This window comes from Mesoplodon mirus (genome assembly GCF_964341445.2).
Source record: "Mesoplodon mirus genome assembly, chromosome: 9".
NCBI lineage: Eukaryota > Metazoa > Chordata > Mammalia > Artiodactyla > Ziphiidae > Mesoplodon > Mesoplodon mirus.
In genome coordinates, this window is record NC_138985.1 from 100,141,634 (window position 1) to 100,429,991 (window position 288,358).

The following is a 288,358-nucleotide window of genomic DNA, read 5'->3' on the forward strand; positions in this document are numbered from 1 at the left end:
ATCAATATTTTGAGAAAAACTTCCTAGGCAAATCTAACATATAGTCAGGTATGAGAACCATTGATCTGGAAGCTTGGTTTCTCCTGGGGACCACAATCTGGGCAGTTCCCATGAAGTGAATGTTGGTACCTGATAAAGTAACATAGTTCCCCAATGGTCTTGCAGCATAAACCAACGGTGTTACAGTAGTTTCCAGACGGGAGAGCTTGGGGGTGGGTAGGGTCATTAAGGAATGTTTTGTTGCAGCAGTGGCAATTCATAGAAAGTTTAAAATTACAGGTATAGTTCTACTCTGTGAGGAATCTCTGTCTAGAAACCTTGTATACACAATAATAATAATTATAACTAACTCTTATGTGGTGTATACTATGCGACAATTATTAACATATTACTTCTGTTAACTCACTCTATATTCACAATAACCTGTAAGGTAGGTAGTATTTTTATCCCCATTTTGCACATGAAGGAACTGAAGCAGAGAGGCTAAGAGACTTGCCTGAGACACTAAAGTAGTGCACTGTAGAGTCAGGATTTTGAACTCTGTCTGTCTCCAGGATCTCTGCCCTAAGTTGGCCAAAAAGTTCATTCGGGTTTTTCCGTCTTACAGAAAAGCCCGAATGAATTTTTTGGCCAACCCAATAACTCTAAGATAGGAGTATATCTCTGGGGCCAAATCCCATTATAAAACCACTGGATTCATCTGTGATTCCTTAAGCTGAGCTAAACATTTCCTGTTTTCCAACTCTATTTATAGGTTCTAATATTGCTATTTGAAGACAAATCTGTTTCACATACAGGCATACTTTATTTTATTGTGCTTCACAGATATGGCGTTTTTCACAAATTGAAGGCTTGTGGAGCCAGACTCTCAGTGCTATTTGTCCAATAGCATTTGCTCACTTGGTGTCTCTGTGTCACATTTTGGAAATTCTCATATTTCAAAGTTTTTCAGTATTATTATATTTGTTATGGTGATCTGTCATCAGTGATCTTTGAAGTTATATTACTACTATGACTCACCTAAGGCTCAGATGATGGTTAGCATTTTCTAGCAATAAAGTATTTTTTAATTAAGGCATGGACTTTCTTTTAGACATAATGCTATTACACTCTTAATAGTATAAGGAATAGTGTAAACATAACTTTCATATGCACTGGGAAACCAAAAAGTTTGTATTACTTGCTTTATCATAATATTCACTTTATTGCTATGGTCTGGAACTGAACCTACAATATCTCTGAGGTACGCCTGTAATAAAGGTCTTATATATATAGGATTACAGGATTATATATAATCTAGGATTAGGGCTGGAAAGGCCTTATAAATCAACACAATCAGTGTTGCCCCTGCATTTTATGGATGGCAAAACTGAGGGCTAGAATGTTTGAGATACTTCCAAGGCTACACAGCTCATCAACTTAACTCCTGGCAATGTGGTGGATTAGCTGTCCAAAGACATTTCCCTTGGTATAGACCACCTACAGTTCTGGATAAAAGATAAATATTTTTTTAATGAATGTCTGATTTATTCATTAAAATCGTTCATTAAGCTGATCCCTTGTTAACTAGAATGGATGTTTAATGAACTGTGGAGTTGGGGAACAGGAGACTAAATCTAAACAGGGTGATAAATTGGAATGAAGACCCACACACAGCCAAAATCCCTGAAACATTGCATCTACAGTGGGAGATCTAGAAAAAGCCCACACCACAGAGGAAGTTGATAGGGTTGACTGCAGTGTGGATGCTTGGTGAGCAGTTAAATACAATACAGAAAGGGGAGGAGGAGAGGCAGGAAGAGGAAGAGAAGGTGGTAGAGGAGGAAGATGAGGAAGAAGAAGAAGAAAATCTCCTCAGAAAATTTCTCATCACATTGGTGTAGCTTTGGGGTCAGAACTCATACTTATTAAATGAACACAGCTAATTATCTGAACACAAACTGGAGATTTAGTTTAAAGTAGTGCCAAGTAGGTAGAGTCTTGGTACCTTGGTACCTTGCTTTTATCTTGGTACCTGGTAAGATAAAAGCAGATTTTCTTTGGAGGAACACAGTTTAAATCTAGGTCTCACTGCATTTCCACAGAAGAAGTTTCAAAAAAGATGAATTCACAATCAAATTTCACAAAACCCATAAAAAGGCAAGGCACCATAAGCAAGAGTCCACAGAAAAACACACTGCAGAATCATCCTGCCAAAAATTCAGATCTGGGAACTATTAATACAGAATATAAAATAATTATGTTTAATATGTTTAAAAACAAAAGAAGATATTGAAAGTGTGATATAAGAACAAATGACAATCAAAACAACTAGGCATTTTCTAAAAAACCCAATAGAGTTTCAGGAAAAAAATAATTGAAATTAGAAATGTTGTAGACAGATTAAGCAACATGTGATAGACTCAAAGATGAGCCATCAAGGTTCCCCTTCAAGGAAGGACTTATTCAACTGCAAGGAGTACGGTCATCAGTCAGCCTCCAGCTGTCACCTCCTTCAGAGTTTGCCTCAGATGTGGAAAGCTGCCTTTGCCAAGGTCACTGGAGCAGGCTGTATCCAGTGACTAAGTGATGAAGGATACAAAGACCCTGTTGGTTCCATCCCAGTGCAGGACAGCTCTGACAGGAAATATTCACTTCTGAGCTCCCTGATGGATTAGCCAAGGATTTTTTTGGACTTCACTGCAGTTTGCTTTTTCCCTCCACCCAGTCCTTCTTCTTTCTCCTTCCTTTCACAGGTTTTGATCCCTAATAAACAGCTCATACCTCAAACTCAATTCTAGCATCTGCTTCCAGAAAACTCAACCTGTGGCACAGCAGATTAGACACAATTGTAAGGAGACTCATTAACTTGGAAAATAAATATGAAGTGATAGCCCACAGGAAGACAGATATGAGGGTTAAGATACTGCAGATAGAATACGGTCTGGAACAAGAGTAGTCAGAATTCCATAGGAGTTAACAGAGGGAAAAGGGAAGAGGCAATATTTGAGAAGACAATGGCAGAGAATTTCCAAAAATTGATGAAACATACCAGTCCTCAGATTAAGGAAATACAATGAATCTCAAGTAAAATCAATAAATAAAGCACTGAGTTTATTATTAGACAAAGAAAAGATCATAAAGCAGGCAGGAGAAAAGGCCAGATTACCTTCAGATAATCAAGAACTGATTTCTCAACAGCAAAGTAGGAACCCTAAAGACAGTGGAATCAAAATATTGAGAGAGAATAACTGTCAATCTAAAAGTGTCAAAGAGGGACTTCCCTGGTGGTCCAGTGGGTAGAACTCTGTGCTCCCAATGCAGGGAGCCCTGGTTCGATCCCTGATCGGGGGGCTAGATCCCACATACATGCCACAACTAAGAGTTCTCATGCCACAACTAAGAGTTTGCATTCTGCAACTAAGAAGTCCGCATGCCTCAACTAAAGATCCTGCATGCTGCAATGAAGATCCTGCGTGCTGCAACTAAGACCTGGCACAGCAAAAATAAATAAATAAATATTTTTAAAAATAATTAAAAAAAATAAAAGTGTCAAAGAAATGGTAATTATGTGACATGATATAGGTGTTAGCCAACATGGTAATCATATTGCAATATATAAATGTATCAAAACAATACATTGTACACCGTAATGTTTACGCAATGTTATGTGACAATTATACCTCATTTTAAATAAAATAAAATTGTATACCCAGCAAAACTCTCTTTTAAGATTTATGAAAAATTAAAGACAATTACAGACAAATTAAATCTTAGAACAAGACCCTCATCTAAACCTTTTCCTGTATAACCCTTAGCAGGTATTTTTTAAATTCTTTCATAGCTGCCTGATCTGCAGTACCTGCCTCTCCTGCAACTTAAAATTTTTTCCACATCTTATAGCTTTTTGAAATGTGTGAGCCAGCCTGCACTAGCTGAGAGGGGTTTAACATTATCCTAACCCTGAGTAATGCGACCATAAATTTCTTTGGCTTCCAGCTTCATAACAATGATGTCTACTGTGCTTTTTTTTTTATCAATCCTCATCTCATGAATCCAGAAACTTAGCTGCTCTTCCACCTTTTCCATAGCTTCATCACTCATAGATGTGACTTTAGCACTTTTCCGAGTAGACTCATGTCCAGGTCAGGATTTCCTCTTCCTTTTTCTGAATGTACTGCATTGTGGATTTATTAGCATTGACCTTATAGCCAACAACACTGTAACTCAAGACTGAATGAACCTTCTCTAACACATACTTTCTCCATAAGGCAAATCACAGCTTTTTTTGCACTTAGTAACACAGACAGAATTTCAGCACTATGCTTGGGGGCCATTTTAAACAGCAAAATCACTCCAGAAAGCACAAAAATGCAGAAGACATGACACTAAATAGATCACAAAAAGGACACTTGTATACTATATGAGTGCTGAAATAAGAAGGCAGAGTGTCACCTTGTTCAACCTTCACCGGGTTCACATGCATCAGGCAACTCACATTTTTCGCTGTCCTGCACAAGTTCATGAATTATCATGAAAGTGCTGTGAGGACTGATTTCGGGGATACAAGTAAATTTTAATGAGTAGACAAATTCACAGATAAGCTCTCTGTAAAACATGAGGACCAGCTGTACCACTAAAATATTGCACAAAAATTTCATGAAAATTGGAGAACTGCTCAGAATTAAGGAATGCTGAGGTTCTTAGGTTGCTCAGGAGGACAGTAAACATACTGATTAATTTTAAATGTTTAAGTTAAATGTTCATGAAAAGACTAAAAACATTATGTTTCAAAAGAATAAAAAGTGTGTTTTAGTTCAGTCATAACCACAAGACGTCATTTTATACCCATCAGAGTAGCAAAAATTAAAATCAGATCACATTAAGCGTTGGTGAGAGTATTGGCAAACAGGAACATATATGTTGCTGGTGGAAGTGTAAATTGATACAACCATTTTGATACAGTTTGTCAACACCTAAGAAGGCTTATGATACGTATTTTGAAATGCAGTACCCAGAACAGAATGGACTACCCCACACGCGAATCAATTAACTCAGGGCAGAGTGTACTCTTGCTTCCTGTGACTTGAGGCAGATTCTAACTTTGCACTCACTTCACAACAGACACATTCCAAAGTGTCAACAGAAACTTTTAGATATATTGCCAAGCCAGAGCTTCCTCAATCTATGATTGGAAAGGCAAGGTTTTAGACCTAAAAATAGGCATTCCATTACACCAAGTGGTCTGCCTCTATCTGCTACCACCTACTTCATCCTCTTAATTTTGCCTCCATGGCTTCTGTGATCAGGTATCCAGGAAAGGCAAAGGGAGCAAAACTTACGTGTGTGAAATGCCATGCGGTCCTGATGGGAGGTCTCCTCTTTGCCATATCATCCTCTCCCACTTTTCACCCAGGACATGAAAGTGGGACTTCTAATATATTTTTAATCCCAGATTAGAAATTGTTTCAAAATTTGGGTCCAAAGTTCTGGCTCTTGTTAACAACACCTACCCTTTCAGACATGCAGAGCTACATGACCTTGGTTCGTGCAGAAACTCAGGCACCTCTAGAGCAATGAAAACAGCATCAGAGACCACTGCAGGCTTGGCAATGTCAGAGGGGGATGGAGTTTGGGCAGAGAAGAGGAAAACTCACTCACGGCCAGTCCTTGGTGCCAGCCTTTACAACATCAGTTAGGCAATGGTGGGTGAGAGCAAGTGCTAAATCATCTAGAAGATTCTTGGAGGTTCTTTGATAGAGATAATCCAAATAGAACACAGCTTAAGCCACCAGAGACAGAATAAAACAGAGGGGAGGCATGGGACGAAAACAGGAGGATGAAGTAAACCAAGTACTGAACGATTAGACTCTCCCCGGTGCCGTTTCCCACCATGATCCCAGAATACCTGTACAGTCACATTCCCCTGTCAGGACATAGAAATATTTTCCTCTTAAGAAACTTCAGGGGCTTCCCTGGTGGTGCAGTGGTTGAGAGTCCGCCTGCCGATGCAAGGGACACGGGTTCGTGCCCCGGTCCGGGAAGACCCCACATGCCGCAGAGCGGCTAGGCCCGTGAGCCATGGCCGCTGAGCCTGCGCATCCGGAGCCTGTGCTCCGCAACGGGAGAGGCCACAACAGTGAGAGGCCGGCGTACCGCAAAAAAAAAAAGAAACTTGAATGGTCCCAGGTATTCAAATACTACCCTTTGGGAACCCTAACAAGAAAACACTAACTTATCATCCTATCTCCTTAAAGAGAGAGAACTCAGTCAGTTTTTTTAATTGAAGTACAGTTGACTTACAATAGTCAGGTGTTGTTCAGGTGCACAACATAGTGATTCAATATTTTTATAGATTATACTCCATATAAAGTTATTATAAAATATTTGTTATACTCTATGTGCTATACATGAATGCTCTTTTTTTGAGAATTTAAAACATTTTTATTGGGACCCTCAGAAACATATAACTTTTAAGTTGTGACCCAGAACAATGCTTACATACACACAAACAGAACTGAAATTAATGTTACATGGAACAGTGTTAATCTCTACTAAATGCATTCTGATATTTTCTATTTTATTCAGTGAAATTCCATTCTATCCCATTCGATCCCAACCTCATTCTACTCCATTCCATTGTTTCTCTTTTGTAAATTGTTGGTTAAAAATACATGAAATTGATTTCCCAGCCCTTTAGCCCTCAGTTTGAAGAACACTAGGTTAAACAAAAATGAACATTCACTTACCCTGACTCTCAAATTTATAACTAATCATTATACATCGTCAATGTTGTCTTATGCATGAGAATGGACAATAGCCATTCAGATCTTTGAGGAAGGCTGGTAATATGAAAGAGAGGCCAAATGGGGAAAGAAATGCGTGTGTGTGTGTGATGGTGGTAAAATTCTTATATACCATGAAAATAACTCACAGTAAGAGTCTAAAACTGATACATAAAACATTAGAACATAAACACATTATTTACAAATATAGAAATAAATGCAAGAAGAAATTTAATTTGGTTACTTCCAAGAAGTAGGACTGGTGGATGGAAAAGAGATAGAAAAATGGACTGCTATTTTTCAATAAAAGCTTTTTAGTACTCTAATTTTTTTAGCTATGGACAATATCACTGACAATATCATTTAATTCTGAATATTACATATTTCAAAATTTAGTTGTATTGCAGGAAAATTTTGTCATGGGTTTCAATAGCACTATTTCCACCTCTCTCTTTTCCCTGTTACACCATACATGCAGACCCTGACTCTCATTGACCTTTCCTAAAGCACCCCTCCTGGTTCAATCTATATCCCCTGTCAAGTACTGCCCCTGGGGTAGGATTGCATGGAATTATGTATGCAATATTGCACATACCATTTCAACTGTATTTTCTTTTCTGCATTCATTTACAATTTAAACTATCTCAAACCAGGATAAAAAGTTATATCATCCATTGAAAGCATTTAAATGATAATGAAGCCAAGAAAGAAAATACTGGGGGGATTAGAGGCACCTTTTCCATCCTGGTGGTCTCTAAATATGTAGGTGATTATAAATTTACATTTCTTCTTTGGGGGGAAGTTGTTTTCTTTGAACCAGCCCAAGCACATGGACTTCTCATGTACCCATCAGGAAATTCAACTTGCCATCTGTCTTGCAGTAATATTGGGGAGGACATTAGTTACGAACACGCTGGCAGCCCTGATTCCCAAATGCTTTTCACTTAAGAAACAATAAACATTTTGAAACAGACTTCTTGGAGAACAGCACAGCAGCCTCTCCAGCAGCTTTCATGGTACCCCTCAATGGTTATTTTTACTCCTCCATCGAAAAATAACAGCATAGAGGGAGGAGGGGGAACACATGGGCTCCTCCTGGGGTGAGAACTCTTCTTTAACATGGCCAGAAGATCTAGCAACAGCTGTGCCCATTGGAAGACAACATCAACTTGTGCGACCTGCCCAGGCTCATCAAATGATGAGGGGAGGCATCAAGTAAGCAGCCTCGCAAATGGTGGCTTGGATTATTTTGCAGGAAAGAACTGAAATGAGCCATCTGCCTTCTTTTCCCTTCCCTGTAGAGACAGGAGCCTTTGGGAATGTCCCAAATTCTGGGTTAAAAATCAATCCTGAGAATTCCACGCAAAAGAATATGGCAGTGCCACCTTGCCAAGTGATTCCATTAGAGAGGTAATGGATGATAGCTAGAGCCTCACCTGCCCCAGATCAGGCATGGTTAAAGGAACTAGTACTAGGCTGGAAATCAAGGCAGCTGGTTTGTGATTCTCCTCTGCACTCATTCACTGTGTAACCTAAAGTGGAGCCACTCGTGTCTCTAACAGCCTCCACTTCCTCAGCTGAGCGACAGGGACGCTAACAATTGCTCCACCTTCCTCGTGGACGATCAGCAAGTTACATTAGAAGGCATGAGGAAGCACTTCATGGAAAGCACAGGGTCTTAGGCAAGGGGGATCATTAAAAAGATTTTTAATATAAAATTTGAGATGAATGAAGATTTATCTCTGGGACTAAGGAGAACAGAGCCCAGATTGCAAATTGTTTTTTCCTGTAGTGCCTATGAAGGCAAGCACTGGGTAGACTCCTCCCCCACTGACAGCCCAACTGCCCCCTACTCAGGCCTGTCACGTCCTGTCCCTCAGGGTGAAAGTAACCACCTTCCTCACCTCCTAGTCCCACCACCAGTACAGTATCCTTTCCTTTATTCCCTCTGTCACGAATCCCAGAAAGTCAGTCACCATCTAGTCTAGTCTAGAGGCTGTCAATTCAGACGACGGAAGGACCAGGTAAGTGACATAAATGAGTGACCCAGCCTGGGCGTGGGAAATGTGGCCAGGCAGAGATGACCTACACCATCTAAGGGCCACCATTATTCAGCTCCTGAAATTGCCACGTCTTCAAGTCTTCCAAGAGAATATGGAAATCTGGAGTTGTGTGAGAAATCTTTGAAGGTTGAAAGTTAACCAGCAATATTTAAATGTTTGAATCATCATAGGGCCAAACCAGAAGCATTTGTGCATGAGCTGAAGGTTTGCAACCTTTGATCTAGGCTAACTCCTGTATTTTTACAAGTACAAATTCTCAAGCCCTAAAAAACAGCATAGTGTAGTTCAAAGACTATGTACTTGGAGTCAGCAAAGACCAGGGCTTAAATCTCTCATCAGCACCTAATTTGCCATATGGTAATTTGAGGAAGAGTTTTAATTTTTTGAACCCCAATTGCCTCAAGTGTGAAAGGGGATAATTATATGTCCTCCATAAATGTTCTAGAGGAAATGAACAAGATCACAGATAATACATGAAAATCACCTGGTACATAATAGGCACCCAGTAAGTGTCTCCTTTTCCCTCAAGGTCAACAAGTTAATGGTATTACAAGGCAAGAACCCGTAACTGTTATCTCCTGAATCCAACCTGCTTTCCCCCCCCCCACTGTATCCCATGGTTCCCTTGCCTGGAAAACTTTCCTTTTCAGAGACATGAGGTATGATTCACCCTGGAGACTGAGCACAGGATTAGCGCTCTAGATACCTGCGTTCTGATTTACTTCTTTTCCCATGAACAAGCCCCATCAACCTGTGTAGGTCTCATTTATTTTCTCTGAAACAAAAGTGACAGCCACTGTAAAATGAGATGATAAATCTGTGTTACATTGCTCTAAATAGTAGTAGGCCCATCCGTGAAACCCAAATGCCTGTGAGCCTGGGATCAGCCTCTGGTTTGACATTCTGATGCCCAAGGAATGTGTTTTAAAATGTAGGTTTTATTATTATTTAGATGTGGTGAGGCCAACAGATCAGGAGACAATTGCCATTGAAAAGACAGTTTGTTTGTAAAGAAATAAAATAAAAGCTTAAAAGATGTTCATCTTTATCCAAAAAGTGATCTATAAGAAGATTTAGACTGCATATTAATTAGCAGAGAGGTGAATCAAGTTGAAAGAATATGGAACATTATCAACATATTTACTAATAAACATTGAGTATTTTTTAAGTTAATTTTTTTAAGTTAATGTCTTATAATTTCCTAGATTCTCCAAAGTAGACAAGCTTTAAGATATTGTTGCAATTTGTCCTATATCAGTTAACAGATTTCAATACACAGTGGGTACTTACTAAATATGTGATAATGATTATTACTTTTAATTAAAGCTGTTGAATTTTTTTTTTTTTAAAGTAGATTGTTACTCACAGTCTCCAAGGTGAGGGAGCTTGCCACACCACGCAGGGCCACACAGGGAAGCACCAGGGTTGGTTGCGAGGCAGAGGGAGTGAGAAAAATTAGGCAAGAGGCTTTACTGTAGTTTCTGCGGAAAGGAACAAGCAAGGCAAGGAAAGTGGGTTTAAAGGTGGCTAGTGTGAAAAATTTCAGTGGGCTCTGAGGTATAGCAATTGTTTCTAGTTGTCTGGTACCTCGCCATGGTGATTAGGTGATTGGGGGGGGTGGGGTAGTGAGCTCCTGAGAGCCCATAAAGGAAGTGGTTGGGGAATGGGCTGTGGATTGGTTGGCTTGCATACGAAAGTTGTACTTATAGACAAGTCCTTTACTTTGTCTAGTGATTGGCTACCCTTGTGAGGAGCAGTCTCTCCCGGGTCAGCAAGGTCCCAGAGGTCAAAGCATTGGAAATACGGAAAATACTAAGGCACGATTAATACTGAGTATTTTCAAACCAGTGAGTATTTGCCCCCTCCACACACCCCTGGAAAGATATCAGAATGTCAAGGAGGAGGTTCCCATTATAGGCTCACAGAATAAGAAAGAGGGAGGGTGTATGACTAAAATCCTCCACTGGGAAAGGACACTTGCATAGGAACAGAAGAAGAGAAGGTCAAGGTGCTCAGAGAAGAAATGCAGCAGGAGATTAAAGCACCCATGAGCTCAAGGAAGGGTTCGGCATTCTGCTGAGATTAAAAAAAAAGTTGGCAAGGGGGGCGGAGGTCCAGGTAAACACAGTCCATGGCCTTAGTCTCTAACATCTTGGATACTCTTTCTAAGGCTAAATGAAGCCCCACTCTCTCTGAGTAGAGAAAATTAAATTTGAATACAGAGATTGAAATGGAATAAAGATGATTCTGCTTGAGTGCGTTGACCTTTATCAACCATTTCATCAGAATTTCTGGAGCATGAATATGTGTTAGGTGTCCTCTGCAACTGTTCACATGAGGAAGGATCCTTCTCTTCTGCATCAGGTCCAAGGCATCATCCTCAAGCATCCCGAGATGGGGAAAGCAAAATCAAATCCATGGAGTTCTGAAATCTAGTTAGAGAATAGTTGTAGGAGACAACGAAAATAGCAGTCAAGCAGCATAAATCTCCAGAGAATACTGTTTTTCTTCCTGTGACTGACTGAAAAAACAATTACATTTCTCAATATTCTTGCAGCTGAGACTTGGATTCAGTGCTAGATAACATAAATTGCTGGTTTGAGGCTCTTCTTTCAGTTGGACTAGATAATCAGGAAAGAATGGTTAGGCACACGTATGCAGATCCATGCTTATATGAAAAGCTTTTAAAAACAGAGTATCAGGATTTTCAACTTTCACTATTTAAGAAAAAATATTTTATTTGCAAGAAATAGAAATACAAAAGCATAACAATTTCAGTTCATTTTTTTCCAAACTAAATACAAGTATCCTACAAAGCATTTACTTTTTTTGGTATTTACTTAGCTATGATAAAGAATAAAAAGCCATAAAAAAACAGCATGATATGACAGATAATAGACTCACAATGTATTCAGACTTAAACACTGCTGGTCTGTATAACATGTTACCAAAGAGAGGAAAGCCCAGCCTGTCAGCAGAGACATTAAAGCTCATGGTTGCTTATAGTCCAGAGTCTGCTCAGCATTGTTTAAAAAGGGTCGCTCACAATTTGTCAAAGAGTGCTGGTGTTTTTCATAGACTCAGACAGTGTTTCATCTGAAAGGGAGATTTGCTGAACAGCATAGGCCATGGGTCCACGGTGCAAAAAGTTCATTGTTCTCAGCCAGCTAGTGAGTAAGGAAGAGGAACAGAGAAACAGCTAAAACCGCTGGTGGTGCTTTTCCAGGATGCAGAGGCTGCTAGCTGGAGCTCACAGACGATTGGATGAACCGGACAGGAGATGAACATCTCCAGCATGAGGCAAAAACCTGAACTTTGCACAGCAGGGCCAGCCTAGGGAGTAGGCACTGCATTCCCTGCCCAGAGGGCCTTAAAAGTTTACAGCGTGTTCACACAGAAAGAGATCTGCTCAACCTGATCCACAAATTGCTGCACTTTCCATATCACTTAGCTGTTTATCCATCTCACAGTAATTAGTTGCCCTTGTTTTCTCTTTCTATAAAATTAAGACTTATTTGGCACAGCACCCAGCATCTCGTAGGTGCTCAAGAATTATTTCCCTTCCTTCTAGAAACCAAGACCAAATAAAGCATTCCCAGATTTTATATTGCCCAAAAGGACAAAACGAAACAATACCTAGTTTTGTCCTGTGGTAGGTGCTGACCCTTTGTCCACGGAGACGTGGAGCCTTCATCCTCAAATGCATCAGGTTCCTCTGAGCTGAGAAAATGTTCTGCTCTGAGGATTTATAATCCCAGCTGGCCATTTTCTGATGTGATTGCACCTCTGCAAGATGGGATTTTCCTAATGGACATAACTCTGTTCCTTTTCTCCTGATGTGCAAATCTGATCATGGCTCACTTTTAGGAAACCATTTTTGAGCCTTTGGAAAAAGTTCCTTTTCCCATGTCCACCTCAGTCTAGTACCACAAAGCTGTATATAAAATCTCCCAGCCCCTAGGTAGTTCTCAGTCATCCTGGATTCAAATATAAGGCACATGTAAGACACAAACGAGTGTCCAAGATGAGGGAGGAACGTGTGTGCGAGTGTGCGAGTGTGCATGTGTGCGCGTGCCTGTGCAAAAGGAAGAGAGAGAGGGAGAGGGAGAGAGAGAAAAAGGAGAGAGAGAGAGAGAGAGAGAGCTGGCACATGGGTCTTTTGAAGAGCTACTGATTAATGAAGCTTCCTCAGCCCCCTTATTCCCCAATATTCACTAGGGCCTTCTGCAACACTCTTCCTTGGGAGTGAATGACTGACTCAGTGAATGAATGAATGAATGAAAAATCTGAACTCTGTCTCTGGCTGCTTCACAGCCCCCTACTCTCTCCGTAGCTTCCCTCCCAGAGGGGCTTATGCGATCACGTCTCCTAATTGTCTCAGCTGAAAAGCATTCAAAGAAAATGACTCTGACCAGGGCACTACCTGCTACTGGTCTGTCTCACAGGTCCTGCCTGCACTGCAAGCAGGAGAGCTGGTGTCTGTAATAAAGGTTCCTTGAAGACTGGATTCAACAGAACCGAATTAGTGACAAGAGCTCTTGGCAGAGAAGGTGGAGACTAATGCCTTCTCCTCCGTCTACCATCTCCCCACGTTAGCAAGGCCAGCACGGATGCTCCGTCTCCTCGACGGGGAGAGGGAGATCTCTGAGTGTGCAAAGTGCTCACGTGACACGTGTGTTCGGAGGAGCTGCCCCTGAAGGGCCTCTGATCCTTGTCTTTTGCTTGGTGTGAGGACATAGGAGGAAGGAGGCACAAAGTGCTAAAAAAATTTTAATAAAACACCTCTGTCAAAAATTCTGGACACTGACTCACTGCCAGAATAAAAGTGAAGCAATGCAAGACCCCTGCTTCAAGGGCACACGAGATTCACAGCCCTCTCTCGGCATTCAGGCTAAACCGAGAGATTTAGGAAGAAAAAAACACGGTACTTATAGTTGGTTTGTAAATAAGTTGAGCTAAAAGCTGCTTTCACAATCTACAAATTAGGTCTTTAAATCAAAATCATTTATATTCATAAAAAAGTTATCTAATTTTGCCTGTACTGGTGTCAAACCTCATCCCCACCTCCTGCCCAAAAGGAGCAACCTAGTTCAGCTGTAAGATTCTTATATAACACTACCTTTATGTGAGCTAGGCTCCAGAGTCCTAACACTTCACAGAAATTCTTTCTTAAACCTGGCACTGAGGCCTTTCATTTACAGGATGCATTTCTAAGTGCAAAGTCAAGAGCTGTGAATAGAACCTCACTGGGGGGTCTGGGTTACTCAGGTCTCATCCAGTAAAAAAGTACATGTTCTCTGAACTTTTGCAAGACATCTCCTCCACTAAGCTGATCAAAGAAAGGAAAGAGGAAAAGCTGTTGACATAATGAAAAATATATTAATATGTTTATCACTAACATTGATTCTTTATGATTGATGGTTGTGCTAACAGTCTCTTATTTTCCAAAACTGAGGTTTAGAAGCCAAAAGGCTGCCACTATTTGGCACCTTCAGGGCTAACCAGGTATTACTGACTCATCTATGGGATGGCTCTGGGGAGGAAAACAAATCCACTGACATTGTGGGCTTAACCCTGGAACAGAAAAGGTGCACATACCCATTAACTCTTTGGAACCCATCTGGTATTATCCAACTCTTCCGCATCCTCTTGACTCCATTACCTCCTCCTAAAGGGATAACTGTTTAGTTCCCCTTACTGGCCCACGCAAGGAGCAGAAGGCAGAGGTCTTTCTCATAATAGCAGCAATTGGCCCTTGGATCCCCTTACGATGGCCATGTGAGCTCTCAGGCTGATGTCCCTGGTCTCTAGACACAGATTCAGTTGTGGGAAGAACGGTTTCCCAGAGATCAAGCCCTGCTGTATGGAGGGCTGCAGACAGTGATGTCAAGCAAGCATAGGTCGGGGAGGAAATAAAATCCTCAAGGCACTAAAGACAGGCGCTCGGAGTTTGCTGCCCTTTTCCATCTCCCTCCTTATGCAGAAGAGCTGGTTTTCTACTCAGGCTAATCCAGGAGACTTAAAAACCCGATCTGGTTCCAGTGCGTCAGGTGGGTAAGCCGACCCATTCTCACTGACATACAAAAGCTTGCCTTTCTTATCGTCCAAATACTACTTGAGTTAATTCTATATTCTTACCTTCTTAGCCGCCCTCTCCCTCCCCACACACACAGGCTGCCTGTGTCTGATAATTACATGACATTTTAAAGAGAGGGATGGGTCAGTAGTGGCCCATGGTTAGCAGACACCAGCCAGGCCCAAGAGGGTCTAGAGCAGAAGAGAAGGAGAGGAGAAGGCAGAGAGAAGCAGAAGCGGGGCACATGCTAGCAACCTTCCTCCTGCACAGCCCCGCCGGTCTCAGCCCTCTCTGGCCAATGGAAGGGACAGTGAGAGGCGTGCAGAGGACCGAGAGGGCTGCCAGGACCACTGCAATCCTGATCCAGCTTTACATCAGTGCTAAGAAGATGAATTTGGCCGTCTCCCAGCCAGAACTCTCTCCATCACAGTAGGGAGAGAGGAATCACTGACGGTGAGCCCCGAAGGTACCAGATCTGCTTATGAGGTCTGACGGCAAATGCTAATGACACCAAATCCTGTGTCTGCTATGGAACAGAAGGCCCAGGTATAGCTTAATCTCTCCTAAGTACAGGTTCCAATGACAATGTAGATGAGAGACAGAAACGGAGACAGAGTGAGAGTTAAAGCTAAGGGTGCTCCAGCTACTACTAAAAACAAAATACAAAACGTGAGCAAATTTCTTACACGAAATCTTTTACAAGCTAGGGAAAAACATTTAAGGGGAGTCTTCTACATTATACAGTAAAAAGTCAATTTCCATTTCTTATTTGTATGAAAGAGGAAAGTTTTTTTAAAACTACAAAAGTTACTTTTAATCATTAAAAAAAATAAGAGTAGGTTGGGGGATTAGGTCGTGTCTCTTTGGGTGAGCTGCAAAGTAGCCAAACCTGACTATAAAAGGTAAGACTGTGGATATACAAATGTCACCTACTCTGACCCCAGGAACAGGCCTCAGGCTCACCTCCTGTGTTGAGGCAGAAGAGGAGGGGGAAAGCAGAAGTGTCAGGGGAGGTGGAGAAAGACAAGCTAGCAGGGTTGTCTGAAATGCCTGCTGTCAGGGACAGGGCTTCCCTTCCCTGTTATGGGTATGGGACAGAAAAAGCATCTATCCACAGAGCCCCAGACCTGAGCAAGGCGCTGCTCCATCTTTCCCTCTGAGTTCCTTCTACAGGAGGACACATGCTTAGGGAGATTTCCCAACTATAATTACAGGGCTCCAGTAAAAAAGAAGAAAAGAAAGCAAAACATGGCCTGGAAGGATTGGGGATCCCAGAGCCTAGGGTGCCCTCCTCGCTCCAAAGGCCAACAGAAGACTTTGCTAGCTTGGAGGAAGGCGTCCGGATGTCTTCAGTGTGGTTGCCCAGGGAAGCCTCAGCAAGCTAATAAATACTATTTACACATGGGGAGGAGAAGCCAAGGAGGCAGAACTAGAGGTGTGTGGGGACACAGATTGTGGAGAAATCCTACAAGCAACATGATGGGGCAGGTTTGCCTGGAGTAGAAAAGCCTGATTCCTTCAGGCATTGCACTTGCGGCCTGAGAGTATGAAGGGGACGCCTCGCTCCAGCTCCAGGGCCGGAGGACAAGTCAGTGGGGGCTCAGAGCAGAGCGGCAGGAGAGACCCAGGCTGAACAAGGCAGGACGTCAGTCGGTGCTTTGCCAGATTCCAACAGGCATCCTGGTATTTTTGTGGCTCGAGTTGGGGTCTCGGATGAACAAGCGTCAGCTCTTCTTCAAAGAGGCGGTCACACCCACCCCGGTGAGAAGCAGGCAGTATATTTTTGGCACTGTCGGTAGAAACAAGCCTGCTCGCCCCACCCCTGACCCTAAGATAATTTCCTATGGCAGTAAGCAACAGGGAGGGAGAGAAACGGGCTCCCTTCTGCAGGGAGGGACGTGGGACCAGGGGAGGCGCTCTCTCACCGTGGGTAGAAATCCCAGGCTGTCCTCATATCCAAAGCCATGACTGCACGTCCAGGTCTTCGGTCAAGATTGGGTGGCAAAAAGGAAAAGCTTATGACAAAGGTGGTTTGGAGACATAAAGGTAGAGTGAGGAGATAAAGGGAGGTGGCGACGGTCTCTTTAGAAGGTGGCGTTCACTCTCCTGTCGAGTTCTACAACTTTTAGTGTTTCATTCCCCTCCAGTTTGGTGCTGACCCTGTGAAGGCATCAGAAGGAAAAACAGGTCTTACTACCAATTGCCTCATGCTCGGTAGGATGACACAATCATTCCATGACTGCGACTCTGCAGGCTGGCCCAAGCATGCTTCTCGTCCTCTCCCCCGTTCCCGAAGTCTCCCGCTACCAGCCTATCCGTCATCCACATTCCTGCCTCTAGCCTCATGCCAAAGGAGACATTCCAGCCCAGAGGATAAACATGGCAGTTTGATACTGATTTGTTGTACATTGCTTTAAATGATTGTATTTCTTGAGGATGGTTAGTTACCCCTATGCTAAACTCTGGGAAGGAGAAAATAAAGGATAAAGACTGATCCTTGGTCTAGAATAAATATTTTTTAAAAAAAATCTAGATAAAGGGGCTTCCCTGGTGGCGCAGTGGTTGAGAGTCCACCTGCCAATGCAGGGCACATGGGTTCGTGCCCCAGTCCAGGAAGATCCCACATGCCACGGAGCGGCTAGGCCCGTGAGCCATGGCCGCTGAGCCTGCGTGTCCAGAGCCTGTGCTCCGCAATGGGAGAGGCCACAACGGTGAGAGGCCTGCGTACCACAAAAAAAAAAAAAAAAAAAAAAAAAAAAAAATCTAGATAAAGATGAAATCTTTATAAAGATTAAAAGATTCTAGATAAAGACTAAAAAAAAAAATCACCCAAACTAACTTGAAATAACAGTAAATATATAACAGAAAATAAATACATTATTAAGTTATGTAACAGCCTAGAAAGTCTCTAGGCATTCAGAGGAGGGCTATGAGGGCTCTAATATCAGGAAGACATCCCAGAACAAGAGGGATTTCAATGGGGCCTTGAATAGCTGAGACAAGAGAAGATTTGTGTCATGAGTCAAGTAGTCGAGCAGCTGAGTCTTCTCTACTCCTAGTGGCAGCTCTACAGTTTGCTAAAATAGGAATAATAATAATGTCTAACCTCTTCAAGTATTTCAAAGGATTTACTGTATATGTCATATTTACATAGTGCTTGAAATAATAAGCGCTATAAATAATAATAATAAATAATAAAGCACTACATGCATGTATAATATAATGTAAACATATAATAGTATATATAACTACAAACTTTCCCCTGCAACATTAGAGGTAGAAAACTGAAGAATTTGAAACAAACTCTTTCCCACTTGCATTGGAATAGCATAATTTCTGGGAGGCACAGAGCCAGAGTTCAGCTAGAGCACGAACCACACCATGTATAACCAGGATTGGATGCAGACGCTCCTTCCCGTGCCACTCAGTGTACCCAGGTACCTCCCCAGCATGACAACAAAGCCCAGCAGTTGTACAAGCCTTTGTGTTTACACAAGGACTGTTCCTCATAACTATCTAAAGGAAACGCCTCATGGAGAATTGGAGACAAATGTATGTTATATTCAGTTTGGAAACACATACATGCACAGTGCCTCTCGAAGTGTCCTTCAATATTAATATGTAACTATAACTATATAATTATAATTAATGCATGTTTATTTACATATAAATCCTAAAACTATATACTGACATATAGCATGACATATATGTATCTCTAGCTGGAAGGAAGCTGGGGAATGTCTTGAGGCTGCATTTGCATAGCAAGTACACTGCTGTTACTGGACTGTATGTTTGCTTGTGAGGCTTTGAGGGAGGAAGGGAGTCAAACCCTTTCCCCCGACGCTCGGAGCCACCACTGCCGGCTCCCCAGTGGCGCAGCAGCCACGGGGCCAGCTCACACCAGGTCTCTTCCCCAGTCTCTGCTCGGGGCAGCTGTTCACAAGCAAGAGACTCTCCAGAGTCCAGGTGCTGGAAATAGGCCTTGAAAAAGCCGAGGGTTGGACTAGGCCAGTGGGAGAGTCTACACCCCACACTGCACGTTGCTGACACGTAACCTGTCTTCGGTGCCTTAGAGGAGGTGGATCTGTATCTATTTGACTCACAAGCGCTGCTGCAGCTCCAACAGCACTGACTTCTCCAGGCTGGTCTCATCTGATATAATGAAATGGGGAAGATCCACGTCAGGCCTGGACTCCAGCCCTGATGCCCTGAGCAGGGAGGAGCCTCTGTCCCAGCGCCCAAGCTCCCCAGCCGAGGCCGAACTGGACGGCTCCTCCAGGGGAGAGTGTTCTTCATAGATCAGCAGGTTCCTGGATCTCACTGAGAACAAAGCAAAGTGACAGGTGTTACAAGAGACCACAAGGGTACATCACATCCCCTCACTCGATGCCCAGGGCTGGGAGCAGATGACAATTCATGGGTTCTTGTTGCCCAGGACAGAGGGTGCCAGCTGGAGTTGGCTTTCTATAAAGGCTTCAGGATTTCAGAGTTTTGTGCATTGGAAAATGATACCAATTATAAAAAGTCTGGAAGAGCAATAGAAAAGCAAATAAACAAGAAGCATACTGCCACCCCACTGCTTTGAAAATAAAACTCCCCTCCGTGCCCCGCCCCCAACCATCTGGGGGAAGCAATTCATGGAGAATAGGAGTCAAATACTTGGAGATGTCCAGACGCAGCTAAAATAAGCATTCCCAGTGAGTAGGTCTTGCACAGGGAGAAGGTAAAAGGGCAGAAAACTGTGTTTTCATTTAAAACTGGAGAGAAGACACACAGCCAAAGCCATAAGTCAAACAACGGAGACATGCTCTTTTGTTTTATAGGATAGTTGCATAGCTAGATGGCTCGTAGCAATTTTCTACAACAGAGAAACTATGCTCCCATTGGCTTCCAATTAAATTTAGACATACATTCTCTTAGGGAAAAAAGAATTCCCCGGGAGACCACTGAAATTATTTGGTTGAAATGCTAGCCTTTCTGTCATATACCTGGCAGGGATACACCTACCTTACAAAGACCACAGATCTTTCAGAACCACAAAATTATGCCTACCCCCCAAATCCAGTACCCCCTAATTCCACCCTTGTTCTTACTAGTGTATCTATTTTATGATCCCTATATATCACCTCTTTATTTCCTACATACTTGAAAGAGATCATTGATCTGGGTGAGACTATCACTTCTGACACCTGATTCTCCAAATTTTCTAAATCTTAGGCATAATATTTTGTAAGACAGGCTGATTCTTTAATTTCCTTTTACAGGTGCTTACTATGGTCGCATACAATTCCACTGAGTTGAATTCCTTGAAAATGTCATGGAAAACTTAATGTTCCCCCACTCCTTCCCCCCAAATGTGCACCCCTCCCCCTTATCAGAACTCAGAAAGAAGACATCAGAATTTGCCAGGGAACACAGTCTAGAGTAGTAGTTTGCAAACTGTGCTCTGCTGAGCTCTAGAGAATTCCGAGGGGTGTCTCAGCCCAGTGGGTGAGTGTCACAAGGGGAGACCCAGCAGCCTGGGCACCAGACACCCCCATGGCTCTCTTCCTCCCTTCAATGGAAAAGCTACACTTTTACCAGTTCTTAAAAATTAGACTTTCATAGGTAAACAGAAGCCAAGAACACTTCCTGCAATGTCTTGGCGGTCACAGCGATAACAGTTAACTGCAGAGTAACTAATTCAGGGGCAGATGCTTGTGTGGGTCTATTCAATGAATGTTTTTTATGGGGGAGAGGGAACAGTGATATTGAATTGCCTTCTCCCAAGGAATGGATATATATGCATTTTTATGGATAAATGATTTTGAGACCACTGCTCTGTACCCAGGGAGGTTTATCATATAGCTATTCTAAACCAAGTGGTTTAGTAAAGTCCTCCCATCTAAAAAAAAAGAAATCAGACTCTCAGATAAGATTTCTTTCAGAAAGTTAAGCTTTGAGAAATGAAAGAGAAAAGAAACAAGCCACCTTCCAAGTTGCTGAGTGCTGTCTTACCAATGGAGGCTGTGTAGGGCTCCGGCATGGAATGTTGGCTGGGCAGGGCCATCTTGGTGGCAGAAGGATAGGGCCCATAGCCCTGAAAGAAGGTGCCGAATGCAACGGCAAAGCATAACACAACAACCTGCAGGACGAGGAGAGAAAGTGGAGAGCCGTCAATTCCGAGATCCACGGAGCAAACCTTTACACCTGCAACACCTGGGAGGTCCCGAAAGACAACCCCCCTCCATCAGGCCAGCAGACCACACGCAGTCAATCACCATCACATCATAGCGGAGAAACAGCCTCGGAGTGAGCTGTGTGGTCCCTCGAACACCCCAGCACTTGGATGTGGCAAGCTGGGGAGAGACTGGAGATTAGGGAGTGGGCCGGGGCAGTGATGGTGCTGTGCCTTCAGGAAACTCACCATGAGGCAGGTGCCAGTCTGCGTGCCAGCCAGCTTGCAGGTGCGAGAAACCTTGCCCATCACCAAAGTCTGAAGCTTCTGCAGCTGCTGCAGGAGAGTTCTGCAAACACAACGAATCAAAGCCATGAAGGGCGTCTGAGAGACAAGAGAATGCCTGTGGGTGATCTCTGCCCCAGGCTCCAGGGAAGTGGCTGTGGCTTTGTGGCTGAATTTGAACACAGTACCAAGAAAAGGGTTCCTCTGGTGAAGACACATATGCCCCTGTCTTCCAGCACCAGAGTCGTAGAGCTTACGGGGCTCAGAATCCGCCCACGTGAGCAGCTTGTCCATTCTGTGCTGTTCTCAGTAACAGTCATCTCTATGCCCCAAATCACCCCTGATAATCCCGGGATTTGTCTGTCAGCCATTGAGAAAAAAAAATAAGCAAAACTTGGCTGGTGATGGTGAACCAAGGAGAATTCGTTCACCCAAGATGCAAGAAAGGAGAAAAGCATGAAGAAGAAGATGCCGGTGCTCAGATGGCAGATCTGAAGAGAGGGAGAGAGACGGAGAGGAAAACAAGAATGGCGGGGAGGCAAACAGCCATGAGCACCTCAAGCCTGTGGCACTTGAAGGCTCACAGCACCTCCACAGGCAGAAGTGAAGCCCAAATATGAATCGGGAGCAAAGAAGCCTGCTCAGCTGGACACACCTTCAGAGCCAGGATCTTGGAAGCCATCCTCTGATGCAGACTCTGATGTTTCTCCAGGAAAAAACAGAGTAGGAGCAAAAGAGAGTTGTTCTATCCCTAAAAGTGGACAGCTGTGCACACCCTTGCAAGGGAAGGGTTTGAGGATGAGAATAGTATGTTCTGCTCTGTGTGACATCAGGTCACAGGAGAAGCAGATGGTGAATTTCTTTGCAAATTCTGAACAGTGCAGCCACAGAAAAGGATCTCACAGCACACACTCCTGAATTAGAGCCTCGGGGATGAATTCTGCGTGAGCAGAAGCAGAGACTGCCCCTCGCCCCCATCCCTCTTCTCCAAGCCCAATGCACTCGACAAGGTGCAGAGGTTTTACAAGCAGATGCTTTTTTCTTGGGTCTCAAAGATTTTCAGAAAATTCATGCTGTGATGGAACACTAGAAAGCCAGACAAGTTTGCTGAAAAACACCGAAAAGCAAATCACTCATTTGCAGAAGAATTCTGGGCTTTGGCAGATAACTTGCCTCCACCATAGCCCATCTCCCGAACAGCTTCCAAGTGCTGGAAGGACATGCAGGTTTTCCCAAGTTTGCAGCTTCCCCTGTGACCAGTACCAGCGAAACAAGTTCTCTCAGGTTTAAGCCAACTAAGGACAGGTTGGCAGTAAGACTATTGCTTTTAGCAGTTCAATGGATAAGAGCAGAGGCAGAATTGGAGCCCACAGCACGTACAGCGAAGGCTTTCTGAACTCAGTGACCCCATGTGGTCCCATCTACACTGTATTTTTACCTTGTACAGTGGTTTTAATTTAAGCAAAACAAAACTATTCATCCCATTATTTCATATCGTTAAATTCTATTAATATGGAGGTCTTTTTAGTACTTAGTTGTATGTTTTCTTGCTTTATGGTTATCTAGAAGCATAATCATAAGTAGTATAGACTGGTTTATGTTTCTGTACATTCAAGCAACACGTTCTTTAAAAGAGTTTTGTGAGTTACTCAAGGCTGAGAAATACCAATAGCGTGATTACTGTAAATTCTACTTTAGGAAATTGTGTCGTTTGTGACAACATGGATCAACCTGGAGGGCATCATGCAAAGTGAAATAAGCCAGATAAAGAAAGATAAATACCACATGGTATCACTGACACATAGAATCTTTAAAAAAAAAAAAAAAAAAGTTGAACTCATAGAAATAGTAGACAAGCAGTTGCTAGGAGCTGGGGGTGGGGAAATAGGGAGAGGTTGGTAAAAGGGTGCAAATTTTCAGCTATAAGATGAATAAGGTCTGAGGATCTAGTGTAAAATATGGTGACTCTAGGTGATAAAACTGTACCATATAATTGAAATTTGCTAAGAGAGTAGAACTTAAATGTGTTTACCAAAAAATAAAAATAAGGTAAATAGGTCATTAACTTGATGTGAGGAATCCTTTCACAACATATACATGTATCAAATCATCACATTGCACACATTAAATATCTCACAATTTTGTCGATTACACCTCAGTAAAGATGGAAAAAAAATAGAAGTTTGCAGTTAAATGATCGTATGATGCAGCAAGTTTTTTTCCTCATCACACTTCCTTCTCCCAGGACCTCCCAAGAGCACCCCATTCTTACTGGCTTGCACGGCTGCCTTTTCAAAGCTAAGAGCTGAGTGACACACCCACTTCCTGGGTGAGCGTTCCTTCTGGCAGAGCTGAGATCTAGTGGGCAGTGGCACACATTTTATTGACAACATCCTGTAATGCCAGCCCCAAAGCCCTCTTTGGGTTCTCCCTGCTGTATTTCTGGAACACGTGGGGGAGATACACAGGTGAGCCATAGATAAGACCTATGCTTGACCACGTGGCACAGACCTTTTCTCTCATATTCTGGCCTCCTCCTGTGGTGCCAATCAACAGGGTCTTTGTTACCAGCTAAACTACAGAAAGGGGCCTCACTGTTTCCTTGGTGGCCTGCTGAAGAGCCACGTCTGTGGTGCTGGCTGCCACTTCTGATGGGCACCCCGACTCCCATGGGGCACCCTCCTGCCTGTGCTGGCAGCTTCAAGGTGCTGAAGCTCAGCTGTGCTCTGTGCCTGGAGGAATTGGTGGAGGACATTCCTCTATCCAGGCTTCCATTAGACAGCAGATTTCCAGATGTTACCACAGCCATTTACTTTTGCTCCAAATCCTTAAGGTGTTTTCAAAGCAAAATCGCCATTTCCATTTTTACCAACAGTCCCCATTTACCCACAACCTTCCTGCACCTCCTCCCTGCCCAATCCCTGCCCTTTGTCCAGTCTTCAGAGCATGAACCACTGAGGAAACCAATTCCACACAATACTCGGAATCACTCCTCCCTTCCAATTTCTGATTGTGATCGCGAGGCCTGGGACCCCTTCTCTAGGATGAACAGTCTCCCAGGAGGCTCCACAGCCTGTTCTGAAGACAGACCTCTGACAGGCCAGACACACCTAAACCCCAATGGTATAATGCCTTAGGCTCAAGTTGGGAACCCCAGCTATAGGTGTAAAGTGCTATCAGTTTGGAAGAAGGACCCTCTAAGTCTGGCTGGGCGAGCAGGAAGGGCTGTATCTTTACTAGTTGTGTGGTGCTTTACTTGGCATTCATCAGCACATCCTTTCCAAACTCAAAGACAATTATATTCTGAATCCACTGCAAATGCAAATGGTTGTTTAATGGCCCCTGATTTCTAACAGTTTATAATCCAGCTCTTTAAGATGAGCAAACATGTAGTTCAAAATAGATTTTTCAGTTTGAAATTTTGGTGGAAAGCGACAGTGAGTTATAATGCGCTGTTTGCTGCTGCTTCTCCTACTCGGATTAGCAAAGGTGAACTCGTGGGAATGATGACACTCTGAAGGCCCCATCCATCAGCAACAGAGGGATTTCACCCAAGGAAAGCAGGTTAGCTCATCCATTCCCCAATGTCTAAATAGATTTCCATGATGTGATAAAGTTTGGGAAATTCATAGACATTCATACAACAGAAACACTCATTTTTGTCATAAGGAAAGAAAATTATTAGTGATTGAGTGTCCACTGGCTGAGTTCTAGAACTTCATATACTGAGATACCATGTAAAGGTTTCAAAGACATGTAACCAGGAACTAGAAGACCTAGGATGTAAACCCAAACCTATCTGACTCCATAGCTCACGTGCTTTCCAATTCAGTACACCATGGTACCCAAACCTATAACCTAATAAAATTAATGATCAAAAGATTTCTTAGTTAAGTAGATTTTTCTTAAATCCAGTGATATTAACATCTTATTGAGGAAATTCCCTGGTGGTCCAGTGTTTAGGACTCGTTGCTTTCACTGCCGAGGCCCGGGTTTGATCCCTGGTCGGGGAACTAAGATCCTGCAAGCCGCGCAGCGCAGCCAAAAAAAAAAAAAAAAAAGCATCACATTGACAACAGCACAACCAAGAGATGTGTCCACCGTTAAATAAGAAAAGATTACAGTGACCAAACTGCAGACAGTGACCAAACTGCAGACAGAAGTGAATCTGATGGCAGTGAGATATATACTAACAAAGTTTCAGTGATCTGATACAAATAAAAGCAATAGGGTAAAATAAACATTTCCTGGCAGATCTCTGGATATACCAAAATAAAATGCAAATGATGGATAAAAGAATAATAGGTATTCCTTAGCCCACGTCAAGTGTCAGGAAGTCAAACCTGAGCTTTGTTTAGGAGAATGGAAGCTATAAGACCTGTCCCTCCACTGGACACCAACAGAGCTGATGAGATGGCTTTAGGATTACTAAATCAGTAATATTCGCCAGAACACGGCGATAAGCTCCCAGGAAGAGAAACCTGAATTTAGATCTCAGTACCATGGTTTTTAATCACATTCCTTAAGTCCTGAGTTCAGGCACTTAGTCAAAGTTAATTCTCTTGACCTCACCAGCTAACAGAATAATGAGAGAATCCCCTTCTGGAGTACTCTGGGTTTGCTGAAACAAATACACCTTTGCAGAGTGCTTGCTATTTCTTTCCACTGATGACAGATGAGTCTCTTTACAGGAAAGCCTGGAATCTCACAATTGATATGTTGGTCTGAGATGATGTGGTACTTTCCCTGATGCCATTGGGACAGATGCCATGGCCTGAAGCATTGGGAGCTTGGATGACAGCTGTTACTCTGCTTGCATAAAGGGCTGGCTGGAGAAAAGGCAGCCAACAGATGAAATGGAAGAATTATTTTAAAACTAAAGCTATAAAAAGTCAATCATAGGACAGACTCTCTTTCCAACAGTGCATTCAGAGCTCAGTTTAAACTTCTCCTTTATTACTGTATGTTAAATCATCAGTGATCATGGATAATTATGGCTTAATGAATTCTTGGGCTTCCGGGAGCAAGGTCTTAATTTAGAGAGATGTTTATCTGGGCCAAGACATTTTTCACAATTTGTTAAATTGGAGGGTCCAACACTTGATTGAAAATGTGGATTTTGTCCTGTGGTGAGATGTAAAAATAAACCTCATGGCTGTCCTCACACAGCTCCTAGTAAAAGAGCAGTTAAAGGCAGCTGCCAGCCTTGCCCAAAATAAAGCATCACCCTGTATCTTGGGAGGCATATCAAAGGAAATTGGGCAAAACATTCAAAAGTAGCCAAGAGTGTGAGACACAATCTTATAAAAGCTGGGAAATGCATCAACAGCCTCATGTGTTTTCTTGTATTTGGTTTAATTTTGTTTTCTTATGTTTCTGTTATTTAAGGGAAACAGCAGGGGTTGGTGTGGGGAGGGAGCGAGAGAGAATGAGCTAGTGATACAGTTACTGCATCTTATACTTTGAACATTCTAGTACCTAATTTCCCACTGGAGTCAGAAACTAGGACCCAGGAAAAATAATAAACTGGTGGTTCCCAATTACTTGCTGTGCCAGGAGCTTCAAATCAGGTCCTCTCTATAAACACAATTTCCATCAAATCCTGTAATACACCTTACTCAGAAATGGAACTAGCTGGGCTGTAATGCATGTATGCACATTTGTGTGTGTAAGTAAATCACCCTCTGGGTGAATCAGCCTCCCACAGGAATGAAGGGACTTTTTTTTACTTATGGAACTACTTAGAGCAGTAAGTTCTAAATTCCAAATCATGAACCATTGTCGTGGGTTGTGAAAACAGCTGGGGTGTGACTGGTGTATTTAATGAAACAGAATCAAATAGAACACACAATATCTGAGGGCATCACACAAAGTAAATAAGTATTCCTTTGTGAAACGTTCATATTAGTGATGAATGTGATGTATATGTATGTGTGGTGTGTCTGGGTCACTATACAACATGTAAAACAATATGATCAAAAAAGTCTAAGCTACTTATCTAGTGCACACATGCAAAAAAATTATATGAGTGAACATTAGGTGGCTTCATGATGGAAGAGGCAGGCATCCATGTCCTTTCGAAGCAAAACTCCACCTGAATCCCTCCCCACCCACCCCAGTCTTCTAGAATTAGTGTACAAGATCAGAGGGTTAGGAGAGAGGTGTCAAAAAGCAAAAACAGGGACTTCCCTGGTGGTGCAGTGGTTAAGAGTCCTGCCAATGCAGGGGACACGGGTTCGAGCCCTGGTCTGGGAAGGTCCCACATGCCACGGAGCAACTAAGCCCATGCGCCACAACTACTGAGCCTGCGCTCTAGAGCCCGTGAGCCACAACTACTGAAGCCCACGTGCCTAGAGCCCGTGCTCCGCAATAAGAGAAGCCACCGCAATGAGAAACCCGCGCACCACAACGAAGAGTAGCCCCGCTCACCACAACTAGAGAAAGGCCGCGCGCAGCAACAAAGACCCAATGCAGCCAAATAAACAAATAAATAAATAAAATTATTTAAAAAAAAAAAAAAAGCTAAAACACCTACCTCAAAATCCTCAGGCAGAGGGTGGGGAGGTGGTAGGATATAACGTTAATAACAATTCAAAACATTGCATAACAATATTTAAGGAGACTCTTGAACTACCTCAAAGACTTTTAAATACTAAAGTGCAAACTCTTATACAAAAGATAATCACATTCTGCTAAAATCCTAAACTTTGAATAAATACTCATTTATTTATGATCTTTCACTTAAGTTTTGAAAGTTGTTCGTGGGGCTCTGGCCTAAATTTTTTAAAATACAAATTATCTCCTTTCTCTTACTGTGTAATTGCCACATTATAAGGAGGTTTATTTTTCAGGGACCAGAGGGCACTTCTGAAATATTCTATCACCTACTCACCCAGGAACACAAGAAAGAGAGAGTTCTAGAATGTTTTCTGGGGCTGAGGAATGTCTAACTTTACCATGGAATCCTACTAAAATGCCTTTGTAAACTCTCTGGGAAACTTAGTCTAGTATCCAACAATCCTTTGAAGTTTGTAACATTTTCAACTGAAAAGAAAGCTTATACTCTTCACACAACCAGAAGTTAGAGATAATGGAGAAATGAAAAGTGATTTAAACCAAGATAAAGGTCTACAGAGGGTCACTCCTGGACGTAGGTCATTCCTGAGCACTCTAACGGCCTCTCTGTGCACAGCAGGAGAGAGGGACCAGCTGATTAGTCAGTCGAACAGAAGACTTCACATGTGGAAGACACAACAGTGAGGAGGAAGCCGACAGACAAAACTGGTGCAAATGGATGCAGCTGTGCGGCTACACAAACAAATGAGGACAGCACAGTCAGAGCCCAGTGGGCTTGGCTGGAAAGACTGCCATCAGGAATCACATGTAGATTTTAAAGAACAAGAAGAGTAGAGACAGAGAGGAGGACTATAGCTAAGAGGAAGGTCAAAGAGGAAAACTAATGAATTCTTGTTTCTGATAACAACACAGACAGGACAAGCACATCCCTCACCTTCTGTGAGGTTCGGAGAAAGAATACCAATGAGGCCCACATCCCATACATGTCATACATCCTAAGGTTTCTCCTCATCCTACCTACCCCAAGCCAGGCAAACACTGCCCATGGGTACCCCCGACACCTGCTTTGTCGAGCTTCCTCCAAGGCCAGGTTAGAGCCCCAGACAGATATATCGCCTTGTTCCTGCTGACTCCTCATCCCATGGGGAGGGGCGTGGCTAGGGGAAAGCCGGAGCAGGGCCCCCTAAAACACAGATCCCAAGCTGGGTCCTCTTGTTTGGAACTACGGTTGACCCCGTGCTGGGAAAGGCAGCGGTCCTTGGAGAGAGAGCACAACAGCGGCAAAAGAGACCGAGGTCAGGTCCAGTTGAGAAAGTAAGTGGCTGAGTTCTAGTCCCTGTCCCACCTCTAAATGGATGATCTTAACCTCATCAGCCCTCAGTTTCCGCTTCTGTAAAAGGAAGTGATTAACAGTTAAATGAGATGATATCTAAAGTACATTTCAAGTCTAAGCACCTATGAGTCTACAAATCAGGGCTGAGGAGAGGGATAGTGGCTCACAGCCCTATAGCCTACAGCACGAGGGCAAAATTTAAAACGAATGGAGCAAACTGGGCCACAAACACCTAAAATGGATGGGCTGGGCAGTAGATGTGCATCACTTGTGCAGAAGAAAAGGCTAGAAAGTGGGGGAAAGACAGGGTCTCTCAAGAATGAGACATGCAGCTCGGAGAGGCGAATGATAAGCAAGGAAGGCCAGGAAGACCCTCCGGCGCCAAACATGGCCTCACCTGGACTTTGCAAAGTGCAAATGTATATCCTGATTGAGCACAGGAAGAGGGCCCCCTGGGAGACCACTCACTCTCAGCTCACACATTTCCTGGTGGCGTGCGATTCGTGGATCGCCTTAGCAAAGAAGTGTGAAGGTGCCTTCCCACTGCTTCGGCTGCTCTTAGGCTCCTGGGGTAAGGCTGCAGAAGTCTCCTCTCCTGTCTCCATCCTCTTCCAGCTTCCTGAGCTCAGATAATAGGGGCTTTTTTGCCTAGAAGCCAAGAGCATGCTAAATGGTTGCTGCTGAGGAGAGTACTAACCGAAGAGTCGGGATTGATTTGGAATCTGAGGGCTCATTCTCATCTGGATAGATGGAAAGTCCCTCGTGGGGGGAGCAGAGAAGTGGTAAAATGTAAAGAGGTATAATTTGTCTTTATTTTGGTCCACGTACCCACTCGCCTTTCCTGCCACATCGTGCCAAATGAAACAACGGCACACGAGGTCTCCCACCCCACTTCTGGTGACCCAGGGTCCTGTCCACTTCTCACAGCCATTTCTACCTCTGCCCAGCTACCTCCAAAGGACGTTAATACAAGAAGCACGAATAGGACACAAACACAGGTGTGTGTTCACTGGGCCCTACCCTGTACTTAGTTCAAACACTGCGTCACTCACACGGTGTGACGAATAAAGGGTCCGAAAATCTCCCCTTACCACGGGCCCCAAACACCAACTCCTCCTGACTGGTTTAGGGCAGGAGATTGCCACGGTTCATGTTACAGTCACTCTGGCGACTGCAGTGTCCTCTGGCGAGGGGAGGCCCTTGGCAGGAACAGAAGAAGAATGGAGAAGAGGAAGTCGGGGGCAAGGAAGGCCCTTCCTTGTGTGAACAAGAGCGGCTCTGCTTTTATTCCCTGACTTCTCAAGCCAAGGCACATTAAAAGCTGCTGGACTGAGAGATGATGACTATAAGAACTCCCTCATCAGACTATCTGTGGGAAGATTGCCGGTTAATCAAGTAGCAGCCATTTCCATCATAAAAGGTTGTCTACCAGGAGACGTAAGTTTGGAAGAGGGAAGAGATGGCACTTGGGCCTCTGGGGGAACCACAGTGGAGGCTCCTACAGTCCAGGGACAAGGAGACCACCACTAGCATAAGATAGACGGTGTTCTCAGTCGAGGTTCCAGCAGGCTGAATGGCTGGGAAAAACTTCCACAGTCAGTGAAGAAAACAGAAGGAAAACCACCACTGGCTCTCAGGGAAGAACGCCAGATATGCTGACCCCAAGCTCAAATATGCATATGCTCCCGTAACTCATAACTCATACCAATATCATAATAAAAAGGCTGTGGCCATTATTGTAAAACATAAAAAACAATTGCAAAACACTGACTGCTGTTACATAGAATCAGATGTGGTTTATGTCAGTGCTCCTCAGATGACAGCTCTTTATCGAAATCTGAAAGAAATAGGATTCTGTAGAAATATATTGACTGATATGAAAATATATACCCAGTGCTTTTTGTTAAATGGAAAAGGCTCTTAACAGAGGAGGATGTACAATATAAATACATATATATATACAAAATATTCCAAAATGTAAACATCTCTCTAGGTGAAAAGATTGTCATTTTTTTCCCTTTTTAAACTGTATTTTCTAATTTTTTATACAATGGGCATATATTACATGTGTGGGTTTTTCTTTTTACGTTTAGAAAAATATGACAGAGCAGGGTCAGCCTGGAGAGGGGAGGAGAGACCCTTTTTCCCCCGGAAAGGTGGCAGCAACCCCGTCTCATCACAAGCACCCACTGCTCTTTGTGCCTCTGCTGCCCCCGTGTGGCTGTGGATAGACCTGACAGCCAGAACCCCTAGACTAGACCCAACCTGGACCAAACTCCACGGTTATCTTGGATGGATTCTTCTTCCCCTGTTCACCAATTCATGACCTGGATTTGTCCCATTCATGAACACAGGACTTCTGCAACAGCAAGTACTAGGACAGGGGGGTGGGAACACTATCAGCTCAGGATGCTAACAAGATGGATACAGACGCTGGTGGGGTTCAGGACCCTGAGAACCACTCTGGCAGGTGTAAAGGTGGACATAAGAAGAGAGGAAGCCTCAGGAGACTAATGGCCAAAGGCAACCATGAAACGGGAAACCTGAAGTCGTACTGGAAACCAGCTCCTTTGCCTCAGGGGATCAAGGTGATACCACATGGAGCTGGTGACATTTACTTACTTCTGTTGTTTGTCTACAGAGCACTAGAGGTGACTGCCCTTGACTTGCTATATGAGCACACATTCCCAGAAATGCAGAGGGAAACCCAGCGGGGTCACAATGTCCACTTTTCCTGCGGATGGTATTTTTACCTTATGACTAGATTAGCCTGCTGTTTGAGCAACGGACCATGAAGATTTAGAAAATGGGAGCCAAATTTCAAGTTATTATGAAATGACATGCAAATAGATTTACCCTGATCCCTTAACATTTGCAAAATTGTTACTAGGCATTAGTGCTAAGCCTTAAAATGATGAATTAAAATTTTGCTTACCTAAAAGTCAATTTTTCTCTGCTTGGATTGTCAGATCTATAACAACTAAGGGCAACAGGATCCCTTGACTAATGAACACTTTAATTTTCAAAGCATAGGCAGGCTCCATGAGCGCGCGCGCGCGCACACACACACACACACACACACACAAACACACACACGATGAAACTCCCCAACCGCCATTTCTCAGCCCTATACCTTAACCCCTTTCTCTTGCATATGACCCCGGGTAAACTCAGTATGCTTCTCCTACATCGAGGCTCCAGGACCAGATTGCCTGCCTTCAAATGCAGCCTTCTAGCATTTTACTGCATGACCTTGGGCAAATCACCTAACCTTTCTGAGTCTCAGGACCTCCTTTATATAATGGGGATAGTAATAGGACCAGCTCATAGAGCCATTAGAAGGTTAAATGAATTAATATCTATAAAATGCTGAAAACAGTACCTGGCACAAGAGGTGCTAGAGGAACAATCCTATATTTAGTTTTCAAAACGGGCTTAAAATGTAATTAATTAATTAACTTTTAAAAACAGTAATTAAAAAAACAAACTTGGTTTTCTCTCCTTTTTTTTACTAAAAAACACCATTTATTACTCAAATTGGGTGACAAAAAAGTGGTCTGGCCCTCTTTGTCCACCTCTAAAGTCTGATGTCATTTTCAGGAGAATCGGACTCATTGACCTTATTCTTTTCCAAGCCTCTTCCTTAACCCCCTCATCATAGCCCTTATCAGAATCAGCCTCTTCATCAATCCCACGTATTTTAGGAAAAGAAAAGGACATGCATGTGTGTGTGTGTGTGTGCGCACACGCACACACACGGGAGGAACAGGTGAGAGAAGTGCGACTGTCTTGAGCATCCTGACACAACTATCCTTTCAATGTCATCTCCTCCCCTTTCCTCCAAGCTCTGGCCCTGGATCTCCCCCTCTTTCCCCACCTTCCATCAGGCAGTTGTGTCGGTTCCTCACGCCAGGGACCCTCACCTGTTGGTGTTCTCCAGAACCTCCACCTTCTTCCGAAGCTCCGAGTTCTCCGTTGAACAAGACTCCACCCTACAGAGGAGAGGGAGAGAAAAAAAAAAAAACTTAGTTTTTTATCAGGGGAGCAAACACTAAGCCAGGAGCTAGGATGGAGGCAGGTGGGGTTCAGAGAAAAAAAATAGGGAAGCAGCTACTCTAGGGAGGTGAGGGAGAGAACCTGGCCAACCTGAGTTGGGGAAAAGAGTGAGAAGACAAAAGAAAAAAGAGAGAGAGAGAGATGGGTAACCAGTGCCTCAGTAATGGAAAATGAATAGGGACGGCACAAAACATAAACTTCTTTTAGGGTGTTCCAACCTTGATTTCTCTCGACTATTCCCTATGGCTCTCAATGTCCATCACAATTCTCCCTCTATGCTACAGGGTCTGGATGCTGCTGGCTGTACTCTTGACCTGAAGGACTGACAGGAAGCCAAGGGGCTTGGGGCAGGGAGAGAGTGAAGGACAAGAACCCGGGGCCTCAAGACAAGGAATCCAGGTGCCGGAGCAGGCATGCCCCAGAGAGGCAATAAAGAGATTTTCATCGAAACATCTTGACCCTGGATACCCACAGACAATAACAAACAGAATGGGACTGCTTAATGCTCTATTACCAACACCTAAATCAGGAGGAAGAAACACTGACTTTCAGTAGGAACTTAAGAACCAGCCAGGATCCACCAACTGCTCCTCTCACCAGACACACATATAGATTCATTTCTAGGTCCCGGGACTCATTCCCATCTTAAAATGGCATTAGTTTGCCAGATGGGAACTATTTTCTAGGGCTAATACAAAATTGTATTTAATTTACGTTTTTCTAACAGCCCTCCTGATATTCCAGGCTATTCAGAAGAGCAAAAGGTGCCGTCAAGTGTTTTTGTGAAAAGTCACTCCCCTATAACACAAATTATAGTGGACGGAAAAAAAAGAACGCCAACCTGCCTTACTTACTTCATCCCCTGTTGCTTTCTCTAGCGTGAGAGGGATGTGGCCAACAGGAATTGATTAATTAGCGCCTCTCCTCTGAGGAGTCCAGGAATATGCATGAATGTTAGCATTTGTACTTATTTGAAAGGAAGCCTTCAGGGACTTAAGGACCCTTGGTTGGAAACTGTGCGGTACAAATGCCTACTAAGACTGAATGTATTTTTTATCACCTGCCAGATCTATAAGATTTCCCCTCTAAAAACCACTAGGTGGCAGGCAAAACACAGCTGATAAACCAACGGCCTTTGCTGGGGTCCAGACGGAGAAATTGAATCCCCTTCTCATAGAAAGCAGAGCCCCCCCCGCCCCGCACTTACATTTCTCTACATGAATTGTTCAATACACACAACCACTTTGGCAGGAGGCTTACTTTTTCTCCAAACTGTCCATGTATTCCTTCTTCTTCCTCCTACTTTCCTGGGCAGAAATCTGCAATGGAAGGGGAGAAAAAAGGATTATGTTCCAGCTATCTCAGTAAACCAGTATGACAAGAGGCCATGAGGAAAGAAATCACAAAAGCCCTGCTCACTTTTGTGGCCACTTGCCATTTGTTTAACCTACTGGCTCATCTACTAATCACCTCTTCTGCCTTCCCTGGTTTCAACCAGCTGATATTCTCATCTACTTTCCAACACACTAGGCCCCCAGTGAGAAGGACAGTGGTCCAGGAGTTAGACTGGAACATGTGGGTCACGAACCATCTGTATGGTCTTAGATAAATGATCTCAATTCTGTGGACCTAGTTGGCTCAACTATAATACATAATATAAGCCAGTTGGGGTTAGTCGTATAAAAATTCCCTGGCGGTTCTGCACATGGACAAAGAATTTTAACTCTAAGCTCTTTCCTTCCTCTCTCTTTGTCCCCTCCCTCCTGCTCTGCCCACGCCCTAGCCATGCCCCAGGGCCTCTGCACCCCTGATCCCCACTGTAGGGGCCTAGGACTAGAAGACTGCTGGACCCAGGTATAGAACAGTGGTCTGCAGAATTTTTTATCAAAAACCTCTATCAAGAAAAAAACTTGGGCTTCCCTGGTGGCGCAGTGGTTGAGAGTCCGCCTGCCGATGCAGGGGACACGGGTTCGTGCCCCGGTCCGGGAAGATCCCACGTGCCGCGGAGCGGCTGGGCCCGTGAGCCATGGCCGCTGGGCCTGCGCGTCCGGAGCCTGTGCTCCGCAACGGGAGAGGCCACAGCAATGGGAGGCCCGCATACCGAAAAAAAAAAAAAAAAGAAAAAAAAAGAAAAAAACTTAAGCAAGCACCCATAATACATTTATATGCATTCATTTATAAATTATATACATGCCTACTAGAGGGAAATATTGTGTATCTAATAAAACAAATTTTAAAGGCTGAGATTTTTTTCAAAGTGTAAATGGGAGTTCTAATATTTTCTTCCCACCCCTGTATGGGTCATCTTAGGCACCACAGAGTGTGCACGCCCGACCTGGAGGTCCACTGACCAGAAGATGTATGGGGAGGTCTGGGGGAAGACAGGGGCAAGCCTTGGTCCCCACAATGGGGCGGGCCAGTGTTGGCCACCAGGAAGGGAGGGTGGGCATGCTGGCCGGGTTTGCTCACTGTCTCTGCTCACAGAAGTACCTGGATTTGAAGGGCTCACCTTATTCTTGATTTTCCTCCGGATTTTCTTCAGGGCCTTCTCCTCGGATTTTGTCAGGGGCAACTTGGTGGGGATGGGATAGCCCTCGGCGATCAGGGTCCTCTTCTCTTCCTCCGTCAGGACCAGGGGGCCTGATCCCTGCAGCTTCTGTGCAGACCAAGGAGCAGAAAAGGGTCAAAGAGGAAAAGCCGGGCGCACCGGAGAAACACCTCCTGAGGGGTGAGGAGGGTCTGTTATGATGTCTTGCCAATGGCTAATGGAAAAGGAGGCCCATCTCTTTTGGTGAGAAAGGGGCACTTTGAAGTGGAAACAAAAATGCAGAAGACACTCGTGTGAGTGTTACAACCCAAGGATTATAATATAAGGGAACGGGTAAAGAAACCTCCACCCATTATTTCCCAGAAAGTACGCTGCTGGCTAAAACATCAAAATTAAAGGATACAATTCATTTCCCACGTCCCTAGAGATTTCCTGTCCTCGGAGTGATGAAGGATTCACTTGGAACTCTGTTTGTGGAAAGTTTTGTTGTTCTCCTAAAGATGCCATTTTGCAAGATGCTCTCTATACACTAGGAGTTGCTTCTTGACCTCTGCTTCCAGCTAAGGGGCCAGGGCTCCTAGGGACACACCTGCAGGCATGTTCCATGGAAGTCACTGGTCAGCACAGTCCCAGACTGTCCATCATCAGTGGAGATGAGAACTGTAGCTCATCTCATTTCACCCATATTAGGACAATGTGTTTATAATTAGTCAAATAAATGGAGTACCTACTGCATATTAGCTCCACATTAGATGCACGGAAGAATCAAAATGAACTCCATCTCTTAAGTAGCTAATGATCGAGACCGAGACTGAATTGAAACACGTGAAAGAATGAGAGCAATTAAGTGCTAGACTGTAACATTCACTCAAGGTACATTAAAAATAGGAAGAAGGAGAACGCTTATGTGAGTCCGTGTGATAAGGGAAGGCTTAGGGTAGCAGACAAGGCTTGAATGGGGCGTCCTGAAAGAAAGGGAGTGATTTACACAGAGGAGAGCATTACAACAAAGGCAGTATTGTAAAAAGTAACTGAAGAAGCCACTCTGTGTAGGGGGGGTGAAGAGTTCTGGAAGCAGCGGCAGGCTGGGCACGGAGGAGGGTGTTCGTACCCAGCAGAGGTATGAGGGCTTGATGCCAACAGATAATAGGGAAATAACACAGATGCTGAGCCAGGGTATGATATGGGAAGGATTTCCTCCATGACCACGTGGAATGGATTAATTGTGGTAGGACCCACAAATCCATAGGATGGACACTATTTCAGTAATCAAAGGAGTGTAGGGTAAGAGGAGAGAAGGCAAAGGTGGAGTGGAAAGAGTTAATTCCCTGGCCCTCGGTAATAGAGATATATAAGAACGTGGCCACAGATCTAGAACTTTCTGAGTTTCTGACACAGACGGAACTCAAATTTTCAAAATTATGTTAATTAATACATGATTCTTCTAAGAATTTTTAAATAATTCATTTCATTCAAATTTGCTCTATGTGATATTATAAATTCAGTAAGGCTGACTAATTTTTAAATCCTCATAGAAATCAATCAACTATTCAGAACAATGAGAAGTTAATTATCTAACCCTAATTTTTTTTAATTTATTTATTTTATTTTACTTTTGGCTGTGTTGGGTCTTCTTTGCTGCACGCGGGCTTTCTCTAGTTGCAGTGAGCAGGGGCTACTCTTCACTGTGGTGTGCGGGCTTCTCATTGTGGTGGCTTCTCTTGTTGCAGAGCACAGGCTCTAGGCGTGTGGGCTTCAGTAGTTGTGGCACACAGGCTCAGTAGTTGTGGCTTGTGGGCTCTAGAGCGCAGGCTCAGTAGTTGTGGCGCATGGGCTTAGTTGCTCTGTGGCATGAGGGATCTTCCCGGACCAGGGCTCGAACCCGTGTCCCCTGCATTGGCAGGTGGATTCTTAACCACTGTGCCACAAAGGAAGCCCTACCCCTAATTTTTATTTGGAAAAATTATATATGTGAAGGATGAATGTTGACTCATGATTTCTATCCTGAGTCACTGGGTTAAGAGTTGCACCACAGACAAAAAAGGTTAAATTATATTTTTGAGCTTTAGACATCAACGCATTTACTCTCAGTTCACCAAAGATTGTTTATTTAAAAAATAAATTATTTCCTATCATAGGTCATAAAGACCGCCTAAACTGATGATAAATATTTGTGATACAATTTTGAGAAGAATAACAACACATTTTTATTCCTCATGTTTGTAGCTATAAAAAAGAAACGTGAATAAAACGTGAATAAAAACTGGAAGTGTGCAAAGGAAAGGAAGAGAACGTGTTAGCATGATGAGGTCACAGGCAGTTCTTAGAAAATGTTCTTTAAGACTGTCATCCCCCTGCTTCAGCAGTTACACCTAAAACTTCCTACAGGCTCCGAATGGTACCCACACTGGGTGAAGGTCCGAGTGACAGAATGGGGGATGGGGGTGCAGGGATGCAGGGGACACTCACGTGCGGTGCGGTGAGGAGTGGGGAGCTGGCAAGTGCCGAGGTGGCCCGCGCTGGGGCCCTGGCGGGGCTGTGGGTCTGCGGCAGGCCAAAGGGGTGCAGGCGCGGGCTGGGGCTCAGGCTGCCCTCTGAGTCGCTGCTGTGGCTGCTGGGAGGGGTGGGCGGTAAGTGTAGGTGGTCCACGGAGGCTGAGGGGAAAAGAACGGATTGCATCCATCAGGGAGCAACAGAGCAGGACTTGGGGCAGTTCAACATTCAACATCCCTACAGCAGAACTCAGGACAGCCGAACAAAAGAATGAGGAATCTCTGCGTGTGGATATGGAAAGGCCTCCAAGATGTATTACTATTAAGGTTAAATTTTAAGAGTGTTTCTTTCAAAAAATTTGAAAGGTTGAATTATTGGGTTCCAAGTCCTCAGTCCTTGATATGGCCTCATGGCAGGTGCTCTTGGCTTGATTTTCAGGCTTTATTTTGGATACATTTTTGGATTGGGTTTTTCAGTTTTACTTTGGTCAATGGGGGTTTCAGTAGATGTGACATTATTGTCTGCTGGTCTCAGCCTATAGAGGAGGGGAATAAATCAAGGTGCAAAACAGTGTATAAAGTAGCCCTCTTTTTGTATGAAAAAGGAGAGAAAGAGAATACAGACCCCCATTTGCTTGTATCTTCGTAAAGAAACTCTGGAAGGTATATAAGAAACTAATAAAATTATGATGTAAAGGGGGCAGGGGTAATTACAGTAAGTAGGGACGGTGCTGGCATAACGTTCCCTCTCTTCATTTCATATAGTTTCCATAGTTTGACTTGTAAACCATGTTAATGTATTAGGATCTTTTTTTTTTTTTTTTTTTTAATAGCAAAAGCAGGGAGCCCATGAGTGTTTGAGAAAAGCTCATTTGTTTCTGGAGGAATGTGCATGGTAGGGCCCATAGGCCAGATGCCAGGCATTCTTGATTCAGATAATACCCAATCCATCTGTGGATAGACAGGTAGGCATTGGAAGACAAATTGGGGGAGGGGTGTCTCCCACAAAGTCCTCCAGCATCTAAGCGCACCTCTCCTCAGGGAGATACCCACACACTCTGCCGGGGCCTTTGAGCCGTAGCCAGTGCCAATCTTGCATCTCCAGGGCAGGAGGGATGGGTTCCCGAGGGAGGAATCCACTCTGGAGTTCAACCTGACAAACGAGCTTTGGGGTCTCACACTTTTTCTGACCTGCAAATCTTCACGTTGTGCTGAAATACCTTGACAGCCAGCTGCTGTTACTGAGCCAAGGAACATGACCTTGGGTAAACCTTTCACTCCACACCCGCCCTGGAGCCCCCAGGACAACAGAGCCCTGAGTGCAGCGGCTCTGAACTGGGCAAGGAGCCTGGAGGCCTCATACACACCTGGCCTTCCTCGGCCAGAGAACAGCTCGGGGCCATGGAAAGGCCTCGGTCTCCTGCCTGATGTACTGTGAATGGGAAGAGACTTTCTGACACACAGCTACTCACCTAAGAGAAAGGATCCCCCCATAGCTGCCTTTGGAGGTGACAAGCTGCAACCAGACGGCTCTGTCACCCACTGAGACACTTGAATATCCTAGGTAACCACAGGTGATGTGTCTCTCTCTGCCACGCCCCGTGCCTACTCCCATTCACAGCACACTTTTGTTCTCTCTCTCTCTCTTTCTCTAACCTATCTCTTTTCTCTTTCTAACATACTGCTTTTCACTAGATGCTTCTCCGCCCAAGAGCTCCCTGGTTTTTTAGAGTCCATGGGCACTCTTAAAGCTAAAGAATATTCTAAAACAATCCTATGCATCTCCACTGCCAACTCTTCTGCCACCACTTCCAGGCAGCTAAGGAGGGTAGGTATGCGCCTTAAACTTATGTGCTCACCTAGGAAGCAGTCCCAAGCGTGTTAACCAAGTTTTTCCCAATGCCATGATGACCTATGGCACTCTGTGGTGTCAGAAGAATTAAGCAAGGAAGCCATCAGACTGGGGTGGCTCCAGTGCTCTGGTGGCCCTATGTAGGCAAACCAAGATCTAAGCCTCTAAATGCTTCAAGGTTACCAGACTGAAACCTAGGACAACCGGTCACAAACAGCCAACTTGGCTTTAAGTTATATCCAATCAATAATTTCCTTACTTTGGGCTTTCTTGGTGGTGCAGTAGTTAAGAATCCGCCTGCCAATGCAGGGGACACGGGTTCGAGCCCTGGTCCGGGAAGATCCCACATGCCGGGGAGCAACTAAGCCCATGCGCCACAACTACTGAGCCTGCGCTCTAGAGCCTGTGAGCCACAACTACTGAGCCTGCGTGCCACAACTACTGAAGCCTGTGCGCCTAGAACCCATGCTCCGCAACAAGAGAAGCCACCACAGAGAGAAGCCTGCGCAGCAACGAAGAGTAGCCCCCGCTCGCCGTAACTAGAGAAAAGCTTGCACGCAGCAACAAAGACCCAAGGCGGCCAAAAATAAAATAAAAAATTTAATTAAAAAAAAATAATAATTTCCTTACTTTGCTTCCACCTTTTCTTTATAAAAGTCTCCCCCCAGCTCCTGTCGGTGGAAACTTGTAACTGGTTTGGCGCTGCAGAATGTAATTAAGTTTTGCTCAAATAAGCTCTTAAAATTTTTAATTTTTTAGAGTTTATCTTTTAACAATGTTTATCTTTTAACCATGGTAAACAAACAAACAAGCAAACAAAAACAACACAAAACCCAGGAGCGGCCAAACCTAACAGGGGCTCCCGCTGTCTGCCGTGCTGAGCGGTTAGTCTGCAGAACTAACCAAGAATACCAGAGCTCACTTGTCCCTTTCACTAGGCACAGCCCTAATTATTCTAATACCTTTCTCCTTTCCCAGCAGAAGGTGCTCCACAAACAATGAAAATGGCATGGCAGGAAAAGTGAAGCAGACTCGAATCTCCTCTTACTTATTAAGAGCTACTGCCCTGGCCACAGGTGCCTCGGTATCAGATTTCTAAATATCACTTGAAACGTTGCTCTTGGATTACTTACTGACAGGGCTGGGGACAACCGGCTACTTTGCCTAGAAGCCCTGTTGCATTCAAGGATATTGAATTTCCTCCTCTCTGTATATCTAGGATAATGAGGAAGGACGGCCATTTACTTTACCCTTGAAACGTTTCTCCTCCAGTGATCCCAGATTCCGAAGCCACTAGGGGATTCACTGGTACAGTTGTGACATTTTCTGAAGCATATTGCAACATAGATTAAAAAAGCAAGATGTATGTGATAGTTGTAACCAGTGTCACAAAAATGAAAGGAATTACTTTGGAGCAGTATATAAAGCTGAAAGGCACTAAAACATATATCACTCAGTGAAAAGAAATACTGTCTCAATATGGATTTTAGTCAGTATTTCTAATTTTAAAAACAGAATCCTTTCTTTACTGATGATAAAGGGTAAATGCCAACCTTGATTAAGTTGTCATGGATCAAATCCTGAGTATGTTTCTGGTGGAATGAAGGTAGACTTTGTTTCCGTGAGCACTGCTACTATGTAACATCTGCACATTACATCTACACCGTAGCACGGATACCCTTCCCATGGTAGCACGGATACCCTTCCCATGACAAGTGCATATACTAATTTCCTATTTGTCGACCACACCAATGAGCTACCCTTCTACCTTTCTAACCTTGTGCCAAAAGAATAAATAAAAAGGGAGGGGATGGCTTGTCTGAAGGCACAGAATTAAGAGCAGGATCTGTGCAAAGTAACCCAATTAAAAAGGCTGAGAGGGACTTCCCTGGTGGCACAGTGGTTAAGAATCCACCTGCCAATGCAGGGGACACGGGTTCAAGCCCTGGTCCGGGAAGATCCCACATGCCACGGAGCAACTAAGCCTGTGCACCACAACTACTGAGCCCAAGTGCCACAATTACTGAAGCCCGCGTGCCTAGAGCCCGTGCTCCCCAGCAAGAGAAGCCACTGCAGTGAGAAGCCCACGCACTGCAACAAAGAGTAGTCCCCGCTCGCCGCAACTCCTGAAGCCTGCGTGCAGCAACGAAGACCCAACGCAGCCAAAAAAAAAAAGAAAGAAAGAAAGAAAGAAAAGAATTTAAAAAATGCCGAGAGAGCTTCCTAGGCTCCGTGAGACTTAGGGGTCTACGTTCAGGATTCCTGACTATGGACTTCATACGGGACAAGAAAAAGACTGACACAGAGAAAGAAGAAAGTGAAAGTGTGATAACCCCAAGTGTGACACTACTTAATTCTAAATGGATGGCAAGAAGCCCAATAGGATGCAGGAACAAAGGAGGCTCCTTGCAACAACTCTCATCTGAAATCAACATTTAAAAACATTGAATTGTTCAGACAGATAAACCATGAATTCACGTCACAAAGGGTTTAAACTAGAATCGTTGTAAGTAGGCCAGGTGCCTTTCTGGATATGTCCCTATTTGCCTCTGTGGATCATCACTCCAGGACAGGGAGCTGGGTTTTATCCACACGAGGGCTTGAGGGCAGCGGTTCCCTTGTCCCCTTGTCAGCACCCAAGTCACAGCAGTCTATGAACATGCTGAAAAGTCACCGTGCCTAGGGGTACAAGGTAATGATTTAGCTGGAAAAACTTAGCTTTCAAAGTTTGTATTTACAATCAAGAACAGAGCTATTTCATAAAGCAAGTTCTGCCTTTGGTACAGTCAAGCCCAGCACTGTCTCGCACATTCCCCATCTCTTTAGACGGTGCACCCACATCTGTTAACCCAAAGGAGAGAGTGGACAGACCTTCCTTAGGAGAGAAGTTTAGGAACTGATCCACTTCATGAGGCTCCAGCTTAATCTTAGGAATAACTGTCTGGCACGAGGAATCAACCTAAAGGAAGAATTTCAAACACAGTTTTTAAAAACCAATAACAAACCTGAAGAAACACCCCGGAGAGTTATTTGTCATCTGTGTCTTCCTCCCAGGGCAGCCCTGCTTCTCTGGGGCTGGCGAGGCCCGGCTGAGTGCAGGCTGCTTCTTGGACAGGGAGGTGTTTTAGTCCTTAACCTTTCCCTCATTGCCAAACCTGGCAGTACAGGTGACGGAGCCCTCAGAATTCTAAAATTAAGAACCCAGGGCTCGGGAGTTCCCTGGTGGTCCAGTGGTTAGGACTCAGCACTTTCACTGCTGTGGCCTGAGTTCAATCCCTGGTTGGGGAACTAAGATCCCACAAGCCTCATGGTGCAGCCAGAAAAAAAACAAAAACCAAAAAACTTCAGGGCTCACTTATCAGTGCTTTCTTTCTATTGTTTTTATGGACTATAAAGGCCTTTTATCACAAAATAGTCTGGTACATTTTTAAGGGTCATGGCCTCCAGCAGTGTGTCCTGCGGTAGGAACTGTGTGAACCCAGCTGCATCCATTCTCTCCGGGTTCCTGACAACTGACAGCAACTAACCATGAAACACTGAGTACAGGAAGGAGGAAAGGTATCTGGCCTGTGCATGGGGAGCAAGGCCATGACCCTGCCCTTTCTTAGTGACATGCTTGAAAACGAACTGAACTAAAATCTCATGGAGCAAGGAGACTAATACAGACTCCAGAAGCCTAGTCCGATTAACAGACTCAGGTAGCTATTGAGAAGGGAATTCTAGAGGGCAGTGCAGAAATGCTCTGTCCACAATCCCTCATCTTCCACACGCACGGAAGGCAAAGAGCACAGGAGTGAGTATGCAGCAAAGCCTCAGTGGCCCCACCACTGCTGTGTTACCTTTTCCTGAACAGGTGGACCACTATACCTAGCTCAGAGGAGATCTGACTTAGAGACCGTCAGTGGAGTCATTGTTTATAACCTGTGACTTTGAATTTAAGGAAAGTTAGGACTGGATTCCAATATCTGGAAGAAGATGTACAAGTATGACTCTGGTCCATCACCAGACACTGAAATACCCAAAGAGAAGGTGGAGTAAAACTAAATCTTACTTGCTGTAGGTGTGGAACTGAGCAAGGAAGAAATTCCAGATTTCTTATGTTTTCCACAGGGAATACATTAGGAATTGGTAGGTGGGAGATCCCTGAATTAAGCCAGGGCAACTGAGCACTACACTAGGAAAGTAAAGTATTACACAGGAACTAGCATTCCCTATTGCCACGGCACAGAAAGCCATGGATCGCATCATCATCATAACCACTCCCTTTCCACTGGCTTAAAAATCAGTCCCAGGGAGAATTTTTTTTCCCCGTGGATATCTATGTATTTTTTAAATTTTGTAATAGCAATCATAGAAAAAATGAAATGAGACTTGCTACCAATTTTTCTGGAAATGCCTTTAAAGGAAGTGATATAAGCAATGCTGACACCAAATCAACATATCCTAGATATATACATAAATACATTTTTACATACATACATACATATATAGTTATATATCTTTAAACATATACAACCACTAGCTCCAAAAAGATTAAATGCCTTATTGGAGAAAGAGGATCCGTATCTTTTGATCCAATCTGTTTATATGGAGGAAAAATGAGTATACCCCAGTGTTCATTTCCAGAGGGGGTTCCTCCTTTTCAAAAGGGGTAGAGATGGCAGTGATGGTCAGAGTGACAGATGGAACTAGTCCTGAGGGCGGCTCGTCCGTGATTGGCTCTGTCTTGATGGTTGTTGATGGAAAGTCTGTAGACAGGTACCATTTCTCACTCTCCACTTCATCTGTGGGAAAAAGATAAGCACACATGTGAATCTGTTCAGGGCATCAGGTATAAGTAAAACAAATGGCACTGACCTTTCTCCTCAAAAAAAAAAACTCCAACAAAGAATTATTGTGAGTAGAATAAAAGGAAATAAAATGAGGATGTGAGAGAGGAGATAAATGGATGAAGAAATGAATGACAAAGTGAGAATCTATACTTGCATTCACTTGAGTGTAAGGATGCCTAAAGCAACTCTGGAAGGATACATATAAAAGAAAGAAACTAGGCTCTCTGGGCAGAGAAGGAAGGAGACTAGGTGGATGGGGAATAGGATAGGAGAGAGAATTTCAATGTGTAGTGTTTTATACTTTTTGGTTTTCAAACCAATTAATATATTATCTAGAAAGAAAGAAAGAAAAGAAAAAGAAAGAAAGAAATGAATTTAAAAATAAGAAGGAAAGAAGCGAATGGTTGACAACCAGGGTCTCAGGAAACAGGACTGGAGACAGGTCTCTGTCCTTCTCCCCAGTGGATGGTTATTTGTTTTCTTCTTTTTCTTCTCACTCCCCATCATTGGTCCTAGTCTGCTTCTCTACAGCGCCACTTATGCCTTACACCTGACCTAGACTTCCAGAATTTTACTTAGCCCTCTAGGAAACTTCAGAGTTTGTAACAGACATCTGCCCTTTGCTGAAATGGATGAAATGCTCATCCAGAGGAAAGGGCGGCATCTTGCCAAGTCTGGTCTTGGCTTGCCTCTGGCTTTCATGACGATCACGGGCCTGGGGATCACAACAAAGCAATAGCACCGAACAGACAGAAGCACCTCCATCCCTCAGTGACATTCTCCTGGGAGCCTGCATGGTACCCTGCATTTCTTACCAAGTTACATCAGAGCAGGTACCTCAGCATAGCCCTGGGAAAGGAGGGAGGAGGGCAGGAAAGGGAACAATAGCAAGAAGGCTGCAAACAGGTGCAGAACAAGAGAAAACAAGTCAGAGATTCCCAAAGTCAGCATTCCTCACCTTTACCAGTTTTACTAAAACAAGACTAAAATAAAGCAAAGATATGCTCCCTTGCTTTATGAAAACGTTTAAACACACACACACACACACACACACACACACACACACACCAGGTGCTTCATGAACTATTACTGTCCAGGGGAGCAAAGTCATTCACATTATGAATTATTTTACACTCAAGAATTGGGCTCAACTTTTCTTATGAAAAGGTACATGAACATCATTCAGAACTGTCAAGAGGGCAGTGAAGAGTGGGCACGGAAGCTAAAAACTAAAGTTCGCAATTGTTAAGGTTGTATTTCTTTTTTTTTTTTTTTTTTTTGCTGTACGCGGGCCTCTTGCTGTTGTGGCCTCTCCCGTTGCGGAGCACAGGCTCCGGACGCGCAGGCTCAGCGGCCATGGCTCACGGGCCCAGCCGCTCCGTGGCATGTCGGATCTTCCCGGACGGGGGCACGAACCCATGTCCCCTGCATCGGCAGGCGGACTCTCAACCACTGCGCCACCAGGGAAGGTTGTATTTCATAAGCAACTTCCTTCAAACACAGGGAAAGGTTAGATTCACATGCACCATGGAAAATAATTTTCCCCCAAATCCAATTTCTAACTGACTCAGTTAATTATTCCAGCCCCAATTTATTTCCTGAGGTCAAATAAAGACGGGCAAGACTTAGGTTGGTTGAAGGTGTTTGCTTTTAGAGCTGGTTCTATGGAGCTGCTGAGTGCTACGGGGTGATGGAGGATTTCCATCATTCCCGGGGTGTGCGCCACATCCTGGCCGAGCGGGAGGGGCAGGTAACAAAGGTCCTTTTGAAGGCAGCCAGAGGATGGAGACCACACTGTACTTGATGCAGAACCCTGCTGGGCAGATGGGCCCCCCAGCTCAGCTTGGGGAAGCAACTGGATGAGGAACCAAACGAAGCACCTAACACCACTCCCAGAATGAGCTGAGGCATGAGGTCTCTGCCACCTGTAAGGAAGACACACTTAGGACAGATGTCAGGAGGGGCTGGAGAGACAGAGAGCACAGATCACATTTTCTCCACTCAGCAATGATGTGTTCATACCTCTGCCTTGTCAGCACTTACAGCCTGTCCACACTGAGCAATATTTACCCCTAGCAGAGACTGGAAGAGAGATAGTAAGATGAAATATAGTCTCAGTATATATTAAAATTAACAGTTAAGGAGGCATCCCTGAGGAAAAGGTCACATGCAATTACCAGGAAATGGTGAGATAAGGCCAGATCCCATGGCTGTGTGGTTACAATTACTGTGATGAAACATAATTCACAAGGCACAATAGGTAAAAATAAATACAAAAAGCAAATACAAAATTACAAGCAAAATAGAGGCAGGTAATGAAATTAGTTCTTCCAATCTGGCTAAGCCATTCTCAAAGCACACACATTCATAAAATAGGTCAAGATAGTTTATATTCTTTTTTTGTTTGTTTTTTGTTTTGTTTTTTTGTGGTACGCGGGCCTCTCACTGCTGTGGCCTCTCCTGTTGCGGAGCACAGGCTCTGGACACGCAGGCTCAGCGGCCATGGCTCACAGGCCCAGCCACTCTGCGGCATGTGGGATCTTCCCGGACCGGGGCACGAACACGTATCCCCTGCCTCGGCAGGCGGACTCTCAACCACTGCACCACCAGGGAAGCCCAAGATAGTTTATATTCTTCACGCTCAGTGGCCTACACCCCTATTTTAAAATTTTTTATATAATCTTTGCTGTATCAGAGATGGACACTGAAGGACAAATAATGATATGTGAACTATGAAACAAAACTTCCCCTGAACTCTTGCAAGAGAAAAGCCCAAGGAAGCTGCCTCTCCTACCCTGAACCTTTTGGGGACAAACAACTGGTGTTGCCTTCATGCTTCCATTTCAGTACGGCAATTTATTACTCTACCTTGAAAGATGTTTTTTGAATTAGAAAGAAGTTTAAGGCCATCAACCTCAGATATGTGTTTTTATAGATAAGGAAACTAACATGCAGGCCTAAATCACACAGCAAATATGTGGCAGAACCCAGATCTCCCGATCCATTAAAGAAACAACTAAACATGTAGATAAAGATGTGTGCACAGGGACTTCCCTGGTGGTCCAGTGGTAAAGAATCTGCCTTACAATACAGGGGATGTGGGTTTGATCCCTGGTCAGGGAAATAAGATCCCACGTGCTGTGAGGCAACTAAGCCAGCACGCCACAACTACTTAGCTTGCATGCCTCGACTAGAGAGCCTGTGTGCCACAAACTACAGAGCCCACGCACTCGGGAAACTGCGCACCTCAAATACAGAGCCCACGTGCCCTGGAGCCTGCGTGCCAGAACTAGAGAGAAGCCCTGTGCCACAACAAAGAGCCTGTGTGCTGCAACTAAGACCCAATGCGGCCAAAAATAAAATAAAATAAATAAATATTTTTTTTAAAAAGATGTGTGCACAAATATGCTCACTGCAGCATTATTTATAATCACAAAACACTGAAAGTAACCAAAAGAGTAAGAAGGAAGGGCAAAGTGAATGAATTAGGGTACATCCATACAATGGAAATATTGTGCAGCCAGTAATGTTACATGTTTAAACCCTTTTTAATAACAAGGCAAAGAGTTATGATAGAATATTAAGGAAAAAACCTGAATATAAATTTATGTACTATTAATGAAGAAACTGATAGAAAAAAAGACTGAAAGGAATTATGTCAAAATAGTAAAAATATCTCTGGAGAATAATCCAGAACATGAGTGACTGTTTTTTTCTCTAGTTTCATACTATTTCTAAATTTCCTATACTGGGAATATACTGTCCCTGGATGATCGCACATGGACATGGCCTGCTTCTGCCGGTTCTGCTTCATATTTTATGATGGTAATTATTAGGTAGAAGCCTTAGTGGGTCAAGTGGCCCCTTTAGAGTCCCTTGACTTAATAAGAGTCAATGAGTACCTTAATATATGTTATAAATTGCATAACTAGCTCCAGTTCTTCAGTTGTCCCTCTATCCCTGTCCTTTGCCATGTAATTTTGCAGTGCCCTCCCACTGGGGACTAATCCCTACCCTGGGATTGGCCACATGACTGGCTTTGGCCAAAAGGATGTTAGCTTTGTAACACAAGTCAAGTCTTGAAATGCACTTGTACAACTGAACTTACGCACTTGTACCTTTGCCATCACACTGATGAGAAGGATGCGCCAGGACAATCTACTGATCCCAGAAGGAGGACAGACACATAAATCAGAGTTGCTCCCAGATGAGCCTGGCCAAGATCAGCTAACTCTCAGCCTTAGACATGTGAGTGAATCTAGCTGAAATCAGCAAAATCACCCAGCTGCCCCTGACCCTCCACGCCTAAATCAGCCCACCTCCAGCCAAGGCACAGACATGTGAACTCTAACAACAAATGATGGCTGTCAAAGCTAATGAGTTTAGCGGTGATTTGTTATGCAGGAATACAGCTGGCTGATACAATACAGCTGCATGTATATACAAGAAATTAAATCCATTCCATCAGAATCTATGGCAACAAATAGTTACACCTTGTTCCCATAATAATTCCTCTACACCACCAACGGTGAACCATATCAATAAATATTTGTAGACTGACCGATTTGATCTACCAATTATATAATAAAATAAATGATTTCAGTTGAAGAAAGTTAGCCAGAAGTTTGGTGAGAACATTCCAGTGGCGGTTGAAATTAGAGAAAACAGCTTTCATTCTGAACTACTAGGTATTGGCTTGTACTCTGTCCCTCAGTGGAAATAAAGATCAAATTGGAGAAAACAAAATGACAAATGTAACCTGTGAGGTAGGGGGTTAACAAAGGATAAAGGGAAAGGGAATCAGCAGAATATGTTACAATTTTTCTACGTGACCTTATTTTTGTAGTTTTATTTCACTGGCAAAAGATCAGCAGAGCACCATGGCTTAGAACTTAGACGGTTGAGTTATTGATAAAACTACAAAAACGGGGTTTCCCTGGTGGCGCAGTGGTTGAGAGTCCACCTGACGATGCAGGGGACACGGGTTCGTGCCCCGGTCTGGGAAGATCCCACATGCCGTGGAGCGTCTGGGCCCGTGAGCCATGGCCGCTGAGTCTGAGCGTCCGGAGCCTGTGTTCCGCAACGGGAGAGGCCACAACAGTGAGAGGCCCGCGTACCGCAAAAAAAAAAAAAAACTACAGAAACAAGATTCAGTATACACTCTATATACTGTCCAATTTCTAATACTTGAAGCTCAGATAGTGAGTGAAAATTTTTTTTTTGTAAATTGTGTCTATATGCCTTTTAAGTTTCATTTCAGAAGGAAAACATCACCCAATAAGGTCAGTAGTGCACTGTGGGGAGGAAGAAGCACAACCAGCATATCATCTGATTTTATTTAAACAGCTTCCTGGGCTTCCCTGGTGGCGCAGTGGTTGAGAGTCTGCCTGCCGATGCAGGGGACAGGGGTTCGTGCCCCAGTCTGGGAACATCCCACATGCCGTGGAGCAGCTGGGCCCGTGAGCCATGGCCGCTGAGCCTGCGCGTCCGGAGCCTGTGCTCCGCAACAGGAGAGGCCGCAACAGTGAGAGGCCCGCGTACCGCAAAAAAAAAAAAAAAAAAAAAAAAACTACAAAAACAAGATTCAGTATACACTCTATATACTGTCCAGTTTCTAATACTTGAAGCTCAGATAGTGAGCGAGAAATTTTTTTTTTGTAAATTGTGTCTATATGCCTTTTAAGTTTCATTTCAGAAGGAAAACATCACCCAATAAGGTCAGTAGTGCACTGTGGGGAGTAAGAAGCACAACCAGCGTATCATCTGATTTTATTTAAACAGCTTCCTGGGCTTCCCTGGTGGCGCAGTGGTTAAGAGTCCACTTGCCAATGCAGGGAACACGGGTTGGAGCCCTGGTCCGGGAGGATCCCACATGCCATGGAGCAACTAGGCCCATGCGCCACAGCTACTGAGCCTGCGTTCTAGAGCCCACGAGCCACAACTGCTGAGCCCACGTGTCACAACTACTGAAGCCCGTACACATAGAGCCCATGCTCCACAGCAGGAGATGCCACTGCAACGAGAAGCCTGCACACCGTAACAAAGAGTAGCCCTGGCTCGCTGCAACTAGAGAAAGCCCGTGCACAGCAACAAAGACCCAACACAGCCAAAAGTAAATAAATAAAATAACTTTATAAAAAAATAGAAAATGAAATAAAATAAACAGCTCCCTATCAAAGGTCAGACTCGACTGGCAAATTTCCTCGGCATCACCACTTAGCTGTCAGCAAGAAAATAAAAGCAAGCCACTGTCTCATGGCAATGAGTCCTTCATATCCAAGGATGAAATGGAGCAGCTATGAGCAATGGGGCTAGATGCTGAGATTACCAAGATAGCAGCTAAAAACCCCACAAACCAAAGCCAACATAGAGGCAACACCAAAATGCAGGTCCTCAATCATTTCCACATGTGCTGTGTAAATAATGGCACTGAATAGATACTGATTCCTGGGAAGGGGGAGAAAAGAGATTAAACTCTAAATTGGGAGTAGGTAGTATCTTTATAAATATGTCTTATATATGTGTGTGTATTTTATATATATATACACATACACTCATATACATATGTATATATGGTGTGTCTGTGTACTTTTAAAAAGAGAAATCACATAGGACAAATACCACTTACATGATATACAGATATATGTACCCATTAGCTATTTATATAATGTCTAAAGTAAAAAGGAAATTTTTGTAAATTAAAGAAGTATGCCTCATCTAAATCCTTCAGCATTTGATAACTGTGTTTGCCCTTTGAAAAATTTCAAAGGAGCTGGCAAATCTTGGCCGACTTTTGATGTAAACATCTCTTAAAGGAAAATTGTGGCCAGCTGATAAACTATGTATTTAATTATGTGGTAATTTACATAAGGCAATAATAACAAGAGCTAATATGTATTTAGTGTTTACTAATTGCCAGGTGCTGTTATAAACGCTTAATACATACTAACTCATTTACTCCCCCCAAAAACAGCACAAGGTTAATTATTATTACTATTATTCCCATTTTAAAGATCAGGAAAGGGCTCCCCTGGTGGCGCAGTGGTTGAGAGTCCGCCTGCTGATGCAGGGGACACGGGTTCGTGCCCGGGTCTGGGAAGATCCCACATGCCGCGGAGCGGCAGGACCCGTGAGCCATGGCTGCTCAGCCTGCGCGTCCGGAGCCTGTGCTCCACAACGGGAGAGGCCACAACAGTGAGAGGCCCGCGTACCGCAAAAAAAAGATCAGGAAAGAAACACAAGAGTTGAACCACTTGCCCAAGATCACACCATTAGTAAGTGGCAGAGTCCAGATTCCAATTCAGGCAAGTTGATTCCAGAGATGAATTGCTATACTCCTTCTGCATTTGGCATCTCAGGTCTTCCCATAGGATACTGTGTTTAAAGTATTCATTGAATAAATATCTGTGGAGCAAATGACTGATTTCAAAAGATTTACTTAGTATATACACGCAAAAAAACCTTGTGTGTACATTTCTTTTCCTTCATGAAAATTAATGACTCTTACCCATGAATAGAGTAAGTTTAACGCTAGATAGCTGTACATATTGCTTTCTTATACCATTCTAGCGTTGCAATGGCCAGGCAAACGAAGAAGTCATTATTTCACTTCTAAAAAGGGGGTAAGTATCATTATTTTCTTAACCTGTTAGAAAAAGATAATAAAAGGTAATCTCAAAAGGATGATGAATAGCAAAAAAGCATACACCACTAGCCCAGGCTTCAGAGTCAGAAAGGAAGGCTCTTCCTCTGCTTGTCTGCCCCAAGCACATCAGGTTCTTTCTGTAGCGCATCCATATCAGGGGACCCAGCTACACTCTGTAGGTAGATGACAGACATATCTGCCTTCTTTTTACCCTAGAATCTACCCCTCTAAGACAGCTCAGACCCATGCTCTTTTCAGCTCAGACCCACAGCTCTAATCAAATGTGATGAAGATACAGCTATTTTTCATCTCTCTGTGACTTTCTTTCCCAGGTCCCATGGCCTTGGAATATTTCAACATCAAGAGGTCTTCCCACTGCAAACAGGAAACCTAAGTCACCCATGACTCATCTCTGCCCTTTATTCAGCATACCCGATGGTGTATGCTAATACTGCTTTGGGTTTCATCTAATCCTTTCAAAGTCCATTTCTTCTTTGCCATGGATGGTACACGCCTTTCCACTTCTCCCTGCATTGCTATATCCATGCACACCTTCCCTGCTCTGGCATCATCAGCCACGAGACATCATTTTCTTCTTCTAGTCTCCAAAAAAAAAACACCATCCCACTTTCCTAAGGCCTTGTTTCCCATTAAATGCTGAGTCTCCACCTTCCATCAGGCTACCTCATACCAGCAGCATTGTTCATGCTTAGCTCAGAGTATTGTTTTCATTCCCACCTATGAAAACAGCTCCTTAAACTTAGGATATCCACACCAAGCCAATGTACCCAGCCATCACTTGCCCTACTCCTCTAGAAGTGTAACCAGGCTAACCTGAAGGAAGATGATTATTATTTATGTGCTGGTCCCTCTCTAGACCTGGAAGAGCCACAGTTATAGTCCTTTATTCCACCCAAAATAAAGTTACCTTGGCTTGTGCATGGTGCCAGTAGACCATTTATGTATTAATATATTTTATGCTGAATCTGTTGATATTCTATATTATTTCCAACTTGGTTCTTATATCATCTTGGAGGATAGGGGCCATGTCTAGTTCTCTCTGAACAGCCTTCATCCAGCACCACTAAGTTTCTTCTTTAGGAAGAAGACTGAAATTAACTAACAAAGCAAATGAATACCTAGCATCCCAATTTAATTACAAAGGAACATGACCAAAATAGAGTAACTCATGAAGATACCCTCCAGGTGGTGAGGTGCAAGAATTGGTCATTCACATATAAGCTTTTTATTCTTCAATCTACTTGGAAGCTTCTGCTTATCTCTTTATAACCTCCTTACTTTTTTTTTTTTTAAAGAACAGAAAACCCTGCTTAGCAGCCTTAATCATGGGCAGAAGTGAACGAGCTGAATGTAGGATGTCTTTCTGGTGGTTCTGAAGGTCGAGCCCACATTCCTAGGACTGGCTCCTGTGGTTGCCAAACGATGTGAAGTTCTTTAACTCAAGTGTTTCAGAGAAGTCTACAGTCAAATTCAGCCCTGAAGACAGATGACTCCTGTGTAATCTTAGACTAGTGTTTCTCAACCTTCTTTTGGTCACAGACTCTTTTGAGGATCTAAAAAAAGTTATAAATGTTCTCAGCAGGAAAACTGACAAATGGTGACAGTCCAAAATTTTGCATATAATTTTAGGGGTCTACAGTCCATCTGAAGAACATGATACACTAACAGGATAAGAACACCTACATTTGCCCAATATAGTTGGCCTGTGGTTCAAGGAGGGAGGAAGAGGGAAAAGAGTGAGCAAAGAAAGAACAAGGAAGGAAGGAAGAAGAGAAAGAAAGAAGGATGATGGTGGGAGAGAGAAAGAGAGGAGAAAAGGGAGTAAGAGGGAGGGAAAAAAAGAGAGAAATCCAGTAAACTGAGAGAGCATCTGTACTTGAACTGTTTAGCTTATCACTTTGTTTCAGGCTTGGAAGCAGTTACAGAAGAATTGCATTTAATCTCAGTAAAACTGGACAAGAAGATTGGAATCATTGGCTTCCTGAGATATAATGAAATACTGTCCATCACTAGAAACAAGAATTCCTAGTTTTGCTTAAGCTGTTTAAACAATGCAAAAGATGAAGAATATTAAATTTAATGCAAACAGGAATTTTTTTTTTTTTTTTCGGTGCGCGGGCCTCTCACTGTTGTGGCCTCTCCCGTTGTGGAGCACAGGCTCCGGACGCGCAGGCTCAGCGGCCATGGCTCACGGGCCCAGCCGCTCCGCGGCAGGTGGGATCTTCCCGGACTGGGGCACGAACCCATGTCCCCTGCATCGGCAGGCAGACTCTCAACCACTGCGCCACCAGGGAAGCCCCAAACAGTAATTTTAAAATGCTGCCTATTTATGCGTTGCCTAAAGAACTATCATCCTCCTCGATCAGGAAGGCAATCTGCTTAAGAGAGCATTGACTCCAGAGGGATCTTTGTGAATTAATCCTCCTGTAAGGCGGATGCAAATTGGGGTTCAAATGAATCAAATAAGTCTGTTCCCAAACATTTGTATATCCACAGAAAAACAACTGAAGCCAGGAACTCGACAAAGCTTTCCTGGGCAAGTTCCTCATCCATTCATGCACACTGCCTACCTTTGATTTCACACATCCCAAATGGTTCCCATCCATGTTCATTATCCCCTACTTATAAAAGTGCTTTTGCTGGGACTTCCCTGGAGGTCCAGTGGTTAAGACTCTGTGCTTCCACTGCAGCGGGCACGGGTTCGATCCCTGGTTGGGGAACTAAGATCCCGCATGCTGTGTGGCTAGAAAAAAACAAAAGCTGGCATAGAAAGCTTTAACTCAGAGAGAAACTGGTACTTAACAAAGATGAACTGTGGATCAGAAACTCTCTGCAAAATATATCTGACCCACTGTACCTATTCTCAGCAAATTACCAGCATGGCCTATTGCAGTGTTGACTTAAAAAGTTGCACAACCTAAAAGTTGAGAATTATGTTTCATTCGGCGGACTTTCTGAGGACTTAAGCCTGGAAAAGAGCCTTTCCGATAGCTCTGAGGGACTGCTCCGAAGAGGTGAGGGAGGAGCCGGGATATACAGGACTTTTTGCAACAAAAACCAGGTAGTCAGAACATCAAAAGATTACTGTTTATTGAAGAAAACCGGACACTTCAAGGAAATGAATTTAGCATTTTTCCCTGTGTGGGAAGATGCAAGAGTCTGGGCTCATTGAAATCATTCCTTTGATATGCACCAGAACTCTCTAGGGCCAGGATCCTGCTTTTTTCCATACTGAATCCCCTCGGGGTGCACAGTCTGGCTGACGGCTTGATGGCCACAACATCTTTTGTTTATTGATACAATACGGCAAGCGACACATTTTTTGTGCACAGCAGTATAGCACCTCTAAACGGAAGAAGGGGCCAGATGGGGGGAACGGAATGGTGTGTGCTTTGGTCTAACGATAAGACAGCTTCCTGGAAAAGATTGACTGATCATTTCTCCCCACACTAAGCTATCAGTATAGCTGGCACCTATGAGTTCCTTTATGCTGCATTTATACTGATTAGCATTAAAAAGCAAAGAAATAGTGTTATCGGGAAGAGAAAGGGACCCTCAACTTTTGGAAACCTGCTTATTTGCAAACATTTTAGTCGGGGCCTTGGTTTAGAAGAATCAGTGTCCTAGCCCTCTGCCCACTATGTGCTTCCCTCCGACCATCACCAATGTTTCAATTCTACTCAATGATTTAGGGCCCAAACGAAATTCTGCCTTGTTCATGCAATTCTTCCTGTGATCTTCACTGGGCGTACACTCTGTCTTCCGAACTTCTAGTTTCTTTTCCTCTTGGGACACTGCTCATATTCGGTCTGATCAAGTATTGGGGTACAAGGCATTTTCCCTAGAGTCTGGGTGTAAGTTTTACCATCGTTGTCTCACCAGTATCTACGACAGTGCTTGACACACAGTAGCTGTTCAACAAACACGGAAGTGAAGGGGAAAGTTGCCCAGATTGTTTAGGCCAGCTCTAATCTGCATAGTCTAGAAACAAGGCTGCTGAACGGCTGACTAGCTCCACAGATGATAACAATATAGGTATTGCTATATTGTTATCACACTCCTGACACAGGGCCTCTGCACTTGCCTTTTCCTCTGCCTAGAAGCCTCTTAGACCTACACCTAGTTCTTTCCCTCATCTGCTGATCTTTGCTCAAATACTACCTTCAAAGAAAGGCCTTCCCTGTCTATCCTATTTAAAATCTCAACTCCCCCACTGCTATGGTTTGAACGTTTGTGTCCTCCCAAATTCATATGCTGAAATCTTAATGCCCGAAGTGATGGTAATAGGAGGTGGGGCCTTGGGGAGGTGATTAGGTCATGAGGGTGAAGCCCTCTGTAATGAAATTCGTGCCCTTATAAAAGAGACCCCACAGAGCTCCCCAGCTCCTTCCACCATGTGAGAACACAATGAGAAGTCTGCAACCAGAGAAGGTTCTTCCCCAACCATGCTGACATCCTGATCTCAGACTTCCGGCCTCCAGAACTGTGAGAAATATATTTCTGTTGTTTACAAGCCACCCAGTCTGTGGTATTTTGTTATGGCAACTTGAATGGATTAAGAAACTCCCCCCTCCTCCAACATCTCCCTATTTTTTTTTCTGATTTATTTTTCTGTATATCACTGATCACCATTGAATACATATACATAGTTTACTTCTTTACTTTTTCTTATTTCCTATTCCCCCTTCACATCCTAGAATATAAACTCCATGAAGCAAAGATCTTTATAAATTGTGTTCAGTCTTTATCCCCCAGTGCTTAGGATAGCCGGTGGCAGATTAAGCACAAAGTAGGTGCTCAGTGAATAGCTAAGGAATAAATTTTTTAAATGAATCACAAAACACCTGTAAAATACATACCTCTACCTGGCACTGTGCTTGATCCTGCACAAGACAACTGCTAGAAGCCAGGAAACTGTAACCTGATCACAAATACCTGCAGCCCAGTGTGTCTGCACAGTGATGGGGCACGCAGAGCAGGTGTCTCCCCTGATGTATCACCAAAGGCTGGGAACATGCTTCTTTCAGTCTCCTATACCTTCTCCCTTCACCACTCAAGAACCACTAGGAGAATGAATGGCTACACTGTAAGGCACTGATAACATGTGATAAAGGAGTTCAGACATGGAAGAAGCCAGTTTATAGACATCACTATGAGAAGAAGTGTGGTGGTCAGCTTCTAAGACGTCCCCCCAGTGATCCTGTTTTTCTGGCATTCCCATCCTTGTATGGTCCCCAGACACAAGGAATCAGGACTCCCCTGTGTGACTGACAGAATAACTTCCACAGCTGGGTCAGAAAAAGTATTTTAGCTCCTGCTGTGGTGTCTTGGCTCTCTCACTCTTTGGAAAGCACCTATGCTCACCACTACACCACCAACATATCCCTCACTCTTTGGGAAGCCAGCTCCCATGCTGTGGTGATACTCAAGCAGCGCCATGGAGAGGAACTGATTCACCAGCATCAACTTGCCAGCTATGTAATGGAACCACCTTAGAAGCAGGTCTTCTAATCCTGGAAAAGTCTTCAGATAACTGCAGCCTCAGCCAACATCCAATTTCAACCTCATGAGAGAACCTGAACCATGTGGACCAAGAATGCCACCTGCCATATCAGCAAACAAAGGATGTTGTAGCCATCAAGCCCTTAGCCACTGCATCTGTCCCCAGCTGTGCACCCTGAGGGGATTCAGGATGGGAAAGGACAAGATACTGGCCTTAGATAGTTAAGGTGCATATCAAAGGAATGATTTCAATGAGCCCAGACACTTGCATCTTCCTATACAGAGAAAAATGGTAAATTCACTAACTTGAGATGTCTGGGTTTTTTTAATTAACAGTAATCTTTTGATGTTCTGACTACCTGGTTTTTGTTGCAAAAACTCCTATATATCCTGGCTCCTCCCTCACCTCTTCCGAGCAGTCCCTCAGAGCTATCTGAGAAGCTGCTTCCCAGGCTTAAGTCCTCAGAAATTCCGCCAAATAAAAAAACATAATTCTCAACTTTTAGGTTGTGCATTTTTTTTTCAGTCAACAGAACCACCTAAGTGGGCCAGTCCTGAATTCCTGATCCACAGAAATCATGAGAGGTAATGAATGATTACTACTGCTTTAAGCCACGAATTTTGGGAGATCTGTTACACAGCAGTAGATAACTAATACAAGAGGTATTAGAAATGACTTCCACAAAGGAAGTAGGGCTTGAAATAGAGACATCAAAGGAATTGTAGGAATAACAGAGGCAAAGCAGTAAAGAGAATACAGGGAAAACCATGAGCAAATGCAGATACAAATATTAAACAGAAACCATACCCACATAGAACCTCAGGATTGGAAACAAATCTTAAAGGTCAATTTAGTCCAACCTTTCATCTAGTGCTAGAGTCTACTTTAAAAATAAAACAACTAAGGCAGGGACTGCATGAATTTATCTAAGCTAAAACCCCGAAGAAGGCTGAGTCCTTACAGTGGTCCTCTGTGTAATGATAAAATGAGGAGTATGTAGTCATAACAGAGACCATATTCCTGCATTTGAACTGAGGTCATTCCTGGAAGTGATTTAATAAGAAATTGAGGGGGAAGGAAGATGGAGTACAGAGGAGGGGAGAAGAAAGACAAAAAGGAGGAGAAGCAGAAGAAACAGAAGCAGGAGAAGGAGGAAAAGAAGGGGATCAGGAAGAAGAACAATAACAACTCTACAACAACAGAAGATGAAAGAGGAAACACTGATTTATTGAAATGCTGTGTGGTGGGCACTGTCCTAAGTTCTTTAAACACATCATCTCATTTTACCCTCAAAACAGCTCCACATCCTCAAATTATTTTAGCTCTACTTCTTCCCTTCCTTCCCAGGAGTCTTCCCCTCACCCTGTTCTCCAGATTTGAGGTAGAGAAAGTGGACAAACCACAGAGAGGAAGGATTAAATCATCATGCATCTGACCTCTTGTCAGGAAAAATCTGAGAATACAGTTAAGGCTCCAGAGGGTCCAATCAAGAAAGAATCCACCCACAGATTCAGGTCCTTCTCTTCACTGAGGATATAAGGCCAGATTTCCTGGGCTGCTGGTCAGCAAACTTCTAATCAAAGGAAGAATAGATCTGAGATGGGAAAGAAAAAACCTAGAGCATTCTCTGTCCCAAGATATGATGTTTTACTGATCCCAGAGTTGGTTCTTTTAGAGGCCAGTAGTAGACCTAAGAACCCCAACTGGAGGAGGGATTCCTCCACAAAGCTAATAGCCTATTTGTGAAGTTGATAGGAAGCATTTGCCTTTGACCCAAAGAAGCAGGAGGGAGCTTGTTCTGTAGGTAGCCACTTCACAAGATGTTGCCGTGTGTACAGTGGTATAGGAAGGGAGGGGGACATCCAGGTCAAGCCAGAGGACATCAAGTTAGTGACCATCCCCCACTCTTTTCATCCTCCTGGGAGAAGAGAGCATATGTCAAACTAGTATTAGAGAATATAGTTTTCAAAACTTAACTCAAGATACTAAAATAGCTGATTATACTTCTAGGAAAACAAACATAGAAAATTAAATTTTAAAAGTATACATACAGCCTATACCAATTAAAGGCCTATGGATTAATAGTCAAAACATCTGAACATCTCTAAGGCCAGGAAAACTAAACCTTTAACACATACCATACTAATGGCATTGATAATGGACATGAAAGGGTAACCAATGAAAAAAGTCATAGGAATGCTAGCCAAGATCTCCTATACATGGGGTCAATGAAACATGCTGAAAATAGGTTAAGAGGATGCCCAAGAAGTGTTTACGGAAAGAATGGTCACAAAAATGATTTCTCAGAAAAAAAAATGGCATGACCTCTGAAACGATGGATGTACTGGAATTATCAACCAGATAGGCCAACTTGATTTGCAAAAGGATGCTTTGCTGCCCAGTCCACAGGGTCAGAGAAAGCAATTAGTACCATTCAGCTCTAGCAAATTCCCAGAGTACACAGTCTCAGGTAGAGAGAGGTATTCTGTTCCTCTTTGCATTTCCCCATGGCCCAAGCACAAGGCCACACACAGCAGGTATGTGGCTGAAGGGGGCGCTAATGATAACACACACTCCACACCCTCAAGGAGGTCAGAGCCAAAGGTGCCAAGGTCCCAGCTGCTTCCCCTGCTCTGGGTTTACCATCATTGAAGCTGTCACTGGCGGTAACATGGGCGAACGGTGACTGGGCCCGAGGCTCCTCACACAGGGAGTAGCTGTGCTCGGCCTGAATGAGAGGCGCCGGGGACGTTGGGGACGGCTCTACCTCCATCGACACACTCTTCTCTGAGAGGAAAGGGTCGTTCAGGAGCTGGCCCAAGACGTTCTGGGAAAACTCATCCAGCAGCTCCGAGAAGTGCTACAAGAAACAAAGGAGGAAGGACTCAGTTTCTCTTAACCATGATCTGACATTTACACACATGTTCTAAAGCAAAAATATCATCCACTGCTTCAGATGAAGTCCCTTATACACAATGTCCAGTTATCTGTTGCTGTGTAGCAAACCACCCCAAAGAGTAGTGGCTTACGACAGGCAAGAGTTATTATCTCTCACCACTCTGTGGGTTGGCTGGGTGGATGTGCTGATTTCACCTGGGTTCACTGACAGAGGCACAATGAGCTGGAAGACTGGAGAGGGCTGGGCTGGGACACTGGACGCCTGGGCCTTTTTCTCAGAGAGGCTCTAGCAGGCTGGGAGTCCTCATAGGATGGTAGAGATGTTCCCAGAGGGAGAAAACCAAAGCTGCATGGCCTCAGAGGTCACACATCATCACCCCCTCCACATTCTTCAGGTCAAGGCAAGTGACAACGCCAGCCCAGATTCATGGGGTGGGAAAATAGACACCACCTCTTGACCAGAGGAACTGCAAAATCACATCGCAGGCAAGTGTAAACAGGATGGCATGACTCACTCGGGGCCATCACTGGAACTATCCACCATATTTTGTATTGGGAATATTTTAAAATAAGCTATCTTGTATTTTTGAAGCATAAAAGTGTCATTTATAGCCAAGTGCCAAGTTCAAAGGCATCAGAGGCAGCTTCCCTCTATTCTCCCAACTACCTGGACTTTGTCCCTTTCCAGTTTTTCCTTAATCTCTTCTCATCTTCCATCTCCAACAGCAACACCTACCTACCCCCCGCCATGCCATGACAATGATACAGAAATGGTCTATACATATGTTCACAGGGAGTCCTATATCCCTCGTTCCATGGTCCCACATTACAGGACTGTAGCCCCATCTACTCTCCCTCACTGATAGGGGGATGTTCATGATATGAGGGTCTGTAGAGCTGGGTTTCTCAACCTCAGCACTACTGACATTTTAGATGGGGGATTCTTTGTTATGGGGGGCAGGGTTGTCCTGTGCACTGTAGGACGTTTAGCAGCATTCCTGGCCTCTACTCACTACATGCCAGTAGCACTCTCTTAGTTGTGAAAACCAAAAATGTCTCCAGCCACTGTCAAATGTCCCTTGGCTGGGGCCAGGGGGGGTGGGGGTGGGGGGTGGGGTAAGGGGAAGATCACCCTTGGTTTAGAACTACTGCAGTAGAGTATATTAAAAATAATTATAATATAATTTAATTTAAAATTTCACTTGATACCAGCTGTTGGAGCCACTTCTACCTTCTTAATGTTCCCTGAGTCACAGACCAACAGGTGTCATCCTTATTGATTAAACTTTAGGGACACCTCTGGTATAGAAAGGAAGTTAGGAAAGCAGGTACAGCAATAAGAGAACTGATTGCAAATGGTGATGCTTGGGGTAGACAATGAAGACTCTTGGGATTTGCAGAGCAACTAAGTCCTACCATTGAACTGAAGTGTCAGTGAAGGTGTTATGAAAATGAATGCAGCTTAGGGAAGGGGGGGCAGGTGGTAACCCTAAGGTTAGAGCTCTAATATTAGGATAGCTATAGGGCAGAACTTCTGCTTTTGTAAAGGAGAGAAGCAGACAACAGAGAGGAGGCCTTGCAGGCTAGGTCCTTAAAGCAGAGTTAGATTGCTGGGTTTCACCAATAGCACAAACATGAGAAATGGCTGCATCTCATCAGGACAGAATGCAGAGAAGCCACAGGCCTTGGGCACATCCTAATAGGCATGGGTCATCTGTGAGAACAAGACAGGGTGGTTGGGAGAGGCTTCTCTGTATACAAGCACATTTAGAACTGAAAGGTCCTTAGAAGCATCTAAGGCAAGAATTCCCAGATGCCAACTGTCTGCATAACAATCACCAGAACAATTTTGTTGTAGTTGCTTTATAATGGAATATTTCAAGCATTCAGAAAAATTAGAGAGAATAGAACCATGAATAATTATGTATTGATTCCTTTTTTAAAAAATCTTACTTTTCCACATTGTTAATGCAACTTTTTTTCTTTACTCTTTCTTTCTTTCTTAAAAAATAAAACATGAAGCTCCTATCCAAGCCCCTTCTTTCCTCTCAGAGTTAACTACTACCCTGAACTTGGTGTTTATTTTTCCCATCTAGGACTTTACACTTTTACTACATAAGTATGTTTCTATTACAAACATATGGACTTTTTTTAACTTTAAGTAAACAGCACCATACTTCACACCTCCTCTGCAAGTTTCTTCTTGCAAAAAATTTTTTAGGCTTATTCATGTTTACATGTGTAGCTCTATTTCATTCAGTTAAATTTCTGAATTATATTACATTGTACTTACCCATTTCCTCTTGAGGGACATTTAAAGATTTTTTTAATATATGCTATTGTAATAAACATTATTGAACATAAAGGGAAATTTTAAAACATACAAATCCTATGACCCATCTTCAGAGCTTTTGACTTAGTAGGTCAAAGACAACCATATAAAAACCACCACTACCACCTGTGATTCTAATGTTCACGTCAGTTTTTCAACCATTGAAGGTTGACCCCATCTCCACTCACCACCTCTCTCCCTACACCACTTTACAACTAAGTCCCTGGAAGTTTACAAAGTCACTGGAAGTTTACAAAGTCCCTAGAAGTTTGGACATGCTCAAGGTCAGAGAAAGATTCATGGATTTTGCAGCCATCATGTGCTAAACTTTAGATAGGTCCTGTGGATATAAAATAATAAAGAAGAAGACAGAAAAAACCCTGCCTTCCTTGAGCTGATCATCTAGACCCGTGCTTTTCAAACTTTTATGTGTATATGAATCACCTGGGGATCTTAAGGCATAGATGCTGATTCACAAATCTAGGTGGGCCCGAGATTCTGCATTACTAATCAGCTCCCAGGTAATGCTGCTGGCCCATGGACCGGACTTTGCATGTCAAGGAGTGGAACAGCTTCAAGGCTAAGACTAGGATGCAGGTTTCCTGACTCTGATAACCTGAAGCCAGGGTCTGATTCTCTAAGCGGCTCCCCAAAGACAAATTTACTGGTTACCTGAGGGTGAATATTCTGCAAGCGTTTGATGGAATTCTTTTCAAGACCAAAATTAAGGAAACAAGAAGAGAAATAAATGACACAATGTAAAATGCAAAAGCAAGACTTGAACCCACAATCCCTGCATTCCCAAGCCACAGTTCTGTCCCTGTGCTGCAGTGTCAGCCCTTGCCAGCTATGCTGGCCCATCTAAGCCTCTGGAATCCTGAGGCAAGGCTCTCTTTGATTGCTGGTGCTTTCCCATGGAAGTTGGCCATGCTGGGCTACTCTGCTGACACCATTTTCTTCCTCCTGAGCAGCACTAATGAATGTTTTCATGAACATCCCCTGGATAACCAATAATAAACCTTCTCTAGCTCTGCTAACCATCCCTGACCTCCCCTTACTTTGGATTTTGTAGTGATTATCATGTCACCAAACAATTTAGTCCTAAATGACAGGGAGTCCTGAAGAACTCATGGTTGTTAAAAAGTGCATTATGACAACCTTCCCTCTGGAAAAAGAAGCTCCTCAGAAGAAGGGAGCAACTGTGCTTAACCACCACCCACACCGAGGAACTCAGCAAAGTGGTGAGCACTGAGAAGGTCCCAGAGAGACTCTTGTGTGTCTTTGGGGTCCCAAGGATACACCCAACTTGTTCCAACCAGACACTGTGACTCAGCCCAGCAAATTAGCTCCAGCTGGGTCTCTTTGGCAGCTATGGGCTCTGGGGCTCAGCAGACAGGTCAAGCTCCCACTGCCTGTGCAGGAACCAGGCCAGAATCAGACCATCTTTAATGCCAGTGAGAGAGGGGCATATGGTCTTGGAGGCCGAAGACCAGAGAAAGGAGCAAAGTGAGCCTCAGAGAGGGAGGCTTTCTGCCTACAAACACTTTAGCAAAGGACTACTCATGTAGAAGTTCAAGGGCTATGAAATGTCAGTTGAATTCTTTCAAAGACATGGCATAATAGCATTTTACCGTTCTGCCTAAGAGTTTCATCAAGCTTTATGGGTTTATAATACTTTCACAGCTTTCCCCTCAACCAATGTTCACATCAGTCCTGGGAAGCTGGTTTAAACCCACTGTCCAAGGTCTCAGTCACCTACTGTTTGAGCTTCGCCTTGAACACAGATCCTCTTATTGCAAATTTACCGAACTTTCCCCACATTATTTCTCCTAGGAAAGAAGTATCCGAGCTTTACAATCCAACGGCTTGGAGAAGTTCTAACCAGGATGAAAACACGATGCTGATGCTGATCATTAATGAAGACGTTGATAGGATCAGGTGGTAGGCTCACCTGATGAACTTAGTGCTTGACATATTAGATTTTCAGAAAATGAGCTAAGTGCTTTGCTATAAGGTAGGCATGTCTCCTTGTATAGATGAGAAAACTGGGGCTCAGGGTGGTTAGGTACATTGCCTAAGGTTGGAGATGCATAACTGAATTAATATTCCATCCCAAGGCTAGCCAGTTCCAAAGCCCATGCACTTTCTACCACGGAATGCTCCATCATTTAAGTCAGCCTCTGAAGCTGACATGTAGTAGAGACTGGATTTTAAAAAACAAAAGACAGACTCACTGACAGCCCATCCACTCATCCATTATGAACACACAGTCCTCACATTTGAAGTGTAGAAATGTGTCAGGGGTTTATTAGATGGAGAGGCTCCTGGTATCACTTCCACGGGGCATCAGCAATGAGAACAGAAATATTTTCTTGCCCTTTGAGCGTGGTTCTGCCAAAGGGTTCAAAGCCACATCACAGACTCTCCAGTTGGAAGAAACTTCCTGTCGAGGTTAAACCTCTATCTCATGACATGAATGTTCCTCATCTCCTCAGTGAATATGGTGTGGTCTCATGACATGAATATTCCTCATCTCCTCAGTGAAGACGCATGCAACTTCCTTTATGGACCCTTTTCAAGGTCTATCTCTCCATTACTGAAGACCTGGCATTTAACCTCCTTCAACCTGGCCCCAACCGTCCTGTGAAGTCTTGTCCCCCTTTATTCGTTTTTTTTTTTAAGATTTTTTTTGATGTGGACCATTTTTTTAAATGATTTATTTTTGTTTTTATTGTTTAATATTCCTTAAGAATGTGATGGTCCTACTGTACTTTTCTCTATTTTTATTTCAATTTTCTCTATAGTTTATTAATAAGTCAAAAGAAAATTTTTTTTTTAAAAAAAGAGAAGCATAATAAACCTCTTCCTTCTCCTAGTTCCTGGGTCTTTTTTTTTTTTTTTCCCACATACACACACACTGTATTTTATTTTTACAAGAGATAAATAGACTGACACCAACCATTGTAAATGGATGACCACAACAGGAGCAACAGTGATTGCAATTACCAAACACGAAACACACTCATACTATGTCATAATATTCACATTCAGTCCGGTAATCCTCCACTGTTACAGCTCCTTTACTTTGCAGTGAAAATTGATTTGTATATTTTTTGCCTCTGAGTCCTTGTGGGATTTTTTTTTTAATTCAAACAGAAAGTCACAAAAATTATAATCATCCTCATCAGTTCACTCAGTCCCATGTAATTAACTTTTTTTCATCTTGATCTTTTGTTAGCACTTTTATGAGTTCATCAGTTTTCCATTAGAGTTCTGAAAATGCTTATTGATTCAGTTCAGCAGTACAGTCAGTTACCAGAAACCTGTACTTGTCAGTCTTTTCCATGAATTCCTTGAAGATGAAACCCTGTTATAGGAACATATTTCCAAAGCATCAGAGTACACCCACAACTGTCTGTAAATGACAAAAGACTTAAAAATGACCACGGTTAAAGATTTGATGAAAGTTCATAATAATGCAATTGACAAGGAAATTTAGTTATTTCTGAGATATACATTTTACAGTAATAACTAGAATTATGACTTATAACATTATACCAGAACATATAAAATTTTTAGAAATTTCATGTAATGCCAGAAACATTTATATTAACATATTTCCATACAAATAACTCAAAGAAAGTTTAGTATTAGTTGTTTTTGTTTGTTTGTTTGTTTATACTGCAGGTTCTTATTAGGCATCAATTTTATACAATTCAGTATATACATGTCAATCCCCATTGCCGAATTCAGCACACCACCATCCCCACCCCACCACGGTTTTCCCCTCTTGGTGTCCATACTTTTGTTCTCTACATTTGTGTCTCAACTTCTGCCCTGCAAACCGGTTCATATGTACCATTTCTCTAGGTTCCATGTACATGCGTTAATATACGATATTTGTTTTTCTCTTTCTGACTTACTTCACTCTGTATGACAGTCTCTAGATCCATCAACGTCTCAACAAATGACTCAATTTTCTTCCTTTTTATGGCTGAGTAATATTCCACTGTATATATGTACCACAACTTCTTTATCCATTCGTCCGTCGATGGACATTTAGGTTGCTTCCATGACCTGGCTATTGTAAATAATGCTGCAATTACACTGGGGCGCGTGTGTATTTTTGAATTATGGTTTTCTCTGGGTATATGCCCAGTAGTGGGATTGATTGCTGGATCATATGGTAATTCTACTTTTAGTTTTTTTTTTTTTTTTTTTTTTATTTTATTTATTTATTTATTTATTTTTGGCTGTGTTGGGTCTTCATCTCTGTGCGAGGGCCCTCTCCAGCCGTGGCAAGTGGGGGCCGCTCCTCACCGCGGTGCGCGGGCCTCCCACTAGTGCGGCCTCTCCCGCTATGGAGCGCAGGCTCAGTAATCGTGGCTCACGGGCCCAGCCGCTCCGCGGCATGTTGGATCCCCCCAAACCGGGGCCCGAACCCGCGTCCCCCGCATTGGCAGGCAGACTCTCAACCACTGCGCCACCAGGGAAGCCCCCTACTTTTAGTTTTTTAAGGAACCTCCATACTGTTCTCCATAGTGGCTGTATCAATTTACTTTCCCACCAACAGTACAAGACGGTTCCCTTTTCTCCACACCCTCCCCAGCATGTGTTGTTTGTAGATTTTCTGATGATGCCCATTCTAACTGGTGTGAGGTGATAGCTCATTGTAGTTTTGATTTGCATTTCTCTAATAATTAGTGATGTTGAGCAGCTTTTCATGTGCTTCTTGGTCATCTGTATGTCTTCTTTGGAGAAATGTCTATTTAGGTCTTCTGCCCATTTTGGGATTGGGTTGTTTGTTTCTTTAATATTGAGCTGCATGAGCTGTTTATATATTTTGGAGATTAATGCTTTGTCCGTTGATTCGTTTGTAAATATTTTCTCCCATTCTGAGGGTTGTCTTTTCGTCTTCTTTATGCTTTCCTTTGCTGTGCAAAGCTTTGAAGTTTCATTTGGTCCCATTTGTTTATTTTTGTTTTTATTTCCATTACTCTAGGAGGTGGATCAAAAAAGATCTTGCTGTGACTTATGTCAGAGTGTTCTTCCTATGTTTTCCTCTAAGAGTTTTATAGTGTCTGCTCTTACATTTAGGTCTCGAATCCATTTTGAGTTTATTTTTGTGTATGGGGTTAGGGAGTGTTCTAATTTCATTCTTTTACATGTAGCTGTCCAGCTTTCCCAGCGCCACTTATTGAAGAGACTGTCTTTTCTCCACTGTATATCTTTGCCTCCTTTGTCATAGAGTAGTTGACCATAGGTGCGTGGGTTTACCTCTGGGCTTTCTATCTTGTTCCATCTATGTTTCTGTTTTTGTGCCAGTACCATATTGTCTTGATTACTGTACCTTTGTAATATAGTCTGAAGTCAGGGAGTCTGATTCCTCCAGCTCCGTATTTTTCCCTCAAGACTGCTTTGGCTATTCGGGGTCTTTTGTGTCTCCATACAAATATTAAGATGATTTGTTCTAGTTTCATAAAAACTGCCATTGGTAATTTGATAGGGATTGCATTGAATCTGTAGATTGCTTTGGGTAGTATAGTCATTTTCACAATGTTGATTCTTTCAATCCAAGGACATGCTATATCTCTCCATCTGTTGGTATCATCTTTAATTTCTTTCATCAAAGTCTTATAGTTTTCTGCATACAGGTCTTTTGTCTCCCTAGGTAGGTTTATTCCTGGGTATTTTATTATTTTTGTTGCAATGGTAAATGGGATTGTTTCCATAATTTCTCTTTCAGATTTTTCATCATTAGTGTATAGGAATGCAAGAGATTTATGTGCATTAATTTTGTATCCTGCAACTTTACCAAATTCATTGATTAGCTCTAGTAGTTTTCTGGTGGCATTTTTAGGATTCTCTATGTATAGTACCATGTTATCTGCAAACAGTGACAGTTTTACTTATTCTTTTCCTATTTGGATTCCTTTTATTTCTTTTTCTTCTCTGATTGCCGTGGCTAGGACTTCCAAAACTATGTTGAATAATAGTGGTGAGAGTGGACATCCTTGTCTCATTCCTGATCTTACAGGAAACGTTTTCAGTTTTTCACCACTGAGAATGATGTTTGCTGTGGGTTTGTCATATATGGCCTTTATTATGTTGAGGTAGAATGCCTACTTTCTGGAGAATTTTTATCATAAATTGGTGATGAATTTTATCAAAAGCTTTTTCTGCATCTAGTGAGATGATCATATGGTTTTTATTCTTCAATTTGTTAATATGGTGTATCACACTGATTGATTTGTGTATATTGAAGAATCCTTGCATCCCTGGGATAAATCCCACTTGATCGTGGTGTATGATCCTTTTAATGTATTGCTGGATTCTGTTTGCTAGTATTTTGTTGAGGATTTTTGCATCTATATTCATCAGTGATATTGGTCTGTAATTTTCTTTTTTTGTAGTATCTTTGTCTGATTTTGGTATCAGGGTCATGGTGGCCTCATAGAATGAGTTTGGGAGTGTTCCTTCCTCTGCAATTTTTTGGAAGAGTTTGAGAAGGATGGGTGTTAGCTCTTCTCTAAATGTTTGATATAATTCACCTGTGAAGCCATCTGGTCCTGGACTTTTGTTTGTTGGAAGATTTTTAATCACAGTTTCAATTTCATTACTTGTGATTGGACTGCTCATGTTTTCTATTTCTTCCTGGTTCAGTCTTGGAAGGTTATACCTTTCTAAGAATTTGTCCATTTCTTCCAGGTTGTCCATTTTATTGGCATAGAGTTGCTTGTAGTAGTCTCTTAGGATGCTTTGTATTTCTGAGGTGTCTGTTGTAACTTCTCCTTTTTCATGTCTAATTTTATTGATTTGAGTCCTCTCCCTCTTTTTCTTGATGGGTCTGGCTAAAGGTTTACCAATTTTCTTTATCTTCTCAAAGAACCAGCTTTTAGTTTTATTGATCTTTGCTATCATTTTCTTTGTTTCTATTTCATTTATTTCTGCTCTGATCTTTGATTTCTTTCCTTCTGCTAACTTTGGGTTTTGTTTGTTCTTCTTTCTCTAGTTACTTTAGGTGTAAGGTTAGATTGTTTACTTGAGATTTTTCTTGTTTCTTGAGGTAGGCTTGTATAGCTATCAATTTCCCTCTTAGAACTGCTTTTGCTGCATCCCATAGGTTTTGGATCATCGTGTTTTCATTGTCATTTGTCTCTTGGTATTTTTTTATTTCCTCTTTGATTACTTCAGTGATCTCTTGGTTATTTAGTAACATATTGTTTAGCCTCAATGTGTTTGTGTCTTTTTATGTTTTTTTCCCTGTAATTCATTTCTAATCTCATAGCGTTGTGGTCAGAAAAGATGCTTGATATGATTTCAATTTTCTTAAATTTACTGAGGCTTGATTTGTGACCCAAGATGTGATCTATCCTGGAGAATGTTCTGTGCGCACTTGAGAAGAAAGTGTAATCTGCTGTTTTTGGATGGAATGTCCTATAATATCAATTAAATCTATCTGGTCTATTGTGTCATTTAAAGCTTCTGTTTCCTTATTTATTTTCATTTTGGATGATCTGTCCATTGGTGTAAGTGAAGTGTTAAAGTCCCCCACTATTATTGTGTTACTGTTGATTTCCTCTTTTATAGCTATTAGCAGTTGCCTTATGTATTGAGGTGCTCCTGTGCTGGGTGCATATATATTTAAAATTGCTACATCTTCTTCTTGGATTGATCCCTTGATCATTATGTAGTGTCCTTCCTTGTCTCTTGTAACATTCTTTATTTTAAAGCCTATTTTATCTGATATGAGTATAGCTACTCCAGCTTTCTTTTGATTTCCATTTGCATGGAATATCTTTTTCCATCCCCTAGCTTTCAGTCTGTATGTGTCCCTAGGTCTGAAGCGGGTCTCTTGTAGATAGCATATATATGGGTCTTGTTTTTGTATACATTCAGCAAGCCTGTGTCTTTTGGTTGGAGCATTTAATCCATTCATGTTTAAGGTAATTATCAATATGTATGTTCCTATGACCATTTTCTTAATTGTTTTGGGTTTGTTTTTGTAGGTTCTTTTCTTCTCTTGTGTTTCCCACTTAGAGAAGTTCCTTTAGCATTTGTTGTAGAGCTGGTTTGGTGGTGCTGAATTCTCTTAGCTTTTCCTTGTCTGTAAAGCCTTTGATTGCTCCATTGAATCTAAATGAGATCCTTGCAGGGTAGAGTAATCTTGGTTGTAAGTTCTTGCCTTTCATCACTGTAAGTATATCATGCCACTCCCTTCTGGCTTGTAGAGTTTCTGCTGAGAAATCAGCTGTTAACCTTATGGGAGTTCCCTTGTATGCTATTTGTCATTTTTCCCTTGCTGCTTTCAATAATTTTTCTTTGTCTTTAATTTTTTTCCAATTTGATTACTGTGTGTCTCGGCATGTTTCTCCTTGGGTTTATCCTGTATCAGACTCGCTGTGCTTCCTGGACTTAGGTGGCTATTTCCTTTCCCACGTTAGGGAAGTTTTCAACTATAATCTCTTCAAATATTTTCTCTCGTCCTTTCTCTCTCTCTTCTCCTTCTGGAACCCCTATTATGCGAATGTTGTTGCATTTAATGTTGTCCCAGAGGTCTCTTAGGCTGTCTTCATTTCTTTTCGTTCTTTTTTCTTCAGTCTGTTCTGCAGGAGTGAATTCCACCATTCTGTCTTCCAGATCACTTATCCGTTCTTCTGCCTCAGTTATTCTGCTATTGATTCCTTCTAGTGTAGTTTTCATTTCAGTTATTGTATTGTTCATCTTTGTTTGTTTGTTCTTTAATTCTTCTAGGTCTTTGTTAAACATTTCTTGCATCTTCTCGGTCTTTGCCTCCGTTCTTTTTCCGAGGTCCTGGATCATCTTCACTATCATTATTCTGAATCCTTTTTCTGGAAGGTTGCCTATCTCAACTTCATTTAGTTGTTTTTCTGGGGTTTTACCTTGTTTCTTCATCTGGTATATAGCCCTCTGCCTTTTCATCTTGTCTATCTTTCTGTGAATGTGGTTTTTGTTCCACAGGCTACAGGATTGTAGTTCTTGCTTCTGCTGTCTGCCCTCTGGTAGATGAGGCTGTCTAACAGGCTTGATGGGAGGGACTGGTGGTGGGTAGAGCTGACTGTTGCTCTGGTGGGCAGAGCTCAGTAAAACTTTAATCCACTTGACTGTTGATGGGTGGGGCTGGGTTCCCTCCCTGTTAGTTGTTTGGCCTGAGGCAACCCAACACTGGAGCCTACCTGGGCTCTTTGGTGGGGCTAATGACAGACTATGGGAGGGCTCATGCCAAGGACTTCTTCCCAGAACTTCTTCCTTGTCCACAGGGTGAAACAGAGCCACCCCCTGCCTCTGCAGGAGACCTTCCAACACTAGCAGGTAGGTCTGTTTCAGTCTCCCCCAGGGTCACTTCTCTCCCTGGGTCCCAATGCGCACACTACTTTGTGTGTGCCCTCCAAGAGTGGAGTCTCTGTTTCCCCCAGTCCTGTTGAAGTCCTGCAGTCAATTCCCACTAGGCTTCAAAGTCTGATTCTCTAGGAATTCCTCCTCCTGTTGCCAGACCCCCAGGTTGGGAAGCCTGACCTGGGGCTCAGAACCTTCACTCCAGTGGGTGGACTTCTGTGGTATAAGTGTTCGCCAGTATATGAGTGGCCCACCCACCAGTTATGGGATTTGATTTTACTGCGATTGCGCCCCTCCTACCATCTCATTGTGGCTTCTCCTTTGTCTTTGGATGTGGGGTATCTTTTTTGGTGAGTTCTAGTGTCTTCCTGTCGATGACTGTCCAGCAGCTAGTTGTGATTCTGGTGTTCTTGCAAGAGAGAGTGAGAGCACATCCTTCTACTCTGCCTTCTTGTTTCCTACCCCCTGATGTGGACCATTTTTAAAGTCTTTATGGAATTTGTTATAATACTGCTTCTGTTTTATGTTTTGGTTTTTTGGCCCTGAGGCATGCGGGATCTTAGCTCCCCGACCAGGGAACAAACCCACACCGCCTGCATTGGAAAGTGAAGTTTTAACCACTGGACCACCAGGGAAGTCACTCCCTTTATTCTAATACATGACACTTTCATTCCAGCCCTAACAGTGTCCATATTGGACACTGGAGCAATACAGTTTTGGAGCCAGATGACTGGATTTGAATCCTGGCTCCTAGCTGTGCAAACCTGAAGAAGACCCTTCAGTTTTCCAAACTCCAGTTTGTTCCAACTGTAAAGTGAGGATAATAATACTAGCAGCTTCCTGTTGTGATGATTAAATTAAATAATGCATGTAATGCACCTAACGCTTCACTGGCAAAGCAATCAATTTTTTAAAAAGCTTTTTTAAAAAACAAAACCCTATCAAAATTGAAACAAAATGTGGGCATTCTCTACTTGTACACTGGCTCCCCCCACTGTTCCTCCTAGAATATCCTTTCATTTTCCTCTTCTGTCAGGAATCTACCTAAAACAAAATAAATCTATTTCTTTTACAAAGTCATCCTAGACAGCTTGAACTGATCTTTCACTTCCCTGACAATCTACAGCTTTTCAAATAAGTATTTCTTAATTGGACATTTTTTTTTACTTTCCTTTGATGTTCCTTTCATTGCCAACTTAAAGTTTTTGTCATTAGGCCTTATAAACTCTGTGACCCAGATGTAAACACTTTTACCTACCCCCCTCTGAGCCCAGCACAGATCACACATCATATGTACTCACCAGTTTTCTCTTTCCACCTATAATTATTGTATAATATACCAGTCAAGCAGTAAACAAATCTGAATTAGAGCCCAGGCCTCCCCAACAATTATAAATAAATGCTATCCAATGTTTAAAACACATATCCAAACTTACAAATCAGATAAATTAAGAGAAGTTGTTAACCTTACATAAATTACTAACTTTATAAGAAGTTACCCTGACTCTGAAGCATTTACACTTCTGTTTGCAGGTCCTTAACTAGCTGTCAAGGGAGCTTGCAAAGAAAGAGTGGTTTAAAGTCTGGGCTGCCTCCTTCTGCTAACAACTGCCCCAAGAACCAGGGTCGTGGGGGTGAGGAAGGGGAGTAAAGTAGGAGGAAAATGAAGGATTCGTAATTCTTGAGCTCCAGTGTAACTGGTTGTATAAAGATATGAAGCTGGGCTTCCCTGGTGGCGCAGTGGTTGAGAGGTCGCCCGGCGATGCAGGGGACACGGGTTCGTGCCCCGGTCCGGGAAGATCCCACATGCCGTGGAGCGGCTGGGCCTGTGAGCCATGGCCGCTGAGCCTGCGCGTCTGGAGCCTGTGCTCCGCAACGGGAGAGGCCACAACAGTGAGAGGCCCGCGTACCGCAAAAAAAAAAAAAAAAAAAAAAAAAAAAATATATATATATATATATATATATATGAAGCTGTCTTCCTTGTGCTGCTCACGGGGTTCACTCACTCAACAGAGTGAGCAGCTACTGCGAGCAAAGCCTGGGCTGGGCAAGGGGTGGACAGAATATGATTAAAGGTCATCTTATAAAGAGAGGACTGTCCTGAGGTGCAACATGAGTTTATCTGAAGTATGTCGTATGACTGCTGGGCTCATAGAGCAGCTTCTAAAGCAATTTTGTCCCCCTGATGTGGGCCCAACATCTTCTGTGCTGGCTCAGAGTAGGGACAGGAGTTCCAGTCTCAGCCCTACACCTCACTGGTTGTCACCCCACCTCTTCTGGATTCTGTCTCCTCGTCTGTAAAACTCTGTGTGTGTGTGTGTGTGTGTGTGTGTGTGTGTGTGTGTGTGTGTTGGAAGGTGAGGGGAAGTGATGGAGCAGACTTTGGACTTGGTCAGTAGTTTCTCACCTTTTTTTTGATATGTAGACCCTTTTGAGAATCTAATGAAAGCTTCCTGCTGGAAAAATGCCCACGGGCACTACAGGCCAAGTGCAGGATTCTGTGGGCCCCCCCCCCCCGCTCCCCCCGGGGTCTGTCCATGGAGAGGAAGATTCCGTAGATTCCGGGTAGACATTCCCAGCAGAGGTGATAGTAATAACACAGGACGCGTTATCAGTCATTGCTGACAAGCTATTCGGCTCTTCTACACTAAAATTTTCTAAAATGTGGCAGGCGATATTCAAATGGAAAAGCTTTGCAACTTAGGAAAAGAACGAGGGAAAACGCCCTCTTTCTGCTTCTTGGGTTTGTTTAGCTTTGCCCCTGTTACCCTGCCCAGGGGCAGTGAAACGGGTGGGGCGCAAGCTCCGAAAGCAGAACTTGACCGCTCCCTGCGGGAGGCCCGGGTCCAAGACTCGGGCTCCGCCGCCCGCGCCCCACAAAGATCCTATTCTCCAGGTCCGCCGCCTGGAAACCGGCTGCTGGCTGGAGGCTCCATCTCAGGCAGGGGAAGAAGGGTTTTTACTGAAAAATCGCAGCTAGGAGCCTTGCCCAGAGCACAGAACGCTCCACAGACAGCAGTCACGGATATAGTGGACACGGCGGGGGCAAGCTGACAACCCCCAAAGCCTCAGAGAAACACAGGGAAGTAATTTGGAGGGCACGCCTAAAATTCACTTTAGAAACCAAGGTTTGCCTCCAGTAAAACACAGTTCGCCTATATTGCGGAGGATGGAGGGAGGTGAGGTAGGGAGGGGAGGGGGAGGGGAGGGGGAAGGGGGAAGAGGTACCCTCCCTCCTCCACTCTCCCAGGGGCCCACCTTCAAGGAGCCGCACGTTAGACCTGAGGGGATTCCTGCCCTGCATACGTGCCCTGCTCACATACCACACAGAAAAGGGCCAGATGACCACCTGGAGAAGAAAAGGCCACTTTGTCAAAGTTACAAGAAAAAAAAAAAAAGGCTCACAAGCCCTATTACAGTGAAATTTCAAGGGGACCCAATTTTTTTCTGGTACCAAAATTTAGATACATTACATATTTCTCTAAATAAAAAAAGAATTGGGAGCTGAGGCTTGGAACTCTGTTACACAAGAGGTTTGGAAATTTGGGGGGTTTTGTTTCTTTGATGAAGTGATGTTGGCTTTACTGAAATTTTACAAGCAGTGGCAAAAATTGTTTTTTAAAGAGCCCAATTCCAAAACATGCACACTCTGGTTTTTAATATCCAGATGTGGCTTTCTTTGTAAAACAAGTATGTGAAATATGTCAATCAAAGGTACTAGGGATGCTTATTTAAAGGAAACCTGCTATAAGTCCATTGATAGGATATATTCTATTTTCTGTAAAAAGAGTCACCCCTAATTTATTAATTATGTAAATATAAAGTTTTACATATGCTATGTGCTTCAAGGGAGATGCACCAGTACTAATTCCTTTTTAAACTACATCATTCTTCATCATTAAAACAGGCAATGATGCACTTTCTCTGAATGCAGTCCAATCCTGAATGGTCTACAGCAGTTCTTAGCTTAACATTTGATGTGGAAAAAAAATTCACTGCTTCACTTTGTACAAACAAATCAGTTAATGAGATTAAGAGAAAAACACCAGTGGTGGCTTCTGCTGGCAAAGGAAAGCTAAGAGATTCAGCATTAGCTGGCACAAAGAATCTCAATCTGCCTACTTCTGGGCTCACTTACATAGACAGCTGCAAATGCCCCAAAATGCACTTCTTAGTTCTTTCTGAACCCAAACTAGCCTTAGCCTGGTGGAAGGCCTCTCCTTCCATGGCTTAACAGTATCTAACCAATCCCCACAGGAATAAAAATGTCAAGAAAATATAATAAGAATAATAATAAGAATGTCATCTCCCATGTTCAACACATAATGGTTTACATATGACAAAACACTTCCACATCACTGTTGTATCTGACCTTGAAAAGATCAAGGATTATCCAGAGTGTACAGCTGGAGGTGTGGAGAGAGTGCAGTAGAGCAGGACTCCTGCTTTCTGGTTTCCACGCCCATATACTTCCAGCACTGCCTTCTCCCTCCCGATCACTAACACAGAGACCTCAGCAACCAGATTCCTGACTGTCAAATGCTTCTTGAATTGCAATGTGGGCCTGAGATCTGGGCAATCTCCTCGTATTATGGGAGGAAATCCTTAGGGTCCTTTCAGAGCAGTCAGAACCACTCCAGAAATAAATTATAGTCCATATAAGATGGAGGAGTCGGGCTTCCCTGGTGGCGCAGTGGTTGAGAGTCCGCCTGCCGATGCAGGGGACACGGGTTCGTGCCCCGGTCCGGGAAGATCCCACATGCCGCTGAGCGGCTGGGCCCGTGAGCCATGGCCGCTGAGCCTGCGCGTCCGGAGCCTGTGCTCCGCAGTGGGAGAGGCCACAACAGTGAGAGGCCCGCGTACTACAAAAAAAAAAAAAAAAAAAAAAAAAAGATGGAGGAGTCCTCTTTGATTGGTTTTGAGAAACTCAAACCATCCCCCAGAGTCCTTCTATTGCCTCTTCCTTCTGCAAACAGACAGCTGAATTCTCCCAACAAACAAAAGCCCTTCAAAACCATGATCAAGCCAACCATTCAAGGCTGAGGCAGTAGAGAATCTGCCATTCTGTTCTCTACATCCACGGTGGGAGAGCCAGAGGTACCTGGGATGGTGAGAGGCAGCCATCAGGATGACGGATTCTTCCTTCCCGCCTACTCCACTTTGACCCCTAAATCCAGATTCTACCTCCACACTCTCAATGGGAGTGCTGGTGACCCTGTGGGGCTTTCTGCTTGATCTATCCTACAGGCCAAAGCCAACAAAATGTTTGCTTTTAACCTCCCACACTTAAAATTCTCCAAGTCCAAATTCCCCACAGTTAGACTTAAAATTGATTTAAGTTTCTTATTCACTATTTCCCAGTTAATGTCCCTGAAGAGTTTCTTCCTAATTGATGTTTTCTCCTTTGATACTCCTCCTGTCCTTTACCTTCAATTTGCAGGTTTCAACCCTTTTATGTTCTCATTTATGAGGAAATTCAGAGGCTGTTTTGGTCAGGCTCTTCTAATTGGGTCTCTTGCCCCCTCTACAAACATAATCTGCTTCTCAGGTTCTTTCCACTCTCCTAAACAGAAAACAACTTCCGGGCTTCCCTGGTGGCGCAGTGGTTGGGAGTTTGCCTGCCCATGCAGGAGACAAGGGTTCGTGCCTCCGGTCCGGGAGGATCCCACGTGCCGCGGAGCAGCTGGGCCCGTGAGCCATGGCCGCTGGGCCTGCGCGTCCGGAACCTGTGATCCGCAACGGGAGAGGTCACAACAGTGAAAGGCCCGCGTACCACACACACACAAAAAAAAAACAGAAAACAACTTCACATTTTCCCTCTTCCATCACACACCTTCCATTACCAACACTTCAGTCTTTACTCCGCCAGGAAACACCCTGGGCATTCCCTCATATCCTTCAGTGAAGGCCCAAGCTAAGACATTCATTGTACGCTCTTAGGTCTGACCCTAAAACAACTAAAATCTGGTATTTTGCCATTCCAGAAAAACTTCTGATTATGGTAACAGGCTCCAAATCATAGACTGATGAAGCATGAAGAAACACTGGAAATCATCTGAGTCTACTTGGTCATTCTAATTTGAGAAATGACATCTAATTTGAGATCTAGGGTGGTACATGAAATGAAAGAGTTGAAGGTTGACCTCTTTATACTATAGATCCTGTAATAAGAAAGATGGTGACTAACCATTAAGGGTCACCAAACGGACGACTGAAGAGGGTCCCATAGCCGTCCTCCATGGAATTCTCTGAACAGAACATATGTTTTGCAATAAGAGAATTCTGTCTCCAAGTCAAGATCCAATGCCAAAGATGTCAGATATGAAAAATTAAAGGAGCCCATAAAGTTTTTATGAAAAAAAAAAATGGCATACTCCCGTGAAAGCTATCCTTTATTTGTGAGCCAGATATGTCGTAAGAATTACTGAGATAATCTCATCCCTAGAATGCACGAAGGAGTAAAGGGAAAGTGCTTCAGATGTACAAGAAATTATCTGCCCTGTTTTGTAAGTGCACAGGGATGACTCACTGCCAGAAAGTACTCCTTCACCCCAAGATAAAAGCAAGAAAAAATCCAGAGGTTACCAAGCTGGGAGACCCAGGCAAGTTCTGGCTTAAAGCCACTTAGATTCTCACTCTGTCAGATCTCACAGTCATGCTCCACCTCTCTGGAATGCTGGCCTGCTGAAACATAGCAGAGAATCTTAACCATCTGAAGGAGTATTTTATGCACGGGAGTCATGAGTCAGAGGACACCATATGCTAGATCAGCTCTGTAATTATCAGCAATAACCTTGGGCACGTCACTCATGCTTTCTGTTCCACCTGGAATTAGGAAGAATACATTCTGCCATGAAGATAAAATGAAGTCATAGATAGTCTGATCTAGATATAATATAGTACCATAGTAAGTGAAAATTAGCTGAGAACCATTAGTGGGCTATGAACATGAAAGCTCCCTCACGGTCACCCACATAGTTATTTCTTACCTCCACCTTGACTAGCCAGTTAGCAATGGCCATTAGTGGGAGCATGGCACCCATTGGCTGTCTGCTCCTGCATGTTTCTTCCTCTTACAAAATTCAACCAGCTGAGATAATGAATCCTCTTTTCTCTCCAAATGGTACTAGAATCTAGGAACTCAACAGCCTGGTCAGGATAGGACAGTTGGGAGTGAAAAAGCACCAGATGGCTCTCTGTTACCCACACTGCCTGCTCTGAGCTGAGCCATTAACTCAAATCCCATCAATAGAAACAAGAGTGATTAGAAAGCCAAGCTCCATTATTTTAAAAGAAAGAAGATGCAGTTAAGAGATGCTAAACCACCCGCCCCCTTATCCCAAAAACAGATGCAAAATTTGATGTTTCTCTACTCATTTAGAACAGTTCCCTTCACTAATAAGAGCTCAGTAAATGACAGCTGTTTTATTACTGTTATTACTACATGCCTTGCTGAAATTGGGACAAATTTATTAAGCATTTCTCTGATCTATCAGCCTATTAACACTATAAAAAATTATGAGGCTTGTTAAATATCATTTATTCTTAGTGATCTCATACTAGATTCTAGTTTACTCATGTGCTTACCACGGGGCTCAAGGCTCAGTTCGTCATTCATAATCGATACCTCTTCCTTTTCCCCTTTTTGAAGACCAGGCCCATATCTCCAGTCTCAAACACCTCTCGCATTCCCTGCAATTCCTCTTTAGACTATCAACAACATTTTGATCACATCATATGTTTCTTCATTTTAACTAGCAATTATAATTTTTTGTACACCTCTCACTCAACAATTTGTAAGAGAACTGGTCACAGCCAAACTGAATTATCAAGTTCCTTCTTTGGTGGTATTACCGACAAAAAAAGGGCCAGAAAACCCAAAGTAAGCCAGTAAGAAGAATGAGATCATCACCCAGTGGGCAACTGAGAGTCCATGATGGAGCACCAGCAGAAAAGGAGAAAAACAGAGCAATTTGGCTGTGAGAAAATGTCCTGGACATGCTCAAAGATTCCTGACCCTGATCTAAGCAGCAGCAGCCAAATCTTTCCCAACAGATGGGTATGTTCAGGTTCTCAAGCCTTGCTCTGGAATTGGAGTCCAGGTGCTCCAAAAGGTATCCCTCTAAGTGCCTTTGCCACCAAGATAGACCCTGTCACCTAGCTAAAACCCCGCCCCTCCTCTTCATTTGACCTTGGAAGAGTTAAAGAATGTCTAAGGAAGATGAAAAAAGGAGGCCAGAGTATTCTCTTTCTAAGAAAGACCATAAATGGAATCTAGTGATCTCAGAGTTGTGCGAACTAAAATATCGCCTGCCATATCACTAAACAAAGGATGTTGCAGCCATCAAGCCATCACATTACGGCCACCCTGACAGTGAGCCCTCAGGGAACTCAGGATGGAGACAAACAGGCTGCCCACTGCCAAGCCCATCTAGCAGTCAGCCAATGCAGCCATTCCCGACAGTGCACCCTGAGGAAACCAAGAACAAGAAAATGCCCCAGACAGCTGAGGTGCACATAAAAGGAATGATTTCAGTGAGCCCAGACTCTTGCATCTTCCCATACATAGAAAAGTGCTAAATTCAGTGATCATTTGATGTTCTGACTAACCTGGTCTTTTGTTGCAAAAACTCCTACATATCCTGGCTCTCCCTCTTGCCTCTTTGGAGCAGTCTTTCAGAGTTATCTGAGATGCTGTGTCCTGGGTTTAAGTCCTCAGTTTTGTCCACTGAATAAAACATAACTCTCAACTTTTAGGTTGTGCTTTTTTTTTTTTTTTTTTTTTGTCGACAGTTGTTAACGAGACTAAGCAAACTGAAGATGTTCTGCAGTCCCTCTGGGAAACACGTGCACATTCTAAGTTAAGACTTTTTACCAAATAGCTTAACTGAATACTTTTCTCCCATAGAGAATATAGAACAATGCTTCTACATTTTTTTTTTCCATGATTGGACAGTGGTGGATAACTCCTTACTGCATCATGAATAGGGAGTCTCTGCCTTCTGGTTGTAAAAGATTCTTTTCTGTTGCCCATGAAGCCAATGGTCTCAGAAGTGACATAAGGTTTGAATAAAACAATGATGCAATGCCTCAGTGGGGGTGGGGGAATATTTTGGAAAGAAAGTCAGCAAAGCTTCATTAATAAACAATACAAGAAGTCAATAGGGTAGCTGCTGGTATAGTAGAAAGGACACTCTTTGGAATCAGAAAGCTTGGGTTTAGATCCAGCTCTGTCACAACCTGGCTCTGTGACCTTGGGCAAGTCATTTAACCACTCTGGGTCTCTTTTCTTAGAATGTAAAATAAAAGAATAGGACCAGCTGGTATCCCAGGCCCCCTGCATCTCCGACAGAAATCCTGAGATCAGTTATGGTGGAGGTGGCCTCTGCTTCCACGTGCCTAAAGGAATAAAATAGCCTGAAAACAAATTTTAAGCCTGAGTCAGAGTTCCCTGCAACTCCCTCTCTCTGGCCTTTTCCGAGACTCTTTTTGCAAGGAATTAGTTCCCCTGAGGATGGCTGAGCTAACAGCTGGACAGTATTGGCTGATTTCTGCTTTTGAACAGCTGGTGTATGAGAAAAACAACCAGACAGGCTTTTGTCAGAAAAAATGACTCCACTCTCACAGGCCAAGTAGAGATGGAGAAAAATAGACTTAAAAAGTTCTGTACTGCTTTCTCCTGACTGACATCTCCTTACATGGACCAATATCCTTCTAACCTTAGCTCTGCAGACCCTCTATGAGAAATGGTGGAGAGAGAACGAAGACTAGACAATTTCTAGGAAGCTCCAGAAAAAATTCATGGCCATAATTTCTTGTTTTCTTTTCCACTCCTTTCAAGAAACCAAAAGTTCTGAAGGGTTTGAGGTTCTCAACCAGACCATGTTGGAATTTTAGGTAAAAAGATTCTTCATTGATTGACATTGTCCTGAACATCACAGGTCCCCTGGGCACCAAATACTAGTAGCTTCCTCTCCCCATCATGACGCCAATCAAAAATGCTACCATGTGTTTCTAAAAGCAAAAGAAGCTGGCTTTCCATATATAGGCTCGCCTGGATTATGAGGAATCTCTATGTTGATTCAGGCTCTTTCCATGGGTCTATTTTCATTATAATAAAAAATTCTCTTGATAACTGTGTCTGGATCTTAGTGCCCCTTTCCCCATTCATCCTACTTCTCTCAACATTTGCAAAGCTTAGGTTTCTAATAGGTTAAACCTCTAACTTTTAGTCTGGGCTTGTAATAAACGGATCCTTTCCTCACCTTTGTTTAAACAGATTTTTGCCACCAGCAGTCCACTTGGAAGGGAAAGGGAAAGAAAAACAGCAACTCACAAAGCTGTACACAGCCTGTGTGTAGGACTAAAGGTGCAGCTGGACCACCTCGCTGTGATGTCTGTAACGTGCAGTAAAATTAGTAAATTGTGCCAGTGCTAATACTCCAGTCTCAACAAAGCGGTTTGTTTATTAGGGCTTCTAGCTCACAAAAGAGGTATTTAAAAACTCTACACGTAGCCTTGGGAACAGACCAGGGGAAAAGTAAACACAAAGCACAAGTTTCGCCTTTGCAAGCGGCAAGCACAGCATCAACGACATCAGAGCACCTAATAAATGAAGATAAATGAAGGAAGTGTTGGATGAACACAACATCATCACAACCACTAAGAAAAATTTACTGATAAAGATGGATAACCCTGACTTAATAGCTATCATCTATCCACCTAAAACTTAAAATAGCCCATATGAGATTGTTTCAGTAAATTATAGTATATCTAAGTGGTTATTAAAAACGTGATTGTAGAAAGCTATTTGTGAATAGCTTTCTATTAGGAACATCTAAATGTTCATAATATATAACAAAGTGAAAATATATTACAAAAAAGGAATTCTCTATTTTTCGATTATAGAGTAGAGAATTGTCTGTGAATGCCATAATGTAGAAATGTATGGACGGACAGCCAGCAAAATGGTGACCGTACTTCTGCGTAGTGTAACAGATGTGGTTTTTTTGTTCTTCTTACATGTATTTTCTACAATGAAAACCTAGGAGTTTATAATGGTGGGGGGAAGCATTTGCTTTTTAAAAAACAGACTCCATTTAATCAAATTAAGTGAGACCCGGTTTAAATAGTCCTCAGGGAACAAAGAACAGTGAGGACACCTGACTAGAGGCAACATTTTCTACCCAGAAGATGGATACTCTATATTTTGTTCCTGATCAAAAATAACTCACTGGCAGGCGCAGGCTTAAAAGCCAGACACCTCTGCAGGACAGTACTATCCCATTTTTCCTGACACTTTACATGTTAAATGGACAGAAACCTCCTCTCTAATTTTATCCTCTGTGTTGAGAGCAACTAGGACCCACAACAACTGGGTCTTTGCCCAACAAGCACGGCTACAGCTAACCCCAAGTCACGTGCAAGGTTTGTCTTTAAAAACAGCTTCCATCAGGAACTCCGTTTGCAACAGAATCACAAACATGGGCAAAGAGCTCCTCTCATTCACCCTCTCCCCACCTGGGTGGGCCCTGAAACAGCTCCAAAAAATTGCCCGATCAATAACACTTTTTCTTTTCTAAATCAAAAGTTCCACCCTAAGCCACTACAATTAAGTTTCTATCCTTAGATTGTACTTAGTGGTAGTTTCTGTTCTCTCGTGACTTGGGACAGCCAGCCATAAGCACCTAAAATAATATCTTTGGTCCTGCTCTCCAACGCCTTCCCAAATTACAGTCCGCTCAATGGAGAGAATGGACAAGCACTGGTCGCTTTCTTTCTCGCCCTCTATAGGAGGCTGGATTCTAAGATGACGCCAAGATTCCTGCTCCCTGGTGGACACACCCTATAAGATCCCCTTGAGTGTGGCCTGTATGGCCTAGGGATATGATGGATGGGGCTCCTGTGGGTGCCAGGTTACACTGTGGGGAAGGTAATTTTGCAGACATAATTAAGGTCCCACATCAGTTTACTCTGAGTTACCCAAAAGGGAGATTTTCCTGAGTGGGTCTGCCCTAATCAGGCAAGCCCTTTTCAAAGAAGGTCTAGAAGTCAGAGAGAGATTCTCCTGCAGGCCACCAAGAGTCATACAGATGCAAGAAACTGAATTCTACCAACAACCACAAGCTCAGAGGGGCGGCAGCCCAGCTGACACCTGACTGCAGTTTGGTGGGTGAGTCCCTGAGTAGAGGACCCAGCTAAGCTGTACCCAGATTCCTGACCCAGGGAAAGTGTGAGATAATACATGTTGCTGTTTTAAGCCACTACATTTGTGATCATTTGTTACATGACAATAGAAGACGAACACACCCGCTGACTGGCCAAGTGTCTGTACACGCCCTCGCCCACACTCTCGCTTCTTCCTGTCCACCTCCTCTGAGGATGTCTACGTGGAAGAAAAAAGGATCCTCTGTGCTCCTTGGACTCAGCCTCCAACTGGGGAGTGAGGCCCACCCAGCAAGACTTGTCTGAGGCACTCCATCCCTGTTTCTTGAACCTGATGCTTTGCCTGCCTCCCTCTGGCAAGTCAGGGTTAGATGGTGGCTGCGGCTGAATACCTGGCCTCCCAGATCACAGATCTAGGTCTGAATAAATCTCTTTTTCCTGATAGACCGGGCAAGGTCAAGTTGATTTTTTTGTTTAAAGAAACTTTTACAAGAAAACTAAGGGAAGGAAGAAGAAGGAATTTTTGAAATGAAAGTAGACACACGTAGGACACATTTCTTACTCTAATGTAACTAAAGGCTGGCCACAGCCTGGTTTGGCTGGTGTAGCTCCTGGAACGTTCAAGTCCACATCCGCTTCCCTCCCCAGCCCTGTCTTTGCAGGAGGTTTACAACTGTGCCAGGCTCCCTCTGGCTCAACTTGCGTTTGAGTTGGCACCTTCCTAGCCCTGGAGCCTCCCTCCCAGGTCCTCCCACTCTGGTTTCTGGCTCCAAGGATGAAGAAGGAACTTCTCCATCTGACCGCAATAATTCCTCTCCCAGGCCTCATGCTGGGGACCTTACAAGACACTTGTGCTTTACTCACTGTCTTCAGACCTCTGTGTTCCTGTGTCTTGCTCTTACTTTCTGTCCCTTTGGCTTCAATTCACCTAAGATATATTAAGAATTCACTGTGTGTCAGGCAACTGTGCTGAATTCCAGAGCTACAGAGATGCCATCATGTAGCCCAAGGCCCACTAGAACTGCCTAAAACACACTCGCTAGTCCATCACGGAGACCGGTACTACACAATTCCAAAAATCGATTCACAGTCAACCTACTTTTCTTAGCTGATGCCTAAGTGGCATCTAAGCACCATGGTATGGACCAAAACTTACCTGCAGCTTCTCTATCACCTATAAGTTTACTCTATAAAGTTGTAAGAAAACAAATGTAATAGAATTTCAATGTCTAAGTTCCATCTCCCTACTAGACTTTCACTATTAGACTGTTTACTTGCTGATATCCATTGCAAGTAACAGAAGAGACTCACTTTGGCCAACGTGAATCGGCAGACATAAATATTAACCTCTAAGAGGGTCCTCTCGGTTACTCAAATGTGTGCTGAGCTCAACACAAGAATTCCCTAGTGTCAATTTTCCTATTGAATTCATAGGCATGAATATTAGTGTTTTATTGAAAAACAGCCTCATGAAAATAAGCTGACCATCCCCACCCATGTAGCTGTCCTAGACTGCAAGCTCCCAGAAAGCAGATCAGATGCATTTTGTTCTCTTTGTTCTGTGACTGAATGGCATAACAAGCAAGTGGCCATTCTAATGAGTTCTAGCGATGACAATGAAAGCCAGTATGATCCCTGCAATTGCCCGTGTCAGTTTTATCATGCTGCCCCAAGCTTAAGGATGGCTGTGTATGAGTCATTGGAAATATAACAGGATGTTCACACAAAAATGGGAAAAATCTCAAACAAGTTATACGTGAAGCATTCCTGTATCTAATCTAGAGCTCACATCAGGGTCCAGAGATCACTGGTCTCAGAGTAATCTCAAAGGCCAAGCCAGCAAAAACAAATGTCTTTTTCTCTCAGGCAGACACCAGCCATCAAAGTTCAGAAAGAAATAGCCATTTGGACCTGGAGTTTAGCATTCGGACTGCTGACACCATCATCCCTGCCACTGTGAGGTTTACTGTGACCTTATAAGAGCACTCTAACGCAGCGGTCCCCAACCTTCTTTGGCACCAGGGACCGGTTTCGCGAAAGACAATTTTCCAAGGCAGGGGCTGGGGGGAGGATGGTTGAGGCAGTAATGAGAGCGATGGGGAGCGATGGGAAGTGGAAGATGAAGCTTCGCTTGCTCACCCACCGCTCACCTCCTGCTGCACGGCCCCGTTCCTAACGGCCCAGAGGTTGGGGACCCCTGCTCTAACGGACGGGTTTCATCTTCTACTGATGCTGCACAGATGTTTAAAGAAGAACATGCCAGAAACTGTGTGGTAGGTGTAAAATGGATCTCAAAACATTTTATAAAGGACACATATTCATTTAATTGCAAAACTATCAGGAAAAGAATCTTTTTCTACTCCTCCCCTCATCCCACTCTAGTATTTCAAAGGCTGGCTGCTTGGGCAGGCTTAATCTACTTTGGGGATCTTGCTGTGCCAGTCACTTCCCTATAGGTCACTTTCCCATGAATAGAACAGGTACTGGTGTCGCACAAACCTCTTCCCATACCACTTATTTGACCTGGGTCTGTTATATGAAGCAAGCCTCTTCCACCACTTTGTTCAACAGCCAATGTACATAAAGCTTAACAACATCCCAATCAAGATTAGAAAAAAAATCTAAGAGAGACTTCATTAATATTTATTTTGAAACATTTATGTTTCTGACACGAGGGGAAAATAAAGTGTGATGGAAGTGACATTAGTTTAGTTACTCATTGACGCAGAAGCCAATGCACACTGTTTATTCGCTAATGGTTCTATCGGGGGTGGTAATCTCCAGGCAGAGTTGCTAGGAAACAGAGGTCACTGTCAAGATTACTTATTGATTTTTTTCTAAGGATCTATCAATAAGCTCCTTGTCATCACAGTTCTTATCATCAGAGGTATAATGAGGAAAGCGGCTAAATATATTACTTCATTAAATCTTCACAACAAATGTGTTTGTTAGGTAATATTATTACCCCCATTTTACCGATGCAGAAATGTAAGCTCACAGAGGTTTGACAACCTGGCTGACATTGCACAGGTAAAGAATGGGCAGCGCCAGGAAATCACATCACTTCCTCCGACTGTGAAAGCTACATTCTGTCCGCTAGACCAACCGCCTCTCGACTCTCCAAGGTGAACATGCAAGTGGATGTTGCCGTGCACTGGTGGACCACAGGAGAGAGGCCGGTTTCCAATGAGATATCATGTTCTCTGGGCATCTGCAGAGGGCAAAATGCCTGAGTCATTTCAGAGAGACAGGTCAGGTCAGGTATGCATACCATCAATTCACATTTGTGTCTTTTTCTGGGAAAATGAAGATAACAGTTCCATCTCCCTTACTGGGTCTTTGTAACAAAGATCAAATTACATAGACCACATCAAAGAACTTCACAAATTCTAAAGCCCTTGTAAACGTAAGGTGATATGATTAACATTATCCCCTACTGAGACAGACTGCTGTTCTCACCTACCCTGTGCTTCTGAGTTACTAGGGCTTTTTCAGGATTTGGTTTCTTTGGGGTGGGGAGTAAGGAGGAATTAAGGAGGCTCCACAAACACCAGAGCATAAGCATGTCTGTGTATACATCCAGGTGAGTCATTTAAAGTCCAGTTAATCATGGCACAGTCTGTCAGTAGAACAGCATACAGCCGACCCTCATTACTCATAAATTCCATATTTGCAAATTTGCCTACTTGCTAAAATTTATTTGTAACCCCAAAATCAATACTTGTGGTGCTTTCATGGTCATTCACAAATATGCACAGGGCAGTAGAAATTTCAGTTTCTTGAAGTGCACATTCTCAGCTGAGGTTGAACAAGGCTACACTCTGCCTTCTTTCAGCTCATACTGTTAACAAGCGTCCTTTCCATGGTCTATTTAGTGCCACAGTTTCACACTTTTGTTCTTTTTGTGGGTGATTTTGCTGTTTAAAATGGTCCCCAAGTGCAGTGCTGAAGTGCTAGCTAGGGTTTCTGAACAGAAGAAAGCTGTGATGTGCCCTATGGAAAAACTACATGTGTTAGGTAAGCTTCGTTCAGGCATGAGTTATAGTTCTCTTGGCATCAGTTCAAAAATATATGTATATTAAACAAGGTGTTTTTAAACCGAAACACACAGAAAACAAGGCAATGTATTGACCAGCTGATGAAAATGTGTGACCAGAGGCTCACAGGAACCTAACCCAATATTTCCCCTAGGAGCAATGATTCAGTATTCACTCATTCAGTATTCACTAATTCACTATTCACAGGGACTTTATAGAACATAACTACCTCCCAAACAAGAATGCATTATTTAGTCATTAAAATTTGTAAATATAAATTTGAAGAAGAGCGGGAAAATGCCTGCTATGCATTTAAAGGGCTACATATTTTTTCTTCCAGTTTCACTGAGGTATAACTGACATAAGTATAAGGTACACAGCATAATTATTTGATTTACATACATAATGAAGTGACTATCACAATAAGTTTAGTGAATATTCATCATCTCATGTAAATACAAAATTAAAGAAATAGAAAAAATTTTTTTCTTGTGATGAGAACTCAGGATTTTCTCTCTTAACAACTTTCATATATAACATACCCCAGTGTTACTTACATTTATCACGTTGTACATTACAACTAAAGGGCTACCTATCTAAAACCAGAAACATGAAAAAGACTGGGAGGGAATATACAAAATAGATAAAAAGTGCCTCTAGGTTCGTGTAATTATAGAAGAGTTTTCTTATTTCTCCAACTTTGGTAATATGTTATTTTCATGGTTTAAAAATAAAATTTTAAATGCAAAAAACTCCCACCATTAACATCTGTGAGAAAAACACAAAACTCCTCATTGTCAATTCTATGACTAATCTATGTTAGGCAACCCCCCAAAGGTAATTAAAACCATCTGGAGGACTGGTGAGGCTTGATTCACTTTTCTGAGAAACCTGAAAAGGATGTTCCTGGTATGGATCTGATTTATTATCCAACAACATTGAAGGTTCTTTTTCTGTTTTGATTTCTACAAACTATTTGCCACCATATACTCAGTCTCCTTCCCTACTTCCCCCTATTGCCAATATGGCATCGCTCCAAGACCCTCAGATTCTCAGCCCCTCAACTCAAATGTCACCCCAGAAAGGCAGTGCCCATACCTCCAACTGTAGTCACAGACCTTGTTTCACCATCTTCCTGGCATTTACCATTATCTGAAACTATTGTATTTATTTATCTGTTCCAGCTTTTATCGCCTGCCTCCTGCCCCCCCCCACCCCGTGCTGGGACATACACGACTGTCCATCTTACTCATTGTTGACAGTCACCTTGCCCACCCCACCCCCTCACATACCTAGGAGCGCCCACGGGCAGATAGGAGGAGCTCAATAAATATTTGCTGACTCACTGACTCTTAGGTTTTCTAGGTTTTCCTGATTCCTTTTTCTCCTTTGACCCCAAACCAGCCATAATCACTTATTTACCTGACTATCTTATTCCAAAGGGAGTTTAGGAATACCTCAATCCTATAGTAAGTCCTTTCAATTCATACTTCTCGATGTCCCTTGATTCCATCCCAATGTGTTCCCTGGGAGACAGCGGAGTCCAGAGTTAGAGATTCAGTTCTAACTCCCTGCAGTTGATTTAAAGTGGGATTAGCTCCTGGTGATGTTTTGCTGCAAACCTGCTTATCACTGAGCTGCTTCACATAACACATTCCTTCCTCGTGACCAGATCCCTGCAGCAGCCTCATAACTTCTCTACACACACTCCAGTCTGGCTGAGGTCCAAGGGATCGATGGACCAATAAGAGTCTGAGATTTATGTGGGTTTATGTTCATGTTCTTTAAAAAGGGCCAACAGTGGGGCTTGCCTGGTGGCGCAGTGGTTGAGAGCCCGCCTGCCATTGCAGGGGACGCAGGTTCGTGCCCCGGTCCGGGAGGATCCCACGTGCCGCGGAGCGGCTGGGCCTGTGAGCCATGGCTGCTGAGCCTGCGCATCTGGAGCCTGTGCTCCGCAGCGCGAGAGGCCACAACAGTGAGACGCCCGAAAAAAAAAACCTTAAGAAAAAAAAAAAAAGGGCCAGCAAGCCCCAACAGGTGACTCTCCATGAAGGAAGGTGTCTGTGCGGTGTGGAGGAGGGGAGATTCGGGATGGTGGTGGCCACCTCGAGATGTGAGTATGGAGCAGTCATTTTATCTCTGTTGAAAATTTTGTTTCATTTATCTGTTTTAAGGCCATGAAGAGGTATACACTGAGCTATTTCTGACATCATGTCTTAATCAGAAAGCAGCTGTAATATAGAAAAAAGTGCTTCACTTAATCCTGTTTGCGTAATGGTTTCTAGGCAACTGCTTAATGCTTGATATGATCATGGGTTTTCACACAGCCCAGTAAGATCCCACAGCCATGTAACTTTGCCAGGAGGAAAAAAGAAGCAGGGATTTGTGAACAGCAAACACAGAACAAATGGAACTTTCTCGATGAATCATACAGAGAATAAAAATCCAGTCACTCTCAAAAGAGAGAAGATCAAACCCTTGAGAGGCGCCCCTCATGGGCTTCTGGCTGGGATTTTGAAGTTTCACAAGCATAACTACAATTCTGCCCTTTGATCTTGAGACACAGTTTGTATTTGTTCTACTTAAGCATGAGGGATAACGAAAATGACACCTAAAATTGTGAAATGACCTATAGCATTTAACTTTCACTGGGGACCAAAGCATAGGATTTTCGTGTTTACTTAATTTTGTTCCAACTGCTATTATCTTTCCTGAAAAGAAAAGACTAGTCATCAGTCCTAGGGACATAATTCACAGTTTACAACTATACCTGCTCTTGCAGGTGGGGACAGTGGATAGCTCTCCAGGAGAAGCAGGAGGGGAATCAGGAGGGGGCTGTAGACTTGGGGCCTGTTTGCTCCCTGCTCTAACTGCAGTAGCCCCCATTTTCTATGTTCACGGATGTTCAGCAAAAGGAAAAGTACTGCAAAGAAATAACCAGAGCATCGCAGGGTGGTGTCACCCTCTACAAAGACAGTCAGACTTAAGCTTGAACTACTTAAGGAGCGCCCCTATCTTTAAAAACTGGCCATTTGTTTTGCCAAGCTCCCCAGGCCCCCGCCCACCACCATGCAAAGTCCCTGGAAACAGAGAACAGAGTTGTCCGGAGGCTCACAACTGCGTGGCAGTGAGTGGAGGCAAGAGAGAGGAGACGGGCAGTGGGGCCGGAAGGGAGGGTAGCCAACTGCCCTGACTTGCCCGGGGCTTTCCTGGCTTTAGCACCGAAAATCCTGCATCTCACAGAACTCCTCAGTCTCAGGCAAACTGGGACAACGGCTCAACCTACAAACGAATGGAAGGAAAATTGCAGATCTTGCCTAAGCACAGATGTACTTAGTCATTCAATACTCTTAGCCACAGAGAACTGAGACTCAGGAAAGCCTGTTCCATGGTGTCCCTGCTCTAATACTGCAGGGAACCAGCATCTGTGATGATGGGGCCTCCCCACCCTGTACCCCGCACTGGGCGTCTGGGTTCTTATTGAAGATCAAATAAAGCACAGCATTCCTCCCACAGAGCCACTGCTAAAGACACCATTCTTCTACCATTTTACCCTATACTTAGAGGTAAACAGTTGGCCATGATAAACCAGTTACCTTCCTGACCCCTAATTCTCACCAGGCCAGCCTCCTGTAAGCGGTTAAGCACATACACTACACGCCATCATTAGAAATTCTCTAGAAATCCTTGCCCATTTTCCAGCTTCATAGAGTAAGAAGCCATCAGACAGGCACAGAAAAAGCACACGTTCACAGACATTTCCTTTAAGAAGCGAGCAGCAAAGGCCTGTTGGATAGAAGCAAAGCCGCACTGTAGATTCTTAAGAGCCACAGGATAAGTGTGACAATGACAATTTTAGGATTCGTTCTTCAGCACTGCCACTTCATTCATCTCCCCTTAAGTCCCTCAAGCTAACACAAACATCAGATTCAAAAATGCTTATTGAGTCTAGATATATGGGTGAAGGCACCTGGCACTTTCACTTACCATTTCTGATTAAAATTCTGTTCTAATTAGGAAATAATTTGAAATAAAGAGTAATTCAGAAAATAATGTCACAGATACCCCTGAAACCCACCACCAGAGTTTTCAAATGTCAGTCTGCTATATTGGCCTCAGATTTTCACAAAAGAACTGAAATGTTGCAGGTAACACTAGAACCCCACTCAAAGAGGCAGATGCCATAGGAAGGTGGAAACTACAGCTCAGAAAGATTAAATAATTTCCCAAAGCTAGAGAGGACGGGTCTCTGGCAGCATTCACATCCTTGCTACAAGCATGATTTCTCTTCTCTCACTGTACCTTTCAATTCACTTGAAATCATTCCTAATTGGATGCTTACAACACTAACCAAAGCATGTGATTCCAGGACTCAGATTTTGCTGTCACCAAGTGCTAACAGGTGCCAGGTATTTGGTGGTGAGACTGAACAGTTAATTCACCCCAGGAACTTAAAATTTCAAGTCAGAAAAGCCCCAAAAGGCCTTATAATCACTTACAAACAGTTGTTTCTTGCTTATAAGTGGAAAATGAAATTAAAAAGCGGTCATGTGTAAAGAGAATAAGATATACCTAGGAGTGTACGATTTCAATGTAATTGAACATTTTAAATTATAAACCATTCTTAAAATTTCCTCCATATAAACCTGAGCTTTCTCTTATTCAGAAAAGCTCTTAAGCCCACCCCAGCCCCCTGCAGACTGCTATATCACTCTACATTTTCCATTTAGGGGCCCCTGACAAGCCACAAAACAGAGTGCCATGATGAATATTTTTTGAGAAGCCAAAAACCCAGAAATGCCACAATCAAACAGCAAAAACTAACAATGACAAGTATTTCATTTTAATTCATACTTCACAGTCCAGGTTCTGAATGTTACAATCAGTACATACAGTACAATGTTGCACCTGAAAAGTCAGACCATTCTAACAGATGAAATAACATTCCCCAGGGTGGGAAGAATCTGTTCACCTTTTTCTAGAAAAAGGAATCCTCTGCTTACAGGAAAGGGGCCAAATTCAATTAACCTAGTTGTTGAAGAGCTGCCTTTAAAGATGAATAGCGGGCTTCCCTGGTGGTGCAGTGGTTGAGAGTCTGCCTGCCGATGCAGGGGACACGGGTTCGTGCCCCGGTCCGGGAAGATCCCACATGCCGCAGAGTGGCTGGGCCCGTGAGCTATGGCCGCTGAGCCTGCGCGTCCGGAGCCTGTGCCCCGCAACGGGAGAGGCCACAACAGTGAGAGGCCCGTGTACCGCAAAAAAAAAAAAAAAAAAAAAAAAAGATGTGGCCTCTATTTCTCTGCTCATTGATTCTGGAATGGCCTTTTGAGTTGTTTTGGCCAACAGCATATGGCAGAAGTGACATTGTCCAACTTCTGAAACTGGACAGAACTTGACTCAAGAATCTTTGGAACCTCCAGTCTCCCTCTTGGAAACTCAAGCTACTGTATGGACAAACAAGGGCTAGCCTGTTGGGTGATGGGAGACGCACGGTCCTGCACCCCGACTACTCCCATCCTCTTTCCTCCAGCTCATCACCAGCCATGCTCCAGAAGGAGACCTTCCCAGCTGAACAACAGCTGGTCACAGACTCACTAGTGAGCCCAGCCAAGAGCAGCAGAACTATCCGTCTGAGCTGAGTCAGAATTGCTGGTCCACAGAACTGTGGGCTAAATAAATGGTTGTATGTTTTAAATCACTAATTTATTACTCAGTTATTAGCAGCAAAAACTCATACACCATTCTCAAAAACTTTTTGGAAGAGATGAACATATGTCTGAATGGCATTTAATTCCTTGAAAACAGGGAACCAGAACAATGATTTCTCAGATAGTCTACAAACTTGGATGAATGAAATCATGATGAAAATCAAAGTCAGAAAGACCAAATTAAATTATCCTAGGTAAAATGCTTCCTTCACCATCCAGTGAGGGAAGCGGGTACAATATTTAGAAAATTTTAAGTAATTTTACTACTGAATTTACCAGTAGAGTAGAAAAATCAAATGGTAAAATACTCACCTCAATAACTTTTCACTTTCACTCCATTCCCTTTATTTCACAGAAGTCTACCCTTCCGTATTCCCCTTCCCTAGTTTTTATAATTTCCATTACTTCATATCCCCATTGTAGTTTTCTAACACAAACAAAAGGAACAGCAGTAACTTCCACTTAGGGAGGCACTTTAATAGGTGCTTCAAATACATTATATTGTGAATTCTCACAATGGCCCCATTAGGTGAGCATGATTAGACCCATTTTACAGAGCTGTAAACTGAGGCTCAGAGAGGTTAATTACCTTGCTAAGGTCATATGGCTTGAAGGTGCTGGAGCCAGAATTTAAACCTCCATCTGTGTGATTACACAGCTCATGAATTTCCCGTTATGTAACACTGCCTCCACGCGACAATGAGTGCTGAGCTCCTAACAGACTTCTCACGAGAAAAGAAGCTTAAAATCAAAAATAAGTATTTATAAATACACATATATGTAGGGGGAGAGAGAGTGTGTGAAAAAGAACAAAAGAGAGTAAGAAGTGGCTGTGCAAACTGCAATTCTACCGAAAGAACTGGAATTTTATTGACTTTGGCCAAAGCCTTTCCATGACTTAGAGAAAAAGAAAGAAGCAGGAATACATGATGGTTAAGATTTGTGGTATGTCAGTTCGGAACTATCAGTAAAAGACATCATTGAACCAATCATCTCTGAACATGAAGCATACTCGTGTGAAGACATCAGGAGGGGAACTATATAAAATTCACAGAAACACAGCTAATTGTGCATATTTGTGAACAGTTTTGCATAACACAACCACTACTAAAGTCAAACATACATTTTATTTAACAAATAAATATAATCTTCTTTATCAATTATTTTAAACTTAAAAGTAAATTATCTCTTTTACTCCAAAAGAAAGGTGGCTTTAAAAAGTAAATCTGCCACTTGGGTAAGAAATAAATATTTAAATTGAATCTTATGTTCTGTATTAAATTCATTTCCTTCTTCCAAATTATTCATAAACTGGAGGGGAAAGATGAAAACGTTTTAAAGGTTTGACTGTCCCCAATTTTCCCAATTTCCACTGATTAGTCCCCTGCGATCAGGCCAGTATATAATTAAGCCGCAGTTTCGGGGAAAGTATATAAATCCTCTGAATTAAAACCAGGGAAAGAGGGAATTCCCTGGCAGTCCAGTGGTTAGGACTCTGCACAGGCCATGCGGCCACCAAACACCACCACGGGGACTCACTCTCCCCTTCTACAGCCAAAGCAAAGATGAGTCTGAGTCTCTCTGGTTGAGTCAGCTGTCACTGCCCACACTCAAGGGCCCAAAAGCTGGGGGAATCTCACCTTCCCACTTTGCCCTCTCTGGAGGAGGTCCTTTATGAGGACATTCAGAGCAGTCCTTCTGTGGACCCGCCCCTAGGCCTCAACTCTGCCCCTCCCCAATCATCTCACCCCGGGGCACCTCTCACAGACCTCTGGATTACCACCTTGACCGCTGTCTCCACACTCCAGTCCCTGGAAATTCATCGCCTCATCCTTTGCTGAAGAATCCCTATCCCCCATCCCCCATCCCCCACCCTGCCCAGCACACCAACCAGGCCTCTCTCACCCGATCTTACGATGACAATGATGCCCTCCTCGTGTCCCCACTGCTCAGCCCATCCACCCCTCTATGCCTGATGCCCTAACTGAACCACACAGCCCCTTTCCCAGAAGCTCAACCCGCTCCCCAGTGTCTCCACGAAGCTGTCTCCAGCCCTCCATTCCCCCCACTCACCTCCACGCCCCTGCTCTGCGTCCCCATCCTCCAGCCCATCAAAAGTCACGGCCAAAGTCAAGAAACTCTTGTCCTCCAAGGGGGGAGAATCAGAGAATGCTCGTGTCAAAAGGGACCTTGGAGGTTTTCAAATGTAACCCCAGGCTCAACGCAGAGCCTGAAGACGAAGCCCTTTCAGAGCTGCGTGGACCACGGCCGAGCCGAGCAGCGTGATTTATTCCACTGTCACATACCGAACTAAAAGCCATCTCCTCGTAACTTTCGCTGGCTGGCTGTGGTTCTGACTTTGGAACTTATCTGAAGACTGTCATATACTGAGTATTTATTCTCAGATCTTGTTGTTCCTCTGAGCAAAATCCTGACTCTCACTTGATGAGCAGCCGGCCCCAGGCCCTCTCTCCTCCCCTCCCCTCTCCCTCTTCTGCCGGCATCATTCCCCCACCCCCTCTGCTGTCTCTGCTCAGACACACTAGGCCTCCTCGTGCCTCCACGCAGATGCCCACACACCTTCAGGAACCACTGTTCCCAGGACTGGGGTTTAATGTTCCTTCATCTTCACGGCTTCTGGCTCAGATGCCACTATATCAGAGAGACATTCCCGACCACCCTATGGAAACAAGCCACCCCCCATTCTGTTTCATTGTTCTCCATAACACTAGCACCTCCTGAGAAATTATGTACTCATTTAATTCTCCTGTTTACTCTCTCCCTCACTAGCATGTCAGCTCCACGAGGGCCAGACCTCCATCGCTTGCTGCACTGCTGCATCCCAGCGCCCAGAATACAGCACCTGGCACAAAGTAAGTACTCCGTAAATATTTATTCAATAAATGAATTCCCACCCCTCCCACCCTCACCATTCCCTATCGCTCACATACATATTTGCTTTCTATCCCACTGTCCTGCATATCCCGCCTGCCTACCCATCAAGGGGACTGTGAATACTGATTCGGGCATATGAACAGTCCCCGGCAGCTTTGAGTCCCTGCAGTCTCCTGTCCTCCACTTCTCCTTCCTTCTTTCCCTCCCTCACACCAGCCCCTCCTTTACTCCCCTTCCTGATCCAGAACCTTCTACCCCAACGAAAGTCATGAAAAGTATATGACCTATGTCATCTTCTAGCTTGCTGATATGAAAGATGAACAGACATAGCCCTCCTAAAGAACCCCCTCTCCTATGGCTTTAAGCCAGAATCTACATTCTCTTGACTACCTCTTAGCAAATCCATGCTACCACTCAGCCAGCACTGCTTTCTTCTATTCCCCAAGAACCTGTTTAATCATCAGCTCTAGATGTTTTCCAGTGACTAATGTCAAGCTTTTCCCTTTTCAAAGATCTATACTGGACTTCTCTCTCTCTAGTTCTCTGGTAACTCATACTTCACTTTGGTATTCCTTATTACAATTTAACAGTCCACAGGGCTTTTCTAAGTCCTAAGATAAAGGTCAACCTTTCTATCTTCCGGACGCATTCTTTTGAAATCTGAGCTTACCAGAAAACTCTCGAGTCACTCTGGTGTCATTACTCCCTATCTTTGTTTTCGTGTTCATGCTTTTTATAGATTAAATTTAAATTGTCTTCTAACTTCATCCTTTACAAACTATATTAGAGTCTTTGGCCATGGAGCTTACCTAATTTTGTCCCTGGATCGTTTGAAATCCTCCTCCCTAAATTTCTGATACAAGCATAATTATGTGCACGTGTTACTTGATGTGTTTTTATAATCTTAAAATAGAAATGGTCATTCCCCTCTAAGTTTTGGTGGGGTGGGGGTCTTTTTAGCCTATTTTGCTCGGTGTTTAGCATATTTGTTGAAGAAAGAAAGAAAAAATAAAAATGAACAAATGATGACAAAATCAAAATAAGTACTTACCACTTACTTGTTTCTACTTTCAGCAGAACCAAATCCTAGAAAGTCTAAACAACCCCCTTATCTTCTTTAAAGTAACCATGAAGACACGCATGTACTTAATCTACCAGCAAGTCTGTATCCCGGCCCCCAAAACACCTGCTACAACAAAATCAATCACGTATTTTGACAGGGGAATGTTTTCTTCAGGTCTTTATCTTTTCCCCACACTCAGAACAGATATGCAAGCACCTGAGGCTATGGACCCATCAGACACAAGAATTTTAAGCCATCCAGAAAAACCAGATCATGCAGGTAAAGGGTTATTTGGCGTCCCCTGCCTCCAGGGAGGGAAGGAGAGGAACAGGTGTGATGTGCAGGGTAGTCAGACATTGAATTATCTGGACAAACTGCTTCAAGTTCTACCCTTTCCTTCAGATTACAGAGCATCACAGCCAGTAATGAGTAAAATCCACTCCACAGATTATCCAGTAGGGGAAACAAAACAGAGAGGAAACTGCTGAAAGTGAAGACACTCGAAATACACATCTCTTCAAAACCAGTGCGGACAAGGGACACCAGGGTGGCCAGTGCCCCACAAACTGCTCCACCTGCTGCCACTCCAGGAATCACGACTTCTTCAGATAACTTAACAGTTTTCCCAGAAATAGAAATTTTGCCCTCTTCCCTCTCTCTCTCTCAAACACACATCACACACAAATACACAGATATGTTTATACTATTTTATAGGAGAACAAAATCCAAAAAGGATAGAAAAATGTGGAATTCTGCTAGTTTAAGCATTTGACTTTTTTCCTCTAGAATTATTAAATGGAAATCCATGACAAAAGCCACTTGATTTCGAGGTTTGGGAGTCTACTTCTGAAAGCCTAGAATATTGTTATTAAAATGTTAAGAGAACTCACAGGTGATTAGGCTGATGCCAGAGGTGCTTCTGGAATATTTCCTTAGGCCACCTTACAAAGAATCCTGGGCTCAGAAAGCAAAGATTAAACAGTCTTAGAGAAGGAAACAGCCCAGGTCAGGAGCAAGGAGCCTGGGTTCCCATCTGAATGATGCAACTGACTATCTGCAAAGCCTTGTACAGGCACAAGCTCTCTTCTATGGTAAAGTGAACTGACCAGGGCAATCTTAAAATCTCACTCCACTTGAAAATGATTCTATACCTGAAGAGGAGCAAAATAAAGTACTGTTATCTAGGCCAAAATTGGCAATTGGGAGATAAGTCCACTGAATCTAGCCTCCTAGCCTGGGCCAGGAACTCTTAAACCTTAGCATTGTCTTAGTCCTTTGGGGCTGCTTGCTATAAGAAAATACCATAGACTGGGTGGCTTATAAATGACAGAAATTTGTTTATTTCTCATAGTTCTTAAGGCTGGGAAGTCCAAGATCAAGATGCTAGCAGATTCAGTGTCTGGCGAGAGCCTGCTTCCTCATAGATGGTGCCTTCTTACTGTGTCCTCACATGGCAGAAGAGGCCAGGGTTCTCTCTGGGGTCTCTTTTATATGGGCCTAAATCCCATTTACCTCCTTAAGGCCCCATCTCCAAATACCATTATATGGAGGATTAGGATTTCAATGGAGGAATTCTGGGGGGACATAAACATTCAGTCCATGTCAAGTATGTATCAAATCATCTGAAGGGTCTTTAGAACACAAATGGCTGGGTCTCACTCCTGGAGTTTCTAATTCAACATATCTGGAATGGGGCACAGGAATACACATTTCTAACCAGTTATCAGATGCTGTTGCTGGTCCATGGGGCACACGTGAAGAACCACTGATCTCCAGGGAAGGGCCTTGATGTTCACTGATGGGATCAGGGACTTAGGGAGCTGGGGGTGGGAAAGGTACCAGTTCCTAACCTTCAACACAACGCTGCAAGATAAATATTACTCTTCCCATTTGTGGGTAAAGAACATGAGACTTAGAAGGTTAAATAATTTTCCTAAGATCACACAGCTCTACTTTAGTCAGTAAAGTCTTGCTATTTTAAGCTGTCTGTCTGACTTTAAAGTCTACAGTTCTTCCAGTACAGCACCATGCCATTTCTTCCCATCTTGGTGAAACCCATCCTCTCCCTAACTTCCACTGCTGACGCTTCCCTGGACTGAAGATGGCCATTCCCACATCCTCTTAGCCTCATGCGGTGCCAGGAAGCTGTGTGAGCCTCTGCAACAGGGTCTACCTGAGGTCAGTCCCCCAGTGCACCCTCTTCAACCCCATCACCTGGTCTATATCCCAACCCATAAATATGGAATAGATCTTATCTTGCAACTCCCACCTGCCACACCATCAGTTTCCAGATAGAAGCATAAAATAATTCCCGTGCATAAGAACAAGTCTTGTGTATATTATGGTGGGGGGAAGGGTCAGGGAAAAGGAGAGGAAAGGAAAAAAGAAAATTTGGAAGGAAAAAAGAGAAAAGAAGGAGAAGAAAGAATCAAGAAAAAATCAGAGCAGAGAAGAGAGAAGGAAGAAAGAAGGGAGGGTGCCCAGTAAAACAACATGTGTCAAATAAGGACATTTGTGAGGCTGCTTAGTCAGGAGGGAAAGGAAAATCTGGAATCGTAGCACAATCCCTGGTCTTTTAGTTAAGCCAAAGCAAACCATTCCTAGTCTGAGAAGAGAATGCGTATGATATCAAGATTACAAACCATAAAAGTAATGTCTGATCTTTCACTGAATACTGGATTTTTTACAAATCCAGCTATAAAGGACATTTTGGGGACAACTGGGCAATTTGAACATGGACACATTAGAAAACAGCAGTGAATCAATGCTAAATTTTTTGAATCTACAGAATTTTCCTTGAGGTTTTTTTAGGAATAGGTCTTTGTTCTTCAAAGATATCAGCTAACTTACTTAAAGATGAAATGTCATGTCTCAGTTAACTTTTAAAGGGTCAGCAAAAACAAAACAAAGATACACACATACACAGGCAGAAAGACAAATAAGCTAATATGGTAAAATATTAACAATTGGTAAATTTAGTTGAAGGATATATGTCTTCATTGTACTGTTTTTACAACTTTTCTCAGGCCTGAAATTTTTCAAGATAGAAAGTTTAGGGGAAAAAATTACAAATCAGCCCCAACCTAAGAAGCAAAACTTCCATAAGCCTCACCTACTGACCTTGAAGGCACTATTCTGTGGGGATTAAAGTCTCATCCAGCCCTGGATTCATGCTGCCTGCACTGGGACACCATCTATCACTAATGAGCAGAACAAGTTACCTAACCCTTTCAAGCCTCAGTTTCCTCACCTGTAAAATGGGGCCAAAAATAAAACCTAACTCCAGGAGTTGAGAGCTAAATGAGATAATTCACAAAATGTTATCATTATTATTGTTATTTTCCCCACTCAAATCGCCCAAATAGAATTCTCAAGGATAAGCTATCTTGTTTTAGAATTTTCTTTCTCTCTCTTCCTCTTATGTGAAACGTAGAGAGGCAATCTCAGAAAGATGGCATGTGCCAGAAACCGGATACTGGAATCGATCTACTCATCACATCTCTTAACAGAAGAACAGGGTGATGCCTCTCTACCAAATAACATTTCTTCTAAACTCTGTTTTTAACATTACATTCAGGTGAAGAACTTGCAGTGAAGAAACAGCAACTGTAAGAAAGAAAAATGAGGCTTCCCGTGTAAGCAGGACAGTTCATGGATCAGGAGCAGGGGCTGGGTGGGAAGTCCAAAGTCAAAACAGACAGATTTCTTCTTCTGGCAGGAAAAGCTCAGGCTGAGGACCTGGAGGGCTGGCTTCTCCCTCCCCCGAGTAACTGCCTTGATGACTGGGAGTGTGGCCCAGACAGAGCACATTCCTTAGGGCTGGAGAGTGGGCGTGGGGCCAGCAGCCGTTAAACACCACGTTTGTATCCTCCAGCAAGAAAGAATGTCTGGAACCAACAGCCTGTGCCTTGTTCTAAGAACAGACTTCTCCTCCAGCTATTTCTCCAACTGACAGAAGAACTGTTATGCAGCGCACATCCACCTATACTGCACTTACTTTAAAACTGAGGGCCCCAGTGTGAGACACTTCAGAATATCCGTATTTTTTTAAAAGCCTCGAGTATGGAATACTTTCAACATCAGTATGAACAGAGTTCCTGAATTAGGTCAGCAGAAATACTGAGACACACAAATTTAAAAGAAAATAATCAAGTCTACACAGGGCCTAAAGTTGTCCACTTATTCCCAGAATTTGAGTTATGTATATTTTCTTAAAGTTTTGGATGACAGACAAGTTATTACACAGGACACTAAGGAAAGCTGCAGACACGGCAGAGCTTGATGTCTCCGTGGCAATGCTGTGACGTTTGGGTACATGCAGAACTTGAGTCCTTACTCCCTGCAGTTCGAACGCCTTGGGTTCCCTTCCCAGTTGCAAACCACCTTATCATATGTTCTTCTGACCTTAATCATGGACTTCTCCGGAATGTCACAAAAAGCCACAGAATGCATATTCCGGCTCTTTTCACCTTTCTAAAATTACAAAAAATTAATCCAACCTATTTAAAAGAGAAAAAAATTCTAACACTTGGATATTAGTTAAGAAACGATAAAATATACATGCAATGAATGAAACATAGGCATTAAAATTTTAGTAATAGGTAAGAAGTAAGAAAAATTTTTAATGTCTGTCATTGAATGTAAAAGAGTATGGCACAAAAGTAATACGAAAAATATGAATCATAGCTATATAAGAGAAATATTCATAGAAAAATATCTCTGAATGCTAATGCAACAGAATTTAGCAGCAGTTGAGGGGGAGGCTGAGTTTTTGAGAGACGTCTTTTTTGTTTAGTTTTCAGTTTCTGTAATGGGGTAATATTCTTTCTGTAGTGAACAATAATACCAGTCTTTCTTGAAAAGAAAAAACAAAACAATGAATCTAGAATAAAGGCAAATTTCTTATTTTGAATTCCACAGTCATCTAAGGGAACTAAACACCGGGTATCCATAACAGTCACTGATAAATACATCACGGATCAATCAACACAGTGAAAATTTTCACACCAGCAAGTTCCCACCTGGACATCCTGGCAACAGAGTCCACCTGTTTGATTTGGGAAATGTCCCCAAATGCCAATGCAAGGGGCCTTTGTGAAAATATATGTACATGAGAAAACACACACAGCAGAAAATTGAAGAAACAGGCTAGTAAAAAGGACTGAAATGGTTTGAAATCCTTCAACTAACGACGAACTCAGTCATAAAGAGCCCTATTCCCAAATGTTCTTGTGTAGAAGACTTGGGTCCTAAGGGGCGGAGGTCCTGGCTATTCCCTGAATCCAGAAGCTCACAGTGGCTGTGAGATGCTCAAAGTTGATAAGCTTTTACTAAGTCAGTTTAGTACGACAGCAAGAAACACAGAGTTTCCTAGACAGTGGCCCACAAGTGCCTCTTCTCTTTGAACACAATGGAGATCGGCACGGCCCTTGGGGGCTAGAAGAAAGCACAGCTAGAGTAAATTATTCTTTGTGTTCCCCAGAGGAGTCCAGCAGCAAAAGATAATAGGACACGTTCAAAGTCGAGAAAGCAGCAGCTGAGGGCCCGTCTGGCACGAGATATACTGCTGTGCTCAGAGACCTACTAGGAAGGATGTGGGACACTGGAAGGGACAGGGCACTTTCTCTAATGCCATGCAGGCAAAACGTGAGGATGGCAAGAGGGGTCTCAGTCAGCCAGAGCTTCACAATTCAGTCTCAAAACCCTCCTCTTAAAATCCTACTTTTATTGTTTATGCAGTTACCCATCCAGAGCTTTTAATTAACAACTCTCCCATCCATATTCACAGTTAAATTCTCCAGTAGTTAATTAAGCAAGTTTTCACAAGGCTTCTAGCAATCTAAAAACATTTTATGAGTTGGCGTTGATGTTCTGAGGAGCATTTCCAAACCAGTGATTGCTCATTACTGACTGCTGGGGTGAAGCTGGAATCAGCTGGGAAGAAGAAATGATGGAAGAAGGAACCAATTGGAGGCAGAAACATCCCTATTATAAAATTAGAAATAGAAGAAATAAAGCCAAGTGTCTGCCTTTCAAAAAAAACAATCTCCTTGTGTTAAAAAAAATATATATGAATGAACAGGCTTGTCCTACCTACCCCACTGGGATCATTCACTGAAGAAATATTTCTGTGTGATGGGGACTGGGGTACAACGGTGGTGAAAAGCAAACAGATTCTTACTTGCCTGGAACTTACACTAATGAGAGAGAAGATGTCAATCAATCAAAATAATGAATATAAAAGATAAAATGTTATAACTCCTCTGAAAGAAAGGAACCAGTTCTCTAATTGCCGGGAGAGTTTCTTTAAGGCTTGAGGTCAGTCTAAAGGCTAAGCAGCAGTTAACTGGGAAAAGGGGAGAGGGGAGGAGGAGTGTTCCAGACAGAGGGAATAGCACGTGCAAAGTCCCTGTGGCAGGAGGAGTATATTTAAAGAACTTAAAAAGAGGAGCACAAATTGCCAGGGCAGAGCTCTACAGGAGTCAAACCACAGAGGGAGCTGCAGGCCTTATTAGGGATTGTCTTTTTATCATAACAGCAATAGAAAGCCATTGAGGGGCTTAAGGAATGACAGTGACCTATTCGGATTTGCTTTTTGTAAAGATTTCTTCCAAATTTGGGGATGATGGGGAGGAAAAAGGACAAAAGAGATGTGAGGAGAGTTGTTAATAGGTTGCTGCAGTAGTCCTGGTAAAAGATGGGGGTTGCATTGTCTTAATAAGGCAGCCCAGGAGATGGAAAAAAGTGGATGGAGTCAAGACATTTAGGAGGAAAGTCCATAGGACTTTCCTATGACATCAAGGATGGCTCCTGGGTGTCTGGCCTGTCCCAGTGGGTGGATGACTGTCCCATGTGCTGGGATAGGAAACAGGTTTGGGGTGGCGCCTCAGAAAAAGAAGTATCATAAGTTCAGTCTTTAACATATTTCGTGGAGGAAACTTTGAGATAGATAGTCCAGTGGAGAGACAAGCTGGAAAATCAGTTCTTGGAGAGAGATCCAGGCTAAAGATATAAATTATAGGCCTATCATAATATAGATGGTAATCGACACAACAGAAGTTGCCCAAGGAATGGTTACAGGGTGAGAAGAGATGACATTTCAGCATTGAGCTCTGAGGTACTCAAACCCTTTTAGATTATGTGACTCAAAGGAAAGAACATCTATGAATGGATTTTATAAATGTAAAGCACTATAAAAATTAGTTACTGTAAACCCTGAAAGAGCTTGGAGACTAACTGAATTTCTCTGCATTTTATATAGAGAGAAAGGTTACAGATCAAGCTCAGCAAGGCCAGGAGTTGTACAGACAGGACTGGGCTGGAGTATAATCCATATCAAAGCTCCAATAAGTCCAGGAGAGCAGACTGTCTGCGTTCTCTGTGAGCCCAAGAGGCTCTGGGAAGGAGGCTTAGAGTTACTCATAATCAGCAGGGTATTTCTTTTCCAGAACCCACAAACGAGCCCCATACTCAGGCCTCTGCAATAAGCTGGCTGCAGCTCCCAGGGGCCTGGCTGACACACTGCAACCTCACATCTACAGGACTCTTCGCCCTTTTCTCTCTCTTAAAGGGCCTTTGTCGCTTATTCCCCAGCCCCACAGGCAGAACAGAAGGACCTTTACTTCTGTAGCCCTGAAAAGCAGAATGAAGTTTGGGGAGCAGAGAAGTTAGAGAGAGACTTCATTCTGCCCATTTCAGGGAGGACCGGGATCCATGACTCAGTGAGAAGTAAAACACAAGCATCACACAACACACTTCTCCGTAAGGCACTCTTCATCTCCTGACGCCCAGTTTCAAAATAGCAGGGGGGAGTGAGGCAAGCAAGCCTTGCACAAAACAGCTTTTATTTCTCTCCTAGGGAAGCTGTTTTAAACTGCATTCATTTGCTGGAATTAAAAGTGATTTCACCCTCACAACAGTGACCTTAGACTCATTCTGTCCAGCTGCATAAATCAAATGCAATTCAGCACAGGGCCAGTGGGAAAGACACTGAGTGGGAGGCTGGACCAGATGACCCTCAATGGTTTCTCCAGCTCCAAGACTGCTCCCGTATGTAAGAACCAGATGTTCTTACACAAGAGTCAGCATCTTTCAAAAACATCTATTTTCTCTAGGCTCATACGTAAATCAATGGCACTCAGAATTCCAATTAATCAAGTTTGGAGTTCAACATGGATATTTTTTCAGCCAGGAGTCTGCTCTCACCTACTTTCTCTCTGGGGCCTTCTTGGGGTGACTTTTCTAAATATACAATGGCCACCCAGCCACCAGGCATGTGCTAAAACCTGCTGACCCTACACTCTTTTCCCAGAGGACAGACGTGGTTTCTTTCTACTCATCTCCACCATCAAGCCTTGGGTGGCATCAGCCTCAAATTCATCATCTGGAGAAGCCGGGAACTTTTTTCCCCAATGTCCTAATTGGAAAAATGTAAATCTGAGCAAAGTTGAAAGAATTTTATGATGAATACTGTATGCCTACCACTTTGATTCTACCACTAACATTTTATTGTTCCTGATGACCACAAATCTACTCACCAATCTATTCATCTGACTCTATTTTATTTTTTTATGTGTTACATGGTAAATCACAGACCTCCTGGATAAATACAGACCTGATCTGAGAACTATTTTAAAAATTCTTATGCCCTAACCTTAATCTAATCCTAAGAAAACATCAGACAAGCCCAAATTGAAGTATGTTCTACAAAATAATTATCAGTTATCTTCAAAATTGTCAAGAAAAGTATCATGAAAGAATGTGACACTGTCACAGATTGGAGGAAACTAAAGAGACATCACCACTAAATGCAATATGGGATTGTGGATTGGATCCTGGACCCGAAAAAATACATGAGTAGAAATGCTGGTGAAATCTGAATAAATATCTGCACATGAATTAATAATCTTGTATCAATATTAATTTCCTAGTTCCCATAATTATACTATGGTCATGTGAGTTGTTAACATTAATTTCTACACTATTTTTTTCTATTTCTCAGTAAGTCTAAATTCATTTCAAAAAAAACCTAAACGTTTTTGCTCTAAAAAAAAATTCTTATGCCTCATGTCCAGACATTTTGATTTAGTTAATCTTGGGTGGGGATCAGACACCAGTATTTTTTTTTCAATCTCCCCAGGTAATTCAAACATGTAGGAAAGGGATGGATGAGAGAATACCTATGCTTCCCATGAGCCCTGACAGGTCGGGGTGGGAGAGGCCACAGTGTGGAGGCAAAAGAATGCCACAAGCTATGCAGCCCACAGCACTGCCTTCTTGTGGGTGCACACCAACACACACAACCAACCACAGTCAAACACAATGGGCAAAGGATGCGGGGGCGGGTTGGAATGACTTGCCTTTATTCCTCTAGAACTGAGGCTGCTGTAGGGAAAATTCAGGTCTTAAGACACTCTCTGAGCCTATGCACTGGTCCATGGCCCCCGCCCAGCTGCCTCTCTCCATCCTTGACAGCTTCCCTCTCCCCCTCACTCTGCCCTCAATGTACACTGAAGGCTGCATGGAGATGGGGTTGCAGGTATTCTCAAAATCTAGCAACAGGGAGAATGGAGGGTCAGCAATAAACCCTGCCTAGGTTTTTCAGTCCACAGGATCCAGGAGCAGAATGCTTCAGTGGCAGCAATCATTGAAGCAGCAGCATCTCCATTTTTGTTCTCACAGAGACCCAGAGCACACATATGAAATGGTTATGTAACAACACGACAGTGTCAAAATAAAACTGTGGGGACAGATCATGCCTATAGCAGTTCAGAAAAGGGAATGACAAGTAGTGACTATGGGAAGAATCTTGGTATAACCCACTGGGCACCTAACCAAATAATCAGTAGTAGTATCAGAAATACCTTGATATTACTTTCATGTTGAAGACAGTAGATAGATAGATAGATAGATAGATAGGTAGCCAATCATATGTAACAACACCAATAAACTTTGTTTTATTTTGCTTAAGAAATGTAGAAGCAGTGTCCAGCAGTGCCTTTTAATTTGAACTTGATACTTCACAACTAGGGAGGACTCAACCTTTTCTAAAATGATTCCACATAAATAATCTCATTTAATCCTCAAGCCAACTCTGTGAAATCAGTGGGTATTATCATTCCACTTTATAAATGGAGCAAATGAGGCCAAGATAAATAAAATTAAATCAGAGACTATTGAGCCTAATGAATCCAAAATATAATATAAATGACCTGATTTCTGGCCACATTTTTGTAATCTTGAAAGCGCTTTACAGAAGAACTGAAATCAAGGTCAGATAGAACAATCTCTCTTAAAACAGACTTTTAACAATGGAAAAGATGAGCTCGAAAGGCAGGCAGGACAAAGCAAATAAAATGTCCTGATGCCATTTCTGGTTCTAATTTCAGAAGCATCTCCTATGCGTACAGAAACAGCACACTTTTTGTGTAAAACACAGATAAATTACAACCTGGGAGAGCCATGCCTGAGTCGGGATGATGGCAGCTCAGTTTACACAGGTTAGAGCATTTGCTAAATTTCTGTGAATTTTGAGAGTCCAAGATTTATCTCTGAATGCCCTGTAAAGATTTATCTCTACTTTGTGTTCTTTTCTTTAATTTGGTGGCGGGTGTAGGGGGGCAACTTTTAAAAAGCAAGAGATTTATGCAAAAATCTGTGTTTCTGGCTTCTTTGAAAGCTAGATCATCTGCCAATAGTGGGTCCAAATTCCTATCTGGCACCATCTGTTGGAGCTGAGGGGCTGCAGATTCTGCTGAACAGGTCCCAAGCTCTCCCAGCCTCTCCAGTCCCTGCTGACCCCTACGATCTCCCAGATCAGCTTCCCTCATTTACCTGCCTGACTCCTGAGCTCAAATCAGCATAAAAGCAATGGTCCAGGAAGGTAGTAATGGACAGCCCTGATGGTATAGGAAGGTTAGTAAGTCAGGTCACACTGTGTTCAAATAATGGGGACCCTGGTCAGGCAGTGATACTGGAGATCAGGAAGCTGAATGACCCAATCCACTGTTATTCCTACCAAGTGATGAGGAAGGAAAGGAACTGAGCAGGGGTGAGGCAATGAGGAAGGGGGCTGGGTCCCTGTTAAGTTTGTGCTTCCTTAAGTCCCAGCCCCCTGCAGCGCTGGGCAGAGCGCTGCCCCAGAAAGATTTGTGGGATGGAGACAAGAATGACCATCTCCAAGACGCGTGCATTCGTTTTACCAATTGCCTGTGAGGGCCGAGAGGTACAAGAGCGGAAAATTGAGGCAAAGAGCACTGAGGGCATCTCAGAGGGTATTTGAGAACTTGAACTCAGAAGTTGTGCTAAGAAACCCGAGAATCACCATATGAGTAGTAAATGCTGCTATCCTGGGAAAAAGAAAATTCAAAGTAGTTGTATCTTAAGTGCAAAACATGAGGAATTGGCAGTGTCTGCCTGGAGTGCCCTATTGCAGGGTGGAAACTTCGAGTAGCAAAGCCCCCAGCCAGCAGTTCTCAACCTTGGTTTCATTTTGGAATCACCAGGGAAGCTGTTAAAAAAAAATCTTGCCGCCCAGGCCTCATCCCAGAACCAATTAGATCAGAATCCCGTGTGCTGGGACCCAGGCACTAGGTCCCAGGTAATTATGACGTGTAGCGAAGACGAAGAACCATTGCTATAGGCAATGGGTGTGGTCACAGCAGGAGCCTTGCTATTCCAGGGGGTTCACTGGGCCTAAAGCAACTTGTGGGTGAGGTCAGCCAAGGAGGTGACCAGAGGCCCAGTTAGAAGAACCTAGACTCGTGGGCCACACCCTTAGGCCTGGATGAACACAACTGGAGAAAGGGGTGCAAAGGATTGCTGGTGCCCAGGGTCAAGCATTACAGACACCAGTAACTAGCAAAACTAGACCCAGATTTCCCCAACCAGTGGACCAGGCTTGCTCAGTGTAGGTGACAGAACCATTAGACCTGGAGGTCCCCAGTATTTCAACTGAAGGGGGAAAAAAAAAACAAGAAAGGTTGGGCTTCCCTGGTGGCGCAGTGGTTGAGAGTCCGCCTGCCGATGCAGGGGACACGGGTTCGTGCCCCGGTCCGGGAAGATCCCACATGCTGCAGAGTGGCTGGACCCATGAGCCATGGCCGCTGAGCCTGCGCGTCCGGAGCCTGTGCTCCGCAACGGGAGAGGCCACAAACAGTGAGAGGCCCGCGTACCGCAAAAAAGAAAAAAAAAAAAAAAAAACACAAGAAAGGCAAAATAGGAAAGAAGTTTTCCACTGTTAACCAGTAAAATTCCTCAGTGACCTCTAAGAGTGCCTAGCTCATCCCTTGGCTACTCCTGCTCTTTATTTATACGTTGGCCCAGTTACTCCACAATGTTGCCCCTTCTGGGTCTCTAGCTACAGCATAGATTCGGAAAGTCATTACTGCAATTTCCAGTCCCCCCTTAACAATGCACACCATTAATGTGACAACCTCCAGAATGCCATCATCAGTGGCAGACCACAAGTTCTGGCAATGAGGCAGGAGAATCTAAGAACAGATCCCAAACCCTGAATTGGAGTCCTCATACCATCAGGGCTGAGCAAAGCTCTAGAAACAGTGGCAGAGTTAGGGCACAGTCATAGAAGAAGTAAAAGGCCCAGGAGAGCAAAAGACACAAAAAGAGAAGAAGGATAGGAAGGAGATGAGAAGAAGGAAGCCGGGGTGGGGAATGGGGAGATGGAACCCAGGCCAATGCCTCCAGCGTCCTTTAGGGACTGTGCCTGGGTCAGGAGTGAGCCAGCCTTAGGCTAAGCCCAGATTCTAGGAAGGTCTGTGCTTTTAAAAGGTATTTACATTTACCATGTTTCCAAAATGATTGAAATGGCTTAAAGGAAATATATAATATGAAGTCAAATAAAATTCAAAATGGATTAGAGAAGAATTTGTGATGTGGGAGGACCAGGAAGTAGAGAAGGAGAAAAAATAAGGGCAAACTAGGGTTTAGCCCTGGCTGTGATGAATGAATATATGGGCCAGACCCCTCTACTTACAGTCAGAAGAGGCAGCTTCAACTTTTGCCTACATTGAGTCAGTATCTTGAGAATACTATGAAATGTCTTTAATATGCAAGAATTTTTTTTTGGCTTATGATGTAAGCCACTCATTTTTTTATGCATTCTCCAAAAAAATAAAATAAAATGTGTTTTTCCCAAAAAACAAAGACAAAGGGTTTAAGGTACAAACAATGCAGTTTCTGGGGAAAGAGCTCCTTTAGTTCTTGGGTGGTAAGCTCACCTGTCAGCAGTCAGAGTCTAATTAGCGCACAGCAGCAAGAGGGGGCAGGGGTTCTCTGGAATGCTGGGGGGAGAAGGGGGTAGCACGGGGGCAGGGTGGTCTCATCCATGTACACAGGATGCTGGCAGTGGACACCGGCTGTGCACAGACCTGACCCCTTTCAGCCTCCACTTTAGAAGTACAATCTCCAGGACAGTAACTCTTAACATTTTGGGGTCATGAATACCTTTTGAAAATGTGATGAAAAATGCACATGTGCAGTATACCTACAAATTCTGGAGAGCATTCCAGGAGGTTCCCAGACCCACCTTAATTCATGATCTCAGCTTTAAAGAACTGCTACTCTACAGGTTTTCAACTGTTACCGGTTTTGTCCAGTAGAAAGCACACTGTCTGGTCACCCCTACTTGTTAATTAGGAGCCCCATGAAACTCCAGTGAATCCCCAGTGCTATGGACTGAATTGTGTCATCCCAAAACTCATATAGGGATGCCCTAACCCCCAATGTGATGGTATTTGGAAATGGAGCCTTTGAGCGGTAATTAGGGTTAGATGAGGTGATGAGGGTGGGACTCCAATAATGGGATTAGTGCCCTTAGAAGAAGAGGACAAGAGACCAGAGATTGCTCCCTCTCTCCATCATGTGAAGACACAGCGAGAAGAAAGCCAGGAAGAGGGCCCTCACCAACATCAGAATTTGCTGGCACCCTGATCTTGGACTTCCCAGCCTCCAGACTCTGAGAAATAAATGTCTGTTGTTCCAGCCAACCAGTCTATGATATTTTATGAAGGCAGCCCAAGCAGACTAATACACCAGATACTTTCAATGCCAAACACCATCCACCTGGTCCACTGTGGGGCATAACAGCCACTGAGACACTGAACCCCTCATTTTTGCATCCTCTACCACATGGCCCAGAGGCAAGGTTGGAGGATGCCCTCCAGAGCACTATCGGGCACACAGATCCAGCACTGAGGATACTGGCTGCACCCCCAAAGAAGGAATCTCAAACAGGAGAAGCAAAGGAGAAATGAAATGTCAGGGCTACCAGTCAGTCCTAGGAAAAGGAGAGGATTAAAATTGAAAATTCACAGGGAAAGCTGGTACAGAGATAGTGGTCTTTCTGACATGTTCCAATAAATCTGCCCATCGTAACACCCCCTCTGCACGCAGAGAGGAATCCATAAACACTGTCAACTCAAGGCTGCTCTTCTAAAGAAAATACACCAGGCTACAGGCCAGTGTTATTAAATGGCTCCAACCAGGCAAAGCTGCTTACCCTCAAATCAGTGTTTTTACACACCATCACTCTCCACCAAATAACAGATCTTTACAAATTCCTGCTCAAAGCCAATGCCTCCAGGTTGCCTTCCTGGCCTGGCTACTTGGTCTACCATTGTCATTCCTCACAGTCAGCACACATCACACGTGTGCCATTGCTCTGGGGGCCCTGCTAGGCTTTGTTTCTCAAGGGCAGGGCTGAGTCTTCCTTGGCTTTTGTGATCATTCCAGGAGACTGGATTCCAGGTTCTGCACTCAGAGGTGGCCCAGTAATTATTGTTGGCTGGCTGCTTTTCCTGAAAAAGCATAATCAGACCTTTGGATTCCCATACACACACTGCCCGCATCCCTGCCACTCTCCTCTCCTGTAAAAGGTACTTCTTCACAGCCCACTCACATTCCAGGCAGTTTACACATCCAGGGATGAGCAGCCCAGCCCAGGAGTGCCCAAAAGCACAACTGGGGTTTGGGGCACGTGGAGCCATAGTAGAAGGAAATAAAGCAATTCCCTTATTGTGGCAGGAAGGGGATGTGCTTGGCCACCTCAAAGGTCCCTACCAGACCTAGGATCCTATAAGTTTGGGAAAATGTTCTTTTGTGGTGCAGCAGACACTGCTGCTTGACCACCCAATGTCCATCTTGCCCTCCCTCCTCACAATCAGACACGCCAATCTTGTTCAAGGTAACAAGGTATCCAGCTAAAACACCTTCCTGGCTTCTCCTCAGTGAGGGGTGGCCAGCGAAACCTAAGAGGAATTCTGCTGGGAACCTCAGAGCAAGCCTTGGCTTTTCAAGTACAGGTATTACCCTCTTCTGCTTTGCCCTCCCACTTTCTCCCTACCAGGGAGGCTGATGTTATGCCAGAGGTAAAGCAGTCATCTTGCAGTCATGAGGTAATGCCCAAGAAGATAAAGGTCTACCTGCTAAAGATGGCAGAATGAAAAGATGGGACAATCCTGGGTCCCACTGGCACTGTTCAACCAATATACCAGTCCTAGATGTCCTCGATCAAGACTTCTTGGTTCATAAGTAGGCCCCCTTACATGTTTCAATTACTGTATTTTAAAGCCAAGTGACATATACGCTTGCAATCTTGAAACTTTTGTTTCTGGTTTGCTTTTGTTTTGTTTTTTGTTTTCTAAATTTGGCTCAGGCAGTGGTTTCTCAAAGGGGCAATAAGAAAGAAAAAAATCTACCTACCAGGATATTTTTCTTTTGGTTGGAAAATACCAAAGAACAAACTTCTCCATGAAAATCATCTGTATTTTATGAAAAACCAATGAAGGGCTAACCAGTCTCCCAAATTGCCAGCTGTTTTGCAAATATGCAGCTCCATAGAGAAGAACCATCAGGTTACTCATTCAAACTTGTTAGCCTCTACAGCTAAGGATTTTTCTCTCTTTGGCATTCACCCCAATACCAGCAATGGGTTTTTTGGTGTGTTTGTTTAAAATAAAAATTATAACTTCCAGAGGGGATGAAGATTTGGACACAGGTTTCTAACATCTCCCTCTCAAAGTCCTACTGAAACTGCCAAAATAATAAAGCATTATGGATGTGGGTCCATTAACATGCCAGAATCTCTATGAACCTTCTGTTAGAATGCTAGCTGGCCCACACAAAAGGCAGCCAGAGAAAACCAACTTAGAATTCTGCTTCCAAGCAAGCAGACTGAGGGAAGGTTGCCTTGCTGAACTCTACTTACATCAACTACTTTGGAAGGTCAGTTCAGGCCCTGGGTCAGAAGGAGAGCCTGTGGCTTTAACGCGTTTGCTGCAGCTTACCAACAGCACTCAAAGTTGCTCTGCTGGGGAGGTCCGGGGCCAGGCGGTGCCGCAGCAGATGGAGAGCCCTTTAGCACTACCCCCTGATGCTGTGGGCAGGGCCCCCAGGGGCTGTTCCACACCACGCTTACCATTCCTTCCCACTCTCTTCCTATTAATGAATTCTTAAGCTTATCACAGTCAGCCCCAGAAATGCTATTTATATTAAAAAAGCAGGGTAAACCATCTCAGGCACAGATGGCTGTTTCAGGTGATGGCAGGACTAGGGAATGGGCCGGCCCCTACATGCCTTGCCTCTTGTGACTTGAAGAATGTTAACACCTGCCACCAATCCCCACCCCCCTCAAAACCTACAAAGAATTTCAGTTCTGCAGAAGCAGGTGCTTGAAAAATCGAAGTGTGAACTCAGTCATGCAAATCAATACCAGGCCTTGAGCCTAAAAAGGTTCAGGGAGGAACTGAAAAAACTTTTCGGGTTTTTTCCCCCACTAAATGTCATCACAATTAGGCCACATTAGGGTGAAGGTGGCCAAAAGGTACCAACTTCCAGCTATAAGATAAGTAAGTCCTGGGGATGTAATGTACAACATAGTGACTATAGTTAACAATACTGTATTGTGTATTGGAACGTCTCTAAGACAGTAGATCTTAAAAGTTCTCATCACAAGGAAAAAAAATTGTACTCTGTGAGATGATGAATGTTAACTAAATTCACTGTAGTGATCATTTTGCAATATATACATATATCAAGTCATGTTGTATATCTGAAACTCACATGTTATATGTCAATTATATCTCAGTAAAACTACAGAAATAAACAAGCAAAATAAATAGGTCACATTAGAGAAGCTTTATTCTATTTACTAATTTTTTTCCTTCAGTTTAGAATTCAGCAAACGTTTCTTCCTATGCCTCCTTGAAATTATTGGAATAGAAAACTGGAGGGCAGGAACCTACTATCTCCTAAGCAGAGGCCATGTACCCGACATGGAGACAGACACTTCACTTGCATCATGTCACTCGTCCTCTATCATGGCCTTGTGAAACAACCTCAGAAAGGTACCCAGAGTAGGGAGTGCCAGAACCAGGTCATAAGCCCAGAATCATTCACTCATCCGTTCACTTGGCAAATATTTCATTGGCTCCCTATGATGTGCTCACCACTGTTCTGGTAGCTTCCCAACAAGTATGCCTATGGAATGCCCTGAGTGGAGGCTAGAGCCCACAGAGCACTTGGGCTGTGATCAGCCTCATCCATTATTTCAGTGCCCCGGGAAGATATCATCATTTTCTCTTAGTGCCAGGTTGACAGAGCTGGGAAGCACTGAATAAATAATTTGTTGGTGGTGATAAGGGCTATGAAGTCAGTGCTGACTCCAAAATCCCTGTTTTTTCTACCAACCCTCTGCCCCAGCAGCTGAGTGATCAGAAGACAACAGGACATTCAGAATCTACAACAGAAATAGGAAGAGTAGGAATAAGAAAGCTGAAAACTCATCATGTTCAATCCACTCAACCATCCACCTCTCAGCTGGGCCAAGCTTAATTTCAGTTTCCTCCTATAAGTCTGTATTTAAGTCAAAAGGAAACACTGGGTTCCTTTGATTTAAAACCACCTCATGTATACAATGGAGAAAAGACAGCCTCCTCAATAAGTGGTCCTGGGAAATCTGGACAGCCACATGTAAAAGAATGAAATTAGAACACTCCCTAACACCATACACAAAAATAAACTCAAAATGGATTAAAGACCTAAAATGTAAGGCCAGACACTATAAAACTCTTAGAGGAAAACATAGGCAGAACACTCTATGACATAAATCACAGCAAGATCCTTTTTGACCCACCTCCTAGAAAAATGGAAATAAAAAACAAAAATAAACAAATGGGACCTAATGAAACTTAAAAGCTTTTGCACAGCAAAGGAAACCACAAACAATCGAAAAGACAACCCTCAGAATGGGAGAAAATATTTGCAAATGAAGCAACTGACAAAGGATTAATCTCCAAAATTTACAAGCAGCTCATGCAGCTCAATATCAAAAAAACAAACAACCCAATCCAAAAATGGGCAGAAGACCTAAATAGACATTTCTCCAAAGATATACAGATGGCCAACAAACACATGAAAAGTGCTCAACAGCACTAATTATTAGAGAAATGCAAATCAAAACTACAACGAGGTATCACCTCACACCAGTCAGAATGGCCATCATCAAAAAATCTACAAACAATAAATGCTGGAGAGGGTGTGGCGAAAAGGGAACCCTCTTGCACTGTTAGTGGGAAGGTAAATTGATACAGCTGCTATGGGGAACAGTATGGAGGTTCCTTAAAAAACTAAAAATAGAACTACCATATGACCCAGCAATCCCACTACTGGGCATAGGCCCTGAGAAAACCATACTTCAAAAAGAGTCATGTACCACAATGTTCATTGCAGCTCTATTTACAATAGCCCGGACATGGAAGCAACCTAAGTGTTCATCAACAGATGAATGGATAAAGAAGATGTGGCACATATATACAATGGAATATTACTCAGCCATAAAAAGAAACAAAACTGAGTTATTTGCAGTGAGGTGGATGGACTTAGAGTCTGTCATACAGAGTGAAGTAAGTCAGAAAGAGAAAAACAAATACCACAGGCTAACACATATACATGGAATCTAAAAAAAATGGTTCTGAAGAACCTAGGGGCAGGACAGGAATAAAGACGCAGACGTAGAGAATGGACTTGAGGACACGGGGAGGGGGAAGGCTAAGCTGGGACGAAGTGAGAGAGTGGCATGGACATATATACACTACCAAACGTAAAACAGATAGCGAGTGGGAAGCAGCCGCATAGCACAGGGAGATCAGCTCGGTGCTTTGTGACCACCTAGAGGGGTGGGATAGGGAGGGTGGGAGGGAGACGCAAGAGGGAGGAGATATGGGGATATATGTATATGTATAGCTGATTCACTTTGTTATACAGCAGAAACTAACACACCATTGTAAAGCAATTATACTCCAATTAAGACGTTAAAAAAAACAAAATAAAATAAAATAAAACCACCTCATGTTCCTAATATGTAAACACAGCTGAAACACCAAATGGTTTTTTGGCTGCTACTTCTCTGCCTCCCTTTCTCATCAAACACAAAAATGTATGTGTACGTTAAGATTGCCAGGGTCACTGGGCACCTTCAGTTAGAGCACGATGCCCTGGAACACAAGGGGGTCAGGTTGGTCTCCTTCTGGGTTTGGTCTTGACCTCCTCGGCCTCCCCAGCCCACAGTCCCAGGCCTTCCAGCTGCTCCCAAATGTAGGTCATGGGCTGCAGGAGAGTCCTGGAAAGAAAACTTGCAAATCCAGAGCAGAACCAGAAAAACAACTCCTGGCAGTGCCTCAGAAATGAATACTATCTCAGGGTAGGAAGTTCAAAGTCATAGCTACAAAGATCGGCTTCAGGTTCTGTGATTACAAAACAATACAGTATGTCCCCCACTCTATCCCACCCTCCTTTCCAAAGGACAATGTCCAGTTCCTAAGCCATTTGTAAATGGAAGAGGGCAGAGGTTGGGGCGGGGGGCACATGGAGGGACAGCCTATACACACACACATATGTTTGAGGCTCTTGTGGACCAACCTGGCTTCTTGTTGGATTACAAAAGGGAGCTTGGCTGTGACTAATTTCAAAAAACAAAGTTAAAGTCAAAAGCTGCCACAGGTAACCCCAGCTTATGAATCCACATTCCAAAAGTTTGTAACAGCAGGATGTTGATGGTGGGGTAGGTTGTGCGTGGTGGGCAGACGGCAGGGAATGTATGGAGACTCTGTACATTCTGCTCAGTTTTGCTGTGAATCTAAAGCTGTTCTAAAAAATTGAGGCTATTTTTTAAAAATTTGTAACACAAGTGCTTCAAACTCACAAGACATATAGTTATTGAAATAACATGATCGAAAGTAATCGGTTCCCCCTCCTACACTGTTGGTGGGAATGTAAGTTGGTGCAGCCACTATGGAAAACAGTGTGGAGAATCCTCAGAAAACTGAACATAGAATTACCATATGATCCAGCAATCCTACTCCTGGGCATATACTCAGACAAAACTATAATTCAAAAAGATACATGCATCCCTATATTCATAGCAGCACTATTCACTATTCACATTTAGGAAACAACCTCAATGTCCATCAATAGATGAATGAATAAAGAAGATGTAGTACATATATACAATGGAATACTACTCAGCCATAAAAAAGAACAAAATAATGCCATTTGCAGCAACATGGATGCAACTAGAGATTATCATACTACGTGAAGTAAGTCAGAAAGAGAAAGACAAATACCAAATATGATATCACTTACCTGTGGAATCTAAAATACGACACAAATGAACCTATCCATGAGACAGAAACAGACTCACAGAGGTAGAAAATAGACTTGCGGTTGCCAAGGGGGAGTGGGTGGAGGAGGGAAGGCCTGGGAGTTTGGGATTAGCAGATGTAGACTATTTTATATAGGATGGGTAAACCACAAGGTCCTACCTCTATAGCACAGGGAACTATATTCAATATCCTATGATAAACCATAAAGGAAAAGAATATATATTTTTTTAAAAAGTAATCAATTCCCAGTCAGCCAAGAGACCAACTTAACCCACACTGTAGCTGAACTGTGCTGGGTGAATTCTCAACTTGGTGTCACCTCACAGGAGTCTGCTCTGGGCTGAGAAGGGCTGCCCGCTTCCTCCTTGTGCAGCCAGTCGGAAAGCAGAATTCTCCTTATTCTCCACCCCCTTGTTTCCTGGGCCCAACTTCAGTCCTGGGGCCAGAGTTCTCCTCCCATTCCTGTTCCTCATCTCCCCAGGAGGGCTGAGGGCCATGAAAGCAACATCCTGGATACAGGGAAGCAGAGCGCAAAGGTAGAATCGAGCCCCATAATGCAGGGGGCATGGGGAGGACTGGAGGGTGCCCTCCAGAGCCCCCTCTGTAGGTCCTGAATCCCAGGCACTGCTTGGAGCTGCACATTTTCTTCGAAGCGGCATCATTTACTTTAGTGTTCCTTCCACTGGAAAGCCCTCGGGCTTATGTTCTTATTACAAAACCATTTGTCCTCACCTGCCCCTATTATCATGTCATTAAAAATGGGGTCAATTTGTTTTTTTTCTATTTTCCTAACATGTGAATACCGTTGATGTCTCTGTGATCAAACTTATCTTTGGCAACCACTGGGTCCACTTGATACTTTCTCAGTGGGAAGTCAGCAGAAATATAGAAAGGAAAAGGCTCAAGACTTCTAGGCATTTGATAAATCCCAACTGTCTTATACGGATTTAATGAATCCAGAGACCCTCCTTGTGCATGCCCCAAAGTCTGAGACTCCTACATGACACATGCACGAAGGGACCCCGGCACAAACTACACCTCGCTCATGAGAAGGACATCAGAAACAGGTGGCTTCAGCGTGGAGAGAAGAATGAAGAAAGGACCTTCATAATACCGCAAGGGCACGGGGACAGTCTCCAAGGCCAATTTTGAGGACTGATTTTACAAAAACAAAAGGAAAGAAAGAGGCGCTATTGTACACATTATCTACCATGCATATTTACTCCCAGCACCTGTCCTTCTGCTGTTTCTGCTCTTGCCTGGAAGCAAGGCCTGCACTCCCTTGGCACAAAGCCAGAGAGCATGCCCACAGGTCCAGACCCTCGGGGGACCTCTGCGGCTCCAGGACACAGTCCCACCCTGAGCTAACACCACACAGTGCTTGGCAGGCAGCTGAAGAGCATACTCAGCCCTTCTTTATCTTGACCACTCTGTGGCAACCCTCCCCTCTTTGGATCCTGGATTTTCCTGGATTTTCTCCACTTTTTCTGTGGATTCCTTCTGAGTTCCATCTGCAGATTTCTCTTCCCCTGCTAACGCTTCAAGTGTCCCCAGGGCTTCCTTCTCAGCTTTGCTCTCACACTTCTCACTCCCCACCGGACCTCGCTGGACTATCTTATTAGGACTATTGGCTTCACTTCTCCCCCACGAGATTCATAACACCCAAATCTACATCTCCAGACCTTTCTCCAGAACTCCAGACCCATGTTTCCAAATGCCTTTCAGGTACCTCTCCTGAATGTGCCATGAACACATCAGAATCACCATGTCCAAAACTGAACTCATCATCTTCCCCAGCAAACTCACCTTCCTGCACAAAGAGCAGCACCGTCAACTCAGTGTGCCACATCAGAAACCACGACGCCTCCCATAGCCCTCACATGCCCCGCTGCCACCAAGTCTTCACGCCCAGCTCCTAACCCTTTCTTGTATTCATGTGCTGCTCCCTGTCAGGTTCAAGGCCCTCATGGTGCCTTGTTCTACTTCATGGATGAAATAGCCAGCCAGCAGATCATCTTGCTGACATTAATTCTCCCCTCCAATCCATGCTTCATAAACACTAGGGTTTCCTTTCCAAAACACACTTCTCTCCCTGTCTCTTTTTTATTAAAAGTCTTAAAAGCTTCCCACACTACTGCCCACAAAAGAATATCCAAATGGTTAACAAAGCATGCAAACCTTGTGTGATCTTATCATATCTCCCAACACTCCCCACAGAGCATCCTACTCAAAACTACATAAAACCACTTGGGATTCCCAGAATCAACTATGACATGTTATACATTCCTACTCTGTATCTGCTGTTCCCACGGCCTGGAGAACTCCTATTTATACTTCAGGACCCAATGCAAATATCACCTTTTCAGTGAGAGGCTCTCCAACTCTTCATCTCCTTCAGATCTCTTGTTCCACCCTCTGTGTGCCAGAAATACTTTGAACACAGCTTTAAAGCAAAATGTACACCAGATATTTAATGACTTGTGATTTAATGACTTCTTTACATATCTCCCTTCCCACTCTGCTGGGAGAACCACAAGGTCAAGAATGTATATCCTCCTGCCTAGAACATGCACAGGTTTAGAAAAGCAGTTCATGAAGTTCCTCAAATTGGAGGAAGGACCAGTGATGAGAGATATTTCCCCAGGATGTACAGACAGGAAGCGAGGGGAAGGAAGGAGTTAATGGCTGAATCTTTCAAATGCTATGACTGGTAACCTTGGATTTAAATGTCTGTTTTGACACAACTGGCTAGTGAGAAAGCATTTTCATCACAAATCCTTGTTTCCTCCAAGTTTCCTAAAAAAATCACCCTATCAGTTTGAATCCTGCAGCCTCTTTCTCAGCCAAAAGGAATTTCCCTTTAAACAAAAACTATTCAGACATTTCCAAGATATGAAATGTTAAAAAACCAAGATTTTCCACTCAGACGACTGAAAACTGTTTGTAGATTTTTTTTCCCCAGACTCCTCTAATTTGCCAAGAAGTCTGAAGAGGGGTGTGTGAGTGTGTGTGTGTGTGTGTGTGTGTGTGTGTGTGATGTTAAAAAAAAAAAGTCTCCTACCTCTGTGTCTCTCTGTTTTTCTATTCTTTATTTTGTCTGGGTTTTACTGAAGCAAGGTTTTTAAGTCAGAAAACAGAGGCTACAAAATGCAAAACTATACCCGCCAACTGAGTGCCCAAGGAAAGAGGTAATCAACTGACCTTTGTTGTTGTTGTTTTAAATCACCCATTTTTTAAAGATCAGAGACTTTCAAGGGTGACAGCATTATACCCAGCACAGAACTTTGGAGTTAAAAGGAACCTGTGGGACCATTATACAAATGCAGCATTTTACAGCAGGATAAACTGAGATGGAGGATGTGAAGTAACTTGTACTACAATGAGTTTTTCCAAAGAAAAACTCTCTTCCAAGATACTTCTAACAAGAAGCAGGCATACAAATTTGAGTGGCTCAGCGTCACCTGTCTCAATTCTTTAAAAGCTCTTCAGTAATGTCAATAAAGTTTAGATAAATAAATTACAACGGAATAGAGCAACTCAAGGGCAGGCAATTCAACATCAGGCAACTGTAACTGAGCTCAACAGCAGCTAGACACACCAGAAGGATCAATGGTACAAGATCTAAGAACTTATATCTGACTTTTGCACTGACCTTCCACTCAGTCCTAGAAAAAAATTAGATACACCACCGCAGGACACCAAAAGAGTGCTTCCCAAGCTGAAGAATAAGGATGAACCCAGTCAAAACACAGCCTGCATCTGATGAGTGACACTGACTCAAGAAACAGCTGTGTCCCAGCAATGACTCATGAGTCTCTCTTGGGTTTACACTGCAGGAGGGCTGAGTCACAAAACATCCCCTGAGATAACAGGGGTGCGGTGATAAGGGGGAATCAAAGTGTTCTCAGCTCTTCTCAAAGTAATGCATCAGCAAGATTCAAAGGTTACCCAGCCAGAGCCACTCTACAGCTCATGAGGGCCCAGAAGATCTTGGGTCATAATCCAAAGATCTCCCGGTTTCCATCCACAGACAACTAACAGATGTAAAGATCTGAGAACCATCTGTACTGAAGTAGATGGAGGAGCCCAGGGAGAACACAAGACCAAGTACCAAACGCTTTTAACAGGTGGTAATGCAGCCAGCAAAGGAGGAAAATCTAAGCCTCCCAGGGTATCATGGGAGCCAAAGCAAGAGCAAGTTACAAGATGAACGTGTGGTCAGTCAGTATTGCCACATGTTCCCATGAGGCCTTGCAGGTAAGGATGGAGAGAAGACTAGTGGATGGAGCGGTTAGAGAGAAGTTGGAGAACCTTCAGGCAGCAGTAGGAACCAGAACATACAGGAGGCAGAGGTAAAAACTGAGGAAATGGAGGCCGTAGCTATTGACTACTTGTCTGAGAAAACCTGGCAGTAAACAAGAGAGAAAAAACAAGCAGAGCAAGGAGGGGCAACAGCATCTGGCAAACATGTGTTCAAGGCAGAGACCTGTGTTTACAGCAGAAGGCAGAAGCTGCGGAGAAGAGGAAATGAAGATGCCTGAGAGAGAATAATTACAGGTGCCTTGTGCTTCCTGAATGATATCAGACTCCTGAGGTGGGGATACTTCTTCCCCAGAAAGAAGACATTTGACTTAGGGGAGAGGGTGAAAAAGTGTGTACACTATGAGCTAGGCAGTGGCGTGTGAAGAAACTGAGACCCAAAGAGGAGAGGTTACTTGCCCAAGGTCACCAGAGAACCATTGGCCCTGGATTCCAAATCTGCCTGGCTCCAAGGCACACCCTTTCCACAACGCTGCCTTCAACTCTACTCTAGCGGAAACTGGGACTATTATAGAATCATCCTCCCTCCCATCTGGGTCTCAAAACTAAACAAGAAAAGTTATTGACATCAAACTACCCAAGTCACTTTCATATTAAATTTTCAGACTTGCAGAGGCATTAACAAGCATCCAGAGTTTTAAAAAAATACATTAACAAAAGAGACCGAGGTCACTGAGCTTATTCATTCTCCAAGACTGCCTTACTCTACGTAATTGTGCATCAAGCAAGTATTACATATCTCTGAGCATCCTGTGCTTGGAAGTATAGAAAAGACAGTCATGTTCCCTGCCTTCAAGAAGCTTGTGTTCCAGCTGAGGTCTCTTTTTTGCTCAAGGCCTTAGATTCTGCATAGATAAATGGGGCCATCACCTCTTATGTGCCTTGTGGGTAACCTAGACAATTCCATTTAGGGAAAAAATGAGGTCACTTGGAGCTTCACTTGGAAGAGCCAGAGAGCATGTGGTGAGCCGGGAGAAGGGGGAATAGACTCAAGGTTGACACCAATGGTGAATCTCACCATTTCATTTCAGGCTTGACTCTACTGAGGTGGAGAATGTAAACACTACTCCCTCATTCATAAAATCACTGACAAGCAATTCAGACACTCTGCGGCCCTAAGCCCTCAGTCCTACCAAACTCCCAGCCAAAGCCTAAGGCCATTTGCCCCAAGACAGTCCACAGACAGGTCAGAGCCCCACGGGGCTGAGGCCGGCAGTTCAAGCTGCAAACAGGCACAATCCGACCTTATCAGTGTTTGAATAGCCATATGCAACTGGAAAAACAGCTTCTTTGAAAAATGGCATTCAGCTCTCTGCCTGCAGAGATGAGGTTGTGTGGACCTCGAACAGAAAAAGTCATTCTTGTCTTGCACCGTGATCATGATCACAGGCTCAGCTAGCTACCTCCAGCCCTGATATTTGACCCTGACGCAGAGTTCAGATAATATAGTTAATTCTACATTTCCTCATTCGTGAGTTGGGACACAGCAGTACCCCCTCCATGATAGCCTTTGCATGCACTGCAGGAATATTCCATGCTTAAATGTTTTAAAACATTTTCCATTTGCTAGCCCACCTTTGTGAGAAAAACAGCCATTAGCTAAATGAACACACCTTTTAGTGAAGGAAAGGTCTGCCAACTCAGACTATTTGACTAATGATCATTACACATGGTCATGCTGGTTGAGGCTCCAATAGCCCCTCCATTCCTACATGACTAATCTAAGCCAATCAGGTAAATCCCTTTCCAGCCATTGGTTCAGAAATGATGATGTGATCCCATCCTTGACAATAAAGCTCGAAGAGAAATCAGCTGGTAGGCATCTAAAAAAAGTTTCTTCCATCTTAAAAAAGGACACAAGGAAGACACAACCTCTCTTCTCCCTTTGGATATTGTCATTTTTATTTGAACACCTGAAACTCATAAGGATATGAGTTGCCTTCTGGTTGCCTCCAACTTGAAGATGAAACCTGCCTATGGATGGATGGAATCTAGGTCCATGATGAACTGAGCAGCTGCTGAATCAGCCAAACATGTAGCTATACTTTTAGGCATCTTGCAACGTGACAGAATAACTCACTTATTGTGTAAGCAATGTGAATCGGTTTTCAGTTACTCGCAGCGGCAAGCACTGTCATTTAATTCAATTATTAATCTAGATGCAGTGCCTCATTTCTCCTGCCAGAGCAACTTCACATCAGAGCTCAATAGGATATTATCACTCAGGGATCACTGAAGAAAGAGGGCAAGTACAAAGCTCAGTACTGCCCTCTCATCTTTCAGAACTGTGCCCAAGCCCACCTTCCCCCAACCCATGGTAACACAATGAGAACAATTTCAGAGACAATAATCTAATTGAGCCAAAGATTTTTCACCAAAACAATGAAAATTCTTTAGATCATAGCTAAATCAGCAACATATATGCAAGGCCGCCTTATGAATAGGGGCCACATGCAGAGGGGTAGTGAGAGGTCCCCCCAGCTCCCCAAATACTCCTCCCCTACTACCTGGCTATTGCCTAAAGTTCTCCATTTAGAGATTCAAGAAATTATTGTTAAATATAAACGCCCATTTAGGGGTCATATGTTTAGCTTTACTAATATTGAAATGTTTAGTGTAAGCTTAAAAATCTTTCCTGAGAACAAAATTAAAGAGGAGGAGTTGGAAGGAGAACACCATTACAGCGAGCAACTCGGGGTCCAAGAAGCGAGGGAAACGTGAAAGGAGTGAAGGTGAAGAAAGGTGAAGTAGGGCCTTGAAGACAAATTATACTGTCTTCACAATTCTGTCTCCTACTGGAACTCATTACCTTTATTCAATTGGTGGAGGTCAGGTGACCAGAAGTAATGATTTCTCAAGCCACAAGGACCCAGGGTCCCACTCAGAATCTGTCCAGAGGCCAACAATAGGAGGCGAACATCAAACCAAAAGCTCCCATATCCCACGGGAGCCCTATCAGGTCTCTGGGCCGCTGAGAGGAAGGAGAAACCACCAGCCTCTCAGATCAGCCATCCACCTTCCGGCAATCACGATGGATGTGGAAGCCAGATGGCCTTCACATCCGCTCACCAGGCAGGTGGAACCTACCCTTAGCACCCCACCTACCACCCTCTGGGCTCAGTCATTTCATTTTAAGAACCAATTGGATATAAAATTTAAGCACATAACCACTAATAATTCTACAAAGAACTGGATTTACATGAATTTAGGGTTTTTTTTTTTTTTTTTTTTTTTTGCGGTACGTGGGCCTCTCACTGTTGTGGCCTCTCCCGTTGCGGAGCACAGGCTCCAGACGCGCAGGCTCAGCGGCCATGGCTCACGGGCCCAGCCGCTCTGTGACATGTGGGATCTTCCCGGACCGGGGCACGAACCGGTGTCCCCTGCATCGACAGGCGGACTCTCAACCACTGCGCCACCAGGGAAGCCCATGAATTTAGTATTTAAAAGAAGCAGAACTAGGAGGTTGGAATTAACTGATTCACACTACTATATACAAAATAGATAACCAACAAGGACCTTCTTATAGCACAGGAAGCTATACTTAACATTTTGTAATAACCTATAAGGGAAAAGAATCAGAAAAAGAAAAAAAAAAAAAATATATATATATATAAATAAATCACTGTGCTGTACACCTGAAACTAACATAATATTGTAAATCAACTATACCTCAATAAAATAAAATGAAATACCAAGCAGAACCTCTGTCATTACCTTTGCAAAGAAAAGGTATCCTATTGTATACCTAAAAAAAAATAATCATTGCAAAAATTGATAAAATCCCTCTTTTCCAGATTGCTAAACTCAGCTATAAGAAAATTACCAAGAGCACGAAGTTTATCATACACAAACCCACTGTTAATCCTTCATCCTCAAAGCCCTTTTCCAGCAAGCACTCCTGCTTCCTCTATTCATTACCCAAGGCCTCCACCAACTCTGGTGGCATTGAGTGAGCACCAGAATCCCCTCTCTCCCCAAGGAAATGCAGGCTAAAATTACCTCTAGTCCAGTTTTATGTGGTGCCTTTAAATTGTCATTTTTCATTTCCTAAATACTTTCAGGAGGTAAAAGTTTGAACAGTACGAAAGGGATAGTGTGTAAGTAGCTCCCTCTCCCTCCCTCCCTCTCTTAACCTCTAGTCCCTCAAGTCCCCTTACCAGAAAAACATCAGCCATCTGTTTCTTGAGCATCCGCCCAGATATAGTCAGTGCATGTAATAATATACATAGATAAGATTTATAGACTGTTTTGCTCTTTAAATTGCAAAATCCCACAGTAAATTCCCAGAAATGTAATTTGCACAGAATCTTACAGGAAACACAACATGAATGTTAGAAACATCCAACATCCTGGCAGGTTTAGGGGAAGGGACAAGGCTTCTTGCAATGATTTGAAACCATAATATATACACTCCTCATTTTTATATCTGCCATCTTTTCTGAAACCAGTTTTCACTTGTATCCACTCCAGAAGCAATAGCTTTCCTAAATGTACTACTCACTGATTTAAAATTATATCTCATCATCTGTATGGGGACTATTTTTTCAGCTTCAAGAGGAAGCCCAAAGCTCTAATAATTCAGGATCTAATGAGCAAGTCCAAATTCGCTCTGTGTGGTTCATTATTTTATAGACTTTGAAACTGTCTCCTCTAAGCCTTTGTCCTTCTGGACCCAGAAGTTTTCTTCATAACTAACCAAATGAGAAAAACACTGCTCCTGATGGCTCACAGAAGGCACCTCGGAGACGTGACAATCCCAGCCTCGGGCAACTTCTGTATTTTTAAAATCAAGTAGGTGACAGTTTTGCTAAAACAGGGCATTAGCAATCATGCGTGTGGTAGCTAAATCCCTATTTAGAGCAAAGAGAGTGATCATGCTAGGAAGGGTTGGTGGCTGCACTGCCACCCCAGTTAAATATTAGCTGCCTTCAGACTCAGCAATTTCTGACTCCCCATCCTCTGACTCAGTTCCTTTGAAGTCTGGATCCTTCATTCATACAGCATAGTGGGCAAGAGCTTGGGCTTTGGAGGCAGGTAGACTTGAGTTTAAATGACCTTTTACCAAGTCACTTAAACTCATTAAGCCTCAGTTTTCTTATCTGTAAAACGACTCCTTCACTGGATCATTGAGATATCCTCTTTTTTTTTCTTGGCTGTGCCCTGCAGCATGAGGGATCTTAGTTCCCTGATCAGGGATCGAACCTGTGCCTCCTGCAGTGGAAGCTCGGAGTCTTAACCACTGAACCGCCAGGGAAGTCCCACTGATATATCATTTTTGTAAAGCACTAAGTACAATGCCTTTCATGAGAACCAGCTACATAATCTATGGGACCTGCTACAAAATGCAAACGTGTGGGCCCTTGTTCAAAAATTATTGAGGATCTCAAGATGGTGACGGCAGAGCATCAGAGTGTGGAGCCCTGTGGGACTGCACAGGTGGCAGGCCCACGAAGCCAGCCCTCCCTTTCAGACAATAAATATACAATAGATGGTAGTTATACTATCTTACCAATTTCCCAGGTTACATTTGTACCTTACCCTCCCTGCAGGCTCTCCACTCCCTTTGAGATGCCTAATCCACTCAACTTGGAAAGTTTCACTGGGCCATTCCAAAAACAGGCACTCTGCCTCAGAAGTAACCTGCATTTTTACAAGAAAATAACTGACAAAAATGGGGGGATCTAAAACAGAAGGTGATGTTACCATAAGCTCATGCCAGACACACTCCCACCTTAGAGCCTTTGCTCTGGCTTTTCATCCTGCTGAGATAACCTTCTCCCCTACTTCAGGCCTAGAGCGTAAGCTTCCCAAGGTCGAGAACTTTGAGGTTTTTTTGGTTCACTGATGTATCCCAACTGCTTAGAACAGTGTTTCGCACAGAGAAGCTCTTCAATAACCATTCATTGAAAGAACAAATAAATCTGTGAGTGAATGCATCATCAGGCCATCCTTTTTCCACTTGGAGGTCAGGCCATTTCTCATTATGGACAAATGGCAATAATAACCAGCTCTGCAACTGGATACCCAACAGAGTTCAAGAAACAGATGGGAAAGTTATCTATTTTCAAATCTCTGCCAAACTCCCCTTAGTTTAGAAGGAATATAACCCAGTTGTCTGTGCTACCAAATCCAATACGTCTTTCAACATTAATTCATATACTCAGTTTGTGGGCCACGGCTTGCAGCAATGACGAGTGGCATTTTATATGAGTGAGCTGCCCAGAAGAGAAACACGTCCCTAAGTGGCACACATAAAAGTAATTAAAAATAAAATCAAATTAGAAGAAAAATAATCACCCATCACTGCTTCATTACAATGACATAGAAAAACTAAGCCCTTGCTACCAAAAGGAAGGTAAGGTCTCTACCCCTGAAACTGTGCATGAAGATGTCAGTTAGAGCCAGTCCAAACTGTCCTGCCTGAAGTTGTCACAGTCACAGTCTGTGTCACAATGTCACAGTCACGGGTAGCATCTCAAACCCTGGCATAAGATCTCAGAAAGGCAAGTCACGAGGCCTGAGAAAGGGAACGCGGATGCTGTGCATAATTCATCCCACCAGCTGAAAGATAACCCAAAGCATTACAGCTGCGGGATGAGACATTTTCACAGTACTCATGAGAACAAAAGAGAAGAGCTGCCCCTCGCAAATGGTTAAAATGTGGCCTATGTCAGGAGAAACATCTGGAGATACTATCAGAAGATATTTGATGGCCAGCGTTCTCTGAGCTCTGTCCTGGCAACGGGAAGTACATCTGGGCCCCCAATCCAAAGGCAGCCCACGCGGTGTCCTTGGGACAGACTCAGTGAGCAAAGACCAGAAGATCACACCACACATCTGGCTTTTGACCCGGCATGAACCTCCACTACCTCTCTGCCCTGCACTCGGCATGTTTTCAACAAGCCATTCTCAGCCACCACAAACGCCTTGGTGGGAATCACAGGGAGGCCCTCATCCCTTTTCCCAAAATAACGTCAGTCAGAGGCAAAGGCCAAAGGGGTGGAGCCTGCAGGCCATTTTGAAAAAGTTTCAAATATCCTGGCACTGACTCCATTAAAAGAATCATGAAGGGGAAATAGCCAAGCCTCTAATTTTCTCATTAGTGTCTCTCTCTATACAAACTCTGCATTTGTAAAAAAGAAACAAAGGCATATCACAATAAAGTCATATTATCAGTGCTGGCTGTTGGAAACAAAATTTCATTTTGCAAATTTAATACCCAAAACTTGAAATTGAAAACTTTATAAGAAATGTGTGTGCTCTGTGACAGTTTAATGCCCAAAGGGATCTCTGGGGCATAAGACTGAGCAAGGAACTGGTGAGCTGTCCCACCTTCTCCAAAGCCTTTCTGAAATATGCGCTGCCTCAGATTTTCCATTCTCCTTTGCTGATCTTTCCTCTGAAGAAGGAGGAAGCAGATTTCTTGGCTGAACAGTTAAAGGAGCCAAATAAAGTAGTCTTCCTCCTAATACGAAGGGACCTTTTTTCAACACACACACACACACACACACACACACACGTATACTTCCTAAAATTCAAATAAGAAAGTAAAGGAAGAGAAAGAGAGAATATGACAGCGAAGGAAAAAAATGCTACTTTATTTTGCCCAGTTTTAAAAAAATCTTCCCACAGAAATTAGTAGCAAACTAAACAGAGGCAGATTATCAAAACATCTACCCTTTCTCCTGCTTTACAGCGCAATACGAAATGATATAGCATATGTGAAAAGCCCTCGGGGAAAAGAGTATAACTTGCTGAAGCAATACAAAGCGTCGTTACTATTATCAAAAGTTTGAAAGAGACAGCGGCCCACCTTCACTGTTCAGCTAGAAAAACCACACCTCTCCCCAGATCTCTCCATTCTGGGCATGCTCTTCCCAAATACTTCCTTCCCAGTTCCCTGTCCCGAGCTGGTCCTCTGATGACACTTCCCCCTCTCAAGCCTCCCCTTCGCCGCCCCGCCAAGTCCTCACCGTATGATACATGAGAGCCTCGGTTTCCCCGGGCTCTGACAGCTCGCTCAGCTTGCGGTCCCACTGCAGGACGCTCTGCTCCCCGCTCTCCAGCACCTCCATGGTGGTCCGAGGTGCGCTGGGCCGAGGATGCTGAGGGCAGGAGGGGAGCGGGTAGGGCGGCCTCGGAGGGCGAGAACCGCCTCTGCGTGAGTGTGTGTGCGTGTGTGTGCGTATGCGTGTGGCTTATGCACTTAGGAAGGAAAACGTTCGCTCCTCTGCCTGAGAGAGAATTGCCAAGGGCTCCGGTCCAGCGTCCTCGGAGATCTGAGAATCCCCAGAGGAGACAGACTGTCTAGAGATCAGACCGAAGGCTGAGGAGAATAGAGCAGGGTGTGTATCCAAAATAAAGGCAGGAGATCAGTACTCATCCCAAGAAAAGCCCTTCTCAATAAGCTCACTTTCCACTACTGCTCCAGACACAAACTTTGAGATTCCCCAGGGCTCCTCAGCTCTGCTCCAGGATACAGCTATGACTCCTCCTCCCTCCAGGGCGGGGACCAATCGGATGCTCACTTCTCCCGCCCTACCCAATCAGAAGTCTTTCTCTCCGTCCAGAGGCAGGGACAGCGAGAAGTCTCCGCCCAGGCTTTGGAATGTGGGCGGGCAGCGCCTTTGACGTCACCGGGGAGCTACTCCGGTTTTACTACAGCCGGCAGCCGAGGTCTGCGGCAGCCGACAAATGGAGTGCTTGAGCCCAGGAGTGATGGACTGGGGGCGCAACCAATGAGGAAGGAAAGCCTGGGAGGGACAGCCAATCAAATAGCGACAAGAATACATTTTATAAGAGGGAGGGTGCGCTCAGTCGCCTGAGAATCCAGAGAAATTAGCGCGCGCGTCTAGGGGAAGAGAGTGCCGCTGGGAGGCCTGATTTACGTAGTGTCCTAAATATTTTCCAGTAGTTAACTCATTTGAGTCTTTCAGGATTTTTAAAAAATAAGTCACATATTACACACAAATATAAATATTCCCTATTATGCATGAATTCATGTTAGCACATATCTGGCAAATTGTAATTGCTTGTGCTTCAGGTTTTTCTCCCGCTTTCTGTTAGGCTCTTCTCCCGCTTTCTGTTAGGCTCTTCTCCTGACGTGTTTTTTATGGGCTCTCCTTATTCTATTTTTTTCTTTTATTTACCCAACAGACATTGTTGAAAAGAGCCAACGGCTTCCTTTTCCAGGTCATAGAGATTTTACCTCAGTGGAAGAGTCAGACAAACAGGTAAAGAAAGAAACGTATAATGTCAGAAACTGGTAACTGCTATAAAGAAAAATCAAAGAAAGGTAAGAGGATGGGGCAGATCGATGCTATTTTAGATAGCAATCAGGGAAGTTCTTTCTGGGTAGGTGACGTTTGGGAACAGACCTGAATGAAATGAGGTTTTGGGAGAAGCTGGTGTTTTACAGACAGCCAAGGAGACAAGTGTGGCTGAGGTGCCAGGGAGTGAGTGAGGGGAGAGGTGGCCTGAGAGATGGGCAGGGGACAGACCACCAGGCCTGCCTATATTGGGAAAGAGATAGCCTCTTCTAGACTATTTTCCCTCAACTTGTGATTTTTCTCCTCCTTTCAGACTCCTTTTTTTTTCTTTTTTTAAATTAATTTTTATTGGAGTATAGTTGCTTTACAATATTGCATCAGACTCCTTTTAAGGAAACAAAGTGCTTGCATATATAGTTTGCTCACTTTAAATGTAAGGGAGTCTTTGCCAGTTGTCTCTAGAAGTTTCTTACAATGGCACATTCCGGTATGGAGGTGTTACTTTGTTCCCTTCGCAAGTATTTTTTGGTGGATAGGATCAGTCCAATTCTCTTAGTCCTTGGTTTTTATTTTCCAGTCTGCTACCTCCTTCACCACATCCTTTTCATAGATCACCTTTTCAATTTTTAGCAACTTTTTCCATTTTTCTTGGCATAACACTCAACATGAGCAAGTGAGGTAAGAAACATGTACACCCTCCTTAAATTGGAATACAAGCATGTATCTGTCAAACATTTCTGCCTTAGGCAACGTCAGTCTCTGGTTTTGCCCTTTGTGGTTGGCAGTTTCTAAGATGGCTCCGATGATCCTGCTTCCTGGTGTTCACACCCTCTGAAACTGCCTCCCTTTGAGCGTGGGCTGGACCCGGGGCCTTCCTTCTAACAGAGAGAATGTGGCAAAAGCGATGGGATGTCAAAAAATATTCTGGCTCCTGTCTTGCTCGTTCTCTCCTCCTCTCGTTTGCTTGCTCTGATCTGTGAGCTGCCCTATGGAGAGGCCCACATAGCAAGGAACTGAGGAAGGTGTCCAACTAACAACCGACAAGGAACCGAGTCCCTCAATCCGATGACCCAGGAGCAACTGGACCCTGTTAATATAACCACTTGAGTGCCTGTGGAAGCAGATCCTCCCCGAGTTGAGCCTTGAGATGACTGCAGCCTTGCGAGAGACCCAGAGTCAGAGGACTCAGCTATGCCATACCCAGATTCCTGACCCGCACAAACTAAAGGTAAGAAGTTTATATTGTTTTAAGCCACTGACTTTTTCCTTCAGAAAATCAGTAACATAATAATTGGTTTCCTAAATGCTTGATTAAATTTATCTGTATTGCCATAGTAATATAGTAATGTCACAATTCCTAAATGGTTTTTCAGCCTCCTTTGTTGCATGTTTGCTTCTCCCATTCAAGGTACGAAGACTTCTCACCAGCACATTTCTTGTTCTACATCTTGAGTCTAGAGTTTGTCCCCTCCCCTAACATAATTAGGACTTAACAATTTAGCTGACTTTTTTCCCAGCTTCTCTGGCCTCCCTTAAAAAGTAGCAGCACTCAGGAATTCCCTGGCGGTCCAGTGGTTATTACTCGACGCTTTCACTGTGGTGGCCCAGGTTCAGTCCCTGGTGGGGGAACCAAGATCCTGCAAGCTGCATGGCGCCACCCAAAAAACAAAAAAAAGTAGCAGTGCTTGCTCCTCTGACTGGTTTTGGGTTTGGTTTGGTTTTGTTTTTTTGAGATATAATTGACATAGCACACTTATTAGTTTCAGGTGTACAACATAATGATTCGATATTTATATATATTGTGAAATGATCACCACAATGTCTAGTTATAGTCACCATGCTGTATATTATACCCCCAGGACTTATGTATATGTATTTTATAACTGGAAGATTGCCTTTTGACTCCCTTCACCCATTTTGCCCACCCCCAACTCCTGCCTGGGAATCACCAGTCTGTTTGTATCCATGAGTTTGCTTGTATGTTTGTTTAGACTCCACCCAAGTGAGATTATACAGCATTTGTCTTTCTTTGTCTGGCTTATTTCAGTTACCATAATGCCCTCAAGGTCCATCCATGCTGTTGCAAATGCCAGGATTTCCTTCTTTTTAATGGCTGAATAACATTCCAATTTATACATATACCACATTTTCTTTATCCATTCATCCACTGATGGACACTTGCTTCTGTGTCTTGGCTATTGTGAATAATGCTTCAAGGAACGTGGGGGTCAGGATATCTTTTTGAATTAGTGTTTTCTTTTCCTTTGATTAAATAGCCAGAAGTGGAATTGCTGGATCATAGGATAACTGTATTTTTAAGTTTTTGAGGAACTCCATACTGATTTCCAGAGCGGCTGCACCAATTTACATTCGCACCAACAGTGTACAAGGATTCCCTTTTCTCCACATCCATGCCATCTCTTGTTTTTTCTTGTCATTTAATAGCTATCCTAACAAGTGTGAGGTGATATCTCATTGTGGTTTTGATTTGCATTTCCCTGATGACTAGTGATGTTGAGCACCTTTTCATATTCCTGTCGGCCATCTGTATATCTTTTTTTTAAAGTTATTTATTTATTTATTTGGCTGCATTGGGTCTTCGTTGCCGTACGCGGGCTTTCTCTAGTTGTGGCGAGTGGGGGCTACTTGCAGGCTTCTCATTGCGGTGGCTTCTCTTGTTGCAGAGCACAGGCTCTAGGTGCATGGTCTTCAGTAGTTGTGGCATGCAGGCTCAGTAGTTGTGATGCATGGGCTTAGTTGCTCCACAGCATATGGGATCTTCCCGGACCAGTACTCAAACCCATGTCCCCTGCATTGGCAGGCAGATTCTTAACCACTGCGCCACCAGGGAAGTCCTTGTATATCTTCTTTAGAAAAATGTCTATTCAGATCCTCTGTCCATTTTTTAATCAGATTTTTGTGTATTTTTTGCTATTTAATTATACAAACCTTTTATTTTTTTGATATTAAACCCTTATCAGGTATGTGACTTGCATATATTTTTTCCCATTTAATAGGTTGCCTTTTCATTTTGCAGGTGGTTTCCTTTGCTGCACAAAGCCTTTTGGTTTGATGTAGTCTCAACTTTTAATTTTTGCTTTTGTTGCCTTTGCTTGGTGACAAATCCAAAAAAAAATCATTACCAAGGCAAATGTCAAGGATCTTACCACCCATGTTTTCTTCTAGGAGTTTTAGGGCTTCAGGTCTTATGTTCAAGTCTTTAATACATTTTGAGTTAATTTTTGTGTATTATGTAAGATAGGGGTCCAGTGTCACTCTTTTGCATGTGACTGTTCAGTTTTCCCAACATCATTTGTTGAAGAGACTGTCCTTTTTTCATTGTATATTCTCAGATCCTTTGTCATAAGTTAATTGAACATGTATGCATGGGTTTATTTCTGGGCTTTCTATTCTGTTACATTGATCTGTGTGTCTGTTTTTATGCCAATACAATAATGTTTTGATTATTATAGCTTTGTAATGTAGTTTAGAATCAAGAAGCATGATGCCTTCAACTTTGGTCTTCTTTCTCAAGATTGCTTTGGCTATTTGGGGTCTTTTCTGGTTCCATACAAATTTTAGGATTGTTTGCTCTACTTCTGTGAAAAATGCCCTTGGAATTTTGGTAGTGACAGCATTGAAACTGTAGATCACTATGAGTAGTATGGACATTTAACAACATTAACTCTTTCAATACATAAATGGAATATCTTTCCATTTATTTGTGTCTTATTCAGTTTCTTTCATAAGTGTCTTACAGTTTTCCATGTGCAGGTCTTCCACCTCCTTGGTTAAGTTTATTCCAAGGTATTTTATTCTTTTTCATGCAATGAAATGAAATGAAATTATTTTCTTAATGTATCTTTCTGATAGTTCATTATTAGTGTATGGAAATGCAACAGATTTTTACATATTGATTTTTATATCCTGCCACTTTACTGAATTTGTTTTTTAGTTCTTAGAATATTTTGCTAGAATCTTTAGGGTTTGCTACATATAATAACATGTCATCTGCAAATAGTGACAGTTTCCTTCTTCCTATCTGGATGCCTCTATTTCTTTTTCATGTACCTGTTGCTCTGACTAGGACTTTCAATATTATTTTGAATAAAAGTGGTGAGGGTGGGAATCCCTGTCTTGTTCCTGATCTTAGAGGAAAAGCTTTCAGATTTTCACCATTGAGTATGATGTTAGCTGTTGGCTTCTCATATATAGCCTTCATTATGTTGAGGTACATTTCCTCTATACTCACTTCTGAGATTTTTATCATAAATGAGTGTTGAATTTTGTCAAATGATTTTTCTGCACCTTTTGAGATGATCATGTGATTTTTGTCCTTCATTTTGTTAATGTAATATATCACATTGATTGATTTGTGAATATTGAATCATCCTTGCATCCCTAGAATAAATCCCACTTGATCATGGTATATGATCCTTTTAATGTATTGTTGAATTTGGTTCACTAGTATCTTATTGAGGATTTTTGCATCTGTGTTCATTAGTAATATTGGTCTGTCTTTTTCTTTTCTTGTGGTGTCCTTGTCTGGGTTTCATATCAGAATAGTGCTGGCTTGGTAAAATGAGTTTGGAAGTATTCTCTTTTCTTTTATGTTTTGGAAAAGTTTGAGAAGGATTGGTATTAATTCTTCTTTAAATGTTTGGTAGAATTCAGCAGTGAAGCCATCTGGTCCTTGACTTTTGTTTGTTGGGAGGATTTAATAAAAATCAACTGATTCAATCTCCTTATTAGTAATCAGTCTTTTCAGATTTTCTTTCTTCCTGATTTAGTCTTGGTAGGTTTATGTTTCTAGGAACTTATCTATTTCTTCTAGGTTGTCCAATTTGTTGGTGTATGTTCATAGTAGTCTCTTAAGAGCTTTTGTATTTTGGGACTTCCCTGGTGGTCCAGTGGGTTAGACTCCACACTCCCAGTGCAGGGGGCACGGGTTTGATCACTGGTCAGGCAGGGAACTAGATCCCACATGCCTGCCGCAACTAAGAGTCTGCATGCCACAACTAAGAAATGCACATGCCACAACTAAGGAGTCCACATGCTGCAACTAAGAAGCCCGCATACTGCAACTATGAGCCCACATGCCGCAACGAAAAGATCCCACATGCCACAACGAATATCCCATGTGCCGCAACTAAGACCCCATGCAGCCAAAATAAATAAATAAATATTTTAAAAGAAAGATCTTTTGGGGCTTCCCTGGTGGCGCAGTGGTTGAGAGTCTGCCTGCCGATGCAGGGGACACGGGTTCGTGCCCTGGTCCGGGAGGATCCCAAATGCCGTGGAGTGGCTGGGCCCGTGAGCCATGGCCACTGAGCCTGAGTGTCCGGAGCCTGTGCTCCGCCACGGGAGAGGCCACAATAGTGAGAGGCCCGTGTACCACAAAAAAAAAAGATCTTTTGTATTTCTGCATTTACTTTAGTGTTCTCTCCTTTTTTTTCTTGGTGAGTCTAGCTAAAGATTTGTCAACTTTGTTTATCTTTTCAAAAAACCAGATCTTAGTTTCATTGATCTTTTCTATTGTCTTTGAGTTTCTATTTTGTTTGTATATGCTGGGATCTTGGTTATTTTCTACCTTCTACTAAATTTGGGCTTCATTTTTTTCTCCTTTTTTAAATTCCTTGAGGTTGTTTAGTTGATATATTTCTTGTATCTTAATGTAGGCATTTATCACTGTGTTTTTGCTGCATCCCGTAAGTTTTAGTATGTTGTATTTCCTTTGTCCTTTGTCTCAAGGTATTTTTGATTTTTCTTTTGATTTCCTGTTTGACCCATTAGTCGTTCAGTAGCATGTTGTTTAATCCCCACATATATTTGAATTTTCTAATTTGCTTCTTGTAACTGATCTCTAGTTTCATACCACTGTGGTTAGAAAAGATGCTTTATAATGATTTCAATCTTCTTAAATGTATTAAGACTTGTTTTGTGGCCTAACATGATCCATCCTGTACACTTGAAAAGAATGAGTATTCTGTTGCTTTTGGATGGAATGGTGTGTGTGTGTGTGTGTGTGTGTGTGTGTGTGTGTGTGTGTGTATACACATATATATAAGTTGATGTGGTCTAACCTGTCATTTAAGGCCTTATTGATTTTCTTTCTGGATGACCTATCCATTGATGAAAGTGGGGTATTAAAAGTCCCTACTATTATTGTATTGCTGTCTATTTCTCCCTTTAGATGTGTTAATATTTACTTTATATATTTAGGTGCTTCTATTTTGGGTGCATAAATATTTACAAATGTTATATTCTCTTGTTGGATTGACCCCTTCATCACTATATAATGACCTTCTTTGTCTCTTACTACAGTCTTTCTCTTAAAGTCTATTTTGTCTGATATAAGTATAGCTATCCCAGCTTTCTTTTGGTTTCCATTTGCATGAAATATTTTTCCAGTTGTTCACTTTCAGTCTGTGTGTGTCCTTATATCTGAAGTGAGTATCTTATAGGGAACATATAAATGTGTCTTGTCTTTTTATCCATTCAGCCACTCTGTCTTTTGATAGGAAAACTTAGTCCATTTACATTTAAAGGAATTATCGATAGGTATGTAATTGTTGCCATTTGGTTAATTGTTTTCTAGCTGGTTTATAATTCCTCTGTTCCTTTCTCGTTCTCTTGGTCTCTTCCTTTGTGATTTAGTGATTTGCTATAATGGTAATTCTAGATATCTTTCTCTTTATATTTTGTGTATCTAGTATAGGTTTTTGCTGTGTGGTCACCATGAGGCTTACAGAAAACAACTTGTATTTATCATATTCTATTTTTAGTTGATAATAACTAAAGTTTGAATGCAGTCTAAGGCTCTCCCTCTTATCCCCCCATTTTGTTTTTGATGTCACAATTTACATCTTTTTATCTTGTGTATCCATTAAAAATTAGTGTATAATCTATGACAAAGGAGGCAAGAATACACAATGGAGAAAAGACAGTCTCTTCGATATGTGGCACTGGGAAAGCTGGACAGCTGCATGTAAAAGAATGAAATTAGAACATTCTCTAACACCACACACAAAAATAAACTCAAAATGGATTAAAGACCTAAATGTAAAGCCATACACTCTAAAACTATTAGAGGAAAACACAGGCAGAACACTCTTTGACATAAATCTCAGCAATATCTTTTTCGATCTGTCTCCTAGGGTAATGCAAATAAAAACAAAAATAAACAAATGGGACCTAGTTAAACTTGAAAGCTTCTGCACAGCAAGGGAAATCATAAACAAAATGGAAAGACAACCTACAGAATGGGAGAAAATATTTGCACATGATGCAACCAACAAGTGATTAACCTCCAAAATATACAAACAGCACATGCAGCTCAATATCAAAAAAATAAACAACCCAATCAAAAAATGGGCAGAAGATCTAAATAGACATTTCTCCAAAGAAGACATACTTGGCCAAAAAGCACATAAAAAGATGCTCAGTATCACTAATTATCAGAGAAATGCAAATCAAAACTACAATGAGGTGTCACCTCACACCAGTCAGAATGGCCATCATCAAAAAGTCTACAAACAATAAATGCTGGAGAAGGTGTGGAGAAAAGGGAACCAACCCTCTTGCACTGTTGGTGGGAATGTAAATTGATAACAGCCACTATGGAGAACATAGTATGGAGGTTCCTTAAAAAACTAAAAATAGAGCTACCGTATGATCCAGCCATCCCACTCCTGGGCATATATCTGGAGAAAACCATACTTTAAAAAGATACATGCACTCCAGTGTTTATTGCAACACTATTTACAGTAGCCAAGACATGGAAACAAGTTAAATGTCCATCAACAGAGGAATGGATAAAGCAGATGTTGTACATATATGCAATGGAATATCATTCAGCCATAAAAAAGAATGAAATAATGCCATTTGCAGCAACATGGATGGATCTAGAGATTATCATACTAAGTGAAGTAAGTCTGAAAGATAAAGACAATATCATATGATATCATTCATTTGTGGAATCTAAAAAAATGATACAAATGAACTTATGTATAAAATAGAAACAAACTGACAGACATCGAAAACAAATTTATGGTTACCAAAGGGGAAAGGTAGGGGGAGGGATAACTTAGGAGTTTGGGATTAACATATACACACTACTATATATAAAATAGGTAATCAACAAGGACCTACTGTATAGCACAGGGAACTCTACTCAGTACTCTGTAATAACCTATATGGGAAAAGAATCTGAAGAAGAATAGATATAAGTACATGTATAACTAAATAACTTTGCTGTACACCTGAAACTAACACAACATTGTAAATCAACTATACTCCAATATAAAATACAATTTTTTTAAATACCAAAAAAAAAAAAGAAACCAAAAAAAAAACCAAAACAACTTCCCTAGGCCAGTTAAGGTTAGAATTCTTTTATTTTATTTACACTCTTATAATGTCCATATAAAATGTCCATACAGTGTAATGTTCAAAGGAGAAAAGGGTGCTATAATAAAGAAAAATATATATTAAATCATATCCCATAAACTGGATAATTAAAAAACTATAATTTTAATATCAGATATGATCTTTATTATATATTTGATTACCTTATTATAACTGTAAGTTTTGTAAGTTCTATAAATCAAGGAATTATCTAGTTTTGTATTTAGAACTTTTCCAATGTCTGATACAATGTCACATACAACTTTCTGTGTATTTTATAATGTTCATTAAATAAATTAAAGAAAAAGATTATTGTAGTTATAGTTATTTACTCTTTTGTCTTTTAATCTTTATACTAGTTTCGTGATTTACCAGTGAGCTTTTACTGTCATATGTTTTCCTGTTAGTGCCCTTTTGTTTTAGCTTAAAGAAGTTTCTTTAACATTTATTTTAAGGCCAGATGAACCCCTTTTGCTTTTGCTTGTCTGGAAAACTCTCTATCTCTCTTTCAATTCTGAAGGACACCTTTGCCAGGTAGAATATTCTTGATTGGAATTTTTTTTCTTTCAACATTTTGAATATATTGTGCCACTCCCTTCTGTCCTGCAAAGTTCCTGCTGAAAAATCTGCTGCTAGTTTTATGGGAGTTACCCTTGTACATAATAAATTGTTTTTCTCTCACTACTTTTAAGATTCTTTCCTTGTCTTTAAATTTTGACACTTTGATTTTAATGTATCTTCATGTGGGTCTCTTTGAGTTCATCTTATTTGGAAATTTCTGGGCTTCCTGGACATGGGTGTCTGTTTCTTTCCCAGGTTAGGGAATTTTTCAGCCATTATTTCTTCACATATGTTTCTGCCCCTGTCTCTCTCTCTTCTCTTTCTGGGTCCCCATAATGCAAATGTTGGTCCCCTTGCTGTTGTCCCATAAGTTCCTTAAACTACTTTTTTATTATTTTTTCTTTTTGCTGCTCTGATTGGATGAGTTCCACTACCCTGTCTTTGAGTTCACTAATCTTTCTTCCACTTCATCTAGCCTGCTGTTGAAGCCCTTTATTGTATTTTTCAGCTCAGGTGTTGTATTCTTCAGCTCTGTGACTTCAGTTGGTGCTTTGTTATGTTTTCTTTTTATTGAAATTCTCACTTTAGTTCATCCATTCTTCTCTTGAGCTCAGTGAGACTCTTTATGACCATTATTTTGAACTCTTTATCAGACAAATCACTTATCTCTGTTTCATTAAGGTCTTTTTCTGAGGTTTTTTCTTGTTCTTTTGTTTGGAACATGTCACTCTGTTTCTTCATTTTTTTCTTTGACTCTCTTTGCTGGTTTCTATACATTAGCTAGAAGAGCCATTTCTCTCAGTCTTGAAGGAGTGGCCTCATATAAAAGGTTATTGTCCAACCCTGCCTTAACTCTTGGATATCTCTCAAACCATTGTGACTGTCCAAGCAACATACTTTATTCTTAGTGGTTCACAGAGGGTGAGACTATGCCAAGACCTGTTAGTATCCCAAAGGGAAGGCTCTCAGTCAGCACCGAGATTTAGGCTGATTGGAAGTCAGACCTTTAGGCAGCAGGTTGTAAAGTATGCAAATACACCTCTTTCAGGGAAAGACTGGAGACGGGCATTTCTGTCTGGTCCCTCTGCCCTGAGCCCTGGGTGATAGCCAGTCCAGAGCTGTTTCTTTGTTTGGTAGTGTCTCACTGAACCCAAGAACACAAGCCCCACTGGCCACTCGGGCAGGCTATCAAGGGATGTGTTTTTTGGGTCACAGCCACAAAAAGCCAGTGAGCCAGACGTGTACACAGCTCTTTTCTCAGAGACCCAACAACCTGGGGTGGGGCAGAGGAAGAGTGTGAAGATGGTATCCACTGGCCTTCCTAGTCTCTGGAGAGGATCATGGTCAGTTCCTAGATGTGTTGAATTAGAAACCTACTCCTCAGGCCACAGCTATCAAGGTAAACTAATAGACCTCTTTCACAGAAAGACTGGGACTATGTTCCAGTCTGCTGTCTCTTCACTGTGCCCTAGTGGGGAAAGAGTAATTGGTTCAGAACCCTTTCTCCATTTGTCAGAGTCTTGTGAGACCCACTAGTGTAAGACTTGCTAGCCACCAGCGTCAGGTGATCAAGAGGTGTCTCCTGGGCGGCAACCACAAGCATCAGACAAGTTCACAAGCTCCTTTCCAGGAGCTACTGGCAACCTGGAGTGAGGCAGAGGGAAAACTCATATATGGTGCCTGCTGGCCAGTGTCTTTGGAAAGTATTTCACTTGCCCCTAGATGTGTGTTAAATAAGATGCCTGCCCCTCACTCCAAAGCTTTAAGGTAAGCAAATACAGCTACTTCACAGAAAGACCAGATGCATTTCAGTGGGGCGCTTCAGCATTGGGTCCTGCAGGGTAGCCAGGAGAGTCCATAAGAGCCCTTTAATAACTTTCTCAGTTCGCTATAATTTTGTGGGTCTCGTGGACACAAGCCCTGTTGGCTTCCAAAGCCAGATGTTTTGGGAGCTCATCTCTCAGGTGCTGGTCTTAAAAGTTGGGGTGGCAGGTGTAGGGTTCAAACCCTTCACTCAGGGGGAAGCTCAGGGTTGTGAGTTCCCCCCCAATGGTGGGTCACTGCACCAGATGTGGGTTCATGGTAAGATTGTGTCTCAGCCTCTCCTACCCATTTTGATGTGGTTTTTTTCTTGTTTGCTTGCTGTGTAGGAGTCACTCAGCTCCTTTAGGGGTTTCTTTCAGAGGAAATTGTTCCATGTATAGCTGTAGATTTGGTGTGTACATGAGAGGAGGTGAGTTCGGGATTCTCCTATGTTGTTATTGTTGACTAAAAAAAAAGCACAACCTAAAAGTTGAGAATTATGTTTTATTTGGTGAACTTTGTGAGGACTCCAGCCTGAGAGGCAGCCTCTCAAATAGCTCTGAGGGACTGCTCCGAAGAGGTAAGGCAGGAGTCAAGCTATACAGGGGGTTTTGCAACAAAAACCATGTAGTCAGAACATCAAAAGATTACTGTGAATTAAAGAAAACCAGACATCTCAAGTTAATGAATTTAGCACTTTTCTGTGTATGGGAAGATGCATGAGCCTGCACTCATTGAAATCCTTCCTTTGATATGGACCTTATCTAAGGCCAGTATCCTATTCTTTCCCATCCTGATTCCCCTCAGGGTTTGCCAAAGGGGGCTGTAGTGGCTGACCGCTTGATGTCCACAATACCCTTTGTTTGCTGATATGGCAGGGGCATTCTTAGTCCACATTATCTTGTCCCCTGTCTATTCTTGATAGATAAATGGTTTGTCTCTGAACATTGCTTTAATGGTTCTGAAGACACAAGTATCTATTTTGTTCTATAATGCTCTTGGCTTTCTACCATACTTTGAGAGTTTTCATTCTATTTTACTTTATTCTATCCCTTAACTCTAGTTTGGAATGGGAGCAAGATTCTACTGCTCCTTGATGTTCCTTCTTTTAATTCTCCCTATTCTAACCATATTCAGTTTAACAAAGACAGTTTCCAGCATTGAGGAATTTCTTTCCATTATCATTACTTAACTAGAAATGGTGTCTTTCGATTTCACAGTCATTATTCTTTCCTGCACGTAGCACACAGAGGAGAGATGATGTCTGGAAGAATCCCCCCCCTAGAAAATGAGGGATTACAGGAGTGGCTATGGAGTCCTTTAACCCTGAGGGATCCTGAAAAAAATGGTATGAGAACCCTGAGCATCAAGATAAAGAATCAAACAAAAGGAGGAGGTGAAGGGAGATGCTCTCAACCTCTGAGGAGTCAGCCCTGAGGAGACAGTGAGCTGGAAAGGGCTGGAGGGCACAAGTGCCTTGGCTTCAGATACAATTGCTTGTTGACAGAGAATAGCCCCTGAGGCGGGTCCTGGGTGGTTCCACTCTGCCTGAAGCCTAGGAAACATATGTCTCTCTCTTGATTTCTGAGAGGGGGCTAGGAAAGCCTAGAGAGCTTGGAAAATCTAATTAAAAATCTGTAAAAAATCTTCCTATCCTGGCAAGATCAGAGATGGCAGAGCCAACGTGGAGCCACAGTGAAGCTGCTGTGAAGAACAGGAATTGCTGCAGGTGTGGGCAGTTGCAGCCACGTGTTGCTGGCCCGCCTGCGCACCTTTGCTGCCCTCAGAAGATCTTGGCTACACCCTCCCAGTACCACAAGGCAGCTTCCCAATCACATTCTGAATCTGTGCTCACATTAATTTGCCAGTGAGACTGAGCTGGCTAATACACTACAGCTTCTTTTAAAATGTGAGAGAACATTTTCTCAGCCAACTGGCTGGTGTGTGTGTGTGTGTGTGTGTGTGTGTGTGTGTGTGTGTGTTTTCCTTAACTTTTTATTTCAATGGGTTTATTAAGGTATAATTCACATGTAATAAACTACACGTTAAAGACGACACATATTTGACAAGTTTTGACATATACCCATGAAACCACCACAGTGAAGATAATGAATGTATTCATCGCCTGTAATAATTTCCTGTTGCCCCTTTATCATCCCTCCCTCCCACTCTTCATCCACCTCCCTCTGACAGACATTCATTTATCTGATTTCTGTCACTATAGATTAAATTGTAGTTCCTAGAGTTTTATATAAATTGGATTCATATACTATGTTCTCTCTTTTGACAGAATAGCATAAATATATTTCAGTCAGCATAAATATTTTTATTTTATTTTATTAAATAGCATTAAAAGTGTGAAACAGCACAAAAGTGTGAAAAATGTAACATTAAATAGACCACACAAATGACGTAGTTTATATACAATGGAATATTACTCAGCCGTGAAAAGGAATGAAACTGGGTCATTTGTAGGGATGTGGATGGACCTGGAGACTGTCATACAGAGTGAAGTAAGTCATAAAGAGAAAAACAGATATATTAGTGCATATATGTAATCTAGAAAAATGGTACAGATGAACCAGTTTGCAAGGCAGAAATAGAGACGCGGGTGTAGAGAACAAACGTATGGACACCAAGTGGGGAAAGCGGGGGTGGGATGAATTGGGAGATTGGATTGACATATATACACCAATATGTATAAAATAGATAACTAATAAGAACCTGCTGTATAAAAAATAAATAAAATAACATTGGCTAACTGTTTGAAAATAAAATTTTATAACCCCTACCTTACAACTTATGTGGAAATAAACTTCAGATGGACTAAGTATATGAGTGTAAAAGGAAATGAAGCTGTTCAGAGTAGAGATAAAACACTTATAATTTTAGTGTGAGAGCAATCTAGGCATAATATAAAGTGCAGAAAACATAGGAAAAGCTAGATTTGTGTATACCTAGATATATGTGTGTATGTATGTATATATGTATATATACTTATATACACATATATATATCCACACAGAATATGTAACTTAAATAAATATCATTAAAACGTTATACATGCTGTTGTTAACCTGAATCTTTTTTAGTGAAGGTCTTTTTTTAATTGCTTTTCCCTCTACTCCCATCCCATCTCATGTAAACAATGTTAACAGCCTGGTATGTACCTTTCCACACTTTGTGCTCATATAGTTCTGTACAAATACACACACATATAGGGGAGCTTGGTCATTGTTACATTATGCACACTTCCCTGCATTTTGCTTTCCTTACTTAACAGTAGATCTTGAAAATCCCCCAAGTCCTGCAATATAGATCTAATGCGTTTTTGTTAATGACTGACTAAAAAGGACTATTAAAAGATAACTGAGACATACTTAAAATTTAAATAGTTTGCTTGAGCAAAAAGCGATTTGAAGCAGGCAGCAGTGAATCTAGCAGATAGAAAAGAGCTCCAAGGAGCTGTACAGAACGAAAGACTTACAGACAAAAGGGAGCGGGAACAAGGAAGTTAACAGTGGGCCAAAAAAATCAGGTTGGTTATGGCAAGGTTATTTTCCTTTAGGGAATGGCAGGGGTCTATCAGGCAGTTTACCTAATGCTGCTCAGGAGATTCCATTTCTGGCGGAGCAGAAACTCTATTTATGTTAAGTCTCAGTTTGGTGGCACTTAGCATAAGTGACTCCATTTGGGGCCTGTTGTCTTATTTTAACAGGATAAAGCACTTTTTATTCCCCGATTGATAAGCATTTATTCCATTTCCAGATTTTACTTCTAGAAACATCAGTTATATGAAATGGGTTAATACGCCTTTCTCTTTTGAATTTCCCTATAAGTGACCTTCTCCTAGTAATGGAAGATTAGGTTCCAATTGTTGCATTTGACAGCCTGCAGAGCACCTGGTGCCCAGAGAGCAGGATTGGGGTTCCCAGAGTGGAGGACAGGAAGGAGCAGGGAAATTAAAGGGCGTGAAGGGCCGGGAAGAGACAGAGGCCTCAAAGATAGATTTTGCCATGCCATATTTTTTGCCTCAAACCAGTGTATGCCCCTCACCTTAGGATATTGTTTGTGATATGTCACAAGAGAAGGTGGTGGAGTCCAGAGATTACTAGAAGGAGGATGGAAGACACAACCAAACTGAAACAAAACATCTGAACTAGAAAGGACAGGAACTTATGTTTCAGCCAGAATTTTGTTCATTTCTACAACACTGTCACCATGTGGCTATAGAAGAACATTGCAGCTAGCAAACCTGAAGTTGTGGGTTGGAAGAGCTGAGTAGTCATTCAAAAGAACGATCTCTTGGGACTTACCTGGTGGTGCAGTGTTAAGAATCCGCCTGCCAATGCAGGGGACATGGGTTCGAGCCCTGGTCTGGGAAGATCCCATGTGCTGTGGAGCAACTAAGCCCGTGCGCCACAACTATTGAGCCTGCGCCCTAGAGCCTGCGAGCCACAGCTACTGAGCCCGTGAGCCACTACTGCTGAGCCCGTGTGCCACAACTACAGAAGCCCATGCACCTTGAGCCCGTGTTCTGCAACAAGAGAAGCCACTGCAGTAAGAAGCCCATGCACTGCAATGAAGAGTAGCCCCCACTTACCACAACTAGAGAGAAGCCCACACACAGCAATGAAGACCCAACGCAGATATACATACATACATACATACATACATACATACATACATAAAATTTTAAAAAAGAAGAAAAGAGCAATCTCTTGTGTTCTATCTTAATTTTCACCTCACAGATCAACATGTAGAACATTTCCATCAACCCAAAGAGTGCCCTTGTGCCATTTTCAAACCAGTACTCTCCTATCATCACTTTTCCAACTTCTAATATTTGCTGTTCTTAAGCATGATCTAAATGCAGTCCTACGGAACATACTCTTTTGTATCTGGTTCACAATGTCTATGAGATTCAACCATGATGTTGCGTGTACAGTCAATTCTTGTTATTCGCAGTAGTTGCATTCTATAAATTCTTCACAAACATTGAATTAGCAAATACTGAACCATTACTCCTGCAAGTCTACTCACGACAGTTTCATCAACTGATCAATGTGTATCAACAAACATATCAATGTATATAAAAGTGTATTAGCTGATCAATGCATGTAAACAAGCAAAATCAAAAGCAGTAACTTGTTTTATGTGTGTTTCTGTTTAAAGAGGCCTTACTTAATATATATTGTTGATTCATTAACATTGAACTCATTGCTGACAGCACTGCAGCTCACGCCTCACACCTGAAAGAAGCTTATCTAACACACTGATTTTCTCTGTAAAGCACATCGCAGCCTTCTTGTGCTTAGGAACACTAGGCAACATTTCAGCACTATACTTGGGGGGCCATTTTAAACAGTGAAATCAACATCAAACAGCACAAAAGTGTGAAAAATGTAACATTAAATAGACCACACAAATGACATACGTTTATAGTATGAGAGCTGAAACAAGAGGTCGGAGCATGGCCTTGTTCAGCCTCACCGGAAACACACACACCACATGACTCAGATTTTTCACCATTCTGCAGGTCCATGAGTGACCGTGAAAATGCCTATTGAGGGGCTTCCCTGGTGGCGCAGTGGTTGAGAGTCCGCCTGCCGATGCAGGGGACGTGGGTTCGTGCCCCAGTCCGGGAAAATCCCACATGCCGCGGAGCGGCTGGGCCCGTGAGCCATGGCCGCTGGGCCTGTGCGTCCGGAGCCTGTGCTCCGCAACGGGAGAGGCCACAACGGTGAAAGGTCCGCGTACCGCAAAAAAAAAAAAAAAAAAAAAGAAAGAAAATACCTATTGATTGTGGACTTACAAATAAATGTTTGCAAACAGGAAAATTCTCAAATACAGAATTCATGAATAACATGGGTTGATTATATCTGTACTTTGTTTTTTTTCTACTGCAGAGCCATAGAATTATTGTATGTATACAGCACTATTGGTTTGTTTATCTTTTCACCTGTAGATGGAATTTGGGATTGTTTCCTATTCAGGGTTAGTATGAATTAAGCTTTTATGAACATTCTTGTACAAACTGTTTTGTGGAAATACACACACATTTCTCTTGGATAGATGTATACCTAGCTGTGAAATTACTGTGGATGTTCAGCTTTATTAGAAAATTTCAGTTTTCCAAAGTGGTTCTCACCATTTTCTACGCTCATCAGCAATCTGGGAGTTTCACTTGCTCCACATCCTCACCAACACCTGCCTTAGACAGGTGGGCGTATACTGGTGGTTTTAATTTGCATTTACCCAATGATTAATGATGTTGCATACCTTTTCATACACTTGCTGACCATTTGGATATATTTCTTTGTGAAGAACTTTTTCGAGTCTTTAGTCCAATTTTAGTTGCGATATTTATCTTTTGTACTACTGATTTATAGGAATTCTTCATAGATTCTACATGTAACTTCTTTGTCAAGAATTTGTATTATAAATTTACATTTATGTATTTGCAATACACGTAGTATAATTTTTTTCTCCCAGTGTGTGGTTTGCCTTTTCACTTACTGAATGGTGACTTGTGATGAGTTGAAGTTTAAAATTTCAATTAAGTCCAATTTGTCGATTTTTCATTTAAGATTAGTGCTTTTTGTGTTCTAAGAACACTTTGCTTACCCGTATGTAATGAAGTCATTCTCCTGTTTCTTCCAGAAGCTTTAGTATGCTACCTTTCAAATTTAGGTCTATAATCCATCTGAAAATAAATTTTATGTATGAAGTGAGGTAGGAATCAAAATTGATTTTTTTCATATAGATATCCAATCGCTCTAGTACTGAAAGAGCCTTCTTCTTGTGTAGACGCTTGCATTGTGTAAAGATATATATATACTCACAGAAGATTTCTTCTATTCCAAAGCCTTTCACCATGATGCCAAACTCCCACTATCTCCACTAGAGGGAACTATGTTGTTTTATTTGTTTCTAGTATGTCGTTCCAGTGCTTCTCTTTCAAAACTTTTTCCTCAGTTTGCATCTTACAATCAATGAAATGTAGGATATCTGTGCCAAGCCATGTACATTTTAGTACTGCTGGCTTTTGAACTTCATAGAAAGGGTATCTTTACTGTTTGTTGTTTTCTGAGGCTCTTTTTTTCCCCACTCTATTATATTACTGAGACTTGTGCATATTGCTCTGTGTAGCTGCTGTTCACTCAGTTTCATTGAGGTGTCCTATTCCATTGTGTGAATACGCCACAAGTCATTTATCCTTCTGTCCCTGGCATTTGATTACTTCTGGTGTTTTTCCTATTATGTATATACTCTTGTGAATATTCTTATTCATGTTTCCTAGTACATGTGTGAGACTTACACCTATTTAAACAAGGAATTGCTAAAAAACAGTATGTAATGTTCCACTCTAGTAAAAAATGTGGAGAGACTTATGGTTTCTAGTCCAGCTTGTAAGGAGCTTAGAAGTCATCATTCCTACCCACACAAGAAGAAGCTTAACACATAGCACAGGGAACTATATTCAACATATTCAATGTCTTGTAATAACCTATAATGGAAAAGAATCTGAAATATATATATTTATATATTCATATATATCTGAATCACTTTGCTGTACACCTGAATCACTTTGCTGTACACCTGAAGCTAACACAACATTGTAAATTAACTGTACTTTAATTTTTTATAAAAAAGATTAAAAAAGAAAAGAAAAAGCTTAACAAACTGAAAATCAACAACTCTTCTTAGATCCATCAAAGAATTGATGTAACAGGGTAAACTGCTGTTCTCCAAATTGGAGAGATAGGCAAATATAAACAACCACAAATTATCAGAGTAAAAACGTCCTCAGGAACCAGTACTGGGGTAGGAAACCCTACACTGTAACTAATGAATTGATGGAGGCTCAGTGTGGACAAGTTTGAGAATTAAAAACTCAGAGCAAGGGCTTCCCTGGTGGCGCAGTGGTTGAGAGTCCGCCTGCCGATGCAGGGGACACGGGTTCGTGCCCCGGTCCAGGAAGATCCCACATGCCACAGAGTGGCTGGCCCCGTGAGCCATGGCCGCTGAGCCTGCGCGTCCAGAGCCTGTGCTCCCCAACGGGAGAGGCCACAACAGTGAGAGGCCCACATACCGCCAAAAAAAAAAAAAAAGAAAAAAAAAGTCTATAAATAACAGATGTCAGTGAGGATGTGGAGAAAAGGAAATCCTTGTACAGTGTTGGTGGGAATGTAAATTGGTGTAGCCTTTATGGAAAACATTATTGGGGTTCCTCAAAAAACTAAAAATAGGGCTTCCCTGGTGGCACAGTGATTAAGAATCTGCCTGCCAATGCAGGGGACACAGGTTTGAGCCCTGGTCCGGGAAGATCCCACATGCGGCAGAGCAACTAAGCCCGTGCGCCACAACTACTGAGCCTGCACTCTAGAGCCCATGAGCCACAATTACTGAGCCCGTGTGCCTAGAGCCAGTGCTCCACAACAAGAGAAGCCACTGAAGTGAGAAACCTGCACACTGCAATGAAGAGTAGCCCCTGCTCGCCGCAACACGCAGCAACGAAGACCCAATGCAGCCAAAAAAAAAATTTTTTTTTAATAACAAAACTAAAAATAGAGCTACCTACAATCCAGCAATTCCACTCCTGGGTGTACATTTGGAAAAACAAAAACACTAATTCAAAAAGACACATGCACCCCAACATTCGTAGCAACACTGTTTACAATAGCCAAGACATGGAAGCAACCCAAATGCCCATCAACAGATGATTGGAGATATATATATATAGATAGATAGATAGATAGATAGATAGATACACACACACACACACACACACATTATGGAATATTACAATGAAATTCTGCCATTTGCAGCAATGTGGATGGACTTAGAGAATATTATGATTAGTGAAAGAAATCAGACAAAGACAAATGCTGTCTAATATCACTTATATGTGGAATCTAAAAAATAATACAAATGAATGTATATGCAAAACAGAAACAGACTCATAGATATAGAAGACAAACTTGTGGTTACCAAAGGGGAGAGGGCAGGGGAAGGGACAAATTAAGGGTATGGGATTAAGAGATACAAACTACTGTGTATAAAATAGATAAGCAAGAGGATACATTGTACAACACAGGAAACTATAGCCATTATCTTCTAATAACCTATAATGGTGTAGAATCTGCAAAAATACTGAATCTCTATTCTGTACACCTGAAACTAATATAATATTGTAAATCAACTATCCTTCAATCAAAAAATATTTTGGGGGGGCTTCCCTGGTGGTGCAGTGGTTGAGAATCCGCCTGCCAATTCAGGGGACATGGGTTCATGCCCTGGTCCGGGAAGATCCCACATGCCGTGGAGTGGCTAGGCCCGTGAGCCATGGCCGCTGAGCCTGCGCTGCAACGGGAGAGGCCACAACAGTGAGAGGCCCGCGTACCGAAAAAAAAAAAAAAAAAAAATTTTTTTGGAAAAAGAAGAGGCACCAATTTCTTAAACATAGTAATATTAGATTCCTTTACAGATAGTACAAGTGAAAACCTCATGATTTTTCCATGTCTTTGTTATTTTAAGTGAAATTTTTGTTGTATTTACACCACTGCAGAACAAATAGAAAACCATTAGTGCTTTTCCAATTTACATGGCTAGATTTATAGACTTTGGACAGTTTGATAATATTTGAATGTAACAAACTTTTGCTTTAGAACATTGAGGAGACACAGCAATAATGGGGCACCCTACATTTAGAAACCCAGTTATTTATGAGAGACACAGAAGCAAGGAACAGGGAATTTCCTGGTGGTTCAGTGGTTAGGATTGCACACTTCCACTGCAAGGGGCACGGGTTTGATCCCTGGTTGGGGAACTAAGATCCCACAAGCTGCATGGTGCTGTCAAAAAACAAAAACAAAAACAACAAACAAAGACCACACATCGATGACAAATAAATCTATCATGTTTAGAAAAAGAAGAAGGAGCAAATAAGCATACTATGTTTGTACCATTCATCACACTGCCCCTTTGCTTGCTGGTAGAGTACCCTAATGCTTGGACTGAATTGTGCTGGCACTGGACAAGTATGTAGTCAGTATCTGTATTATTTAAGGCCAAGAAGAAACACATATACCTCAAATCTTAGGTGAAAATAGGTGATTGTAATGGGAAAATGTCTGGAAACCCCAGACTTCTACACTAGTCTTCCTCTCTTTCAAAAACTAATATTATAACACCTGCCACTTCACAATATAATATGTAAACAAACGTAAGTGCCTATATGCAGGATACTTAATTACTCGTTTCTTAAATTTTTAAATTGTGGTTTAACATGCATGCTATCAAGTGCACAAATCCTAAGTGTACGGCTAAGCAAATTGTTACAAATGTGTATATCCCTGTAACCACAGCCCAGGCAGAAAATATGGAACACTTTCAGCCACCCAGAGGGCTCCCTGTGACCCCTCCCAGTCAATAAACCTCTACCCAAATTAATCATTATTCCAACTTCTATTGCCATAGATTAGTTTTGCCTGTTTTTGAATTTCATTGTAATGAAGTCATACAGTATGTACTCTTCCATGTTTTAGCGTCTTTCACTTAACATATCTGTGAACTTATCCATTTATATGTTGTTCTTTTTATATTATCTGGTGGTTACTGTTTCTATGGCAGAATCTTCCTAATATGGGAAGCTGTCTCAGCATACACCCAAATATGAATTTGCTAGATTTACTCTCAAAATCAAAAGGCACTGACTGTGCATAGGCAACAAATTGTCACAATTCGGGAGGCCAATAATTTTAAGAATAACAATTTGGACATTAATACTGTGTTACTCTGTTAATATTGCAGTGTCTTTTCAAAGTTTATTCCAACTCTGAAATTATAGGCTTCGTTATCCAGAGGCTAGACCATCCATGTAAACTGAATTCAAACAAATCTTTTCTTCAGCCTCTATTATCTTATAGAAACTATGCCAGTCACTTGTGTCATGTTTTAGATTCCACATATAAGTGATAGCATATGACATTTGTCTTTCTCTTTCTGACTTAACTTCACTTAGTATGATAATCTCTAGGTCCATCCATGGTGCTGCAAATGGCATTATTTCATTCTTTTTTGTGGCTGAGTAGTATTCCATTGTATATATGTACCACATCTTCTTTATTCATTCATCTATCATGGACATTTAGGTTGTTTCCATGTCTTGGCTATTGTAAATAGTGCTGCAATGAACATTGGGGTGCATGTATCTTTTCAAATTATAGTTTTCTCCAGATTACCAAACATGATTTTTAAAGGAAACAAAATTTGAAACACAATCACTTTGTTGGTTTCAGGAACCACTCCCCATTCTTACCTTTTCAGGCTGAGGTGAGTAATGGTCACCATTGTCACCAGTCCTACATTCTGTGATTTCCTTATACATACATCTTCATGGGAAGTTCCATGTGACCAGTTAATAAAGGAAGAAAACCAAAGGCCTGGTTTACAGTTAGATGGCATGCACTATGGCCAACCCCGACAGAACAGGATGACTGGTAGCTACACTATGGTCTTACTCCAGAGTACCCCTGAAGATACAGGTGAAGGAAAATCTTCCCAGTGGGTGGAATGTCGCATGGTATTTCTAGCTACCCACTTTGTGTGAAAAGAGAAATAGTCTAAAGATCAACACAAATTCATGGGGAGTGTCTAGCTAGTTGTATAGATGCTCAGAGAATGACCCTGTTACTTCTTGGTACCCAACAAGACAACGGCAGATATTGCCCTATTCCCTGGAGGACTCTGTTGGTTTCATTGACAGACTGTGATGGATTGATTACACCAGATTCCTTCTATCAAAGAGGGGGCAGTGTTTGTTCTCACTGACGTTTGACATTTTGGCTCAGATATGCATTTCTTGCTCACAGCATTTCTTCCAGAATATAAATATTTACAGAATCTTCATGTACTGTAATTATTTACCAAACAACAGTGCCTCTGACCAAAGATCACATTTATTGGGAAAGAAAGTATGTCAATAGATTTATGTTCGTACAAGTCATGGTCTTCTGGTTGATGTCTAATCATCAACCAGAGCAGCTAGCTAAATAAAATTAGAATAGACTACTGAAGATTCAGCCATGGGGCCAGAAAAATAGTCCTTGTCACATAGTTCTTTTGCTTTTTTTCTAGTGTCTTGCAAATATGAATAATTTATGTAGCAAAAACTTGTGCACCCATAATTTTATGTTTTTGCCATTGTGTCTATGGATAGATTCCTAGGACAGGGATTGCTAGATCAATGAGTAAATGTGTATGTGATTTTCTAGATATTGCCAAATTTCCCTCCATAGCGGTACATAGGGGTGTACCATCTTGCATTCCCTTCATCAAAGTGTGACCGTGCCTGCTTCCACACAGCCTCCACAATGGGGAAGATTTTTTCCGGTCTGATATGTAAAAAATAATATCTCAGTTTAGTTTTAATTTGCATTTCTGTTATTTTGTGTGTGAGAGAAGTTGAACAACTTTTTTTTTTTTTTGCGGTATGCGGGCCTCTCACTGTTGTGGCCTCTCCCGTTGGGGAGCACAGGCTCCAGACGCGCAGGCTCCGCGGCCATGGCTCACGGGCCCAGCCACTCCGCAGCATGTGGGATCCTCCCGGACCGGAGCACAAACCCATGTCCCCTACGTCGGCAGGCAGACTCTCAACCACTGCGCCACCAGGGAAGCCCTTGAACAACTTTTAACATGTTTAAGGGCCATTTTAATTTCTTTTAATCTGAATATTCAAATTTTTTTTAACTTTTTACTTTATATTGTATATAGTTGATTAACAAGGTTGTGTTAGTTTCAGGTGTACAGCAAAGTGATTCAGTTATACATATACATGTATCTATTCTTTTTCTAACTCTTTTCCCATTTAGGTGGTTACATAATACTGAGCAGAGTTCCCTGTGCTATACTGTAGGTCCTTGTTGATTATTCATTTTAAATATAGCAGTGTGTACATGTCAATCCCAAACTCCCTAACTATCCCTCCCCCCACCTTTCCCCTGGTAACTGTAAGCTGTAAGTTCGTTCTCTAAGTCTGTGAGTCTGTTTTTGTTTTGTAAGTAAGTTCATTTGTATCATTTTTTTAGAAGAATATTCATTGTTTTAAGTAATTTATTGTGTTGCTGCTCTTCTTCATTTTTTTTAGAAGCTGTTCATTAGTTAGGAACATCAACCCTAATTAATGTCCTAAATTTATGACATACAGAGTTTTATTATTATTGTCTCTACAGTTTGGACATAGGAAAGTTTTCTTGTATATTTGGAGAGACTCAAACACTATACTACCGTCATAGTCTTGCTCTTTCTGGAAGTCTCCCATAAAATCTTGAGCAAAGTGGCTCAAAAAGCCCTTCTAATTTCCAGAGCCCTGGATTACATAATGAGTTACCACTTGTTGAGTGTATCACTCAAAACAAATTTACCTTTATCCCTAAATTTAGGCACCCAATTTAAGGACAGGAGTACTCTCCACAAATATCCTGTCAAACTATAATTTTCAAAACGTTGAAAATATGACTCATATAAATGTAATATAAACAAATGTCAAAGGTTTATTTCACCTATTAAGAAGAGAACAAATAAAACGGTACAACTGGTTCCAAGAGAATTTTAAAAACAAAAGTTTAAGTAATCCATCAGGAAAGACATTTTAAAAATTTAGAAAAAAAAATGCTGGGTTAGGCACAAAACTGGTTAATGTCCCACAGAGCAAGACAGCTATTACTTTCGGGACTATCTTTTCTAACAGAAACCTACAAGTTAACATATAAATTCAATACCTAGATTTTTATCAAGTAGTAAAGAGTCCTAGAGAATTAAATATTCTTGGAGGAACTGTATGATTTCCAACTTTTAGGAAACTTTTCTTAATAATACCTGGTGAAATTGTCAGACTGCAGTATCAGAATGCAGCTGCATAAACATCGCTCTTACAATCATGTAGAATTACTTTTTGCCCTTGCTATACCTGGGAATAAATCTGGAAGAAATTTTTGCATATGGGTAACGTCATACATAATGGGTTACATCATATATAATGCAAAAATGTTTTCTGAATCTTGCAAACCTTGTTCACATTTATATTGTCTACTAAAAAAAATCCTGATTTGTTTTTTACCAAATACATTTCCTATATTTTACATCTCTCTCCTAATAAGTCCTCTTACACACTTCCTTCTAGTTCATGTAGTAGCGAGAAGGTCTGGACCTTGGGAAGGCCTGAATGGTGGATACAAACACAACCAGGACATTCTCCCATCACTTGTCACTGCTTTCCTTTTCTTGTCAGTTACATTCTCTCAGATCATCTTCCTCTTCGTGGCAGGGATTCTGACTGACCCCACCTACTTTATGTGCTTACCTCTGAACCAATTGACACTGGCCAGGAAGAGTGAAAGATACTGTGATTAGCAGCCTCTATAATAACCACGTGACTAGACTAAGTAAAGGAGCAATTTTCAAAAAGATGGAGGGAAGATTGCCTCCCAAAGATGGCAAGAGCGCTAGGCAGACAGTAGATGCCCCCAAACCTGATCAGTCACATAATATCGACAAGAGGTTTTTTAATATAATTATTTATTTATTTTTACTTATTTATTTTGGCTGTACTGGGTCTTAGTTGTGGCACACGGGATATTCGCTGCAGCATGCATGCAGGATCTAGTTCCCTGATCCTACATTGGGAGTGTGGAACCTTACCCACTGGACCACCAGGGAAGTCCCAGACAAGTGTTTTTATTATTGTTTCTTAGGCTTTGATGTAGAGGCAATCCTTACAGGCTTAGCAGTAGATACAGAAAAATACAAATATCAAGACAGTATAGTAAATATAATTTGTCTATTTATCAAAAAAATTGTTGCACATGATTAAGATTATAAACTCAATATGATAAACATAATTTATTTAACATGCTTATAAATTAATTATACATTAAGACTAAAATTAAAACCTTTACATTTATCATCTATTTGTATATTTATATATATTTGAATGTCTTAATACTTACATATAAATACTTACATATTAATAAATCCATTATTACAAATTATTACATGAATATTGACCCAAAGGTGAAAATTACAATTTAGGTTGTCTTTCTGTAAAATGACTCGATTATTTTGTGCCACAGTACAAAATAAATTTTTTTTCAATAAAAAATGTCTTTTCTATTGTCTCAGTATTGTTATCCCTCATTAATTCTGGCATGTTCTTAAATCATTTTAACAAAAAGTTCCTTATTGCTTCAAAGAGTTAAAAGTTTCTACTAATTATTGTTTCTGGCTGTGATTTGCTTTAAGAATAATGCCTGGACAAAATAAAACATTTCCTATAACTTGTGCCTGCCTCTACAAAATTGTGACTTATGTTTATAACTTTTATCCTCTAGACATTCTTGATTTTGCCTTTCCCAAATTCAGAAAAATAAAACTATATGGACGATAGAGTTGATTTACAGATGGAATGGAAAAACTCTATCTCTGGATCTCCTGGATGACATTTTTGACTCTTGGCCAAAAAGGGGTCAGTTTTATGGTCTGTGAGTGAAAGAATGAAACTCCCTTAGAAATCAGTTCTACCCCCAAGATCAGTTTCTTTACTGATGGTGTGCAACTGGCCCAACCAGTTAAGTTAGCCGGCAGAGTCATAAACATCTATTCTGGGAGCTTCGGTTTTGAGATCCAGCCGAGGCTAAGATACCCCTCGTAGATCGTGGTGGTTCAGCCAGGACACTGGACGTGCTGTGTGTGTGAACGTGTCCCCTGGGAAGCTTGAGCCTGGTAGGCCACTTCTCCGACCTGTCATTCTTGCCTGTACTTCTTTCTGTACTCTCTCCTTCACCTGTAAATCAAAGCATTACCTGACTTGACTCTGTGGGGTCTCATGAGTCCTTTCAAATGTCCCAACTTGGGAAATTTTTTCAATTAAGATATCTTCTGATGACTAACCTATCATTGAATTTCCTGGAAAGACCACTAGGTACCGCAAAATTTTATTTTAAAAATAGGTAAAGGGTTTCCCTGGTGGCGCAGTGGTTGAGAGTCCACCTGCCGATGCAGGGGACACGGGTTCATGCCCTGGTCCGGGAAGATCCCACATGCCGCGGAACCCGTGAGCCCGTGAGCCATGGCCGCTGAGCCTGTGCATCCAGAGCCTGTGCTCCGCAACAGGAGAGGCCACAACAGTGAGAGGCCCGCGTACCGAAAAAAATTAAAAAAAAAAAAAAATAGGTAAAAATAATCAGGTTTACTTGGCATTCTCCAAATTTTCATTAATTTAGAAAAACTGTACAAACTCTTTTGTTTACGAAACTTGAAGAGGGGGGGAACCTGATAAATCAAAATGAAAATTTACCTTCCCAGGTTAATTATGTCTAAATAAAATGTATTAATTTAAGTACATATCAATAATTGTATACTTTTCAGGTTAAAAGAAACATATCTGTTATTAAATAAAGGACTGGTAAAGTAAGTCTGTTTTAAGATTTTTTTCCTTAGGTTTTAGACTTAAATGCCTTGTCAATTGGAAATAATTATAATACATTTATGGGATAAATTAAAGGCCCTGGAGACAAGTTATTGTCATCATTGCTTCTTCTTCACCTATCACACTACTCATAGCTGTAGCACCTTGAACCCAACAATTCTCCTTCCACACATGAGGAAGAAAAATCCCTTGACTGTTATTTTTTGTTTTGTTTTGTTGGCCATGCCACACGGCTTGTGGGGTCTTAGTTCCCCAACCACGGATTGAACCCAGGCCCTTGGCAGTAAGAGCACAGAGTCCTAACCTCTGGACCGCCAGGGAATTCCCAAGAAAAATCCCTTGATTGTTGAACATGTGTTAGGAAATTGCTTGTGCCTTATCTGGACCTTTGGGCTAATCTCAGCTGATCTGAATTGGCCAAATGCTTATCTCCAGAACTGCCTGGAGCATGATAGTGACCCTTGGAAATGCTATGAGATACATGAAGTAAAGGTTCTGTAACCATAGATCTGTGAGTTATTTTGAGACAGAGGTACCAGTCTATCAACAACGTTCAGTAGTAATAATTGGATTTACTTGCACCTGGTGGGCAGAATTGCCAGTTCAGACTGGTCACGTGGCTGGAATGTGCCTGGGCCACCAACCAGCTTACCTGGAGCAGGCTTTGGGTTTCCTGGCACCAAGGTGCTTCACACACATGGCAGTGGAGGTTCAAAACCTGAAGACAAAGTACATCCTGGGCAACCCAGTGGTGGAAGGGTAAGGAAAACTGCACCGGAGATCTCCAGGCCCCTCCCAGTGCATATTCTTCTCCTGCTATTATTGCTATAATATATAATGTATATAACTATAATATTGCTATAGTATATTTGTTGCCTGTAACATGAGCATAAGTTGAGTCCTGTGAATCCTTTCAGTAATTAAACAGTCAAACATAATAATGCACCTTTTGGTAACCCTAATTTAATTTTGTTCATTTATAGTTCGTACTTAAACACAAAAACTAGAGGTCGTCAAGCAAGTTATGCACCTGGATTCAAATACACTCTTGGCATATGGGCCTCTTCCAAAAGAAAATTCACTTCAGATAACAATTACCTGGGCCAGCCTGCCAGTTAGCATGAAATAAAAGAGCAAATATTGATCCAATCACTATTTTCTACTATGCTTTGATCATTCTTTGCTTATTTTTAAGGTAGATTAAGACTTTTTCTGCCAGACTATTATTAAAGAACTTTGAAGAATTTTGCCTTTTACTCAAAAACTTCATTATCCTTATCCTTAATCTTTACAAAAATGTAGAGAAAGCCAAGGAATTCTAAAACTGAAAATTGTCAAAGTTCTCAGAGACTGGAATTTCCACATCTCAAGGTACTCCCATTAGTCTTAATGACATGGGCTATAACTCCCTTTATGAGTTAACAACAGCCCACTCTGTGCATTTAGAAGTTTCACTCTAATCCTAGTCTTTGCCTTACTGCAAGCTGATATTAGTAATCTTATCATTAAACAGGTATGAGTGGCTTTTCCAAATTAATCACAGAAGCAATCTCTGAATGACCTGAAATCTGAAGATTGAGTCTTCTGGAAAAGAAAATAAAGGGAGATTTGCCTTGGCTCCAACAAATAGGACCTTATCAGGTACTGCTAATGATTAACACAGTAATAAAACTCTAGGGTAGTGAACCTTGGATTCATATTTTCAATTAAAAGCAATACATCATTTTCTCTAAATCATCGGACTTCCGTTTCATTGGTAGACCTCAAGCTGAGAGTTCTTTGAAATCTCCCAGAAGTAGATGGTCCCCCAAAATAACAGTTGACTCAAAACCCTCAGCTGAAACTAATTACATGAAGTAGACAGTTTCTGCTCAAATCTCTGGAACAGTATTCATTTTCAGAGAACTCAACGCCCTTTTTCTTTGGGTTTGTTTTCTACATTGACTCTCCCTGGTAAATGACTAAAGGGTTCTCAGTACGCTTTTCTACAATTTCATTTTCTTCCTTCTAAACCCCTATGGTCTTTTTGTGCCATTTAAAGAGAGACAAAACATTCTCATGCATTTCCCTCAGACCATAGTCACTGCTATAAGTCTAATCGGTAGATCAATACCCACTTGACCCTGCTGAAAAAAATTAATAGGTGTTTTTAAAAACATTTTCAAAATAGACTTCCTTATGCAGATTTCTTCTGGTCCTAAAAATTCTCTCATATTATAAATAGCAACCTTCAACCTTGTAAAACTTGGACTATACACATCAACAGAATGCTTCTTGTAAGATCATTAAACGCTGCCAACCAAACCTAGTTTACTGAGAAGCAGGAACCACCCTCACTGCAACAGTCAGTTTGCTCTCTTCAGAGTCACTGTATCGTGCTTTGCAGGAATTGTTTAACTTCACTCAACATATGTCTGCCTATAGGGCCCAGTGATTGGTTCATTCCTGTTAAAATAAGCAATATTTATACTCTCCATAGAATCTGTGCCCCCCAACAGTACAATTCCTCAGTGGATACTACCACTAGAGGCCCATCACACCCGTTTAAATTCATTGGCCAAGGTATTCAGACAGTCACATAGCCCTTGATTTCTTCTTGACTAACCAAGAGGGAGTTTTTGCCAGAATGAACATACCATGATGCAAATACATAAATGCTGCAAAGACCCAACTAGATTTTAAAGCACATTTTGAGACCTGGGTTGAGTCATCTAGGCCCCTTGATGAATAGTCTTTGACAAACTAATAAAATTTTTTTTCTGATAATTGCCTGAATTGCAGTTGGTCAATGCATCCTGTTCATTCTACAATAGAAGGATCAGAAGGGAGTAACTCTTGTCCAACTTAAAAGTGACATTCCCCAGACAATCTAACCAGAAGAATCCTGACAATGGGAAAGATCTGAACATCAAAGATTAATATCCCATGGCCTGACTTTGTCTATCCTTGGCCAAAAGTGGCAACTGAAAAAAGAAAAAAAAAAGCAGCCCTATGCCTATCAGTTGGCAGCCAGCCTAGTTTCTACCTCTAGGCAATAGTATTCTCCTACTAAACCTAAATAATTTCACAGATTATCAGAATCAAATGAGGACTCTTCATGACCAGAATGGAATAAGAAAAAACTAAGTCCATTCCATAATTATGCCTGAGTGGAGACACTAGGCAACCACAAAAATGACCAGATATCCCATCTTCAGCTAATGAGTGACTACTACTTTTTCTCCAGTGGCAACTCTAGCCATGTTCTGTTCCTTCTGCTTCCTAGATAAAAACTGTTAAAGTACCCAATCACTCTATATTGCCCCTGCTTTATGAAAGTGCGCACGCGTGCACACACACACACACACACACAAATACCTGCATCCTCAAGCCTGCCCCCCAGATCACCTAACACATGCCCAATTTCTACAATGAGCCCTTTCTTACTAAGACATCCCATGCTTCCCTGAAGACTGCAAGTCTTGCTGCAGGAAGCTTATAAAACTAACTTCATTTGTTTATAGATATGTTGCTAGTGGTCCTTGACTAATAGCACTACTAAATTATTGACTAAATGGGACCATGTAAAGCACCTGACATAGAATATCCTCAAGAAATTTTTATTACCATTTTTGTTGTTACAGTGATTATTGATATTAGCTATCCAGTAAACAGATCAACTTCTATCTCTGATATGATAAAATGTAAGGATTTTTCTATTAACAGACTATAGAGAGAATACTTTCTAGTTGGCATTATAAGCACATTATATAAATGGAGGTCTCTATTTTCATCTAATTAAGACTTGTTTGAGATAGTCATTTGCACACTCTCTTTAAAATACTTTCTGTGGCTGATTTGTCAACAATACTGTTCCATTAGGGTTACTAGAGGGCATTAGATAAAAGCATGAGCTCTGGAGTGAGACAGACTGACAATTCTTCCTGTTACTGAGCAGTTTTTTGTTGTTGTTGTTTTGTTTTTGTTTTTGTTTCTGTTTTTTTTGCGATACGCGGGCCTCTCACTGTTGTGGCCTCTCCCGTTGGGGAGCACAGGCTCCGGACGCGCAGGCTCAGCAGCCATGGCTCACAGGCCCAGCCGCTCCACAGCATGTGGGATCTTCCCGGACCGGGGCACGAACCCGTGTCCCCTGCATCGGCAGGCGGACTCTCAACCACTGCACCACCAGGGAAGCCCCTGAGCAGTTTTTGACAAGCAAATTCTCTTGACCTCAAGACCCTTTCATATTAATATTACCAACTATATTAGTTTATGTGGGCTGCCATAACAGATTACCACAAACTGGGTAGCTTAAAACAAAAGAAATGTATTCTTTCACAGTTCTAGAATCTAAAAGTCCAAAATCAAGGTATCAGCAGGCCTACACTCCCTCTGAAGACTTTAGATAGAAATCCTTTGCTTTTTCTTCCTAGCTTCTGGTTTTTGCCAATGATTTCTGGTATTCTTTGACTTGTAGATGCATACTCCAATCTCTGCCTCTATCAACAAAGGACATTCTTCCTCAAGTGTCTATATCTGTTTTCTTATAACACCAATCACTGAATTAGGGTTCAACCTAATCCATTATGACTTTATTTTTTTTTTACCATTTTTTAAATTGAAGTATAGTTAATTTACAATGTTGTTAGCTTCAGGTGTACAGCAAAGTGACTCAGTTAAATATATATATATATATATATATATATATATATGTTCTATTATAGATTATTACAAGACATTGAATATAGTCCCCAGTGCTATACAGCAAGTCCTTGTTGGTTATCTATTTTATACATAGTAGTGTGTATATATTAATCCCAAACTCCTAATTTATCTCCCTTGCTGCCCCTCTGGTAACCATAAGTTTGTTTTCTATGCCTGTGAGTCTATTTATGTTTTGTAAATAAGTTCATTTATATCATTTTGATATCACTATGACTTAACTAATTATATCTGCAAAGATTCTGTTTCCAAATAAGGTCACATACTGAGGATTTGGGTGAACATGAGCTTTTGGGGGATTCTGTACAACTCAGGACACCCATCACATAAAATTGTGAAAATTAAATGAGAAAATCCATGTAAAGGGCATAGTAATTATTTGAAAATAATCACATTATTGTAATCAATAAAATTATTTGTGAATTTATATCAGCAAAGAAATAATTCATAAGCAATTCTTCTACTGAATGAAAATGAGTTATTTTAAATTAGGTCAATTTATTTTGAGAGTGTCAATATATAAAGAGTAACTCCAGCCATTTCTCAAAAGAAAAGCAATCCAATATGTAAATTCACATCAATTTAGTCAGCATGTGTGATAAATTAAAAACTAATTTTAGGAATAAGTGAGGGTTCTAGCTCCAGTAAGATGAAGTAAGCATATTCTACCCTGACTCTCCCACTGAATACAGCTATAAAACATGAAATAGTATGTGAGGAAGTTATTTCAGGACTCTGAAAAGTAAATAGTAGCAGGTGGATTAGGAGAGAAGAACAAAACTCAAGTGTCACTGGGCTCTCTCAGTATCACCCTGCCAACCAGATAGTGGGCACCAGAGTGCAGACAGAACTTCAGAAGACCTCTCGTTCTGGCTTGAGAGAGAAACTCATAATACTTAGAGAAACTGAAAATCCCCTACTTTCCCCTACTTTTTTGCCTCTTTTTCTTTCCCCTCTATTAACTTGTGACCTAGTTCCCAAGAAATTCCACGATAGGTGTTGTAGCATTCTCAGGTAATACAGGCCAGCAGGATCCAAAACACTGCAGAAGGGAAAGCTTCCTCTTTTTTCAGTGGAGCTGCAGTTCCAAGAGAGTGGATCCAACCTCTCTTGCCTTTATACTGTCTCTATAGTCTCTTGTCACATGGCCCTAGATTCAGGTGCAGTTGTGGAAGCACACAATAGAGCAGCGGTGTAACCAAAGCTTTCTAGATAGAAGACCAAAAAGAGAACATTAAGGAACTAGAATGTAACCAAGAGATTGCAGTGAGGGAAGAATTTGGGAAAGTGACCCCATAAAGTTGTTTATGCACTACCCTGGGCTCACCCCTAAACTGTGTATGCTTGGATCAGATACTATTCGTTATATCAAATATTTTGAGAAATGAACTACCTAGATACACCACTGCCTAAGCCCCAGATTTGCCATCAGGTAGTATATATGCAAGATAAATCCAAAGATCACTGCAAAATCTGAGAAATGAACCACAGTTCACAGAGGCAGGGGAACCTTGTGGCCTAAACCTAACCAGGCCGACTGCCTTCTAAAACAAAAATATCAACATCTTACAGGATATAAATAGGACCCAATGTCTTAAGACCTAATATTCAAAAACTCTTCAATATAATCTAAATTTACATTGCAAGTGAATAACAAGGAAAATATAAATTTATGTAGGATAAAACCAAAAGATGTCAATGCCAAGATGTCATAGAGATTGTAATTATTTGGCAAAGATGTTAAAGCAGCTATAACAAAAGTGCCTTACCAACAATCAGGAACAGTCTTGAAGCCAGTGAAAAAATAGAAAGTCTCAACAAAGAAATATTTTTTAAAAAAGAATGATCAAATAGTAATTTTAGAAATGAAAAACGTAACAAATAAAAAACTCATTGAAGTGCAGCAACAAGAACTTTCATTCATCATTGGTGGGAAAGCCGCTTTGGTATAGCCACTTTGGAAGACAGTTTGGCCATTTCTTACAAAACTAAACAAATATTCTAACAAAACTAAACAATTATTCTTACAGCATGATCCAGCAATCGTGCTCCTTGGAGTTTAACCAAAGGAGTTGAAATTTTACGTCCACACAATAACCTGCACACAAATGTATATAGCGGCTTTATTCATAATTGCCAAAACTTGGGCTCAACCAAGATGTCCTTCAGTAGGTGAATGGAAAAAGAAACTGTGGGGACTTCCCTGGTGGTGCAGTGGTTAAGAATCTGCCTGCCAATGCAGGGGATATGGGTTCGAGCCCTGGTCTGGGAAGATCCCACATGCCACGGAGCAACTAAGACCGTGGGCCACAACTACTGAGCCTGCGCTCTAGAGCCCATGAGCCACAACTACTGAGGCCCGCGTACCTAGGGCCTGTGCTCCGCAACAAGAGAAGCCACCGCAATGAGAAGCCCGCGCACCACAACAAAGAGTAGCCCCCGCTCGCCGCAACTAGAGAAAGCCCACGGGCGGTAACAAAGACCCAACACAGCCAAAAATAAATATAAATAAATAAATAAATTTATTAAAGAAAAAAAGAAAAGAAGCTGTGGTCCATCCAGACAATGGAATATAATTCACTGCTAAAAAGAAATGAGCTATCAAGCCATGAACAGACATGAAGGGTGGGGGAGACGTGGAGCAACCTTATATGCATATTACTAAGTGAAAGAAGCCAATCTGAAAATCTGTGATTCCAACTATATGACACTCTGGAAAAGACAAAACTTCAGACACAGTAAAAAGATCCGTGGAAGCCAGGGATTAGGAAGGAAGGAGGGGTGAGTAAGCAGACCACAGTGGATTTTTAGGGCAGGGAAACTATTCTGTATGATACTGTAATGGTGGACACATGATATTATACATTTTTCAAAACCCATAGAATGTATAACACCAAGAGTCAACCCTGATGGAAACCATGGACTTTGCTGTAAAGCATGGACTTTGGTGGCTAGTAATGTGTCAGTATAGGTTCATCAGTTGTAACAAGTGTACCACTCTGGTGGGGATGTTGATAGTGGGAGAAGCATGTGGAGGAGCAAAGAGTACACGCGAACTCTTGTAGTTTCTGCTCGATTTTGCTGTGAACCTAAAACTTCTCTAAAAAATAAAGTCGATTTAAGAAAAAAAAGGAACTCAGTGGATGAGTTCAGTATCAGAATGGAGTAGAGAAGAAAGAAGACAGAGGAAAGGTGAAGTGAACTTGAATATAAGTCAAGAGAAATAATCCAATCTCAAAACAGAAATTTTTTAAGATTTTAAAAAAATGAATAGAGGAAAATAGGAGAGTAGGGAACTCCAGGGCTCTGTCCCTTTACAAAAAAACTGATGAGCTGGCAAAAGCTGTCAGCATCATTTTTTTGCAGAACTCTGGAGTCTAGTCAAAAACTTACAACCAGGGGAAAGCTTGATGAAGAAAGAAGCTGTTGCTTTGCAGTAAGAGACAGCTGTGGTGATTTAATTGCCTACGTCCCACGTGCTATACCCCTATTTGGTGCCAGCCACCAGGACTGCACCCACATTCCTGGTGCAGGAGGCTAGTTGCCAGAGGGAGCAATGCAGAATTTCTCGAAGAATTCTCTAAGAATTGTGGTTGTAGGTTCCAGCCCATCTGGTGGCTCTCTGAAGGGCCTGCCTTTATTTTGCCTGACTCAAGCATTTCTAGGGCTAAGGTGACAGCCTAGGAGGCTTTTGCTATATGCATTTAAAGGCAGAAATATTGGCTGTGGCAGCCCCGGGCTAGGGATAACAGTTGGGACAAGCAACAAACAGACTGAAAACCCTGGGAAAGAGCAGGCAGGGAAAAGAGATATGTGGGGGTAAAGGGGCCTTTAAAGGCTCCCATGCATACCAGGGAATCAGGTATACATAGTGTCAGGGGTGGGTACATGCTCAGAAAAGGCCTGAGGAAACCCCAAGCTTTTACCTCTGACTGGCCTTCAGGCTCTGTGCAAGCTGTGAGTGAAGGCTAAGGCAGAATTGTAAGCAGCCTGGCTAAGCATTGAAGGAGTGCTCCAACATAGAACCAATCTGCGAAGACTGGGAGAGTATTTTCTTCTTTTCTTTCCTTTTCTTTTTCCATTGAAAGAAACTCTGTCAAAACACCAGGTGACCCCTAAGTTAATGGAACACAGACTTCACATAACAAACAACACAGACTTAACCAAAATAGTTTGGAGAAATCACAAAAGAAGCAAACAGCGACAGCCTACAACAAATAGCAAAAACAAACCCTGAAGAGGGGGGAAATCTGATTTCCAGAGTTGTCACATTTTAATATTAAAAATGTCCACGTTTAAACAACAACAAAAAAATTACAATGCATGCAAATAAACTGGGAAGTATGGCTCATTCACAGGGGGAAGAAAAGAAATAAATAGACACTGTCCATGAGGACACCTAGACATTTAGACTTACTAGACAGAAACATTAAATCAACTCTCTTAAATATGCTCAAAGAGCTAAAGGAAATCATGGAGAAAGAAAAAAGGAACCAGGAGAATATGTCTCACCAAATACAGAATATTAGTAGAAATTATAGAAATGAAACAAATAGAAATTCTGGAGATGAAAAGTACAGATAGATCAATTGACATCCAGTTTAAGAAGTGAAAAGAGAAAAGAAAGAAAGAAATGATCCAAACCTAACAAACCTATGAGACACCATCAAGTATACTGACATATACATACCAGGAGTCCCAGAAGGAGAAGAGAGAAAGCAACAAAAAGACTATTTGAAAATAATGGCCAAAAATGTCCCAGATTAGATGAAAATCATAAATCTAAATATCCAAGAATCTCAATGAACTCCAAGAAGCATAAACCAAGAGAGATTCACAGGAAAACACATTATAGTCAAATTGTCAAATCCCAAAGACAAAGGGAGAATCTAAAAAGCAGCAAGAGAGAAGTGATTCATCACATACAAGAGACACTGTGTGTAATTAATAGCCCATTTTTCTTTGGAAACTGGAAGCCAGAAGACAGTGGGGTGACATATTTGAAGGACTGAAAGAAAAGAACTGTCCACCAATAATTGCATATCCGACAAAACAAAAACAGAAAGAGCTCATTACTAGTAGACCTGTGCTACAAGAAATGCTAAAGGGAGTCCTCCAGGCTGAAATACAAGGATAATTGAAGCCATATGAAGAGATAAAGAACACAACAGTAAATGTAGCTACATAGATAAATATAAAAACCAGTAATATTGTATGTCTGGTTTATAACTCCTTTATTTTTTCCTACATGATTAAAAGATAAATAAAGCAATAATTATATATTTATGTTAACTGACCCACAATGTATAAACATGTAATTGGTAAAAATAACAACATAAAGGGGGGAGATGGAGTTTTAAAGGATCAGAGTTTTTATGTATTGGGTTGGTCAAAAAGTTAATTTGGGGTTTTCCGTAAGATGTTATAGAAAAATCCGAATGATCTTTTTGGCAAACCCAATACTACTGAAAGTATCTTGGTACTAATTCAAACTTGATTCTTATAAAGTTAAAATGCTAATTGTAACCCCAGGGTAACCCTAGTATTATGGACTGTATTGTGTCTCCCCAAAATTCATATGTTGAAGCCCTAACTCCCAATGTGGATGGTATTTGAAGATGGGGCCTTTGGGAGGTAATTGGATGAGGTCATGAGGGTGAGGTCTTCATGATGAGATTTATACCCTTATAAGAAGAGACCAGAGTGTGCTTGTTCTCTCTCTCTCTCTTTTCCCCACCATGTGAAGACATAAATAGAAGTAGGCCATCTGCAAGCCAGGAAGAGAGCTCTCATCAGGAACTCATTGCCAGTATCTTGACCTTGACCTTGGACTTTTCAGTCTCCATAACTGTGAAAAATAAATGGCTGTTGCTGAAGCCACACAGTCTATGATATTTTGTTATAGCAGCCAAGCTGACTAAAACATCCAGGAAATAACCTTTTTTTAAGTATACAGAAAAGGAAACAAGATGGGAGTCAGAACAGTAAACTAGAAAAAAAAATCACTCACAGAACAAGGCAGTAGTGGAGGGATAAAAAGAAAATTGAGAAATAAAAAGAAAATAAGACATAGAGAAAACAAATAGCAAAATTGCAGAAGTAAATCCTTTCATATCGATAATTACTTGAACTGTAAATTGATTGAACCCTCCAATTGAAAAGAAGAGATTGGAAGAATAGATTTTTAAAAATCATCCAAATATATGTTGTCTAAAAGAGACTCACTTTAAATCCAAGGACATAAATAGATTGAAAGTAAAAGGATGAAAAATAAATTCCATGCAATAAAAAAATGCCAAAAGAGACTTGGGGTGGATATACTAATATCAGACAACATGGACTTGAAGTCAATAATCGTGATGAGACAAAGAAGGACATTACATGTTGACAAAAGGGTCAATATATCAAGATATACCAATTATAAACATATATGCCTCTAACAAAAGAACCACAAAATATACGAAGCAAAAAACTGACATAATTGAAAGGAGAAATAGACAGTTTTACAGTAACAGTTAGAAACTTCAATACCCCACTCTAAAGAATAGATAAAACAACAAGACAGAAGATCAGTTTAAAAATAGAGGACTTGGGCTTCCCTGGTGGAGCAGAGGTTGAGAGTCCGCCTGCCGATGCAGGGGACACGGGTTCGTGCCCCGGTCCGGGAGGATCCCACATGCCACAGAGCGGCTGGGCCCGTGAGCCATGGCCGCTGAGCCTGCGCATCCGGAGCCTGTGCTCTGCAACGGGAGAGGCCACAACAGTGAGAGGCCCGCGTACCGCAAAAAAAAAAAAAAAAAAAAAAAAAAAAAATAGAGGACTTGAATGATGCTATGAACCAACTATATCTAAAAGACATCTAGAGAAGACCCTACCCAAAACAGCAGATTGCATATTTTTCTCAAGCACATGTGGAATATTCTCCATGATAGACAGTATGTCAGGCAACAAAAACAAATCAAGTCTCAATAAATACTAAATAATCGAAGCCATAAAAATCAATCCTATTTCTACGTATTAGCAATGTACAGTTGGAAACAGGATTTCTAAAATGCCATTTACAATGGCTCTAAAAAAATATTTATACCTATACTTAGGTATAAATCTAACAAAACAAATATAGGATGTGTATGGCTGAAAACTTCAAAATGCTGAAGAGCTAAATAAATGGAGAGAAATACTGTGTTCATGGATTCAAAGACTCAAAGGAGTAAAGATAAGAAATTGATCTACAGATTTAACTCAATTCAAAAAATTCTAGCAGGACTTTTGAAGACACAGACAAGCTGATTCTAACATTTCTATAGAACGTTAATAAATAAGAATAGCTAATACACTCTTGGAAAAGAAGAATAAAGTTGGAGAAATTATACCATTTGATTTTAAGTCCTTTTATAAAGTTAGAATAATTTAAACAATGTGATATCAGTAAAGGAAGAGACACATAAATCAATGAAACCAAGTAGAAAGTCCAAAAGTAGATATACCCAAATATGACCTTTGATTTTTAACAGTAGTGCAAAAGAAATTCAGTGAAGAAAGCATAATTTTTTTCAACTACTGGAACTGGAACAATAGGATACCCTTACGTAAAACAAAACAAAATACCTCTACCTAAATATGCTAGATTATACAAAAATTTACTCAGAATGGATTATTGATCTAAATGGAAAACATGAAACTATATAAAACTTTTAGAAAAAAAATAGAATAAAACTTCTGTGACCTAGGGTTAGACAAAAAAACTTCTTTCACATGAAACTCTAAAACAATACAAAAAAATTGAACGTTATCAAAATTAAAATCTTTTGCATGAAAGACACAGTCAAGAGAATGAAAAGACAAACTACATACTGAGAAAAAAATATTTGTAAACCATGTATTCAGTAGAGAACATGTATAAAGGATTTACCAAGAAATCTCAAAACTCAACACTACGAAGACAACCCCACTAAAAAATGGCCACTGAACCCCCATGTTTGAATAGGCACTTCACCACGAGGAGATATAGATGGCAAGTAAGTATGTGAAAAAGTGTTCGACATCATTATTCACAATGCAAATTAAAATTAACAATGAGATACCATGACAAACCTATCGGAATGGCTAAAATTATAAAATACTGACAATGCTAAGTGCTGTCAAAGATGCGGAAAAATAGCAATTCGTGCGCATTGCTCATGGGGATTCAAAATGATATAATCATTCTGAAAAGCAGTTTGGCAGCTTCCTACAAAGTTCAACACACCACGTGACCCAGCAATCCCACTCCTGGGTAGTTAGCCAAGAGAAATGAAAACTAATATTCATGCAAAAACCTGTACACAAATATTTATAGCAGCAGTATTCACAATCATCAAAAACTGGAAACCAATGTCCTTCAAATAGAGAAACAAACTGTGGCACATATATATAATGTATATATACATTACTAAGCAATTAAAAACAAATAAGCCATTGATACAAACAACAACCTAGATGAATCTCAAAGGTGTTATGCTGAGTGAAAGAAGCCAATCTCAAAAGGTCACATACTATATGATTCAATTCACATGATATTCTCAAAAGATAAAACTATAGCAATGGAAAACAGATAATGATTTTTATGAGTTGCCGGTGGGGGAGCTTTTGATTACAAACAAATAGCATGAAGGAGTTCTTTGGGTTATAGAATTTTTCAATATCCCAATTGTGATGGCAGTTACACAAATCTGTACATGTGCTAAAATTCACAGAGCTAAACACCAAAAAAGTCAAAAATAAGAAAAATAAAGAAACATATATAGCCAACATCTTAGCACACAAAGGTGCACAATAAGTGTTTGTTGGGTTGAATTACAAACAATGTTGAAAATCACTACTGCCCATATTTCACCCTGCCCCAACATAGTTCAAATTATTGTGTCCACTGGCTGATTATGTGCGTGTAAGCAAGAATGAGGTGGTCCTGGAGAGAAGACAAGTCAGTTAGAGACAAACTTCAGGATACTTTCACCATCATGGACACAGTTATCTTTAAGGTCACCAGGTCCAAAACTCTCACACACAACACAATCCTTTGGAGGAAGACTATAATAAACATGTGTTTCACTAACTGCTACTCCTTTCCTTTTTCTTAACATCTCCAGAATCTCCCCAGGTGGTTAATCCCAACTCCAAATTTAGAAATGGCTTCTAATTACATTAAAGCAATCAGTCTTTTATTTTCTTTGACCCCTGTTATTGACTTAGTGGTTGGCTCCAGGAACTAAGAAAGGCAATTGAGGCCAACTGGACCCTATTTCTGGATTACTGTGTGAGCTATGACGTAAAATCCCTTTTTTTGTTGGGTTTGAGCCTGGAACCATGTCACTCTACGGACTGGTTACCATCTTTCAGTGATAAAGAGAAAATCCACTGAGAGAGCAAGGAGGCAGAGAAATGAACTGAGAGTGAAAAACCGGTTCCCGGCCATATCATTTTCCCCTCCAGTCCAGTTTCCCACTTAACTAGGTGAAAAATACCAGACCCCTTCCCAGTCCTGCTAGCCCAAATCTCTAGGGAAGTCCTGGAAAACTTAGTCACACCTGGAGCTAGCCCTAAGGTTGGAGTTTTCAGGAATATAGACCAATAAATTTCTTTTATTATTTCAGAGAATTTGTGATAGGTCTGTTACTTACCAACCAAAGCATCCTAGCTGACAGAAGCCAGCTAGATTGGTTTCCTTTTATTTTTAAAATAATTTCTTTGCAGGGAAGTAAGCATAAGATCAAAATGGGTTATTATTTACATGCCTCTGATAAGTTCAAAGGACAACCTCAATTAGGACTTCCAGAACAACCTGAAAAAAAAAACAGGTTGAGAAATCTCTCTTCCCTCCCACTGCTCCTCCCTCTGGCTCTCCTTTCTTTGATTAAATAGGCATTAGGATACTTTTTCTAAAAGGCTTCTCTGTGGTGTTCAGAATCATTTCTAGAAATTGAAACCTCAGACTTTCCAAGATGTACCTCAGTGCTGCATATCACCGCATACCTCTAAGTGATGGAAACAGCATTCCTATCATCGGACTTGGTACCTACTCAGAACCTAGATTGGTAAGCTTATCTCTCTCTGTTTTTTTTTTTTAATTAACACTTTCCTAAAGGATAATCTGTAGTTCATTTTGAATGGATTTCATTAATTTAGTTTTTGTAATAATGAATGCAACCTTGAAGGACTGCTGTTTGGCTGAGTAAGTACTGAGCCAATGGTTAAACTAAATCAGTTTATGGTTTTAAAGTATCTTGACTTAAAGAATGGGACCTTTCTGCTTCCTTTACTAAAATTCAGCCTGAATGCTGGTTATAAGGTTGAACTGAAGTACGTAAAATTTCTGAGTTTATGATTTTTTAAAGTTCATATTTGAGAATTTTTAGTTCAGTCCAACAAAACATTTAGTGAAAACCTACCATGTATGAAGCACTAGGCTATAGAAGCTTCAAATATGAAGAGAATAGTGTCTCTGCTGTCTAGGGATTAAAAATCTAATAGAGGAGACAGACTCTAATAACTAGTTAATCATAGAACAAGGAAGAGTAAATGCTGTCTGAGGATTGTAAACAGTATCTCTCTGAAAACACAGGAAAGGGAATAGTTAGATTTGACCATGAGGACTGAAGTGGGTTTCCATTAAAACACAGAAAAGCTTCTACTTGTAAGAAAAATATCTTTCTGCTTTCCACATTGCAATTCCACATTTAATGCTGATTACCAGAATAAACAGTGGCTATATCTAGAAATGCTACTGAAATTTGAATGATCATGTGTGAATGAACTCTGTTAAACTAAGTATAAGTTAGCTAGGCAGAGAAGCAGAGCTGAGGCAGGACATTGTAGGCAGAAAGAGAAGCACAGAGGCACAAGGATATGAATCTGATTATGTCATGCCTCTGCCTAATTTTTCAATGGCTCCCTATCAATTATAGGGTAGAGGCCATACTCCTTACTTGCACATTGGGCCTTATGGTTTAGTCAAGACCTGTCAGCCCAGCAGCATCTACCACCACTCTTCCACCTCCCCCTCATGTAAAACATAGCTTGAACAACTCTCCCATGTCCATGACCTTGAACATGCTGCCCTCCACCTGGAACACGCTTTCTCCTGAGCTGACTAATTTTTACTAAACCTGCAAGACTCAGCTGGAGGATACCTCTCCTTAGAAACCCATCTCCCAACCACCACAACTTGCCCCTCCTGCGTGTTCACATAGCCTCTCATACTCAACTCTGTTGTAGCACTTATCACACTATGTTGTAACCATTGTTTCTGTGCAATCTTCCCTATAAGATGTAAAATCCATCAGGAAAGAGACCATGTCTTGTTCAGCTCTATATTCCCAGTATAGTATGCGTGCTGGGTGTTCAGGTAATCCTTGTCAAGTGAATGAAAGGAGGTATATATATATATATATATATATATATATGTATATATATGTATGTGTGTGTATATATATATATATATATATATGCATCAGAGGATATGGAGATGTAAATGCATACAATAATAATAGCTAAAATTTTTTTAACACTTAACCGTGTGCCAGGAACTCTTTGTAGTACTTTATAGTACATGCATTTTCTAATTTAATCCTCACAACATTATGAAAGAGATACCATTTTACCCCATTTTACAGATGAGAAAACTGAAGCATGGCAAGATAAAGTAAAATGTCCCAAACTTATAATGCTGAGGAAGAGAACTGGAATTTGAACCAATGTAGTTTTGGCCCAGATCCTATCCTCTGAGTCCCTATACTATATTACCTGTTATAAATGTATGTTATGTCAATGCAGCTGCATATTTCTATGACTTTCTATATGTATTTCTATATATGAAAGTATCTAGGAATATATATCCAGAAAGTACCTAGGATGGATAGACAGATAGATAGATAGATAGATAGATAGAATGATACATCTAGGATATGAATCTAGTTATGTCATGCCTCTACTCATTTCAATGACTATCAATTATATGGCTCCTTGCTTGCACATCTGTCATTCTATCTATCTCTCTATCTTTCTATCTATCTCCTGAAGCTCAGTGGGGCTCAAAGTGCTGCATCTACCAATAAATGTTATTAAGTGCCTGCTATGTGTCTAATAATATTAAATGCTACAGGATGGAGACATTCAAAAGCGTTCATGTGTCATTTCCCAAAAAGAGTTGTAACTCACTTCAGAAGATAAGACATACTGCAGTTAGAGAACATGGCATTCGAGGAATATTATTAGAAATGAAGATTGTGCATGCACAAACCACACTTGTGATCAGAAATACAGAACTAAAGGTATGTCTCACAAAATTGGAAACTCTAATGTGAAGAACAATGCCCACCATGGAAGATTTGGGGGAGGGGGATAGGCGGAGCTAGGTTGAGGGGGAGACGGGGAGTGGGGAGGGTGGAGTATCTCCGAGCTGGAACACTCAGCAGTTTCTATTCAAAGCCATACAACTGACAACTCCCTCACCATCTACCCAGGGCTGATGAGACAGACACTAGGAGTACCCATGCCCAAGTCGGTCACCAGGAAATAAAAGTACCGAATTAGATTTAACGTCAGAATCTTAGTCCTAGAGATGAAATCTGATGCCAAAATTCAGTCTTCTCCCCTCAGCGTGCCTGAGGTGCTTTTCAAAACCTTTCATTCCACAAGAGATGGAAGGAGAATGACAGGCTGAGGTAACTCATTAACTGAAATGCTTCATATTTCATGTATATAATCAAGTCAGTCAATATTTGTCTTGGGATCCTATTCCATTTTGATACAGAAGTTAGCAGGCGCCAGGGGAAGATTTAGGCTTGTCTTCAGGGGGAGTCGGGGTAGGAGCAGAGATGAAAGGCCGAGATAAGGAAGACTAACAATACCCTCTCCTCCAGCATCTGCCCATTTGAGATTCCACTGTCACACACGTGGCAATAGGAACTGTAGAACAGCAGCCCAGAGGAACATTATTGTGCAGCTGTGTGAGGCCAACCAGCCTAGCTTCTCCTGACTTACAAAGATTTTTTTTCTCTTAATATGCCCGACTTTCTTATAAAGGTGTTCATGCCTCTGGAGTCAGGGAATTTGAGATGGAACCAACATTTAGTAGCACCAAGCACTCTGTGCATTTCCTCACTTGACGATCACTAACTAATGAAAACTGAACTGTACAAATTATCTATGCACCATGTCTCTAGGACAGATTCCCAGAATGTTTTCATACAGGGATGAAATAGTCTATAATAGCCTCCCAGCAAGTCTCCCTTCTTCCTGTCTCTCTCCCTATATCTCTGTCTGAGAAAGTCCGATAGGCAAGAGTTTTGAATCTTGTTCCTTTTTCTGCTTTGATAGAAATTAATTTGGTTTTTATGTATATCAGCCCATGAGTTAATAACCAATATTTATCAAAAACTTCAAATAAAACTCAAGAATATTACCAAGTGTGCAAATGACACAAATCTGGGACCAATGGTAAATATTTTGGAAAATGGGCAATAATTCAGTTCAATAAATATTTATTGTGTGCCTCCCATGTATGAGGCATTTTTCTAGGTAACACAGGGATCGAAACAATGGACTAGAAACAAGGGATTTAAAATCCGTGAGTGACTGAAGGCAGAAAAAATAAATACACTTATAAATGAAATATAAAGAAAAGCTGAAGTGCTTGTTCAAAGATGAAAGTAACAGTGAACAAATCTAGTTATGGGGTAGATCAGGAAACACCAAGCTATAGGGAAGGAGTAGCCTAGATTGGGGTTGTAACTGATCCAGTATCCCTTCCTGGGTGGCTCTGGTTAAGATTTCTATAGCTATAAACAGTTTTCACACTCTGAAGAGTGAGCCAAAGGCTTTGTATATGGGGCAAAGGAGAGGTGAAGTCCAATCTCTTGAGTACCAAGGAGGAGCCTGAAACATCAAGGGGCCACTGTGATGGAATTTTGTAGTAGGGAAGAGAGACTGGTGTCAACTCTGAATACATGGGCAAGGGAGAATTTATAACCAAGGTGCAGGGTTGGGATCTGTGGGTAGAAAATTACTAAGAGGAAACATCAGGAATAAGGGGCCATTCTGGCTAAACTGACCTAACAGGATTCTTGCTGAAGACAGGGTGGGGTGACTAGATATCTCCTGGGGCATGGTGGAGGAGGAGGAACCTGATTTGATATCAAGCATGATCAGATATGGAGGGTGAAAGGTTGTGGTTGAACTGACTTAGCAGGATTCTTGCTAAGCTTGGACAGAGCAGAGATGAGTATGAAAGTCCATGCTGGAAAAGAGTTCAAAAGAACCTGATTAGACTTTGGTCCATGAAAGAATGTTTGTCAGGGTTAAGGATGTTCCCACAATCTCTACCTAAAGGGACCAGGGACAAGGCAGGAACCATAAATAAGTGGTCCTAGAGAGCCAAGTCTATTTCTCAGTTTTGTTCTACTTTCCCATTTTGATAGTAGATATAAGTGCAAGAAATGCTTTCTTCTTCTTTGCTACAAAACAAAAACAAAAACACAAAAAACATGTGCAGGTAACACTTAGGGGACGATTGATGGTACAAGACACAATTAATAGAGTACCAGGGATTCCACTCACCATTCTAAATGAAGATGGTAATTTCTCCACTACAGCTAATTGTCATGCATAAACAAAGTCCAGTGTGGCCTGATCTTCTCACATTTTTCAAAGAATATTGTAAAGTAATTAATAATTTTTAAGTAATGGCAACATTTATATTTTTGTAAAATGCTATATGAGCTAGTATTTTAAGAGTCAAAGAAAATAATTCAGCTGCTGTTTGTTTTTACTTTTAGTAGAGTGTGTATCCTGAGTTCTTTGCAGTACCTGTGACCCCTTCACACTCAAATTCCTGCCACAGAAGCCTTGGCTCTTAGAAAGCAAATACCAAGAGCTGACTTCTGCATTTTATATCATTCCTCTCTAGAGGCAATGAATGCTGCACATCAAGCTGCAAAAAATGGTTTGCCGGGGTGGGGCGGGGTAGATGGTAACAAAAAAATACCAGGGAGAAAAATGTAGGTTCATATTTCAAAGCTATTAAACTGCCAACGTTAAAACAAATTAAAATGAGAAGAGGCTAAATACATAGAGATCAAGTGAGATGGCTTCTCTAATAAATCAGGCAAAAAATAATAAGGACTTAAACTTGGTCGGTGGCTGTGAGGAAGATAATCTGGCTGGGGCCTAAAAAAGAAGTAACTTGGCTAAAGGATACAAACCATGGGGTAGACTCTACAAAGCTTGGCAACCAATTGGATCCAAACAAAGGAGAACAAATAGTAGGTCCAAGGCCAAAAATGGATGTTTCATGCCCAGGTTACTACATTCTTTGTATCTAAAGTTTTGAGTCACTTACCTTTTATTTTTGATCTACTTCCTTATTTTTTTAACATTTAAAATTTTGAAATATATAGAAGGGTGAATACTTTTAAAGCTAACATCTGAGTAACCACCACACAGATCCAAAATTAGAATATACCAACCCCCAGAAACCCTCTGTGTGCCCTTCCCAATTCAAAACCATCTCTCCCTCAAGAGGTAATTTATCTTCTAACTTTCATAGCAATTCTTTTCTTTTCTTTTCTTTTTTTTTTTTTTTTTGCGGTATGCGGGCCTCTCACCGCTGCGGCCCCTCCCGTTGCGGAGCACAGGCTCCGGACGCGCAGGCTCAGCGGCCATGGCTCACGGGCCCAGCTGCTCCGCAGCATGTGGGATCCTCCCAGACCGGGGCACGAGCCCGTGTCCCCTGCATCAGCAGGCGGACTCTCAACCACTGCGCCACCAGGGAAGCCCCATGGCAATTATTTTCTTGCTTTTTTCTAAAGGTCATATAACTTTTATCAGGTAGATTGCCTATCTCCTCTTCATTTAGTTGTTCTTGTGGGTTTTTATCTTGTTCCTTCATTTGCAACATATTTCTCTGTCATCTCATTTTGTCTGACTTTCTGTGTTCATGGTCTTCTTTCCACAGTCTGCAGGATCATAGTTCTTCTTGCTTCTGCTGTCTGCCCCATTGTGGGTGAGGTTGGTCCAGGGGCTTGTGCAGGCTTCCTGTTGGGAGAGACTGGTGCCTGCCCTCTGGTGGATGGAGCTGGGTCACGTCCCTCTGATAGGCAGGGTCATGTCCATGTCATGTGTGTTTTGAGGTGGCTGTGAGCTCAGTACAACTTTAGGCAGCCTATCGTCTGATGGGTGGGGCTGTGTTCCTATCTTGTTGGTTGTTTGGTATGAGGCTTTCCAGCACTAGAGTGTGCAGGTTATTGGGTGGGGTCGGGTCTTAGTGCTGAAATGTGGACCTCTGGGAGAGCTCACTCCAATCAGTATTCCCTGGGGCTTCCGCTACCAGTGTCCTTGCCCCCACAGTGAGCTACAGTCTACCTTCACCTCCCCAGGAAGCCCGCCAAGACCCCTAAGTAGGTCTGGCCCAGGTCCCTATGGAAGTACTCCTGTGTGCTGGATCCCAGTGCATGTGAGACCTTGTGTGCACCCTTCAAGAGTGGAGTCTCTGTTTCCCCCACCCTCTGGGGCTCCTGCACTCAAGCCCCACTGGCCTTCAAGGCTAAATGCTCTGGGGGTCCTTCCTCCCAATGCCAGACCCTCAGACTGTCACGGAGGGCTATTTTTTTTTTTCGGTACGCGGGCCTCTCACTGTTGTGGCCTCTCCCGTTGCGGAGCACAGGCTCCAGACGCGCAGGCTCAGTGGCCATGGCTCACGGGCTTAGTTGCTCTGCGGCATGTGGGATCTTCCCGGACCGGGGCACGAACCCGTGTCCCCTGCATCGGCAGGTGGACTCTCAACCACTGCGCCACCAGGGAAGCCCCACGGAGGGCTATTTTCATATGGGAACGTCCCTGTGTAGCCTGCATGGGTTTAATATTTTTTGGTGCGAGGGCTCTTTTTAGTATAGATGTCTGCCACCTCTTTCCTCAGTGTATGCTAGCTGTTATCCCTTTGATAAGAGGTGTGACTGATGTTGTGGTGACCAGAACCTGCACTGGATATTGAGCAGGGCCTCCCCTTTGCTCTCTGGTTGTCACTGCCCTGTCAGGGGTGGGGTCTGCTCCCTAGTTGTCGGAGTAGAGTCCCCCAGGTCTGTTTCTGAGCTGTTTCTGATCTGCGGTGTGAGGTAGGCGGGACTGGAGCATTCCTCCTCTGGAGCTGTTCACCTATGGGTGTGCTCTGTTGTGTCACCTTCACCTGTTGTACAGGCTCTTAGATTACACTGTTGTTGGTACTGCTCTCGTCCCCACCTTAACCGTGGGAATGCCTGCACTTGGCCCCAGTGTCCCTCAGACGTTGTTTTCACCAGGCCACCAGCGCAGATCCACTGAAGTCAGGTCCCAGGATTGCAGTAAGCATGGATCTGGACCCGCTGTGTGCACTATGGGGGCAGCTCAGACTCTGGCCTGGCCCGACCCCCCTGTGTAAGTGCCCACAAAGTCTACAGCTGCTAAAGCTAGGCCCATCTTGGCTGCAGGAGCACTTGCTGTCCATTTAGATGTTCTGCAGGCACTTAGCTTACAAAGCTGGTCGCAGGGTCGTCAATTCATAGTTTGTGCAGCTGCGAGGAGAGACTTCAGCTTTTCTTCCTTAGTTGCACAGCCCCTGGGGCTCAGCTGTGGTTTCAGCACCACCTCTGCATGTGGGCCACCCACAGGGGTCTGCTCCCGAGGCTGCCCTGGAGCACACAAGTCCGCCCCAGCGAAGAGGGGGATGTGGATGCAGCAGTGGCGGGGGTCACAAGAGCTCCTGCCCCGGCAGGAGCCCTTCCCCATGCCCAGGGAGGCAGGGGCCTCACGTGAGGAGAGAGGCTGCAATGGCAGTCCTGCCCCTTGCAAGTCACTTAACAATGGTACTTCGCTTCTATGGCGGTCTGGGTTTCCTCTACAAGCATTCCTAGTTGCGGATTTCCTCACTTCCATCCCCTCAGGCTGTCTCCGCACAGTCAACAGAAGTCTCCCAGGGTCTGCTCTCCAAACCCCACATTTTAGCACCCAGCCCCCATACACACTGGCGACACACCTCTCAGGCTGGGGCACACAGGGCTGTGGCGAGGACCATCTGTGTAGGTCTCACTCTGTCCTGCCTGCCACAGACAGGTCGCTGGGCTCTCCTCTCGTAGTCCCCAAAGTTCCCCTTCTGTCCCAACTGATCTCCTCGCTGGTGAGGGGGCTTCCGTGGGTGCGGGAACCTCTCCTCACCTTCAGCTCCCCCAAGGGGTGCAGGTCCCATCCCACTTCCTCTCCTCTTCCTTTTCCCTTTCTTTCATCCTACCCAGTTACGCAGGGGTCTTTCTTGTCCTTTTAGGCGTCCGAATATGTTGTTTTTGCTATAAAATGATGTATGTGCCAAGTGTCCTGATTAAGAATGATTAAAGAAAAGATACATTTCTCTTCTCCCCCAACCCAACCCCCCTATCATTTTAGACCCCTAAGGGGACCTGTGCAAGATCAGTGAAAATTGCCATTGACACGGGGTACCGGCACATTGATGGCGCCTACCTCTACCAGAACGAGCACGAAGTGGGGGAGGCCATCAGGGAGAAGATAGCAGAAGGAAAGGTGCAGAGGCAGGATATCTTCTACTGCGGAAAGGTGAGGTCTTCCCTTCATCCTACACGACTTATGTTCATGGTGGGTCTGACGTCTTTTCTCTGCTGAAGGATGTGGAACTCACCAAACCCTGCAGGCTTGCAGGATCTTAGTTCCCCGTGTCCCCTGCAGTGGAAGTGCAGAGTCCTAACCGCTGGACTGCCAGGGAAGTCCTGAGGAGTGAGTTCTTAACTGCCAAATTCCTCAATCTTGCCAAGAATTTAGGGACTAATTAGCCCCATGAAGTTTAGGGAAAAGTTCTTTTTTCATACTTGGTCATTGATTTAAGACAATATGGAAGAGCCAAATCTACAAAGAAAGTCGATTTGAGGAGTGAAGGGAAGTAAGGAGGTGGTTCATATTATAATAAGCATTTGTCAAAACTTCTTTTAAAAGGAGGTAGCTGGGCTTCCCTGGTGGTGCAGTGGTTGGGAGTCCGCCTGCCAATGCAGGGGACACGGGTTCGCGCCCCGGTCCGGGAAGATCCCACATGACGTGGAGCGGCTGGGCCCGTGAGCCATGGCCGCTGAGCCTGTGCATCCGGAGCCTGTGCTCCACAACGGGAGAGGCCACAACAGTGAGAGGCCCGTGTACCGCAAAAAAAAAATAATAAATAAATAAGGAGGTAGCTTTTTCTTCTGTATATGCCTATTTGTCCATAGATCACGAATTTTTTTTGAGATATAGTTCATGTACCATAAAGTTCACCATTTTTAGTATATTCACAAAGTTGTACAACCATGACCACTGCCTTTTCCAGAATATTTTTCTCACTCCAAAAAGAAACCTCTTACCCACTAGTAATCACTGCCCATTTATCCCTCTCCCCCAGTCACTGGTAAACACTGATCTACTTTCTGTCTCTTTAGTTTTCCTATTCTGGACATTTCATACAAAAGGAATCATACAATATGTGTTCTTTTCTGTCTAGCTTCTTTCACTTAGTATAATGTTTTCTACTTTCAACCATGTTGTAACACATATCAGAATTTCATTTCTTTTTATGGCCAAATAATATTCCATTGTATGGATATACCACATTTTGTTTAGATCACTATCTTTTGAGAAATTGAAATCTCCAGTGTTAGAAATCACTATCCATTGAAGAGCAATCAGAAAGATAAAGCATCATGATAAAATGAAAGTGGAAATATAGGATACATATTTATAGGCAGCCTTGCAGGAATAACAGGAATAAAACTGTATAACTTTAGAGAACTTGTAATACAATTCTCCTAAGTTTTCTAAAGAGAACAAAATGGTGCTTCTGACTTCACTCACTCCCCAGAACCCCGTCCTCCCGACTCCTTTCCAGCCTCTCCAGGAGTTTGCAGTTCCCCAAGTCACCGGCCACTTATGGGCTATGATTTCAAGGGGCCGTGTAGAGCCACTGTCCCAAAATATCAGCCTGAAGCTTTTCACTTTATTATAGCTTTACAACCTGATTCCTAAAGATTTTGTTATTACAGAGTCTCTCATTACAACTCACCAAGTGTTTCCGGGGAAAAATAAACTTGAACTCATATCCTGAGGACCTGAGCCAAAGAAGCCTGCCCAAAGCTGGAGATATTTTTGAATTTATTAAAAAAAAAAAAAAAACTTTCATTCTTATCTCCTTGGTAAACCGTTAAAGCTGTTGGAATACCTATCATGATGAAAAAATTGAACTGAATTAAATCACCCATTTCATTTCATTTCAAGGTTGATATGAGTTAACATTTACAAAGCACTTAAAGAGTACTTAGAACTAGTACTGCATGTGTTTGTTGAATAAAAATAGATTAAAACATAAAACAGAATTTTCAGTTAGATGAGATTTCAACAATACACCAAAAGGACCCACAGTAACAACAAAAACACATTTTTCTCTACTCTCACATTGTCTTCTCTTCTCTATGCTCTGAAGGCAAGAAAAAAAATTATTGTCCAACATAGGAAAAAAAATCAAATTTTGCTAATTTTGCTTGCTCTTACTTGTGGCAAAAAATGCACATAAATTCAAAACTTTTTTTTCCAAAAAATATGTAAGCAAATTTGATGCTCCAAGAAGATGTATTCATTTATCCTGAAGCTCTGGGTACCCTTCAGTATCCCATGTTTTACAGACCTCAAGGGTACGCATGCTCCAGTTTGACAACCCAAGGCTTAATCGTTCATTACCTAACACTTTAGAGAATGAGTAATTTCTTTCTCTTTTTTTTCTTATTTATGTTAAGCTGTCTACATTCCTTTTATTTACTTTTTCAGCTTTATTGAGATATAATTGACATATGGCCTTGTATAAAGTGTACAACGCATTGATTTGATACAATTATATATTGCAAAATGGTTACCACCATAGTGTTAGCTAACACCTCCATCACATTACATAATTACCATTTATTTTCTGTGATGAGAACATTTAAGATTTATTCTCGTAGCAACTTTCAAGTATATAATACAATATTGTTAACTATAATCACCATGCTGTTCATTAGATCCCCAGAACTTATTCATCTTATAACAGGGAGTTTGTACCCTTTGACCAACATCTCCCCATATGTATTCATGAATAGCTGTTTTGTTTTTTCATGAATAGCTATTTAATTGTTTTTTATATAAATTTATTTATTTTATTTTTGGCTGCGTTGGGTCTTCGTTGCTACACGCAGGCTTCTCTCTGGTTGCAGTGAGCAGGGGCTACTCTTCGTTGTGATATGCAGGCTTCTCATTGTGGTGGCTTCTCAGGAGCACAGGCTCTAGGCATGCGGGCTTCAGTAGTTGTTGAACATGGGCACAGTAGTTGTGGCTCACGGGCTCTTGAGCGCAGGCTCAGTAGTTGTGGCGTATGGGCTTAGTTGTTCCACGGCATGTGGTATCTTCCTGGATGAGGGCAAGAACCCGTGTCTCCTGCATTGGCAGGCGGATTCTTAACCACTGCGCCACCAGGGATGCCCCATGAATAGCTATTTAATTGTTGATCTTTGTTGGAGGACTGGAGGCTGGGGTCTCCCATGCCGCCATTTTGGTGACATTATTGGTTCAGATCTTAGTAGGGATTGGCAGAATTTTTCTGGGGAAATGAGGAAGTGAACCAAATGAGAACAAAGGAGCAGTGAAAAGGGATTTAAACTTTTGCAATAATTTAAAATTTTACCAGCGTCTGCACCACCCATCACAATGTGGAGGATCTGGTGAAGACACATACACAACCTTATTTCTTACTCAGATGAAGCACACCTTTTATCAATGAAATGAAAATAAAGTGCCAAGCCAGGTCAGAACCACTAGTCAGATACATGTTCCCTAATTACACAATGAGGAAAAGTGAAAGTGCTAAGAGTCGATTAGGCAATTAGCACAGAGCAGAGGAAGACTTTATTGCTGAATTAGGTACTCTGTGGTTCAGGTGGATCTTTAAATCTCTGGTACTATATTTGGATAAAGCTATACTCTGGATGTCAAGTTATATCAGCTCAACCTATACTCAGATGACACTGCAACATAAACATATTTTTGTGAAATGAAATGGGTGAATACAATGTGTATGAGTGTTTGTAAAGAATAAAGGGCTGGGGAATTCCCTGGCGGTCTAGTGGTTAGGACTCTGCTCTTCCACTACAGGGGGCATGGGTGTTGGGGAACTAAGATTCTGCATGCTGTGCGGTGCGGCCACAAAAAAAGAAACGGTAAAAAAAAAATTTTAAGGGCTGCATTATTGTTAAAAATAATAATAATAATGAGGATATTAATTAACTATCTCCCTTTTTTTCTTTCAGCTGTGGGCTACACATCATGACCCAGAGATGGTCCGCCCATCTCTGGAGAGGACACTCAAGGGCCTCCAGCTAGATTATGTGGATCTTTACATCATTGAAATACCTATGGCTTTTAAGGTAAGTTCATATGCCTAAAGGTAAGGCCTCTGCTCTTTGGCAACCATGGGCCAACATCTATGTACGGGAAGCTCATTCATTACTTAGCACCATAGAATATTATGATGTTTTGTTGCCATAAATCAGATAGTACTGACCTAACCCAACAAATGCCAAGAAAGATTATGTGTAGCCAACTCAGGCCTGGATCCCAAGTTTCTAGATTCATAATCCAATGCACTGTCTGTTATATCATGTCTTTGCAGCTATAAACGCTCTCCATCAAACCAACAAGTAGTCTCCTAACTGTAGTCCACATTGCAGTTGTCCAGCATCCAGACACACCCTTCTTCCCATTCACACAGTCATGAAAACATCCCTGCATAACATAATGTAAAATAATAAATACAACTGAAAACCTACTCACACTCCACCCTCTCCAAAGGAAAATAACCCAAAGAGTAGTCAGATTTTTGAAGCCAGCTCCAAGATCAGGACTTCTAGGTGATATCTATTCCTCTAATTCAAATGCACTCCTTCCTTGAACTTTCTCAATATATGGACTCAGTTTAACCACCACCAACACACCCAGTATACACTGCTGAAGAGCAGCAGCTGCTTTAAAGTTTCACTGAGGGAAGGAGAGATTGAAAAACAAAACTGACCACTTGTCCATGAGGTAAACCAGATCCTGCTGGACAGGAAAGACAAGGACTCTCTGCCATTGCAGTGGCCAGAATTTCTTTACACAGCCAACCTGGCTGCCCCATTCTGTTCTCTGGAAGCACCTTCCTTATTAACTCTCCTCTGTGGTCACATCCAAGATGTGACCTTAGCAATTATATATCCCAAAAACCTCATTTCACAGAAGAGAAAAGCAATGAACTACTTAGGATTAAAGTCCATCAGAATTGGAACCACATCCTGGGTCCCCTGATGCCAATCTCATACGTGTTTCCTTATACTACACTACCCTCTGCCTTATCCTCACAAGCCTAATAATCGCAATGTCCTGTGGACTACAGTAATTTTTTTATTTCAGGCTCTTGGGATTTTGACCTTAGCCCTTCTCCTCACTCAACTAACTTCGATTCTTATTCAAATGGCTGAGTTCTAAGCTGAGTCTTACAGATTTGGAAAGAACCTGTATTTAAAAGTGAGAAAATGAAATTTACTTCTCTGTGGCTGACTAATGACTTGTAAAATCTTTTTGGAGAAGGTAAATAAAGAAATTCTATTTCTATTCTTAAATAGGATCAAGGATCAAGGACACAGAGAAGGTAAATTTTTAACAGTGAGAAATTACACAGTATAGTGACGTTACGTCCCAACTGAACCTGTACTCCCTGTAATTGAGAAATCAGTCTTTGAAGCCAAAATATCACTTGCTTTTTGAATCTCATGATTCTTTTTAAAGAAAAACCTTTCTCACTAAAATATTTTACCACTTTGTTATTTTTTAAATGTAAAGTTAATAAGCAGATACAATTTCAGAACAACAAAATACAAAGTACAAAAAATCATGATAAGACATTTTAAAAAGACGAAGTTATTGCTAAACAGGAATGAAGGTCAATAGCGTGGATTTTTAGAGGGTTGAGTTATTCTTCTAATAATGCCTTACAGTCAGGAGCAGGAAAGGAGTAAAAAGACAATGAGCTTAGCCAAATGAAGGGATCAGTAAAGTAAGCACAGTGGAACATCATAGAAATATCTAACATGGGTACAGACTTGGAGAGGACTTAATTAAAATTTGGGAGAGTAAAAACTATTAATAGTAAGTGTTCCTAATGGAGACATAAAGCCATTTCAGGTCAGAAGTAAAATTAGGAAATGCAAAAACCAAAAAATATAGAGGGAGTCTGGAGTGGAAATAAGCCTCATACGTGTTGAGAAGGTCAAAGGTCTTAGAAATCAGAGACAACCAGGGCAGTTAATATGAATGATTACATGGCTTTGAGGAGAAAGGAGTCCTTTTCCTGCTCTCAGTGAAACAGAAGAAAATTGAGGTGAAATTATCTTTGCTAAAGAGGGCATGGAGAAATTGTTGTCACCAGGTGAAAGTTTCATTCAGGTGAGATGGCAGAGCGAAAAATTAAGGAAAAATTTTAAGAATATAATGGATGTTATCCAATTGCTTGATGTTCAACAACAAAAAATTCCTATTATCAAGGTCTACAAAGACTTCTGTGCCACCAACCAAATCCAGAAGACACTTTGTCCTCATATTTTATTTGATCTCTTTCAGCACAGTTGACTACTGCCTCCTCCTTTAAACATTTTCATCTCATGGCTTCTATGATATCACCCTCTGGTGATTCTTTGACAGCTTCTTCTCTGCTAAACTCCAAATGTTTTGCCCAGTGCTTTATCCTCAATATTCTTGTCTTACTGAGCCATACTCTCTCTATAGGTGATTTCATCCAGTTGCATGGATTGAATACCATTTTATATGCTGAGGACTCCCAAATTTTATCTGTACCCATGACCTCTCTCTGAGCCACTCTCTGAGACGTCTCTGTTCTCTTCAAATATCCACTTGACTGTCTAACAGTCATTTCAAACTCAAACTATCCAAAACAAAACTCTCAATTCCTTGTCCAACCTCAGGAAATGATTACCACCATCCACTCAAGGAATCTAGAAATCATCTTTTATTTCTATCCCATTTCCAAGCCCATAAGAGATGGGTCCCATTTTTAAATGTAGCAAAAAAGGAGAAATCTGAAAGACAATTTCCACACCATAGTCAATCTTCATTGGGAAAGTATCATCCAAAAGTTAGAGGAGGAGGTTTGACACTTACATAGTGTATGAGGCAGAAAAAAAGATGCTGAACTCCTGGAGGGCCCAAAAAGGGAAAGAAAAGAACCATGGGGCGATTAGCCAGACCTGAGAAGTAATGTGCTGTGCATTTCCCTTATACTTAAGGAACATTGCATTCATCAACTATACTTAGCTGAAGAATTTCCTCCTCTCAGCCTTAGTGATGACCTTTGGTTTCTTATAAGAGTAAGAAATTTGCTGTCCTCAACTTTGGCCAGGATAGACTATCCAAACACTGAGTCTAAAAGTCCTAATTCTCAACTTTTACTTTTCTTTAATGAGAAATTTTATCATTAAGAGAGAACTTCATGGCTTAAGAACAACAATAATCTGTCAATAAATAAAGAATAATGAATGCTGGGGTGAGAGAATGAGACTAATGTGTCATATATGTTGGACAAATGAATTTCTGGACAGTTCCACAGGGGGAGGGGAAAAAAAAAATATATATATATATATCTTGAATTGGTTTCCCAGGGCCCGGGTATATTGGAATACTGACAACTTAAATTCCATCGTTTCAATCCCCAGATATAAATAAAGTTAACTACACTTTTTCTTTTTCTTTTTCTTTTTTAACAGCCTGGGGAGGAATTCTATCCTAGAGATGAAAATGGCAAATGGTTATATCACAAGTCAAATCTGTGTGCCACTTGGGAGGTAAGTTCAAGTGGGCCTCTTATGTTAAAAGACTACATTTTTAAATTGTGATCTGATTATTCCTATTCGATTTATGGAGAGTTGCAACCTTTACTCCCAATGAAAAGTAGTAGTCAGGTATTTCTAACCACGAGCAAAGATGTATAAAATCTCCACTTCTGGGTGCTGAAAAATGTTTGATTTTGCTTTGATGGAAGAGAAGAATGCCAAAGATAAGGAAGAGAGAAGTGTGGGAGGAGAAAGAAAGTAAAGGAAATAAGTTCTACTGTAACAGTAAATAAAAATATATAAATGAGATCAACTCACGAATTTTTTGTTTCTCAAATTGAATTTTTAAAAATCAGTAATATGATGTCTAAAAGAAACAAATGTAAAATAATATATGAAAAACTGAAAAATAATTCTGGTTCCATTTCTGAGCAGGCTGCTGGCTCTTTCCCCAAGATTATAAGAGTGAGAAACTAGGGGAAAATAATGAGAAAACCCTTATGGATTTAGGTGGGAGGCAGGTACAGATATTTTGAACTGGTTCATTTATGAGGTAATACAGAAGCTTTTACCTAAAGTGAAAGGCAACTCAGCAACCAGTAAGATAATATAGGAGAGGAACTATCAGAGTTATTTTTGCTCTTATTTCTCTCTTGCTATAGCCTTGGGACACACTCCACACATGTAGACACATGTTCAGATGTCTTCAGGAATCAAGTCAGAGCAGCACTGAAATCTTGCACTTGTGAGAAGCTGATAAAAACATAAGTCTCTGCCTGACCTCTGGCAGTTGTTTCCTGCCTCTCCCAGTTCAAACTCCAAAGGCTGGAAGTGATACCCTAATGATCATCTCATTCTAATAGACTACCCCCTATTTAGGTTACAGCTGAGGATCTGAACTGTGGCTTGTTTTGAGGGGTGAGGAGGCACTGACTGTGTTTTCTACTGTCTGGGGCTCTCCACCCGAAAGACCATACACTCACTCCTGACCTCATTGGAGCTGACTAGGATTGGAGTCTGGCATTCTCCTCTAAGGGACTGCCTCACAGTGTACCTAATATCCTCAGGAGAAAATGAGCTCAGAGCCCAAAATAACAAGGCATTTCTTTCACAAGGAAACAACATATCTCAATTACATATCGCAATAAAAACAGAACAGAGGACCAAGAACTTTTTAATTAGCCAATTAATATATTCAAGGAGATAAAAGAAAGATATCAGCAATATGAAATAAGAACAAGAAAACATTTTTTTAAAACAAGAAAAAATAATAATTACGAAAAATAAAAACACAGTGCAGTAGATGGGATAAAAATAGAATGGGTACAGATAAGGAAAAAATGATCAGCTTAAAAGATCAGAATGAGGAAATCTCCCAATTGAAGAAGGAAAGGACAAGAAAAATTTTTAAATGTGAAATATGAAAAGCTAAGAGATGTAAATCATAAAATTAGAATTTCCAGTATCCACACAATAGAAGTCTTAGAAAAAAAGAAAGAAGAAAAAAGAAAAGGAAGTAATAATTGAAGAAAAAACCCAGAGATATTGAAAAGGCATGAATTACCAAAGAGGAAAGAGAAAGAAACCCATACCTGGATGCTTTATAGTGAAATTTCAGGATGTCAAACATAAAGAGAAACTGTTAAAACTTCCAGAGTATAGCAAACAAGCCAGTAAAGGAGACAAAATGAAATAATAAAAAATAATCAGTCTAAGAGAAGGCAGGAAAATAAGGAAAAAGGGGAAATGAATAGATGGGAAAAACAGAAAATAAATAGCAAGATGGGGGATTTAAATTCAGTGGTGTCAGTAATCACAGTGTATGTAAAGAGCCTAAACAACCCAGTTAAAATGCAGAGGTTGTCAGAATGGGTAAAAAGCAAAACCCCACTATATATTATATACAAGAAACTCATTTTAAATAATAAGACACGCAACTAAGCCCATGCGCCACAACTACTGAGCCTGCGCTCTAGAGCGCACACGCCACAACTACTGAGCCTGTGTGCTGCAACTACTGAAGCCCGCATACCTAGAGCCCATGCTCAGCAACAAGAGAAAGCCACCACAATGAGAAGCCTGCACACCACAACGAAGAGTAGCCCCTGCTCACCACAACTAAAGAAAGCCTGCACACAGCAACAAAGAACCAACGCAGCCAAAAATTTAAAAAATAATAAATAAATAATAAGATACATATAGGTTGAAAGTAAAAGGTTAAAAAAAAAGTAAAAGGCTAGAATAAGATGTACTAGGCTGACAGTAATCAAAAGAGAGCTGGAGTAACCTTTTTTTTTTTTTTTTTTTTTTTTTTTTTTGCGGTACGCGGGCCTCTCACTGTCGTGGCCTCTCCCGTTGCGGAGCACAGGCTCCGGACGCGCGGGCTCAGCGGCCACGGCCCACGCGCCCAGCCGCTCCGCGGAATGTGGGATCCTCCCGGACCGGGGAACGAACCCGTGTTCCCCGCATCGGCAGGCGGACTCCCAACCAGTGCGCCACCAGGGAAGCCCAACCATTTTAATATCAGCAAAAATTTCAGAGCAAAGAGTGTTACCAGGGATAAGGAATTTTGTTTTATAATAATAAAGGGTTCAATCCTAAACATCTATGCACCTAATAACAGAACTCCAAAATACATGAAGCAAAACTAAGAGAACTGAAAAGAAAAAAAGAATAATCCACAATTCTAGTCAGAGATTTCAAAACCTCTCTCTCAATAATTGAGATAATAAGTAGACAGAAAGTCTATAGAATATAGGAGACTTAAACTTTATCAAACAACTTGACCTAATTGACATTTATAGAATACTTTTCCAAAATATAACAGAATGCTATTTTTCAAGTGCACATGGAATACTTCACAAAATAGTTCATTTTCTGAGACATAAAACAGATCTCAATACATTTAAAAATATTCTTCATGCAAAGTAGGCTGTCTGATGACATTGGAATTAAATTTGAGTCAGTAACAAAAATATATCTGAAAAATCATCATATATTTGGAAACTAAGAAGATATGTGTAAATAACCCGTAAGATAAAGAAAAAATAACAAAATCTGAATCTATATGTACTCTATATGCTAGCAACACACAATTGGAAATGGAATTTTTTAAAAACAATGTTAAATATTTAGAGATAAATTTAACAAAATCTATGCAAGACATAGAGTTAAAACTACAATATTTTACTGAGAGGATTTTTTTTAATTTGAACAAATGGAAAGCTGTATCTTGTTCTTTGATGGAAAGATTGAATACAGATAAATTGTTAATTCTCCCCTAATTCATGGATAGATTCAGTGCAATCCCAATGACTATCCCAAAGGAAATTGAAAAGCTGATTCTAAAATGTATAGGGAAGTGCAAAAATCATAATGATAAAGATTTAATTTACTAAGAAGATATATCAATCTTAAACACATATGTACCAAATAAAATATCTTCCAAATATATAAAGCAAAAATTGATAGAATACAGAAAGACACTGGTAAATCCACTGTTACAGTGGGAGATTTCTGATATATTTCTCTAAATTATTGAAAAGCCAGGAAAAGCTAGACCTAATCTTCTATATAATGCGTGTGTATGTGAGAGAGAGAAACAATAAGGATCTGTATCCAAAAATAGGAGAATATACAGTTTCCACACATACCAGACACATAAAAATTTTCAGGTACTATACCATAAAGAAAACCTCAACAAATTTTAAGAAATAAGATCATTATTATCATGCTGGTATACGTTATGAAAATACAAGGGGAAGATATAATATACAACATTTCCCCAAAATCATTCAATTACAGAATTCCTGCCTATCTCCTCCACTTTTCTTTAGTTCACAGATTGCCTATTAATATACCCAGGGACTTTACTTTTTAAAGAATTCACAGTCACCTTTATAAACGTTTGTTCTTGCTTGTGTTAAGGTTTCTTTCTTGACCCGTTGGCTTTTACCCTACAGGCTTTAGAAGCTTGCAAAGATGCTGGCTTGGTGAAATCCCTCGGTGTATCCAATTTTAACCGTAGGCAGCTGGAGCTTATTCTGAACAAACCAGGACTTAAGCATAAGCCAGTCAGCAACCAGGTACAGCTTGACAAGGGGAGGGAGGTGAGGGGGAGTGTGGGGATTGGGGAATGTGGGAGAATCCATTACTTAACAGAAAGAATCCTGGACTAGGAGTCAGGAAGTCTTGTGGTCACTTTACATATATCTCATCATTAGACCATGGGCAAGTCAATTTACGTCTCTTAAGAGAAAAGATTTGAAAGTTCAAATCCAAAAAGTAACCCAAACTTTTTCTGAAGAAAAATAATAATGTAGGGGAACAAAACCTACCAGATATTGACACACAGAGTATTTAAAATAATGTAAGATTAGCACAAGAACCACATACAAATAAATAGAAAATAAGAAATACCTTAGAAACAGTCTCAAATAAAATAAAAACTTAATGTAAAATAAAATAGCACAAACTAATGACAAAGGAATTGATTTTTCAGTAAATAGTGCGGGGAAAATTGATAGTTATATAGTAACAAATATAGGTCTTTGCCTCATGTGATACTCCAAAGTGTCCCTTGATCAGGAGTTAAAGAAGAAACAAGAAATTATTTGTGAATACTAGAAAAGAATTTTAGTATTCTGGAGCTATGGATAGAAAGGGAAGCCATGGGAAAATTATAAAGAAAACCAATACATGTAATAGTATAAAAATGTTAAACACTAAAAATATTAGAAACAAAGAGCAAGCAAAATTAGATGATTATATTTAAAAATATAATAGAAAAAGAGGATAATGTCCTTATGAATTAAAAGCCTAATAAAAATCAATGAGAAAAATACTAAGGCTCAAAAGAAATGAACAGAAGACAGATTGCAAGACTGGTAAACATGAAGAATATTTAGCTGCTCTAGTAATTACGGAAATTTAAATTTACGTGTAATTTTGTATTGTGTATCAAATTAGCAAAGTTTCTGTTTTATTTTTTAACATAGTGTTCCATGTAAGCAAGTGATGGAGTGCTGGCAAATGCAAATTGGTTCAACCTTCCTGAAAAGCAATTTTGCAATAAGTAGCAAGAGCCTTAAAAAGTGTTTAGGTTTCGATTTCTAGGAATCCATCCTTGTGAAAAAAAATCAGAACACCCATATGTGTGTTTGTCACAGCACTTTATGTGTGTGTTTGTCGCAGCACTGTTTATCATGGCAAAAACAAAAAACAAAAAACACCAAAAAGGAAACAACATAAATATGAAAAATTCAGGGAATGTTTACATAAACTTTAAAACATTTATAATATGTGAAATCTTAACAAAAAATGTTCTTGAATCACTCTTGAGGTAAAGAGAAATGGCCACGATATTAAGTGGAAAGACCAGGATACAAAACGTAATACAGTATGAAGGCGATTATATTATTTAAAAAGTGCAAATATTGGAAAGAAATATATCAAAATGCTAACCGTGGCTATCTCTGGCTGTGAATTTTACAAGTAAATTCTGTTTTCTTCTTTATGCTTTTCTGTATTTCAAGTCTTCTGCAGTGAGCATATATTACTCTTATAATCACAACAAAATACTATTGTTAAATGGGGATATGACATCCTCTTCCCCCTACTTCATAAAACATTAAGAAGCTGCACTAAAAAATGCTCTTGGAACTGGTAAATATTCACAAACTTGGATTATGGTGGACTTGTTTGTTGAATTCATTGTTATTAGAAACTCAAAAGGATTCATGACAGACAAAATGAATTACCTACATCATGACAGTAGCCCACAGCTAAATAGAAGTGCTGCCATATTTAGAAGTACCACTTCCGAACTGATACCTCAGCTAGTGCTATATCATATACTCTCAGGAACAGAGAGCAACAACCTTTGCCTTCCTCATTGATCTCAATCTATCCCTTTATTCCTAACCTACCCAGCATATCCTTCACATCTCCTTCCTGCACCCCTAAGAACAATATTTTGTTCTAAAAATGCTGAAGTGACAAGCAGCTTTCTTCTTACAAATGCACAGAGACAGATGGTGATTTCGACCTGAGAATGAAAAATAGTGAAAATTTGACAGTGTGTTTCCTCATGCCAAGGAGGAAATACCCTGATCTGTTGGCACAAGAATGTCGATCAGCTTCACAAATATACCCTGAAAGAGAAGCAAGACTTGTTGGAAGATCATAGCCTGAACCTATTCATGTGTCCTGTGGTGTCTGAAAGCAGAATATGTCAAAACTCTAGAGCTGGCACAGATCAAAGTGCAGGTCTCCCAGCCACCAGCCATGACCCTATGCCCTGGTAGGACCATCTCTACTCCAGAGATACAAAATGAGCAGCTTTCAACCCAGGAATACGGTGAGCATATTTTGGGCATTAGACAGAGTGGACACATTTCATGTGCAAGGGATACATACCTGAAGGCCTTGCCTGATTCAAAATTCACGTATTTCAAAACGAATTTTCCCATTAGACTAAATCTAACATAAAATTTGCAAATTTTTGTATTTTTCATTGACTTCATGAACAAATTGACATAGAATATAACCTCACTCTATACTCATTCTCAGAGCCTGAGCAATCCAAGATTCCTTAGTACTCCCTATGATGTCCATCTGAAGCAATGTCCCTCCAGGCTCCGCCCCTGGCATAGACTGTCTGAAAGCCTTCCTAGCGTCATACAGTGCTCTCCCAGCCCAGGTCAAAGGGGACTGTGGATCTATCTCAAGCCATTTAATCTCATACAAAGTTCCAACACCTAACTCTAGGAACAAAGGAAAGAAGGGAGGTAAGGAGGGACGGAGGGAAGGAAAGAAGAAGGGAAGGAGTCAGGAAACTTCCCACATTCTTCCGTTTTTCCTGATCCTATTCACCATGCCTAACTCACAGGTGTCCTGACAGAGAAATTAGTAAATATTTGTTGAGTGACTTCATTAATGGAATGAAAATTCAATGCAGTTTTTCATGGAAAGACAGAAGAGGTTGGGTTAATTAATAAAAGGACTTTTGCTATTTTCCTTCATGGATTCTGTCCGGCTTCTTAACTTCGCCCTGTGAGATTTTGATATCTAAAACTACAGCATTACCAAAGGGTGTTGTAAAACCCCGGACACACCAAGACGCTGACAACTTACATCAGGTTTACATAGCAAACAAAGGAAAGTAAATACTGCGGCTCCACTAGCTCATTCACAAAGGGCTCTAAGCAGTCTCTAGCAAAGAAGGAAGGCAAGTGTGCTTAGGTACCCTTCTCCTTAGAAATAAGGATGACATCAAGGCCCTGCAGCATCAGGAACCATCACCACCCTCTACCTTAAACTGAGCATCCGGTCCCAGCCAGAAGTGACCAGCTGTACCCCATATGAAGCCCAGCCTACAACAGTCTGCAGCATCAAGAGTGACGTTTCCTAAGGTCTGGCTTTGTCCTCTCTGTATAACTCTTGTTTTCACTCATTCAACAAATGGTCATCAAGCACCTGCCTTAGTCCAGGCACTGTGCTAGGTTCTAGGCATGCAAAAGTGACCAAAGACAGATATAGTCCTTGCTCTCGTGGATCAGACATTAATAAAGTCAGGAAAGTTATATGTAATTGGAAACTGAGACAGATGCTCTGAAGAGAAGGAATGTGACTCTCTGAGGTCATACGCACTTGGGTCACGTTAGCCTACCCACTCCCACCCCCACCCTCACCTCCATCCTTAGAATTCCCTTCACTGAGTGGTCCTTTAGCGATATGCCCTCAAGTTTTTTATCAAAAAACTATCTATGCAAAGATCTTTGTTATATTACATATTATATTATATATTTGAGTTTATATTACATTAACTCAAATTTTTGTTGAGTACGGGTTTCTAGTATGTTGCCCAATGCAACTTTCTGTAAACTCCTGAATTTGTTCATAGAATAGATATTCACATACCTGTTTGTTTTATTTTTTAATTGTATTAGCCTTATTATGTATACATTTTGTGTTTTATATATATATATATATACACACACACATACAAATACACACACATATATATGTATATAGGTAAATACACATGCTATATACACATGTGCATATACATATTTAGGCCAGAGACCATAACAGCACTCCAACTGATTAGAAAGGAGTCCCTGTGGGGAAAATTAAATGTGTTTGGAGCAAGCAGGCAGGCATGAAAGTAAGGAATTCACACTTAAGTCTTTAAACAATGACGTGACATGATAAAAAAATTTTTGTTTGAAAAGATTAGTGTACCAATAAGATGGAAAATAAGAAAGAGACCAAAGGGGGAGAGTGATGCTAAGAGTGGGAGAGGGTAAGGGAAAGAAATACAGTCCACCCTCCATATCCATGGATGCAGAACCCGCAAACATAGAGGGCCCACTGTACTACACCATTTCATAGAATGGACTTGAGCATCTGTGGATTTTGGTGTTTGCTGGGGTGGGGGGTGTGTTCTGGAACCAATCCTACGTGAATACCTAGGGACTACTGTACTATGGACACTGTGTGTCACTTTTTAGAATTAAGAAATGTTCCCAAGTGAGGGAGAAAACAAAAGTGTCTTAGGGAAAAGGAGGGATCAAGATTATGAGGGGGCAGGGGAAAAAGAAGAAATGGGAGAAACTGACAAGGGGGAAAAAAAGTTTATCAAATTAGAAAAAGGAAAGAAGACCCACCTCTGAGAGCTCCAGTTTACCTTTCCACTTCATCAATAGCATTTTCTTGTGCCTTCTAGAAATGTAACTTGTCAAGTATTTAATACTTTAGATAGTGGAAATAATAATTATATACTTAAAATATTTTAATTAAGACTTGGTTGATTTTAATTAAAACGAAAGCAAACACGTAGGTCAAAAACTACCATAGTGTTTAAGAAGAAACTTTGAGAAGAACTTTTGTTGACACATGTATTTTTAGTGCAGGAATCCTGTCAATACGATACAGAAAATGAAACTAGGCCTACACTTGGTGGTGTAAAGAACTCTCCAGCAAGAAGACAAAATTCATCTGTAAATTTAGTTTTATACACACTCTGTCTCTTGTGAAAATATTCTTAGATGTTTGATAGTGAGGGTCAGAGGGCTTCTGCAACATGTCACTTCTATTTACCAAGACTGTAATGTGAACCTTGAGACTGTGTGTTTGTTATGGAAAATTGTATTTGCTAGAATATTTACTATAAATAATGGAACCTGTTCACTTAAAAGTTTTAAACTGATAGCTGTAAAAATTGAATTTGTCCCCCGATTATTTTAGGATTAACCCACAGATGGTGACCTCACTAACCTTGTTTTAATTCGTCTCACCGATATATAAACAATGTAAACTTCCTCGTTGGGAAAACTATTTACGATGTGCCTTGCCATCCAGAATACTTTTCAATCGAGTTTGTTGCAGAACTTTTTACAAACTATATAAAATTGCATTTTCATCCAAAAGCCCTTAATTCTGTGCTCTGCTCTCCAATGCAACCACGTAGGTTGAATGCCATCCATATTTCACCCAGCCAAAACTCTTGAAATTTTGCCAACAACATGACATTGTCATTATTGCCTACAGCCCTTTGGGGACCTCTAGGAATCCGTCCTGGTAAGTAATGCTGTCTGTCTCCTCAGGAAGTATATTTCCTTGGTGTAGAGTATGAGGCTAATGTAAATTGCTTGACTGAAATGACTCTATTGAGCTGTGTGATCTTAAGGAAGTAATTTCTTCAAGTCATTCTCCACATATGCAAATGAGAGCTAACAAAACCTTCCTCACTGAGGTGTTGTAATAATTGATTAGACTCTACCTGTGGAAGTGCCTACCAGTACCTTATTATTTGACAAAGAGTCTCTATGGCCATATTCCGAAATTTTTTAATTTTTTAAATCTCTGTATTCAGTGGCAACACTTCTACTGTGATGCATTCCACAGACTTAAGTAGAAAGTTTTCTACTCTAAGATGATTCCAAGAGTTGTGCCTTTGTTTCTTCTACTTCAGTCTTCTTGCCTTCCCCTGTATGCCTACTTCCAACCCCATTCTCTCTATAAGATCCATCAAAGCAATATTATTTACCGTCTGGAAGAGGCAGCTCTGTGAATCTGCCTGTCTTGATCTTCCCATACTAAGAGCAAGTCTTCTGAATACTCTGCACTCAGAGAAGTTGGTTACAGGTGACCTGAAGTGTTCTGGATAGGTTACCAGGTGAATGGGGGTCAGAGGACGAGGGTGATTGGTCAACCACTGGTTCTCATTACTCGGACTAAATATGATGCATGTTTCGATTTTTTTTTTTTAAAGGGTGAATGTGTCTTCCCCACCTTTGTTAAAGGATGCACTTCTAAACTCACTGGGGAAAAAATACAATAAGACAGCAGCTCAAGTTGTTTTGCGTTTCAACATCCAGCGAGGAGTGGTTGTCATTCCTAAAAGCTTTAACCCTGAAAGGATCAAAGAAAACTTTCAAGTAAGAGAACTGCTTCTGGAAATGTAAAAAGTAGGGTATTTATTTTTTTTAGAGAGAATTTTGTGTTCAGATTAATAAGAAAGTTGCAATGCCTTCATATGTTATTTTATACCTACTCCCTGACCCCCTCCGCCCATACCTGGATTTAATTTTAGCTGAATTTGAGACAATTCCTAGTAATTCAGGGATTTCTTTGCTGCTTGTAGGCTATCTAGCTCCCTTATTTCTTCTGTTTCCTTACCTATTGACTCTGGACACTACCTACTCCCTTCCCCACCAGCACAGCAGGAATAGAAGGTATAAAATTTGAAATTCATAACAGTCAACCTTCCACCTTCTTAATGGCTCTGGAAAAAGTTGGGGACAAATTTGGAAATTATTGAAGAGGATCATTTAGACTTCATAAATGCCAACCCCCTTTATTTCCTCTATAAGTAATCTGTAATCAGCATTATAAATTATAGGTGACAAAAGAGGCCACTAGACAATGGAGTGATTAGTTTACTGTGCTACTTCCAAAGAATAAACTGCTAGGTAAATGCAGCCATAGAAAAGTACCATGTAGTTAATCAGTTACCCATCAGTTAATAATTTAAATTTCAAAAGTAAGTTGTTTTTTGTCTTACTCATAATTAAAGATAAAAATGAGATAGTATTTATCCCCTCAGATAGGAAAATAATCAGAATGTTAACAGTGTGTGGGAAAACAGGCAGTTTCATATAATACTATTAGAAACATAAATTGATGTAAGATTTGGAGAAGGATGTCATTTTTCCAGATCCATCAAAATTCAAACATACATGTCCATTGACCCAACAATCTTTTTCCCATAGATGTATTTGCATATTCATGCACACATATACAGATGTTTATTACAGCATACTTTATCAGCTAAAAAAAACTGGAAACAATTTTCAATAGGATATTGTAAAACAAATTATGATATATTTGTACAATGAAACAGTATATAGGCATTCTTATTTATTTTTCTTTTGTAACAGAACTCTACTGAGGTGTAATTGAAATGCAATGAGCTGAACATAAAGTATAAAATTGGAAAAGTTTTGACATATGTACACACCCATGAAACCATCACCACAATCAAGATAATGAACATATCCAGCACCTCCAATAGTCTCTTCATGCCCTTTTATAATCTGTCCCTCCTGGTCCCCAATCCCAAGCAAGCACTGATTTGCTTTCTATCCCTATAGGCTAGTATGCATTTCCTAGAATTTCAGATAAATGAATTCACACAGTATGTGTGCTTCTATATCCATTTTTAAATAATAAAGTGAAAATATAAGTACTGACATGGGAAGACATCCATGATATTAGACAATTATCTTCAGAGCTTTTTTGCTACCACATGAAGGAATGGAATTCAAACTTACCAAAGAAAAAGAGACATAATTTATTGGCTCTCATAACTGGAAAGTCCATGGGTAGGTCAGACATGACTGGACACAGGTATTCTAATGATTTATAAAAGGATTGAGTTCTTCCCACCCCCTTTCTCCAGATGGTGACACACACAGATTAATATGGGTTAATCTGTTACCCACATTTAGTAAAGATGATCACAGATAAAGGCTTCTGTCTCTGTCAACCCCTGCTTGTCCTTTTATGGGTCATTGGCTACTCCCATAATAATCACTGTGTCTAATGAACAAGATACTTTGATTGGTCCCCTGGGCTACATCCCTATTCTTGTGCTGAAGGAGGTGAGGTCATGTGACAAATAGCCCTACTAGGTGCGGGAAGGTGTTAAAGAAAAAGGAAGCTTGTAAGGATTTCTTTTATAAGTGGTTCATTCATGACTGTTTTTATGTTATAATAAATTTCCTTCTACAATCTCATAACTCCAATTCTTGGATAATAAGTAATCAAAGGAAAGAATGCTCTGAAAAGACCACTTGGAAACAATCCTCGGGGGAATGACTAAGTAAATCGTATTACATCTATACTACGATACAGTGGTTAAATAAATAAAATCAGTCTATATATTTTGACAGAAAAGATCACCAAGACATATTATGTGAATGAGATAAAGTTGCAGAATAATAGAAATATGATACAATTAGCGCATTTTGCTCTTGCTGTGTTGAATGTTTGGAAGGAATCTGTGGGAAGGGGAGTAGGACTGGGGTGGTGGGTATCAAGAGGCACTTTTGGTTTTTTTACTCCATAGATGTCCATGTATTTCTGTAGTGTTTCATTTCTTTACAAAAAGCATATATTCATGTATTACTTTTACAATTAAAATTTATTCATGTAAATTACTAAATTAAAAGTTAAGGGATAGAAAGATAAAATAATAAGGGAAATTATAAACAAATCAACTGTTAAAAATATAAATAAGCTAAAATAAACTATTAAAATGTTCATAAAGGACAATTATAAAACCAAGGTACAAACTGTACAAGCTAAGAAAAAACAAAACAATTAAAAAGTAACTAGAATTAAAAGGTAGATAAAGAGACATTAAAAATGACAAGAGAAAGGATTAAGATGATGAACCAAAGCAAATTAAAGGTTAAAAAAAACACATAAGCAAATTTAGAGACTAGGGAATATTTTTGTTAAAAAGAAAAAAAGTGCATGAAGGCCATAGTCCAGAATCTAAAGCATCCTATACCAAAATAATAAGAATTCTTCACTTTTAGATTTTTAGGAGATGTTCTGAATGTGTATTGTTTCAGAACATTTGAAACTTCTTGCAAGATGTCCCCAGCAGGATTGTCTTAAAGACAAAGGGCAGAAAGAATTCCACCTCCACATGGGTGGGGTGGCCCCCCTGCACTAGCCCAACTCCTCTAAGACATTTGCAGAGATGTTCATAAATCTTTGAAGGGCTCCCACTGCTGGCCTCACTCCCTGATCCCAAGCTTGACCCATCTTCTACTATTATAAATGTCTGTTTTTTGTTTCTGTTATTTCAGATCTTTGACTTTTCTCTCACTGAAGAAGAAATGAAGGACATTGAAGGCCTGAATAAAAATGTCCGCTTCGTGGAAATGCTCATGTGAGTTCTGGGGGATCATTAATCAGGTTCTGCGCAGTGATGTTGGATTGTCAAGCGTCAACCAACAGGCTCTCATGAACCGGGACCATGTCCATGGAAGGCACAAGGGTAAAGGCTGGTGGGCAGCATATTCTGAATTAGGAACTTCCCACAAACCTACATTTTTGTTTAAAAGAATATTTCTGGGGCTTCCCTGATGGCGCAGTGGTTGAGAGTCCGCCTGCTGATGCAGGGGACATGGGTTCGTGTCCCGGTCCGGGATGATCCCACATGCCGCGGAACGGCTGGGCCCGTGAGCCATGGCTGCTGAGCCTGTGCGTCTGGAGCCTGTGCTCCGCAACGGGAGAGGCCACAACGGTGAGAGGCCCGCGTACCGCAAAAAAAAAAAAAAAAAAAGAATGTTTCTGACATTTATGACATTCCCATTGGTTAGGTTAAGGCATCAAAGGCTAAAAACATTGAGGAGAATTAAATTAGTTTTCATTATGTTGATACAACAGCAGCACAGATATGCAAGCAACATACTTATTTCTTCCTTAGAAATCAAAGTGGGCACAAATTAGAGCAAAGCTGTCAACAAGAACAATTCCTGGGAGAGAGGCATTAGAGTGTAGTAGAAAGAGCACCAGGTTGAGTTTTAGACAAATGTTTGCCTATAAGATTTGGAGCTTCTGGCTTCACCTATTGTCTGACTTCCCACAAGCAAAATTCCTTCGAAGTGTTGCCAAATTTAACTATCAACTGAAGTAACCCTTTATTCTCTGAATATTAGAGCCTTAAAAATAAAAAAAAGAATATAATTCATGTATATATACACACGTATATATTTGTATACATACATACCCACGTTTTTTCTTCTTAATCATTCTTCATTAGTATTTACAGTTCTTGAAATCACCTGGATAGTATTCTTCTTTTTACAATCTTCTCTTTAAGTGAGCATTTAGAAAATGCTCGTTAAAATGGTTCGTATAGTTTGGGCGCTTATCTTATTGGTCCCACTATTTTTCATGAGTCAGAAAGTGCGGACTATGCTAACACTGAATTTCTGAATCAATTTCTGAATTAATAAACAGCTTTCTAATGTGAATTTTCCAGGGGAAAAACTATTTGAAATCAAGAAGCACCTTCTAGCCTCAAGAACATAAAAGTAAACACAAACACAGAACTAACACTTACACGTTAATTAACAGCTCTTGAAGATAAACTATTTCTATTGAATAAATATCATTAAATTAAAAAGAAATAGTAAGAGATAGCCAATCCACCAGTGTGCTTTTTTTTTTTTTTTTTTTACAGTTGGTTGGTGACATTATTTGGTTTGACATTTTATTTATTTATTTATTTATTTACTTATTTATGGCTGTGTTGGGTTCTCGTTGCTGCACACGGGCTTCCTCTAGTTGCGGTGAGCAAAGGCTACTCTTCGTTGCGGTGCGTGGGCTTCTCATTGCAGTGGCTTCTCTTGTTGCGGAGCATGGGCTCTAGGCACACGGGCTTCAGTAGTTGTGGCACATGGGCTCAGAAATTGTGGCTCACAGGTTCTAGAGCACAGGCTCAGTAGTTGTGGCACATGGGCTTAGTTGCTCCATGGCATGTGAGATCTTCCCGGACCAGGGCTCCAACCCATGTCCCCTGCATTGGCAGGCGGATTCTTAACCACTGCGCCACCAGAGAAGCCCAACATTTGACATTTTTAATACCTAATTCTAGCAACACTGGGAAAATAACTCATTGCATCAGGAAATAACTAGAAAAATCAGCAAGGAGAAACAAAGATTAGGCCCCATTGATCAAAAAAATGTATCATTTAGGGATGCTGGGCCAAGGTTCTGCTGCTTTTCATCCGGCTGATCCTTGATATTTGAGAGCCTTCTTTGGTTTTGTTTTATATTTTAATTTAAAGCTCATAGTACTTGCAGAGAACTAAATCTTAGGTGTGCTTCAGTACAGGCACACACACACTCCAGTCCTTTTATAGACTGTTTCATCATATTTATTTGATAGAGTCATCATTATCATCACCGTCATCGTCATCATGGAAACTTACTTTGCTGGTCATCAACTTTCTAAATCTCAAACTTTCAGCTCTCAGGAGGCCTAGTGATAGGGGCAAGTAAAAACTCTGAGAAGAGACTGACACTGATTCATAATAGAGTTTTGAAGAGAAATGCTTATGTGGTTTATTGAAATGGGAGGCGGTTTATATCAAGAGAGCAGAAGGAGGAAGAAGTTGGGACAAAGTGTGTAAGTAGGCAGGTATTGCTCACCTCCTGTGCTTTTGTTCTAAGAAAATGTTAATGTGGAGACAACTAGCCTTCCCCCCCAATCCCCCCACCCCACACTTACACCCAGGGTGCTATCTGGGGCTTCAGTCAAAGGTGCTGGCTTGAGGGGAAACGGGAGGAGAATGGGCACGAAACAGAAATGGAATGAGTAAGAGACAGAGGGAATGGTCGGTGAAGTTAGCAAAGGATGCTGGTAACACATACAGCCATGCAGCATTTGAAGTGAACTTTTTCCCTTTGGGGGAATTGTTTTGGCAGGTGGTGTGACCATCCTGAATACCCATTTCATGATGAATACTGACTTCAGAGAGCTCCGCAACAGATATTTTCCCTCCTATATGTGCCAGGACTTTGGGCTGGGTGGTTCCTCCAGCTATGGAAGTCAAAGGAGTTTACTATCCTCAGATGAAATGGTGATGGAGACACACTTAACTTTTGTGTAGTGTAAGTGACTTTGACTTAGCTATGTGGGGGGAAAAATAGGTTTAAATCTGTTGAAATAACTTGGAAATTATCAGCTAATATTTTATTAAATCAATGTCTTCTGGGTTTCAGAAAGAAAAATATTAGGCTTTAGAAAAGACTTCAAAGGCAACATATGAAGATAAATAACACATGAATTTGGATACTGCTGCCATGGGTAGTCTGAGTTCTTTAGCAGTTAACAGGGCAACAGCAAGGATGGAGAGCTGGACCATGCCAGTGTGCTGGCAGTGGTCTTGATGGTTTGGACCATTGACTGTAATACAGACACAGCCAAGGTAAGATCCACACATGCATTATTAACAGGGAAGTGATTTGCTTCACCTTGAGTAGAGAGAGAGGGCTAAGTATAGAAAAGTCTTATTATAGAGCTAATTAAACACCACAGCGGTCAACAAAGCCATACTGATTTGGTTGTTGTTTGTTTCCATCCAATGTGTGTTCATGTAGCTTTTATCCAGCTTGAAAGATGGATAATTGCTTGTTCTCTCTTGCATGCTTTAAAGGGCCTGAGCTTCAGTAAGCTAGTGATCCATGCTAACACTGCCTGCCACTCTTGCCCCCATTCATTATATGACCACCATTATGCAAAGTGGCTTGAGACAACCTGCATACCCTGTATTGTAAAATAGTCCACAGACCATTATTTCAAAAGAAGGCGTATAAAAAGGAAGCTTTAGGAAACATATTGAAAGAAGAGGTTTTATAGAATCATTAGACTTAAGACTTTGGAAGTGATTGGGATAACTGAATTTTGAGAAAGTAGCAAGTTCAAAAGAACACTGATAATTTTACTATATGTAACTTTTTTAAGTGAATAAAAAGATTATTAGAATTCCAGAGTAGAGATGTACCTATTTTCAATCCAGCCAGAGCAATATATTTTATTCATTCATATTAAGTCACTCTCACAGGGCAAGAGAGCACTTCAAGACTTCAAAACATCAAAACAAACTTATGTTTGTCCAAGATCAATTGCTTATAATCTTCCATGATCTGAAAACACACATTTCTGAGAAATTACCATTTTAAAAAACTGATCTCTACTTATTGTTTCCAATAATTCTAATATGAATACTTACAATGCTATTCTCTGGAAAATATCTCATTCACAAGAAATAATAAAAATGATGATTTATTCTACCACATGAATCTCCATTTTGTTGCTTGGGGTGGGGGGAATCATCTGAATTCATTTAAATTAGAGACCTTTGGTTGAATTCCTACTGTACATTTAGCACTGGGAAGATAGGGAAGATAGGAAGAAAAGGGAGTACCATAATGAAAGAACAGAAACTCAAGTCCTGACCTCTACTGTCAAAACTCTTCAAAATATTTCAGGGGGCTGGTGTGGAAGAAGGACCACACCTATCAAACCATTTTTTAAAGACAGGCATTGGAAAAGAGTCCCACTATTTGTCAGGGGAAATGTATACATGTATTTCTAAAGATTGGAAGAGGGGAATTCTCTCTTAGTCTTAACAGAGATGGAGGAAAAAGAGTTGGAGACAGAAAACAGAAGGTCAGGGAAGAGTGGTGGTCTGCATGAGTTTCTGCATGTCACTTCTCCCTTCACTCTCATTCCTCTCAAGCTTCCCAACTATTTTGGGATAAATTGTATGCCCCCCAAATTCATATGTTGAAGTACTAGCCCGTAGTACCTCAGAACGTGACCTTATTTGGACATAGGGTCATTGCATATGCAATTAGGTAAGATGAAGTCATACTGGAGTATGGTAGACGCTAATCCAGTATGATTCATATCCTTATAAGAAGGGGAAACTTGGACACAGGCAACACACAGGGAGAGCACCATGTGCTGATAGAGGCAGAGATCAGGGTGATGCTTTTACAAAGATGTCCAGCAAACCACCAGAAGCTAGGTGAGAGGCATGGACCAGATTCTCCCTCATAGCCCTCAGAAGGAACCAACCCTGCCAACACCTTTATCTTGGACTTGTGGTCTCTAGAACTGTGAGACAATAAATTTCTGTTATGTAAGTGGCCAGTTTGTGGCACTTTGTTCAAGCAGCCCTAGCAAGCAAATATACCATCTCTCAGTCAAGATTTCCAGTCTCTCAAGCTGACACCAGCAGTAAAAATGGCCTTACTTAGTCAGTGCTTTACTGAGCTCAGGTATTGATGACCAATATTTTTGACCTTCTTGGGGACTTTTGCAACCCTAAAGATGTCTGTTAACCCAAATCAATCTCTTTCCTAATCAGAGGCCTCTAATGGAATATGGAGTAAGATACATCAATAGTTACATAACCTGCCTGGAAAAGGAGAGGAGGCCAACAGTGTACCCACTGATCCATAAAAACACATGGACCAGAACAGCAAGGACTTTCTGCCCCAGCCCGCAGAATGTTTTTTGTTTGCCCATCACTGACTGTTCTCCTTGGAAGACCTCCCTCAGGCACTGTTTTCCATAGATAATGACACAGAGGTTATTGGAAGAGGCCACAAGAGGCACATAGGCACCAATCCCAAGTCTGCAGGCTTCAACACTGTGACGTGCTGCACACTTCATGACCACAGTTATGGAAATTTAAAAGGTTGAGGTAAATTATATTTGCCAGGCTTGGTATTTCTCTGGAACTCCCTTAAAATTTCAAGCTTTCACTGGTGACTTCAATTTCTGACCATTCCAAACTAGTAACTATATCATGATATCTTGTGGAGCCCTGGTCCTTGAATGTGAGCCCTCCCGGAATCTGAACTGTACCCACCATGTTTCTACCTCCAGATACCAAATCCCCAAGTTCTCACTTCTCTTGATGGGGGCAAGGGGTGAGGAGGGATAGATAATCACTTTTAATCTCCTCTGGGCACTGGTATTTTAGCTAGATTGAGAGCTGAGATGCAGAATATGGTGGGAGGGAGTAGCAGTGGTCTTGACAAAAGTACATGGACTTTGCAGGTCCCCCCCTTAAATCTGGCCATTGGTAAATCTTCCTACAAAGACTATGTGGCATCCTTAGGAGCATGAGGGCCCCTTTAATCCTGTCTTGGGGGTTGTCAGGAAGAGATAAAATTGCCAAAGGACAATTTGGAGCTGGGTAGTCCTCGCTTTATGTCCTGCTGAAGTTGGTCACATGTGGGTCAGAGAGGAGCAGCTAGTGGAAATGACTGAACATATGTTTTTAAACTGTGTTGCTATTTGATATGTACTATTGAGCATTTTTTATTGACATTCGTATATAAGACTATTGTGTAGTTTTGTGTGTACTCTTTAATTAGTTTCTATTACCAAATTGTGCTCCTTTCATTGTTAAAAGGAGTGAGATTTTCTTTCACACTCTCCACTCTAGAACAAATTAAATTTAAATGACTTATTTCTTAAAGTATTGGTGGAATACACCTGAGAATTGCCTCTCTGTCAATAGAGAGCCTGTACATTTTCTATTTCATCTCAAATCAATTTTGCAAATTTATCTTCTTCTACAATGTATCAATGTCATGTATTTAACATATGGAGGTATATTTGTTCATTTAGTCAACAAGTTTTTTTGTGTGCCACTATGGTAGGCTCTATCCTCGGCAGTTGGGATATTTCAGTAAACAAAAGTCCCTGAGCTCTCATACATGCCTGTACTCTTCCAATTCCTTTAATTTTCCTAAACATGTGGTCACCTCCCTCTTCCAATTCTTCTTTTGTATGTCTATGGTTTTGTTTTGTAATTAATTAATGGTTTATCAAGTTATTTTTTATTTTTCCTGGATTTCATTTAGACCAAATTTCCCAAAGGAAAGAAAATTCATTGACTACTTCTGCTGTCTTTCTGTTTCTTAATTCATTCATATCTCATTTTCTTTTATTTATCTCTTGTCTGTTTTCTATAACTCATCCATAGACTTCTAACGTCTTAGGTTGAATATTTATTTCATTGATTGTTGGTTTTTCTTGTATAGTAATATAAACATTGAGTATAATGAACTGTCCATTGAGTACTGTTTTAGTTAAGATTTCTTAAGTCGATTTTGTAATTTTACAGATATTCTGAGTTTTGGGTTTGCTTTCTTCTTCAATAGTTGTTTACAAGAGTTCCTGTCTAATTTCTAGTTAGAGCTTTTTTTCTAGCTTTTATAATCTACTTTTAATCATGCTGAGCTCAGATATCATCAGTCAATGTTTTCAACATTTCATGGAATTGTGACAAGACACATTCTATTTTAAAGTATTGAGTTGGATATAACGGACATATAATCTGGTGTTATACATTTTTATCATCTAGTATTAGAAGAGCTATTTGAGTGAGTGGTTCTTTCTTTTAAACAGTGATTCTTAACTGGGTGTTAAGACATTTGGCAATGTCTGGAGACATTTTTGATTGTTACAACTGGTGGGGGTGGGGAGAGGTAATATTGGCATTTAGTAGGAAGAGGCCAGGGATGCTGCTAAACATCCTACAACGCACAGAACAGCTCCCACAACAAAGAATTATCTGGGCCAAAATGTAATTTTTGCTGAGATTGAAAAACCCTGCTATCAGAAGAGTCTTTCTTGATAGATGTTAAAATGTGCTGATTCCTAATGCCATAATTTCAATTTATTGCATAAAACTGAAAACTAATCCATTTAGCCTCATGTTTATAGTGCTTGAAGTAAACTGTTCATCTTTTATAATTCAGCTATGTTTTTTCTTGTGTATTTTATCTTTTCTCAGATTATTAAACTGCTAATGGATGCCATGCTTTTAGTATTTGAGTTTAAAACACATGGGCAAGCGAGCCCCAATGAAAATAAGTTAATGCAGGAAACCAGGCTTCCCTGGTGGCTCAGTGGTTAAGAATCTGCCTGCCAATGCAGGGGACACGGGTTCGAGCCCTGGTCCGGGAAGATCCCACATGCCGCGGAGCAACTGAGCCTGTGCACCACAACTACTGAGCCTACACTCTAGAGCCTGTGAGCCACAACTACTAAAGCCTGCATGCCTAGAGCCTGCACTGTGCAACAAGAGAAGCCACTGCAATGAGAAGTCCGTGCACCGCAGGAAAGAGTAGCCCCCGCTCGCTGCAAATGAAGAAAGCCCGTGCGCAGCAAAGAAGACCCAACGCAGCCAAAAATAAATAAATTTTTAAAAAAAATTTCTTCGGTATGAGTCAAGAGAAAAATTGCTCTAATAACAGACCGCCATTGAAAAACAGAAGCAATCTGAAAGATTAGATTAAGCTAGTAATCCACTTTCCTTCTTGTCCCAAATTTTTTTAAATTAATTAATTTATTTATTTATTTATGGCTGCCTTGGGTCTTTGTTGCTACACGCGGGCTTTCTCTAGTTGCAGCGAGCGGGGGCTACTCTTCATTGCGGTGCGCAGGCTTCTCATTGCGGTGGCTTCTCTTGTTGCACAGCACAGGCTCCAGGCACATGGGCTTCAGTAGTTGTGGCACATGGGCTCCATAGTTGTGGCTCACGGGCTCTAGAGCGCAGGCTCAGTAGTTGTGGTGCACAGGCTTAGCTGCTGTGCGGCACGTGGGATCTTCCCGGACCAGGGCTCAAACCCGTGTTCCCTGCACTGGCAGGCAGATTCTTAACCACTGTGCCACCAGGGAAGTCCCCCCAAATTTCTTGAAATAACTAAGCAGAGAGCCAATTAAATAGGCTAAGTCTATAGCACCTCTCTAAAATAAAGAACGGGTACCATCACTGAACCCCAAATCCTTAAGATAAGAAAGCCGAGGTAATTGGATTGACAAAGAAGTAAGAGTAGACAACAGTAGCCTAACGTACTTTCAGGAAACAACTGCTGCAAAGGTAATAGCAATTTTAGACATGCTTCAAGTTTAGAATAAAACAATAATAGTAGAAGTTCCCATGACTTCACAGGACTATCCCCTCCATACAAATAGTTCTGAGGGGCTCCCAAAAGCCATGTTTGTTTGTTTAATTAATTAATTTATTTATTTATTTTTGGCTGTGTTGGGTCCTCGTTGCTGTGCCCAGGCTTTCTCTAGTTGCCACGAGCAGGGGCTACTCTTCGTTGCAGCGCGCAGGCTTCTCATTGTCGTGGCTTCTCTAGTTGTGGAGCACGGGCTCTAGGTGCGCAGGCTTCAGTAGTTGTGGGACGTGGGCTCAGTAGTTGTGGCTTGTGGGCTATAGAGCTCAGGCTCAGTAGTTGTGGTGCACCGGCTTAGTTGCTCCGTGGCATTTGGGATCTTCCCAGGCCAGGGTTTGAACCCGTGTCCCCTGCATTGGCAGGCGGATTCTTAACCACTGCACCACCAGCGAAGCCCGCCATGTTTGTTCTTCAGGCTGAAACCTATTTCTTTCTAATCAAAGTGAATACTGTTCCAGAAGAGAGCAGGTAACGCAATATTGAGACTGGAGAAACAGATCACAACCTGGGAAACTTCAAAAAAACACACAAAAGGTAGCATTAAAAAAAGAAAAGAGCAAAGCTGATTTTGGCATTTACTTCCAGGATAAAGCTATGGAGTGGGGGAGGCGGAGAAGAAGTGACAATAGCGGGAGGATTAAAGGCTACCCTTGGTCATATGAGAACCAGTGTATTATAATTGAAGCAGAACAGATTTTACCACCTCAAAATACTCCACATTGGCATAAGAATTATTTTGTGCTGAAGACAATTGAGAAGAAACAGATATAAGAAATCTCTGTCCTCCCCCGATTTGCCTAAAAGGAGGAAATAAACTTACAAAGTGTCCCTCCTCCCTCTCTACCAGGAAGGACAAAGTTCAACTGCTAGAGACAACTTTAGATCCTTATCAGTCTGGAGATGGCACCAGAGGAATTTACATAACAAACTTTGCTAACTAGACCTTATCTTCTGTTAGTCTCCCATATATTTGTCCTCCCACAATTTGCTGCCCCTAGACTCAAAGTCCTTTTCTTTTGTCTTGTCACTTCTCAAAAAATGTATTGCTCCTTTGTTAAGAAGTTATGTAAGACCTAGTTCTAACCAAGCCTTTGAGTTACTCATCTCTGGGAACTCCCATGTGTAACATGAATAGACATGTTTGTAAACTTCTGTTTGTTTTTCTCTTGTTAATCTGTCTTTTGTCAGTCCAATCTACAGGGCTCCAACTGGAGAACCTAAGATGGGTAGAGGAAGAGATTCGTCCTCACCTATAAGACTATGTCAGGTAGAAGCTTGTAGTTTCCTTTTAATAAGGGAGGCAAAGAAGCCAATGACATGAGCAATCATCATGGAAACCATAAGACCAGCTGTCTCCTCTTGCCAGCTCCACCTGCCTTCTGGGCAAGAAGCCTCTGAAAGAAAAGTAAAACTCTAAGGTGAACTATGGAAAACTGAGGAACAAGAGCAGAACACAGTTTACACCAGCCAACTCCAAAGAAGACAGCAACAGGGTTTTGCCTAAAACGGCCTTGAGCAATTGGTAGTCTAGGAGGCAGAACCATATAGCTACGAGGCTCCAAATGTACTGCTGATGTTCAAAATTCCAGGAGCATTCTTCAAAGGTGTGTGGCATGAAAAGGACGGCCCATATACACAGGTGTCATCAGTCACAGCTGCACCTGACTATTAGCACCATCAATTTCCACCTCCATTCCCAGGCTTTTTAAACTGGAAACTGCATTTTGACCAGGTGGTAGACCCTGCCAGGAATGCCTCACATGTATTTCCTTTGGGATAAGTCCCTAAACACAGGTTTTTAACTGAGTAATGTTAAAGAACATCTCTGTGCTAATACCTAAGGATCTTGCACGTATCCACATAGGCAATTAGGCAAAGCTTGATCTGCAGCTGATCTGAGTCTTGGCCGAACATCCTGGGTCCTCTGAAAACAAAAGTGTGCTGGAGGCATGTGAGAAGCTGCTACCAGGCCGTTTCTCACCAGCTCCCTATCTGCCAAGGAGGAGGCCACAGTGAGGCAGTTTCTCATCTTCTGCCAGGTTTTGATGAGGCCTGAGGCCTCTGACTCACCCCTTGGGGTCCAGCTGCAGACTATAAAGTACCTTAGCAGCAACACAGTAGTGGCCCTTCAGCAACAGGATGGACCATCATTCATGCTGCAATCATCTGGACCCTTTTGTTTTGGTGTTGCCCTACTCCAGAGACTAAAGGGAGGAGATTACCATTATCATAGGGACATAGAAACTGGAAAAAAAAAAAAAAAAAGCGAGATTATGCTACTATAGAAAAAAATTATAAAACTACTTAGATTCCAATAATGATTCTCCCTCAAGGGTCCTGCTGATACGTAATTGTCTTTGTTTCTTTAACTGATCAGTATTCCTAATAGTGACGCCATTTCCACGTTAGAGTCTCCTGCTTTGTCACCATTGCAAGTCTAGCTTGCACAAGAGTTGGTAAAATTTCCGATATTATAATTTTTGACCAAAAATATATCTTATCTACCTCCAGGAAGAATTAATAAACCAGATTATGAGTTATTAAAATTTAATGGAGCAAGTTTTTATTCCAATTATCCAGTGAAACAACATTAATATATCAAATATTAATATAAATCTGAAGAAAAATGCAAAGATTTCTAGGGTTTTTTTTTGCTTTTTTATGATTTATATGTACTGTCTCTAAGGGGGAAAAATGTCTTGCTAAGGTAGTAACAGAAAAAAATGTTTTAAGAGAAGCTTATGATAACTGGTTACTTGGTTACTTGGAAATATGTCAAGAGCAAAAATCGTTTTTAAAAAACTTAAAAATTTTAATACCTGGTACATAGTTATATAGGGAAAAGTTTTATATAATAAGATGATACCTTGGATAAATTAGACTGGTTTAATCTTTTGGTTTAGAAATAGCTATCTTTTCTCTGATTTTACCAGTATAAAACTATTTAGCATATTTTCTTGGGTTTATTTTCTAATAAAAAAAGCTAATTAATTTGAGTTTTCTAGATTTCCTCTACTGATTTTAATGGTCAAATAAGCCAATTCATAATAGATTATAAAATTAAAATTATGTGTCAAAATAAATTGAATTATAATAGGTAATTCTTTATAAGAGGGATTCTTACAATGCTATAAATCATACAGACTAATGTGTCAGTATGAAACCCCTGAAACCCCTACCTAGTGAATCATTTGAACATTTACAAATGAATCTCATTTTTTTGTTTCAAGCTTTGATATGTATTTTTTAATGATTATTTATAAATAAATATTTTGGTTGAATTTAAGCAGTCTTTTGCCAAAAGACTAACATGCTGATATAAAAACAAAGATTTCATTTTCCTACCTGAAAATATCAATAACAGTGAAAGCTCACTTTACAGGTAAAATATTTTTTAAATGTATGCAAAGTATTCACATTTAACTGAAAAGTCCACATCATTTTCAAAGCTCTAAGAAGAAAAAGGCAAGCTAATGACATTTTAAAGTCAATACTGCCCAGCTTCCAAAGAAGCTTACTCTCCCTCGAATGATAATGGGATCTTATCTCAAAATCTCTATGGGGACTTCCCTGGTGGTGCACTGGTTAAGAATCTGCCTGCCAATACAGGAGACACAGGTTCGATCCCTGGTCTAGGAAGATCCCACATGCCACAGAGCAACTAAGCCCGTGCGCCACAACTCCTGAGCCTGCGCTCTAGAGCCTGCGAGCCACAACTACTGAGCCCACGTGCCACAGCTACTGAAGCCTGCGCAGCTAGAGCCTATGCTCTGCAACAAGAGAAGCCACCGCGATGAGAAGCCCGTGCACCACAACAAAGAGTAGCACCTGCTTGTCACAACTAGAGAAAGCCTTCATGCAGCAACGAAGACCCAACACAGCCAAATAAATAAATAAAAATTAAAAAAAAAAAAGAAATCAGTGATACCCAGTGTCTTAGATCCTTTTTGATAAGTTTTGATATCAGGCTTTGTTTTAAATACTTTGGAAGGTTGGACAACAAATTTAACAGTTGGAAATTGATAGTGTTGCCCACAGAAAAGATTAACATGAAAGGAGTAAGGAAATGGAGGTGAGATGATTATTAAACCTAAGCTCAAGTGTAAATCCTATATCCTGATTACGAGTCTTGATTTGATTCTTAACCATTGCGCCACAAGGGAAGTCCTGATTTCACTGATTTCTATGAGGATTCTACTCTGGCGAGAAGTCTCAAAAACTACAATATGTGATCCATAATTTAGTTTTGATAATAAACCAAATAACAGTTAAAATATTCCATCAAGACAGGCACACCAAAAACAGCTTATTTAAATTTAGTGAAGCTGCTTTTCTTGCTAGGCTTTACGTTCCCAATTTTCTGTTAATATCTGTGGTTGTCCTCATCCCTTTGTGCCCTCCTCCACCAGGTGTGAAAATAGCCAGGTGTGAAAATGTTGCTGTGCAGCCATCCCATTATCCCAAGCTGACACTCAACTGATAAGACTGTATCAAGAAGAGCCTAACCCATTATGGACAAACCTGTTTCACTTGGAGCTCATTTGACCAAAAGGGGGAAGCTAAGAAATCCCTGTGAGGAAAGTGGTGCAGCTGAAGGGTGGTGCTAACCAAAGGACCCAGGCAGACATTACACAGAGACAGCTATTGTGTGTACTCCATGACTAAACTCCCAAATTCTTCTGGAGAATCCATAAACCAATGAAGTTCTTAGATACCCATAGTTGGCCTTCTTAAGGACAGAATATCCAGACCGACCCCATACTAGCTGCCAACTAGCTACCCAGTGGGGAAATGAAAGTATATTATAATAAGGCTTTTATATTGAATAGGAAGTTATTTGACAATAGCCTGTTTTATGTTAAACATGCATGAGGAAAACTCTAGAGCAACCGTTAAAAAAAAAAGTGTAGAGCTAATAAGTCAATAGTAGAGATAAATGTAATAAAAAATATTCAGTAAATTCAAAAGGCAGAAAAAGAAAAAGGGATCAAAGAACATTTGGAGCAAATAGAAAGCATATAGCAAGATGGTAGATGCAAACCCAATCAAATTCATAATTATATCTAATGTAATTTGAGAATTCAAAATAAAAGGCAGATATTGTCAGACTAGATAAAAATGTAAGACCCAACTATATATGCTGTCTATAGGACACTCATTTTAAATATATCTTTGTAAACAAATTAATGAGATCATTTTATACTTGTTAGGAAAATTGGGGGATATTGGCCTTAATGAACTGCTGATGGAAGTGTATTCTACCAGTACAGCCATTTTGGAGAGCAATCTGGCACTTGGCCAAATTAAGTCTGTAATACCCTGTAGTTCAGCTATTCCACATCTGAGTATTTATCCCAAAGAAATCCCCATCCATGTCCATAAGGTTTCATGCACAAGGATATTCATGGAAGCATTGTTTGTTGTAGTTGGATGTCAGAAGCAATCTGGATGCCCATGGCAGGGGAGAGAATGAGAAAACTACGGTAAATGCACAGAGTACTAATGCAGCCAGAAGAAGCAACAGGCTAACTATAAACATAGCAATATGGATCTTTAAAACATAGTGCTGACAGAGAAAAATATAAAAGAATAAGAAACAAGATGAGATCTGTAATGATACAATTTACATAATTAGAGGCATGTATTCTAAGCAATGTTATCCGTGTTAGAGCAATACAAACACAGAATATGCATTTAAAATATTAGAATGGGGCTTCCCTGGTGGCGCAGTGGTTGAGGGTCCGCCTGCCAATGCAGGGGACACGGGTTCGTGCCCCGGTCCGGGAAGATCCCACATGCCGCGGAGCGGCTGGGCCCGTGAGCCATGGCCGCTGGGCCTGCGCATCCGGAGCCTGTGCTCCGCAACGGGAGAGGCCACAACAGTGAGAGGCCTGCGTACCACACACACACAAAAAAAAGTAGTTTGAACAGTTTTTGCCTTTTCTCACCTAACTTATGACACAGAGCAAATATCTTTTCTGTATTTTGGAGAATTGTAATATTTCTTTTCTAACTTTGGATCAGATACCAGCACTTTATCCATTCTGTTTTCAATGTCATATATCATATATTATGTGATTCCATTTATATAAAATGTACAGAATAGGCAAATCCATAAAGACAGAAAGCAGATTAGTGGTTACCTAGGTTTGGGAGATTTGGGGAAATGAGGAATGGCTGTTAATGGAGTTTCTCTGGGGGATGATCAAAACTACTGGCACTTCTACCTGGACCAGAAGGGAAGCCAAATTCCCTGAAATTCCCTCAACTGATTTGTCTACTGAGATTGGGTCAATCCTCTCCAAAAGGGTATTTAACTAGGACCCTGACATTATCAAGTGTAGTGTTTTTCAGACTTGTTTTTAGCAGCAGAACCCATTTGGGGAAAAAAAAAAATTGAATTTGGGACCCCAATATATAAGAGAAATAAAAGCTATTTTTAATTGACATAATTCAATTTATAAATTCAAATTTGTAATATTTATTATTATAAAGTCAATTAATTAGAATAATGAGGATGTTTTGATAAACCCCCAAATTTTAAGATATTAAGTGTTATAGCAATCTCTAGATCAAATTTTCTTTTTTTAATTGCATAGTATTAAAAATCCTGACACAATATAGGAATAGTTGAAAAGAGTAACAATTACTATTATTTTTCTTATTTTTTTTACCCACCTTATTTATTATATTGATAATTGTTTCCTCAGCTCTGGTAAAAATGACAGCAAAATAACATATACAATTTTGAATGCTCAAATCATTAATGTGAAGTCAGTAATCACTTTTTAAATAGCTCTTGAAATTAGAAAGTAGTACAACATGAAATGTTGATTTCAAAGTTAAATCAGTGGCAATTGCTAAACCTAGTTGGTGTCTTTATCATAAATATACAAAAATCAAACATGAAGTCCCTAAAATTTATAGTAAAGGCTGAAAATTTTATATGCTATTATCATTATATAGTATGTTGTATATTTATTTATTACTGCATAAGGACAACTACCCAGTGACTATGAACATTCTCAAGAAAGCCCAAGACAAGTACTAAGAACTTCTATATTCTATTGTGGAACAGGATAAAAATTATTATAATTTGTAATATTAATAATTTATATATATAAATAAAATTTGGACACAACTCAACATTAAAATAAAGTCATACAGCTATTATTTGCCATTAGCACTTTTAGAAGGAAATAAGGTACTAAAGATTCTGGATGCCTTAGAATTGGTATAATCTAGTGTTCTGCAATTATTGTTTGAGTTTGTTGCTATTGCAATATTGTATGACCTAGGATATTCGGGGAGGAAATTTGCCCCGAAGAGAGGACAAAGATCTTTGAGAATGAATGTCCATATAGCAGTGTTTCCATGACAGTAAAAGAATTATTTAAAAAGGGGCTGTTCTTGTTTCCTCTCCCCAACTGAACCCCTGCCTTAAGTGATAAGGCTGTAGACTCCAAATCTATCACTGGATAAAATAGTGCAAATATTGCTTCACATCCAAAGCTAGTACTGTTTCTCTGAAGAACTGTGGCCATAGCTCCATCTCCAATCTAGGACACCACAGACCTGCTTTTTCAGTCTGAGAACACCAGGTGGCATATGGTGGCTGAATCAGAGCCTTGGTAACCATGGCAACCAGCTACCATTCCAGCTCTGGGCAGCTGCCATCTTTTATCCAAAGCAGTGTTTTGTGCACACTGGGGGTTTTGCTTTGAAATTGTTGTACTATGTGCTTTTCATTCTTCACAGAGTCAGGGTTTCTACTTCTGGGAAGGGAATTCCAGTGCCAGAGATAGATAAATACCACGGGTCAGTTGCATTAATTTTATTTTCTGTGCATTATTGTGTCTGCATAAACCAGACTATGCACTGATATTTGAGAAGGCCACGCCTTTCGCAGCAGGCTTTCTCTAGGGAGGCTAGACTTCACTGAAGGGAAATGCATGATGGAGTGAGTGACTCCTCTCTGGACAGAGGTTAAAACAAAAATGCCCAGCTCAATGCTTGAATCCATTGTAGGTACAATGACCCTGAGAGCTGCCTGGACAAAAGATGTCTGCTGTAACTATCACTGATCTATAGACTGAAGATGTCTGTTTGCCAACCTACTGGAAGGATGTATTTTACATAAATAGTATCTTCCCACAAAATGTGTTTTGTGTCTGTCATGCAATAATGAACCAAATATTTATAAATTGGAGACTATCCCTTTCCTTTTCTATCAGTCAAAAGTAATGAGATTTTCTAGGTTAATCATCAGGCGTTGCCTCTGGTGATTGGCAGTATATCACAAGCCAGGCTGCCAAAAGCCATTCTCTTTGCCATTGGGAACGGAGCCGAAAGGAGTTATGTTATCCAAATGTCTTCTCTAAATTCCTAAAAGGTTCTGTACTGAACAGGGACTCATTTATAAACACATCTACTGCAGCCTGGTGTTGTTTCTGGCTGTTAGATAGAGGGGCCATATCTTAAGTGTGCATTCTTTGGATGAAAGATCCTTCTTATAGAATTAAAATCCTGTTAAAAATACATTATTTTATGTCACATGAAAAATGAAGAATTTACACTGTATATGTAATGTAAAAATAATCATGAAGGGTGGAAGAGAGGAACCTCTAAGAAAATGACTGAAAAGAAATACAATAAATATTAACAGTTTTGAGACTGGATTTTTTTCTTTTTTCCACACTTAATGCATTTTCTACTTTTTAATCAAGAGAACTTACTACAATGTCATAAACATAAGAACATTAAAATGTATTTTAGAACACCTTTTAATTTCATTAAAGCAATCTCATTGTTTTTCACTGAACATGTTACAAATGTAAAACTTTTAACATTTTATTTGAAAAATTATTTGAAATCATGAATGTCCAAAAAAAATCATTTTAATTCATTTTAATTGTTAAATAAATTTTAATATATTTGCACTAATAGACGACAAAATTTTTCAAAATTTATAAATAAAAAATACTCAAAACAATTTTTATCTAGTATTCTCTATGAATTAAAGTATTATTTAAGGGTATCAGAAGAGGGGAGTTAATACGTGTATTATATGTCAAACTCCATTTCCTGTTATTTTATGAAAATATTGATAAGAAAGATGATATATGTATTTATTGAGAAAGTTGCTTGTAATTTGATAAATTAGTCATAAGGATTTTCATGCATTTACTGGTTTCATACTATTGCATGTTTTTCCATCTTCTACTTAATAAGAAGAAAAAAGATTCTGATAAAACTGAACCAAAACTGAACCAAAAGCAGTAGGGGTACACCATCCATGCAGGCTAATAATTTGGCGCCACTTCATAAATATTTCTCCAGTGTTTATTTGCAGGAGCCTGTGTCATTGACTGGGGAAGGATGGCGGAAGGTCTCTGGGCAAGTGACCAGCTCACTTTCCTCCAGAACAGTGCCACTGCAGTAACTGCAACTTGTACACCATACTCAGCACAGTGGAATTCTGTGGGGCTGTTAACAATTTTATCTAGAAGCACACTTAATAATATGGAAATATATTCAAATTATGTCATTAAGTGAGGAAAAATTATGATATTGAGATCGATGACAGATAGACACACCCTCCAAGTGATTAAGAACCATCATCTCTGTCATCACTTAATTAGTGCAATTGCAAGTAATTATTTTCTGATTTTTTTACACATTGCAAATATTTTCTGCTGGATTGTTGCCTTTTAACATTTTTTCTGATATCTTTTGTCTTACCTCAGTGTTTTGCTTTTATCTAATGAAGTTTCTCAATCTTATCTTTTTTTGATTCTGGGTAGGCTTCCCAGAATTAAAATATTATCAGTTTCTTCTATGATTTTTAAAAGTGTCTATGTCTATTTCTTTAATATATATAGAATGTATTTTTTTATGTACTGAGAGGTAGAGTTAATTTTGCAATAAGGAAAAAGCTATTATTATTCTTGAAGGGGTTCAGAATTTTCCACCCCAAATTATGCCACTTTGGCATGTAGATTACTTTGAGCTAGGCAATCAAGAGCCAGCAGATTCGGGAAAAACTCTTAACTGCCTAAAAGAAAGTATAAATTTCCCCATTTGTGGGAAAAATCTACATTAATAAAAGAAACTTCCATTAGAAAGAATATCTGTACCAGGAAGAGAGCTACTATCAGAGATAACTTTTTTTCACCTGAGATTCTTATTTGCATAAAAGGGAAAGCTTTATTCACCACACATTTTCTCCTGTCACTGTCCTATGAATTGCCTCCCCCACTTAGAAGCACCACACCCCAGTCCCTTTCCTTACCTCAGGAGGCTATATAAGTCTCAATCCTGTGGCAACATTTGAAATCTCATATTTTTGTGGGGCTTCCGTGCATATATATGCAGTTACTTTTTTTTTTCCATCCTGTTAAGCTGTTTTATGTCAATTTAATTCTTATACCAGTCACAGAAGCTAGAAGGGTAGAAGGGAAATTTTTTTTCCTCCTCTACACTATATTTTATTACACCTTTTCTAGATTTGTTCTTTCTCTCCTAGTTCTGCCAGATTCCCTGAATCAGATACATACATTTAAGTTCTATTTGGTGCTATGAAGGAGTAATCTGAGAAAGAAGAAATGATTTTTAAAAGAAATGCAAATATTACAGATATTCATCTGGTCACTTGCATGCATTTGTGGCTGAAGACCACGAAGGATACAAGGAAGGGGCTGCAGTGCTGTTTCAAGTGTACCTCAGTCAGTTTGGTCATGCACTGTTATTACTTGCCTTTTTTTTTTTTTTTGTAAATTTATTTATTTTTTATTTTTATTGGGTCTATTGGTTTTTGGGGGGGGGGGTTTGGGTCTATTTTTATTGGGTTTATTGGTTTTATTTTATTGCATTGGGTCTTTGTTGCTGTGCGCGGGCTTTCTCTAGTTGCGGCGAGCAGAGGCTACTCTTCGTTGCAGTGTGCGGGCTTCTCATTGCAGTGGCTTCTCTTGTTGCAGAGCACAGGCTCTAGGTGCATGGGCTTCAGTAGTTGTGGCGTGTGGGCTCAGTAGTTGTGGCTTGCGAGCTCTAGAGCTTAGGCTCAGTAGTTGTGGTGCACGGGCTTAGTTGCTCCGCGGCATGTGGGATCTTCCTGGGCCAGGGCTCAAACCCGTGTCTCCTGCACTGGCAGGTGGATTCTTAACCACTGGGCCACCAGGGAAGCCCCTATTACTTGCCTTTGGTAGATACACATGCCTTTCAATAATTAGAGGCAGGTGACGACTACAGGGACCTCACTTCCAGATGGTGTGTTATAATGAAAACAAGTCTCAGACCGCATTCTGCCACGTGTATAAATATTTAGCAGTCAGGTCCCAACCAATCACATGACCTGCTCACCGAGACTGATGAAGTCTCAGCACTTGGGCCTTTTACGTGCCCAGCATCCTACAGGCACTAGAGGCAAGGAGAACAAGGTTCCAGCTTTGTGGCAGGACTGAGCTCTCAAATCAGAGTCAGGTGAAAGAATCCTCCCATTACAGCCCAAAACACACTTTAGCATCCCAAATGTGGAGAGATAATCCAAAGCGTATAAACTGTTAGGCTGGCTAGATTTTTTTAATGTTGTTTATGCAAAGGCAAGGGTATGCCTAAAACATGTTCAGCCAATCCACATAATTGAAACTCATCTGAAACTCATTTCACCAATGAGAAATTATTTCTAACCTCAGTATGCTAATTAACAAAGCCCCTGGGATAGATATAAGATAAAGATGGCTGGACCCTGTAACCAAACCCCTCTGGAATGTGGCTTCTGAATTGAGAATTTCAAATTTAACTTACCACCCCGCAGCGTGTGTTTTCCCAATTAGGGTTCTTCAAATATCGAGTAACCGTTCCTAAGAAGAGAATAAAACTAAATTTAACATATCATACCACACTGTCTATGCTGAAACAATTTAAATTCATTGTAAGGATCATGTAATAATCACAGACACGTATTGCTCCCTATTTCTTGGGGATACTCATATCTCCTAGTCTGCCAAGGCAAAGTTGCCTACCCTTCCAGGGCAGTCCCCAACAACGGTCCTCTGGCCTGGTGTCCTTCCAGCCAATAGAACGAGGCTGAGTTTGGTTCAGAAGCAAAGGAAAGTTTTATTCTTTGATCAAAGAATGGAGAGGCACAAGCTCACACTCTAGAGCACACACGCTCCTGACAGGCGCGGGTCGGGCTGCTTTATAGGGATCTCGTTAGCCGGGAAAGGGGGCGGAGCTCTCGCGAGGCTGGCTCAGCTGCGCGGCTCACGTTCGAGATCGCAGTGCTGGGCGCAGCGTTTCTGCGCACAGCCCACTGCCGCCATCTTGTACTGAGTATTGTTCCCAGAGCCTCTGCCTGCGACACGCCCGGCTGAGGTGCCTGCGCAGCCATTTCACAGGAGGAGGTCTGGTCCGGAGCACCAGGTGAGAGGCGTCGGCCCCTGGCACCCTATGAGCGAGTGAAACCAGATGAAACACAGAGGGGGAAAAAAAAAAAAGGGTTAGACTTTATTTCCCAGATTCTATTTTTACTCCCCAGCAATTGTTAATGGGCTTTGCTGGTGACAGATCCCTCCTGCCTTCTGTGCTGCTCTTCAGTCTTGAGGGGCACTGAGGGGCGACGGGTCCGTCTTCTGTAACTGCTTCCTGCTAGGTTTGGGCATCGGTTGTTATAACCCCGGGTAGAGGAGCAGAAGTTGTCCCCAGCAGCCCTTAGATCTGTTTGGTTGTCACCAGGCCTCCGCTGTGACTCTTCACATCCCCGAGTGACCACCACTTGGAGTTTTATAGATTCTAACCTTTTGGAGACAAAGGTCACCAGACAATTTAGGATGCAGGCCCAAATATTAGCAAGAGAATGATGGTCATGAAGGGGCCCAGGAAAGGTACAAACCAAGTGATGCTCCGGAGGGTCTGCGTTACCCCCTCCACATATGTTTGGCCAGATTAGGCGGCCTGGTTTCTGCCAGCCGAGTGGCCTTTCCCAGCGGTCTGTCTGTGCTTTCTCCAGTCAGGCCACTTTCATCAATGCAAAAACAGCACAGTGTGTTTTCCAGCACAGAGACCCCTCCCCAGGCAGCTAACAGATAATCTAGGGCAATTCGGTTACCCAGGACTATACCAGCCAGTGAGCCAATGGACTTTTGTCATAGCTTGAAGTTGAGGTGGGTCTCATTGGCCACCAACACCACAATGGCTGTTACGTTTTTTATGTTGACAGAATTATATAAGATTCCCCTGGCCAAGGTCACTAGAACCCCCATGAGAGCGATGGTTCCTGCAAGTAGTAGTCTGCTCTTTGGGGGCACACTTTTGTTGGTTTTCGGAAGAGAAGCTTCAGATCAGAGAGAGGTTCACACAAGTAATCAAGGGGGTCCGTTGCCCCAGGTTATCAGAGGTTGGGGCTCGGGGGCCCTCTTCACTCGACTATGATGTACCCATGGAGTGATCCCCTGCAACTTCAGGGCAGAATGGGTGGTTAGGATCACCAAGTGGGGTTTGTTCCACTCAGGAGTAAGCTGGTCTCGTCGCTTGCTCATTTTCCAGGTTTTTAGATACACCCAGTCTCCGGGCCGTAGGGGTGGAGGGCTGTGTCAGTGGGTACAGATAGCACCTGCTTACCATATTCTGTGAGGGCTTTCGTGGTTTCTCCTACCTGGAGGGTGTACTTGAGTTGTTCCATTTCAAGGGGGCTAAGGTGTCCCTTGTCTCAGGCTTCGAAAATGGGTCTACCATATGTAAGTTCAAATACACTTAAATTTAACTTATATCTTGGAGCAAACGACATGCATAGCAGGGCAGTTGGGAGTAATTTAATCCAATTTTCTTGAGTCTTCTGGCATACCTTGGTTAAGGTTCATTTTAAGGTCTGACTGGATCTCTACTTTTCTCAATGATTGGGGTCTCCAGACTGAGTGCAAGGTCCATTTTATGCCTGGGGCACTTGTCCCTTTTGCCATTTGTGACATGAATGCTGGACCATTATCACTTAGTCGGGATCTTGGGTATTATCTCTTTTAGTAATACGTTAGGCACTTCAGCTGCCATTTCAGTTCTAGTGGGGAACGCCTCTATTTGCCCTGAAAACGTGTCCACTAGCACCAAGAGATACCTGAAATTGCCTAGTACTCTCAGCAGGACAGTGAAATCAGTCGGTCTTCCCCAGGATATGTCCCTATGGTCTAAATGGGCCTTATCTGGGGACCTCTGAGGGCTCTGGTGTTGGGGGTGTTCCTGTTTAGACGGGGCAGGTCTCAACTATCCAACTGATTACACTTTTCATGCCAGGAGTTACCACGACCTCAACTAACCAATTACGTATATAGGGCTTCCCTTCTGTAATGAGTTCCTTGATGAGCCTCCCTCATGGCTTGACAAGCTGCAGTTTGGGAAAAGAAGTATTTCCCGTGTTCATTAACTAGCCACCCCTGGCCTCTCCTAGATCTCTGTTGAAGCCCCATTTCTGGGCTTTGTCTAATTCTTCCTTTGTATAGACTGGGGAGTAATTGGATAGATCTGGCCTTTTAGGTATGAGGAGTAATTGCCAAGTTACTGGTTCTAGGACCGCCCTTTTGGCAGTTGCATCTGCTTTGCTGTTGCCCTTTATTACCTTGATGACCCCTCCAGTGAATCACCACCACTTTTTTCAGAAGTTGCACTGCTTCTAGGAGTCTCAATATGTTTAAGCCATGTTTCACCTGCTTCTTCTCTGCAGTAAGCATACCTCTTTTCTTCCAAATAGCACCGTGTGCATGTAGGATGCATGCCAGCAGCCTGTGTAAACATCTAAGATCTTCCCTGTCCTGAGCTCTGAGGCTCAGCTGAGGACTATCAGCTAGGCCTTTTGGGCTGAGGTCCCTGGGGGTAGGCTTCATGCCTCAATGACTCGGGTCTGAGATGTTACTGCATATCCCGCCATCCATTTTTCACTCATAAAATTGCTCCAATCTGTGAACCATTCCTCTTTGGCGTTTGGGAGAAGCTCACTTCCTAGGTCAGGGCAACTGGAATATATCATGTTCCATACAGTCATGCTCCAGGGGCCCCATTCCTGTGGGTAGCAGGGTGGCAGGATTTAGGGTGTGACAGGTTTTTATGGTAATGACCGTTGTCTAAAAGCATAGCCTGAAGTTGAATCGAACTTCCAGGGGATAGCCATTCTGTTCCCTTAGAACTTACTAAAGCCTGACCCTGTTGTAGAGTCCAAATAGTGACTGGCTGACGAAACATTAACTTTTCAGCCTCTGTTAGCAGGATTGAAGTAGCTGCTACTGCCTGTAGACAAGGAGCCCATCCCTTAGCGGTTTTATCTAATTGTTTAGAGAAATAAACAACCACCCAAGTAAGGGGTCCCAGTTTTTGATCTAATATCCCAAAGGCAATTCCCCTTCTCTCATGAATGTAAAGGTCAAAGGGTTTAACTAAATCTGGGAGGGCCAGAGCAGGGACCTGAAGTAATTTCTTTCCCAATTCTTTTTTTTTTTTAATTGAAGTATGGTTGATGTACGATGTTGTACCAATCTCTGCTGTACAACCAAGTGACTCAGTTATACACATACAGACATTCTTTTTTTATATATATATGCTTTTCCATCATGGTTTATCACAGGATATTGAATATAGTTCCCTGTGCTATAGGACCTTGTTTTTTTTTGTTTGTTTTTTAAATTTTATTTATTTATTTATGGCTGTGTTGGGTTTTCGTTTCTGTGCGAGGGCTTTCTCTAGTTGCGGCAAGTGGGGGCCACTCCTCATCGCGGTGCGCGGGCCTCTCACTATCGCGGCCTCTCTTGTTGCGGAGCACAGGCTCCAGACGCGCAGGCTCAGTAATTGTGGCTCACGGGGCTAGCTGCTCCGCAGCATGTGGGATCTTCTCAGACCAGGGCTCGAACCCATGTCCCCTGCATTGGCAGGCAGATTCTCAACCACTGCACCACCAGGGAAGCCCGGACCTTGTTGTTTGCATTCGCAATTCTTTTCTTTTTTTTTTTGGCCGCACTCTGTGGCATGCAGGATCTTAGTTCCATGACCAGGGATGGAACCCGTACCCCCCGCATTGCGAGTGCAGTCTTAACCACTGGACCGCCAGGGAAGTCCCTGCTTTCTCCATCCTTGAAAGACCCCTTCACATTCTGGAAGGATGAAGATCCTTTTCTTTCAATTTTTCATATAAAGGCCTAGCTATTAGACCATTAGGTATCCAGATGTGGCAAAACCCGGCCATCCCCAGGAAGCCCCTAAGCTGTCTTCTAGTTTTAAGAGGAGCAAGACTGCAAATGGCTTCATTCATTTCCTGGGGTAGGCTTGTCTGACCTTCTGTGAGGATGAAGCCTATGTAGGTAACCTTAGTTTGTGATATTTGAGTCTTTTTCTTGGACATCTTATATCCTTTGTCAACTAGGTGGTTCCGGGTGGTTACAGTATTTTTGTCAGAGGCCTCCTTAGTAAGGTTGGTGATCAGAATGTCCTCTTATATATGAGGGAACCCTCCCCCAGATATATTGATAGATCTTTAAGGTCTTTAGCTAAAGTTTCCCCAAAGATGATGGGGGAATTTTTGAACCCTTAGGGCGGGACTGTCCGGCAGCATTGTTGTTTTTGTTGTGTGTTTGGCTCCTGCCACTCAAAAGCAAAAATTTCATGTGACTCTGGGGTGATTAAAATACAGAAGAAGGCATATTTGAAATCTAATACAGAATACCAGGTCCTGGTGGATTGTAGAGTGGTCAGCAGGGTGTAGGCATTAGGGGCGACTGGATGTATGTTCTCTGTGGCTTCACTGACTGCCCTGAGGTCCTGAACCATCCAGTGTTCCCCACTGGGTTTCTTTACGGGGAGAATTAGGAGTATTACAGGTGGATTGGCATGGCCTAATAAGGCCCTGGTCAACCAGGCCCTGTATAACAGGGGCAATGCCCAACAAGGCCTCCTGACAGAGAGGGTACCATTTTCTATTGGGCCATGTATGTCTGGGTTTTAGATGAACCATCACAGGACTGGCTCCTTTAGCTCGTCCCACCCATCCCTGGGCCCAGACCTCAGGATTTCTTCCAGGGAGGTCAACTTGCTATGTCCAGGGAGGTTTGTCCTCAGCCATTATCATCTGGTGCCCCTTGTCTAAGGGATGCCAATCTCCATTTTGTCTCCCATTAGGTGGATAGTAATTCCCAATTTATGTAAGATATCCCTTCCTAGCAGAGATATAGGGCATTTGGAAACATATAGGAAGGAATGGGTGAGCATTCTAATGGCTCTATGAATGCCCATTCTTGGGCCTTCCCTGATAACCCCATAATTTTACAACTCTCGTGACTGTGTTTGCCTGATCTGGTGTTCAAAACCAAGTAAGTGACACCAATGTCAACTAAGAATTCAACAGGTTTTTTTCTCTATGTGTAGTGTCAGCCAGGGCTCCTTGAGGGTCAGTTGGAGTGCCAGCTTAGGAGTCCCCTGGCCCTGGCATTCTTCTTCTATTTGGACCATGTGCCTTCAGGGTAGTGGGCAGGATCTGCCACTTCTGTCCACCTTTGGGGGCAGTGAGGACATTCTCTCTTCCAGTGTCCCTCTTGTTTACATATGGCACACTGATTGGGTCCTAGTTTCCTTGGTTTGCTGTCCCTCAATGGGGGCCAGTGGTCACTCACCAGAGTCAGAGGTCTCTGTGGGCAGTTAGTCCAGATTCCTGTGCTGACCGGTTGACACTGGAGGGCAACAGCCAGTAGGTGGGCCTGCCTCTGGGTGTTTTTATCCTCTGACTTTTCCTCCTCTATATATCTGTTTTTAAACACTCAGTAGGCAACCTCCACCAGGGAAGAGATAGGGGTATCTTCTTCTATTTCCAGATTCTGAAGTTTATGCATAATGGCGAGAGCACTTTGGGAAATAAAATATGACCTCAGGCTTGTATTCCCTTCCAATGACTCGGGGTCAGTGGTACTATAAATTCAAAGACATTCCTTGAGGCGCTCTAGCAATGCCGAAGGGTTTTCTTTTGGCTCCTGGTTGATCTCCTTTATTTATTTATTTATTTTTTTAATCTTTTGGCCGTGCCACACAGCATGTGGGATCCCAGTTGCCCAACCAGGGATTGAACCCATAGCCCCCGCATTGGAAACATGGAGTCCCAACCACTGGACCACCAGGGAAATCCCTGATTTCCTTTATCTTAGTCCAATTGACAGGTTTCTTTCCTGTTGCCTGGATTCCCTTTAGGTCATATTTTTATAATGTGTCAGCCTGTCTTTTACCCGCTTCTCCATTGTCTCAGTCCGGGTTGGGTTTATTATCTAGGACCGCTTGATTCCCAGGTCTGAAAATGGCATGACCTACATTGTTTCTGTTCTCTTTGTATGCTTCCTCTCAGGTTTTCGAAAAGACTGTGGCCTTTTCTTCCCCATTAGGAGTACATTGAGGAGGCTCTGAATGTCAGCCCAGGTAGGGTCATGTGTCTGAAAGATTCCCCTAATCAGTTTCAGGAACCTCTCTGGATCTTACCTCAACCCCTTGCTATGACTTTTCCAGTTATACAGATCAGAAGTGGTAAATTGTTGTATACCTGGATGAGCCTTCCTTCTCCACTGGGGACCAGCTTCTCCACTGGGGACCACTTTTCCTTGTGAGTTGTTGGACCCTAGCTGGTAATTAGTCCCACTCCGTTTATTTGCTGGACCACATTCCAGGGGAGGAGGCTGATATGGAGGGGACTCCTTGGGTCTGTGGCCCAAATCAGGTTATACAAAGGAAGAGGGTAGGGAGGGAGCAGTAGGAGGAGGGTTAGGGAGGAGAACAAGAAGGTCCTCGACGGAAGGGTCAAGGACTGGTATTACCTCAGTGGAGAGAGCGCACAACCTTTTTGAAGGCCTTTGTTCTGAAAAAGCCCATGAAAAACTGGACATAGGGAATTTCTTTCCATTTCTTTTGTTTCTGGCATAGAAGATCCAATTGTAAAATGGTATTGTAATTTAGAGACTCACTGACATGCCAACTTTCCCCATCTCCCAGCTAATATTGGGACCAGGCTGTATTACATAGGAAGATTAACTGTTTTCTGGTCAGGGGATGATACCTGAAAAACTTCCAGTTCTTCAGGATTCACCCTAATGGGCATAAGTATGGAGGACATTTGGTTCCCCGTACCTTAGATGTTCTGTTTTAGATTTGTTTCCAGCTACTGAGAGGGAGGTTGGAGTGATTTGTTGGCATGCAAATGCCACAAGATTGGGCTCAAATAAGACTTCCAGTTCAGGAAATTTGGAACCAATACCAAACTGTTAATGGATTCCTCAGAAGACCCAAATAGGAGATGTCCAAGTGGCATAGATGCTGATATTACTTGGAGACTCCCCCTTGAATTTGTAATGGCCCATGCTAGAGACGGTTAGTCCCTTCTCAGTCAAAATACCCCGCGGGAGGTTAGATGGCACTGACTCAAGGATAGAGCAGCTTAGCCTCTCTAGTTCCTAGAGTGTCTAGCAAGTCCAGAGCCTGGTGGGTGGGTCCAGGTGGGAGGGCCGCAATCAGTCCCATCTGGGTCACCAAAAATTTGTTACCAACCCTCCCGAGTTGGTCCCCCCAAAAAGGGTTCACTCGCGCCAATAGAGTGAGGCTGAGTTTCATTCAGAAGCAAAGGAAAGCTTTTTATTCTTTCATCAAGGAATGCAGAGGTATGAGCTTGCACTCTAGAGTCCATGCTCTCCCTTAAAGGCCATTGGCAGGGCTGCCTTATAGGGTTCTTGTCAGCAGGGAGGGAATTGGACTTCTTGAGGGTCAGGCACAGCTGTACTGCTCACAGCGATCCAGATCAAAGTGCTGGGTGCACATTTCTACACACAGTATGCTGCCACCATCTCGAATTACAGTGTTGTGCACAGCACTTCTGCACACAGCCTACCAAGCTGAGGTATCAGGCACAGCCATTTCACACAAGGAACTCTGGTCTGAAGTGCCAGATGCAAGGCCTCTGCACGTGGTACCCAAGTGAAACTAGACTAAGCACAAAGGAAAAAATGTTTTATTTTTTCTGTTTTATTACCCAGATTCTATTTTTATTCTCTGGGAATTGTCAGTGGGCTTTGCGGTGACACCACCACCAGTACTTGTGATTATGAAAATAAGACTCATCACCTGCCTTTAAGAATGACATTTGGTTTAGGCTTGGAAGTCACCATAGAAGCCCAAGTCCTCTTTTGTCTTAACCTTAGCTGTTATGAATAATACTCTCCTCTCAATGTAGTCCATGATTCTCAAGAGGAGTTGGGATATTGGGGAAGGATCCCATTCCAAGTTTGGCTTATCAGAATCTCCTAAGGGAAAGACCTCTCCATCCTGTTAATCCTCCCAAGAGGGAAAGTTACTATTCATCTTCCCAAACCCAGCACTCTTACACTGCAGTCCCATAGGACTCTTCTCTGGAGTCTGTATTTCACCGTTCCCTTGACCTTAATCAGTAACAAAAGCTTTCTAATACTACCATGGCATTGCTCACCCCCCACCCTTCCCCCACCCAGGTTTATAAACTCCTTAGCTCCCTTGCCTCTGGGCAAGTCTGTCTATAGTATCTCACAAAAGAAGAAGAAAGAAAGAGTAGAAAAAAGAATGTCTAGCCCTAAGCTTCCTTTTGCATCTGTATGCTTGCTGGTCTCTGAATCCCTGAAGCAGTGAAAGGTAAATAAACCTCTGGTCTATTCTTCCTTTGTTCTCTGAACTGGGACTTCACTCCCGAGGAGATTTTCTTCTCAGATGAGATTTGGAAAGGTCTTTTTTTCTTTGCTTAGATGGTTTGAACTGATAATTTGCATCTACAAAGGAAACTAAAAAATACTGAATAGCTCTTAGAAAACACTGTGGAGGCACTCCTTAGGATAATCTTGCCTCCACTCTGAATGAGAAGAAACCTCCAAGTGAATGAAACCCAAAAGCAAAATTTTCAATGCTGAGTTAATTTTAATATTGTCCCTGGATAACTCTCTCTATGGTCAAACATTTTAATTCACCAGCCTTAAAATCAGTGCCCCCTCTCCCCACCAAGGAAAACATTAGATAATTTCAAGATAAACAAATAAAAACATAGGATTAAAAAAAAATTAACCTAATATTACAAACAAAATAACCCAATATTACAAACAATAGAAGAGTAAGATAGGAAAGGCTCATGTGAAATTCTCACACAACCCCACCTCCAGTTGAGTTACTTCATAAAGCATAAGATTTTTAAATAAAATATACACAGTTTATTCTGTTTATTCTCATCAGTTCAAACCAGAATTGACTTTCATAAGAGAAATAATACAACAAAAGATAGCAGCTGAACTAAAATAGATAAAGAGGTGATATAGATGAAAGAAAAGCAGGCATTACTAAAAAAAAATCAGAAAAAATGGAGCAGTAGCAAAATCAAAGTTATAACACACAAAAATTTTCTGTCAAAAGAAAACAGATAATGCATTGTGAGAAATGACCATGTTATAGAGAAGGGGGCATTGTGAACAGAGAGCAATGCTCATACATACCTTGGGAATAGTTTTAAATTCCAAGCACACAGGCAGCAGGGACTCAGCCTGCAGCGTTCTGCTGAAGAATTTATGAGGTTCCTTTTCCGCTTCATCTAGCACCTAATCACAGAGCCACTTTTACCTGAAAATTCTCCTGTTTCCTTACACACAACCATCAAACACTTCATAAAAACAGAGCTTTGGGCTTCAGGAAATACCAGACAATGACAGAATTCTGTGGAAATCAGAAAGTATCAGCTTTGATTTTATCAGACTGACAATAATGATAGAAATGTAAGTTACACTTATATCTAATAAGAAGCTTGATGAAGTCCAGAATACTGGGCTGGCCATTATCTTTCTCAGTACAAATGAGAAAGAGTTGGCTAAATGATATTTACATTCTGGTGATAACCATTAAAAAAAAAAAAGGAACTTGTGACAAGGATTCTCTCCTTGGGCAACTTTAGTGAGGTTTTTCTGAGCCTTCATCTCAGGTGCACCTGCTGATGTTGGCCTTCTGTGTCCATCTTTGAATTGTCCAATTTTAGCAAGAATCCTGAAGTCAGTTTAGCCAGAATCCCCACCCTTGATATCTAATCACCCGCTATATCTGATCAAATTCCTAATTCCCCACCATCCCCCAGGTAATATCACCCTGCCCTGTCTTCATCAAGAATCTTGATAGGTCAGTGTAGTGAAGAATTACCCATCTTTTAATAATTTTCCATCCACCCCCACCTTCACCCCCACCCTGCTGCTTGGGTATAAATCTCCATTTTCCTTTGTTGTATTCAGAACTGAGCCCAATCTCTCTCACTGCAAAATTCTACTACACTAGTCCCTATACTTATCAAGATAGTCCTGAATAAGATCTGCCTCTGCGTATTTAATAGGTGTTAAGTTAATTAGACAAGGAGGGTGTTAGACTAAGGTGGCTTTAATGCCTTAGTAACCTAGTAAGCAAACCCTAACCTAAGCCTAAAATGCCTCAAGGTTAAGAAATCAAAACCTACAGACAACAGATCACAAACAGACAAGTAGTCTTTCCCAAATATGCAAACACTTATTATAGCCAATCAGATAATTTCCTTGCTTTGCTTCCACATCTTCCCTATAAAAGATGCTTCCACATCTTTCCCTTAGCTCCTGCCAGTGGGGTGCTCCTAGCCACTTCAGTTCTGGTGCTGTCTGATTCTTTTTTTTTTCCCCCAGCTTTTTATTTTATTTTAAAAAAACTTTATTGAGTTATAGTTGATGTATAATATTATATGTTACAGGTGTACAATATAGTGATTCACAATTTTTAAAGGTTATACTACATTTATATGTATTATAAAATATTGACTATATTCTCTGTGTTGTACAATATATCCTTGTAGCTTATTTTATATATAATAGTTTGTACCTTTTAATCCCCTACTCCTATATTTTCCCTCCCCGCTTCCCTCTCCCCCCTGGTAACCATTAGTTTGGTTTCTATATCTGAGTTTGCTTCTTTTACGATTTATTCACTAATGTGTTATATTTTTTAGATCCCACATATAAGTGATTTCATATAATATTTGTCTTTGTCTGACTTATTTCACTTAGCATAACACCCTCCAAGTCCATCCATGTTGTTGCAGATGTCAAAATTCACTTCTTTTTTATGACTGAGTAGCATTCCATTATATATATATATATAATATATATATACATATCACATCTTCTTTATCCATTCATCTGTTGATGGACACTTAGGTTGCTTCCATATCTTGGCAATTATAAATATCAATAATATGAACATTGGGGTGCATGTATCATTTTGAATTAGTGTCTTTGTTCTTTTTGGTTACATACCTAGGAGTGGAATTGCTGGGTCATGTGGTAGTTCTAGTTTTAGTTTTTTTAGAAATTTCCATAATGTTTTCCACAGTGGCTGCACCAGTTTACATTCCCACCAATGGTGTACGACAGTTCCCTTTTTCCCATATCCAAATAAACTTTAAAATTTAATAAGTTCCGGTTTATCTTTTAACACAAGTGTTATGAATAATATTTTCTTTGACACTAGGTAGGGCAAAAATATTTCCAATTAAGTATGTGAATTGAATATATGTTTGTCTCTGCTCATCCAGAAACTACTGAATAATAGTAAAGTCCTATGAGTCACAAATCTGAAAGGGCAAAGAGAATAGGTGAGTGGGGGGTAGATGTTGTCAACCAAAGTTTGGGAGCTGGAATGAAAATGAAAGATAGGTAATTTGCTTACCAGGCCAGAGAGTGCCTGGAAGGAGGGCACAAGGGTATGTGGAAGTGGAATATAAGCAAACTGACTCACAATGGTTTTCTGTTTTGTTTTGCTTTTTAAATTTAAGAGCTTATTTAAGCAAAAATTGACTCATATCAGGTAGTGCCAAACCAGAAGTGGGTAGGAGTGCTCCTGATTCACAGTGTTGAAGCCCGGACAGTCTCAGGAGATTTGAGGCACCAGGATCCCCCAGAGGTGGGTTGCAGGTGGTCTAAAAACAGAGGAGAAGTCTGTTTTTAAAGTAGTTGGGTAGAAGCAGGAAAGAATGAGGTAAAGTGGCAGTGATCCTATGTGTGGAGTTTGCCTCAGATGTAAGCTGCAATGCAGAGCTAACTGACAGAGCACTTGCCTGGAAGTGAAGAGCCCTCAACTCCTACTTTGAGCTACCTGTGGATGACAGCACCTTGGAAAGCTACCCTTAGGTGCTCTCTGAGCACAGGCCCCACCAGTGGTGACCTCAAAAGGAAATTGATAGAAAGATTTGATACAGAAAAATGCAAGCCTGTTTGGTGGTTTCCATTCCAATATGTAAAAGAGCTTGGAAGTCATCACTCCCAACAAAGCAAGAAAAAAGCTGTACAAACTGAAAATCAATCATTCTTCTTAAAACCATCAGAAAATTGAGGTTACAGGACAAATTCCCACTCCAAAAACTGAAGAGACAGGTGGATGGATCACAGCTTATTTACATGGAACAGAAGCCACTGGAGCAGAAGCCTGTGGGAACAATTCAGATGTTATTGACTAGTTACTGGAGATTGAACAAGGACTGGCTTGAGAGTTAAAAACTCTTAGGGGCTCAGTCTCAGAGTGCCCCCTGATACTTTCATGAATTTACCTCCAGGAGTACCACCGGGTTCTCAAGATGAAAATAACACAAAAATCTTCTCATGTTTAGGGTAGGGGAAGGAGAAAATCACCACTATAAATATATCCAGACGGAGAGTTCTGTTCTCTATTAAAAAAAAAAAGCTCACCCTCAGATAAACTAATGCTTTACCATAGCCTAACCTGTCCCAGAGGAAGGGCAATTAGACAGCCTTCCTGTCCTTCTCTAGCCTTCCTGTCTCACATAAAAGGAGGGGGGAAAGCCTATAAAAATTCTTCTGGGGCTTCCCTGGTGGCACAGTGGTTGAGAGTCCACCTGCCGATGCAGGGGACACGGGTTTGTGCCCCGGCCCGGGAAGATCCCACATGCCGCGGAGCAGCTGGGCCCGTGAGCCATGGCCACTGAGCCTGCGCGTCCGGAGCCTGTGCTCCGCAATGGGAGAGGCCACAACAGTGAGAGGACCGCATACCACACACACACAAAAATTCTTCTGAAGGTTGCAACCCAGAGACACAGGCCCACTAAAAAAAAAAAACACCAAGATTCAATCATAAAATTACAGACTTCTTCCTTTGTGTAATATCTTGTCACCATATAAACAGGATTCTGGTATAACAATAGTGACAGAGCTGTAAGAAACAGTCTCTAACTAAGAAGGAGTCGCTAGAGAAACCCAAAGGGAACAGGGAAGGCAAAAACAAAGACACTAGAGGAAATTGAACTCACTGACACCTACAACTACAGCAAACATTAAACACATTCTAACACCTACCCAGGTAAACATAAAACCTCACACTATAGACCATTTATCTCAGTTCCTATTACCCAATACATTATGTTCAGCATTCAACAAAAAGTTCAAAGGCATGCTATAAGGCAGGAAAATATGCAGTCTGAAGAGACAAAGTGAGCATCAAAACCAGTCTCAGATATGGCAGAAATTTTGGAATTACGAGGCAGAAATTTAAAATAATTATGATTAGTATGCTAAGGGCTCTAATGGAAAAGGTGGATAACATGCAAATACAGATGGATAATGTCAGCAGAAAAAATGGAAACTCTAAGGAAGAATCATGTTTAAAATTTAAAAAGAAAATATTGTAACAGAAATGATGATTGTCTTTGATGGGCTTATTGGTCTGTTGGACACAGCCAAGGAAAGAGTTAGTGAGCTTGAAGATATTAATAGAAATTTCCAAAACTGAAATGCAAAGAGAAAAACAAACAAACAGAACATTCACGAAATGTGGAACAATTGCAAAGGTGCAGCATACATAAAATACCAGAAGAAGGAGAAAAAGGGTAAGAAGAAATATTTGAAGTAACAATGGCTGAGAATTTTCCAAAGTTAATGACTGATACCAAATCACAAATCCGGAAAGCTCAGAGAACACCAAATATGATAAATACCAAAAATCTACACTGAGGCACATCATTCAAACTGCAGAAAACAAAACAAAAAATTCTTGAAAGAAACCAGAAGGGGAAAGAACCCTTGCCTATAGAAGAATGAGGATAAGAATTATACCAACTTATTTCCAGAAACCAGAAGGGGAAAGAACCCTTGCCTATAGAAGAATGAGGATAAGAATTATACCAACTTATTTCCAGAAACCAAGCAAGGAAAAAGAGGGTCAGTGAAATATTTAAAGTGTTGAAAGAACAAAACCAAGAGCCTACAAGTCTCTATCCAACAAAAATTTCCTTCAAAAGTGAAGGAGAAATGAAGACTTTCTCAGACAAACAAAAACGGAATTTCTTGCCTATAGACCTGTCTTTTAAGAAATGTTAAAAGAAGTTCTGTAGAGAAAAGGATTATTTACGTCAGAAACTCAGATTTACATAAAGAAAGGAAGAGCAGTAAAAAAGAGTAAAAAAATCACAGGAATATAAAATATTTAATTTTTCTTATTCCTATTGATCTAGTAGATCAGTGTTCATTCAAAATAATAATAGCGGAAGTGGTTGGGGCCTCGGAGGGCGGAAGGGCGCCCTCGCTTCGCTGGCTCTGTGGCAGGCCCAGTGAGGCCCCCAGAATTCGGAGCAGCCGAGAGCCCGGCCTCCGCCCTCGGGGCCCTCTCGCCGAGCTGGAGACCCAGGCCCACAACACCGGGCCCTACCTACCCTGGAAGTGCTCGCGGCCCGGCACCTAGACTGGGGAGTTGCTGCCCTTTGGCGTAAATTGCAGTTGATTAGGGATTGTTTCTCAGACTCAAGTTAGAAGTGAGAGTTCAGATAAGTGAGGCTGCCATTGCTGCTTTGAACACCTCAGAAGGGGAGAATGGATTTATCCGGAGTGAAAAAGAAGAGCTTGCTAGGAGTCAAAGAAAATAATAAAAAGTCCAGCACTAGGGCTCCTTCTCCTGCCAAACGCAAAGACCGCTCTGATGAGAAGTCCAAGGATCGCTTTAAAGGGGGCCACCAAGGAGTCGAGCGAGAAGGATCGTGGCAGGGATAAAACTGGAAAGAGGCGCAGCGCTTCCAGTGGTAGCAGCAGCACCAGGTCTCGGTCCAGCTCGACCTCCAGCTCGGGCTCCAGCAGCAGCTCCAGCTCATCTTCTGCATCGAGCCGCTCAGGAAGTTCCAGCACATCCCGCAGCTCCAGCTCCGGCAGCTCCCCTGGCTCTCCGAGTCCTTCTCAGCGCAGGCCTGACAACAGGCGGTGTTCCCACTCCAAATCCAAACCACCCAAAAGAGGTGGAAGGGAAAGGAAAAGGTGGAGCCCTTCTCCTAAACCCACCAAAGTGCACATTGGAAGGCTCACCAGGAATGTGACCAAGGATCGTATCCTGGAGATATTCTCCACCTACGGGAAAATTAAAATGATTGACATGCCTGTAGACAGGATGCACCCCCATCTGTCTAAAGGCTATGCATATGTGGAGTTTGAGAATCCAGATGAGGCCGAGAAGGCGCTGAAGCGTATGGACGGAGGACAAATGGATGGCCAGGAGATCACTGCCACTGCTGTGCTGGCCCCCTGGCCTCGGCCACCCCCCAGGCGATTCAGCCCTCCCAGGAGAATGCTGCCACCGCCTCCCATGTGGTGCAGGTCACCCCCACGGAGGAGGAGCAGGTCGCGTTCCCCTCGGCGCAGGTCCCCCGTGCGCCAGCGATCCCGCTCCCCGGGCCGCCGCCACCACAGGAGCCGCCCCAGCTCCACCTCCTCCCGATAAGCAGGGCCACCGAAGCTCTGCCCTGTGACTTGTATCCCATCCAATTGTCACTTTTCTAGCAGAAGGAGGATCGGTAGGAAAGAAATCCCTCACTCAGGGGCAGGCTTTGAAGGTGAAGGCAGTAATTGCTACGTTTCCCCTGGTGGCAGAGTTCCGGCTGCAGGAGTGTTGTTGGTTTGGGGTCGTGCTTATGAAGATGCCCTCCGGTTTTCTGGCTAGAAAGCTTCCGCATTTCTAGTTCCTGAGAGTCAGTTTAGTGGCAGAGCCAGCAGGGATGAGCAGGGGGCTCCAGGAGGTGGTACAACCCCAGCCTGGGAGCATGTTTTCCCATTCCACAGATGACGTGGGGCCTATCTGGTGGGCTGGTCGTGCCCTAACCTGTTGGCCTGCAGGGTCCCACAGAAAAGGTGTGCTTTTACACAGCTGCCATTCCTGTTAGCCTGGCCCTGCTCCCCTGCTCGAATCTTCTTCTGACCTCTAGGGCCAAATACCCAAAATGGTTCTTTTCACGTGTACTCACGTGCACGCACACACACACACACACAAACCTACATCTCCCTTTCTCTCTGAAACTGGTAAGCTGAGAGCCAGCTCTGTCAGGTCATCACAGAACCCCCTTGTTGTGTTGCTATTCATGGTGGTCGTGCAGGTTACCTTGGCAACGTGTACATTGCTTTTTTGGCTTTTATTGTATAGTCAGTACTATACATTTTCTGTTTTGAGTTTTGTAACTTTGTAGCATTTTAGATAATACTGTGTTTGTACTTTGTTGTGTAGAGAAAAGAATTGTGTTGAATAAACCTAGGATTAGAGTGCTGCTCAAGTGTTGGGTTTGCTGCCTCCTTCCTGTCCCTTGGCCCCAAAGGCAGCTTCGGTTGTGAGGTAATTAAACATGATTGTCTAAAAAAAAAAATAATAATAATAATAGCAACAACGTATTAGGTGATTATGGTGTATGGATAAGTGTAATGAATGATAGCAGTGCTATAAGGGATGGGAGGAAGAAATTGAATACTCTGTAATAATGTATCTACACTAGCGGTATAGTATTATTTGAAAGTGGACTTAGATTAGTTATAAATGCATAGTGTAAACTCTAGGGCAAACACTGAAAAAAAATTTAAAGTATAATTGATATGCTGAGAGGATGGAAAATGGAATTATATAAGATGTTCAGTTAAAACCAGAGGAAGCAGGGCTTCCCTGGTGGCGCAGTGATTGAGAGTCCGCCTGCCGATGCAGGGGACATGGGTTCGCGCCCCAGTCTGGGAAGATCCCACATGCCGCGGAGCGGCTGGGCCCGTGAGCCATGGCCGCTGAGCCTGCGTGTCTGGTGCCTGTGCTCCGCAACGGGAGAGGCCACAACAGTGAGAGGCCCGCGTACCGAAAAAAAAAAAAAAAACAGAGGAAGCAGAAAAGAGGAAAAGAAAAAAAAAGAAAGTTCAATAAATAATAATCAATAAAACAGTTCTGAATATGGCAGATATTAATCTAACTATATCAATAATCAGTTTAAATATGAATGGTCTAAATACACCGATTAAAACACAGAGACTGACAGACTAGATCAAAAAATAAGACACAACCATGTTGTGTACAAGAAACCCACTTTAAATATAGAGACACAAATAGATTAAAAGTAAAGGGAAGGAAAAGATACACTATGCTAATACTAATCAAAATAAAGCTGAGTAGTTATCTTAATTTCAGACAAAGCAGATTCCAGGATAACAAAAATTATCAGGGACAAAGAGGGGCATTACCTAATGTTAAAGCGGTCAATTCTCTAAGAAGGCATAACAGTTCTTTTTGTGTATGCATCTAACAACAGAGCATTAAAATACGTGAGACAGAGCCTGCTAGAGCTGTAATAAGAAATAGACAAATCCACTGTTATAGTTGGAGACTGCAACTCTCCTTTATCAGTAATTGACAGAAAATCAGCAAGGATGTAGTTGAAGTGAACAGCATCATCAATCAACTGGTTCTAACTGACATTTATAGACTTCTGCATCCACAACAACAGAACACACATTCTTCTTAAGCTCACGTGGAACATTCACCAATAATTACTATACTCTAGGCCACCAAACACACCTCAACCAATTTAAAAGAATAGAAATCATATGATGTGTGCTCTCAGACCACAATGAAATTAAACTAGAAATGAATAACAGAAAAGTAGCTGGAAAATCCAAAATATTTAGATTTTTTTTTATTAGTTTCTGCTTTATAACAAAGTGGATCAGTCATACATATACATCTGTTCCCACATCCCTTCCCTCCTGCGTCTCGCTCCCTCCCACCCTCCCCATCCCACCCCTCCAGGCGCTCACAAAGCACCCAGCCGATCTCCCTGTGCTATGCGGCCGCTTCCCACTATCTATCTACCTTACGTTTGGTACTGTATATATGTCCATGCCTCTCTTTTGCTTTGTCACAGCTTACCCTTCCCCCTCCCCATATCCTCAAGTCCATTCTCAAGTAGGTCTGTGTCTTTATTCCTGTTCTACCCCTAGGTTCTTCATGACATTTTTTTTTCTTAAATTCCATATATATGTGTTAGCATACGGTATTTGTCTTTCTCTTTCTGACTTACTTCACTCCGTATGACAGACTCTAGGTCTATCCACCTCATTACAAATAGCTAAGTTTCATTTCCTTTTATGGCTGAGTAATATTCCATTGTATATATGTGCCACATCTTCTTTATCCATTCATCCGATGATGGACACTTAGGTTGTTTCCATCTCCGGGCTATTGTGAATAGAGCTGCAATGAATATTTTGGTACATGTCTCTTTTTGAATTATGGTTTTCTCAGGGTATATGCCTAGTAGTGGGATTGCTGGGCCATATGGTAGTTCTATTTGTAGTTTTTTAAGGAACCTCCATACTGTTCTCCATAGTGGCTGTACCAATTCACATTCCCACCAGCAGTGCAAGAGTGTTCCCTTTTCTCCACACCCTCTCCAGCATTTATTGTTACTAGATTTCTTGATGATGGCCATTCTGACTGGTGTGAGATGATATCTCATTGTAGTTTTGATTTGCATTTCTCTAATGATTAATGATGTTGAGCATTCTTTCATGTGTTTGTTGGCAGTCTGTATATCTTCTTTGGAGAAATGCCTATTTAAGTCTTCTGCCCGTTTTTGGATTGGCTTGTTTGTTTTTTTGCTATTGCGCTGCATGAGCTGCTTATAAATTTTGGAGATTAATCCTTTGTCAGTTGCTTCATTTGCAAATATTTTCTCCCATTCTGAGGGTTGTCTTTTGGTCTTGTTTATGGTTTCCTTTGCTGTGCAAAAGCTTTGAAGTTTCATTAGGTCCCATTTGTTTATCTTTGTTTTTATTTCCATTTCTCTAGGAGGTGGGTCCAAAAGGATCTTGCTGTGATTTATGTCATAGAGTGTTCTGCCTATGTTTTCCTCTAGGAGTTTGATAGTTTCTGGCCTTACATTTAGGTCTTTAATCCATTTTGAGCTTATTTTTGTGTATGGTGTCAGGGAATGATCTAATCTCATACTTTTACATGTCCCTGTCCAGTTTTCCCAGCACCACTTATTGAAGAGGCTGTCCTTTCTTCACTGTACATTCCTGCCTTCTTTATCAAAGATAAGTTGACCATATGTGCGTGGGTTTATCTCTGGGCTTTCTATCCTGTTCCATTGATCTATCTTTCTGTTTTTGTGCCAGTACCACACTGTCTTGATTACTGTAGCTTTGTAGTATAGTCTGAAGTCAGGGAGCCTGATTCCTCCAGCTCCGTTTTTCATTCTCAAGATTGCTTTGGCTATTCGGGGTCTTTTGTTTTTCCAAACAAATTTTGAAATTTTTTGTTCTAGTTCTGTGAAAAATGTCAGTGGTAGTTTGATAGGGATTGCATTGAATCTGTAGATTGCTTTGGGTAGTAGAGCCATTTTCACAATATTGATTCTTCCAATCCAGGAGCATGGTAGATCTCTCCATCTATTTGTATCATCTTTAATTTCTTTCATCGGTGTCTTATAATTTTCTGCATACAGGTCGTTTGTCTCCTTAGGTAGGTTTAGTCCTAGGTATTTTATTCTTTTTGTTGCAATGGTAAATGGGAGTGTTTTCTTGATTTCACTTTCAGATTTTTCATCATTAGTGTACAGGAATGCCAGAGATTTCTGTGCATTAATTTTGTATCCTGCTACTTTACCAAATTCATTGATTAGCTCTAGTAGTTTTCTGGTAGCATCTTTAGGATTCTCTATGTATAGTATCATGTCATCTGCAAACAGTGACAGCTTTACTTCTTCTTTTCCAATTTGGATTCCTTTTATTTCTTTTCTTCTCTGATTGCTGTGGCTAAAACTTCCAAAACTAAGTTGAATAAGAGTGGTGAGAGTGGGCAGCCTTGTCTTGTTCCTGATCTTAGTGGAAATGGTTTCAGTTTTTCACCATTGAGGATGATGTCGGCTGTGGGTTTGTCATATATGGCCTTTATTATGTTGAGGAAACTTCCCTCTATGCCTACTTTTTGCAGGGTTCTTATCATAAATGGGTATTGAATTTTGTCAAAAGCTTTCTCTGCATCTATTGAGATGATCATATGGTTTTTCTTCTTCAGTTTGTTAATATGGTGTATCACATTGATTGATTTGCGTATATTGAAGAATCCTTGCATTCCTGGAATAAACCCCACTTGATCATGGTGTATGATCCTTTTAATGTGCTGTTGGATTCTGTTTGCTGGTATTTTGTTGAGGATTTTTGCATCTATGTTCATCAGTGATATTGGCCTGTAGTTTTCTTTCTTTGTGACATCCTTGCCTGGTTTTGGTATCAAGGTGATGGTGGCCTCATAGAATGAGTTTGGGAGTGTTCCTCCCTCTGCTATATTTTGAAAGAGTTTGAGAAGGATGGGTGTTAGTTCTTCTCTAAATGTTTGATAGAATTCGCCTGTGAAGCCACCTGGTCCTGGGCTTTTGTTTGTTGGAAGATTTTTAATCACAGTTTCAGTTTCAGTGCTTGTGATTGGTCTGTTCATATTTTCTATTTCTTCCTGATTCAGTCTTGGCAGGTTGTGCATTTCTAAGAATTTGTCCATTTCTTCCAGGTTGTCCATTTTATTGGCATAGAGTTGCTTGTAGTAATCTCTCATGATCCTTTATATTTCTGCAGTGTCAGTTGTTACTTCTTTTTCATTTCTAATTCTATTGATTTGAGTCTTCTCCCTTTTTTTCTTGATGAGTCTGGCTAATGGTTTATCAATTTTGTTTATCTTCTCAAAGAACCAGCTTTTAGTTTTATTGATCTTTGCTATCGTTTCCTTCATTTCTTTTTCATTTATTTCTGATTTCATCTTTATGATTTCTTTCCTTCTGCTAACTTTGGGGTTTTTTTGTTCTTCTTACTCTAATTGCTTTAGCTGCAAGGTTAGGCTGTTTATTCGAGATGTTTCCTGTTTCTTAAGGTAGGATTGTATTGCTATAAACTTCCCTCTTAGAACTGCTTTTGCTGCATCCCATAGGTTTTGGGTTGTCGTGTCTCCATTGTCATTTGTTTCTAGGTATTTTTTAATTTCCTCTTTGATTTCTTCAGTGATCATTTCGTTATTAAGTAGTGTATTGTTTAGCCTCCATGTGTTTGTATTTTTTACAGATCTTTTCCTGTAATTGATATCTAATCTCATAGCGTTGTGGTCGGAAAAGATACTTGATACAATTTCAGTTTTCTTAAATTTACCAAGGCTTGATTTGTGACCCAAGATATGATCTATCCTGGAGAATGTTCCATGAGCCCTTGAGAAAAATGTGTATTCTGTTGTTTTTGGATGGAATGTCCTATAAATATCAATTAACTCCATCTTGTTTAATGTATCATTTAAAGCTTGTGTTTCCTTATTTATTTTCATTTTGCATGATCTGTCTATTGGTGAAAGTGGGGTGTTAAAGTCCCCTACTATGAATGTTTTACTGTCGATTTCCCCTTTTATGGCTGTTAGTATTTGCCTTATGTATTGAGGTGCTCCTATGTTGGGTGCATAAATATTTACAATTCTTATATCTTCTTCTTGGATCAATCCCTTGATCATTATGTAGTGTCCTTCTTTGTCTCTTCTAATAGTCTTTTTTTTTTTTTTTTTTTTTTGTGGTGCACGGGCCTCTCACTGCCGTGGCCTCTCCCACTGCGGATCACAGGCTCCAGACGCGCAGGCCCAGCGGCCATGGCCCACGGGTCCAGCCACTCCGTGGCACGTGGGATCCCCCCGTACTGGGGCACAAACCCACGCCCCCCGCATCGGCAGGCGGACTCCCAACCACTGCACCACCAGGGAAGCCCTAGTCTTTATTTTAAAGTCTATTTTGTCTGATAGGAGAATTGCTACTCCAGCTTTCTTTTGGTTTCCATTTGCATGGAATATCTTTTTCCATCCCCTCACTTTCAGTCTGTGTGTGTCTCTAGGTCTGAAGTGGGTCTCTTTTAGACAGCATATATATGGGTCTTGTTTTTGTATCCGTTCAGCCAGTCTGTGTCTTTTGGCGGGAGCATTTAATCCATTTACATTTAAGGTAATGATCGATATGTATGTTCCTATTCCCATTTTCTTAATTGTTTTGGGTTTGTTATTGTAAGTCTTTTCCTTCTCTTGTGTTTCTTGCCTAGAGAAGATCCTTTAGCATTTGTTGTAAAGCTGCTTTGGTGGTGCTGAACTCTCTCAGCTTTTGCTTGTCTGTAAAGGTTTTAATTTCTCCATCAAATCTGAATGAGATCCTTGCTGGGTAGAGTAATCTTGGTTTTAGGTTTTTCTCCTTCATCACTTTAAATATGTCCTGCCACTCCCTTCTGGCTTGCAGAGTTTCTGCTGAGAGATCAGCTGTTAACCTGATGGGGATTCCCTTGTGTGTTATTTGTTGTTTTTCCCTTGCTGTTTTTAATATGTTTTCTTTGTACTTAATTTTTGACAGTTTGATTAATTTGTGTCTTGGCGTGTTTCTTTTTGGATTTATCCTGTATGGGTCTCTCTGTGCTTCCTGGACTTGATTAACTATTTCCTTTCCCATATTAGGGAAGTTTTCAACTATAATCTCTTCAAATATTTTCTCTTTCCCTTTTTCTCTTCTTCTTCTGGAACCCCTATAATTCGAATGTTGGTGCATTTAATGTTTTCCCAGATGTCTCTGAGACTGTCCTCAGTTCTTTTTATTCTTTTTTCTTTATTCTGCTCTGCAGTAGTTATTTCCACTATTTTATCTTCCAGGTCACTTATCCGTTCTTCTGCCTCAGTTATTCTGCTATTGATCTCTTCTAGAGTATTTTTAATTTCATTTATTGTGTTGTTCATCGTTGCTTGTTTCATCTTTAGTTCTTCTAGGTCCTTGTTAAATGTTTCTTGCATTTTCTCTATTCTACTTCCAAGATTTTGGATCATCTTAACTATCATTATTCTGAATTCTTTTTCAGGTAGACTGCCTATTTCCTCTTCATTTGTTTGGTGTGGTGGGTTTTTATCTTGCTCTTTCATCTGCTGTGTGTTTTTCTGTCTTCTCATTTTTCTTATCTTACTGTGTTTGGGGTCTCCCTTTTGCAGGCTGCAGGTTCGTAGTTCCCATTGTTTTTGGTGTCTGTCCCCAGTGGCTAAAGTTGGTTCAGTATGTTGTGTAGGCTTCCTGGTGGAGGGGACTAGTGCTTGTGTTCTGGTGGATGAGGCTGGATCCTGTCTTTCTGGTGGGCAGGTCCACGTCTGGTGGTGTGTTTTGGGGTTATCTGTGGACTTATTATGATTTTAGGCAGCCTCTCTGCTAATGGCTGGGGTTGTGTTCCTGTCTTGCTAGTTGTTTGGCATAGGGTGTCTAGCACTGTAGCTTGCTGGTCGTTGAGTGAAGCTGGGTGTTGGTGTTGAGATGGAGATCTCTGGGAGATTTTTGCCATTTGATATTACGTAGAGCTGGGAGGTCTCTTGTGGACCAGTGTCCTGAAGTTGGCTCTCCCACCTCAGAGGCACAGCACTGACTCCTGGCTGCAGCACCAAGAGCCTTTCATCCACACAGCTGAGAATAAGAGGGAGAAAAAGTAGAAAGAAAGAAAGAAAGAAAGAAAGAAAGAAAGAAAGAGAGAGAGAGAGAGAGAGAGAAAGAAAGAAAGAGGATAAAATAAAATAAAATAAAGTAAGGTAAATAAAGTAAAGTTATTAAAGTAAAAAAAAATTATTAAGAAAAAAAAATTTTTTAAGTAAAAAAAAAAAAAAAATAGACAGATAGAACCCTAGGACAAATGGTGAAAGCAAAGCTATACAGACAAAATCTCACACAGAAGCATACACATACACTCACAAAAAGAGGAAAAGGGGAAAAAATAATAAATCTTGCTCCCGAAGTCCACCTCCTCAATTTGGGATGATTCGTTGTCTACTCATGTATTCCACAGAGGCAGGGTACATCAAGTTGATTGTGGAGATTGAATCCGCTGCTCCTGAGGCTGCTGGGAGAGATTTCCCTTTCTCTTCTTTGTTTGCACAGCTCCCAGGGCTCAGCTTTGGTTTTGGCCCCGCCTCTGCTTGTAGGTCGCCTGAGGGCATCTGTTCTTCGCCCAGACAGGACGGGGTTAAAGGAGCCGCTGACTCGGGGGCTCTGGCTCACTCAGGCCGGGGGGAGGGAGGGGTACGGATGCGGGGCGAGCCTGTGGCGGCAGAGGCCAGCATGACGTTGCACCAGCCTGAGGCGTGCCTTGCGTTCTCCCGGGGAAGTTTTCCCTGGATCCCGGGACCCTGGCAGTGGTGGGCTGCACAGGCTCCCTGGAAAGGGGGCATGGACGGTGACCTGCGCTCGCACACAGGCTTCTTGTTGGCAGCAGAAGCAGCCTTAGCATCTCACGCCCATCTCTGGGGTCCACGCTGTTAGCCGTGACTCGCGCTGTTCTCTGGAGCTCCTTTAAGCAGTGCTCTTAATCCCCTCTCCTCCGTAACTCCTTTTCTTATCAGTCCAATCTCTGCCTTCATCATCACATGGTGTTTTCTCTGTGTGTGTCTCTCTCTGTGTCCAAATGTCTCTCTTTTTATAAGGATACCAGTCATTGTATTGGGGCCCACCCTAATCTAGCAGAACATCATTTTATCTTGATTACATCTGCAGAGACCTTATTTCCAAATAAGATCACATTCACAAGTACTGGGATTAGGACCTGAACATATCTTTTGGGAGGGTGAAATTCAGTCCACAACACCTTCCCAGCTAATTGTGTTATTTATTCTAGCATTGCTTTCCTTCTCTTTGCCTCCAGACTTCACCTTAGCCCTGCTTCTGTAAAGCCAAACTAGGCTTCTCTCAGTAATGTAACTGTTTAAGGAAAAGACCTTCTCTGAATGTGCCCCAACCCAAACCTCCCAGTCCCAGGAAAATTGTACACTCCATTGGGCTAACCTAGTTCCTCCAGTTGGGGAACCCCACAATACTTAGTAGTTCCCAATTGGAGTTGATATGCAAATGATACAGAGATCTCATCATAAAAATAGAAGAAATAATGATGTGATTGAAAGAGTACAGGGTGTGAAATCAGAAAACCTGAGTTATGATTTTGATACAAACACTTAAAAAACCAGGACCAACCCAGGTCTAAATTCTAGTATAATGTTATTTCCACCATTGCATGGCTAGAAAGCTCCACCTGTGATCCATATTAATTCCCACACCAAGGGCAACCATAGATGGCACTGAATGTATTACCAACATTTAGATGGAAACTCCTCAGGAGAAGGAAGAGAAGGAGGGGAAGGAAGAGGAACAGAAGAAAGAGGAGGAAATAGCAAAATATAGTGTCCACCAAATCTCTTTTAATGATTGTTAAACAAATACACAGAGAAAAATTCCAAAGGCAAACTCTCTCTTAGAGCTTCCCTAAAGATGAATGGAAAGAAGACCTTGGCTGTTACCAGCATGTGCTTCATGCTATTTTGGTTAGTGGGTAAGTCATACATGCTGGTAATGAATTTCCCAGGCTTTCAATTTTAAATGGGAGTAGATAGTGCAAGACATTCATTTTAACATGGAGTGTTTTCTTCTGATGTTCATAAAAAGAATCCATTGTGTTACGATTAGATCATGCTTAACCCACTTCAGGAATGTTTTCAGAATGACAGAATATTTATTTCTCAGTGACATCACCAAGGTTCAAGAAGGTCTGATCAGCATACTTGCAAAGCCCTGTGATCCTAAAAGGGCTAAGACAAATCTTCCCCCTCCTTTGTAGGTTCCTCCATCTGCACTTGGGTAATAACACCCACCTTTCCATTCTAAACATAAAATAAGAGAGTAATTAATAGAACCTAATCGTAGCAAAAGAAAATTCTTTTTAAAAAATCTTTCTTCAGAATAATTTAGTTGTGCTTCACATGTGCTTTGAGCGAAAATTTTAGACTAGAATTTAATCTTAATACTAGTAATAAAATGCCATTTTTTCCTCAACCTATTGAAATTACTCCATAAGCACACAACTTTTAACTTAAAAAATTACATCTAAGATTATCCATGCAAATAGATTGTACTTATGGACAGAACCACTGCAAGTGGTGATACCAAAAATCTTTGATGCCCCCCAAATACCCCAAACAAACAAAAAACAAGCAAAAAATCTTTGATGCCAAAACTTTCAAGGAGTTGGCTTCTGAAAATCAGCAAATCCAGGCCAGAATCATCAGATCAGCAAATTGGATGTACTGAACTTGACCCAGTGCCCATGCACAGTTTAGATTTGTAACTAATACAAAAAATTGATTACTTCTCCTTAGATTTGTTGCTTTGAAGGGACATCAGGTGAAAGACTTTGGATGTGACAGAGAAGCTGTCAGGTATCTCTTAGAGATTTTTAACTGTATAAGGTTAACTGGGCATTCTTCCCATTGAAATATCAAACTACAGCAGCATTGTATATCAACTATACTCCAATAAAAATTAATTTAAAAAACCAAATATCAAATTACAAAAATAGAGATCTTTCTTGAAACAGCTAACAGTACTTAACCTTAAGGAAAACTTAGGTTTAACACCATCAATTCACATTTTAATTGTTTCTTTATAATAATTGTGAGGTTTTTTTAAGACAAGAAATGCAATTAAATAAGACAATTGACCTAAAGAGAAATCTATATAGGGTTCCTTTCTTTTAAAGTAATCTCTTCCTCCTCTAAAGGCAGATTACAGATAGCAGCTATAAACCAAAAGAAGTAATAACTTTGTTTTTGGTTTTATAACTATCAATAAAAAATATTTAAATTCTCCAATCAAACAAGATTGCGAAGGATTGTTGCTGGAATTGTTTTTATTACAGTAATTACATAATAACTCATTGGAATGTAAAGTAAGAAGTTAACTGAAACAGACCACTAATGGAAAAAGCAAGGCATTGGGGGTATTTTTTTTTCAGTGTCAGGTTTTTCCCCCCAAACATCTCAACATTGGACATTTAGTTAAAAAGAAATGGGGAATGGGGGAAGAGGCACTATGTCTGTTTACATACACCAGTTTCTCTATATACATTAAGGAATGGAGAATGGGACAATGAAAGACTTAACAAAATTAGTCTGGAGTAGTTAGGATGTAGTAATAGGAAAGTGGGGTGTGGGGGGGAGGGGAACAAACTTACCTGAGTATGTGCCATCTGTGGGAGCACAGTTCTGGAGTAGAGTGAGGCTCCCTGTGTAGTAGACACCCTGCTGCTGGGACACAGCTTCTCCCATCCACACATTCCCAAGGCAAGTGTGTCCCTTAAATTGATTGCTCCCATCAACCCTCCTCATTGACAACCTGTGTTATTCCTTGTACCTATTACCTAGTTAATGATTCTGCATTCATTTCCTCTGTGTGTGTGTATGTACACAAGGGAAGGGGGTTCCCACACCACCAAGCAATTCTAACCCCAGCTGGGTGTCCTGCAACTCAACTCAGTTCTGACACTATCTACCTGGAGTCAGCATCAGATCCCATAGGTTAAGGACTCAGCCCTTAACCCCCTTCATTGCCAGTTGCAAGTCTAGGTTGTCAGATGTGCTTCTGACTAACTGGCTACAGATTGGAGGTTCCAAGCACCGCTTCCTTGTAATTTGCTACAAAGGCTCACAGAACTCAGTAAAACAGTTTACTTTATTATAGAAGGACATAACTCATGAACAGCCAGATGGAAGAGGTGCATAAGGGAAGTTATGTGGGAAGGAGTGCAAATCTTCCATGCTCTCTCTGAACACTCTACTCTCCCAGGACCTCCATGTATTCACCAACTGGAAGCTCCCCAAACCCTGTCCTTTTGAGGTTTTATGGAGACTTCACTACATAGGCATGATTGATTAGATCGTTAGCTACTGGTGCCTGAACTCAGTCTCCAGCTCCTCTCCCCTCCCTAGAGGTTAGGTCCCAAACCTCTAATCACTTGGTTGATTCTTCTGGCCACCAACTCCCATCCTTAGGTGACCTAGGGCTTTCAAAAAGTCACTTCACTAACATAACAGAAGTTATGGAGTTCATCACCTAGGAAATGCAAGAGTTTTAGGCCCTTTGTGGCAGAAACAGGGACCAAAACCAAATATATATTGCTTACTATAAATCACATCTCACTAGTTTACTTCATGGTGTAAGTTTCGTAATCTTCAGTGGTTCCACAGAACTGCCTTGTCCCATGTTGGTTCTCAAACTGGCCCTTGTACAGGGAGGGCCAGGAGAGACTGAAGAAAGAGGCAGGGCACTCCAGGTCGGTAGGCAGTGGGTTGGATAAGAAGGAAACTGACTTGTGAGGCTTGTCTCGGGCACCGAGAAACAGTACATCTGTGCACCTGCTGCCAGAATCTCAGAAGTTTGTATTGAGGCCTTAACGGCTTCAGTCACATATTCAGTCCTGTCGTTCTCAACACCACATTGTTCTGTCCAGGATGCGTCCTTGAAAACGGTTCCAACTGTGGGAACGGTGAACAGAGCATACATTCCAAGGACAGGGGATAGGGTGAGGAACCTCCCGTTGCCCTGGTCCAGCTCAGGGGTCATTCGGTGGTCACGTCTTCTCCATGACCTCCTCTAATATCCCACCACCTTCAAATTAATACGATCACTGCTATCCTCCTCCCTCAGGCTCTTCCTGGGCAGCGTTGACCAATCTTCACTGGGCTGCCGTGTCACAAAGAAGGAACCGGGGCTACACCCAAGGAACACACAAGCTGCACCTGTGCATGAAAAACAAAATATGTTTAGAATAAGATTATAGAAGATAAATATTGCTATTAGTTACCTTACTCTTAATCATATGTTTATGCTGGAAGAGACCTTGGAGATGAGGAAACTGAGATTCAGAGAAGGGAAGCGGCGGGTCTGAGGTTTGCACTGAGTGAACTGTGGCATCAGCATGAGCACCCAGGTGCCTGAGCTACTTGTCCACTGCTCTCCATCACTCCTTCCTCTCTCCCATCGACCGTCCTGAGTCTTAATCCTTGTCTCCTCATGGTTTTAAAGGAAGAAAATTGAAACCTTCTTCTATTTAATTTACTGTTAAAAGCCCACCAAAATCATGCCCAGCTCTTCACATTTAAATATTAGAGCAAAACAAATAGTGGAGACCCATGCAGTGATCCAAGTCCATGTCCGGACATCTGTTCCCTGAGAAAATTGTGCTCACCTGCCCCAGAATATTTAACAAGAAACTTCATGTATTTTGCCCACTGCATCCTTGGCCTCTGCTTCCCTGAGAGGGAGACAGTCCCGAATATGGGCTGCAGTCCCATATCTGATCCACTGGTGGAACTGGTGGCCTGTGGTGGCTACCAACTTGGTGCAGGGGACATCGGCCTGCTCATTCCAGTTGTTCTCAGCTTGGTAGGTGTCCTTTTTACATTTATCTATCTGGGTGACACATATTTTGCCTTCCCACTCAGCCAGTTTTTGACATAGATCTTGTCATCATACTGGGGTGCCTTTGATAGCTCAGTTCACTTCTTGTTATTTCCTTTACCATATCCCCAGGTCACAGGCCAGGCCCAGGAGTCCATGAAGGTGTAGTATGGAGGGGATTTGAAAATAGCCTGCATGGCTAACCACACAGCCACCTTCTCTGCTCATTGTGTCTATCTATCTGATCCTTGATTGCTAATGATGTATCCATCTTGACAGCTGCTAATGAACCCCTTCAGGCTTTCGTCTTCCACCTATGAACCAGGCCATACCTTCTGTGGGAACCTCTTCTAAACGTGGTCCCAACAGGCTACTGGGGTAACCAGAGGCTTCATTGCACCCAGAAGTGGTCTTTTAGGGTGTGGGCCACGTGTTTATGCAAGCATGTGACCCCTGAGGACCTCCAGTAACTTTTGTCTTGTATGTATTTTTCCATTTGATGATGGAACTTTGTTATGCCTACCCCACTTTTTTGGTTGGGTTAATGTCGACCCAGTTTAGGATGGACTGGTCAGACCTTGGTAACACCATAGACTCATGAGTCAGGTATTGTTTCTACTAGCACCTAGTAATAGTCCAGGAGCTGTCACTCATCTATATCAGTCTGGGACAATGTGGTCCAGGCAGTGACCTCAGATGGTTGGGTCATTAACCTCTAAAAATTTGTAGGATCAGCTCAACATGTCATCTTTTTAGGTACAATTTGGGATGGAGCCCAATGGGACATTCTAACTGACTTTAAGGAGAAGTTTCTGACTATACTTATGTCAATTAAAAATTAATCAGTTGATCTAAGAAAGAAATGGAAAATTTTATTCCAGCCAAATTGAGGATTTTAACCCAGGGATAGCATCTCAGAAAGCTCTGAGAGCTGTTCCACCCATTAGAAGTCAAAGCAGTTATATACGTTTTTTTGAAACAGGGCTGTATGTTAAATGACATATTATTGACAATTTACACAATCCAGATCTGCAAGTAAGGGTGGTGGGTCATGTGACTCCTTACAAGATCAAGAAGGAATGTTATCTTTTAAGGAGTTGTCTTACGGTTGAGCTGGTATTTCTGCCGATGGGGGAGGTTTGGTTGATGCATAATGCAGATACACAATGCACAGTAGGGGGGATGCATAATGCAGATACACAATGCACAGTGAAAGTCAAAGGGCAGAGAAAATTTTTTATGTTTAAATGTTTCTTGTCTTGCCATAAAATATGAATTTTATTTCACCCCTAGTACTCCCAACTTTAACAAAAAGCACAACACCTGCTGGGGCTGTTTAGGCACTGGAGACAATACATTCCACACTTCCACATTCTGCTTGTCCCACTGGTGCAGGTCACAAAACCCCACCTTAGAATTGGAACAGAGGCACACTGGAGGAAATACAATGTGAAGTACATCCAGCCCTGCTCGGGGGCTCCATGGCCCTTCAGTTCTTCTGAACTGTAGGTCTCAGCAATGTTACTTAACTGAACTTGGGTCCATTCGCCTGTTGTGCAGCAAAGCCAATCTACTGACAGTGGGTTGTGGTGAAGGAAATTACAGTGTTTATTGCAGGGTTGCAAGCAAGAAGAATGGGCAGCTGATGCTCAAAAGACCCAAACTCCCTGATGACTTTCAGGGAAGGATTTTTAAAGGCAACTTTAAGGGTGAGGGTTGCAGCTCGTGGACTTTCTTCTGATTGGGTGGTGGTGAGGTAACAGGGTGATGTTTTGGGAATCTTAACAATCATCCTTCTGGTTCCAACCAGTCTGGGGTCTGCATGGTTATTATGGTCAGGATGTAATCACCTTTTCCACCTGGGCTGGGGTCTTATTTTCTGCAGAACTCAAAGATATGCATCAGATTGTTATGTACATCCCTTGAGGAGGAACTAGGACTCTGAACTAGTGTTTATTTTTATTTTTTTATAAATTTATTTTATTTATTTATTTTTGACTACGTTGGGTCTTCATTGTGCACAGACTTTCTCTAGTTGTGGCGAGCGGGGGCTACTTTTCATTGAGGTGTGCAGGCTTCTCATTGCGGTGGCTTCTCTTGTTGTGGAGCACAGGCTCTAGGAGCACAAGCTTCAGTAGTTGTGTCACGCGGGCTCAGTAGTTGTGGCTCACAGGCTTAGTTGCTCCGCGGCATGTGGGATCTTCCCAGACTGGGGATTAAACCTGTGTCCCCTGCATTGGCAGGCAGATTCTCAACTACTGTGCCACCAGGATAGTCCCTGAACTAGTATTTAAACTATTATTACTTTTCTTGCTTCTCCTTTGTTTCTGCATTCCATCATTTCCCTAATTAGTAATAGCTTGAGTCTGCTCTTTGGAACTTAGGGAAGGCCTAGGAGAATAAAGCCTTTTTCTAAAAACAAGAAACAGGGGACACAGGGGGCTTTTGTATCCAGGAAGGACCTGCAGAATTCTGCTTGGTTTCAGCACCACCCACCCAGTTTGACTGGAGCCTATTCCAGAAAGAGCCTGCTACTGGCATTGGATGACCTGTTAGGTATGAACCAGGAAATTCCAACAACAACCAGGTACTCTGCCTTTGAGCAACAGCTTCTTGAGGGACCCCAAGCTAACATAATTATGTTTTTTTTACTTCTCTATGTATGTATTCCATTCATCAGTTTTGTTTCTGTTTTTGTTTTAATGTTTAAAATAATCATGGCAATCTGTATAGTAATAAGAGTCAGAGAGAGAGAGACATAATCTGGTGGCATATCTGCGGGGGCTGGTAGTGTTGCTGAAATGTCTAGAAACCATTTCTGACCTCTCAGTTCAGAATTCTGAAAATGTGGTAAATCATGCTCTACTACCCAGCAATCATAAATGGTTTCTTTGTATTAACTTCTTGAGAAGAGGTCTTTTGTTTTCCAATCTTTAAAGCTGCCCTGAGGCAAAAAATACCAATATGGGTGAAATTTTTTGCAGGTATAGGGGAACAGAATTTGCCATCCCAAAATGTATCTCTTTGGCGTATTAATTATTTTAAGCTAGTTATTTTCTAAGAAACAGCAAACATGGGGAAGACTCTGAAAACAAAGAAGGAGTTACCCTTTTGTAAGAAACATTTATATTTGTGAGTGAAATCTCCTTTTGTACAGATGTCTCCTTCACTGTACCTGGAAAAGGAGGATGACCAAATCTCTGGAAACTTTTATCAATAGAGAAGGCACTGACTTAAATCTGTATAACAACCTTACCCTTGCTTACTGCACTTTTCCTAGCCACCTCCCATAACTGACTCTCCCCTCCCTCAAAATCCTCTTTTGTCTTTAGCTGAAGGTGGTATTTAAGAGAGGGCTTTGCCCATTTTGGTGAGTTACTCAGTTTCCCTGGATCTTTCCCATGTATACATGTTATTAAACTTTTGTTTCATTTTCTCCGATTAATCTGTCTCTTGTCAGTTTAATTCTTACACCAGCCAACAGAACCTAGAAGGTTAGAGGGAAATTTCTTCCTCCCCAGCACAGGTATTTGTCTAACCATTCATTTCCGCATTTACGGTCTCAGTGATCCTCATGAGAATTATTGTATTATTGACCCCATTTGAGAGACGAGGAAACAAAGCCTCAGGGAGATTGAGTGATGCCACTTGCCAGTTGTCCCCTAAGTGGGATACCGGAAAGAGAACCAATGTCTTTGACTTCTGGTCCTCAGTGTCTTTGCTTTCTCCTTTCATTTGACACTTGTTTTGATACCATTATATTTTAACACTAAGTAGGGCTTTCGATGTAACAGAACTTCCCAGGAGCCCTAACCCCTTTGTGGACTTCAGCCAACAGCTCAGCTCAAGACAGTAGAGTTTCATCTCACTCTGGCTCTTGGTATACATACCAGACATTGTCTAGACAAACTAAAAAGACCCCACTAGACCAGGACAATTACAAATGACAGTGACCAGGAGAAAATGGAGCATTTCTCCCCCCTTTTTATATTTATTTATTTGTTCATCCATTAGTTCATTCCTATTCCTTTACCCAAATGCTTTTCAGTGAAGGAGGAAATTAAATAAGTATAATATTCTCTGCCTGTACTCAAGAAGTTTACAATCTACTCAGGGAGTTTATGTGTCTACAAAAATTATTAGCAGTCTCTTGAACTTTTAGAGTGTGTAACATGGAATTTTATTGGACATATGGATTATAATTTTTAAAAAACAGTTTTCTCGATGCTGTTTTTCAGTGAATAGTCTTATGATGCTGCCTTAATCTTAAATTTGCCTCTATCTGAAGTTTATTCATTTTCATTATTATGGTGTTCCGTTGTATGTAAATATACCTCAATTTCTGTATTCTATTTGGGGTGGATATTTGAGCTGTTTCAGTTTGGGGCTGTTAGGCTATAATCCAGCCCTTCCCCTTCTGCTGCAGCAGTGATGTTAGGGTATTCTCTCCTCATGGCTCCCTCATGGCCATTATTAAATGTCTGAATGTAGGTGTTTCATATTCTTTTTGCCAGTAATAATGTAGGCCCCATAGAAACAGAGCCCCTTGAATGGTCTGGCTCTCCAGCCCAGGCTCTGCCATCCACCTGGCTGCCCAAGAACACTGGCCACATTGGAAGGAAGTATGTCACCCATGAAAGACAGTGACCATAGGGGACTCTGAATCCAGAGCATGGCTTGCAAGTGTGAGGAAGAGCAAACCCATCTGAGCTGGTTTTGCACAAGGAGATAGAAGACTTCTGGCAGTTGTCAGGGAAATCCCTGCCATAAATTTCTCCTAGCTGCTCTGAAGACAAACTCCAGACTTCCCAGTTACATTAACCCTTAACTTCATTCTTGAGCACTTTCCAGTAGTCTTTCTGTCACACCCTGCATACTCAGAGACCACAACATCCTCAATTTCGCAGCCTTGTTTGTCACCTAACCCAATGTGCCTCACACAAAAATGCATTCCTCTGGAAAATCAAGTGTCCCAGGATCACTGGAAAACTCATTTAAAAGACCAGCTTACCCTTAGATAAAACTACGTACACCTGATGATTGGAAAATGGCATTAGAACTAATCATTGTAAAGCAAATAGCTTGGGAGTGATGATTTAAATTTGCCATGGTAGAAATATAACATTTAGGAATAATGAGTATAATTGATTCTAAAAGAACATTTCTTTGATCTTTGAGCAATTGCTATTAATAATGCAAGCCTAAAGAAAAATGTAAGGCTAAAATTGTTTAAATTGATTGTTCCAGAGTACATTTTTAATATACTTTATTGATTGGGGAGTAAAATAAAATTTAAAATAAAATTCACTATTGTTACCAGAGCACTGGCTCTGGTTTCATATTGTAGTTCATATCATCAACTGTGTATTTGTTGTACTAGAAAGGTATTATTGAGTTTCTAATTTAAATCTGTAAGTTCTTTCATTATGATATGAATCACTATGTGACAACTAATATTCATTTACCACTAAAAATTCACAAAGCAGTATTTCATAGATACAAATTAGACATTACTAAATGATTACCCACTATATATTTTATAGAAAGAATTTATTTAATATTATGGAAATTTCATCAGTATAAAAGTAACTGCTATTAACATTTAGAGTGTGTAACATGTATACTATTTTACATTTATTTTTATTTTTAAGTAATATCAGACTTTAAAAATTTGCAAAAATGGTATAAAGCATTCTCTGTATACACTTTGCCCACCTTTCCCTAATGTAAACATGTAGTGTAACCATCATACAATGATCAAAACCAGGAAACTAATATGGATACAGTACTATTAACTAATCTAAAGACCTTATTCAAATATTACCAATTGTTCCATTAATGTCTTTTTCTGGTTCAGAATCCAATCCAAGGCCCCACATTGCATTTAGTTAACATGCCTCCTCAGTCTCATCCAATCTGAAACAGTTTTGTTCTGTTTGTTTTGCTTTCTTTTGTTTTGTTGTTGTTGTTTTCATGGCTTTGACAATTTTGAAGAGCACTGACAAGTTATTTCGTGAAATGTCCCACAATTTGGGATTGTGGTATGATAATATGTTTGGTCTTAGAAATAAACCCACATGCTTATGGTGAATTAATCTATGAAAAAGGAGGCAAGAATATACAATGGAGAAAAGAAAGTCTCCTCAATAAGTGGTGCTGGGAAAACTGGACAACTACATGTAAAAACAATGAAATTAGAGAGGGCAGACAGCAGAAGGAAGAAGAACTACAATCCTGCAGCCTGGAACAAAAACCACGTTCATAGAAATATAGACAAGATGAAAAGGCAGAGAGCTATGTACCAGATGAAGGAAAAGATAAAACCCCAGAAAAACAACTAAATGAAGTGGAGATAGGAAACCTTCCAGAAAAAGAATTCAGAATAATGATAGTGAAGATGATCCAGGACCTTGGAAAAAGAATGGAGGCAAAGATCAAGAAGATGCAAGAAATATTTAACAAAGACCTAGACGAATTAAAGAACAAACACCTAGAAGAATTAAAGAACAAACAAACAGAGACGAACAATACAATAACTGAAATGAAAAATACACTAGAAGGAATCAATAGTAGAATAACTAAGGCAGAGGAACAGATAAGTGATCTGGAAGACAGAATGGTGGAATTCACTGCTGTGGAACAGAATAAAGAAAAAAGAATGAAAAGAAATGAAGACAGCCTAAGAGACCTCTGGGACAACATTAAACACAACAACATTCGCATCATAGGGGTCCCAGAAGGAGAAGAGAGAGAGAAAGGACCCGAGAAAATATTTGAAGAGGTTATACTCAAAAACTTCCCTAACATGGGAAAGGAAACAGCCACCCAAGTTCAGGAAGCACAGAGAGTCCCAGGCAGGATAAACCCAAGGAGAAACACACCAAGACACATAGTAATCAAATTGACAAAAATTGAAGACAAAGAAAAATTATTGAAAGCAACAACAGAAAAATGACAAGTAACATACAAGGTAACTCCCATAAGGTTAACAGCTGATTTCTCAGCAGAAACTCTACAAGCCAGAAGGGAGTGGCATGATATATTTAAAGTGATGAAAGGGAAGAACCTACAACCAAGATTACTCTACCCGGCAAAGATCTCATTCAGATTCGATGGAGAAATCAAAAGCTTTACAGACAAGCAAAAGCTAAGAGAATTCAGCACCACCAAACCAGCTCTACAACAAATGCTAAAGGAACTTCTCTAAGTGGGAAACACAAGAGAAGGAAAGAACCTACAAAAACAAACCCATAACAATTAAGAAAGTGGTAATAGGAACATACATATCGATAATTACCTTAAATGTGAATGGATTAAATGCTCCAACCAAAAGACACAGGCTCACTGAATGGATACAAAAACAAGACCCATATATATGCTGTCTACAGGAAACCCACTTCAGACCTAGAGACACATACAGACTGAAAGCTAGGGGATGGAAAAAGATATTCCATGCAAATGGAAATCAAAAGAAAGTTGGAGTAGCAATACTCATATCAGATAAAATAGACTTTAAAATAAAGAATGTTACAAGAGATAAGGAAGGACACTACATAATGATCAAGGGATCAATCCAAGAAGAAGATGTAGCAATTTTAAATATATATGCACCCAGCACAGGAGCACCTCAGTACATAAAGCAACTGCTAACAGCTATAAAAGAGGAAATCGACAGTAACACAATAATAGTGGGGTACTTTAACACCTCACTTACACCAGTGGACAGATCATCCAAACAAAATTAATAAGGAAACACAAGCTTTAAATGACACAGTAGACCAGATAGATTTAATTGGTATTTACAGGATATTCCATCCAAAAAAAACAGATTACACTTTCTTCTCAAGTGCACATGGAACATTCTCCAGGATAGATCACATCTTGGGTCATAAATCAAACCTCAGTAAATTTAAGAAAATTGAAATCATATCAAGCATCTTTTCTGACCACAATGCTATGAGATTAGAAATCAGTTACAGGGAAAAAAATGTAAAAAACACAGATACATGGAAGCTAAACAATATGTTACTAAATAATGAAGAGATCACTGAAGAAATCAAAGAGGAAATCAAAAAATACCTAGAGACAAATGACAACCAAAACACCACGATCCAAAACTTATGGGATGCAGCAAAAGCAGTTCTAAGAGAGAAGTTTATAGCAATACAAGCCTACCTCAAGAAACAAGAAAAATCTCAAATAAACAATCTAACCTTACATCTAAAGGAACTAGAGAAAGAAGAACAAACAAAACCCAAAGCTAGTAGAAGGAAAGAAATTATAAAGATCAGAGCAGAGATAAATGAAATAGAAACAAAGAAAATAGCAAAGATCAATAAAACTAAAAGCTGGTTCTTTGAGAAGATAAACAAAATTGATAAACCATTAGCCAGACTCATCAAGAAAAAGAGGGAGAGGACTCAAATCAATAAATTTAGAAATGAAAAAGGAGAAGTAACAACAGACACTGCAGAAATACGAAGCATCCTAAGAGACTACTACAAGCAACCCTATGCCAATAAAGTGCACAACCTGGAAGAAATGGACAAATTCTTAGAAAGGTATAACCTTCCAAGATTGAACCAGGAAGAAATAGGAAATATAAACAGACCAATCACAAGTAATGAAATTGAAACTGTGATGAAAAATCTTCCAACAAATAGAAGTTCAGGACGAGATGGCTTCACTGGTGAATTCTATCAAACATTTAGTGAAGAGCTAACACCCATCCTTCTCAAACTCTTCCAAAAATTGCAGAGCAAGGAACACTCCCAAACTCATTCTATGAGACCATCATCACCCTGATACCAAAACCAGACAAAGATACTACAAAAAAAATTACAGACCAATATCACTGATGAATATAGATGCAAAGATCCTCAACAAAATACTAGCAAACAGAATCCAAGAACACATTAAAAGGATCATACACCATGATCAAGTGGGATTTATCCCAGGAATGCAAGGATTCTTCAGTATACACAAATCAATCAGTGTGATACACTGTATTAAAAAATTGAAGAATAAAAACCATATGATCATCTCAATAGATGCAGAAAAAGCTTTTGAGAAAATTCAACACCCAATTATGATAAAAACTCTCCAGAAAGTGGGCATAGAGGGAACCTACCTCAACATAATAAAGGCCATATTTAAAAAAATGAAATTAAAACATTCTCTCACACCATATACAAAAATAAATTCAAACTGGATTAAAGACCTAAATGTAAGACTTCATACTGTAAAACTCCTAGAGGAAAACATGAGCAGAACACTTTTTGACATAAATCTCAGCAATATTTTTTGGCTCTGTCTCCTAGAGTAATGGAAATAAAAGCAAAAATAAACAAATGGGACGTAATTAAACTTAAAAGCTTTCGCACAGCAAAGAAAACCAAAATCAAAATGAAAAGACAACTTACAGAATGGGAGAAAATATTTGCTAATTATGTGACCAACAGGGATTAATTTCATACATATATATGAATCATTTTGTTGTATACCTAAAACTAACACATGGTATATCAACTATATTGCAATAAAATTTTTTAAAAATTTGGTCTTTGTCCCCTTTTCCTGCCATTGAGCTCCTAAAATGCTTGAGATTTCCAGAGTGATAGAATTATCTTTGTTACACTAGTAAGGTTACTCCTGACCCTAGATAGCTTCTGGATGGGGGGCTGGTTACCAAAAAAACCCAACCATGTGATTAAAAGAATAGAACTTTCAGCCTTTGTGGAGAGAAGAGGGACTAGAGATTGAGTTCAATCACCAGTAATAAATGTTTTGTCAACTGAAAAAAATGCACAATGTGAGAGTTGTGAGTTAAGTTCTGTTTGCGGTCTAATGAGGACTATAGCCTGGGGGATAGCCTCTCAGATAGCTCTGAGGAACTGCTCTGAAAAGGTAGTGGGGGATGTCCCTGGTGGTCTAGTGGATAAGACTCCGCACTCCCAATGCAGGGGGCCTGGGTTTGATCCCTGATCAGGGGACTATATCCCTCATGCATGCTACAACTAAGAGTCTGCATGCTGCAACTAAGAAGTCTACATGCTGCAACTGTGTGCCTGCATGCTGCAACTGAAGATCCAACATGCCACAACGAAGATCGTGCATGCCTCAACTAAGACCCAGTGAGAAAGAAAGGGAGGGAGGGAGGAAGGGAGGGAGGGAGAAAGAAAAAGTAGGGGGAGTTCAGTATATACATGATTTTAGTGAAGGGATACAGGCAGTCAGGCACACATTTTGGCAGAATGTTGCTGCTAGCCATGGGCAGAAGATGTCTCTGTTAGTGATTTGAAAAGATGCAAGAAAATGCGCTCATAAAATCTCCTAAAAGTATTCAACTATCTGAAGGCCTCTTCCACCAGTTTTTTCCAGAGCACAGAGTGCCTCATTCCTGATCTTCACCCTGAACTCCTTTCAGGGTGTGTTGGAGGTCAGTGGCTGCAGTGGCTAATAACTTTATTCTTGTAGAACCAGATGGTTAGTGACAATTTTTAGTTGGCATAATTAATCTTGTCTAGGTAATGAAGCCTTGACAGAAGCTCTTGAACAACAAGGACCTGGGAGCTTCTCGGTTGGTGAACACATTAGTGTACTGGGAGGATAGCCCCCTGGGAAAAGTGTGGAAGCTCTGCACTCCCTAATCCCTCCTCAACACTTGTCTTCCATTTGGCTGTTCCTGAGTTGTATCCTTTATACTAAAACTGTAGTTGTAAGTGTAGCACGTTCCTGAGGTCTGTGGGCTATTCTAGAGAATCATCAAAACTGAGCAGAGGGGTGTGGTTGTGGGAACCCCCAAATGTGTGATTGGGTGGGCAGAAATGTGCTTTGAGGACACACAAGAATTTCAGCTGGTGTCTGAAGTAGGGGCAGCATTGTGGGACTGTGCCCCTTAACCTACACGGTCTGTGCTAATTCCGGGTAGTTAGTGTCAGGATTGAAGTGAATGGTAGGACCCACAGCTGGTGTCACAAAACTGATCTTGGAAAATGACACACAGGGTTATCTGATGTCTCCTCATGATAAATTCGGGTTAATATTTTTGGTAAGTAAACCACAGAAGTTGATCTTGGGGGGGCCACAGGGTGTGGCAGCTTGAAGCAGGATCTTAGTTCCCTGACCAGAAATTGAACCCAGGCTGTGGTGGGAAGAGCACCGAATCCTAACGACTAGAACACGAGGGCCAGCAGGCTTGAAACAGAACCTCAGTCCTTGTCTTCTTTCAAGAAAGAATTCAGCAAAGAGACAGAGGTCGTGAAGTGGGTAATGCATTTATTAGAAGCAAAGTACATGTGGAAGAACACACAGGCAGCATGTGGAGTGAGCCCCATGCTTTTGGGGTGGCTTAAATTGCATATATGGGGGCAGTTTTCTGGGTTCCCTCTGGCCAATCATCTTGCTCGTTGCCCATATTTGGTCTGACTCATGTGCGTAAACATCTTTTACCCAAGATAGATTCCAGTGTGGGGGTTTCTGGGAGATTGGCAGGACATAATATGGGCTGGTGCTCCCTCCCTTCCCTGACCCCTGAGGACTTTTCTGCGCATGTGTGGTCTGAGAGGTCTCCTTGATCCCAAGAAAAATGTGGCCTCCTTATCTGTTACTCAAGCAGAGCTCTGCCATTATCTTTATCTCGGAAGAGTCAACAGGAGACAAGTTCCAGCTGCTCAGCCTGGGGCCCAGATATCTCCTGTCTCAAAGTGATATTGAGTCCTTCTCAGTTCATGATGTCAGCAGGCACATGATGATGTCATGTCTCATATCGGCGAGGAAGGAAGTTTCCTCTACACTTCTGTGTTCTTCTGTCTGATCTAAGAATTAAATTGACATGAGGCAGATTAACAGTAGAAATCAAACAAAAGTTTAACAGCATGTATACATGGGAGAGACCCAGGAGAAGTGAGTAACTCACCAAAATGGCAGAAGCCCAAATACCACCTTCAGCTAAAGACAAAAGAGGATGTTGTGGGTGGTGGTTTGGGACTTCAGAAGGGAGGAAGGCAGTTCACAGAGAGATGGAAAAGCAAATGTTTGGTAAACAGAGACAATGGAACATGGAGAGGAATTTTAACAGACAAACTTTGCTAGGCTCCTCCCTGTCTACCATACCTACTCTGTACTGTAGTTATCTATGGTGACAGTTCCTTTCCTGGAATAAGTTCTCTATTTACATTCTTTTAGGCAGTTAGGGGGAAGGTCAAAGTTTCTTCCTGAGTCTTTTGGTCCTTGATTGTTTATAGCTCTAAATAATCCAAATACCAAAGACACGTTTTGGGGTAAATTGTGTTCTTGTACACTCTTTGCCAGAATGTTAACTTTGATCACTTGGTTAAGGTGTTGACTGCCAGGTTTCTACACTGTATAGTTATATTTCCTCCAAACCTATTATTTTTAAATGTTTCAAATTATAAGATATTAAGTTATTCATAACTTCTTCCCAGATGTCAAAAAGAATTTTTTAAAAAAATTATCAGTATAAGAAAAGAGAACTCCATTAGAGAAAATGAAAGAAACATATTTGTATAATTGAACAAATTTTTGGAGAAAGTAGATGAAGTACAGGAGGGGAAAGGAGAAGACCTTAGAGTTACCAGTTTCAACAGAATGTGGCACTGAGATGTCACTGATTGGACAGGGTATGAATTTACCTTCTATCTCCATGTCAGTCATAACTGATGAATTTTCATTTAAATTAGAAGATAAAAAACCCAAAGACTCCATTAAACCCAATGTACTTTTCGTGAATGCAGGTACAGATCCATATAAATGGAATATTCAAAGGAAATTCTAGTTGATACTTATCCACCTCAAGTTACAAATAATAAATTTTAGGGACCATTACACACAAATTCTTCCAGATGACAAAAAAAGATTACCAGAACATTCAGCTTCAAAGCTGTATTTTGTCTCTATATCAAAGTCATTGCAAATGAAAAAAATTGACTTAAGATTGATAATAGTACAAAGTTTGGAAACGGTTATCACATGCTCTTAGTAAACATGAAAATGAAATGCATATCAACAATAGTGTTAGGCATTTGAAATTGAACTGTGATTTTAAAATATAGCTATAATTATTAATGCTACAAAACAGAAACTATGTGAAAATAAGATAAAATATCTCATGCACTTGTTAACACAATATAGATGATACAGTTTGGGTGCAACAGTGCTAACATTCAGATCATCCGAGAACTTTATGAGCATAAAAAATGGGCATTTTCTTCATCTGTCGTAACCACAACAAATGATAACATTAAGTGTAGAATATTTTCTTAGGATACAAACATCAACAGCAAATCATACATTATTTGAATAAGGTAAGAAGTGCTAAATATCACTCACCTATTTTAGATACAACGCCTGATACACACTATGTAGAACAGATTATAATTATTACCAATTTTTTGGATTTCAAAAAGGCAAACATGTCTGTAACACTGTGTGGGAGTTTGTTCAGTAAATGATATGACTAGAAAAAGACTATATATATTTTTCATAATGTTGACTATTGTCTCCCTCCACAAAAACTACCAGAATAACCTGTTGGTCAGGCAAAGTTAAGCATATTAGACTTACAGCAGCAGGGGAGAGCACCATCTTAACAGAGTCTTAGTGTCTCAGCAGGGAAAAGTTTCTGGCTCTATGCTCAGGTAATTTAAGGCAAGTTCTTCAAGATAGGGAACTGACGAGGATTAGGCAGAGTTTGTAACATAATAGTTTAGGATTAGTGGGCACAGCAAGTCTTGAAACAAGTCTGGATACACAAACTCTTTTCCTGATAAGCAAGCTGTTTGTCCAGGTGAGCACACAGTTTTCTTGATATGACTAGCTGGTTTCCACAATGAGGTAACTCTTTGCCTTGATAAATTGGTTTGCAGAAATTTCCTGAAGCAAATGGTGAAGTTAGTTATTTACTGGTTAACAATCTTATCTCCTTGGGCTAGAATTTCCTGGGGAAAAGCAGTTAAGCCATATTGACATAGATACTATCACTTCTCAGTAGAATGCTTACAAAAATAATCTAGACAAAATCTAGACAAATCTACAAATAATAAAATAATCTAGACAAAATAATTTGAATGACCAGGCATATGACAATGCCACAAATATGCATGGAAAACATAAGGGATCATGGCAGAAAATCCCTGAAAAGAATTATAAAATATTCCATATTCCTTGTTTCATTTAAACTTGATAGAAAACATACAACTTTTTTGGTATCAATGTTGGAGTTTATTGAAAACAATTTTAGGAAAGAAATTTGAAGCCATTTTTGAAAAAAAAATATGAGCAAGTGAAGCTGAAGCTATCATGACACTAGAAACTTACTTAAAGGAAAATGCAATGCTCTGTTAAAAACCATTGTGCTGTTGTATTTTCTGCAACACAAGTCAAAGGTTTGATTTCGAAAATAATCATTTTAACATTTATTTGGTAGGTACCAATTTGTAGTAATAGCTTCAGTAAAATTGATGTTAAGTGAAAAATGATGCAGGAACAAAAATTCATTGTACACAATGCACTTAAAAGCATCAAAGGAATTAATACATTTTTTGAAGACAAAGCAATAATGTTTGTGAAAAATATATTGATACTAAACAAATTGCAGAGTCTCTTGACATTGATATCTCTCCCAATATAGGCGATACCAAAAAAGGAGTAAGAAGTTTTAATTCAACTGAGAATCCCATTTATGATCCAAAACTAAATTTAAATTCAATTTTCTTTTTTCTTTATTAGATACAACAACATCATTTTTAAAGGAGAGTTTTAAAATACTGGAAGAATATAATGGCCTTTCAGTGTCATAGATGGCAAATGTAATTTAAAGAATAAACTACTGCAACTGTGTAAACACTAATAGTTGAAGTTGTCTGGTGAACAAAGTAAGGAAAATGATACTAAGGGGAATTCTATGTATAAGGACTAAAATCCTAAGTTGATTTCTAAAATCTACACTTACAATACTCTAGTTTAAGAATTGCAGGGGGCTTCCCTGGTGGCGCAGTGGTTGAGAGTCCGCCTGCCGATGCAGGGGACGCGAGTTCGTGCCCTGGTCCAGGAGGATCCCACGTGCCGTGGAGCGGCTGGGCCCGTGAGCCATGGCCGCTGGGCCTGCGCGTCCGGAGCCTGTGCTCCGTGGCGGGAGAGGCCACAACGGTGAGAGGCCCGTGTACCGCAAAAAAAAAAAAAAAAAAAAAGGCAGTATATTTGCAGTAATAATTTACAGGACACATTTCCAATAACTCTTCGTGGCTCTTGGGATAAATTTAACCTTGCAGTTCCATTTGCCAATGAAGAGTTTTATAGCTTCATGAAAATAAAATTTATTAAAGGTATAAATATCACAAGAAAAACTGCATTTCTATAGAAAATAAGACAGAAGCAAGTAGGCATTAAAACTCGTAAAAAAATTTTCTCTGTGAAAGCAAGATGTATAATTACTTTATAACAAATTATTAAGTCCTAATTTGAGTACTCTAGTGAGTTATTATGATTACAAGTTTTACTTCCTTTATTGTGTGTTCAGTACTTTAATTTGTAGATTTTTAAAATTATTATCTGAGTTTCAGGTGTACAGCATTATAACTCAACAACTGTATACACTGCAGAGTAATCACCACAAGTCCATCACCAAACAGTTGACCCACTTCACCCATTTCACCCACCCTCAAATGCCCTTCCCCTCTGGTAACCACTAATCTAATACATATATCACGTCTTCTTTATCCATTCATTCATCAGTGGACACTTGGATGTTTCCATACCTTGGCTACTGTAAGTGGTGCTGCGATGAATATAAGGGTGTTAATTTGTAGAATTTATATAGAATGACCTCAAGCTTACTGTAATTTTTAATATTAAAAAATAAATAATATACTACCTTCTAAAAATTGTACTGGAGGAAAATAAAATTAATCCTATTCAAGGAAGGGACAAATTTCCTATTTTACACAAAGGCAGTATATGGGTGGCAAAGCATATTCTCAAAATGTTAAAAACATAACTCTTAAACAAATAGCACATTACACTGCCTATCTCACAGTAAAACTTCATTTTTGAAATCCCGTTAGATACCTGCACCCTGTGCTTCCTTTCTAGTTTTCCTACCTACACTCCTCCCCAACACCTTCCCTAGCACTTCTTTTTTTCTAGTGCAAAGTGCTGCATGGCGGGGATATTGAATAATATCCTCCAAACTGAAAAGGAACTTTGAGACTGAAAAACAAAGCAGGCAACTGTGTGAAGTGCAATTATGAAGTTTATTGTGGGTAACTTACATACAGGCAGGATCAGGCGGATGAAGGTCCAGAGGCATTCGCGGCTACACTCTGTGCTGCAGAAAGGGGTACAGGGGGATATAAGGGGCCTAAACTAAAAACATAATCTGACTACTAAGGGAGGAGCATGTCCACACCCATGGAAACTGGGGTTTTTTTCTTCCCTCCCCCCAGGGGGGGTCGGTCTCATGACCATCAGGCCTTGCAGGCCATTAACTATCTGCATCAGCAAAAGGCATTCTTGCAGTTTTCATATTAGATGAAGGCAAGGGTAAATGTTGATAGGGAACTTATCTGGCTCTGACACATTCCTGGTGAGTAGGCTAGAGCTCAGTCATGCAGAAAGGGGAGGGGGTCGTACTGTGGGCCTGAGATGGAGCTGACAAAATGGAGTCAGGGTGGTTCAGCCACACAGGAAGTATAGCCTTCTGCAGTGTTGCAGCCTCACATCCAGTAGCCTCTAAGCAAAAAACATTTCAAACATTTCATACTAATGGGATTCAAGACATGTGACCCCAGAATATGGCACCTTGGTATATTGACAATCTTACACAGAAGGAGTATGGGAAAACAGCAGGAGGAAGGTCATGCTGACCTCCGCTGCCTCACCCTTCTCCTGTTTCAAGGTCAACAATCTCCCACGTGAATGTACCCTCCCTGTACCAGGAGGAAGAAAGGCATCCTTATCACCAGAGACAGGGAACTGGGGGCTGAGAAATCTGTATAAATAAACTTTGTTAAACTAACTCTTATCTTCCTAGTTACTCCTTTATCACTGACTACTCCTAACCAAAACGTGTCTGTCTTCTCAATTCATCACAAATTTAATGTTTCTTTGTCTACAAGGTATAAAAGCTCCTACTCTGGTCACTTCTTTGAGTCTTCATTCTCTTGGGAAGGCACCCATGTACTTGTAACAATTCAATAAGACGTGTATGTGTTTTGCCTGTTAATCTGTCTCACGTCAGTTTAATTTTCAGACCCAGCCAGTGATCCTAAGAGGGTTGACGAAAACTTTCCTCCCCTACAGTACATTAAGATCCAAAATGAATAATAAATTTCAAATCAATTTTTTTTCTTTTTATTGTCACTGTTGGCTAAAACTGACCAGCCTTGCCTCAAAAAACATAAAAGACACTACTATATATAAAATAGATAACTAATAAGAATCTGCTATATATAGCACAGGGAACTCTACTCAATACTCTGTAATAGGGACTTCCCTGGCAGTCCCTTGGTTAATAATTCTGCGCTTCCACTATAGGGGCATGGGTTCGATTTCTGGTTGGGGAACTAATATCCTGCATGCCGTGTGGCAGGGCCAAAAAACCCCCAAAAAAGGACGACAACAACAACAAAAACCCCACACAATTCTGTAATGGCCAATGTGGGAAAATAATCTAAAAACAAACAAACATAAAAGATAAGCTGGCTTGTCTGTTTCCAGTCTTTATTTCCTCAACACTAACCCTGTGTTCCATGTTTTCACATCTGTTATCACAATCCGTAGTATAAGGTAGGCTGATATTACTATCACCATTTAACAAATTAAACAACTGAGTTCAAAGAGGCTGACATGTTATAGGTAATAATAAATAGCAAGGCTCCAAGTTGAGATTCAGGTCTTCACATTCCAAGTTCAGAGTTGATTCCTTATTGCTCAGCTCAGAAGTTATAGCCCTTCTGTTCTGCTCAGGTAAATCCATGATTTTGTGCTCTAGCTAAGGTGCTGCTTAGAATCTATTAACTATTTATTTCTTCTCCAGGATTTCTCAACCTCAGCATTATCAACATTTTTCTTTTTCTTCTTCTTTTTCTTTTTCTCAAGAGGCTGTCCTGTGCACTGTAGGATGTTTAGCATCATCCCTGGCTTCTACTCACCAGATGTCAATAGCACCTACTCCCAACCTTCCCTACCCCCAGTCATGACAAAATCAACCCGGGTTGAGAACCACTGTTTTACTCTGTGCTGAATTCCTTTAGAATTTGCATCCTCTGTTCCCTTCAGTCTGTGAGAACACATGGAGTCTCAGACCTGGTGTGTCAATGTGGAAAACCTCCCTGCCTGTGCCTTGTTCTCTGTCCCTCTCCTGCAATAACTGACATCCTCACTGTAAACTTCTATCAGTTCTTGGAAGGTATCCAAAACCTACTTACATTGGCTTGATTCTGTGCAAGCTCATCCAATCTACTTGATGCAGTGACTATTCAAGATCGGGGGTCCTGAATTGAACTGGCTGCCCCAAAGTGATTTACTGGAGACTTCTGGAAATGTCCCCCACAGCTAGATTAACTATTTTGATTAATTTGGCCTGTCAGTTTGTTGGGAAGGAAGGGAATAGCCATTTAATTTATTTATTCACTTAATTTATTCAACTTAATAATTTATTTAGATTCATTCCTTTATTTAACTGACACTGGGACTGAGATGACTTTTTTTTTTTTTTTACTGAATTGAACAGCTAAAATTATCAGATCAGTTGTACATTTAGACTCAGTCTGAATGCAGCTTCTATCTCAGCACAAATTATTTCATATCCTTTATTCCCCAGAGAATGTAGCTCAGTTAATAATCAATTTTCAGAGGCTGTTTCTAACCACTCTCTTTTCTTTTTATAGCAGAGAGAGTAGGATAATTTTTTCCTTAAATTTCAAAAGCTATTTTAAAAAATAAATGTTTGAGGAGCCCTTGTGCTTGTTTGATCATGACTTTCAGGCAAGAGAGGGTATCGTTAGTATGTACATAGAACTCAGAACAATCAGTGTGTGTCATTGTACGTCCATGGTGGATTTCCTGTGTGATGGAAGGAAGAATAAGAGGAGACAGACAGAGGGTTCATGTCACACTAGATTTCTTAGGAAGCTTGTAAAAAGGATTTACTGTATTTTGATTAATCCATCCTTCATCCACCTTGAGTGTCTCCATGGCAACCAGATATTTGTTTCCCAAAGATGGGCTTTCAGACTATGGAAGGTTCATTCAGCTCCATACAAAATCCCCTGTATTTCTGTGGCCCACATCTTTGAAATTCCACATGCATAGACAACCACTCCCAAACCCTTATATGTGTTACTGATCCCAGTGCTAGTATCATTTTATCAGTGGCAAGACATGATCAGTTGTTTGAAGCATTTTCTCAGCCAACAGAAACATCTGTTTCACCTCTATTCCTCAAAAATATCAAGTGTTTTAAGCTCAGCCTAAAGGAAGCTAGCTGAACAGTCACTATGGGGCTTTAAAAAATATATACAATGTCACATTTGGTTAGAGTATTTCAAAGCATCCACCAATTAAATGCTCGTATGAATTTAAAAAATTACCCTTCATCAAAAATTAATGGTTCCTTTCCCAAAACAGTTATAAAGCAGAATCTAATTCAAGGTATAGTAACATGCAAAGAACATATATTTTATAAATGAGGTTGGGATGATTTACCCAAAGTCTCACATTAGTTAGAAACTGACCTTAAATAAGGACATGGAGACACAAACTCCCAGCACTCAGCTCTGCCTACCCTGCAGCAGGGCTGCCTTCTTTTGCCCACAGAGGGGTCTGAGCAGTGCCCTGATTATGTGCTGTGTGAGTCTTCCACTTTGTGGGAACAGGATACTCCTCTGTCCTGCCCCCTCTCCAACTCTTTACTTCTCAATATGGAAAGATGGCATGGATGGAGGGATGGATGGAGGGATGGAAGAAAAGCTCTATATTAAAAGTCTGGAAACTATATAACTTTTTTCTTACCCATATCTCCAAAAGGTGTTATATGGGGGAAATTCACTTCAAATATCTTGCATTCCTTTCTTTTTCATGACCATAAATGATTTTTATGATCAACAAAAACAAAAACACTTTCACTTTGAAAAAACAAAATAATAATTGTTCTTCAAAACTCAAATTATACTCTAAAGTAAATTTATTTCTAATGTAAAAACAAACAAAAACGACCATTTATGCAATTGTAATGCAGTAAGTAGGAGTTGCACAATTTCTCATTTTATTTTCTAAAAATCATCACATGGTTTGTAATGCCCTTATTAATGATTAAGGTAATAAAATCATGTTCTTTTACCCACATTATGGGACTAATAATTTCAACCTTTTTTTTCCCTGCCTAAAAGTAATATTGAATTAGTCTGACACAGTTTAGGAATCATAACTTGAATTATTGGAATTCATTTGGGAAGCCCAGCCTCACTTAAAATTGCTGCTGTCTGCAGTATAATAAATGTGATCGATGGCCTTCTGCAGCGATGCAGCTCAGCTGCTCCTCCATTGCTGAGAGAGGTCTCTTTGTGTGTGTGCCTGTGCAGATTTCTTCAACATACTGCAACTGTTTCTAACAGGAGCTAGTTTTCAGCCTCCTGTTCACAGTTATTTAAGAATAGACTGCTATTTTCCATTTACCATGGATCAATTTAGATTGCCTATAGCAAAAAGAATCTCGTTAAAGATTGATGACTTGTAAAAAAAAAAAAAGTAAAAACATACACAGAGCCTTTATCAGTCCTACCTTACTTGGTTCTTTGTCATTTTGATCTAGAAGAAAAAACTCGTTTCTACTAGAAACTAGAACTTTCACATGATCATCAAATTAGGCAAATTAACACGAGAAGACTTAAATTAGTCTCACTGTTGCTCTTTAAGGAATAAATGTTTAAATAAACTTCCAACCAAAGTAAAAACAGACTGTAGCCAATGCCCCACCCCCAACATCTCTCCAACAATTCTGATCCCCCTCTGCTGGATTTCCTTCTTCCTTCCACTGTACTTATCACTCGAATTAACAATTTTCAGAAAAATTTTTTGACACACCTCTTGCAATCGGTTACAATATAACTGTGTATTGGGTTAAAGCAGATAATCTAAGAAATACCCTTTGCTACCTTGTGAAATATTTAACTCATAAATCACTTATTTCATTTATTAAATTTATAAATATAAATAAATATTTGCAAAGAAAAACAACTGCCCAGGAACCTTGTCAGGGTTTTATCCTAAATACAATTGCAAAATCTTAAGTTATAGACTTTTTGATTTGGAAGAAATCCTAGAGACTATTTCATACATAGTGAGACTAAAGTAAGTTGAGGCTTGAGTAACTTACCCAGTTTTGCAGTGCAAGTGAGTAAGGAATCCAAATGCTCCTGAAATCTTTCCACCCTACTGAAACAGGAGGGAAGGGGGCAGGGCACAACCTTTGAAAGAATAATATAGCCGGAGGACATGACATAAACTGATTAAAACCAAATGGGTCCAAGCTGGCGGACAAGTCAACTTCCACTAGATCTTGAGCCTCAGTATACGCCCACTGTAACACATCAGCAAGCTAAATGATACACCCACAGGTGCCATGACAGTTCCAAGGATCCATAAGGATCAAAAAGTGGGCGGTGGCCCAATTCCTGGAAATCCCTGCCCCTTCCCAAAATAGCTAGAATACTCCTCTCACTAGCCTATGAAATTACCCACCCCTACAAAAACTGACAACCCCATATACCCTGGTGCCTTTCTCATCTTCTGAGATGGCCCACAGCCTGTCTGTGGAGTGTTTCTCTCTAAATAAATCCACTTCTTACCTATCACTTTGTCTCTCACTGAATCCTTTCTATGATGGGACATCAAGAACCTGAGCTTCATTAAGTCCTGAAACCAGGTGTGTGATCTCAGTTGGAAGACTGGGTTTTGGCCGGGTTCGAGTCCCAGCCACGTGGGTTCAAGTCTCAATCTGAGGTGCATGGTTTCACTACTATTCTGCTTTTCTACTGGGGGAGCAGAAAAGAAAGGCACGTACATGACCTTCCTCATTCAACACAACAATTTTGTGAGGTACATATGATCCTGATCAAAGAGATAAAACTCTTCTGAGACTCTGAGATACAACTTCTCAGTTGTCCAAGGTCACACAGCTACTAAGAGAAGTGGAATTTGAACCTCAAATTGTAACCTGAGTGGATTCTATGAGCAGCCTCTATCCTTAGTCACATCCAAGTTCAGACTACTGATGAAAGGCATTGATAAGAAGAGAATATTTTGGAACTTGCCTGGCAGTGCACTTGTTAAGACTCCGTACTTCCACTGTAGGGGGGTGTAGGGCACGGGTTCAATCCCTGGTCGGGGGAACTAAGGTCCTGCATGCCATGTGACCAAAAAAACAAACAGAATACTGAAGATTGGGAGGATCCACTGGGGAAAATTCATATCACATTAGGCAAAAACTTAGTAAAATTCTTCTTTAGGTATTTCTGTTATTTCCCCCCAAAAGTTTCCTATCCTCAGAGGTTTCTGTTTTCTATGATGTTACAAGTGGCAATGCAAATAATTAATAAACATTCTATAATAAGGGATAGAAGAGAATTTTATTCAAGCTGATGACTATAACCTAGGAGACACAGATTTAAGAAGCACTTAAATTGTGTTCTAATGGTCTACAAAATGAGGGAGGCTTAATAGGCAAAAACCGCAAAGTTACATAAATTGTCAAGGATCAAGATTGGAGGGACTTCCCTGGCGGTCCAGTATTTAGGACTCAGAGCTTCCGCTGCAAGGGGCGCTTGTTCTATCCCTGGTTGGGGAACAAAGATCCTACATGCCGTGCAGCACAGCTGGAAAAAAAAAAAATTAGGATTGGAGCTGGCAAGAAGTAAGGGTGCTTTTTTAGCAAGGATTCCTTTGGTTCTGAAACACTTGCGTAGTTACAAGGGGAGACCTTGAGACCATAAGGCTGCAGCTGGCATCTGCTAGCAGATACTGTTTTGAAAATGGCTGGTGGTGTCCTTGAGTTTGATAACAGTTCAGAAAAGTGAGGAATAGATGCAGGAATGTGCCAGAAACCAGACCCACGATGGACACCCAGCTCCATTTTGAATACCTGAACCATAGTTCCTCCATTTTGATTATTAAGTGATCTTAAACATGTCATCACAAGGGAAAGGAATTATAATTGCTTAATTAACATAAAAGGTAAGGTTTGTGAAAAGATGGCCTATCACCAAGGCTGCATACATACAAACGCTGCAAACATTTTACTTCAAAAAGAAAAACATGGGGTGGGGGATTTCCTGGCGGTCCAGTGGTTAGGACTCTGTGCTTCAACTGCAGGGGGCATGGGTTTGATCCCTGGCCAGGGAACTAAGATTTTGCAAGCAGTGCAGTACAGCCAAAAAAAGAAGGAAGAGAGAGAAAAAAGAGAAAGAAAAAGAAAAGAAAGGGAAAGAAAGAGAAAGAAAAGAGAGAAAGAGAAAAGAAAAAAATGGGGGAAAGGGGGAAAACATAGTCAAGCTGAAAACAAAAACCCAAGATGCCAAAAAGAGAGTGAACTGAAAATCTAAGCAGCATGAGGAGGCTGAAGCCAAAATGGCTCACAGAGTTGTTGGAGCTGGTTGAAGCCTTAAATGCCATGGGCTAGAGTGAGGACAACTTCTCAGGAATTAGCATTCAGCCCATGCCTTGTGTGCACAAAGAGCTGGACCAGGGCTGTGTGCATAAAGCTAAGAGTTTTGGAGGACTGCTCCAGCTCTGAGATGTAGATTTAGAAAACATTACCAAATAAAGTTCATAGAAGAATATAAAGGAGACTATCTCTGTGACCTGAGGTGGGAAACAATTTTATAAACACAGTTCAAAAATTGGAACCATAGGTCCTGTCTGAGCGAAGAACAGATGCCCTCCGGCGACCTACACGGAGAGGTGGGGCCAAATCCAAAGCTAAGACCCGGGAGCTGTGAGAAAAAAGAAGAGAAAGGGAAATCTCTCCCAACAGCCTCAGAAGCAGCGGATTAAAGCTCCACAGTCAACTTGATGTACCCTGCATCTGTGGAATACATGAATAGACAACGAATCATGCCAAATTGAGGAGCCAGGAGTCAGTGCTGTGCCTCTGAGGTGGGAGAGCCAACTTCAGGACACTAAGAGACCTCCCAGCTCCACATAATATCAAATGGCGAAAATCTTCCAGAGATCTCCATCTCAACACCAGCAGCCAGCTTCACTCAACGACCAGCAAGCTACAGTGCTAGACACCCTATGCCAAACAACTAGCAAGACAGGAACACAACCCCAGCCATTAGCAGAGAGGCTGCCTAAAATCATAAAAAGTCCACAGACACCCCAAAAAACACCATCAGATGTGGACCTGCCCACCAGAAAGACAAGATCCAGCTTCATCCACCAGAACACAGGCACTAGTCCCCTCCACCAGAAAGCCTACACAACCCACTGAACCAACTTTAGCCACTGGGGACAGACACCAAAAACAATGGGAACTACGAACCTGCAGCCTGCAAAAAGGAGACCCCAAACACAGTAAGATAAGCAAAATGAGAAGACAGAAAAACACACAGCAGAAGGAGCAAGATAAAAACCCACCAGACCAAACAAATGAAGAGGAAATAGGCAGTCTACCTGAAAAAGAATTCAGAATAATGATAGTAAAGATGATCCAAGATCCAAAATCTTGGAAATAGAATAGACAAAATGCAAGAAACAGTTAACAAGGACCTAGAAGAACTAAAGATGAATCAAGCATCGATTAAAAACACAATAAATGAAATGAAAAATACCCTAGATGGGATCAATAGCAGAATAACTGAGGCAGAAGAACGGATAAGTGAGGTGGAAGATAAAATAGTGGAAATAACTGCTGCAGAGCAAAATAAAAAAGAATGAAAAGAACAGAGGACAGTCTCAGAGACCTCTGGGACAACATTAAATGCACCAACATTCGAATTATAGGGGTTCCAGAAGAAGAAGAGGAAAAAGGGACTGAGAAAATACTTGAAGAGATTATAGTTGAAAGCTTCCCTAATATAGGAAAGGAAATAGTTAATCAAGTCCAGGAGGCACAGAGAGTCCCATAGAGAATAAATCCAAGGAGAAATACGCCAAGACATATTAATCAAACTGTCAAAAATTAAACACAAATCATATTAAAAGCAGCAAGGGAAAAACAACAAATAACACACAAGGGAATCCCCATCAGGTTAACAGCTGATCTCTCAGCAGAAACTCTACAAGCCAGAAGGGAGTGGCAGGACATAATTAAAGTGATGAAGGAGAAAAACCTGCAAGCAAGACTACTCTACCCAGCAAGGATCTCATTCAGATTTGATGGAGAAATTAAAACCTTTACAGACAAGCAAAAGCTGAGAGAGTTCAGCACCACCAAAGCAGCTTTACAACAAATGCTAAAGGAACTTCTCTAGGCAAGAAACACAACAGAAGGAAAAGACCTACAGTAACGAACCCAAAACAATTAAGGAAATGGGAATAGGAACATACATATCAATAATTACCTTAAATGTAAATGGACTAAATGCTCCCACCAAAAGACACAGATTGGCTGAATGGATACAAAAACAAGACCCATATATATATTGTCTACCAGAGACCCACTTCAGACCTAGAGACACATACACATTGAAAGTAAGGGATGGAAAAAGATATTCCATGCAAATGGAAATCAAAAGAAAGCTGGAGTAGCAATTCTTATATCAGACAAAATAGACTTTAAAAGAAAGACTATTAGAAGAGACAAAGAAGGACACTACATAATGATAAAGGGATCGATCCAAGAAGAAGATATAACAATTGTAAATATTTATGCACCCAACATAGGAGCACCTCAATATATAAGGCAAATACTAACAGCCATAAAAGGGGAAATCGACAGTAACACACTCATAGTAGGGGACTTTAACACACCACTTTTACCAATGGACAGATCATCCAAAATGAAAATAAATAAGGAAACACAAGCTTTAAATGATACATTAAACAAGATGGAGTTAATTGATATTTATAGGACATTCCATCCAAAAACAACAGAATACACATTTTTCTCAAGGGCTCATGGAACATTCTCCAGGATAGATCATATCTTGGGTCACAAATCAAGCCTTGGTAAATTTAAGAAAATTGAAATTGTATCAAGTATCTTTTCCGACCACAATGCTATGAGACTAGACATCAATTACAGGAAAAGATCTGTAAAAAATACAAACACATGGAGGCTAAACAATACACTACTCAATAACGAAGTGATCACTGAAGAAATCAAAGAGGAACTTAAAAAATACCTAGAAACAAATGACAATGGAGACACAACGACCCAAAACCTATGGGACGCAGCAAAAGCAGTTCTAAGGGGGAAGTTTATAGCAATACAATCCCACCTTAAGAAACAGGAAACATCTCGAATAAACAGCCTAACCTTGCACCTAAAGCAATTAGAGAAAGAAGAACAAAAAACCTCCAAAGTTAGCAGAAGGAAAGAAATCATAAAGATGAAATCAGAAATAAATGAAAAAGAAATGAAGGAAACAATAGCAAAGATCAATAAAACTAAAAGCTGGTTCTTTGAGAAGATAAACAAAATTGATAAACCATTAGCCAGACTCATCAAGAGAAACAGGGAGAAGACTCAAATCAATAGAATTAGAAATGTAAAAGAAGTAAAAACTGACACTGCAGAAATACAAAAGATCATGAGAGATTACTACAAGCAACTCTATGCCAATAAAATGGACAACCTGGAAGAAATGGACAAATTCTTAGAAATGCACAACCTGCCAAGACTGAATCAGGAAGAAATAGAAAATATAAACAGACCAATCGCAAGCACTGAAATTGAAACTGTGATTTAAAATCTTCTAACAAACAAAAGCCCAGGACCAGATGGCTTCACAGGCGAATTCTATCAAACATTTAGAGAAGAGCTAACACCTATCCTTCTGAAACTCTTCCAAAATATAGCAGAGGGAGGAACACTCCCAAACTCATTCTATGAGGCCACCATCACCTTGATACCAAAACCAGGCAAGGATGTCACAAAGAAAGAAAACTACAGGCCAATATCACTGATGAACATAGATGCAAAAATCCTCAACAAAATACTAGCAAACAGAATCCAACAGCACATTAAAAGGATCATACACCATGATCAAGTGGGGTTTATTCCAGGAATGCAAGGGTTCTTCAATATTTGCAAATCAATCAATGTGATACACCATATTAACAAATTGAAGAAGAAAAACCATGTGATCATCTCAGTAGATGCAGAGAAAGCTTTTGACAAAATTCAACACCCATTTATGATAAAAACCATGCAGAAAGTAGGCATAGAGGGAAGTTTCCTCAACATAATAAAGGCCATATATGACAAACCCACAGCCAACATCGTCCTCAATGGTGAAAAACTGAAACCATTTCCACTAAGATCAGGAACAAGACAAGGCTGCCCACTCTCACCACTCTTATTCAACTTAGTTTTGGAAGTTTTAGCCACAGCAATCAGAGAAGAAAAGAAATAAAAGGAATCCAAATTGGAAAAGAAGAAGTAAAGCTGTCACTGTTTGCAGATGACATGATACTATACATAGAGAATCCTAAAGATGCTACCAGAAAACTACTAGAGCTAATCAATGAATTTGGTAAAGTAACAGGATACAAAATTAATGCACAGAAATCTCTGGCATTCCTGTACACTAATGATGAAAAATCTGAAAGTGAAATCAAGAAAACACTCCCATTTACCATTGCAACAAAAAGAATAAAATATCTAGGACTAAACCTACCTAAGGAGACAAAAGACCTGTATGCAGAAAATTATAAGACACTGATGAAAGAAATTAACGATGATACAAATAGATGGAGAGATCTACCATGCTCCTGGATTGGAAGAATCAGTATTGTGAAGATGACTCTACTACCCAAAGCAATCTATAGATTCAATGCAATCCCTATCAAACTACATCTGGCATTTTTCACAGAACTAGAACAAAAAATTTCAAAATTTGTTTGGAAAAACAAAAGACCCCAAATAGCCAAAGCAATCTTGAGAACGAAAAACAGAGCTGGAGGAATCAGGCTCCCTGACTTCAGACTATACTACAAAGCTACAGTAATCAAGACAGTGTGGTACTGGCACAAAAACAGAAAGATAGATCAACGGAACAGGATAGAAAGCCCAGAGATAAACCCACGCACATATGGTCAACTTATCTTTGATAAAGGAGGCAGGAATGTACAGTGGAGAAAGGACAGCCTCTTCAATAAGTGGTGCTGGGAAAACTGGACAGGGATATGTAAAAGCATGAGATTAGATCATTCCCTGACACCATACACAAAAATAAGCTCAAAATGGATTAAAGACCTAAATGTAAGGCCAGAAACTATCAAACTCTTAGAGGAAAACATAGGCAGAACACTCTATGACATAAATCACAGCAAGATCATTTTGGACCCACATCCTAGAGAAATGGAAATAAAAACAAAGATAAACAAATGGGACCTAATGAAACTTCAAAGCTTTTGCACAGCAACGGAAACCATAAACAAGACCAAAAGACAACCCTCAGAATGGGAGAAAATATTTGCAAATGAAGCAACTGACAAAGGATTAATCTCCAAAATTTATAAGCAGCTCATGCAGCGCAATAGCAAAAAAACAAACAAGCCAATCCAAAAACGGGCAGAAGACTTAAATAGGCATTTCTCCAAAGAAGATATACAGACTGCCAACAAACATGAAAGAATGCTCAACATCATTAATCATTAGAGAAATGCAAATCAAAACTACAATGAGATATCATCTCACACCAGTCAGAATGGCCATCATCAAGAAATCTAGTAACAATAAATGCTGGAGAGGGTGTGGAGAAAAGGGAACACTCTTGCACTGCTGGTGGGAATGTGAATTGGTACAGCCACTATGGAGAACAGTATGGAGGTTCCTTAAAAAAGTAAAAATAGAACTACCATATGACCCAGCAATCCCACTACTAGGCATATACCCTGAGAAAACCATAATTCAAAAAGAGACATGTACCAAAATGTTCATTGCAGCTCTATTCACAATAGCCCGGAGATGGAAACAACCTAAGTGTCCATCATCGGATGAATGGATAAAGAAGATGTGGCACATATATACAATGGAATATTACTCAGCCATAAAAAGAAACGAAACTGAGCTATTTGTAATGAGTTGGATAGACCTAGAGTCTGTCATACAGAGTGAAGTAAGTCAGAAAGAGAAAGACAAATACCGTATGCTAACACATATATATGGAATTTAAGGGAAAAAATGTCATGAAGAACCTAGGGGTAAAACAGGAATAAAGACACAGACCTACTTGAGAATGGACTTGAGGATATGGGGAGGGGGAAGGGTAAGCTGTGACAAAGCGAAAGAGAGGCATGGACATATATACAGTACCAAACGTAAGGTAGATAGTGGGAAGCGGCCGCATAGCACAGGGAGATCGGCTCAGTGCTTTGTGACCGCCTGGAGTGTGGGATAGGGAAGGTGGGAGGGAGGGAGATGCAGGAGGGAAGGGATGTGGGAACAGATGTATATGTATGACTGATTCACTTTGTTATAAAGCAGAAACTAATAAAAAAATAATTGGAACCATAAAGCAAACTATCAATGAACACAGTTATATCTAGATAAAGGATTTCTATTTAATGAAGCACACCAGGGTGAAAAATTAATAGAGAAGAATATGTGAATATATTTATGATGTCTATGGGAAGAAAAGGGTTAAGTTGTAAGTGTGCAGTCTCTTCTCTCCTTTGATTAGGGGGAAAGAGCGTGGGGGCAGAAATAAGACAGGTGACCAGACCTTATTTCCTTGTAAAAATGCTAACGAATGTCTCCTAGCAAAAGAGCTAAAGGGATTTCCTAGCAAGGGAGTCCTTATCTATGGAATGTTTTTAACAGGAAGAACATAGTTGGTTAAGATTGCTTCTGATAAGCCAGGAATCTATGGATTTATGGGCATGGCTCAAGGGAAAATATTATGTAATGGATAAAACCATCTAAGTATAAATTGGAGATGTTCATGACCTAGATGACAAAATATTCATTTATCCCATTTCTAGTGAACTGAACTTGATCACATGGTTAAGATGGTATCTGCCAAAATTTCTCCACTTATTATTTTCCCTTTTTCATTGTAAACAAGAACAAAAGAGCATTTTTGCTCACCACCCAGTTCTACAAAGATTCATTCACCCACTGCAGTCTCTGACCAACAGTGCACTCTGTGCTTCAGACAGAAAGTTAAGGTGATAATGGGATGAAGCACTCTTGTTCCAGATAGAGGAAATGAAGATGATAACAGGATGCTCTGTGCTTTGGACAAGCAAGGCCCTTCGATATCTAGATGTATAATCTTGGGAAGAATTTTATTGAACCCAGGTTCCTGCATCTTTCCATTCATAGAAAAGCACTAAAACCATTAACTTGAGATATTTGTTCTTTGCGACTAGTAGAAATCTTTTACCAAAATGTATACTTGACTGCATGTATTACCCAGCCAAAATCACAGATAAATTGTCTTCTCCTTCTCCCTCTTCGGAACAGCTTTTCCAGAGCTACTGAGCAGCTGTCACCCGGGCTATAGTCCTCAAAGACCCTGAATAAAACCTAAACTTAAGCTCTTATGTTGTGTCTTTTTCTTTCAGTTGACATAATAAGTATCTTACATACTTTAAGACTATGTAAGTATCCTGTTTGTCATCAAATTTGCACCCATTCATTTTAGCCTCCCTTGATGACTCTCCCCTAAAATTACTATTGTGTGTTGGTTGCCAAATGGCAATTTTCTAATTGAATCATTTGTTCTGCATTTATTAGCTGGCACTCTGATGAAAAGAAGACATTTCCCTTCTCCCCCATTTCTTTTAAAATTTTTATTGGAGTATAGTTGATTTACAATGTTGTGTTAGTTTCTGCTGTACATGAAAGTGAATCAGTTATGCATATATATATATATATATATATACTCTTTTTTAGATTCTTTTCCCACATAGGTCATTACAGAGTATTGAGAAGAATTTCCTGTGCTATACAGTAGGTCCTTATTAGTTATCCATTTTATATATACTAGTGTGTATATGTCAACCCAATCTCCTGATTTATCTCCCCACCCCCCACTCTCCCCCCTGGTAACTATAAGTTTGTTTTCTACACCTGTCACTCTATTTCTGTTTTGTAAATAAGTTCATTTGTACCATCTTTTTAGATTCCACATATAAGCGATATCATATGATATTTGTCTTTCTGTCTGACTTAACTTCACTCATTGTGACAATCTCTGGGTCCATCCATGTTGCTGCAAATGGCATTATTTCATTCTTTTTTATGGCTGAGTAGTATTCCATTGTATATTGTACCACATCTTCTTTTGTTTTTTTTTAATTTTTGTTGGAGTATAATTGCTTTACAAGGTTGAGTTAGTTTCTGCTGTACAGCAAAGCAAATCAGTTATACGTATAAATATATCCCCTCACTTTTAGATTCCCTTCCCATTTAGGTCACCACAGAGCATTGAGTAGAGTTCCCTGTGCTATACAGTAGGTTCTCATTAATTATCTATTTTATACATAGTAGTGTCTGTATGTCAACCCCAATCTCCCAGTTCATCCCACCCACCCCTTCGCCCCTTGGTATCTGTAAGTTTGTTCTCTCCATCTGTGTCTCTATTTCTGCTTTGCAAATAAGTTCATCTGTACCATTTTTCTAGATTCCACATATAAACGATAGTATACCATATTTGTTTTCCTCTTTCTGACTCACTTCACTCTGCATGACAGTCTCTAGGTCTATCCATGTCTCGGCAAATGGCACTATTTTGTCCCTTTTTATGGCTGAGTAATAGTCCATTGTATATATGTACCAAATTTTCTTTATCCATTCCTCTGTCAATGGACATTTAGGTTGCTTCCATGTCCTGGCTATTATAAATAGTGCTGCAATGAATACTAGGGTGTATGTATTGTTTCAGATTGTGGTTTTCTCTGGATATATGCCCAGGCCCCATTTCTTTATTCAATCTTTATTTACATCAGCATGGACTCAGATTCATACTTTATTCCTTTGGTTATGATCTAGTGTTATCATTGTTTATTTTGCTATGTAACTTATCCCAGATTTGCCCAGTGGGTGTCCTTTGTTTTTTATTTGTCTTTTTATAGTAGGTACTCCTAAGGTGAAATTGCATAGAAGGTGAAATAAAGAGAAAGTAAAAATGATGTTCCTACCATGATATTTTCAAAATGTATAAAGCAAAACCTAAGGGAGTAACTAGGAAAACACAAATAATCCAAAGCTATTGGGAGTTTTAAAAGACCTCTCTCTGAATCTGATAGTTGAAGCAGACCAAGTGGATCATTACTAAGGATACAGATGTGAATAACATACCTAAGAATATTCACCTAATACATATAGACTGTTGTACCCAACAGGTAGAAAATGCACATTCTTTTTGAGGAAACATGAAAAACTTTTTATTTGGAAATATTTTAAAATATACAGAACGTTAAATAGGGAAAGCTAGAAATAGTACAAAGAACACCTATATAGCCTTTACTCAGACTAACCTATTGTTAATATTTTCTCCCATTTGTTTTATCATTTTCTGTGTATATGTATGCATTGTTTTTCCTGAATCATTTTAGTGTAAGTTGCACACATTGTGGTTATTCATCCTTAAATACTTCAAGGTATATTTCCTAAAAACAGGGATATTCTCTTGCATTACCACCACACAGTTATCACCCTTAAAAACTTATATTGGTACTTTAACCTACTGTTTATATTCCAATTTTGTTAGCTGACCTAATAATATCATTTATAATGGGTTTTTTTTCCATCTTGCATAGCATCTAGTTAAGGTTAGGTATTGCATTTATTTGTCATTATCTTTGGCCTATTGTGAAATTCTTTTTAAAATAGACCAGGTTTCACCACAGTGTAGTAGTTTTCAACCAAAAAAAAGACAATTGCATACATATTTTGAAAACAAAAAACAACATAAATTATTATTTGAAAAGAAAATCAAAGTGAAAATTAGCAGTATTTTATATTGAGATCCAAAAAACAAACTAAAAAATTGCATTTCAAATTTGTGGAATATACCAAGATTAATGCTCTGAGGAATATTTGTAGCCTTGAATGCACTAATCTGAAGACATGAAAGGTGAAAATAAAGACTTCCACTCAAGATAGTAAGAATAACATTAAGCAAGCAAACTAAATGAAGTATGGAAAATAAGAGAATAAAAATAAGCAGGAAAACTAATGAAATAGATAACAACAAAGAGAGCTAGTCAATACATCCCCAAAGTAGTCATTAAAAAGATGAATATAAAAGATAACACTCTATGAATAAATCAGAAAGAGAAAAACAAATACCGTATGCTAACACATATATGGAATCTAAAAAAAAAAAAAAAAATTCTGAAGAACCTAGGGGCAGGACAGGAATAAAGACGCAGACATAGAGAATGGACTTGAGGACACGGGAAGGGGGAAGGGTAACCTGGGACGAAGTGAGAGAGTGTCACAGACATATATACACTACCAAATGTAAAATAGATAACTAATGGGAAGCAGCCGCATAGCACAGGGAGATCAGCTCGGTGCTTTGTGTCCACCTAGAGGGGTGGGATAGGGAGGGTGGGAGGGAGACACAAAAGGGAGGAGATATGGGGATGTATGTATATGTATAGCTGATTCACTTTGTTATAAAGCAGAAACTAACACA

The 288,358-nt window shown here is 41.2% G+C and overlaps 2 protein-coding genes, 1 long non-coding RNA gene and 1 pseudogene across 7 annotated transcripts; 3 read left to right on the forward strand and 1 right to left on the reverse strand.

Annotated features, from left to right (window-relative positions):
* Positions 1–9,471: 9,471 nt before the first annotated feature.
* Positions 9,472–132,116, reverse strand: CREB3L2 (cAMP responsive element binding protein 3 like 2). 2 transcript variants are annotated; one of them, XR_014295031.1, is made up of 13 exons: positions 131,630–132,116; positions 60,847–61,063; positions 44,811–44,986; positions 43,074–43,161; positions 38,328–38,512; positions 35,820–35,966; positions 34,571–34,629; positions 33,178–33,246; positions 21,310–21,409; positions 20,901–21,027; positions 19,007–19,223; positions 16,829–17,063; positions 9,472–11,259 (listed from the first exon to the last, which is right to left on the reverse strand). XR_014295031.1 is itself a non-coding variant. In XM_082632690.1 (12 exons), exons 1-12 carry the CDS (start codon positions 131,729–131,731, stop codon positions 16,988–16,990), a joined length of 1,563 nt encoding a protein of 520 aa, XP_082488816.1. In that variant the 5' UTR covers positions 131,732–132,116; the 3' UTR covers positions 11,540–16,987. The 2 variants fall into 2 exon arrangements, 1 of the variants encoding a protein (XP_082488816.1); XM_082632690.1 differs by lacking the exon at positions 9,472–11,259 and having other exon boundaries at positions 11,540–17,063.
* Positions 132,117–133,478: 1,362 nt separating this feature from the next.
* LOC309810527 lies at positions 133,479–145,951 on the forward strand. The gene is made up of 3 exons (XR_014295013.1): positions 133,479–134,153; positions 144,043–144,125; positions 144,916–145,951. It is a non-coding gene; the product is annotated as an uncharacterized lncRNA (long non-coding RNA).
* Positions 145,952–174,811: 28,860 nt separating this feature from the next.
* Positions 174,812–215,810, forward strand: AKR1D1 (aldo-keto reductase family 1 member D1). Of its 3 annotated transcripts, none has more exons than XM_082632901.1 (9): positions 174,812–174,958; positions 183,333–183,500; positions 187,256–187,372; positions 190,760–190,837; positions 194,788–194,910; positions 200,298–200,407; positions 201,102–201,267; positions 204,211–204,293; positions 213,491–215,810. In XM_082632901.1, the coding sequence occupies exons 1-9, from the start codon at positions 174,866–174,868 to the stop codon at positions 213,582–213,584; spliced, it is 1,032 nt and encodes a 343-aa protein (XP_082489027.1). In that variant the 5' UTR covers positions 174,812–174,865; the 3' UTR covers positions 213,585–215,810. The 3 variants fall into 3 exon arrangements, with proteins under 3 accessions (XP_082489027.1, XP_082489025.1, XP_082489026.1); XM_082632899.1 differs by lacking the exon at positions 213,491–215,810 and adding an exon at positions 206,840–207,025; XM_082632900.1 differs by lacking the exons at positions 183,333–183,500; positions 213,491–215,810 and adding an exon at positions 206,840–207,025.
* A 23,898-nt stretch (positions 215,811–239,708) lies between these two features.
* On the forward strand, positions 239,709–240,717 carry LOC309810106 (RNA-binding protein with serine-rich domain 1-like; annotated as a pseudogene). The gene has a single exon. The product of its transcript is annotated as an RNA-binding protein with serine-rich domain 1-like (transcript).
* Positions 240,718–288,358: the final 47,641 nt, after the last annotated feature.

Bases quoted from the DNA above. Each gene is read 5' to 3' on its own strand.
- AKR1D1 (XM_082632901.1), top strand. From the start codon at position 174,866: ATGTACCTCAGTGCTGCATATCACCGCATACCTCTAAGTGATGGAAAC. The intron at 200,408-201,101 runs GTAAGTAATGCT...TTTTTTTTAAAG, and splicing joins ACCTCTAGGAATCCGTCCTG to GGTGAATGTGTCTTCCCCAC. The intron at 204,294-213,490 runs GTGAGTTCTGGG...ATTTACTTCCAG, and splicing joins CGCTTCGTGGAAATGCTCAT to GATAAAGCTATGGAGTGGGG.
- CREB3L2 (XM_082632690.1), bottom strand. From the start codon at position 131,731: ATGGAGGTGCTGGAGAGCGGGGAGCAGAGCGTCCTGCAGTGGGACCGC. The intron at 38,513-43,073 runs GTCTGTCCACTC...TTTTCCCCTCAG, and splicing joins AAACTTCTCTCCTAAGGAAG to CCTCCGTGGACCACCTACAC. The intron at 33,247-34,570 runs GTAAGCCTCCTG...TCTCCTCTGTAG, and splicing joins ATGGACAGTTTGGAGAAAAA to GGTGGAGTCTTGTTCAACGG.